We start from the raw sequence: 217,817 nt of genomic DNA on the forward strand, positions 1-217,817 counted from the left end.
TCACCTCAAAATAAATAAATAAATAAATAAAAATAAATAAATACTTCGCTCTACAAGCACTGTGATCACCAATAAAAAAGTAGGGCAGTAGGTCTAAGTGTTCATCAAAAAAAAGGCTGACGTTTTATTCCAAAAGTTATATTTAATATTTTTTCTAAGCCACTGTCAGAAAATGCAGAGTGTGAACATTGTCATTAAAGATTAAAAACAGTATATATTTATTCAATTGATTATTCAATCAATTAAAATGTATTGCGCAATTTGAAAAAAAAACACTTAAAAATGTCCTCAAACAGTTCTAAATGATGAAATGCAATTGCGTTGTACATAAAAGTTAAATACAACTTAAAGTGCACTTAACAAATGTCCTGTACTTTATTAAAAATACGTTTGTGCACAGCTTGAACATTTAATTCAGTGATTTTTCATGCACCACTTAATTTAGGGTTTGGGCTAGGTTTTCTTTTTGTGTGTTTTTTTTTTTTTTTTTTTACTTGCATATAAATTTGGATTATGTCACCACTGTAGGCACAGTTAAATATTTAACCTGCATCCCAGGTTCAGTGTTTCCTTTGATTTGGGAAATAACATTATTTGGACTGGCACGCATTAGAAACGTTATTACTTGGGGTGTAATCACGACATACAGCAGCGTTTCAACAGCCTCTTACATCAAGATGCCATTAGTCTTTCTGTAGCATAATAATCCAGACTGTTAAAACTTTTATGGTTCGTTTGTTCTGCATCCTAATTGTTTCCTACAGAGAAGACAAACATTGATGTTGCACATTCCTAAAAAGAAAAAAAATCAGTGCCAAGATATTCCTTTTTGTACGTGCAGTTGTCTTATGTTCCTCATCAGTTTCTTAATAAGATGCGCTGAAAGGCACTAGAACATGTAAGAATGTATAGTTAAAATATGACATAAATATTTGTGATCCAAAGTTTGATTCACGTGAACTTGATGCAATACCTCCACACTGCACCGTACGTGTCCAGACATTAGGAACACCCTTATACATTCCTCCTCCTTCATTTCTCCTCAGTTGCATTCCTTCAGAGGTGAAACTTTGCTTTATAAGGTACTGATCCATTTTATTATAATACTCCACAATGTAAATACCATTTTAGAATGTGACAAAACCAGAAGCTGCATTATGAGACTTTAATGATGATAGGCCTCATTGGATGGCCTGAAACGTGTGACACTTTTCACTTAAAGCACAAGTCACACTTGATATCACACTTTCGGCTTGCCGATGCTTTGACCACGCCAGCCAGCGCACGCTGCGGCGCTTGACAGCACAACATGCTCGCATTAGACTGACACAATGACATTTAGCATTATGAGTCACACTTCACACATTGTGGTATGAGAGTAGACCACTTTAAGTGGCTACAAGCTACTTGCCAAAACATTTTGATTGTGGACTACTTTAAATATACACTGGACAGCTTATTAGCTACAGTTGTACACTTTAACACATTCACTGCCATTGACGGCTTTAGAAGTCAAATATCCATGTTAACTCGGAAGGATGGCAGTGAATGAGTTAATGAGAGTAAATACAAGAGGTGTATCAATTATGATGCCTTAAACAGATAACAAGGCTCAATTTTGAATTAAACAATGTTGCCATGCACACATTAAACTGTCTTATTTTTGTCACCAAATACGACTGTAACTCTGTGCATGACATCCATGAAAATGAAATATAAAATAAAGTACTATATATTTCAAGACTTGTTGTTATCGCCTCTCAGGGAGGGTACGGTGCTCTTAAGTTGCACATCTGTAACATACAAGACAAGGTGACAGAGGCAGGTGGCATTAGCACACGTAATGGAAATGTTATGTGCTGCTCTTTTTTTTTTGAATAACAATTACCAGGCGAGGCGCAGATGATGATGCACCAGACAGAAGCGACGTAGAAGAACCAGGAAAACGCATCTGCTGATTCCAAACGATTTAAATATGTACGCATGCACACACACGCACACACACACACACACACACACACACTGAATGCGCTTAGAAGGATGCAATGAAGAGGAAAAACAAAAACACAGTGAGATGCCTCTGTTATCTATTTTTAACGAAGGGATATCTTACTACGAGCACACACACACATACATTCATAGAGAGTACTTTATTCATACAAAAGAAAGAGAGTGCTATTATAATAAAAGCATGTTGTGTGACGTGATGGGCCAAGTGTGAGGCTGAGCAGGTGGAGACATCACACCCATGTTAACATCAGGAGACCTTTTTACTGTTATTGGAAAAGATATGCCAGAATATATAGTAAGTTGGTGCCAACTGTATTGAAGAATTCAAAGTAGTGACATTTTAGCAGTCGTTTTGATTTAGAGTCCAACAACATTTACCCAGTTTGGAAATAACTACATAAAGATGCTTGAATAGATCCAAAGAAAAGTCCTTAATACAGCCCCTGCGTATTGTTCTTTTCTCTGCTCTTTCTCTCATCACTAACCTTATATCTAAAGACTAGTTCAAAATGTAGTCATAGATTATAGCGAGATTGACAATGTGTAGCATTACCATAAATCCTTAGAAAAACACATTAAACAAACAGAAAAAGCTTCCCCAGCCGTTGACATTGTAACAATGACAAAAGGGTCAATAAGGAACACTGTTACTGGCTAGCAACCATGACGGCACCCAATTTAATTTGATCCATCCATCGCCAACTTATTCCAAGGCACTTTTCATTAGGCTTCGGTCTGGACCACACTTCTTGGACATTAAAGCGACCCAACAGAACCCCATATGATCAAACACTTTGGCGACAGAAGCAAGGAAAAACCCCTAACCTTCGCAGACTAAGCCAATCCTGCTTTATGAAACAACTTTGTCCTAATAGTATAGAATTTGATGGAGGACACTATTCTGACAGTGCTGGCTCCAGTCTGCAACCATCAAGCGGGACTCGCTCCAACTTTCTGCGACTTATCATCAGGACAAGCTGCAAAGCAAAAACAAGTCTTTATAGATGTAAAGGCGAGGTCAGTGGTAGTTTCGTGGCTAAGTATTAAAACTCATTGACTGCCAGGCCTCAATGTTCACATCCATCCATCCATCCATCCATTTTCTGAGCCGCTTCTCCTCACTAGAGTCGCGGGCGTGCTGGAGCCTATCCCAGCATCATCGGGCAGGAGGCGGGGTACACCCTGAACTGATTGCCAGCCAATCGCAGGGCACATACAAACAAACAACCATTCGCACTCACATTCACACCTACGGGCAATTTAGAGTTGTCAATTAACCTACCATGCATGTTCTGGGATGTGGGAGGAAACCGGAGAGCCCGGAGAAAACCCACGCAGGCACGGGGAGAACATGCAAACGCCACACAGGCGGGGCCGGGGATTGAACCCCGGTCCTCAGAACTGTGAGCCAGACGCTCTAACCAGTCGCTCACCGTGCCGCATGGATATTTGAATTCAACAGCCGTCAATGGCAGTCAATGAGGTTTAATGTGAGTGTGATTGCTTGTCTGTCCATACATGCCCCCGTGAGCGACTGGAAACTGGTCCAGGGTGTAGTCTGCACTTTGTCCACAGGCTCCAACTCATCTGTGACCTGGAATACGATAAGCGCAAGGAAATGGATGGATCCTTCCAAAAGTGGGCCTGCAGGCTGTGTGTCTACATTGGCCACAACGAACACCCGACTTCGATTGGTGGTGTTTAGTTGAATGACAAAACACTTTACAACAACCTCGCATATTTTACAGAAATCTCATGAGACACCACCAAACAAAAATGTCACAAAAAATATATATACAGTTAACTGAAATAAGGATGGGCGGCACGGTGGACGACTGGTTAGAGCGTCAGCCTCACAGTTCTGGGGACCCGGGTTCAATCCCCGGCCCCGCCTGTGTGGAGTTTGCATGTTCTCCCCGTGCCTGCGTGGGTTTTCTCCGGGCACTCCGGTTTCCTCCCACATCCCAAAAACATGCATGAATTGGAGACTCTAAATTGCCCGTAGGTGTGAATGTGAGTGCGAATGGTCGTTTGTTGGTATGTGCCCTGCGATTGGCTGGAAACCAGTTCAGGGTGTACCCCGCCTCCTGCCCGATGACAGCTGGGATTGGCTCCAGCACGCACGCGACCCTAGTGAGGAGAAGCGGCTCAGAAAATGGATGGATGGATGAAATAAGGATGATCTCGTGTCAATTTATCCACAAATTGATTTACTCCATGTAAAATCTTGGACACAGGAGTGATACACTTGCAGGAATTTTAAAAAAGACACACTGAGATCTTAAATATCAATTATTAAAAAAAAAATGTAAATCTTTTATTAATAAAAATACTAGCACTCTATAATACTTCATAAAAACATACAACAATGACATCATTAAATAGAATTTTAAAGAATTAAACCGTTTTTGTCACACTTTCTACTTCAATGTATTTTCTGCTGCTCATTCTGGTGTGTGCACCTTGGCCAACTGGGGGGGGTGGGGGGGGGGGGGGCAGTATAAAACAGAAATTTGGATATACTGTACTGGATATACTGTACCAGCTCAGTACGGCTGTAATATTAGTCATTCTTCGCTGAGAATAAATAAGAGGTCACCGTACAAACATAGTAGAAAGAAATCACGGGGAAAACATTTGAATCCCGAACCTCAGAACTGTGATACAAATAACCGCTATACCACACCGCAGTTCAGCAACGGTCAAATGAAAAAGTCAGGTTTTTGGGCTGTTTTGAGACACACTATTGTAGATTCCCGTGCACTCCCCTCAAGGCGAGTTAACTTTTACTGCACTAATTATTTAAAAATTGAAGATTCTCGATTTGATGTTGTCATTTTGTTAAATTCAATTACAAAACAAATCAAGAAAAAATGCCATTGTTGAAACTATTAGTAAAACACTTTCACTCCCATTCAGCAAGCCAACACGTACACACACGCGCGCGCGCACACACGCACACACAATCGCAGGTTAATAAACGTTTCGGCATCCATAATTCACAGTCAACAGTGTGTTGCAAAGCGATATTGAGAGGAAGTCTGTGTTAATGCAAATGCATTGTCAGAAAGAGAGGCCAGCGCTTCTGTGACACCATCTTTTAATAATGAGCCACATTGGCAAAGATGCACTGAGTGGGACCCAAACAGTGTTGCTGCTGCTGGCAAACAAAAGGAGGCTGACAGCCACGCTGAGTGAGTGCAATGGAATCAGGGCGCATGTGCACTCAAGGGAGCGGAGTGTAAGAATAGTAAGAATGATTTGTTTGTGTATTGATGTTTGTGTTTGGTGTTTGTTTGGTGTTTGTCTCACAGCAGTGGTCCTGTCTGGCCTGTTTGCAAACATGCTCGAACACGAGCGGGAACAAGACTCCAGTAGGGGAGCTTCATGCTGAAAGGAAGCCTGGCAGAAAAGAGGCTAAAAAGGCCATGCTTCAATATACAGTATATGTTTTGTTGTCATGTCTCGGAACAGAACCACATGGGTTTTCTAAATATGTTGCAAATTCAAAAATAACTTTACTGTGTTTTATTTTTCTGTTTTCTGATTTGTATATGAGTAACCTGAAATGGTAGCCTTGGAATGTTGTTTTGATTTGAGACAATAAGGTGGTGCACAAAGCCTGTATAGCCAGGATACACACCAATACACTTACACTTGTACATTTTAAAAGAAATGTTTTCTTTGAATACAAAAAAAAATGGTGCTGCGTTATACTTGTAAAACTCCATAACTGGAATGAAATTTTAGCTGGCCAGCAAATACAGCAAAGTCGATCAACAGACGCTTTCCACATTGATCGCATAACAACCTGTGGCTCGGCAGAGTACAATGTGTTCAATCAAATCTGCCCCATAGGCCAATGAACTTTTTTAAATGTCTTTTTACAAATCCCAGTCACGCCCACTAAGCCGTTTGCATGGGAAATTTGGGGGTGACAGCAGCACACCGCAGGATTACAGAGAAAACAAAATTTCACGATGTCCCTTTCGGAGCTCCGTACTAGACGGATCAAGTGACAGAACAAATAAAATAAATATATATTGTTTTAAATCTACAATTTAATCACTTCTTTTGATTCTCTATAATAATAATTACAAATAAATACAAATTAGCATGATAGAATTAATCCAATTTTGCCTCCTGGAATTAGTGACATCTCTCCTTGCGTGGCTGCATGTGTGGTCTGACGCCTTCACTGTGTTGTGCAACAAAAATATACAGCAAACTAGAAACTGAAAGGTTCCTTTGGGATTATGAATGGGACAACAGTATCTAAATCTTTAAGGACTTGGATTTGGATCTGGAGGGTCACGGTTCCAGGGAAAAAATGTCAAAGGAGAGATGCTAGTCAGCTTGCTGGCTACTGACGAGGTGCCCGTGAGCCAAGCATCGCACTGGCTCGTAGCACAAATTATACAGCAGAATGTGAGTTGAATTCCCCCTCGAGGGATCAGAAGTACAATAAATGAAAATAGAAAAGAAAAAAGGAAAATCGATAAATTACAAAATTGTATTCATTTCGTTCTTTACTCCCCTCCTAGAGTTGTGCGAAGCAATTTACAGATGCAAGTGAAGTTAGTCACATATTGGTCCGAGTCTATGTTCCTAATTCTTTCCCTCAAAGTTTACGAAAATAGAAGAAATCTATTTCCGTATTCACTTTGCGTGGATTTCTAATTAGAAAAAAGTTCTCCTGAGGCGAGTGTTCAGAGATGTTGGCTCTAACCTTAATAGCCACATTTGTTCTGTATTGTAAGCAGCACAGTGACGTCCTGCTGCTATGATATCATTGTGTGCTGTCTGGACATGTGGGCCGACACGGTGGCTGTCTCTCTCTTGACTCAGTAGGCTTGTCTCTGTCTCGCTGGTTGTCTTCCTTTGTCTCCAAGTGTGTGTGTGTGTGTGTGTGTGTGTGTGTGTGTCGGATTAGCGCGCATCTCCAGTTCTCTGGCCGTAATCAGATGGGACATTGGCTCCATGATTGCCCGCGACCCCCACCGCAACCCAGTGAGTGAGCTCCTCCACCGTTATGTGTGTTTGACTGGCAGTCATCGACCTTAGCAGTATGTTGGGAGCTCAAGCAATTATCCCTGAGCACATCAGCCACCATGTTGCTCTCACCACGTTACAAACGAGCGGGGATACATTTGGAACGCCCGCGCCTCAATCTGGCTGAATAGAACGGAGAAAAAAAAGAAAAAAAAAGTGAGAGTCCAGCAATAAAGACAACGATAAAGCGGCTCAGTAAGGCAGATAAACTTCCTTTAGTCATTAGGTTAGTCTGAGCCCTTTGACCCTCCACTGGCCTGTCTGCTGTTACTTTGACCCGCAACCTCTGACCCTTTGGTCTTTCAGACAACACACACACATACACATACACACGTGTGCCTCTTGCTCTCCTTTCCTTGACAGCCCTCATGCTCATATTAAGATCTACACGGCTGATTTCAAGGCAATTTCAGCCATAAACTCTCATTTGGGAGCGCAATTAGTTTGCCTCGGACTCTTGCGGTCCATTCTTGTGGCTTTTACATTATAGCGAGGATGGATTGTACCATTCTAATCAACTAGCCTTTATTGGTTAACATCAACATACTTTCATTGTGCTGTCCTTGTCAATTGTTATTGCAGATGTAGCCGTATAAGTACTGTATCAGAAAACATCTTGCGAGTTGCTTTCGAGGTCATTTTGGCAATGCGGCTTCTCAACACGCAGCTTTTGCAAATCATATGCAACAGGCTTTAATGCGGTTTTGCTATTTCCGGGCCAGACTGAAAGATTATAATCGCCACAATTCTGTTTCCAGTGTAATAACAGATTTAGTCGCGCCGCGCTTGCCTGCACTTCAGACAGACGGAAGAGCGCCATCAGCAGAGAAAGATGAACCATAATGAACATTTGGCAATCATACTCCATCTCGGGCCACTTATTCGACACAAAATGACATCATTAATGACGGCCATCGCACAAATGTCCCTTAGAGGCCTGTAGTCCCTAATAAAATAAAGATCGGTCGTGGTTGGCTATTTAATATAGCTTCATGTGCATATAGTGGAAGTAGTTTTAATGTATATTGAATATATGGATGTTTTTTTTCTTTTGTGATTATTATAATCTAAGATCCTGCTGTTACTGACAATCATTTGTATTAACAAACCTGTATATAGGGAAAAAAAGGATGTGTGAATATGAATATTTCTGACTTGTTATTATTATTATATTATCATATTATTATAATACTAAATATTGATGAAAGTTGAAATAGGGGTAGGCGTAAATATGTTGGGAAAAAAAATATGTTGCTCCTTTTCAAATATAAGTTAACTTTGTTTTTCATTTTTGTTGAAAATATTGTTTGTTTTGTTGTTTTTCTGCCACTTTTTCACATATTCAAAATAAAGAATTCAATTCGATTCAAAATCGACAACCTTTGTATGAGCACACAACCTTAATATATAGCTCCTGTAAAAAAAATAAAAAAATAATCATTTTAATCAGCATTTTAATTTTTCTTGTTGTTCTTGCATTCTTTCACATTTTCCCTGATATTGAATAACCTTGAATTTTTGATGGACTATTCATTCCAGCGGGGAATAACGAAGACTTATTATTAGATGACAATTTATTATAATTGCAACGCTTGATCGAGATATAATAGAGATACAGATAGAAATAAGCATCCTAGCGTTGTTATTGTTATTATAATTATTATTACATCCAGTACTTAATCCATTTACTAGACCACCACTCAATGTAAGGATTAAGCCACAGCTACCCAAAATTAAAAGCAATGGTAATAACTAAAATCATTTGTATGTTCTTTTAATGGTTAACTCATTAGTATGTGAAGAAGCTTTAACCAAACTAATATTTAATCTAATCTAATTAGAGCACCGACAGTGTTATCCATAAATATTTTATATTCATATTTTTACCAAAAATAAATAATAATAGTAAAGCACATTACTATTTTGGTTGAGTCCTGATAAAAGAATTATAGTTATTCACCAGAAATATTTTAGGCAAATAAGTGGTGGTGCTCCAATAAATTTGCCAAGCACTGTACAAGCTCACATGATATATATATATATATATATATATATATATATATATATATAGCACATGCATGTGTTTTGTCCTTGTATACAATATGGAAATCCCAGTAAAAAAACTGAGGCAGGGGTGGTAAATTGTTCTCTCTTCATATAGCCAAGCATTTTTGTGCACACAACAAGATAGTATCATCATTAAAAAAAAAATTCCCATTTCATTTTCATTTTGTGAGTTTAGAGAGAAGAGCATCCCAAAAGCCGGTGATGTGAATGTGTGTGTGTGTGTGTGTGTGTGTGTGTGTGAGAGAGAGAGAGCGAGAGAGAACGATAAGCACCACTTAAGCTCTTTGATCGTGAAGGTTCATCAATCTGCTGTTCAAACAGTGTGTATGAGAAAGTCCTCCACTGATTGATTACACATACAAACACACTAACACACTACGTACTGATCTTAACTTGACCAAATACATTTATTCATTATAACAAATTGAATATTTTATAAACTGAACCCAAATCCAATACGCCACTGAAAAACTAGGTCGTAATCCCGGATGCTTCGAAATATTGCAATGTCCAAAATATGTCCAGGCTCTGAATACCTAAATCTCGACTTATTTATAATGTACACATACAAGCTTTACTTTCAATTTACTGGCCGCCACACGGGGGTCGTAGCAGACCTCTCGTTACTGTACAAGCATGCACAGCCAGATCCAATCCATCTTTAAAGAGTTTGAGGCCCCCCTGGGTTCTCATATTTTCTCCGCCTCCTTTCCCCCGGTCCCCCCTCCTCGTCTCGGTCTGGCATCGAAGGGTTAAGGAGGAACAGAACCTCTGAAGAGCAGCCTGCTTAACCTTTGATCTCAATGTGTAAGAGCAAAACAAAAAACAAAATCAAAGGAAGACGTAGCATGCCATTAAATGTAAATAAACTTGTTTTGTTTTTTTTGAACAAAAAAGCATCATGTATTTTTACATCAAGTGGGCTTTAAAACATCCATTATTACATTAGTGTTCGCCTTCAGTGAATACGTATACAGGTTTAGGCGGCCCAAGGAGCACCGGCATCCCTCCCCATATTTCTTCATCCCTCACCCCAGCAGACTCCTCCCCTCTGTGGGCAGCAGGTTGTCAGTGAGGGGCTCCAGCTGGTGGAGACTGGAGATGCCAAACAACGTGTCAGAGATAAGACAAGGCCGCGAAGGTATGCGCAGCGACCACTCTGGGGGGATTGTTGATGAGTGCGAGGGTTGGGAGGGTCTCTCGTGCGTGTGATAAGACGACATTGTATATACACTGTTACGCAGCCAACAATGATGAAACGTGATTGTTGGACACTTTACAAGTATACCTTTAGAAAAAAAAAGGTTGCGCGCTTGTGTCGTTATCAGGACCTTATGTACATTAACATTAAACTGTACAGTTTCCACTCCGAAGGGGTGAATATGAATAACTTCTAGGAATGTTAATTACCTCTGTCACGTGTGTTTCCATGTTAGCAGGATTATGTAAAATCTAATCTACTGAAGAGGAGCCCATAACATTTTGGTCATTGTCGTTGTGGAAATTCCATAGAAGGCAGTGGACATGGCACTTTCGCCACCATTTGCTTGAATCTTGTGTTATTGTTATTGCTATTGTTATTATTGCCACCTTCGGGACTGGGGTGAAACAGTATTGATCGCAATTTACAGTGAAATCACTGAAACTGGATTTACACTCATTCAAGTGACACAATTCATACTTTTTTTTTCTCCCATGAGGCCCAACTCAGATATGGGTCATGCCAGCATACAGTGACTCGATTTATTTCTTTTATTTGGTTGCAGAAAGTCGAGATGAACTGGATAAGATGAATAGAAAATGGATGAATGGATGGCTGGAGGTCAGCGTTTTTTTATTTTTTTCCTTTTTACAGCTAGCTGCCGGCAGAACAAAACTGCACCCAACTCCTACCAAAATTCTCAAAAACTTTATTCAGTTCTGTATATAAATCAATGAAACATTGTTTCCCAAATACCACAACTATTTATCACCATGTGGAAATAGAGGGCGAAGCCAACTTCTGAAGAAATCTCTGCACAACAGCGTCTTGTTTCACAAGATTGACAACAAATTAAGAGTAATAAATACTAGAAGAAGAAAAAAAAAAAAACACAAAAACAGTTTTCAACTTTCATACCGTCTCACACACATACAAGCCCCCATTGAGGGCGCAAACTGAGCACCTTCTCATGTTACTGCATATAAAACCCGGGTGGAAATGTAACAAAACTGCTACAAAAAAAAAAAGAAAATCTCAACTTGCTTCGCTTTTGCACAGAGCCACAGTTGTCGTTTTACAGTCGGCACAGGCAGGAAGTAACACTATCCAGATGTGGAGGGAAATGGGTTTCCTTTGGAACTACAGTAAATGTGGGACTAACAAGGACCCATTGGGATGCCAAGTAGACTAATACTCAACATATATTCACCTGAGTGGATAGAACATCTCATTTACAGCACTGTGTTTACAACCCTCACAAGTCCAAGGCCAACATTTGACGATGACTTATTCAAAACAGGACAAAAACTGGCACCGCCCCCCCCCCAAAAAAAGAAAGAAAACATCAGCTTGGAGTGGTCAGCTCAGGACAAGGGTGGAGCCAGAGCTCCTTTGTTGGCCCTCGAGATGATCGGTCAACTGGGGGGGTGACAGAGAGGACAACAGCGACAGATGTGTGATGCTGAGATGTACATTTACCCAGAATGCGGTGGAAGCAGTGTTTACAGGTCCCTCGGCCTGTAGCGCCGTCGAAACAAACTGTTTATCTGTGCTGCAGCGCCTGCGGCTACTACTGCCTGTTTCGTTGCAAATGAGCTCGTAGCGTTCTTGAGCTGAGCTGACACACGCGCGCACACAAACACCGTGTCATGAGGGCCACGCACGGAGCTGTGCTTTGCTCCGCTAAAGATTTCAAAAATAAAACACAATAAAAGGCTACCCCTAAGGCTTGTGCCGTGAGATTATTTTGGTCCATGAATGTCTGGCGATGGGTCACAATTTATATCTTTCACGATGACGCAAAGTGGAGGGAAAAACAGCCTGGTTCTGTTCGGGCTTCGGTCACAGTGCAAACATTTGGTTGACATCAGTCATTGAGTTACAGGAAAGACAATAAAATACCACTTTGATGTTCCTTGTGCTGCTCAAAAGTGGGGCTTTTGTACAACGTCGTGACTTTTGTTGAATTTGGAGCAGCACAGGGGACCAACACGTGACCACTTCACACAGCACAAAATGACACAGCGGTGATTTCGTATTCGGCATCTTTTTGGAGAATCGCAAAGATTGACGTCCTTTAGGAGGCAGCGGTCCATTCAGGGATGCCGCACCTGATGTGTGCGTGCGTCTCTAATGTGTGGTAGAGCGGGGGGGACAGGTTGGGGGTGAAGCGAGGATACTCTCTGTGGAGAGGGGGGCTGTGCTGCCTGCTTTGAATGTTTTCGGAGCGCTGCCTCTGGTAAGGGTCGTGAGTGACAGCTTCCCCCAGCGGCGGCGAGCCGTGGTGGGCTACGGCGCTGAGGCGAGAGCCCTGCGGGCTGGAGCTGTAGGGGGGGTGAGGGTTAAAAGGCGGGTAGGGCTCCACGGGGGTCATGGCGGAGGGCAGCGGGCAGGTGTATGACCAGGACGCACAGCCGTGGTCATCAAGTCTGCGCTCTGAGCCCGCAAACATGCACGCCTGACGTTGACCCATGTCGGAGCTGTAGGGGGCGTCTGTGAGAGGCAGGCCAGGCGTGCCGGACACGGCGGGTGTCGGGGAAGGGGCGAAGGGGGAGGCGTGGTAGTAGGAGTCGCCCGGGCCCCTACCAGCTGAGCTACCGGGGAAGGCTCTCTTGAACGGGTGCTGGCAGTTTCCTGTAGCGCAGTTCTCCTCCACTGCACAGAGAAAATGTTGGGACATTAAATCAGCGCAGAGAAAGTTGCTGCTACTTTAAAACGGTTTTATGGCTGAGCTGAGCACCAAAAGTGCACATAAAAGACAATTGCATTAGTTTTGTAGCTTGACATTTATTGAGGCGCAAAATAAAGAGTGGCTGATTCATGTTTGTCAGATGATCTTAATGGACTGTACACGTTATGCTGCAGTTGGCACTCAGCTTATGGCAAGCACTATGTCTTGTTGTGGAATTTAGACATAAACAGTCCTTGCGATGTTTAGACTATTCGGGAAACTTCTGTGTGGTTCAATTGTGCTTATATGATGTTTAACTACAAAATGGAAGTGTACAATAGAAACACGATTAGCTTAAAAACTAGTTACATTTCTCTAGCAAACACAAACAGAAGGGCTGAATCTAAATTGCTCTTAACGTTTGTAGTGAACTGTTCTGCATCATACTGACATCTCAAAAAGTATAAATCAATATTGAGCATTATTATCTTTGCAAAGGCAGATTGTCGAGACAGTGTTCTGGTATTGGGTCCCAGTTGATGGTAGTTATTGGTAAGGCTGGTGAGTGGATTCTGTAGGCACAGATTCTGTAAAACGGAGACCCCCGCTTTCATTTTAGCTATGAAAAACAATACAACAAAAATGATCTACAGTATTCCACCACTGAAGGAAGTCGTGTAGTTATATGTTCATCATCAACAACAGTAATGAACTTGACACTTGAAACACAGATTTGAATTACGTTTTTTAAACACTTACTTGGACTGTTACACATTTAAATGAATGCAACAGTGAGCAATTCCACTTGTGTATTTACACATCATCATCATCATGTTTTGTAATATCTTAAAACTATCTTGAGAGTCAAATTCAGCCCTTAATGTGTCCCACGGGGATAATTATTGTGCTCCGGTTGTAATTACAGCGAAACTCCAGTATGTCGTGGTTCATTGTCCGTGAAAAGCCGCAAACAATTTATGCCACAAGTTGCTGGCTATACTCTTAAAACAGAGAGGATCATAAAGCACCAACGCCATGTATCTAGCATGGACACAATCATGAACCCATGTTACATAAATGACTTTTCAATCGTTATATTATTCAATACAAACAAACACACCTACACGTGAGGCTCATTAATAGCATTAGCTAGCATACTAGCCTAAATATCATACTAGCACAAGCTGATGTGATCTCACACATGGACAAACAAATATTTGCACTCGCACTTTACATAAACCGTATTAAGTCATTAAAACCCACCTTTTGGCATTTATACACAATAATATATGTTAGGGAATACAAGCAAGTTGTAACAGACTACTGTACAGCGTCATTTATTAGCAGGGGCATCGGGAGAGGAGCAGAAGCGTACTTTCATGTTCACTTTTGAGGACCACTAATCTCAAATGCAAACAAAAAGACACATTTAATGACTCAAACCTAACAACAACAGCAAGATTCCACCAGAATGTGTCAAAGTAATACTTCTACTGCGCTGGCTTGAGGACAAGAACAGCGAATAAACACGCTTATTTTAGAAGGACAGGTTGCCACCCAAAAATCGGTGAAAATGCAAATTCACGAATGCCAATTATCGAGTTGTGCGCCTTCCTTTTAGGACCACGTTGCACCACATGGGCAGCACTGAGGACTACTGGAAGAGATGCAGAGTATTTCGGAAGTAAAGGAGGAAGAAGAAGAAAAAGACACCGCTTCACATTTTTCCGTTTTAACATTTTTGGTCCCCACAGAGCAGAGAGAATATATATCTGAAAGCATTATTGTATGCGTTGTTTCACTGACTACAAACCCCGTAAAAACTTCGCAATCCCCCCTAAAAAATATTCGATAATATGTCTTCATGGAGAAGGTTCATTGTCCCTGGCCGCCCTAAAACCGATCTCCAGCCCCGCTAAACCAAACATTGGGCTCCACCAAATGTTTTGGGGCAAAATTATTTTCCATCAGAACTTATGTGCGTATCATCCCATTGATATGAGACTGGCGACGTGACCCGATGAACATTTCTTACCTTTCCTTTTGGTGCAGTGGTAAAGTTGAGGCTGCTGGACGTGTTGAGGACGAGACAAAGTGTAGTGCGTGGACGGAGCCCCCAGCAGCGACCGCGGGCTGCTGCTGCCGCTCAGGCCGTTCTCACAGCTGTAGGGCGACGCGGCCGCTTCGGGTGAGACCCTCAGAACCCGGACTTCCCCGCCGAAGGGACTCCCGCTGGAGCACGCTCTCGGACGGCCGGCGCTGCGTGGGACCACGGGGTAGTCCTTACTGCAAATGAAAGAATCCACAAAAAGGACAAATTTCAATCTAGTTGTATTTTTGACTGCATACAGGTATTTTTGCCTGGTTCTATTATTCACACTTCTGCCCCCGCCCCCCTTCCATCTTTCTCTTTCAAGTCTACTTAAGCGCTCTCCATCCTTTCAGCTCTGATCTCCCTCTGTAAACACAGCCCTCTCGGTGAACTCTGCGGTATGTAGGGGACAGCGGGCCACATCTCGCTGACCGGCGCTGAGATACTGACACGCACAAGCAGACACATGCACGCACATACGCAGCCAGGGCCGCTGTGAGATAATTTGCCGCACTAAAAATAAACATCCAGCCAGTGTGTCACTTCGGATGTTGGCCCATCTCGGCAAACCAAAGCAGCACAATAACACAAAGGGAGGGGGGTGGAGCCCTGCGCCGCGTTGCTCTGCACAGCAAAGCATCTCCTTCCCTCTTTCCAGTAAGACAATCTCTCATTGGCTCACTGACACCTCCCAAACTGCCCCACACAAGTGGAGTTCAGCTGCCATACTGGAGATCAGCTCAGCCACACGAGCGGTTGATGAGCAGCGACAGTGTGATTCACAAGCAGCAGTGCGCTATCATTGGGCCATCACTGCTCCACTTCTGTATGTTGTGCTGTGTTGTTAATGCTGTACTCTGCCGACCAGCTATGTGGTCAAACTCGACCTTCAGGTGACAGCGGCGCACATGATATTTTCGCCACTTGGCTCAACAAAGGGACACTCACACCATATGTACGCCATCATAATAGCGTGGGAAGAAGAAGGAGGGGGAGGCGGGGAGAATAGCTCTACATACAGTGGACCCATTCCCTTTGCAGGGATGAGGAGCCTGAGATTAGAATTAGCTTTATTAATAGATTCATGAATAAATATACCAAAACATATGACTCTAAAACACTTTCATAGCATTTTAAACACTTACAAACATTGGTATACCCTTAACATTACAGTACAGTAAACAGCTAGTTTACAGCTAAGCCTGCATATACACAATGTGCAGTACCTGCACGACCACGTCAACAATTCTGATGACTGTGCTGAACTAAAGTAGCGGTGCAGTGAAACAATGAACCTATGACTGCATAGCAAAGCGAAGGAGTTACATGGATGGTGCCCACGTTCTCGGGCGGCCTGTGCTGGTGAGAAAGTCCGCTGCTCCATAGGCCACTGGGCCAACGTAGAGATTAGCGCTTCGGTGTTTATTGATCCACGCGGGAAGAACAGAAACTGGCCAGTCTGTGATAGATTTAATTATGTTCCACTGAGCTGCTGTAACAGATTCCACTGGTTTCGAATCCATATTTAGTTCTCGTTTGACCAACCAATCAAAAACAAAGTACCGTAATTTCTCATGTATAGTGTGCACCCATGTATAATACGCACCCCCAAAGTTGACCTTTTATTTTGAAATTCACATACCTACTTTTATTTAGTAATAGAGAAAACAGAGTTGTGCTTGTGATTACCCAGGCAGAATTTGTAAGATGGGTACAATTCTTGAAAGAAACATGAAGGGACAGGTGAAACACCTTTAATTTGACTTGAATGGGATTCAAATTAAACTGTCAAGCATTTCAGAAAAGGATTATCACTAAAAGAAATGAATGACGGCTGTTTTTCAGTCATCAGTCATATTTGAAAAAAAAAAAACTATTTTCCAAATTCTGCCAGGGTATGTAAACTTATGAGCACAACTGTACATACAACCCCAATTCCAATCAAGTTGGGACGTTGTGATAAACATGAATAAAAAACAAGAATACAATGATTTGCAAATCATGTTCAACCTATATTTAATTGAATACACTACAAAGACAAGATATTTAATGTTCAAACTGATAAACTTGATTGTTTTTGGCAAATAATCATTAACTTATAATTTTATGGCTGCAAAAAAAGCTAGGACAAGTGGCAAAAACAAGCAACATTTGGAAAGTGAACAGGCTAATTGGGAACAGGTGGGTGCCATGATTGGGTAGAAAAAGAGCTTCCCTGAATTCAGTCATTCACAAGCAAAGATGGGGCGAGGTTCACCTCTTTGTGAACAAGTGCGTGAGAAAATAGTCGAACAGTTTGAGGACAATGTTCCTCAACATACAATTGCAAGGAATTGAGGAATTTCATCATGTACGGTCCATAATATCATCAAAAGATTCAGAGAATCTGGAGAAATCATTGCATGTGAGCGGCAAGGCCGAAAACCAACATTGCATGTCCGTGACCTTCGATCCCTCAGGTGGCACTGCATCAAAAACCGAAAACGATGTGTAAAGGATATCACCACATGGGCTCAGGAACACTTCAGAAAACCAATGTCTTTAAATACAGTTTGGCGCTACATCCGTAAGTGCAACCTAAAACTCTACTATGCAAAGCGAAAGCCATTTATCAACAACACCCAGAAACGCCGCCGGCTTCTCTGGGCCCGAGCTCATCTAAGATGGACTGATGCAAAGTGGAAAAGTGTTCTGTGGTCCGACGAGTCCACATTTCAAATTGTTTTTGGAAATTGTGGACGTCGTGTCCTCCGGGCCAAAGAGGAAAAGAACCATCCGGACTGTTATGGACGCAAAGTTCAAAAGCCAGTATCTGTGATGGTATGGGGCTGTGTTAGTGCCAATGGCATGGGTAACTTGCACATCTGTGAAGGCACCATTAATGATGAAAGGTACATACAGGTTTTGGAGAAACATATGCTGCCATCCAAGCAACGTCTTTTTCATGGACGTCCCTGCTTATTTCAGCAGGACAATGCCAAACCATATTCTGCACGTGTTACAACAGCGTAGCTTCGTAGTAAAAGAGTGCGGGTACGAGACTGGCCTGCCTGCAACCCAGACCTGTCTCCCATTGAAAATGTGTGGCGCATTATGAAGCGTAAAATACGACAACGGAGACCCTGGACTGTTGAACAACTGAAGCTGTACATCGAGCAAGAATGGGAAAGAATTCCACCTACAAAGCTTCAACAATTGGTGTCCTCAGTTCTCAAACGTTTATTGAATGTTGTTGAAAGAAAAGGTGATGTAACACAGTGGTAAACATGACCCTGTCATTTTGCAACGTGTTGCTGCCATAAAATTTTAAGTTAATGATTATTTGCTAAAAAACAATAAAGTTTATCAGTTTGAACATTAAATATCTTGTCTTTGTAGTGTATTCAATTAAATATAGGTTGAACATGATTTGCAAATCATTGTCTTCTGTTTTTATTTATGTTTAACACAACGTCCCAACTTCATTGGAATTGGGGTTGTATCCAAAGTGCATAATAATTAGTCATTTTCTGAGTTTTTTGCCACATTACAGAAAATGGCGACTAGGTTATCGCAAATAACGGCGGATAGGTGCCCCAAAAATCTGATTAGACGATTTTAGGACTAGTGAACCTCAAATATGTAGGGTCCACTCTACAATCTCTGAGAAACACACAAAGTAACACATTACCTCGCACAGTATTACCCTGACACATTCACTCAAAGAACCGAGAGGGACAAGCAGCTTTGGAAACACATCTGCAAAACTCAACTCATGTTTTTCACACCATTCATCAACTATTGATTCACTTGTATTCACCATAATCTATTTTTTTTTTTTTATGATTGCTTTATAGCTTTGCTCAAGACTGCATGCGCTTTTGCGAGACCTCAGTTAAGATGACATGAAAGAATATTTTTTTCATGTGTCATTTTGGCTATGTTCACATTGCAAATCAATTCCATTTTTTGGGCCCATGTGCGACGTATCAGATTTTTTCATGTTCATGTGAACAGTACAATTCCGATTTTTTTTTCAAATCCCAGGCCTCTTATCCGATACGACTGCAGTCTGGATGCAGAATACGCACTCATCCGACCTATACGTCATCAAAAGACAAAAGCCGTCGCAATTGTTCGAAAAAACAGATAGAAACAAAAAGCAATGGCGGACGAAGGAGCAGAAAAACACTCAGTGGCGAAAACAAGATGCTTTTGAACTGAAAATATGTTTGGACTGATCAGTTGAAGCACAAAATCCTTGAAATTGTCACAAATGCGTCAGGACTGAGACCTCCACGAGGGGCCATGTTGACTTCTATAAACACACTGCGCCTCATGTTGTGCGCATGCGTGTCACTTTTAGAAGTCAAATTTGTTTTTGTAATGTGAATGACGACATCAACAGATGAAACTTAACAAAAAATCTGAATTGCGTATCATGCCCTGCAATGTGAACGTAGCCATAGTGGCGTTTGTTTTGAAAGCGCCATTCTCATTAATTCACTACCAGGCCTCCGTGGATTAACATGAATGTTTGAATTCAACAGCCGTCAATGGCAGCGAATGTCTAGAGAAGACGAACATGAGGAGAAGAATTTGCACTGAAAGTTACATGAAATAATCCAACTTACATTCAAACAACACTCCAGCATCACTTTTAATCAAAGTTAAGGTTGTGTTTTAGAGTTTTTATGTTTTATTATGAACCGTGGTTAACCGTGGTTTTTAAACTTGGCAAATAAATACATTTAATTCCAGTCAAAGTTATTATGCTATTTCAATAACTTATTTTTACACTACCATTATGAATGTTAACATTTTACTTTGGCTGTACACAAATATTAAGACTATTTTGAGAACAATTATATATAGAAATGTGCAACAATTAATTGATTAATCTACAACTATTCAAATATCAAATGAAGTGACAGCTATTTTGCTAATCGATTATCGATTAAAATTGTCCAAATCTGAATTTCAGCCTCTCAACAATAAATACTATCCGATTTCTGTAGTCCACCATGAACGCTGATTGATTATCTTTGCGTTGAATCCAACTCAGACATTTGTAAACATTCATTTGTAAAACAATGATCAACATGTTTTGCCTATTTTCTGACATGTTACGGCCCAAACTAGCAACTGAATCCGAATCATTATCTGTTTGTGCATTTTCTGCACTGTTAAATTGAAATAATGCCTTGTTTTTGAATAAAGAGATAGAAATTTAAAAAAAAATTTTTTTCTCTGATACATCGATTAATCGAAAGACTAATCGACAGATTAATCTATAATTAAGACAATCATTAGGTGTGGCCCTAATTTTATATGTTTATAACAATGTAATAATATATTTGTATTATTTCCTGTGGGAAAAGACGTTTAACAATCATAATGAATTAGTGGTCGGTCAATGTCGTTAGCGGTTCCACAGTGGTGAGCCTATCTTGATTAAATTTTCCTGTTTTACCCCTTCACCGGATTACACATCCTTTTTCCAAAGGATGTGTAACAGCAGCTCGTGGTGACCTTTGGATGAGAAAATAAAAGAAAAAGAGTCAAGAGCGACAGTGTACTAGAACGACAACAAAGTGAGGCACTAGCTTGTACTTGAGCACACACTTATTGGTGGGAACTGATCGTGTCATTTTCCAAATGTTGCTGATGACTTAAAACAAGTTTATGACTTCATTATTAACAAATAGGTTGTTAGGTTACCCTCATTGCAGAGTGATAGCAGGAAGCACAATGCTCGGTTGAATACAGTGATTTTGATTGGATTTGACTGATTGACACGCACACACACACGCGCGCGCGCACACACAGAGTTTACTCACCCTTGTAGTTTGGCCATGCGGTGCAGCTCGTTGTCGTCACTGCCTCTGAAGCCCTTTGCAAAGGGATTGTTCTCTATCTTTAACTGAGTAATCTGAGGACAAAAACAAAGGATCGCTTTTATAGGCTGGTGCAGACATTAAAGCGCAGCACATCCGCAGAACCATACATGCACACAGACGCAGCGGGCCCTTTTAAACCTCCTCTCAACCGAATGAAAGTCGACGGTTTATTATTTGCAGGGGCCCTGTAGATGTTAAAAGCAGTCCTGCTGAAGCTCCGCACGGCCAACATTCCTCAGCCGTTGACGTTTCTGACGGAGAGGACAGTGTTCTCGCCAGCTGACACTGAATAAACTGTTTAGCCAAACAGTCGCCAGGTTTAAGCGTTTTCAGGCCAAAGCTTTTAGAGGTCCAGAGCTTTGATGTGAGGTCTTCAAACTTTTCTCATGCAGGGAGGCTTGTGTTTGGCTGCAGGCTGTGTGAGAACACAGGCGAACTGCTCACTCAGGTCTAGCAGCTGAGAAGACCGAGTTAGCGACTACAGCATCGGCAGAGGTAAAGGACAATTACCATGGCAACGGCTTTACTTGATAAACCGACCAGGGTTTTTTTTGTTTGTTTTTTTTTCAATATCATCACTAAAATAATATTACTGTACACTAACATTAAAATTATAATATTTATTTTATATTAGCAGGCCACTTGTTTATGTTCACTGTACTGCCAAACCTTTTTTAAAAACAACTCTTTTATCACAAAAATTAAAACTATTGTTAATCGTACAGGAACATATGCTCCTTGCTTTACACATATGGTAAGATAAAAAAAAATCATTTTGCTTCAGATTTAGCACAAGTTTGCTCGTCAATTTCCTCATGGAAGAAATGAGCAAAAAGAAACAGTAGAGGATTAAATAATTGCGTATAAAGGAGTTAATATTACTTTTAGAATTTGCTAACAAAATGCACCTGGCTGGTAACGATCACATGAAGCCAAAATGAGCAAAAGGGCTTCGACCTCAGTGTTTTTCGTGTAAAATGCATGAGCCAAGATCAATTCATTAGAGTCTTTCACACACACGCGCGCGCGCGCGCACACGCTTCTTTTTTTCACATACTGTACATGTTCCAAAACAGACAAATTACTTCTCTGTGCAAAGATGATGCAAGAGGTCTTTTTGTATGCAAATAAATAATAACAAAGGGTAAAGTTTGTGGGTGTAATTGTGATCTTCAGGGAGACTTGGAAACATTGAGGTGAGAACATTTTGTACCAAACGTTTTCTTAAGGTTAGAATTGGGTCAAAAAGTGTACATTTTTGGGATTAGGAACCCTCTCATAATGGTTAAGGTTTGGACAAGAGGCTCGGTATTATGCAAATGAATGTCCTTGTGGGAACATCAAAGTACAAGTGCTTCGTGTGAGTGTTGAAGTTGAAATCATTTGGTGTGCACACGTAAAAGGTTTCTGAGGTTACTTTAGCATTTTCAGCTCTGATGAAAATACAGCTGATGGCGGACCATCTCTGCAAAGTACAAACATTAATGCGTTTACAGTATTTCCTTTGGGATATATTCTCATCTAGACAAGAGTTTAGCATACCCCTGTGTACAGTGGACCCCCACTATCCGCGGGGGGATAGCCGCAAATCTGCAGATAATTGACGTCCATTGTAATTGCATTGAAAAAAAAAAAAAAAAAAAAAAAAAACTTTTTTTTTAAAGACCAAAAAATCTTGAATAAGCGAGGATATACCACCAATACGTGTTTTGGGAGTTGGGTCTCCCCCAGAAAAAAAAGAACAAACAAAAAGATACATCTGCAGGTCTACTGTATTGGTGCAAGTGTGTGGCTTGAATCAAACTGACCTTATGGTTCTGGTAGGAGGTCACCGCAATGAAGGCGGTCTCAGAGAAGACACGAGTGCAGAAAGCCGTGTTTTTCGACCCAAAGCCGTTGTTCTCGTCCGCCTTGACAATATGGACGCGAGGCTGGTATTTGTGCATGGAGTTGAGTATTATCTGCGCACGGGTGAGAGTGACAACATGAGGTTGAGGTTGAACAGCCGGTCGAGTTCCCACCGGCAAAAAGGTTGCTAACACATTTCGGAAATCACGTCAATTTCAACAAAGGGAATTCACGAGCTCAAAATGAGGAAATACAACACGTACGGCTTGATTTTCTTGCTTTTTATTTCGACTTACGTTATAACTTTGTGAGTGCCTCTCTGTATAAAATATGAATTTGCTACTTACAAAATGACTTGCATCATCATGACAACTGTGTTTCATATCGTTTGACGTGCTCATAGCTAACTAATTGAGGTCACCAAAATATTATTGCAACTACAACGACAAGAATCAAATGAATATATCTTAAATTGATACCTCTCTGACAGTGTCAGTCAAAATCGAGCATTATTACTTTTGTCAAGTCAGAATGTTTGATATATACAGTGATTCTCAAAATTGTGGTGATGGTGCTCCATCTAGTGGTACGTGAAGGAATCACTGCCCAAAATACAGTTCAGTTGTATTTAACTTTCCAGCTAAATACAATTGCATTTACACATTAAGAACTGTTTGTTTTTAAACATTTATTTTAGATTTTTTTTTTTTTTAATGTTCACCTTCATGTGCAGTGGTTTTTAAGGTATTCATTATTAGAGTTTATTTATAAGCACCATGTGAGTGGCTTACAATAATAAATGAACTTTTAAGGTTGATGTTTAAGACTTACGCTACTGTATTTTAATGTTGGTCATGCCGGTGGCGCTTGGTGTAAAAGGTTGGAGAACAATGGGCTATATCAATCTAAGATATTTTTGGTAATATTGTTAGATTTTCAGAGGTTTTTTTTTTTTTTTTTTTTTTTACATTTTTACATTGAAATTGTTAGTGGTGATATTTACACTCAATTTGAATTGACAATATCGTTATTATTGCTTTGTTGCAGAACTGCACTGCGCTGCATATTTCTATTATTTGAATTCTCTACTGAATTCGAAATGTTGTGTGGCACACAACATTGACTTTTTTTTTTACCCGATTCTGAGCGGCCATGCCGACAGCGCTTTGGAACCCCCAAACAATGAAAACCACACACGATTTTTTTGTATTTGTTTTGTTTTGTTTCCCTTTCGCGCGCGTGCACTTGGGCCCCTGCACGCGCGCCTTCGTCCAGAGGGGCTCAATTTAATCGCAGTGACGTGTCCGCCGGTGACATGCCGCAACTAATGGACTTCACGAGTCTTCGGCATCATTACTGAGGGGCCTGGAAAAGTGATGTTTTTGTGTTTGTTTCAAACAATCGGCGTTGAGCTGCTGTTCGTGCCTAATCGGCGCCGCGGCAGGACGCGCGGGAAGGGAACCGGTGCGCGCACTCATGTGGCCCCTGGCTGATTTGTGCTCCGTTACGATGGCTGCTGACTTTCTATTCGCGACGAAGCGAGCCCCGGTGCGCCGACTGCAGCTTTTTCAACCAATGCAAAATCCAAAACACATCTCATGTTCATTTATTGTTTTTAATGGTTGATTGCGCCACTGCGTGGGTCCTCAAAAGAACACACTCGCCCTTTGAAATGAAACTCGCATTATTATGGTACTCGTTACAAAAGAAATTAGGCAGCAAATCTCACGTGTCCAAATGGGTCCAGGTGGTTGTTGGTGAGTTTGAGCTTCTGGAAAGACACCAGCTGGCGGCTCCAGTGGGCCCCCGTGGCAGGAGAGTCCGGGTGGACGTAGAGTCTGCCCGGCATCGCCGGTTCGGCCTTACCCGTTACCGACCTACACAAGTACACTTTATGAATACGAATAGTAGCGCCATCGGTGGACATTGACGTGCAGTGGGTCGCAGCGGGTGGTCTGACCCGGTCGCGCACCAGCACTTTGCTCCGCTGCACAAAAAGCAGTTCATGCTTTAAATAGACTCGCGCATCCATATTTTAAACGTTCTCAATTAAGACTTGACAAAATGTGACGCTTTCAAATTATTGATACATTTCTGTTGGACACGCAGGATGGTGCATTATGCAATTTGGCGCATACAGGACAATGCCTCCACGTTTTGTTTCTCCACTCTTAATGCTTCTGTTTATTTGAGTCTATTTAAAAGGATATATTTGGAGACTGAAAATGTTAAATGTCATAATTGGAGCACTGCAGTGCAGTGCAAAGACAAAGGAAGAGACAACGTCGCTCAGTGTGAAGACTGGAAAGGTTACAAGTTCAAACTGGCAAACTGTAAACTGTAATAGAAAATGAAACAAAACAACAGAATTCAGCCTGCTATTTATTGACTTTAAAAACGTAATTACGTTTGGGTTTGGTTGATGCGTCACTTTCACGCTTCGCCGTGTGCGCGTGTGTATTCATTGTTTATTTATGTTTGTATTTTGGATTTGATTTAGTGAGCGTGTGTCTGCGTGCAAAATTGTAATGAATGCATTCATGTATTGAACTGTATCCACGCCCTATAGTATATTAGTGCGTGGTCTTAGGGGTCCAAAGAGACACACGGAGCCGAGCAGCGATGCATCGGCGGGAGCTGAATGGGAGACTTTAATCCGTTCCGTGCCGTCTGTCCGCAGACTGATTTCACCGGCGGGGAGACGGAGGGAAGGGGGCTGGAAGTAGGCCAGCCCCGGTCTGGAAGGAGGGCCTGACTTTTTCCAACGGAGCTTAACCGCGCAACATATTTGTAAATATTTGTGAAGTGCACAATCATAGAAATGTTTTAGATTTTGATGTCAGTATGGAAGTCATCGACGCAGCGACATTTTCTAGACGCTTGTACTAATTTGTGCAATGCTGACTTATATGTTCATTGACATTTGTTGTAATAATAATTTTAAAAAAAATAATAATAATAATAAAATATTTCAACCCACCATTTGTTGTCTGCAAACTTGTAGCGGTGGTCATCCCCGGGCACAATGTCCATGAGGAGGATGTATTTGGTTTTGGGGTTGAGTCCTGTGACCTTCACCTTATAACTGGGGAACATCCTCCTTTTGAAAACACAACGAAAGAAAGAAAAAAAATATATATCAGCGATGTCCAATGTATTTGGGAAGGGAAATGTTTTCATATTTTCAGTTGGTGTCATGAAACGCGTCCACATTGTTTTGAAAAAAAAATAAAAATAAATGAATGTTATTTCCTCCTTTTACCTTCCAGCCTTGGTGATGATCATTTCAGTTCCCACCTCATCGAACCTGCTCCAAAGATCCCGGTCGTGAAGGAACACTTTGATCCCGTCCATGCCCTGCGTGCGGCAAAACACACACACACACATAAACGTCCCTTTTCTACCCAAATACATTCAAATCGCATGAATTCATTGCATCGTCGTCGCGTGATTTGAATAATTAATAAACGTACAAAAAACACACACACACACACACCAGCTGGCTGGAATTTGTCGTTTGTGGCGAAGCGGGTGATTTTAAATTGTAACTGCTGAGATTGTCCTTTTTCTTCTCCTTGGGAGAATCCAAGTTGGAGTCTGGACGCTCAGCGAGGCCGAACTGGTCGCCTCCGTTTGCCATGTCCCCCTGCACGCGCACGCGCACCCACGCACACACACACACACACACGCACATATTGCGTTAACGCATTTGACAAAATGCAACATCATCACCCCAACAATAGGAATTTAGTGACATTATATATATATATATATATATATATATATAGTTGTACTTTTTTTTTTGCAGTCTCTTCGCCAAAATATAAAAGATCAACTGTCAAATATCAGCCTGCATGCATAATGCCTGCGATTATGAGAAGGATATTCTAAAAATCAAAAAATCAAAATAAAAACTCAAATCCGATACAAAGAGTAGAAAATACGGGGGGGGGGGGGGGGGGGAAAGGAAAAAAAAAAACCTTTTTGTTCTAAATGATCTTTCTGATTTGTGGTCTCCCGGCGCAAAACGACACAATGACCTCTCTTGCAAATGCATTGCGTAATCTAATGATTGGCTTTCACTTAAAAGGAGATAAAACGTACACGCACTTGACCTTTCACCTTGTTTCGGAGTGCGCGGGGTTTTTGCCACTGAACATTTACGCACGGCCAAACCGCTCGCATATTTAACGCGTTCGTGCACGTACCTCTCACGCGCTCCACCCCGCAAAACTCCCGCGCATCCTCCCGCCGCCCTCCACGATCACGCAACTTGTTTTAATTTCCAACTCGAAGCGCTCCACGCGGTTCGGCGAGACGTCGTCAGAAATTCGACATAATCCACGGCGCGCATCGGTCGTGGCTTGAGTGTCCGTGGGCGCGCGCCCGCGCACGAGCCGCAGCGCAATCAGATCATAATTGCGGCCGTAATTTGCGTCGCTCCTCTCGCGGTTGCCCTCGCCGACTCGGTGCCAGCCCCTATCTGGACGCCGCTCGTCACATCCTTCATCACAAATGGAGTCAAGTCCGGCCCCGCCCCCTCGTGGCTCTCCTGTGCGCCCATTGGCCAGCGCGTGCGTTGGCATTGCGTCGGTGCCCCCCAATCGCGCTCCTTTGTTTTTATTTTTAACGACAACAATTATTCTTTACATTTACTCGAACGAACGTTTTGAGCGCCGACGCGGACGTGTATTTCGGAGCAAAAGTTAAAATTGACGACATCATCAATGGCATCTCGAGAAACGAGCGTAAATGCTAAATAATAATTGCATAATAGCGACAACAAAGAAGTCCGGCTGTGACGTCACTGTCGGAGGTCGTGGCGGCGACGTCACACGACAATCACGTTTAATCTCGTCGCGCATTCACGAGGATCATCGCGGGCAAGATCATCACCGGGGGGCAAACACGAAAGGGGTCACCGGGAGGTCACGTCCATTCGGGCTCGGACGGAGACATTTACGCATCGGCGGCTGTTGACACGATATGATCTTATTATGGCGTCTTTTGTTGACATTAAGGGCAACTGTGGGTCACGTGACCTGAACATGCTGGAAGGTATTATTTAGAGCAAAAATTTAGAGGGGGGTTATAGTTGTGAAAAGATGTATTTTAAAATTCCATAAGCAATCAAATGAAACGCGCATGTGTCAGACTCGCACCACAATAACAGTAAAATATGTTATTCTTATCCTCTGTAAGACTGCAGATTTGTAAAATAATGTAATTTTTTTTTTTTCAACAGTGAGATAAAATGAGGCCAAAGGCAACATCACACAAATCCAAAGTGACAAAGATATGTTTACGTTTGTTTTACACTGTTATAAACAACACGCAAATAGTTTTTTTTTTCCTTTCTTAAATTATGGAGTGTCAAAAATAAAACTTGCCAAATTCTAGTGAGTACAGATACTGAATAAACATTGAAGCCAAAATCAAGGTTATGAGCTTATGAATATGTATCAATTGTGCCGTAAACTGTATATGAACAATTTTTGGTGTGATGCGTTTTTGGTTCTTGGACGACATACTTTCATGAAATAAGGTTCCAGATGTTTGCAGTCAAAATGAAACATTTGTTTAAATGGACGCTGTGACGGGTCATGCAGTCTTTTGTGAACTATCATGTAAAAATCTGAAAATGTATATACACTAAAAACACACACACACACACACACACACACACACGCTTGATTTTCGTCACCACGTGAGCTGTAAAATCTACTTTTCACTAGTAACGCCTAAAAGCCATAAAACGTTGCATTTTCTGAAGAGGCACATGTTTTGATTTTATTCAATTACTTCAATACACTGAAGATATATACTACACTGAAAATGCTATATATATATATTTTTGCTATGCCCTAAAACGACTTCGTTTTTTTTTTTTTAAACATCATTGAATGACTGATTGTTCTCAATCTCAAAATCAAATATTTGCTACCTTGATAAACTAATGTGGCCACCGCATAACAGCAGACGTTTTTTTTTTTTTTTTTTTTTTTCCCCTTCTTTCAGACGTGCAGCTGCCTGGCCTGTGAGGCTGCAGATGAAAAGTCAGAGGAGAAGGTTTCAATAATACCTGAAATGAGGTGGCGCTGGCGGCTGGACGGCTCATTATTATCGTCCCATCCGGCCTTCAGGCTGACTGGATCCTCTGTTCTCCGTCTGGAGGAAGTGGTGAAGGGGTCCCAGACCTCCTGCACTCAGCAGGTCCGTCTCACACACCTTGAGCTCGGCCACAACCAGCGTGTGTGTGTGTGTGTGTGTGTGTGTGTGTGTGTGTGTGGGGTGGGGGGGGGGCATCAGAGGGCGAGGTCAAGCCATTTCTCTGCAAACAATCACATCACACAGGGCCAAATACATTCCACAACCCCTCCCTGCCTGCCTGCCTCCATCCACTCTGTGCGGTGGTCTCATGTGGGAACTGCACAGATTTTTTTTTTTTTTTTGGCAGTGCTCCAGGCAAGGGCCTGCGTCCATGCAGCTGAAGGAAAACCTGGTCCACATTAATATGACTTTATTGCTATTGTACATGTGAGGAAACCCTGCCCTCGGCTGCGTTACAAGAATGATCTGCTCCTCTTCAGAGACTAATCACAAAGATGAGCGGTCCACATTTGGAGGGAGCCAACCTTAAATCAATGTGTAGAAATAATTAAGACTATGATTTGAAAAAGAATAATAATTCATGTATACGTATAATATCTCAAACATTCTTTTCGTGGAATAGTCAATAATATCACGTGCCTTCGAAACTTCCCTAATTCATGCCCTCAAAAAGTTACGATTTTCCATCGAAGTTCATATTCATTGTACGAAAGGCAAATTGCTCAAGTTCCCACACTTTAAAAACTGATAAATTAACAAAGCAGACAATGTACATGAAAAAGTAAAATGTGTGAGCTGGCTGACAGGGTGGACAATTTTTTACATTTTTTTTATTTTTGCTAATGTTATCATTTCAAAAGCACACGGTGGAGCTTCACTTATGATTCAGTTAGCAAGGTGACTGTTTGACAAATACATTTAGAATTTTGGAAAGTTTCTTTTTTAATCTGTTGATATTTCACGACGACATGGTGGACATGCTAAGCTCCAACTACAGACATGATATGATTAAATAATTGTAATATTTATTCTGAAACTATCCACTGTTTCAGCCTCCATCGAAGGAAGACCAAATGTCACTGAAAACATGAAAAAAAAAAAAAAAAAAAAAAAAAAAAAACAGTTGCCCCATAATGACAGGGTGGACAGCAATTCCGGGCACATGTGCAAAATGTTCCATATAATTATGAAAATGGAATATACATGTAAAAATGACTAATTTCATCAAATAACTTGTTATGGACAATACACCATCTAAAATTCTTTTTGATTTAGTATCATTTTACCACTAATTACGCGCACTGTACAGTTCACCAGAACAGTATGTGGGACATGCCATAACAAAATACATACAATAAATTAAAAAAAAGTACAATGAAAGAAATACATTTTAAGAGATTTAATATTGTGCAAATCGTATCGTATGTGTGCAAATGTTTTTTTTTTTTTTTTTTTTCACTTATAATAAGATGTCAAAGAATTTCATTATTCTGCTACATTTTCATGGTGACTGCAGGATTCTGATATTCATCCAGTCAACAAGTTTACATTGACCAAACTGGAGCCATCTTACTTGATTGATGAGGTGTGAATAGATTTAATGACCAATTCATTTCTTGTAATGCAAGTGGAAATATAACCCTTCCATGTTTACTACAGACCTTACAGGTTTCTTTCATTATAAGTGCATATTTGCAAAAAACTAAAATAAAAAACAAAAACAAAAAACTACAACTACGAGTGACGGTTAGGCACAGTTTTACCTTCCATTTATTTCTGAAGATGAAGAATTGTTGCTCGGAGTGTGCTTTAACTTGTGCAGTCTAGTAGCGCCCTCTTGTGGCTATCCTTTGTAAACGGGAAATCAACAGCAACTGTGGGAAAGAAAAAGAAAAGGAGCAAGTGACTAAGTAAAAAAAAAAAAAAAAAAAAAAAAACAGGAGCGTGACTTCATCAAACACTTGAAGTGGTTCGTGCATTCTCGTGTGCAAGTAATAAAGCAAGATGGTGCGCCAGGAGCACAAGTGCGCGTTGTGGTAACATTTAACATCTATTTAAAAAAAAAAAAAAAAAAGTCCCAGTGAGGTTGTGCTGGCCTGGTGCTGCTTATTCATGTGGGAACATTAACATTTGGGGACGCAGAGTGTCTGGCTGCCTTGAGAGATGCTGTCACTCAAAGGCGTTAAAGTCAAGTGCCAAGTGACCTCTACGGTGGGTGAGTGCAAAGACAAGCGATTCGCCCTCAAAGGCTCCGCGGCTCCTTTCTTATACTGTATATTTTCACAAGAAAATACAAACGTCTAAATTGCAACTTTCTCGTTCTGCTGTAACAAATTTCGGCAGTCCAGTTCCGTTCGTGGCTGGATTTGCCTCAGAATACCTGGAGGAGGTCTGTCTTTACCAGACTGAAAAGTCATTTTAACGCAGCTGACATTTCGCAGGCGCTCGGGGCATTAGCCGCCACGGTGTAAAGTGTTCTACAGAGACATTTCACGCTCGGCGGCCCTGCCGACGCAGACGAGGACGTGGTCAGAGGTCAGGACGCAGTTTTATGCCCTTTACCTAAATGGACCGCCGCACCGGACGTGTGAAACATCAACATTAACTGGACACGTTGCCTTTGTGCCTTCACCTCGTGCATGTGTGAGGCGACAGGGCGAAAGGGCAAACGGGTTGACCTCTGCATGTTGGCCCTGAGGAAGAAAAAGCTCCAAACTTGGAAGTTTGAACTAACAATGTGTTGCTGCTGTGGTTAGTTATTTGTTGCTGTGTTTTTGGAATTTTCCATTGTGTTTAGTTCTTTGTTGTTGTGTTTTGCACTTCAGGGCCACCGTAGTAGGCCTCAAACGACATCTCCATCCGATGGAAGATGCCACCAAACACATAAACCAACCTACGACGAGTTTATTGGAGAGTTTGGGATGTCAGAAATCGCTGCGTTTGTGTTTAATCGCTTTATTAATCTAAGCTAAATGTGCAAAGCTGTTCCTCGTTTAAATACACCTGGACACTTAAATGCAAAAGATGACACCTAGCGGTCAAGCATGTACTGCACGTATATGCTCCCTGAAACGGCTTGAACAAACCCCAAATATACAACACTGTATATCACAAGACCAATAAAAATAGGGTTTATTATACAGGATGGAAACGTAACATGTGCAGGCAGACGAGTGAACAAACATTCAAGCATGAGTTGAAGCCACAGGTGTTACAACACAAAACTAGTTGAGACATCTTAGAGGAAGTTGTGACAGTGGTGAAGCTTCTAAAAAAAGGTAAAAAAAACAAAAATAAAATAAGTGCAAAATTGTTAATGCATTTACAAATGTCAGCGTGTACACCCCCCCCCCCCACCCCCCACATAATGCTCCAAGGGGAAACAAATCACATTTAGACAGCTGTAACCCTGCTCATCAGCAGTATATTCTTCATCAAGTACCATAAAGAGCGGCTGTATTATTATTATGATGGCATCGCTGCTTCCTGTGCAACAAGCGCTGATGGTTCAATCTTCAGGGTTGTGTCAAGTTTTTTTTTTTTTTTAAAGTTTGAGGTTGGCGGAACACTTTCACTTGTGGTCAAGAAACACTTGTTGAGTGTTAATGAAGGTTGCTGCCAGACCTTTGTGTCTCTTTCCTCTTATCCAAAGAATGCTAAAACAGAGGGCTTAACTTATTTAAAAAAAAAAAAAAAAAAAAAAAAAAAATGTACATGCCTGAGAACCTTTAGCATGTTATTTCTGTGCAGAGATCATGTCTAAGCGAAGACAAGTGCAAAGGGTTAAAAGCATGTGCCATCATTTGTAGCCCTGCAAGAACAATTAACATTATAATTCAAGTTTTTAGAGGAAGCTGCACAAAAAAAAAAAACAACAACAACAAAATGCTTCATCCTATTTTTTTAACAGCCCTTTTATACACTACACTATTGTTCCTCATGGTCCCCATATCGTCTGTAGAGCAACTACATGACCAGCTGGGGATCCTTTTTGCCGGTCATGATATTGACACAGGGTCACCTTATTAGTGGGAAATACTTCAATGACCAGTCACATTCATGTCAAAGCAGGTAACAAGAACCGCACAGAACCTAGACATCAGTGGTGCGGATGCTGTCGTCATCCAGGCTGAAGGGGAACACGCAGCCCGTGAGAGACTGAGGCTGCGAGCGGTGCCGCCGACGGCCGCACGCCACGTCTCCGGATGCCGTGAGGATGCCCAGGCCGCTACTGGGCACGCTGAGGCAAGGGGCGAGGGTTGAGAGAGAGTTGGAGGAGGAGGATGTGGACGAAGAGTTGGGGGAGGAGGAGAGTGAGGCCAACGTAGGAACGGCGCTAAAAGCACTGTCATTGTCCTCCGCGTCTAAGACGGAGCTCTCATTTGCAGGGATGGGCGTCCACGGCTGCCAGCCCGGTGCCACGGAGCACGACTTGACCAGAGGCGGGCGCTGCTCGACCACTTGATGACTTCGACTTGCGGAAGCATTGTGACTTCGATAGAGGGATGAAGCTCTTTTAAACGAGAATCCCTGCAATACAGAAAAAAAAACACATCACCATGTCTGGCTAGATAAGATAAGATAAGATAAGATAGATAAAATACATTAGATAGTACATTAGACCCAGAGCACAGCCCTTCACCAGGAATGAACAATTAACTAAAATAAAAAGAAATGTGTTTTTTTAAATCAGGCCACAGTGTGGCAACGCATTCATTTTTGCCATCAGCTGCGTGAGATCCAATAAGAATGAGGCAATAAACGGCAATGAATGGCCTTCATTGTGAAGCCAAACCCAAACAGAAAAAGCTCTGTCCAGCTAATAGCCAGTCAACTTTTGGTGCAACATGAAATCTTGTTAATAAAACCCAATCCACCAGCTGAACTATACTTTCTACACTGCTTGTCGTCATTCGGGTCACGGCTGGTGGAGTGGAGCCTCTCAAAGCTGACTTTGGCCAGGAGGCGAGGTACACACTGAACTGCCGGCCGGCCAATCGCAGGGCATTGCACATGTCAGGGAAAAATTCACACCTACGGAGAATTTAGAGTTTTCTATTAACCTAACATGCATGCTTTGGGGATGTGGGAGGAAGCCGGTGTGCCCGGAGAAAACCCCTGCAAAGTGAGAACATGAAAACTGCAGACAAGGCGGCCTGAGCCGAGATTCAAAGCTCTCGACTGTGAGGCAGATGTGCTAACCATTAACCCATGCAAAAATAACATGCGGTACACGGAGGATGCTGTAACATACGAGGGCCTTTTTTGATTTTGAGGTGAGGAGAGCTCTTGCATACATTGATCTTTTTTATCCAGTTTGGCGCCAAATAAACAACAACTTCTCTTTGCACTTGAATGGAAGTTCATTGTGGAATCTGTCTTTTTGCAAACAAGCAAACAAAGCTACGCTTTACCTCTCGTCTTTGTACATGGCAATCATTCGAACCGCTCTAAGTGCTCGAGGACTCTGCATCTTTTTGCACAATTGTTTTTTTGTCAATGTCTTTATGTCTCCAAAGTGTTCTGTAAATTGACTGTCTGTTGTACTAGAGCGGCTCCAACTACCGGAGACAAATTCCTTGTGTGTTTTGGACATACTTGGCAAATAAAGATGATTCTGATGGCAGAGAGAGAGAGAGAGAGAGAGAGAGAGAGAGAGAGAGATAATAAATAAATAAATAAAAAGACAGTTATAGGAATGTGAACACATTGAAAGCCATTTTTCAAAGGTAAATTCCAGTCAAATTCTACATATACAACAGAGCAGACTTCAATCAAATCAAATACGATTTGACAGATTTTGCACTTATTACAAATGTCAGGGAAGTTCGGGAACTGACAGAATACCATCCCGTCATAAAAAGAACAAGGCTTACTCCCCCTGTGGAGACGTGTTTGCACACAAACAAATAATCAAACCCATAAATGGACAAAGGCAAGCGTGTGAAGACTTCGCTTCCGTGGAAAATGTCATTTGTTGTCGGTGCCGAGAAGAGGGACAGTCTTACCTTGGTAGGGCCTCTGAAATCCTGAATCTTCATCTCAATGTCCCTGATCCAGCCGTGCATATCCTCCGGGGAGTCTGTCTATGAACGAAAGAGGCGACGCATCACATCGTTTAACAACACGTCATACAAACTAATGAAGGTTCAAAGACGGCGTGTTTGACTTGAACTTGTAAGACCCCGCTAACGCACTGGCTGAAACCACTTCGCTTTCTTCAAACTCCAACTAGAAGGACTAGTGGGGACCTATCAGAGTGTATAAAAGTATGGGAGGAATTATGTGTTTCCAACTGATACTTCTCTTAGTCTGTCATCATTCAAACATGTAAAGCTGTTTACATTGTGCATATTAAAGTCTCAACTCTGATTTGTAAAGAAATGTTATATTGCACTGTATTCAAGTCATTGTTGTAAAACATTCATTTTCCATTCAGTTTACCAAGTAACCGCCAAGCTTCCCTTTTTCTAGCACAAAAACAAATGTGCTTATGGTTGCCATTTCTCTCAGCTGTCCTCCCATGGGAAGGAATCAACAGGATGTTATTGTTGTTATGGTAACAGATGGCTGTGGGTTGCTTCACAAAAACAAGGCTCGCAGGATCCGAAAAACAGAGCTTGTGCTACACTTCGGCAGCGGAGCATTTCAAGAAAACATCTTAAAACTGCCTGGCTGCTGCCTCGCAATAACTTCACAGTGGCAATGATGATTTGATTAACACGAGATCAGAGGTTTACCTGTATGTAGAAGGTTCGGGATCCGGTGATGATCTCAAATAGGTTGTCTCGCTGCAGGAGATCACTTATGGAAACAAATTGTGACATGATATTATAAAGTGGTCCATATTAATCTCATTATTTGCATTCTTGTTCTCATAAACATTTATAAGGGAGGGATTTGTGAAGTTAGGTCCAAAAGTATGAACCTTTTTTTTGGGGGGGGGGGCTACAAGGTCAAAATTGGAATGCAACAGAACTTTTACTCCCCTATGGCATGTTAAAAAAAACTATGACCAAAATCTATTATGGTGTGTTTACAGTACAAACACTTGTTGAGATGACAGAGAGCTGCATCTGGCAGAGCACACACTGCATGTGTTTATAATCAACTACAAGTGTATGAGAGAGGTGGTGAGAGAGCAAGTTGGACTCTGCAGTCACGCTGACTCACCCCGACTTGACGAGACATTCATGAACTTTCTGAATGTCTCGGAGTGGAATGGCTCGCAGAGGCTCTTTGTCCTGATACGCACATACGCAACAGAGTTAAGCAGACGAAGAAGACCACAGATGAAAATCTGCAATAGACGTCTCCTCACCGTCTCAGACTTGTAGTAACTGACCGCGTTGTTATCCAGGGTAAAAAAGCGTCTCTTCCAGCTTTTTCTCTGAAACCGACACCACATGACATTTCAGTTCCTCATGCAGCTCCTCCGTTAAAACCTCACAGTTTAGAAGAAGCTGTGAACTCACAACATTGCCTTGTTTGACACAGTAACCGAACCGCAGCACACCAGGCTTGATGCCCTCATTCTGCAACATTATGATCGCGTTATTATAACAATCATTGTCACCAAAACATCAACTGCATGCATGTTTTTGGACAGACCATGTTTGATCGCCGCAAAAAAGTAACATTTGTTAACATATTTGCTCACATTCATTTTGGGCTTGTGCCACTTTACCTGGATGGGCGTGTGCACCACCACGCCCCCGTGGATCTCCGTCTTATATGCCTGCTGCTTCCCACCTCCATAATGGTCACTGATAACTGTGGCCACATCAGATCTCGGTGGTGCAGGACCAGACTTAGGAACCTTCCAGCAAACAGTAACAACGGTGTCACTTGCACTCACACACCAACACACACAGGAGGTACATACGACATGCGTAATTTCCAATTGTTTCCCGTGAAGCGGAAGTGGACTGTTGTGGAACATCTGAAGTCGAATTCCCCTCTGAGGTGATTCAGAATTCAAGCACATTTTGCAGGGGAAAAATAAAAAAATACAAAAATCGAACGTTGCGCAAAACCTATCGAGTGATGCAAGACATCTCAGTTCAGCAGACATCAAAATGATTAAGTAGATGCGTGCACATTTATAGGGCGAACTCGTGGAATTTTCTCTGAGAGGTTAGGAGACATAGGCACAGTCTCATTCAAAATCCTGACCATACACATCATTACATTTTATCAGTGTTAAGGTTGGCTGTTTTCTTGTTTCCTTTGTACACGTAACAATAACTTCTTTTAACAGTTGTGTAGCCATTAAGATTTGTGTCAAGCCTCCTTTATGATTAAATCAAGGACTGTGTATTGATTTTGATGTGATAATATTCTAGTTTTTTTTTTTTATTGTATGGAAGTTAGGAATGTAAAAATGCTGACAGTTAAGACCCTGGAATTGATTTTCTTCAGGAATTTTGCTCCAGGCATTATAAGTGGCATCATAAATTCAATGAAAATGTTTCGGTAACCTCATTTCAATCCATGAAAGGAGCAAAACCAGTACGATTCAGCACAGCTCTACAAACCCATTAGTAAACAAATTGTTAAATAAATACCACTCTCAATCCAAACGGACCCCTGTTATCTTAGACAATACAACTGTTGTACTGGATCACATTAGGCTGTGCTGGTTTTCTGTCATGTTTAACAGGCCAACAGCCATTAATGTGTTTCAACAATGAAGAGATAAATTCACTCACATGCCACATTATTAGGAATAATTCAATTAAACACAATATGACAAAATGTGATTTCCAGGGCCTTATGGTTGGTGTGAGAAAGTGCAGCTAAACTCGGATGTCGCAAGTAGCAATAAAATAAAAAAAAAAAACATCCGGTGACTGGCAGTTGAAATGTCTCGGTAATGGCAGACATGTCAGACGAATGGCCAAACTGGTTTGAGCTGAGAAAAGGCATCTCACATTAGCGTTCGTTTCAACACAGGTATGAATGAAGAGCAGACAGTAAGTTGTGCAGGACAATGAGACCACGTGGTAATCTTAAACAGGCAACTGAAGCCTTGTAGCCTTTCAAAACAAGACAAGAGTGTATAAAAACACAACCGTGACAATAGACGTATGTAACTTTTGTATGCAGTTGTCTGCCTAGAAACATAAACAGAGGAATGCCTGGCAAGTCTACCTTATAATGCAGACTTTAGTCACACTGAAAACTCCTATCTCCATTTGATAATGAGGCAACTTTTTTTTTTTTAATAACGCTTATTATCCTCACTAGGAAATTCAAAAAACAATTTCTGCTATCCAGCTGACTTGGGGCGAAATGCGGGTACACCCCGGGGCCGCACAGACAAACGCCCGTTCACACTTACATCTAAAGAATGCTGGTGGAAGGCAGAGTTGCCCAGATTCAAACCTACAACCTCAAAACTGTGAGACGCATACGCTAACTGCTAGTCTACTCTGCCACACTATTAGACATATTAGCATGTTTATTTTCCAAAACGGTGCAATGCGTGTTGGATATCCATAACAAATAGCATTTTGCAACAACAAAAACAAAAACACTTTTATTGGGCTTTGGCCAGTGAAATAAATGTCACTTCTTGTTTTAACTACAAAACTAGAAACCGTGGCATGCTACAATACTTTATATAACCTACGTGAAGCAATCTGTGATTACCTGTGCAAAGGAACATCTGCGAAGGAAGGTTAGTTGAAAATTGCTAGGGGTAGTTAACAAATGGAACAAATTCCTGAAATCTGAAAATGATCACTGGAACAAACTGCCGGCCGGGCTCTTATAAGAAAGACTAATATGGTGTGTGTTGTGTTTGTGTGTGTGTGTGTGTGTGTGTGTGTGTGTTAGACTCACAGTAATCTTGCTGGCCTGGTTGAGAGCAGTGACCCAGTCCCTCATGTCTGTCACATCGTTGGCTTGGAGGAAATACCGTCGGGATACTGCATTGATGACTGTGGGGGGAAAAAACATAAATATTGCAGTTCCATACCTCCCTACAATCACTGCTTTATCTCAGTTTAGCACATGTATAAATACTGTTTTGTTTTGGGTTGTTTTTTTTTGTGTGTGTTTTTTTTTTTTTTTTACAGTGTGTGACTGTGACTCAGTGTTTCCCTGAGGACTCACCAAAGCAGAACTCTGTCTTCGGCTTCTGCTTCCCTGTAGCTTCATTTACCTGACAGCAGACCAGGCTGAATGTCAAGCATGCATGATTCGGTTTGGGGGTCGAAGTTTCAAAACCATAAATCTATACATTTACAGATTGTAAAGAGTCATGTATATGCTCTTTTACTCTCTGTAAAGTGATCTTATGATTTAGGAAATGTACCTATAAATAAAATGTGGTATTATCATTACACACAAATGCAACTTTTCTTTTTTTAAATTCTTGGAATTACAAATGTAAAATTCTTGAGCAGTGGTTGCAAAACACTTTCTATGGCCTGCTGGCCTATAAAACTTAAATAAGCTTCTGTAACCTGTAAAGGAGAAAGATTAAGAATGCACAGCAGTACTAAATTTGAGCAAAAAATATATATATATGATTTTAAAACTGACTTCAGTTAAAAACAATTTTAGATCCGGTCCAAAGAGAAGAATAGTTAACATTTTTCCCCTTATTCTCCAATTTAAAAAAAAAAGAATAGGTGATTCCGGAGTTAGGAGGTCATATCTCTGAGTTTGACTGTCCAGAGAGAAGCTGTCAGCACCGGGGGCCAGAAGTGATTATCTCTGCTGAAGTCAACATCTGGAATTCGTCAGCAACTCCGCAAGCAGCTCAACTCTGCATGTGACCATTAGCTTCAGCTGCAGCGAGATCAGATTGTTTCTATCTGTGGGACTGCACCAAGGCCATCTTGGTTTGCTCACTGGCCACTTCATTAGGTATGCCAGCATACTCTTGAGAGACATCCAGTACTAAAGGGAAGCAAACTTTCTGTCCTTAAATAGAGATTAAAAACTATCAGTGAGGTAAAACGTTAACTCCATGTCTACACAAACATCAAAAGTTCATTAATTCACACACACAAAAAAAGTTTTGAGTCAGCTTGTGGAGAGTAGGGAGGTTGGTAAATAGCAGTTTCATCAACTTGCAACAGGTATTTGGCTAAATAAGAGCTATCAACTATGGGGAAAATTAATAATCAATTGTTTTTTGTGAGAATCTCTCTCTCTCTGAATGTTCCGAACTTCTGTTCCTGAGCAAAATAAAACTTATAGTGACAGGCAGAACAATTCAATGTTGACCCGTCTGTTCCACTCCAAGTACAATAAACTGTGTATCTCGTTGCCATTCATACAACAGAATAAGTCATGGCCTCTGTAAGTTTATCAGCTTTGTGTTCAATTGAAAAGCCCGAAAGTTTCACACTGAGTAAGTCAACTGGTGAAAAAATTGAGAAGAGCTGAGAGATGTTTCTCAAGTAACGTGGAAGCCTTGGCTCCATAAATGTTGGAAAATACTGCTTCAGACCACAAACTAGTTGAGAAGAAATCCATAACACCTTCACTTGTTACAGCCAGTACCTAATATAGTGACTACTGAGTGCATTTCTAATTCGCCCAGTGACAGCAATAAGTGAACGCTAATATGCGGGGTTACCTTGGAGATGTAGGTTAGTCTCAGGCTACCAACAAAGCTTGCTCCACTGGGCAGGTTCTGTATGACCAACACACACACACACACACACACAGACACACACACACACACACACACGTGTCATAGGATCACAGTCCAAGGTTACCCAGGCTCATTTTGGTTACTTCGCTACTTTGCTGTTTGCACGAGTGTGTTGTGCCATGCAGAGATGCACAAAGCACCTGAGGGTTGTCCATGTACCACAGCAAAGCATTCCCCTGAGTGTCCAGGATGAAGTAGCGCCTCTGGAAGCGGCAGCTCTTCTCTTTCTCTTCGATATCCAGGAAGCCACACACGCGGTTCAGACGGTCCACGTACGGCATGCTGCTTGCTATCACATATCACTGCGACACACACACACACACACACACACACACACGCACGTTCAACTGGGATGCATTGTAAAGAAGAAGATCCCAAGGAGATGCACATATTATAAAAGTGAGACCATCTTTTTGCACAAACGCACACACACAGGAAGCGAGAGAGAGAGAGCATGTCACACTCAGCAGTTTTTCATGTGACGTGATTTTGAGGCTGAGCAGCAGCTAAAGTTTGAGGCAAAGCTGAGGCCCTCCATCAAAGCCAAAAATTACAGACTGCACTCAAGATCTGCACACATTTCCACTGGCCAGACACCAGGCTGGTGGTGACGATGAAGGTGGTGGTGGCGGTATCGGGTGCGCAAAGATGCGAAAATGCATTCATTAAGACGACGCCGTGCATGTGAATCAGCGAGTCATTCGACACTGAGACTTTGGTATGCTGAAGATGTTTCGTGGTTTCGTCCAGCCAATGTCATGCGCTCACACAGGCTTACGCGTGCATGCGCGCACCCGCAAACACACACAGACACGCAGTTTTGAGGAGGGAGTCAGATGAGTGGCAAGAGTTGATTCTTTACTAATGCTGTCATCCTCCTTAAGTTCCCGCACTAAGTCCAATGTTCCCGCTGTGTCAGTGTAGACTAAATAAGAATTTATACACTGACACTTTGCACCCAAACAGATGAAATAAAAAAAGAACTCAACACTTTCTGAACCTTTGTAGATAATGCAATGTGGGGAACTTGGTCACGGATTATTTTAATTCTCACCTGCCAAAACATGAGTTACACCAAATGGCATCTAAAACAAAACGAGTGTACCTTTACTAATAATGAAATCCTGACTTCATTTCATCATATCAACTGCTTTCACATAATCATACAAACTTTGTAGATTGTGTAGATTCTGTGTTAATGTCAGAAAGTACAATTTCGTAGAAAATATTGAATGTTTGCAATAGTGCAGGATGTATCGAGATACATAAAAGGGATCAAATATTAGAAACAGCGCTTGGGTGTCATGCAGTGCAGTTCTACACTACTGTAATGGCGCCGAATAGTAATCGATTCCACTTCAATGCTTGAATTCAGAAAGAAATGTTCATACTGTTTTTTCTAAATACTAGACTTTACACCGATTTTTATCGGCTGATGGGTATCGGCCGATATTTAGCATTTTATGCTGATCGGCTTTAATGTCATAGTTCGCCGATCCGATCCCGCAAAAGACATGAACTCCGCGTCGCCGCGTGCACAGTATATTTGAATCCAAAGGCTAGTTTATGTGTAGCCTTGCCGCGTGTCTTTCGACGTAGTACTGTAAATATCTGTCGGCCAATGAAGTTATTATAAAAATAAAAAATAAAAAAAATAATAAAAAGTCGGCGGTGTGTAACACGTAATGTCCGGATCAGATTACAAGACTAAGTACTACCACTACAGACAACTGCAATACAATCTTGTATTCCGATACCACCGCATCTCGCTTTTTACGATCATTGGGCTTTATCTTGTCAACTCAAAATGCGACCGGATACACTCGTTACCGTGGCGATGAAAACAAGAGTGGAGCGCGCCAACTTTGTATTTTTAGGATAAAATGGGGGAAAACGTGTGTTGGTGGTCACCAGTGACAATGACGTCCGTTTAAGGCTCGCTTGAGGTATGTTCCCGTAGTTTGAATACAATACGGCTCGCAAGCAGGCAACAAAATGTTATGTAGCCTAGCAAGCTAGCGGTACCACGAACGGTTGGGGGTAAACATGTAGCCGTTCTGTCGAATCACGCGGTACAGTTTCGGTGTGGTGGGGGAAGTCATTTAATTAAAAAATAAAAGTAATTGAATTACATTAAGTTAGCACCCATTATTTCTGTCACGTTGTAATGTTGGTTTGACCTGACTGATTAGAATACACGATCTGACGAGAGCAGTGATTTCCAACCTTTATGGAGCCAAGGGACACATTTTACAATTGGAAAACCTCACGGCACACCAACAAACAAAAATGTCACAAAAAGTGGAAACATTAATTATTCTATTTACTTCCTGCCATCTAATAGAAGACCATTCATGTGTTCTGTCTGTCACTATGCCTCACTGGCATAAATAGAGGAACAACGACACATTATTGATTGTAAATATAATTTTTTGAGCAATTCAGTACACAAGTATATGCAGTAAATGAACAGGTCATTTAAATAGACATTTTTTTAAAGTCACTGAACGGCGCCAAAAATCCTGATCGTGCAAAGCCTACTAAATACCCATGTTTCCCTTCATGTACGTGGCCTGAAAGGTGGTTTCATCCATTTGTGTATCACAAAATCCTGTTCAGACATCCAGTGGGGTATGTGGTGGTCATCGACCAGTTTATCTCAATATGATCCAGTAACACCAATACACAAAAACCATATTGTTAAATGAATGCATCTTACAGTGTCAAACTCTCGACAGAATTTGGAATGCAGCTCTTGTTTCGCATGTAATTAAATTGTACCTTAAGTTGTGGCCAATGAGTGCACGAGACACGCAATCAGAAATAAATGGAGCTCTCAGAGAATAGTCTTCATTTCAAACCGGTTACAAGACACCAAGCAAAAATTCTAACATGCAATCCTGGCCAAGTGGAACTCTTGTATAAATAGCTTTTAAATTATGGAAACGCGGCTTCAATGCTTCTCAGATGACACTCCAATAGATGGCTAAAAGCGTTGGGGAGAAACGCGGCATGGCATTGCAGCGCTCATGTATACAAGGACACTGGCACACACACGCCGCACAAACACACACACAAGATTTTAGGATCCTAAAACATCTGGTTCGACCGTGAAGGGGAGGAGCACGGATGAAGTTGCGGCATTTTCGGTCAATGCGGGGGAATGACACACAGATATTTCATCCAAACAGTGATAATAGCCACAAGCATCTGTTTTATTGAAGGACGCGTTCAAGATTTAGTGAAACTACTGACTGGAAGCACATGTGACCTCATCAAAGTCTGGGACTAATCAGAATAACGACAGGAAGGCCCAAAAGTGATGCAACGGTGGCAGAGATAGCATGTGCTAAAATGCAACTTACCGTAATCGTAAAACAACAATTCTAATAAAAAGAAAACGCAGACTGTTATAGCACTTCATTGAGGTATAATTGATTAGCACATTTGTCAGCTAGAGTAGCGGTAATAATAATTGAGTAATTGATCTAGAGTCATACACTATATTGACAAAAGTATTGGACATGGAAGGAAATAGCGAGTTGGTCTAAAACAGCACTTGCACTCTTTTGACGAGGTCGGGGCGTGTGTCTTTGGGAATGTTTGGCCATTCATCCCTCTTGAAGAGCATTTGAGAGGCCAAAGGTCACCGGTGTGAGACGGGAGGGTCTGTGTCCCTATGAAGAGGGCGCGGCCAACTACGCAAAACCCGCCAAACGCTACGATCATCTTTGTCTCGTATCTCTTCTTTGTCTCTCAACAACTCTATGGACTCGTTTTACATAGCGCCGCCTAGCGTTCGGACTACGACACCACGTAACTGAAGTGCCTTGTGTGACAGGCTACATTTAGTACATTCAGTAAAGACGAGTTGTTACTCGTGAGTGTTCTACCTGAGTCAAATTGATGGCCTGTTCAAGAAAAGCTTGCGCTTTGAAGCAATATGTAATGAAAATAAAACACATTTTCATCGCAGTTGGAAGACGTAATGGCACTATATGCTTTTGGGAAATAAGTGTCGTATTGCCCGTAAGACACCGAGGGCAGCTGTGATGTATTTGTTGTCTTTTAGGCAAAGCACTCTGTGTTCTATGAAGTGTTCTCTATTTTTTTTTGGTTTTGTTTATATAATAATTGCTTTATATACACCGTTAGATGTTAGAATGAACTCACACAATTATGCCTTCGTGGGCCTTGGTGTGTATAACAGAAAAGAAACTGACCAACACGAAAAAAAAAAAAGAAAAAAAAAAAGAATTAGAAGAGTGCAGGGACCAGCCCAAGTACCGACTGATGAATTTGTTGATGAGCAGATGTGTCCCCAATAATAGCCTGATCCATATTGCTAATGAATCGTCATCGGGTTGAGACGCGTGCCCGACTCGACTGATGAGCGTGGAAGTTGTGTACAAACAGGAAGTACAAGTTGGCTCATCTTGGCGCACAAATGCATTAACGTGACGATGATGATGATGATGACGACACTAATCGCCATCACCCAGACTAGTTCGACAGCGGCACCTGACATCGTTGTGTAAAAAAAATAAAATAAATAATAATAATAATAATAAATAGATTGAAAAAAAAGTTGCTCTGTGTGGACTCACCCGCCTCAACAAGTCTCGTCCCGAAACGAAGCAGCGCCCAGGACCGCTACCGAGCACGCTTGTGACACCAAACCAACATGACGGAAGCCTCAACGAAGTGTTTCAAAACAACTTTTGGGACGTGCGGCGTGCACCACGGCCCCCCTACCCGCCCTGCCTTTTTCTTTTCTTTTTTTTTTTTTTTTTTTTTTTTTTTTGCTCGTGTGATCGGGTAACAGAACAATCTTCGTCTTCGTCGTCTTCTTTCCGGGTTGGACGTTTTGTTATTAGAATAAAACCAACCCCGGAAGTGATCCTCCGCCTCCGCCTCCGCCCCCGCCTCCTTCTTTTGCGCTGCACATAAGAGGAACTATAACACACACACACACAAAACTCGACTAAATGGCGCGTTCTTTCGCCTCGTCGACTCTTGGAAGGGTTGCAAATGATCCTTATAACCTCAGTCTAGCAGTTTTTGTTGTGACAGGAGCTGAGCGAGTGTGCAGGATCTTTGTTCCATATCGCTGCCCAAGTTGTCTTATTTATTGTTTGAATAACCTGATCAGCCTCTAAACCAGGGGCGGGCAAAGCTTTGTGCACATTTGATTTTTAGGACAGATGGATTGGCCGGGTCACTTGTAGATGATGTAAAAAAAAAAACTAAAAAAAAAAAAATTATAATAATAATAAAAAAAAGAAAACGGAAAAAAAATGTAAAATTGTTCATTCCAACAATAAATTGAGAATTTACTCTCAGTGTTTATGTTTGTACTTGTAATTAAATTTTACAATTAGTTTTATATTTGGTACTGGTGGTACTGGTGCATCTCAATACATTATCAGATTTTTAATTTTTTCCAGTAGTTCAATTAAAAAAATGTGAAACTTATAGATTCACTACACACTTTGTGAACAATTTCATTTTTTATATCTATAATTTTTAAAGTGGTTGTAGCTTCCAGCTATTAAAAAAAAATAATCTTGAAATTTGAATATTACATAAACAATTAAGAGTTATTTTTTTTTAATTTAAGATTGATATTAAATGATTTCTTCCAACACCTACCCAGAACATGTAAAGCATGGAAATGATCATTATTATTACAAAAAGACTCTTGACCATTAGGCATAAAGTGACAGAAATGTTTATATGATTTTGCCTTTGCACACAACCACAGTGTTTTTTGGAAATACAAGACATGGTTTAAGTGTAGTGGTTAGAATTGCTTAAGCTTAAGTTATCACAAAACATGACATTTTCCATTTTGGAATCATTAACAGAATAACTCCATCTTCAGGGGATATGGTATATATCACACAGTCTGAATGCTTTAGTTGGCGTAAAACATCTGCAACTCCTGAATGGTGAGTCATATGAAATTCTCCACAATGCACATCTTGTTTGTTTTATTATCAATTGTGGTGGTGGAGAAAGGCAAAATCCAATTCCTCTGGAGCAAACTTGTATGGGAGGCTCATTGATGGTGTAGGTGTGCCAAAATGAAGTGTCTACAACACCTGGCGCATTCACTTGCTTTAATTACCTTTTAAGAGGAAAGTGGGTTATGAATGACATTGTAATAGTGTCTTCCATATGCTCGTCTTTTGCTTAGCGCAGAGCTGTGACCACCTGTTAAGAGGAAGCGGTAGCACGTCATGTGACCTGATTGGGGCCTGAGATCCAACCTCGCTGACTTCATATCCTGTCGCTTCAAGTTTATGCCGCAACCTCAAGTTTCCTCAGACACGTTGTCTCTACTGCAGGTCTTCAGCTCCACATTTCTCTCCTCAGGGCTTTTTGCATCGAGCGTAGGGTCGGAAATGTCACACAAGCACAACACAGTCAAGTGCATTATGAAGTCACGTGTGTAGAAAAAAAGTATAGTTATCACTGTATCTTTTACGTAACCTGACATGAAACAGACATAAACAATCAAAGCACTAAACACCGTCAGAAAGGAGACAGCAATATTGAGGGGAAAATAACTAATCACCCTGCGCAAAGGCTTAAATTTTACTTACCTGCAAATTCTATAATCTTAAGAGATAAAAGAAAAAAAAATAATAATCCCACAGAAGCGCAAGAAATTACAAACTGATTTAATTTTTGATGATGGTTGATTGACAGCAATAAGATGTGATTCCCAAACCCCACCACCCTTTTAAACTAAAATACGGATGCAACGTGGTTTGAAATTGTGTTGAATTACTTCTTGGGTACTGATCATTGCAAAAGGGTTGCCAGTTTGATACACACTTCTGAAATAACAAATTTGCTCAAATGACATTTAATTGTTATTATTAATGATTAATGATAGTCATCTAAAGACACTGATGATGTCAATGATTTCTCACTATAATTACCAACAATGACTTAACAAGGTAGGAAACTGGTAAATATCAATATGCAACACTTTATTTCTATAAATCTCTGCAATTGTTTACATTTTCAAATCATCACTTCTACAAAATTCTGAGGAAATTGGAATGTGCCATCACTAGTTGGTTCTGTACTCATGTGGTCTTTGGGGCCACCTGATGCCCATGGGCACCATGTTGGTGAAGAAAGAAACCAACAAAGGTGGATGGAAACAACCATGTAGAGGTAACAACAGAACTAGATTTGGGAGGCTGTCATTAAAAATAACATCGTTTTATAGACCACACTATTCAAATGCCAAAACACAGATATGCAACGACTCATCCTAACATTCAAGAGGTGGTTAAGAAAAAATAAATCTCAGTGGGGCACAGCAGAAACAGCTGCAGGGTGGGTGAAGGGATGCATCGTGTAATAAGAGGTTTGGGTGAATACAATACACATAATCGTGGCGGAGGAGTGTTTACATGTGGCTAAAGGCCGCGAGACGCAGGAGCACGGCACTGAGCAGCAGGACGACACGGCTGCGGGACAGCGCTGGCGTGCCGTTGTGGTGCGGGTCTCCTTGACTGTGGCTCCTGTACGGACCGTTACAGTTGTCGCCGTAGCAACACTCCATCTTGGCCGCAGAGTTGCTCCCGTGAGCTTTGTCGCAGAAAGCCTTGTAGGTGCACGACTTGAGCACGGTATCTGAAAGACAAGTCGCTCGGTTCAAGTTCCACCTTAAAGAGTGACACTGTTTGCGACATTTGGGGAAATTTGAGCTTGAACGCGAACTAGGCCCGCTCTGACCAATCCAAACAGGAAAGGGAACAAAAGCTGATGTTGTTGTGGTTGCGGCCTGTGAGGCAAATTTGAAATCTAATTGGATCAAGAAACTGTCGCAATGCCGTAATAGATGAAGTTGCATTGGCCAATGCTATTGGTTCTGAAGGCCCTGATTAGATTGCCATGGCAGTACATAGAGGCTAAAATCTAAAACATCCAACATCCATGTACACATACTGGAAGCAAAACCGCCAAATTAGACAGCAGGCTAGCTAGAAAGGGCGCAGCTTGGTCCAAGACAACGAGGATTTACGACCCGGGCTGTCTTTTATGTCAAGGTACAGCGAGGGATCCTGGTTAAAGTAAGCCATTTTAAGCTAAAAAGAAAAACCTTTCCACATTCAGACGCACCAGCTAAAACACATCTGCCAAAACGTGCCAGTGTACTCTCTTACTGGTTCAATAGATATTTTTCAAATAATCAAATTGGATTTTTCATTTGTTGGACGATGCTTTTCGGAAGGAGTATTTAGAAAAGCAGGGAAGGCCTTGCCAGCCCTTGACAGCCCACCACTGAGTTTCCAGTGGTCTGCTGACCTCTCGAAAGTAACGCCTTTGTCTTTAACGTGCACATGTGCGTGATTGTGTATTTACTGACTGGGTCCAGTGATGGTGGCGCAGGCATCGGCGTACTGCGGGCAGGAGGCGGAGCCCTGCTTGTTGCAGTCATCCTCGCTGGATGCCGCGCACGTGTGGCATCTGAGGGCGTCGCCTTTGCAGAGAGAACAGGGGAGAACACCTGATTCGAAAGGAAGCATGCACACTCACCGGCCACTTCATTAGGCACATTTGCATAATCCAACAACATCCAGTAGACTACAATGAAGGTTTTTTTTTTTTTTTTTTCAAAAAACTACAACCACAATACTAAACATTGAGAATTATCACATTTGTAAAGGAAGAAATGACTTGATATACCTCTTCTTAGACATCATCAGATAGTGCATGTGTACCTATTGAAGTGGCCGGTGTATGTTTGCAGCCTAACTGCACACACGAACACACACACACACACACACACACACACATGGAAATATTTGGAAATGAATAGGAGTATAAAGAGAACTTCAACTTTTGAGACATCTTGTAGCGTAAGAGAGCAAACTAATATATCAATAGTGACACCCAAAATAAGATTTATATTCGAGTCAGACTTTGGGGGGGATACAAGTTCGCATGGATGTCTGCTGATGACTATACACGCACAAGTACAGTACATCACAAAAGTGAGTACACCCCTCACATAAAAAAAAAAATTAAACATCTTTTCATGGGACATAGCTGAAGAAATGACACTTTGCTGCAATATTAAGTAGTCAGTGTCCATCTTGTATAACAATGTAAATTTACTGTCCCTGTACTGTTTCACTGTTTCGCTACATAAAGATGACTTTGGCTATAAGAAGATTGCCAACACCCAGAAACTGAGCTTCAGTGGCCAAGACCATACGGTGGTTTAATTCCACTCAGAATAAGCCTCGCCTCGCCATGGCTGACCAAAGAAGTTGGGTCCGTGCGCTTACTGCTCAGCGGTTTTCTTTGGAAGATAAGATGATTGAAGGGGTTAGAGGTCCGCCTGTCAGGGCTCAGACCATACACTGAGGAAAATGCATCCAGTCAGTCTGCGTGGCTGTCGTCACAGAAGGAAAACTCTTCTAGAGATGACGCACAAACTGTTTGCTGAATACAAGTAGACTAAAGCTGTAGAATACTGGAAGTATGTCCTGCGGTCTGATGAGACCAAGATGAACTGTAATTCAGATTGTGTCAAACGTAGGTGGCAGCAACCACGGTGAGGAGTACAAAGACAAGTGTGTATTGTGTATTATGGTCTGGGTCTGGGTCTTGCCTCGGTGCTGAGGGCACCCTGAATGCCAACAAGTGCTGTGACATATCGATATGAGATAACGACACCGAAAACACACCTTCAAGACAACTACCGCCTTTCTGAAGAAGCCGTAGGTAAAGGTGACAAACCGGCCGAGCGTGTTTCCAGACCTAAACCCTACTGAGCATCTGTGGGGCATCCTCAAACAGAAATACCCATTATTTTGTAATATCTATTTTTTTCAGTATTGTCCCATGAAAAGATACAATCGTTAGAAAAAAACCTTTGTCCTCATAAATATGATACACTGTACTTGAAAATGTAAAGTTTCTATTGCCAGAAATGTTCGGCCCGTGAACATCCCTGCTAAAGCGCATCAGCGAGTTGAACCCTCACTTATGTTTCCCACCGACACGTGTGTGAACAAAACTTACTGTGGCCAGCCAGAGCGAGGACCAGCAGCAGGACGAGAGGAGCCTTCATGGCAGCAGACGGCATGTCCACAGAACGAGCGGATGAGACGAGGCAGTGACGGAGAGGCGGGGACATCCAAGTTGGACGAGTTAGACCTTGGAATGCGACTCGTGGCATTAAAGTCTAATCTCCCTAATCTCCATTTATGCTGCACAGCCAGAAGCCTACACTAATTGACTTAACAAAACAAGCTTTCATTAACAGTTTTCTTTTTATGGGTTTAGTGACAGTTTTTAAGGATGGATAATGTTCCAAAGCACTCAAGCTTCCGTCAGACGGGACGTGTGTAAGGGAGGTTGTGGGTTGAGGTAACACAATCCTCTATCACTGGTGTGGAGGTCAAAGTTGTGACGTATTGAACATACTGACAACACGCAGTGGGAATCCAAACAGCTGCGAGTATGACGCTTTGTGTTTCAGTTCGCAAAGACCGAAAGAAACGTTTTGAAGCACCTTTCCAGCTAGTGAATTCAATTATTATGGATGCAAAAAAAGTTCATCTCCTCGCAAGGCTGTTTATTGTATGGTCTAATGTTTACAGCACCAATATTGTATGCCTGCTATTTAATGACGAGTTGTCTCATGTTGGACAGTAGTCGCCATTTTATTTTGTTCAGAATTGTATACCTCATGTGTGTGTCAAGTTCCCCGCTTTCGCTGTACCCACAACAAATTGGACTTTTGATCAATAGATAAAAATGTGATTCTGATGGCTTTTTACAATTCTTGCATGAAGGAACTGCACATGAACACTGATTTCAAATTGTGTCTTCAAAAGAGCTTCCCATCATAGAAATTGTGTATCTTTTTGTTAATTTTTCCACGCACAAGGTCTTTTTAAGTCTTCAATGCGCAAACATAAGACTCAGACATTGTGGCAGTGTGTCATATATTTGAGGTTTGTGCTATGAATGAATTTACAAGGCTAACTTAAAAGTCTGGTTAGTCTTTTTATTTGAACAAATATACTCTCATTTCATGTTAGGCGCTCTTTGTAGATCTTCTGCATTCACATTCATTAAAAAGGCTTTAAAAAAAAAAAAAACAACAACAACAAGTGAGTCTGAGAAGATAGAAAAACAGCTCAAATATAATATGGTTGTGAGAGTGCAGTTGTAAACATAGTGTAAAGCATACAGAACGGAGACAGGTAAACCCACTAAAATGTTCACAGACAGTTTGCATTAGCCCAGAAGTAGCCTGCTTACTAATGTAACGTAACCACAACAAAAAAAAGTCAGCACGCCACAATTGTTTTTGCCACAACGTTATTGAAGGAATTGAAGAATATTTTCATTTATTTTCAGTCCCAATGGAACTTTTGGTTAAACCCTGGTGTAGGTCTTTGCCCAACTCAGTGCTGTTGTAGTTTTTCACTATAAATATTGCTTGATCGATCTTGTTGCCTTCATTCCACCGACAACTTTAAGGTATATTGGTAGATATCTCTGAGGGTGTAAATTTGGTGCTGATCCAAATTAGGATTTTTCGGTCTCTCTATGGAGTTCCGTGTCTGGCCAAGGCTGCGGTGTCAAATAGGAAAACATAATGTCAGTCTTAATAGGGGTTCACGGTTCACAGTGGACTCACTGATTGTCTCGTGTTTTTATTTCTCTGATAAAATGATGTGCAATCGCAACGCTGTAGTGAAGTTGTGGGAGATGCGAAGCAGTGGGAAGCGTTCCGAAGCCATTCAGACGCTATTGTCCTCCTGAACCACCTTTAACCGCTCTCGCTTGTTGTTGTGCAGCTTTGACGACTTTTGCTCCCATACCATGCCTCTCGAGAGTCGGTCAGAAGAATATATTATTCAGATTGTTGGTTAACATAAAACAACCCTCGTGTAAGCTTCTCTGAGCGTACTTCTGACAATGAGTCAAAAGCGACCTCGTTCTCCCTTCAATTTGATGTCACACTGCTGGAGGAGTTGCATGACAATTCCGCCGTTTAAGCTACTGGGAATTTCAGCTGAGCCACAAGCACATCATTGTTGTTGTTGTTGTCCACTGGCAGGGCGGCCGAAAGCACGAGGGGTCCACAAAATGCAATCAAAACAGATGACTACTTGCAAAAAGTCCCAATTAGCAAAATCTCAGAACAGGAAGCAGAAGGGGACACCTGTGTAGAGGCAGCTTCAGGTGCCAGCTGGCACAGGGGAGGACTTTCGGCATCTCAGCGGTTGGAGGCATGCGTGGGAAGTCACGGGAGCTCTTCTCAATCTACTTTTCCCATTTTGGCGATGAGCTCGTCACAGATCTTAGTGAGCTCCTCAATCTCTTGATTCTGTTGCACAAACAGGAAGGAATGACAATGTGTTCGTTAGACAGAAAGTAATCGTTTGGGCCTGCTTGCCTTCTGCTGCAGGGCTTGTTCCAGAGACTCGTTCTTCATTTGCTCCTTCCTCAGGCTGGCGGTCAGCGCCAAGCTCTCGGAGCTCGCCTTTGTGCGCACCTGAGCAATCTCCTCGTTGGCCCTGATCGGGGTGGACCGCGAAAAAGGGAAATTGTCATTTTTTCACAGCGGCATCTCAAACCTGTTAATGGCACATTACATTTCAGGCATTTCATTACTTGTCGAGCTTTTCCTCTGCATGGACTTTGAGTGTCTGGTATCTCTGTTCCTCCTGCTTGACTCTGGCCAGATATTCCTGAGCACATTTCTTCAGGACCTCTTCATTCTGTGGAGAAATGACAATTATACATTTATTTGCTCAAGGGTTCCCTCCATCGCTCGCCGTTCTTTATCTGCTGTGCGGAGAAACGAAGCCCTCCGTTCCAACGGAAACCCGAGCCCATGTAATTTTTTACTTTGCTTCAAGGAACAAATGATTCATTGCTACTTCTCGAGAAACAGAATTCCCGGGACACGGATTTGCGGCGTGACACATGGGGAAAAACCGCTCTGCCAACCAGAGGTGTAGTGCGGGTTGCCAGCCGGTGGCAAAAATATTTTCGGCAGCAGTGAGGCAAACATAGATATGCTGGGATAGGAGATATGAAGAGAATGGACAAATGTGTGCATTTACTTTCTTAAAGCCTTCCAGGGTTTTCTTCATGTTTTCATAGCGCCGAAAAATGTCAGACAATGAGCGTTCCACTGAGTTGAGGTCTGTCAGGGCGGCCTCCTTCTCCATGGTTACGGCATGCAAAGCCTTCTGGGAGCTCAGGCTGTTTCTCTGCTCGTCCTCTGAGAGACGTGCACAGTGGAGAAATAATGGATAACAGCGAAGGCAGGAAATATTAATAACAAGCAATGAACAAGAAAATATTCAAAACATAAAAACATGGAAATACACAAGCACATTATTCCCACAGGCAAGCCATAAAATACAAGTGGAAAATAACCACTTGGTTTAGGGTAATAATATGCATATGTTACTCACCAATCATCTGAGAAATTGTCTTCTCATATTCTGAGACAATCTTCCTGTAAAAGCACCAAAACATTATCTGTCTGCCATTTGCGTGTCTGCCTGTCTTGCCTGTCGTCATCTTCACCTCATCTCATTAAGTTCCTGTCTGCCGTCGTCACACTTCCTCTTCCAGTCGTTCACTTCCGCCTCTTTAGTGATGATCTAAAAAAAAAAAAAAAAAAAAAAAAAAGCTGTGATCAGACGTGGAACGTGCACGCAGAGAAGAAAATGTCATCAATTTATAAATGGATTCAAGTTTGTACCTCCTCTCTGATTAGCGTTAGAACGGCCTTTTTCTCCTCCTCATTGATGCAGATGGAGTCCAGGACCTTGCTTCCCGTTTTCTGCATGGCACTTCCTTCCGATTTCTTCTTCCACTTACTCGGATCTTCATTGTGCTGCAAGAGGCGGAGGAAAAGCAAACAGTTGCTTAAGTCAGCGTATCCACATACAGTACCTAAACATACTGTAGCGTGTGGAACACCCTTTTGAATACATATGAATAGAGAGAGAGAGAGAGTAGACTCGTTTCAAGGGCCATTATTTGGATAAGTGAGCGCATGAACAGCAAAAAAAAAAAAAAAAGACCAAAGACAAAGGATTTAAATTTCTTGGACAAATGACTTTTTACTGTAAACAAAACTTGTCTCTTCAAACATTTCTGCTTCTCTCCAAACCTTGTTCACCTCTCGGCCCTTGTCCTCCCCCCCCCCCCCCCCACACCATGCCGCCTCTGCCCTTCCTTAGATTATAAAAGGCCCGTTCTAATCTCCCCGATGATAATCATAATCCATCTGTCACCTGAGCAGAGTTATGGGGATATGCCATTGCTATCAATAATAATAAAATACATTTACCAAAAGAAAGAAACCCCCATCTACTTTAGTGCCCTCTAAATAGTCAATGATCAAATGTTCATGGATTACTGTAGGCTACATTACAATAGATTTTTCTGGTTGTAAAAATGTAATGTAGGACTTACATACATGTGCTAATGATTTGTACAAAATACAATGCAGTGTAATTAACAGAAAACTGGCATTCATGAATAATTTAGAAATACTTTCTATGGCCCATAACCCCAAGTCTATTTTGAAGTACTTTGAAATGACGGTTACAAAATATATAGGACATGTAAAGTGTGGCCATCTTGTGCGGCAGTACTCACTTGTATTTGAATGTTTAGGAACACCAAGCTTATCTTTGGTGCTAAGGTCATGTGACTTTCGACTAAATTCTGAAAGAAATCAAACGGAATAAGATAGGTGCCGTTCTTCTCACCAGTGCGGAGATGTCTGGCTCTTCTGGTGTGGAAGTCACATGGCAGACTTGGACTGGAAGAGATCAATTCACTTTAGGGACGAATAAACTAGAGCTTTGCAAAAGTGGGACCTGTAATGAAACATAATCCTAACACAATGGTCATGAAGGTGGATCTACTACAAGCTGTTGACTGTATTTCCATGACTTAATATGTGCATTAAAAAAAATTTTATACCGAACTTATGTAACTTATATTTGGGTTTCTTGAAAAGTGAAGGTTTTTCCTGATCGTCCAAAGGGATCCTTTGCCGTGTTATCTTCCGAGTGAATACGTTTACATGGCAAGACACGGATTGTTTGTCTTGTCAAGCAGATAAGCCCCGACTGCGCTGTACAGTCACAGCGCACATGACTAACAGTGTGTTACTGCAACACAACACGGCAGCCGCAGTTAATCATTTATGTTGGATGTATGTGTGACAGTAAGGACTAATGACCTTCTCACTGTCCTGGATTGATCGACCGATTGTTTGCCCCAGAAGGCTACGGTGGGGGTGGGCGCGGGGGGGTGGGGAAGGAAGTTGAAGCATGTTGACTAAACTTTAACAGCTATCTGATGCTGGGACAATACGGGTGTAATAACTGAGCTATTTACCAGTGTGTCCGTACAAAAGTACTGGGACTACTTACTGGTCATAACACCTACAGAATGGATTGATTCATTTGCTCACTGCTTTGGTCCTTGTCTGCTTTGACACACGAGCTGCTGGCCAACTTCTCCTCATCAGTAGCGTGGCCCATCATCCTTCATCAAGAGGAAATCCCATCAGTAATACAAAAATAATACAACCTCGTGATGTTGCTACTACTAAGCACAGCCATCCTCACCTGACCGCTGAGGTCCTTCTGCGTCGGCCGCTCCGGCTTTACTTTACACGAGTTACTGAACATGAACAGAGAGGGGAAAAAAGCTGAGTGACATGTGAGAAAGGAGAACATCATTTGGTAGGATCGCATGGAGGTTGACAGGAGACAGCAATTTTTCAGATGTTATGTGCACGGCTGACAATGCTCATTAATAATAAAAGAACGCATTGTCTGAATATTTGATGGACTGGCGAGTCCATTACAAACATATACTTATGTTTAGGTTCAGTAAATACAAAAACAAAAGAAAATGTGAAATAAAAAGTGGACACGTTCTTACATTTCGTAAAGATAGGATAGGAGAAGAAATTCTCATTGTTGAACTCGAGGTCAGCGTTCCAATTTCCGACAATATTTTTCATTACCACTTATGTTAATATCAACTGATAAATATTCACAACTGTAACATCATACAATTATATACCTGACTTACATTACCCGAGGCTTAGAGCAGGCATTCCGCTTTTAACACTTAAATATTTTCTATAATTGTAATAAAAGTCGGATTAGATTGTACTGTAGAATGGCTCCCTCTTGTGGTGTGATTGTGCTGTGTACATCTCAAACTTTTAACCTATCATATTATTATTGCATTGTCGTCTTGTTTTGCACGCGCATACCATCACGCAGAATTATGACACTATTTTAAAGCTTTATTATTCGGTGGGGTGATTTGATATATATATTTTTTTGCCTGAGCACAACATAATCACAGCACAAGAGGGAGACAATCTACACCTTAACTGCCAAGCACCAGTATATTTAATGTGTTCATATTCACAATTATATCAATCATGTCAATATGATGATACAATCCTTATTAATCAATCATCAATCATTTTTTAATCCTCCTGGAGCGTATTTGGTTGCAGTTCTACATAGAGCATCCAATACTGTGTTACTACCACAAACCTACAGGACACGTCATTAGATACACCGACACAAAATCTGCTTTTACATAAATAATGCACTTTCCAGAAAGTTATCAGTTGACATTTTTTGCGGTTGTACATTAGAACTGTAATGCATCATACTGACTAATGTTTTTAATATTGAGCCACAATCACAAAGGCCGAACTCTTTTTAAATGAAACTATTGCACTACTAGTCACTCGTGATGGTTCACTCGCATGACTTGCATGGCGGTGGTAGCACGGCTCCTGTTCCCACTCAGTGGTGCTGTGAATGTGAGTGTGGACTGTTCGTGTTTCGCTGTGTGCCCTGTGATTGACAGGCGACCAATCCAGGGAGTAGGCTGCCTTTCGCAAAGTCAGCTGGGATAGACTCCAGTTCCCCACAACTCTCAACGGGATAAGCGGCATTCAAATTGGACGGCTACTGTATTAGTTCTTGTTTGATAGTGCAGGAAGTGTCCAACCAGTGAGCTGGTGGACCTGGCAGCCATTCAGAGATACGCAAAAAGCAAACACACACTTTTGATGTGCTCAGGTTCACTGCGCACAATAGCGCGCATTCACTGTTGTTCCCAGCAGCCTTTGGAGACAAAGCTGTGTTTGTTCAGCTTGAAAATGTGAGTCACAGTCCAGCTGGAGGAGTCTACAGTAACTGCACGTTAGTACAATGTGAACATTTCTATTTCTTTACTCACGTGATAATGCTGTTGCTGACCACACTTCCCTCCGGGTAGCAGGCCGCTTTTGCACAATCAGAGTTCACGTTGCCGTTTAGCAAGTCGTGATGCACGGCGAGGTCATGGCTGGATAAGAGGTTCGAGTCTGGGCTCGGGTTGCAGATCGCGGGCGCCTCATCGTCCACCTCTGAAGGATCCGGTGTGCTTAGCGGGGAGTGGACTGGCAGAGACGGAGGTCGTTGTGGTTGAGATGCAGCGTTTGACTGCGATGAGGCCTTGGGTGTTAGAGTCAGATTGAGGTTCTGGTTAAGACCGAAGCTGCTGCTGTTGTCGGATGAGCCAGTCAGGTTGTTGAGGGCGTCAACTTCATCCTGGTTGGAATTCTTGTGGACAAATTGGTCTATAATATCAGCAAAGGGAGAAAAACAGCTCTTATATAACATGTTATACACTCACTGTCCACTTCATTAGGAATACCTTGACTGAACTGGAGAAGATCCAATACAAGAGCTGCATTAAAATGTTGCATTTAAAATCCAGTATGCTGTTTTTGTATGCTGTGTTATACTCTATATTTGAAATCTATAATACAAATAAACTCAGTAAAAAAAATTAATCAGCATTTCCAAAGATACACACAGAAGTCATGGAAGTGCCGTTTGCTGCGGTGTACAACTGCACTGCATCATAGTGAGAGCTGTTTCCAATATTCAGGTACAATTGTTATATGACTACCTCTCTTGACAGTTTCGATCAAAACTGAGCGTTATTAATTTAAGCCTTTTCCACTGGATCTGCTTTGCAGATGTTCCCAATGTTATGGCCATTGAGTCGAAATCCATAAACATCCTCGTCCACTGGCTATTACACTTTTATTTGTCATCCAGGCATTTAACCCTGAAGTGGTGACCCTCCCTTCTCCTGTTAGAACACTTAAAACGGCTGCAGGCTTCCTGCCAGTATAGCCTTCACATCCTGTTAACAGCAAGCTAACAACCACAGCAGCAGGCCGAGCTCTGTTGAGTCATACTTCTCATGTGCGGAGCATACGAAACTCATTCACGCAGGTAGAAAGTGAAGTGCACACGACAATAAAACCACAATACCCCGTCACATTCACTGTGAGTGAATAATGGCGCATCTCCCAGTTGAAGGTTCATTCATGTGTGACTTCGTGTGCGCCCCAGAATTTGGGCGCTCTCAGGCACTCACGCCCTTTTGAGAGGGAACAGCTGTAGAGGAGCCCCACCCAGTCACGGTTCACAGCACCATGTGGCCTAGAAAAACCAACACTGGCCTTTATTGCCTCCTTTCGTAGCTAATTACAAGAAAACAGAAAATAATGTTTCCGTACTGACGGAGTCCATGGACCCTCTGAGGCTTCCGTGTAATTAGTACACTAGTATTTCTTAACAAAGACAATCTTATTCAACAAAGTAGTGCATATTGAAGTACATGTGGCAGAAAGGCAGACCCGTTAGATCAAGACTCGAAACAGGATCATTTTAGGATCTAGTAGAATAGGTGCGGCCTAATTCTACATATCTATTAAAAACAGACTAGAATTCAGATGAACAGCATTTGCTTCGGCTTTTTAGTCTTCCCATAGTGGGACAATCTTTTTACACCTGAAATCGTATTTCCTCAAAATAATGGACACTGCTCTCCTGGAGTAATGGTTTATTCCTGAGTATCCTTTCAGCCCATGTGCAGACCAAAGCACTTTCATCTTTGGCACACAGAAGCCGTCACCTTCTTGAGCGTTATGATGGCTGAAAATTCCCATGGTGTTGAGATTTGTGTAGAATTGTTTGTATAGATGAGCATGTCACCTTCAGGCATTTGGAAATTGCACCCAAGGATGAAACAGACTTGTGCAAATCCACAATTCTCATCCTGATATCTTGGCTGATTTCCTTTTGACTTTCCCATGACTTCGCACAAAGAAGCCGTGTGTTTCTAGCTCAAATACATCCACAGGCGTGTCTCTAATGAACTCAAATGTTGTCAGAAGATTCCAAAGCCATATCATCATCATCTGGGTGATAGTAAATCCTACTATATGTAAACTTCTGACTTTGAAGAAAGTAATGAAATATTGCCTAAAAACCCTTTGTCCAAAGTGACCTAGTGGTGAGCATGTCTGCCTCACAGCCAAGAGATCCAGGGTTTGAATGTCAGCTAAATACTATAAAAAATGTATTTGTAATTATAAGCGCCTCAACCTGAAAAACGTCATTGGCAAGTAAATAAACACAAGACAATGAAGCCATGAGAAAAGATAAATGGGTAAAGGGGATGTCACCTTTTCTACACAGTCAAATGTTTGATTCGTTAAGATTACCTGTAAATAGCAATCAGAGCAGCACAACTCAAAATAGTAAGGGGAATAGAAATGAATAATCAGTGTGGATGTAGTACAGAGAGATGTGATATATTAGAAAGTGGGATAAGAACAGCTGAGTAATAACAGTATTACCTGCGCCTGAGGAGTTGTCCAGCTGACTCAGCATTTTCACAACACCTGGAGACTCCGCCTCTGGCGTCTCGAAGGTCCCCTCTGAGTCGGAACTATATGGAGAGAAATTAGCAATGATTTGCTGTGGCCTGTGTTGGTCATGGTATGGAACAGAACAAATCTCTCAAATCTCTCATTCATTTCGGTTCTGTGCAGAAGCCGCAAGCCGTAGATCTGTTAGTGAGAGCTTTACTTTTAGCGATGCCAATGTGATCCCTTAGAAAACACATCAAAGCTCAGAGAAATAACACAACGCATTTATCTTGTCACTTACATAGGTGCACATGTGTTGGGCATGAGGTCTGAAAGTCATCGCTGACATTTCTCAAACATTCCTAAGACATGCCGGAAAATGTATCTCCAAGCCAAATTTCTGATGCGTGAATCTTTCCTACTGCTGACTTTTTTGTATCTTAACACTCACATAAGACAAAAAAAAAAAAAAGCAAGCATAGAGCAGAAAAACACAATTTTTTTTTTTTTTTTAATGCTAAGTGAATTAACAGTGTTGGGCCTTGGCTTACTTGTTTTTCTTGGAATGACAAAAAAAAAAAAAAAAAAAAACAATAGACAGGGGCGTTGAAAATAAACAAGTTTATTTTGTTTCAAGTCGGAAGTCAGAGAAAGGGGGGAGTTGAGGAAGTAAAGCCAAGTGTCCAAGCAGACCACTTGCATCCTTTGCCCTTCGATAAGGACACACTGTCCCAGCACACACACGAAACACTTGCAGTCTTTCGGTGAGGCCAAATTAATTTCCACAACAGTTGTGGTGGGCGTTGAGAAGAAGGGAGTGAAAGAGTGAGAGTTGATGTGGCAAAGCGCGAAGTGCGCCCACGCATGAAAGTACATCAAAACACCCGCACTTGAATGAAAAACAGTCCTCGGAACAGAGCTGCCGGAAACAAAACCCAACCGCACTCCTTCTGATACTAGCTTGCAACATCCACAGCAAACCCGAATATACTCCCCCCCCCCCCCCCCCACAACACACACACTGGCGCCCATCCCAGTGATGGCCCCAATGGCTGCGATCTTGGATGGTTACTTAGAAACTGGAAGGGGAACGAAAGGATTGGAAACTGTGGCTCCCCCATCAACCCCCCCCCCCCCCCCCTAAAATATTCTGCAACCAAACTTATGACACCGTGCACCTCTTCTTTTACACACACTATAACAGAGACAGACACATCCACTTTAACTTGGACTTCGATGGAGCACATAAAGATGAGTAAGACAAAACTGCAATTTCTAAAGTAATCCAGCCAAGATTCAAAAGTAAAATCTTGGAATAGAAGGTTGGAAACAATCTGCTTTCGGACCTCAGCATCCGTGTGTGTGCGTGTGCGTGTGTGTGTGTGTGTGTCCACCTGTCAGGGTGACTCAGGCATAACATCAACACAAAGAGTGAAATGTATTTCCAGTCCAGATGAGATATTTTTGTTACCCAGGCCTACCTGTAGCCTATCGGCCTCTCTCTTATTTTTATACTTAGGGGTCATCGCAATTCTAAGTGTGAGTCTCTTACTTGTCGTTACTGCGCCCGTCATCTCCCGAGCCCCCCGTCACCGCTGACCATGTCCATTTGGCCCACTGGACCGGAGACAGCCAGGACATTGCCGCACGAGGTTTTGAGGAAAGAACTAAAAAAATAAAAACAGGTTCCTCTTCCTATTAAGTCTTTCTTCCTCTTTCAAACAAGGGAGGCTTCTAAAAATATGTGGTTTATGCTTCGTCCCCTCTGAACGTTGTCACTTCGTCCCCCGTCTTCCCATCCTGTGCAGGGAAAAGGTGTCTTGCAGCTGCTGTTTCTGTCGTCAGATTTTGCTCGCCGATGCAGATTAGTGGCGTATCAGCGGTCACTCCTCCCCTCCTCGTCTTCCCTCCTCTCACTGGCACGAACGATCAGCTGGTCAAACAGACGCAGCTCGCTCTGCTGCTCCCTCATGTTTGCATGACTTCCTCAGAAGTCTGCCTCTCCCTTCCTAGCGGTGCCGCCTCCCCTCCTTGTGAAGGGCGAGAGGCAAGGCTTGCTTTTTTTTTTTTTTTTACGAGGCCACGAGACGACCGACTCGGGTTACTCCGGGACAGACGACCAAACCGGATGGAAAAGACGTCAAATCTAAATTTATGAGGCAAACAGTTTAGTGTGCATACGTGGACGTCGACATCTTTTTATATGACGGCATAACCTTGGCTCTTAGAAGCGACAAGGAAACAAGTATTTCGAATGTATCTGGCCTCAAGGAAATAATATGAAGCAAGATGTGGGCGTTTTGAAAACATATCACTAATACCTTTCATTGCATGAATACAGGAAGTGTAATATAGCTGTGAATGCTTTGAAAGAGTCAAATGATGGACTTGTTCAACAAGCTGATCAAAGGTGAAATCATAAGCAGAAAAGCACTGATGATGCCAGTGATGTCATAGCGTCGCCGTCACCTGACTAAACGTCCAATAAGAGTGCTCTGATGACAAGTCCCCTGGGCAGGGATTCCCAACCAAATGATCCAATTTCACTTAATTGCTCTGAAAATTAAGAATTGATAGACTACATATATATATATGTAGTCTATCATATATATAGATATATATATATGATATATATATATATCATATATATATCATATAGTCTATACTACATATAAAGTATCCTTGTTCATCTGACTATGCCAGCGACATATAGTGACAGGCACAACAATTAAATGCACTTGCGCTAGATCGCAGAAGGTATAGTTAACCTGTATATCCACCTGTTGCCAATCATACAATGGAATAGCAGCTTTGGGTTCAACTAAACAGGCCCAGATTTCACACTGCGTAAGTATATTTGTGTGTCAATTGTGACAAGATCAGCATTATTTCAGCACGGATACTTTTGGTGACATTTTTGTGCTTTTTCAATATAAAATCTATGACTTGATGCAAGAAGGGTTGGCAAACACTACTCCAGGGGCACGCAGTGGAGTTTTTCATGCAAATGCTACGGCGCTCTTGGAATTTGGATTTGAACCAAACATGCCTCTGAAATCCGAAAACAGTTGGAACCACCACCATCCATAACGTCATGTGAGCTGCCGGCACATCGAGCAAGACCTCAAGCAAATCTTGTGAGACATTAGCTCAACAGGCATCAAATCATTCGTTCTGGGGGTGTTTTGCTTTTACTTTAGCATTTTGTCGCAATTTGGCAACGCATATTCCAAAAAATGGGCCATTTGTTCCCAAAGTTGAGTGTTTTTGTTGTTTTGTTTAACATTAGTTAAAGGGGGCATAAAGTGGGTACGCAAAGCTTTCAGACCCCCTTAAATGTTTCACTCTTTTTTTTATATTGCAACCATTTGCTAAAATAATTTAAAGTTCATTTTTTTCCCCCATTAATGTCCACTCAGCACCCCATATTGAAAGAAAAAAAAGAAGGGACACAGCCATAGGTATTCAGACCCTTTGCTCAGTATTTAGTAGAAGCACCCTTTTGAGCTAATACAGCCATGAGTCTTTTTGGGAATGATGCAACAAGTTCTTCACACCCGGATTTGGGGATCCTCTGCCATTCCTCCTTGCAGATCCTCTCCAGTTCTGTCAGGTTGCATAGTGAACATTGGTGGGCAGCCATTTTCAGGTCTCTCCAGAGATGCTCAATTGGGTTTAAGTCAGGGCTCTGGCTGGGCCATTCAAAAACCTAGAAGGTCTTATATAGACAGGGGTGTGGCTTTCCTAATCAAGTCCAATCAGTATCATCAAACACAGCTGGACTCCAATGAAGGTGTAGTTTTTCTTTTTTAATAAATCAGCAAAAATGTCAACAATTACATTTGTTTCACTGTCAATATGGAGTGCTGTGTGTACATTAATGAGGACAAAGATGAACTTAAATGATTTTAACAAATGGCTGCAATATAGCATATAACAAAGAGTGTAAAATTTAAGGGGGTCTGAAAACTTTCCGTACCCACTGTATTATGCAAAAGTGACTTTTTCATTGCTTTTATACCAAGAGCCCAAGAGCATGAAATTTAAACAACCGAGTAAATCATTTGTTCTCTGTTGTTCGCCGGTCTGCATTTCCACCCCACTGTTACGTAACAGTTTATAGTAATTTACACAATAACCACCTCTAAAGAGCCTCTCTGCCCATGACTCGGCCAGAGCCACTTTGCTCCCCAACCTATATTCAATACACTGCAAAGACAAGATATTTAATGTTCAAAATTCAAACTGATGAATTTCTTGAATTTGATGCCTGCAACACGTTCCAAAAGGGCTCAGACAGGGGCAAACAAAAAACTGAGAAAGTTGAGGGATGCTAAAATAAAAAATAACAAATAAAGCACCCTGTTTGTAACATTCCACAGTTGAACAGGTTAATTGAAAACAAGTGTGTGTCATGATTGGGCATAAAAGGAGCATCCCCTAAAGGATGGGGTGAGGTTCATCGCTTTGAGTGGGCAAATAGTCCAGCAGTTTAAGAATATTCCAACACACAATGGCAAGGGATTTAGAGTTGTCATCATGTATGCTCCATAATACAATCAAAAGATTCAGAGAATCTGGAGACATCGCTGCCCAACCAACATTGAATGCCCGTGACCTTCGATCCCTCAGGTGGCACTGGATTAAAAACTGGCATTGTGGAAACGATATTGCCACTTTTGACTCAGGAACACTACAAACTAAACCATTATTCTTTGCATGTGTTGTACCATGCTAACCTTTCTTAGTATGGTCTGTCGCAAATGCTAATGAAGTCCTTTCATTTGGCACTGATGTGTGACCACAGCCACAGAGGGTCTATTGTCCACATCTAGGGCAGACAGCAAATATGTCAATACAGAAAACCCACATTCAACAATAACAGCGCGTCACATTGACAAAACCTCTCCCGCCTGCTCGCTCACACTGATCATAGCTTCACTTATGTAAGTGGAGGCTTTTACGTGCTTGCATCGTGTACACGCACGCAGAAACAGAAACTAGGCCAGATGAAATCCACTCTTGAGAAAAATAACCCATCACCAAGCAACAAAACCAAGGTGAAATCATTTAACAGTGTCAACAGGAACAACTATTTAATAAATATGAGACAAGTAATATTTAAAAAGAAGCTATGAAGACAAGGTAGGATCGGGCATAGTCGTATTTGTGTATTGTGTGCCAACATGCTCACAAATAATGCCACGCACTGGTGAACACAAGAGAAAGTGCCCTTGTTCAATTTGTGATAGATGTGCAAAGAATGAAATTGCACAGATTGGGATTATTAGCCACAGTGAAAGTGAGCCAAATAATGTGTCCCTTCAAAATGTCTGACATTGTTCACTTCCTCTCGTTTGTTATTCTGTCAGTCAGGACAGCTGAGGAAGACCAACCTGTCTTGTCTCGAAGAGGACAAAACTGACCAAAGAACATCAATGTCAAGACGCGTCTACGTGGATGCGCTCGATGCCAGCGACATATAGTGACAGGCACAACAATTAAATGGACACACAAAGCCAACATTTCACACACATACACCAAAAAGCAGAATGGGCTGTCCTGCGCTTCTCTAAGCTAAAACAGCGATAATAAATGTAGGGAGGCAGCAGAAACGGCTCTTATGTAAGACCGTGAGACCACAAATAGCTCACAAAGGGGGAGGTACAAAAAAAAAAAAAAAACACTCACGCGTACTCTGCCTTCTTACACTCAGTAATATCATATATACATATACACACAGCATAAGAGAAACACAGGCGGTCACATGTACAATGCAATCCAGCAAGAATGTCCATCCTTAATCATCGATTACACCGTGACTGATAGCACCATGTGTGCTTATTATGAGCTAATAATAAAGCAGTTATGACAGATGTGTTAGTCACCACAGATATGAGATTTTGGATGCGATAATTGTGTGTGTGTGTGGGGTGGACTGTGCAGAGAGAATTAGAGAAGCTTCTCAAATGTCAGAGATTGTTTATCTCCCCATCCCACTGTGATGACGGAAGATGGACCCGCCTGGCATCAGTGCGCTCTTCTAGCGCCACCTTCAGATCAACATTTCTCGTTGGCTGACCCACTACAAGCCCACCCTGACAATCTGCTGAAGTCAGAAAAATGACTTACACTGTACTACTTGCACGCAAGGATGAACCAGGCTTGTGCATGTCCACAATTCTCTTCCTGATATATTGACTGATTTCTTTTGGCTTTCCCATGATGTTCCACCAACCGGCAGTGTTTTTCAGGTGTGCCTAGTCCATATACATCAACAGGTATGGCGCTAATGAACTCAAACGTCAACAAATCCATCAGAAGCTGCCATAGAAATGACATCATCTGGATTTTCCCTACAGCATAATCATCTTTGTATGTAAACTTCTGATTTTGAAGAAAATGAAAAATGGTCTTTTGAAAAAAAAAATCATTTTGTTCTGGAATTTCACAAATTGAAATCATTTTGGTAATCCTAATTAGCTGCTCTCATATGAATTTGCATTCATTCTGTTACTTTCTTCTTGGCCAGATTAACCTTGAAAAGGAGACCTTAATCCCAATGTTTTTTTTTATTTTCTTTTCCAGTTCATCGATTGATTATTTGATTGATTGATTGAACTGTATTTACTGAGTTCAACAATTGCAGTGTGCTGCTATCTAGTGGCCATGCATTTTAACTACATGTATAAATTTGAAAGTAAAGAATCTATGTTCTTAATTCATTCGGAAAACGAGATTGCAGGCGATGGCTGGCGGTATCCCCCATGACTAAAAACAAACATTTGATCTAGTTTAGATTCACTTGTGTGAAGCCACAGTATGTTAAGAGGAAGTAATGTCACCAACTTTGACAGTTTGACCCCAAAAAGAGGAGGGCTCGTGAACATAAAGACACCAACTGAGCTTTTGTCCGTGACTACAACGGGGACACCAGAGCACACATTTCCTCGACAATAGTGCAAGTGCTTTGTGCACACATGGGTGCACAACACGCCCCCCCCCCCCCCCCCCCTGTCCTGCTGCTCTACTTTAAAGACTTCATACCCCTTCTGCTCGGCCTCTAAATTTAGCTCACTACGAATCCATTTCTATTTGACATTTCTCTGCATATTTGACTACACTTAACCATAAGAAATCCTCACCATTCATTGGTTTGTTTGACTTTCTTTTCAGCAAGCCTCGTCGGTCTCTAAATATGCATAATTCAACCATCGTGCTTGTCCTCATGTATTCATAATGTGCATCTCTTTTCGGAGAGAGTTATTTTATTTTTATTTTTTTTTTAGGCCACGCAGTTCTGTTCGCCACAGTAATAAACTCCAAATCCAGGTCACTTCCCTCTGAAATGTAAATTTAGATATACATCATACAGTATAAATAGTATAGGATAGTATTGTCATTGCTTCTCAATGACTGAAACCGTTAACCAAATATGATTATGATATTCCATAATGTGACTTAATCTCAAACCGTTAACCAAATATGATTATGATATTCCATAATGTGACTTAATCTCAGTACATGGCACAGTTACAGTTAAAAGCACTGCTGGGATGAGCTGTGGTGGGACAAAGCGAAAGGACTCAAGGATTAAAGACAAATAAAGGGGGAGCATAGTGCTTTGAAGCCTTCATAACCTCTTCAGCAGGCTTTAAAATAAATTGAATCAACCATTCTTTTCACAAAGGAATAAACTTAACACATGTAGGCTATGATTAAAAGTCAGGAATGGGGGTCTAAGGTGCATAATTCATCAGCACCGGCAGCAGTTTTTGCACAAACGCTTCTAAAAAAGAAAACAATAAAAACAGTGCACAGGGAAGGAATCACAAGGTGTGTTAATGCAGAAAGCATGACGGCCAACTGGAACGTCACGTTGATTCCTCCGCTCGTGCGTTGTGACGAGCTCCAAACAAGTCATCGGACCTCAACATCTTCCGCTCTTGCTGCATCAACTGCATCCTCCCATGACTCCGCAATTCTTCGCGCATCCTCATCAAGCTCACACCCAAAAAAAAATACTAAATAAACAAAGACAATGGAGGCTTGCGCTTACATGCTGCTCTTCTTGCGAGGTGAACCCTTCCCGTGCTGGCTGAGGGAGCCCCCCATGGCGTCCAACGGGAGACTGCTGGATTTAGGATGTATTCCCAAAATTCTAAATCCTCACTTCAGCTCTCCTCCAGAAAACCAGAACTCCGTGCTGCGCTGCTTATCATGTCAGCCCACGTGACCACTCCTTGTCTGTGTTCAAACATAAGACACCAGTGACAGTCCCGCCTCCTCACTCCCTCACTTATTATCCTCATCCTCTCTCTGGGGCAGATTACAGTCCCTCGGAAGAAAAGCATAAAAAGAGGGGCAGTCATGGATGGAGTGCCATGAGGGGGGCGGGGGTCATTGTCCCTAAAAGAGAGACACTCCTCCATTTTTAGCCAGCTGCACATGGGGCCCATGGGGGAATCCAAAGGCTGAGGGTCCACTTTGACATTCTTCAACTTTGTTGAAACCAATCCGAGCAATTAGATTGTAATATCTGTAACTCTGAGTGGTTGGCTGGCTGGCAGTTGTGAAGTGCTTGGGCACGTCTTGCAGCTGATAGCAGCTCTTGTATAAATGTGCATTCCGTTACCGCTCGAGGTAAAAAAGTGACTGAAGTGCATCAGCGACTGTGTCATCCTTGACCACATACGATGGCATTACAATATTTTGGTTTTACAATAGTACTACATTATAGCTTTCCGTTAAAGGTGATACGGCAAATGGTTGAGAACGGATTTGTAGGTGGCCCACGACCATGTATCCTCGTGAAATAGATCAGTCCCTGCACAGAGGAGCAGCTGGCTCACATCTCCACATTCACAACCAAAACATGAGAAAGTAAGAGCAGAAGAGACAAGTGTGGTGGGGGAAGTTAGGCGTTAAAGAGGATGAAAAATGGAAAGGCAGTTGGTCCTGATGACATTCCTGTGCAACTATGGAAGCATCTAGGAGAGGTGGCTGTGGAGTTTTGACCAGTTTGTTCAATAGAATTCTAGCGGGTGAGAAGATGCCTGAGGAATGGAGGAAAAGTGTGCTGGTGCCCATTTTAAGAACAAGGGTGATGTGCAGAACTGTGGGAACTATAGAGGAATAAAGTTGATGAGCCACACAAAGAAGTTATGGGAAAGAGTAGTGGAGGCTTGACTCTGGACAGATGTATTTGCGAGCAACAGTATGGTTTCATGCCTAGAAAGAGTATCATAGATGCATTATTTTCCCTGAGGGCTTTGATGGAGACGTACAGAGAAGGTCAGAAGGAGCTACACTGTGTCATTAGACTGGAATCCCCATGGACCATGATGTTCGCAGATGACATTGTGATCTGCAGTGAAAGCAGGGAGCAGGTGGAGGAACAGTTAGAAAGGTGGAGGCATGCACTGGAAAGGAGAGGAATGAATATTAGCCAAAGCGGGATAGAATATATGTGGGTGGAGCGGGAAGAGGGAGACAGCGAGGGTGGAGAACTTACGTCAACAGTCTAGAGCAATAGTGAGTGTGGTAAGGAAGTGAAGAAATGGGTCCAAGCAGGTTGAGTTAGAGAGAGCAGACTTTGATGTTTGGACACGTCCAGAGGAGAGAGCGAGTATATTGGTAGAAGGATGATGAGGATGGAGCTGCCGGGCAAGAGAGCTCGAGGAAGACCACGGAGAAGGTTGATGGATGTCGTGAGGGAAGACATGAGGGCAGTTGGTGTTCGAGAGGAGGATGCAGGAGATAGGCTTACATGGAAAAGGATGACGCGCTGTGGCGACCCCTAGCGGGACAAGATGAAAGGAAAAGAAGAAGAAAATGAGGGATGTTTTTTTTTTAAATAATTCTATTATTATGTAGAGCTCAGTGTGATGCAATGCACTAAGACACTACATCCACAATAATAAGTACAGGAAACTTAAACTGTGGACGTTTAGGAAATGTGGCCCGTCCGTGCGCTTTTAATCACCATTTTGCTGACTTGTTGCCAAGTGCGAGCTTTGTCACCACTTGTGTGAGTTATTTGTTTCCTAGACAACACATAATGTAAATATTAACCTGTCTCATTAGTTCTCTTATTGCAAATCAAACTGTGGCGAGTCAGTCTTCGCTTGGAACGTAACGGCACATGTGACACAGATCTGGCACTTAGGAGACAACATTCTCGACAGCTATCTTCAAATAACTTTTGCAAAGGACGTTATTAGCTCCAGCTGTGCAGTCACTTGCATTTAATTTTAGTATGTGCATTCGCATCCAATATAAATGCTGACATATCTGTGAAGACATATTTTTTATTATGGCACACAAAAGTGGTATAAAGAGCCATTATTTTTGTGCGCATCACCATAAATCAAGGGTGCATGGCATAAGCAGAGGAGTTGTTAAGTATAATCATACAACATAATACATGATCAGTGCATCTTTGGAGAGTGCAGAATATCCTTTAACACGTTCCACTCATATGGTTAAAACAAAAACAGAGTATCAGTCTAGTTGATAAGGTGGTTGGGAGAGAGTGAACAAGAACCTCTGGATATGAATAAAAACTGACAGTTACCTTTGATCATCTTAAAATTTGGGTTAATGTGTTGATTAAGCTCTTATCTATATGACAGCGACAACTATCCTACTTCTGCACATATTTGTGAACATTTTGTAAACTGCAAGGGAAATGTTGAGATGGTCAAACGTAACAGTGCCGTACGTGCAATACAGAGGCAAATTCTTAATTTTACAGTCCCTTGATACAAAGGACAGCAGAAGAGAAACACAATTTGGCCCTTGACATGATCAAACTGAGTTCAGCAAACTTATCCGCCACTCTTCGTATTATACAGTATTATATGTTAAGAGCAGACTTTTAAAATAGATTCAGGATTAAATGTTTCACACACGCACGTGTGGATATGATAGAAGGGAAATAAAAGAATAAAGCGCAAATGAAAATCAGGTTACGTCGGCATTTTTGCAAAATTGCACATTATGAGGGCAGCAGCCTTTGGTTTCTTTGGATGAGCAGGAAGAGAACCTTGCCGAATACACAAAAAAAGTATTTCAGTCAATCAGAACAAAATTAATTGCGGTGTATAAAGCTAATAGCATAAGGGAGCGCTCCCTTGAACTCCTATTATAAATCGTGTTTAAGCAACCCAACACATTTTTATACCGAACCTGTGGTCATAATAACATAAAATCTTCCGTAATATGTTTTTTTAACAGTTGTGCGCATGTTATGCTGATAACAGTGAAAGTGCACGGTAAGGAAACTAGACAAGAAAAGTGCAATGCGTATCATGACAGGAGAATCAATAAGTAGACACCAACCCCACTTGTGAGATGAATGAAATATTGACTGACATATCTGACCAGAGATCACCTGACCAAAAGAGACTCAACTCTCACAGCCAGTAAGGCATTCTGGAGGAGGTTTGCGCAACCTCTTGTAACTGTCCTTCGTGTTCCTGCTCTCAGGTTACTGAAAGTGGAGTTTATTGAGAAAAATTAAAATGACTGTTGAGTCTAATCCAATGTCACGTCCAGTTTGTCGTAGATCTCCTTCAGCAGCAGCAGAGCGGTGTCCTCGGATTCCCTGACACACAAAGTCAGAAATTTAAAAAAAATCGTACAGGAAAATAATTTAAGAATTAAAGGACAGTTTAAACAGAGGCCTCTTCTGAATATTAATGCATGACTCACCAATAGCAAAGATGAGACTGAATGGCAAACAAATATTCATTGAAGCTCTCTATAGGTTTTTCCTGAAGCACGAAGTCGATCCGTCGCCCTCCATTCAACATGCCCACTTTTGTTTGTGCTTGCTCTGCCTGCTGCGGCTGCTCCGTTGATACTGACGATTCCGCCTCCTCGCTCTCGCCTGCAGGGACAACAGAAGCATTTATTAGATGTCTGCTTGTAAGGATTAATCGACATTGAAAAGGCACTGGAATTTGTAAATCAAGTCAAACTCTTAATAGTTTAAAAAGTGTGTGATGTGGCCTCGTGGGCTGTTCCAAACAACAAAACGTACCAAGGTTAGGTACGTTTTGGGTAGGGGTTTCTTGTCGTTTTGGGTTTTTTTAGGTTCAACGAGGACTCTGAATTGTTTGTATTACATCACCTCTGCCCTGGATATTATACATTACTGGTTAAAAACAGTAAGATAGATATAGAATAATAACTAAATCAACCATCAGCGCCAACAAAGCCTTCTCTGCTGGCCCAAACATTATCAGAAGCACTGACCTACTGTACATTTACAACCTAAATTCCAATAAGTGTTCCATGAAATTGCATCAATTGTTTTCAGTGTTTCGCTTGACTGTACTGCTTCTGGTTATGTATAATATTAAAAAAAAATATATATATATATATATATATATATGCGCCCTGGGCCTTCAGAATTAGTAGTAGCAATGGTGTGTGTGTGTGTGTGTGTGTGTGTGTGTATATATATATATATATATATATATATATATATATATATATATATATATTTATATATTTATATTTATATATATATATATATATATATATATATATGTGCGCCCTGGGCCTTCAGAATTAGTAGTAGCAATGGGACGGTTTCTTTAACCAAGTTCAAATCCGTCCTCACAGGGCCAGAGCGTCGGTTTTTGATGGTGACAGCATTTTTCGGTGTGATCAGAGGAAAACTTGTTACATCAAACTTCGACAAGTCTGTAGCGATATGTACACATTAATACATTTAATAATCAGCATCTCTCGTGAGTAAGGTGTATTTTTCATTTTCTGTTTTGTATCATGTTATTAGACAAATATTGATTCTAAACTGCTCCGGATAATATACGTGACACAGCTGCATGCAGTTATATTGCATTTTTGTATATATTGATGATTTTTATAATCGCGACGTGATAGTGGCGAGGTGGACTAAGTTGTGCAAGTCAGTACTGAAGGCCGAGGTACCACATGCACGGCCCGCCATTGAAACATAGAGTACTACACGTACATACAGTCCATGACACCTGAATAGGTAGCGCCACATCTGCAGTACAAAGTAGTAACTAAGAAGTCAGGCACAGGTTAGGAGCAGGACGAAGCCTGCAGCAGCCAACAGTTACATTACATAAGATTTAACCCTCTGTGACAGAAACAATGTGGTGAACCAAAGTAATTAAACCAATCTGTAAAAAATTCCTTTGAACAGTGGAACCTCCAGAGTGGAAAACTCAAGCTGTCCTGTGACTTCAAACTGTTTAAATTTGCCATCATAAAACCTTTATTAACAGTACAGGCAATGCCTTACGTAACAATATTAACTGTCATGAGAGTATAACAAATGCTGACTACTGTCTTCTTCTTTTCCTTTGGGCTTGTCCCTTTCGGGGTCGCCACAGCGCATCATCCTTTTCTCCTGGATCCTCCTCTCGAACACCAACTGCCCTCATGTCTTCCCTCACGACATCCATCAACCTTCTCCGTGGTCTTCCTCGAGCTCTCTTGCCTGGCAGCTCCATCCTCATCATCCTTCTACCAATATACTCACTCTCTCTCCTCTGGATGTGTCCAAACCATCGAAGTCTGCTCTTTCTAACTTTGTCTCCAAAACATCGAACCTTGGCTGACTCTCTGATGAGCTTATTTCTAATTTTATCCAACCTGGTCACTCCGAGAGCGAACCTCAACATCTTCATTTCCGCCACCTCCAGCTCTGCTTCCTGTTGTCTCTTCAGTGCCACCGTTTCTAATCCGTACATCATGGCTGGCCTCACCACTGTTTTATAAACTTTGCCCTTCATCCTAGCAGAGACTCTTCTGTCACATAACACACCTGAGACCTTCCTCCACCCGTTCCAACCTGCTTGGACCCGTTTCTTCACTTCCTTACCACACTCACCATTGCTCGAGACTGTTAACCCCAAGTATTTGAAGTTCTCCACCCTCGCTGTCTCCCCCTTCCCGCTCCACCTCTCTCATTTATCCACATATATTCTATCCCATTTTGGATAATATTCATTCCTCTCCTTTCCAGTGCAAGCCTCCACCTTTCTAACTGTTCCTCCACCTGCTCCCTGCTTTCACTGCAGATCACAATTTCATCTGCGAACATCATTGTTCATGGGGATTCCAGTCTAATGACACAGTGTAGCTCCTTCTGACCTTCTCTGTACGTCTCCATCAAAGCCCTCAGGGAAAATAATGCATCTGTGGTACTCTTTCTAGGCATGATAGCATACTGTTGCTCGCAAATACATCTGTCCTGAGTCAAGCCTCCACTACTCTTTCCCATAACTTCATTGTGTGGCTCATCAACTTTCTGGTCCACCACACTTCTTCTTCTACTCTCCCTTCTCTCTCATTTTCCTCATTCATCAACTCCTCGAAGTATTCTTTCCATCTATCTAGCACACAACTGGCATCCTCTATCCTTAATCACCCTAACCTGCGGCACATCCTTCCCATCTCTATCCTTCTGTCTGGCCAACCTGTATAGATCCTTTTCTCCTTCTTTAGTGTCCAACCTGGCATACATGTCATCATATGCCTCTTGTTTGGCCTTTGCCACCTCTACCTTTTCCCCTATGTCGCATCTCAATGTATTCCTTATGCCGCTCCTCGGTCCTCTCAGTGTCCCACTTCTTAGCTAACCTTTTTCTTTGTATGATTTCCTGTGCTGTGAGGTTCCACCACCAAGTCTCCTCTCCTTTCCTGCCAGAAGATACACCAAGTACTCTCCTGCCTGCCTCTCTGATCACCTTGGCTGCAGTGGTTCAGTCTTCTCCTGTCCACCGAGAAGCTCTCTCACCTGTTCCCGAAAAGCGACACCATGGTAAAATAATTTAAACCCTGCCCCTAAACTTCTAGCCTTACTGCCTTTCCACCTGGTCTCCTGGACACGCAATATATCAACCTTTCTCCTAATCATCATGTCAACCAACTCCTGAGATTTTCCTGTCATAGTCCCAACATTCAAAGTCCCCACATTCAGTTCTAGGCTCTGTGCTTTCCTCTTTTCTTTCTGCCGAATAACCCGCTTTCCCCCTCTTCTTCTTCGACTTCGACCCACAGTAGCCGAATTTCTGATGGCGCCGGTGGCGGACGTTGTTAACCCGGGCCACGACTGATCTGGTATGGAATTCTTTGGATGAACGCTCATATTTGTTTGGCAAAGTTTTAAGCCGGATGCCCTTCCTGACGCAACCCTCTGCATTTATCCGGGCTTGGGACCGGCCTACAGTTTGCACTGGCTTTTGCCCCCCATAGGGCTGCATTAAATGTTGACTACTGTATAACAAAACTAAACTTAGGTTTGAAGACACTTCACTGACAAGCAATGGCAAGGTAATAGGAAGACATTTGGTGTAAGGTTACTGTCACTTAGTTACATTTTTAAATGTCATTCAATCTGCCTGTGTTTATATAAAATATAAGCCATTTGTTTTTTACTGCACCAAATGCGAACCAATCCGTGAACTTAAAACCAACGTACGTACCGAAGTGTGATTAAGGGTGAACCGTTACAACCCAAGCAATTATAAATGTATATGGTTTACCGTAATAACCAGCCCCCTTGAGGGAAACCACAACTACTATGTGGTAATGAGAACAAGTTTGACATTTTTTGCTTTGGCTGCTCAAGGAGATTTTTTAACATCTCTTGTAATGTTGTGCATGATGAGGGTTTGAAGACTTTGAATTCATTCCATTTTGATTTTAATGGCATATTTTTTCAAAACATGTTGCTCGAACCTCAAATTGTGAAATTGCTGTTCATTGTTGGAGGTTTCACTGTAGTTATCGTCTTTTTGTATTCATAAAGGAGACAACAATTTCAAATTGTGACTGTGTGACTATCCAAGCTTACCTTGGAAGTAATGCCTATGAAGGGCCCTGGGCCACTCCAATATTTTAGTCCAAAAGTCACCACTTTTTTCTTCCCTCTGACCAGAAGCACAAACTCCAGCCAACGCTGAAGTTCACAGTAAAGTGTGAAAGGGTGCGGGAAGCAGGTGTGACCACCAGACAGAGTTAGACACAAACAGGCAGGATGTTGGCAAGCAGAAAGTGAGGAGTGTGAAGACAGGGAGGGTTAGACACACGCTGCACATATTTATATAATTTATATGACAAACAGAAAACAATCTACCTTGTGTCTCCTGAAGAGTTCCCTCTGTTGTAGTTTTTCCTTCATCTACTGGGGGCAGTGCAGCAACAGGTCTGGAAAGTGACTGCCAAGCTGTCCGTAATGATCCCAGGACATTATTCTTTAAATCAATGCTCATGCGGGTGAAGCTGTCCTTCAGTTCTTGGAGGCAAAAAATGCATTATCATTAGGATTTTGAGGAAAAAGCTCATGCCATAATAGTGTTTGATATCCATCCATCCATTTTCTGAGCAGCTTCTCCTCACTAGGGTCGCGGGCGTGCTGGAGCCTATCCCAGCTGTCATCGGGCAGGAGGCGGGGTACACCCTGAACTGGTTGCCAGCCAATCGCAGGGCAAATAGAAACAAACAACCATTCGCACTCGCAGTCATGCCTACGGGCAATTTAGAGTCTCCAATTAATGCATGATCGATAAAGAAAAAAAAGAATCCATACCCAAGTGCATCCTCTTACGGCCTTTATGGTGCGGAATTAGCATTGGTTCCAGATCAACTTCTGGAATAATCATGGGCTCAATCCGGTAAGCTACAGGATCAAACTGCACAACGAAAGACAAGGCATGCATGAGAGGATTTTACGCTTACATCAAATAGCCACATTTATCGACTGAGTAGTCAGATAAAAGCACCGGGTGATAGATGTTATAAAAGCTCTTGCAGGTTGGGAAGCTGTAGTTGAGATCGATTCGTTTAAGTCCACGGACAGTTAGAAACATTCCAATGGGGGATCCAAACGCAAAAAAGGTCTGTGGCTGGAACGCCAGCTGTGGGTAATCGATGGATACCTGTAGAGAGAGGATTTAAACAGTCTTATCAAACCGCTTAAATGCTTAGGGTTGAGACGGTGGTCTTGCTTTACACACCCTCAAAACAAATAGGGCGCAATAATGCCAAAATCCTTTCAAAACATGGAGACAACTTCGAGAAAGAGAGCACGTAAGGAGGAGAGCTGGTCACTCATGCAGGATGGGATGAGAACAGAAAGTGAGGGTGGTCTGTGGTCCCACAGTCCGTTATGGCCAATAAAATAATATTGATCATAAGTGACTATACCAGGGGTCCCCAACCTTTTTTTTTTTTTTTTTTTAAACCAAGAGCTACTTTTTGGGTACTGATTGAAGGGCAACCAGTTTGACACACACTTCTGAAATAACCAATTTGCTCAAATTACCTTTAATTATATGTTATTAATAATAATCAATTATATTCATCTATGTGAAGACACTGATTATGTTAATGATTTCTCACCATTTCTCACCTCAACATTTTCAAATGATCACTTCTACAACATTCCTAGGAAATCACAATATCCTATCATTAGTGAACTCTTTTTAGAACAGGCCCACTGGCTACTCATGCCCGTGAGCATCATGTTGGTGAACCCTGGACTATACTGTGTTTCAAGGCTATCATGTGGACACCACTTGAGACAAACCTGTCCCTTGGCTATGCTTCCACTGGTCTGTCCGGGCAAGCAGGCGGGAGAAAAGCAGGAGGTTGATGCACAAAGGCAGGAGGCAAAAATAACCGTTTCCATGCATGCATGTGTGGTACCTGTCCGATGCCCATGTTGAAATATTCATAATCTACAGCGCCGGTGATGGACTGTGTTCTGAGGAACTGGCCCTTTTTGACTGCAGATCCTGGAGACCGGTTACCGTTGCCCTCACTGCCAAGAGAACCTTGCAGCACTGAAGCCAGACGTCCAGCTTTGTTATCCTAATTCAACATGATACATATTGTGTTATTGTATTAAGTCATTGGTGCCATCATTTAGAAAAAAACAAACAAACACTTAAAACACATTCAGACAAACTTATTTTACTCTGACAAAATTTACATGTAAAGGATATTGGAACATACAATCCGGAAGTTATTCACAGCTCTTCACTTTTTCCACATTTTGTTGTTATATCCCTATTCCTCAAAATCATACTTTTTTTTTTTAATACTCAGGATGCATTGTATCTCAATAAGCGGCTGTGTCTGACCTCTGAAAAACATTTTCTCCTGACATATTTCAGAATCTTCTTTCGGGGTCCAAGAGGAATTCCTAAATCTTTGAGGTCATTTTCTTGGCAAAGAGCCTAAAGGAAGACAAACAGTGCATTATGAAAGCTTACACAATGCAGTGTATTATTTTGCATTTCTGTGTTTGTTTGTTTGTTTGTTACCAGTGATTCTAGGTCCAAGTTTTCTGCCTTTAATGTGGGTGAGTATTGCTGCAGCCCCAGTCGGGTGAGAGTCTGTTCCAGTGTATCATGTTCGGGATCACACAAGTCATCAGACAGCACCTTTAGCAAACAGGTGTTTTTTTTGTTGTGGTTTTGAACTATTTTTTACAGCCTACTTATTGAGAATGCAATCATCAAAATTGTACCTCCTCTCTTGCAGATTCTGAACCACTTCTCTGGTTGGTTAGCATATCAAACAGGATCAATGAACCTATTGAAAGAGAGGTAAATAAGAATAAGTGTTATTGTTCAAGACTGTAAAGTCTATAATAATGTGTGAATATTTCCCTAACCGAGGCTATGACCCACGACAGAAATTTCTCCCTTGAACTTGGGGTGTCTCTTTTTAAAGAGAGTGTGTAGCCTGTTAATCTCTGAGGCGACTGTGTCCACTATGGTCTGGCAGTACGTGGGACTATTATAGAAAAACAAGTCTAGCAGGGTGTCATTGGTGAAATGTCTCAGTCTGCTGATGCTGGGCAGAGTGATCCTATGGATGTCCCTGGAAAGTAGGAAGACAAAAGCAACAAAATTTAGTGAGTACGAATGAATAAAGAGGCGGCGCAAAGATGAGAAAGGAATTGTGTGTGTTTGTGTGTGTGTGTGTGTGTGTATACACTCCGGTCTTTCTATAGACTTACTCATCCACACCAGTGGCGTCTCCATGTAAAGCGCTGTGCCAGTTCACAGGGAGGAACTCCACTTTTCCAACCTTGCCCTCTGACTGAGCATTCTTATAATGAGAAGCCAACAAGGACAGTGACACACTACGGAAGTCATTCACTGGAAAGACAACACAAGAATAGGAATGATAAATACATTTCCAAACAGCGTAGGAAAATGCACACACAAAAAAAAAAAAGCATACACCTACCACACTGTATAATGGATCTGAAGCGCAAGTCACATGCAGGACCGATGCCGTGGACCATAAAAACAAGATGGTCCACCTTTTCTGGTTCACCTTGAAATAAAGACATTATGAAATCCCAAATGTGTCTTTAGTTATTAAGAGGTTAAAAAAAAGACATCTTGGAACATTTGTAGGCAGCACGGTGGGTTATTTATTAGCACATCTGCCTCACAGTTCTGAGGATCCGGGTTCAAATCCGGCCTCGTCTGTGTGGAGTTTGCATGTTCTCCCCGTGCCTGCGTGGGTTTTCTCTGAGTACTCAGGTTTCCTCCCACATCCCAAAATCATGCAGGGTAGGTTAATTGGAGACTAAATTGCCCATAGGTGTGAATGTGAATGGTTGTTTGTTTATACAGTATGTGCCCTGCGATTGGCTGGCGACCAGTTCAGGGTGTACCCCGCCTCTCACCCAGAGTCAGCTGGGATAGGTTCCAGCACGCCCGCGATCCTAGTGAGGATAAGCGGTATGGAAAATGGATGGATGGAACATTTGTTGATGCAGCTCTTAAAGTGGTGTACCTAATAAAGTGGCGAGTGTGTGAATATTCCACTATTATTTAAAAAAAAAAAAACATACCATCAGGTATTTCTACAGGGATGTTGTTTATGCCACGTTTGACTGTTCTAGGACGGGTGTTCTCAGATGGCGAGGAGACCCAGTCTTCCTGAAATCCTAATGGCTGGTAGTGCATTATCAGCTGGAAGAGGAGCAGAAGAAAAGAATACAGCATTAAAAAAAAAAACTGAAGAATGTAGAATATATGAAATTATGGTGACCATATAGGCGCAGGTTTCACCTTGGGATTGTGTAAAATGACCGTCTCTCCTGTGGGAAAGTCAAGCTTCCTTTTCCACTCATCTAAAGTAACGGCGATCATATAGGCATCCTGTAAAGTTGGAACAATCTGGCTATTTCTGACTGAGGAACGGGTGATATTTGCACAAGCTTCTCTCGTGTCAGATTACCTCCAGACTGTTGCTGAAGTCTTCAGAGTATGGCAGGAACCTTAAGTCTTTATCTCCCTTGAAGAACCACGTGCAGCGGCGAACTTCAGTCGCAGCTTGTTCCCAGTATACAGGATAGCACTTTCTCTCCTTGACATGTACATCATAGCGCTCACCCTCCACAGCTACAACCACCTCCTCGTTGCCTCCTGATAACCATGTAATGTTCACATAAGACCAGGGGTGGGGAAAAAAAACAAAAACAAAAAAAAACTCTGCTTTAATGCAGCGCACCAAACATTTACATTATCAAAGATCCCAATACATTTGTTGCATTACTCTAGGTGTTCCCCCCCCCCCCCCCTCAAAATTGGTTAATAAAACTATTTTCATTAATTTTCATTTCTATTCGTATAGATTTAGCTTTTTAAATCATTGGTTTATTTTCAATTAGAAAATAGTAAAATAGTAACCAAATAAAAAGATTTAACAATGAATTATTTTATGATATAACTGGTTAATTATAATTAAATCTAAAAAATAAAATGAAAACAAAAAATATACTATTTTAGAAATTAAATTACCTATTTTACATGTTTTACATACACATTTTAACTTTTTTTATGGCCAAAATACAATCGTTCAATTACATTTATTATACATATAATATTTCAAGGTGAAATTGAATATTTCAGGCATGCAAGGAGAGATGTCAGAGTGGAAGGGGCGCACAAAACGTGCAACACCTCTTGAGCTCGCATGTGGGGTCTTCGTCAAGGGCACCATGGCAGTAGCAGACTCGCCTCTCTCTAACAACTAGTTCCCATTTTACATTTGTCCGCAACGGGACACGAACTCTGCGGCTCCAAAGACCAAGTTCTTACAGATTAAATCCAGTTGACAAAGACAATCTTGAGTTTCTTTTTAACAAATTTACAGCACCTTAATTACTGTAGTTGTACGGCAGTTAAATATATTGAGAGGTTTCTTACAACACTGTATTGTTAATACAGATTTTTAAGATGGGGACAATTTAATTAATTCTCATTTTTTTCTACTTGTTTCAGAAATTGGATTTGTCCTGCATCCCGAAAACAGTTATGTATTTTAAAGCTTCCAATGTCACTGGATAGAGCGTCATTATTAAAAATTAGTTAATAAGATGGAGTTAAGTGAATTAATGCATGCATTCGGTATCATTTAACAAATCAGGGAACAATTTCTGTACATTTCTAATGGATATGTCTAGATATGCCAATATGTCTATCTCACCATAGATAAGGAGAAGATGGAATTTGTGTTCAAATATGTCGATATTGAATTTTAATTTGTCAGCAGCAGAAATTGGTATTCCAGAGAGTAATGGAATGTCTAGAGACAGTTTGTGCATGCTTACTTGCATTGTCGGCATTCTCTAATTTGTCTGAGTCTTCTCTGCTAAAAGGGAGCCAGAGTACATTGTCATCGCCCCGTTTGTAGAAGAACCAATGAGGCTGCACTTTTTGGTAAGGAGGCCGGACAGGCTCCATGTCGAGCATCTCAAAGGATGAAGTCGAACCAGGAGAGGCTTTGTCCACAACTGGCAACACCTGTAAAACAAAAAATAAAAAATAAAAAACAAAAAAAGCCAAAAGGATCACTATGTAAGTTGGGGGAAAAAAACAAATTCATACACACTATATTCAACTGTGTTTTACCTCCACTTTAACTCCGGTAATTACAAAAGTCTGATTCGGTTTTGTTCAATTAAGCTCCAAATCAAAGAAACTTGAGACCATCTGCCAAAGTAAAGAACAGCGGACAGGAAAAGATCGGGCCTCTTCTCCACTTTGTCAGACAGACAAATGTCTGTTCTATTTTGCCCTCCTTTAATCCAGCTTTCCCTTGTTTGTACGAGTGACACGGCTACAGCTTGTAAACTGCTCTGTTTCCAGACATTTGGATCCTTCCACGGCTTGACACAACAGCTTCATCACAAAATAGCCAAGTCAGTACACAAGTCAGGAGGGTGTTGACATTTACAGAAAGATGATTAATAATTTTGGAATATGTGCTTTCCTAACAGCAGCTAAAGGTACAGTAGCTAAACGTTGGAGAGTCGATGCAATACCCTGTCACTAAATGCTAACAGTGCGTCAAACCATAAAAAGGAACAGTATGTAACTTCCATGTATAGCCTAACTATTTCTTCCTTGAGACACAAGGGCAGTGTCTTCATTTTGTCGCTCAGTGGGTAAAGAATGTAGCAGCTATATTTGTCCATTAGAACAGGAGCACAAACCAACTCTCACACTAAATAAGAATTACTGAGCAGCAAGATTGATGGGGCCTCGAGTGGTGTGAATTGTGACAATGCTGAGTCAATAGACTATTTCAAGTCCTGCCTGGCACACCCTTGGAGTTGCGCAAGGTGTCAGGATTTGTTGCATAGAGGCACATTGTTACTTTCATCAAATGCTCAGGGCTTGTTTAAGCTTTTTAAGTGGGCTGAAGCTCAATTTGCGGGTGGGGGGTCAGATATCACCGGATTCTCACTCTTGGTAGTGGGTTTCTTTACTACTAATTTGCATTTCACTAATTAATGTTGACATACTGTCCTGAAACCAACCACAATAAAGTGATGAAAGTTAAGGCAAATTATGAAATACTTGGAAATGCAAGATAAATGTACATATTTCCATCCATCCATTTTCTATAGAGCTTATCTTTTTTTTTTTTTTTTAACTGCTTAACTTGATTACTGTCATGGGTGAGCAAGAGCCAATAATGCCAGCTGACTTTTGGCAAGAAGCATTGTACACCCTGGAATGGTTCGCCAGCCAATTGCAGGGCACATATAGACAAACAACCATTCACAAGCACATTGACACATATAGACAATTTACAGTCTTCAATTTGTGGAATGTGGGAGGAAACCAGAGTACCTGGAGAAAACCCACTGGGGAGAACTTGCCTTCTCCATTCAGGAAGGCTGGAGTTGAGACTCGAACCCCAAACCTCAGAACTGTGAGGCAGATGTGCTAACCATTTTGTACAGTAGGGGAACCGAAGAAGTAAAAAGTCACTGATTATTTTGTAATTTATGTTTTTTTTAAACACTAACACAAACTAACACACTAACAGACAAAAAAAAAAAAATCAAAATATTTCATATTTAAATTTTAGGGTCAAGACAAAAAATAGTAAATGGTAAACCAGACCACAAGACGGAATTTGATTTCAAAACGGCATTTAAATTGTGTAGGCTTATGGAACCCGAAAGATAATAATGAGTAGCAGTAAAGATATGCCAGCCGCCACAATCAGTCTGGACCAGGACCACAATCCAGGCCGGAGCTTGAAACCTGTGATAAAAGCTTCAATCAATCAATGTGTTCAATTAAAAACTCTTCAAACCCCTCCCACTCTTATTTGAGCCTGACCATCCGAAAATCAACACAGCACTCACGGTAGGTTGCCTTACATGAAATATCCACTCACCTGGTCCACATGTGTGTTCTCTGCAGTCGCAGCCTGACCAGAGCTGTTCAGCTGGTCTTCGTCTTTGCCGGAGGAGGCAGTCTGAGATAGACGCCCCTGGTCAACAGGACTAAGGGACATTAAATCAACCTTATCCTGACCTGCTGCCGGGCAACATAAGCACATTGCTATCTGTCAATCTCGAATATTTGAGGCTCACAAATAGTTGTTTACATTGACATGAGCTCTGACTGCATCATCACGATGGTGGGATAAAGGATACAAACTACAACCCCAATTCCAATGGAGTTGGGACGTTGTGCTAAACACAAATAAAAACAGAATGCAATTATTTGCAACTCATCTTCAACCTATATTTAATTGAATCCACTACAAAGACAAGCTATTTAATGTTGAAACTGATAAACTTGATTGTTTTTAGCAAATAATCATGAACTTAAAATTTTATGGCTGCAACACGTTCCAAAAAAGCTGGGACAGGTGGCAAAAAAGACTGAGAAAGTTGAGGAATGCTCATCAAACAGCTGTTTGGAACATCCCACAGGTGAACAGGCTAATTGGGAACAGGTGGGTGCCATGATTGGGTAGAAAAGGAGCTTCCTTGAATTGTTCAGTCATTCACAAGCAAAGATGGGGCGAGCTTCATCTTTGTGAACGAGTGTGTGACAAAATAGTCGTACAGGTTAAGGACAATGTTCCTCAACGTAGAATTGTAAGGAATTTAGGGATTTCATCATCTACGGTCCATATCATCATCAAAAGGTTCAGATATTCTGGAGAAATCACTGCATGTAAGCGGCAAGGCCGAAAACCAACATTGAATGCCCGTGACCTTCGATCCCTCAGGCGGCACTGCATCAAAAACCGACATCAATGTGTAAAGGATATCACCACATGGGCTCAGGAACACTTCAGAAAACCAATGTCAGTAAATACAGTTCGGCGCTACATCCGGAAGTGCAACTTGAAACTCTGCTATGCAAAGCAAAAGCCAATTATCAACAACACCCAGAAACGCCGCCGGCTTCTCTGGGCCCGAGCTCATCTAAGATGGACTGATGCAAAGTGGAAAAGTGTTCTGTGGTCCGACGAGTCCACATTTCAAATTGTTTTTGGAAATTGTGGACCTCGTGTCCTCCGGGCCAAAGAGGAAAAGAACCATCCGGACTGTTATGGACGCAAAGTTCAAAAGCCAGCATCTGTGATGGCATGGGGCTGTGTTAGTGCCAATGGCATGGGTAACTTACACATCTGTGAAGGCACCATTAATGCTGAAAGGTACATACAGGTTTTGGAGAAACATATGCTGCCATCCAAGCGACGTCTTTTTCCTGGACGCCCCTGCTTATTTCAGCAAGACAATGCCAAACCACATTCTGCACGTGTTACAACAGCGTGGCTTCGTCGTAAAAGAGTGCGGGTACTAGACTGGCCTGCCTGCAGTCCAGATCTCTCTCCCATTGAAAATGTGTGGCGCATTATGAAGCGTAAAATACGACAACGGAGACCCCGGACTGTTGAACAGCTTAAGCTGTACATCGAGCAAGAATGGGAAAGAATTCCACCTACAAAGCTTCAACAATTGGTGTCCTCAGTTCCCAAACGTTTATTGAATGTTGTTCAAAGCAAAGGTGATGTAACACAGTGGTAAACATGACCCTGTCCCAGCTTTTTTTGCAACGTGTTGCAGCCATAAAATTCTAAGTTAATGATTATTTGCTAAAAACAATCAAGTTGATCAGGTTAAACATTAAATATCTTGTCTTTGTAGTGTATTCAATTAAATATAGGTTGAACATGATTTGCAAATCATTGTATTCGGTTTTTATTTATGTTTAACACAACGTCCTAACTTCATTGGAATTGGGGTTGTACTATGTAACGAGAGCTAACGGTAGCGCTGACTTAACACTTGCCGACAGATCACGCGGAGCATCACGTTGGTAGCATTTAAAACACATTTTAATTCAACATTATTTGTCCACCATCACAGCTTTGAGGCAGAATGTTTGTGTACATGTTATATAGCTCGGTTCAGGTTACGATACGGGGCTTGGGGTTTAAGGGTCTCATATCCTGTTTATTGTTTTAAATGAGTACAACAGAAAAGATGGACTTCAACTCACCGACAACGTCCAAAATGCAAAACAGAAGAGGCTTCGTATGTGTTATTTTGCTAGCCCGGACTAGTTAGCTTATCCATTAGCCAAGGACGGACTACTGTCAGTGGTGCTACCTTTAGGTAGTCTTTGGAATTTGAAAACTACAAGTTAATTTGACTATTATATGTGATCCGTTATTGTTAAAAAATACATTATTTTCATTATTGATTAATGACATTATTTTGTTTATAAAATTTTGGTATCAGCGTGTTTACACGTAGACTGTTCCCAGCAACCTACTGTACAAACTAATTTAACGTGTCAGGTGGAGGCTTGCATTTACGAGGAGTACCCGAAGCCACCATTGCACCGCCCCCGAACTATACGAATACGTCACGGGTGCAAACGTTTTCTTTCTGACTCCACGGTGAGTACAACTGCACTGTAAGCAACTGGTGATTTTATTTCACAAACGCGGGGATCATTCTTCATTCATTTCATGCAGCTCATGAAAACATACAGCATCTTTGAGGAATTGAGTTAACTTTACGTTGTGACCTTTCTGTCGTTCCTCTGAGATGTATATGGATGTTAATGTTGATGGAATCCTGGTCCATGTTTTTAGAACGAAGTCTGTCCGTCTTGCTTGGTGTAGATTCGTAAATAAATATCTCGGTAATTCGTGAGTAACCACATAAGAAACAGACGCACCCATTTATGGAAGCAAAAAAAAACAACAATTTACTTGTAGTAAGTAGTTTCCTTTAAATATGATTCCACTTAGTCATGCGTGTCACCGAAGGTTACTGGCACTGTATTTACAAACGAATGATTGGGCTGAGTGAGGTTTAACCTCTACCAATCAAAATGAGTTATTTTCACTTCTCCTGCAGGGCTTATAGGGACTGAAACATGCCTGAGGTAGGAAGAGTGAGCGCAGATAGAATGCATAGACACACCCAAGCCAACGTGTGGGAGACACGCAGAGTAGACTAACTGACTGTGTGGAGCAACCAGAGGGTGGGGCTTTTTTTCTTTTTTGTTTCCTTTTACACACACAGAGAACAGATTAAGTTGAGTTTGCAGAACAGAAGGGGCAGGAGTCACAATCCAGCATAGTCGTTTACTTTCACTCTGCTGGGTTTACAAGCTGTCCAGCTGCACACTTTCAGGGACACTGTCTTATTGCATTCCAGCTTGAAGCAAGACTGCAGCAGTTTCCAGCATAGTGAAGCAAAAAAAAAAAAAAAAGAAGAAAAGAAAAAGGAATCAACACACAGACATGAAGGACAAAGCGAGGAAAGGAGCAGCAGGAAGAACTCAAACCAAGACTAATGGTGAGAAATCCAAACACGCTTGTTTTTTCCTTTTCCTTTATTTTCCTCCTTTTTCTTTGGATCCTCCATGTTGGAGAGTGCTAGGGGGTGGGACATTCAACATGCTTCTGTTGCTTTGAGTATGTTTGTTTTTCGGCATTTGTACTGCCAATACCCGAAGAGACAAAACCTGATATCCAAGAATAAAGGAGTTTTCATTCTCGTACGACTTTCTTACCTTTGAACACTCCACTTAGACAGGATGGAGTGGTCACGGTTGAATGTGTGCTGGCGTGTCTGCAGGCGAGATTGCCCTCAGGCCTTCCTACTCTCTTATAAATGTATGGGGCTTTTAGGCACAGTGTTCAACAGCTTATGTCACCCCCAAAAGCCCATGACAAGGTGACAAAAAGCGACCTTTTAGTAAATAAGCTCTAAACCTGTTTAGTGTGGGTACCAAAATAAACATGTCAACTATGCAGGTTTCTGCAGTAGTAAGTCACCTCCTATTGAGAAGAGGCTGGTGGCCGAATGCCAGAAAAGAGGTAGGAAGCTTCTGCCAACCAATGGTGAAGAGAGAAGCTGTTCTTTGGGTGCTTTCCAGTATTGGACTCCCACGCTGACAGCAAGGGTTTTATTGTAGAATGGCCACTTTCCTCCGAAATGAGTTTGTGCAGCGCTTGGAGAAGGTGTAGTAGGATGCAGAAGCATGCATGTATGCTTCACTGTGTTAGTTTGTGTTTAAGCACTTTGCAGTCTACACATGCCACTGCTGGGTGTGGTTGTCCCTTCAACCCTCGACGACATGAAGGCCGATAGGCAAATTCAACAGGTTTATCCACAATGTAGGTTATGCATGCTAGGTCCTGCTCTCCCCTGTGTGTGTGTGTGTGTGTGTGTGTGTCTGTGTAAGGGGTATGCGTGTGCATGTGCGCAGACACACCCATTTTTTATTATTTTATTATTTGCCTGAATTCATTTTCACCTTCCTTTGCGCTCGCTCTTTCTCCCTCTTCTTGTGCAAACCTTGAGTCACGTTTACTACTCATTCATTTCTTCATTGAATTCAGCCAATAGTTAAACCCATGGAAGCGCTAATAAACAATCGGTTGATTGAGAATTCAGTTGTGTTAAATTGTTTGACTTAACGCTGTTTTTGAAGCAATGGAGGAAAAATGGAGTGCACCACTAGGCTTTAACCGGCAGAGGCACCGTTGATACAGTCTCACGACTAGTTTGTGTTCTACAGAAGAACAGTTAAAAAAGGTTGAAGATGAGCAAACTACATCCACACAGACCTCCACGATGAGATTTTATTCTGCTCAACGCAACATTGGAATTGAAACGGGAGCTCAGATCATTCGAAGAGATTTTCTCATGGCATCATTAAAAGATAACAATTAATCAGTTAATTGATTTGTTAATTTTCTCTGTAGTCAATCATGTCAATTTAATCAAATGTTCAGCATATAATGAGCAGTATGAAGACAGATGTGGAGCTCTGTTTTCTCCCTCCGAACAGATGTTATCAGTGTTACTCATAGAAAAGATGCTCCTGCTATCAAGCATGAAGATGACTCATCGTTTCCCGTCAAGATCCAGGGAGCAGGAGTGGAGCCTTTTGAATTTCCGGTACAACAGCTACAATACACTTGAAAAATATATACATATTGTATATAGTTTATCTGTTTAACTGGATCTCACGTGCAGATTGTACCTAATGGTGTAACACAACATTCCCAAAAAGACTCATGCCCATGTGCATCTACTAAGTACTGAGCAATGGGTCTGAATATTTATGGCTGTGTGATATTTCCGTTTTTCTTTTTTAATAAATCAGCAAAATTTTCTACAATTACCTTTCTTTTCTGTCAATATGGGGTGCTGTGTGTACATGAATGAGGGAAAAAAATGAACTTAAATGATTTTAACAAATGGCTGCAATATAAAAAAGAGGTGGTGAATTTAAGGTGGTCTGAAAACTTTCCGTACCCACTGTATAGGAGTATACAGTATACAGTTAAGTGTGTGACTATTCTTTTGTGTTTTATATTGTGTGCAAAGATTCTTGGATTTTGGCTAGTTCAAGATGCGCTATCAACTTTGCTCTCAAGAGATGAGGTCGCCCCGCGCTCCAACCTGTCCCTGGCCTTCGCTGGCGCAACTCTCGACCCCCTTGCAGGATTGCAAAACATCAAGGGACTTAAACCTGGAGCCGTCCTGCGTCTGGTTGAGGGTACAACACTTTGTTTCGACCAGTGATTTCTAGTGACTTGAATTTCTTTACTTCATATCCAGTATATTGACTGGTTTTAATGTGTCTTTTGCTCTAATCAAGGAGAATCGCTTGGATTGTGGTTATTTCAGAGTATAGTCGGTTTACCCGATTTACAGTACTACAACTTCTGAAATGCTAACCAAATTAACTCGTACTGTCAGAAATACATTTACAGTAGGGGTTACAGTTTTAATTTGCTCACATTGAAATGTTGACTTGCTCTACTGCATAGTTGTGACTTTCACAAAGGTTATTGTGACCTTTACGCTAACTGTGCATGTCTTTCCAGAGCCTTTCACTGCTCGCTCAGCAAGGCACCATTTGGCACGGGTCCTAGAGCTGTTGAGGGCATCTGGACCTCAGGATGCATTGAGAGAAGGACGTTCACCAAGCTTACTGGAAACGCTTACGCATGCACAAACACCAGGTGGGCACACATACTTTATACTGTTTGTTTATGACAGAAGGTAATTGCAGTGATACACCTATAAAATAGTAAGTTATTGCTGCTTCAGAAACAAACTTCCCAAATGGAAAAAGCCTGAAACGGTCTACAAGCAACCCAAAACCCGAAGCGGCCAACAATGATTGCCCACCCCCTGAGTACCTCCTTCCTGGTTCCTCAGACAGACCACTGATGGCCCTACTACCACATAGCTCCCAGCCAGAGGTGGATACTGTACAATCCATCAAATCTGCTTGCACAAATCTATGCTGTCTTTAACCTTTTGAAATTTGCTGCCATCAGGTCCCAAGCTACCTTCGGGACTTGTCTCTTAGCTCTTGGGACCCTCCTCCAGGTCATAGGAAATTGCAAGGAGACTTCCTGTACATTACTGTGGTGACGATGGAGGGACAAAGGTGTGACATCACATCTAGTCCGAAAGGCTTCTTTGTTAACAGGTAACGTTTTAACATTCTTTTCATTTTTATAGTTTCATTATCACAGATTACATCATTAACGCTTGTCTTAACGCATTTCAGATCGACACCAGAAGTATTTGATCACCGTCCTTCGCAATCATCACCAGTGTGCCACTGCTTCACTGACCTGCTCTGTCACATTAGTCCTGCCTTCAAACAAGCTTTTACAAAAAACAGGTAAAACTACAATAGCATTTAATAGAAAAACAATCTGCATTTGCTTGTACCACGACACTCTGGGGAGTGGAAGTTTTTTAAATTGTCAGCGTGTGCTCTGACGAGAACGAGGCAGAAGATGCAATGAGTTGCTTTTATTTTGAAGCCAAACACAAATGACAGGGCTCTCAGTTCTGAGAACAGCCAGTTACAGTAACTCCTTACAGATTGTTATACTGTAATAAAAATAGATCAAATGATGTAAGACAATAGTTTGTTTATTGTGTGAAAACAGGAATTATTTTTCGTGACTCAAACTGCAAAAAGGGAAGATCAGTTCCTTTAACAAAGTTACAAAAATCCTCTGGTTTGTCTGCCTGTACTTTAATTAGCAGGCAGAATGATGCAAGTGGTTAGGAGCACATGTACTGAAGTGCATTTGCATTATATGGCAAAGGAAAGGGTTCAATCGGTACTCACAGCAAAAGGAGAGTGCATTTTTTGATACACATTTTTATCCATACTTGAATGTCTCCAAATTGTAATAGTTTCTTGTTCGACGAGTAAATTGCTTGTGCAGTTTTTATGTAATCACCAACCAACCAAAAAGCAATTAAAACAAGAGATCACACACAAATGTACACTTTGCTGACGTAACTGACTGATGCATACGCTGCCAGAATCCCACCAAAGCTTCCATCCAATTTTCTACCGCGTATCCGAAGTCGGGTCGTGGGGGCACTAACTTTAGCAGGGACGCCCAGACTTCCCTCTCCACCAAAGGTTATCCAATATAATCCAAATCCAGATCAATTTTAACAAAGTTTACTTTTATCATTCAAAATATTACTGTCTGTCTGCAATGACATTGTTTTTTTTGTTTGTTTTTGTAAGGCATCAGATATCGCAAGTGGACATGATGCCTACTCCTTACCAAACGCTGTGCTGGCTCGGCCCTCCCTGTGCAACACGCACCCACAAAAACACCTTCAGCAGGCTGGGGGTAGATGATCAACCGGCAAACCAGGTTATTTATAACAGTGACAATTATTGCATTTTTAACAATATACTGACACTGAGTCCTGCTTGAATCACTTGTTTAGGCTCCAGACTGGAATGAGGAGCTGCAAGCAGCCAGAGATCGTCCACAGACAAGCTTGGAGGAGAGACTGCAGAGGGAGCGAGCTCTGCTGCAGGTAACCTTTAAAAAAAAAAAAAAAAAAATTAAATCAGCTGTCATCCGAATGTCTAGACACACACTTACAAAGCAACACTATTTCCCCAGGTAAATAGTGCATTTGTGAGGACTGTGTCCCACGGGGCAGAGACTGTGGTGGAAGGCTTTGCTGAGCCAGTCAATGGTAACCCTGAGGATCCAGCTTTCTTGTTTGGTGGCCTGTTCATGAGCCAGGGGGCAGCTAGTGCTGTGTTTGGTGGCGAGAGGGGCCGCAGGTAAGGACATAATACAGCAAGTGACAAAATACTAATATATAGTATTATATATTATGTAACAGCCTTTAATTGTGGTTTTTGTACCATTTCAATTTGAATTGCTACTCATAGGTGATTCCACATTGTCTAATTGCAGGGCTGCTCAGAGATTGGAGCTTAAAGGAGTGCAGGTTTACAGTGATTTACAGGGACTGCAGGGGTTGCACACTCTACCTACGGCCATTGTAGACTACAGAGGAGTGCGCCTGTCAGCCCAAGGTTTGGCTCCTGGCTTGGAAGGCACGGAGCAGGATGAGGGAGCGGCTCCCGTGTCACGGTACAGTCCTTTCTAAGATCCCCTTTAAATCAGCATCAGTTCTTCTTTCAGGAGTTTGTATTCAAACTTTTTTTTTTTTTTTTTTTTTACCCTTTAAGGCCACCATACTTCTTGCTTGTGTTCTGAAAATCCCACATCTTTTAATGTCATGTCCATACAAGATTAGTGGTGGTAATGTCAAATCAAGTCTCACGCGTAGCTCATCCAGGCTGCGCATTGAGACACAATTTAAATTCAGCATGTAAAATCCCATTTAATGGGTTTAGATACTTATGGCTCACCAGATCATCTTACAATATGTTGTGCTAATAGAAGCTTATTAAATTGTGTTCTTTTGGATCTAAAAGAAACACTACATCTCAATGAACTATTACCTCCTTTGCGATATTAAGATTTAACTATAGATCATTGTCCTTCCATTACTGATTGTACAGTTGACAATGTTCAAGCCCTGGTGACGTTCTCTTGTTCTATTTAATATAATGAATACATCAATTTGTTTTTGGTTTAGGGGGTTGCTCTATGGAGTGAATGCTGGATTGCAGGAGTCCCCCCATCGCAGACGCCTACTGGAACTCCTGGCTCACGCTTCCAAAGCTCTTTCTCTCCAGAAACATGTTGTCTTGGCACCCAATGGTCACCGCGTACCACTGTTCACATCAGTGGATGCACAAGGGCTGCTGGGGGCTGACGGGCGGTTCTACATATTGGATGTGTTTAGGACTTTTCCAGCTGATGCCAACTACTGTCCAGAAGTCAATGGTGAGACAATAAGTGGAGAAGAGAAGGAGAAAGAAATCTGCAAAGGAGCTGAGGAGAAGAGCACCAGTGTAAAAGGAGGCTGGCCACTGAATTATCAGAAAGACTTTGGCCTTCCCAAGAGTTTTGCTCACAGCTTGTGTAGACTGAGGCCAGAGTTGATGCAGGTCTTCATCCAGCACAAGTGAGTTCAACTGGTTCTTCTGAAAAATGTTGACTTTTGGTTTATTTTCATTACATTATTGTGCTTATATTAGACACACCCAGTTCACACAGCTTGTCAGGGAGAAGTTGGATAACAACGGAGGCTTTGAAGAATGTGCGACAGCTTGTAAGAAGTCTGACAGATTACATAACAACTGGCGGACACCATGGAAAGTTGACATAATTTCCATACATATTTCTGTTTACAGCTGACTCTCGAGCCACTGAGGCAGTACGAGCTGCTTGTAGAGAAGTGGGCTCTCTTAGTGAAATCATCTTTGAGATGCGATTTTGCCCCAATGTCTTCTCTCCAGGTACCAAGAGAAACTAGAGTCTATGAACAAACCCAATCGATTTGCGCAAGCATAATTTCACAGACATTTTGTTCTTGTTCTGTCTATTCAGGAGTATCATACCCCAGCAGTGAAAGTGTATCACTACAGATGCAAGAAAAGTTACTGCGAGAAGCTGCGGCTTTCCTTATCACCCACCAGATACCAGCCTTTGTACGTACATCCATTGATTATATGAATGTACTTTATAAACCTCCATTGTTGGATAGTTACAGAACACCTGGAGAAAATGGCAAATAATCAGTTTGCATATGTGCACATTTACAGGTGGAGTATTGTCTGCAAAGCGATGAGACCCCAATGGATGGAGCTTCCCTGAAGGAAGGGCTACACGAGAGAGGCATCAACTTACGCTATCTGGGCCATGTTATCAAAACCATCAACCAGTCCAAACACAAAGAGAACCTAAGGCATTTAATGGTGTGTTTAGCAAAGCAAATTCAGTTAAACTAGCTTTAATATAAGTGCTCTCCAAAACATGTTTGCTAAAATTCCTTATGTCTTCACCAGAGAATAGTCAGGAGTGAAATATTAACGCGCTCAACAAAGAGAGTCTTCAACAGCTTCCTCCAGGTACTTTTAATTGCTTCTATATGGATTCCCACCTTCTTATTACATCATGAAATACCCGTTTTAACTTTCATCTTTGCAGGGAGTGGACATGCCTTGTTTAGCTACAGCGGTCAGTCACTTCCTGTGCTGCCTGTTGGTCCCTCACTTCACAGCCACCACATTGGGAGAGGAGACAAAAAAGAAGTCACGGCGCCGTGGCCGAGGGCCTGGGGCCTCTGAGAGTACCCCCTGGAGCATGCTCACCGCGACTGAGCTATGGAACCAGGTCTGCCAGGATGCTGTTGAAACATACGGCCTCTCTGACAGTCTTGGGTAAAGCTATAACTTTTTTTTTTTTTTGCTCTGGCTTAATTCGTTTGCAATGCAAACGCTCGTTAGTTTTACACCAACTGCCTTTTTCTCATTTTGGCAGTCCTGGTCTGAACCAACTGGTTGAACGCTACGGACTTCAGAAGATCTCACTGCTTAGAGAATTCTGTTTAAAAACTGGAGTACAGGTATCAAAAAAAGCACAAGAGTAAGAAATACTTAATGGACTCTTCCTTGACCCACGCACCTCGCCTTTCCAAAGTTTTGATGGCGACAAATCCGTTTTGTGTAATTCAGCTAACAAACTGTTAAAACTTAATCTCTCATGAACTTAATCTTAACCGAAGCAGAATCCCGACGTTTGTTCATTCTGTGTCTACACCAGCTGAGATTGAGGGACTACTTCTTTGACAGCCATAGTAAAGCTCCCATCGGACCAGACGACATTATCAACATATTCCCCATTGTCAAACACATTCAGATGCCCACTTCAGATGCTTCGAAGGCATTTCGTGCTGCACAGAACTACCTTGAGAAAGGTGGGCCAGTTAATCTGAACCCATGAACTGAGGTGTTTGTAAGAAGTCTTGACCTTCAACCTCAAAATGAATGTTTGTCCCAACGGCAGGTCTGTTGGATCAGGCCTATGAACAGCTAAAAGATGCTGCATATCTGTTTGGTAGATGTGTGTGATGATCTCCATCCTGAGGCTTGTTATTGCCACAGCCTGCTGGCCAAGTTAGCGTTTCTTCAGGGGAAAGCTGCTGAGGTAGGTTGCAACTCAAAGATCGAAAACCTTTTCTGTGTACACAAAAGCCGATTTTGCTCAGATATCGTTGACAAATCTGTCTAAATCTGTATTTGTGAGCACTTGTCCTTTGCTGAGATAATACACCACCTCACAGAATGATTATTGCACCGGTGTGCCTTAGGCTGCCCTCTGCTGACTTCACCTCATGAAAAATGGGAGCAAAAACGAAAGTGTTGTTTATTTTTCTTCAGTGTATTTATTAAGCGCTGTATGTTTTTGTTCATGCATTGGTGCAGGAGTTAACTATTATAGCTGTAATCTATCAAGTTGGAGAGGGAAACATCTATTTATTTATTCACTTTTCATGTACCCACATTCATGTATGCTAAAATAATTCTTTCCTAACAAGGAAGACTTATTTTATTTGTTTTTCATTTTACACCTGGTTATCACCCAAATGTATGGTTACAATACGTATAATTGGAATATATTTTTTTAAAGCAATTTATGTAAAATATACCCTGTAATTTACGTCTGTGATCATGTCAGTCTTCCTTTTATGTTTGCCTGGCAACAACAACAAAAACATTACTTGAACACAATATTTTCAGGATTTTAGGTGTTGGGTATTCGCAAAATGTATAGCTATGGTGCATGTATAATTTTATACTTAATGCATTAAATATTTGATAATTTCACTAGCTGTAATTGTTTGTATTTTCTAGCAACTCTACGAAATGTCAGCAATGTGCTAATAAGTAAAATTTTAAAGATCTAATTTTGTTTTATAGCGAGAATCTGAAAATGAAATTTGCGATTCTTATACCCTAAATTGATTGTTTTACAAATACAATACAAATTTAAATTTGCGGCACAATAGTAAGTAATGTGTGTGGAAAACGTTTAAATGAGAAAATACCCTCTCTTTTATGGGTCATGATGTGGAAAAATATTTTTTTTCAGTTTGAGTGACTGAATTAGTATTTTACCACCACATAACTACAGTAATGGCAGCTGTAGCTATTAGAAGTAACCAGCGTAATGTAGCCTTCTTATTGAACATCTTTGTTCCTCAGGCCCGCAGTCTCCAGTTGAGAGCCGTGGTCATCAGTGAGAGAGTGCTCGGGTTTGATCACCCCAACACTATCCACCAATATGTAAGTTTAAAAAAAAAAAAAAAAAAAAAAAAAAAAACTTTCCTTTTCACTCATTACTATTTTTTTTTTCCGAGCAAATCGCAGGTTTACGTAACACTGTCACTGTGAAGATAAATGCAAATCATCTGTTGACATATTTCTACAGAAACAATGCTGTTTCATAAGGTCACAATCCTTTTTTTTATGGTTCTGTTCATATAGGCACTCTTAGCTATATATGTTTGTGCTGGAGGGGAGACCAACCTGGCCCAGAAGTGTTTGCTCAGAGCACGTCTGCTTCTGCTAACCATCCATGGAGAAGACCACCCATACATTGCCAGGCTAGATGTAAGAATTCAAAACATTGCTCTTATTATTAACATATCACTATTGTAAATATTCCTAACCTTCTTGTCCTTGCAGAGTTGTCTTGGCCTGCTGTTAACAGGGGACCAAGCAGGGAAATATCTAAAAAACGCCCTCAGACTCAATACTTCCTTCTTCGGCGCAAAAAATATGCACACTGCCCTCACGTAAGATTTTGATTCCACCAGCCTCTCTCCCATTGTTTGGCCATATTTCCAACATCACCTTTATTTTTTCCCTCCCTTTCCTGTGTAGTCAGCATCTGGTGTCCCAGTGGCTGTGCACCAAAGGTGACTACCGAGGTGCTATGAATCACGAAAAAGAGGCCCTCGCAGCTTTCACCACCTTGGTCAGCATAATTTTCTCAGCGCACGCAATTAGAATTAATTGGATTCAATCCTACATCTGTTCTCCTCCAGTTTGATGAGGATCACCCTCAGACACGATGCAGCAAAGAGTTTCTGTGCACAATCACCAAGCAGGCCGTGCAGGTAGAACGCTCCCTCAGACAGGCTGGAGCTAATGCTACAGAGCACGCAGTGGAGGTAAGAAACAACTTCTTTAAACCTTGGAGGGAATGGTCTTTAAACCTCTTTGTGCCCACTGCTTTTTAGTGCCTGACCCCTACAAGTGAGAATGTTCTGGAGCAGATGGTTCTGGTCACTGGGATCAAGAAGATTGCTATTAGGTAAATGATTAGTACTGTAATGAAAAAATTAAATAGCTGATGGTGACTTGCTTGTTGCTATTGTTGTAGAGCTAACACACGCCAGTTTAAAACACATTTTTACACTCATGCAGATGAATATCTGCTCTTACCTGAAGAAAACACTCACATTCAAAGCTATTCAATAATCTTAAGTGTTTTTATAGTGACAGGTATCAGGAGTACAAGCAGAAACATCAGGAACTAAAGGCAGCCGTGGCAAAAGAGCTGATGAGTAAAGCCACAAAAGAGCTCTTAGAAGTTATGAACGGACATGAGGAGCCAGCTCAAGAAACCGGAAGCGGCGCGGGCGAGGAAATTCCGAACGGAGGAAGCCTGACGCTGGAGGAAACGAGTGAGAGCCAGCAAATGCAAGAAACCTCAGTCGACACCGTGGGCTCAGCTAACGGTCACATGGGAGAGGAGAAAACAGAAGAGGACGGAGGCAAGGCAGAGCCCAGCCAAAGTGTGGTTTTAAATGCTGAAGCCAAAATGGAGGATTTTGCTCATGGTGACTCAAGTGCAGCAAATGGGGTCAAGGCCACTGAGGGGATGCAATCTGACCAAACACCCGACGAGAAGAAGTCAGATGAGGTTACTTGGAGCCCGAAGAGTAAGGGAACGTGGGCAGATGTTGTCTCAAACATGTCAGCAGCTGCTGAAACAGGAAGCAATGGGGTACAGAGCATCTCTGTCAATGGAACAGATAAAGTGTAAAAACATCAGATATTAGAAATTAGTGTAGCATCCCACTGTAAGATAAACGGCGACATGACGCGCTTTACTGTGAGTTCGTGCTGGGAGGTGTCTTGTCTGCTCCAGCGCTACTTTTCTTTTTAAAATAAACTTTTTACCATGCCGCTTTCTCCTGTTTGAATTGATTTAATCTTTTAAGCACACACACCTTTACAAAATCATTGCTCAGGTAAACATTTAAAGATAATTGGCAGTTGCTGTCAATAACCAAAAGATAAGATTTAGTAAATGACAGCACGATAGTGCCTAGTATGTCTGCCTCAATTACTGAGGTAAGGAGTTCGAATCGCTGTTCCGGCCTTCCTGGGTGGAGTATTGTAACTTCTTCTTATGCTTACGTGGGCTTTCTCTGGGTACTCTGGCTTCCTCCCACATCTACAAAAGTTCATGTTAATCGAAGACTTTCAATTGCCCATAGATGAGAATGTGAGTGCGATGGTAATTTGTCTCCAGTAATGTGCACTACTATTAGCTGGCAACCAGTTCAGGGTGTAACCTGCTTCTCGTCCAAAGTCAGTGGGGATGGGCTCGAGCTCACTCATGACCCTAATGAGGACAAGCATAGATTAATTCAATTAACCATATACATATATGTGTGTGTGTATAAAGAGAGATGCCTAATTTGCAGTCCCTTTCAATTCTTTATTAAACAAACACTGCACAGTCCAAATTTTTGCAGCAAAACTTTGTGATCAAATGTCAACTGTAATGTACTGGTGTCAACACACCCTCTTTTTGTCCAACTCCTGTCAAACTAAGTAAACAGGTATACAGAGGAAGCCACACCTATTGGTACAATCCCAGAAATTCCAATGCATGCCAAGATATGTGCAACTGAAACAACCGCTACTACTTTTAACAAGTTAGATTTTTTTGTGGTCATATTTAGTTTAATTGTCCTCTTCATTGCAACGGTTGGCATGGCCATTATGTGTGAAGTATGTTCTCCCTGTAGCTGCATTGTCGTTCACCCCCCCCCCCAAGGTGAGGCACTGTTTCCCTCTGTTGGATTTATCTCACCATACATTATAATGAATAAACACAAAAGGAATGAAGACGTTGGTCATTTTACTCATGAGGAGGGCGCATGGGAGATTGTTCAGGTTACAGCCTCTCAACACGCTCTAAACAATCTCTCCCGTCGCTCCTGCATTTATTTGAAAATAGGGAGGTTTCTAAGTTTACAAGACATAACGTACTAAGCTACAAGACACAACACACTAAGGGTAGGGTTTCAAGGTGAAAACATGGCACCTGCCACGTCCCGGCCACGTCCTTCTCTCAGATGATTCCTGCTGAGTCATCTTCTTGAAGGCGAGACATCTTTCTTTCTAAACATTGTCCATAATACTAATGCAAGCTAAGCAAATAAATGATAACTTCTACAATATATCTAACACCCTCGCAACTAAAAACAAAGGTTCTGTTTCAGGCAGTTCTTTTGCCAAAAGAACTGAAGTCAGGCCTTGGGCCTTAGACAGTTGCTGCCCAATTATCAGGGATGGATTAAATGCAGAGAGCAGATTCAGCTGTACATTGTGACATTTTTTTTAAGGACATATTGAAACTTGGTTGTGTCCATAGAAAAAGAATCAACATCACAGGATTATTAGTGTTAACATACTTATCCATGTTTTCTCCTTTCCCGCACTGCTTGCGGGCAGATGAAGAAGTGGAACGAGTAGTTCATGTCCTTTCTCCATTCAGAAATTCTCTTTGTATTATCTCCAAATCAGAGCAGTGCTGATATTGTGGTTCAGGTGGCTCTGTCCAGGTCGACTGGTTGAGACTGTTAAGGTTTCTAGTATTAAAAGTGATGAGTGCAGTGTCGCTGAAGACGTCAGTCAGATGAGATGGACAGGTCAGTTGTATCTCCTCGCACACAGTCACTGCCTGGCTGATGTAGCTGTAGTTCCGCTTAAATTCTCTCTCGATCATTCTGTCCAGACAACAAAATTAAATAAAACACACATTAAAAGATTATTTCCAAAACAAAATGTCTTTTACAAACCTCTCCCTCATGCCACTGAAGCTGTTTCCAATTATCACCACAAGTGGCAGACATTTTGGACTCCAGTTCTTCCATAAGAGGTTATTGTACAGAGCTTTCCCACAATGCATGAGATAAAAGAGCGTAGGTCTGGTGGCCCGTCGCTTCCCCTCCTGCACATCATGAGGTGAAAAAGACATAGCAGTAAAATGGCACGTAAATATACGCAACTTTATGTGCCTCAGCATACTGACCTCATTGTCTGTGAGTACAGTCAGACCCAACTCTCGGAGTACATCTTTTTCTCCAGGGGAGAAAGCAGGGTCAAAAACAAAACAGTCCTTTAATGGAATCTGGAAGAGGCACATGTAGTTATGTTAGTATGTTTGGACATAGCTGAAAACATCAATATATATTTTCACCTTTGCTGCATCCAGGAGCAGGAGCATAATGGCAAGCTGGTACCGAGCGGACACACATGTGGAAAAGGTGCCCAGGCCATAACACACACACTCCAGTGGACATATTTGGGCATCTAAACTCTCTTGCACCTGGCCTGAAGAGACCTCCATGTCTTTTTGGTTCAATGATGCTGCCACCAACATCTGCTCTGGGGACAAGATTGGAAACAACAGTGGTCACCGAATCTGTTGTTTCGGCTTCTGATAGAACAAATACTCAGAAGCAAATAAAATGTATTTATAAAGCGCATTTCATACACAAGGTAACTCAATGTGCTTTACATAATTAAAATAATTTAAAAACAAAGTAAAAAAAACTGCTTATAAACATTTAAAACAAAGCGAAAAATACAATTAAAACAGCATACAGTCCAAGAAATATCATTTAACAGTGGAAATGCTCTAAAAAGCAGGAGAAAAAAAGACGTTTTTAACCTGGACTTAAAAACATTCACACTTGGGGCTGACGTCACTTTTGTTGGCAACTTATTCCATTTGTGTGCAGCATAAACAACGTTCGTCTTTATCTAAGGGACTCACCTTTCCATTCTTTCCAAAAGCTTTCATATCCCATTTCAGCCCTGCAGGGAATAACGCAAAGTTAGCATATGCGTACGAATTAATTTCAATAAAACATTTTCTGTTCAGTTTTGAATGTTACGTTTCTTACACTATTTCTTTGATCCTTTTAAGAGTTTTCCCAACATCCAGTGGCTCATTGCAGTGGGCTAAAGACATCTGTAATGGCTTCAAATTCCTGGATGCGCCTTTCCGCCGACGTGCAACCTGCCACTCACCACCTGTGTCAGACATCTAAATTAATTCAATTGTTATATGAATTTTCATTGATTAAATGCCTAAACTTATTGAACGTTTGCCTTTAGTTACTGAGAATGGGCGTGACGCAGGGAAATACTTTTGTGTGACACCAGATTTCCACTTCCGGGGTGATTTCCGGCTTGGGCGCTAATAATATTTATCATATGATTTTTTTTTTAGATTAATATGTAATTGGAATACATGTCTTATTAGTGGCATTCATTCTTAAACTAGTTAATACATAATTGTTTTTTAAAAAAAAAAAACAGTCGTCAACAGCAGAAGTACTTTTTCTCCCGGAAGAACTCAAAGTGTTCCGGTGTGCGGTACGTCAAGAAGCTAGCTAACGTTAGCTACCGAAACGTATTTATTGTTACAAGAAGAGCATGTTAATCTTATCTGACCTTTGAAAAATAGGTAATGTATTTTAATAATTAAAGGAAATCTTTATTTTACGTTTTTATTTACCTATATATAAAAAACACTGACGGTTATTTGTTTTATCACGTTCTACACATTACGGTGTTGGACTATATGGATCATACAAAGCAATGGAGATACGTAATTCTCGATTTTTATTATTCATTAAAACGACAAAAAAAATTGCATATGGATATAGTGTATGTTCACGGGCATGCTTTCGAAGCATTTGTTACGTTTGTAATGTTGATAACTTGGTACCGTTTGGCATTTAACTGGCTGTGCATCTTTAAACATTATTCGCTCCAGAATGTCAATGTCACACCTGTACGGACGGAGGGCGGCGGAGGAGGAAGGCGTAGAGATTGAAAATTTTGAGATCACAGATTGGGATTTGGCCAATGAGTTCAACCCAGACCGCCGTAGACACAGACAGACCAAGGAACAAATGACTTATGGCATCTGGGCAGAAGGGGACTCTGATGATGAGAGACCCAGCTTTGGAGGCAAGAGGTAAGTCATGGCTTTGTTTACATATTAAACCACATCAACTCACCATAATCATTCCAAGGTAGCAAAACAACAAGCATTTTTAAGGAGTAATACATTAAAGCAAGTGTTTGTTTTTCTAGATCTAAAGACTACACTGCTCCAGTAAACTTTGTGAGTGCAGGATTAAGAAAAACGGCAGTTGACGAAAAACAGCAAAGGGAAGAAGACGACGACGACTCTGATAATTCAGATGATGACACTCCCTCGGCACCACTGCCTCCTCGAGTATCAATAACAAAAAAGCTTCAGAAGGTAAATTACAGTTTGTTATTCACTGCAGCATGTCTTCTAACAGGATTCATTAGTTTTATTTGTGAAAAAACATGTTTTTTTTCAGGGTAATTTCCGTGGAAACCAGTCTCAAAGGTTTGCAGGTGGTATACAGGCTGGACAAGGAATTGGTTCCTGGGAAAAACACACTAAGGGAATTGGGCAAAAACTGCTGCAGAAAATGGGATATCAACCAGGCCGAGGCTTGGGCAAGAATGCTCAAGGTATGCAGAATTATGGGTACTTACTTTTAGGTTATGGGTGATTACAGTGCACAATTTCTTGACCATTTGCGTCTTTAATGCTACAGGAATTGTCAATCCTATCGAGGCAAAGATTCGTAAAGGAAAGGGAGCTGTGGGTGCTTATGGCAATGAACGAACCCAACAGAGTCTTCAGGATTTTCCTGTGGTTGACTCGGAGGAGGAGGAGGAAAAGGTAACATGAAAATGGTCTTGGCATTTCCTTCTTTACTCTCAATCGTAAAAGTAATCCAACACTGTAATGACATTCTAAATCATCTGTTTCGTTAGGAGTTTCAGAAGGAACTAGGTCAGTGGCGTAAAGATCCGGCTGCCACTGGAGGAAGGAAGATACCAAAGTATTCCTACAAAACAGTAGAGGAACTGAAGGCTAAAGGCAAACTTGCTGGGCGCAGCACAGGAGCATCGGCTGGTGAGCTGGCACAAGTCAAGGTAAACTATTTATTTATTTAAGACTTGCTGTAATATTGACAGAATAGTATGTAGAAAATTACCTGTGGCTATTGGAAATAAACATGGTGTGGAGAAACTTTCCTCCTCAGTTTCATTCATCCAATATCTTGCCATGTGCAGGTAATCGATATGACCGGAAGAGAGCAAAAGGTATATTCCAGTTACAGTCAGATGTCCAACAAGCACAGTATGCCAGAAGAGGGTCCACCAAGCATGTCCACGCGAGATCAGAAGGGATCCGGCTTTGTGCTTCCTGAACTTGAACATAACCTGCAACTATTGATTGACCTTACGGAACAAGACATATTGCAGGTACAACCAAACATCTTACAGATAAACACTTAAACCAAAACTTACTGGCCAGCGCAGGAGGTAAAACCTTACAATCTTAAATTAGATCTATATGCCAAAAGTCACTATACACGTCCTTTTGTTTTCAGTTCAGGATCAGTTCTTGACAGACAATTCATTGGATGTCTGCTACTACCACCACTAATGAAAACACCAAACTCATAGAGTAGGCGTTTGCGCAAAGCCAGGTAACGTCTCCCTGGAGAACTGCACTAGAACGAGGCATTAACAAAATCTCGACATGGTGGGTAATTTGCAAAGTGATAAAGCTTTTCCTGTACCACCTTCAGATTGTTCAAAAGCTTCAAATGGAAGATTATGATGTTCAACAACCTGTAGTTGGTACGGGTAAAGCCTTATCACTCCCCGAAGCATTCTACATACTCGAGCTTTTGTTAAGGCTGAGTTCCAGTGCAGCCTTTCAGATGGACTTATCCTGTTGTTAGGTGAACGCTTGTTCTAGGAGTTTGGTGTTTTCATCAGTGGTGGTGGTAGCAGCCCTTCTGCTGCATGGTTTGTTAAGAACAGATTCTGTTTCGAGAAACCTGCCATGGATAGCGTACATTTTATGACACACTGGAGTAGTGTGACAGCCATAAAGCTTCTCAAACTGGTGCTGAACCGCAGTCAGGGACAGAAGGCTGCTCCAGTGTCAATTGGCAAGGGAATGATATGTTTACAAAACTGGAAAGCCTAACCTGTGTCATGTTTATGGCCTCACGTCTGTCCGAACCTGATACGTGAAACAAAAGCGAGAAAAGGATGTTTATAGTGCCTTATGGGACACCCTGTATATCAAAGGGTATGCATCATACAGCTCTTGTGGCCGATGCGTTTACTTTGGAACAGTGAGGACCACTGAAATATTTTCTATCAGTCATGACCAGTTGTTAGATATATTGTAGAAGTTATCATTTATTTGCTTAGCTTGCATTAGTATTATGGACAATGTTTAGAAAGAAAGATGTCTCGCCTTCAAGAAGATGACTCAGCAGGAATCATCTGAGAGAAGGACGTGGCCGGGACGTGGCAGGTGCCATGTTTTCACCTTGAAACCCTACCCTTAGTGTGTTGTGTCTTGTAGCTTAGTACGTTATGTCTTGTAAACTTAGAAACCTCCCTATTTTCAAATAAATGCAGGAGCGACGGGAGAGATTGTTCAGAGCGTGTTGAGAGGCTGTAATCTGAACAATCTCCCATGCGCCCTCCTCATGAGTAAAATGACCAACGTCTTCATTCCTTTTGTGTTTATTCATTATAATGTTTGGTGAGATAAATCCAACACCAGTCCATTGCATACCAACATTATGTTTTGTGGTCTCACAACCAACTGTGTAGTCGGCCCGCCGCCTGCAGCATGAAAAAGATGTGGTTGTGTCGCTGAGCCACGAGTCGAAAGCACTGCAGAGCAGGCTGGAGGAAGAGGAAGAAGCCATCCACAGAATGGAAGCGGTGCTGGCTTTCGTTGACCGTTTCCCATCTGGAGAGACAGCGCCAGGGGAGGGACCCACTTTGCAGGTATGATTATTTAGTGAAAATATTTTTATGAGCAGTTACACGGCACTGACAACTAATGTTGTGTTTCTTTACTTTTAACCTCTTTGTTAATTTTACTTCCTTCAGGAGTGCGTCCACATCTTTGACACTTTGCAGACAGACTATTATGAAGAATACAATACGATGGGTTTAGCTGACTTGGCAGCAGCTGTTGTTCATCCATTACTCAAAGAAAACCTTTTCTCCTGGGATCCATTGAAGGTATGTGTCCCTTCCATTCTTTATAATGCAGCCCGGTAGCTTTGAATTAGTCATCTAGTTGGCCCCTCTCAGACTGTTTTTGTTTGTTTCAGGACTCTTCTTATTGCCTTGAAGAGGTTGGTAAGTGGAGGGCAATTCTCGAATCGAGGAACCTTATCACCGGTGGGCAAGATTCAAAGATGGACCCTTACCACAGGTAAAAAGCAGACACATTGAACAGCCTAATGGATTTTCCATGAACCTGTTTTGATTCCATCTGTGTACATTGTTCCAGACTGCTGTGGGAAGTATGGGTCCCAGTGATGCGGTCCTCTGTGTCCGGATGGCAGCCTCGCATGGTCGGGCCAATGGTGGACTGTGTTGAATTGTGGTCTCCTCTTCTTCCACTTTGGATCTCAGATCACCTGCTCGAGCAGCTTATTTTACCTCGGCTGCAGCGAGAGGCAAGGCATATTTCTTGTATAATATGATAGTGATTTTAAGTTGTGTTTACTGTGTTTGTACTACCTTGAAACCCTGTTTTGTGATCAACAGGTGGATACCTGGAACCCCTTAACTGACACAGTGCCCATCCACTCATGGATCCACCCTTGGCTGCCTCTGCTCCAATCACGTCTCGAGCCTCTATACGCGCCCATCAGGAGCAAATTAGCGAATGCTTTGCAGCGATGGCACCCCAGTGATGCCTCAGCGCGCCTCATCCTGCAACCGTGGAAAGATGTTTTTACTCCAGGTGCTTGGGAGGCCTTCATGGTGAAAAACATCATCCCTAAACTAGGTAATCTACCTCTTGCTGTTTGTTAATTGCGCCTTTTTGTCCCTTATTGTCGTTGAAGTGTGATTTAGTCTATTTCCTCCCACAGCTCTGTGTCTGGAGGAGCTGGTGATCAATCCTCACCAGCAGCAAATGGAGCCCTTTCATTGGGTGATAGACTGGGAGGGCATGCTTTCCCCCTCCAGCCTGGTCTCCCTGCTGGATAAAAACTTCTTTCCAAAATGGCTGCAAGTAAGGACATTTCACAATCAAAGTATCTGTACACCTGACATAGCAACCTTAACAATTGATTTTATTTGACCTTGTTGTGTTTGTACTCAATAGGTCCTGTGTTCATGGTTGAGCAACAGTCCTAATTATGAGGAAATTACCAAATGGTACCTCGGTTGGAAAACCATGTTCAGTGATGTCTTGTTGTCACAGACACTCATAAAAGAAAAGTTCAATGAAGCGCTGGACATCATGAACCGTGCAGTATCTTCAGGCATGGGTGGGTTTCAGGAAATATATAGTGACACAAATTCATGTCAGCATTTCTTTCATGAATTTAATAAAGAGTAGGAGATGGTGTGAGGCAACATATTACAACATGCTCTCTATGTGTACCGGCAGGTGGATACATGCAACCCGGTGCAAGAGAAAACATTGCTTATCTCACTCAGACTGAGAGAAGAAAGGACTTCCACTATGAGGCCATGCAAGAACGCAGGGATGCCGAGAGTGTCGCTCACAGGGGTGCCAGCACTAGCGTACCCACAAACTTTAAAGATCTCATCCAGACCAAGGCAGAGGAGAACAATATTGTGTTTATGCCCATAGTGGCCAAACGCCACGAAGGCAAACAGCTATACACATTTGGGCGTATCGTCATCTACGTAGACAGAGGGGTTGTATTTGTGCAAGGAGAGAAGACGTGGGTTCCCACATCTCTGCAGAGTCTGATAGATATGGCTAAGTGATTGTGAATAGGCCTGCTGGTCATTATGTAAAAATGAAGTGCTGTGGAGTAAATGTGTAATTCCACCAAATAGTATCACAATGTTTGTACACTTTTAAAAAAGATATGTAGAATTACAAATAAATGTTTTTTTGTATATATATTTTTTTCTAGGTTTGCCATTATTTTAGTACTCGACATATACGACTGTAAAATATTGGCAACAAATAGCATACAGATCAAAAGATATGGAATTTGTATTTATATCAGAAGAATCACATGTATTGCTCAGAAAGTGTGCCACTCAAAACATGTTCTTAGGCGCATACAATATACCGAACAGAAATTTGACTTCACTTTATGTAATTTTATTACATTGGTCGTCCCTGGATGGATGTTAAAAGATTCATTATATAAAAAAGTTAAAGTTGACATTACCGAGTTCTTCAAAATGTATAAACATGTAGAACAATTGTAAAAATATACCAAACAACTGTACAGCATATTGTAGTTTACTGTGAATGACTTGCCTCCAGGTGGCAGTAAAGTACAGTGGCACTAGTTTCCGGATTGACGAAATTTCGGCACTGTACGGCTTCCGTCTGCATCCGGCGTTCTGTCCGCAGTTTGTTAATGTGAGAATTTCATCTCTACATTTCCCCCCCACCCCACTTCATAAAGGTACGTAAGGTTGTGTCTAAAAGTCTCAAATATGTCACAGCATGTATTTGCGATTCATTTTTTAGATTGAAAGAAGGCTCTTTTGAGTCGATAAGATTGTGGCTAACAGGCTCAAAAGCTTGTCAGTGTGCTAGCTAGCAAGCCGAGCGGTAGCTGCATTGTTAAGCAAAGATGAAAGAAAATCCGTGGCACATTATTTGTGAAGTACTGCTAAATGTTTGTATTTCCCACAACAGCACAATATCACCGGTCCTTTCCAACCACAAATGTCTTCAGACACACTGAAAAAGCGAAAGGCTAAAGTTCTTCGTAACGAAGCAGCAACTCCTGAGGTGAAGCGAGGCAGAGGTGACGCAGACCACCAGGTAACTGAGGAGAGCTGTTTTTATGTGCTTAAAAGTTGTAATTCATTTATCACGCAAGTAAAAATGCAGTTTTCGTGTCACTCAATATATGCAGTTTACGCTGGGAGCTGTCTTGTGTAAGAGTCTAGATCTCTTGACTGTAAAATATTGTTAAGCTAATAATCAAATTGGTCAAATAAAGCTGTGGGCTGTGATTCTTAAATTCTATTCAGCAATAGTAAGGATGCCAAATACTAATATAATATGCGTTGTACCGCAAACTAAAAGTGTAAAGTTTTCCTTTTTCTTTCAGTTAAATGTCATGAGTACATTGTATTTTGAGTCCTCTTCTTACAACAAGAAACAATTCCATTTACAGAATCACCCAAAACCAGTTTATTTTCATTAAAACCAGACCAATAAGATGAAACGTCATGGAAATGATCAAATTATCAAAGTTACCATTATTAACAAGATTTTGTGAAAATACAGAAAATCTAAAGAGGCATTGCAATGAGTTTTATTTTAAATACAGAAACTAAAATCAGCAATCCTATTTCCTTTTTGCACCGTGGAAACCTATTTAAATAATGGAAAACTTGCCTTGGTCCACAATTTTAACCAGGATAAGCAGTGTTGAAAATTGATGGATGAAATGTTACCACAGTTTATCGTTAAACAGTTTCATTGTTACCATAGAGCATGCAATGCTATTGAGAAAATAGAGTTCGGACAAACCTGAAGGGCTGTTTTAAAAGGTTGTAATGTAAACACATAGCGAAGTCCCAATACAAATCGATATGGCGGTATCGACATACAGCGCCCGGATGTTTGACTTCATTAATTGATGTGTTGGATTATTGTGAAAAGAGATCCTGTTTTTATGACCAAGTAACACTAAACACTGTTACAAACATGTTCAAATATGATTATGACCTGCATTTTCAGAATCATACTTTTGGGACATTGCTTCTTCCCTGCTCAATTACTCCCTTATGTGTATTTATATGTATATTTCCAGGATGTACGTATCTACAATGAAGAGGTGGAGCTTGATGGCAGGGACCATGAGGAGGACTTCCTTCAGTTTAAAGAGTCGTGTGAAGGTTTAGCCACTCTGATGGGTGAAATACAGAAGCTCAAAGCCAATGGGGCAAAAGACGGGGTGAGATGCGCATTCACTTCGTAAGTTAAATGTGGTTTGAGTTAGACTTTACACTGATTTGATCGGGCTGATCGTTGCCGGGGAGCAATAAATATACCACACCTGCTCGGCGCCTCTCACCATGGGCAACTCCAGAGTTTTTTTTTTATCGCTATCTTTTTTAACCCTGCGAAGGCAACTCACTGGGAATGTTTCTTGCAGTCTGCTGAGATTGAACGGAGACGCTTGCAGAGCTGCAACCACTTCATGACTTTGAAAAAACTCAACCGTCTCGCTCACATGCGACTGAAAAGAGGCAGAGACCAGACCCACGAGGTATGCACATCGATCCAAGTACCTGAGTATACGTTTTGATTTGCATGTTGTTGCTCATCAATGTTACGCATTTTGTTGGTGAACATAACTGCCATTGCTTTATTTTTGTCAAACAGGCAAAGCAGAAAGTGGATGTGCTGCACCTCCAGTTGCAGAATCTTCTGTATGAAGTTCTGCATCTTCAGAAGGAAATCAGCAAATGTTTAGAGTTCAAGTAAGCACTGAATACCTCCTTAACTTGTGAATGTATTTCAGAGTAAAGCATAAAGTATATTCAAGGTAGGAAAGCATGTTTGTCAGTCTTATAATGACTTGTTGGCTTATATCTTGATAGTTTGTGTTTAGACTTTTGCCTTTACCGTTAAAAATTAGCATCTTTGTTGTTGTCTCAGGTCTAAACATGAGGAAATCGACCTCGTGAGTGAAGAAGACTTTTACAAGGATGCGCCGCAGGAGATTTCTAGGCCACAACTCACCAAAAACGATCCGCACCAGCTCACACTGGCACGATTAGACTGGGAGCTTGAACAGAGGAAAAGGTACCCAAACGTTTGTGCACCACAGCTCACTTACAATCCTGCACAGCGTACCACAAATGTATTCAATAATTGATGCAGATTGGCAGAGACGTACAAAGAGTCTCAGGCCACCAAGGAGAAGATCCAGAAGAGTATTGAGGTCAAGAAGGAACACCTGAGGAGCTTGCAGCCTGGTCTGAATGCCATCATGCAGGTATAAGCGTCATCCGGTGCCTATGTCTGTGTTATTCTTTTTAGTTTATAAAGTGGGGCTTTTAATAGTCTTAATAGGATATGTCGGCAACTTTATGAACTGATTGCAATCTTCAAAAACATAACTTTTATAATTGGTGAAAATGGGGGAAAAGGCATCCAATCGCAGCAAATTAAATTACATTAAAACCACTTTTAACATTGAGATGTTTCTATAAATGTAAATGGGTTGTAATTTGTCATGCTATCGGGGGAGCTTACATTTTGTTCCTTTGGAACTGTAAAAAATTCTGTATCTTGGTAAAACCTCACCTCATTTTACGCATTAAGAAATGTTTTGCTTTTGAGTAACAGCCAATAGTCCATTTATATTTAAGCCTAATTTCATCACTCATGAAGAGGTTTTAGTTGCATAGGTACATTTTTTTCTTGTAGTCTTAAGAGTGTCATTGTGATTTTTGCTTCCTTTGCTTTGCAAAGGCCTCTCTCCCAGTGCAAGAGTACCTTGCCGTGCCTGTTGAACAGACTCAGAAACACACTGAGATTGCTCAGCACCTGCCACCGCCTCTCTATGTCCTCTTTGTTCAAGCCAATGCATATGGCCAAGCATGCGGTGAGGAAGCTTCTCGTGCACTGACCCACACTTTTATATTTGCTCCTATACCTGGAGTTTTAAGTATAAGGCTTGATTCTGGGTGATTTTCTATTTTCCTTCAGACAAGAACCTGAGCGTGTCTATCAGTGGGGATGTAGATGAGGCCAAGGCTATGTCCAAACCTCCAGAGGATTCTCAGGGTAAGGACATGAATAAATACGCTTGTCATCATGACAGCATCTGCACATACTCATATAAGCAAACACATGCTACACTTCTGTTTTACTGATGCACTCATTCTATGTCATGCAGATGATGACAGTGACTCCGACGCAGAGGAAGAGCAGGAAAAAACTGTGAGTCTTACACACATACACTGGTTGGTGAGGTCAGTCAGTCCTTCAGATACGCATCTCTGCAACTGACACACAAAGTGTCCCTGAAGCTCCAACTTGTCACACTAAGGACAGGTGAGTGAGAGAGAAGGAATATTGATCCCTTCCTGTATCACAGTTGAGTGCCAGCTGAGGGATTCTGGGTTTAATTTTTTTTGCCAAGAATGGCTGGGTCGCTTCCACCCAAACACACTTGGAGAGAATAACCATTTGTTTGTTTGCAACCTGTGTCTTTGTACATAAAATACTTGAGAAGCTTTTATGTTGTCATTCACCGTTTGTCACTGATACTATATGTTACCTGTATATAAATGTGGTTGCTGCACCTGAATGTGAAAGGCACCGCAATTTTTACTTTACAGAAGAGGAGACGGCCAACTGCTGGCGGCCAGCTGGATGACAAAAGGCGAGAGATGCTCAAGAGGCACCCGCTGTCCCTCTCTTTCGACCTGACGTGCAAAGGTAACTCATTTCCCATTGTTGACTGCTTGAAATGCCAAGTCTGCTTAAGATGGCTGCTGCACATTAACTGAGGACAAACACACACCCTGTGACTATGCGGCATCCTAAATCACGCATTTACTGAAAGGAATCCAACCATAAGCAAGCATACATCCTGGCTTGTGTGTTGTGTGTGTGTGTGTGTGTGTGTGTGTGTGGTGGGAATAGTGAGCATTGATCATTGTGTTTAGTTATTACACCTCTTGAACCTTGTGTTCCCTCTGCTGGTGGATTAAAGGAACACAGTGAGAGCTGCAGTGCAGGCTTTACTTACCTAAAGGGGGAGGAGAAGGGTACAGTCATCTATGTGCGTCTGCAGCATTTCAAGGTGCTGTAAGCACATTTTCTCATGAGTGCTCTTTGCCCAACTCTGCTGAGCTCTCAAACACCTTCCCTCCGCTCAGCTGCCGTCTGCTATTTTCTCACATCATTTGACATAGTCGAAGGACATTTAACATGTCATGGAGGTCACAGTGACTGCAATGTGTGGATCATCAGTATAGTCCTCCCCTGCGTGCTCCATCTTGACCATATACTGTCCTCTTATGCATTAGTGGGCGCTTGGGGACAACCCTGGGAACAATAGCAGTATCAAGGTGTATCAAATTTCCAATTTTTCTCTGCAGATGGCAGCATCCTCAATCTCTACTTCTACTACCTGATAAACCTCAACATTATGACAGTCAAAGCTAAGATTTCTGCGTCCACAGACCTCACCACTGCCATCAGTGCAGGGTATGTGCAATTGTGCGTATAGACATAAGCCAACATCTCTCCTACTAATAACGTGCTCTCAATTTAAAGGGAGCTAGGTCAAATCTGAAACCATTCTCAGCTGTCTGTATTCCAACGATCATGGAAGAGAAACACCCAATCCAGCCAACCGTTATCAGTTTGATAAAGTTGGGTAAGGAGGCCATGGCAGTTCTAACCAGATGTGTAGAACACATTTAAGTTGAAGTTTCATTTAACAAATGTCACTCCACGTCCATAGGATTGTTTCTTTTGCTGACTATGTGGAGGAGCTGGGTCATCCCTACAAGTGGGTTCAGAGTCTTGGAGGTCTACATTTTCCAAGTGACTCCTCAGAAGTGAGTGGATACACAGTTCTGTCTGCATATTACATTTTGAATATTGTACAGGTTGCATGTAGTACAACTAAAGATAAGCATCATTAGCGACATCACTCAGACATCTCCCCTTGTATCTCTGCATGTCTTGTCTGCTTCTGTGGTGGGGAACAAAAATATACAACAGATTGTAAATTTACATTCCCCTTGATAAATAATAATCAGTAAAATTCATTTTAAACATGAAAAAAACGTTTCATCTCCCGTTGACAAAGTAGATCACGCTAACGTTTTTGTCAATGCAGGACTGTGCTTGTTCACATTTTAAATTGCGTATCATTGTGGAGAAGAATCAGTAGACAGTATTTAATGGATTGCTGCATTTGAGTAGGAAGAGGATTGGGGTCTTCGGGCATCACTGCCTTTTATGGGTTCTAGTTTTTTCTTTTTTTAAACAAGCAAGTTTGTTTCATTGTGCAGTAAACATTTAATTGTGGGGATTTTTTTTATTTATATAAAATTAGAAATTATTACTTGACATGTCTTGCCTGTTTCTCTAGGGTGAGCTTGTGGGCAGTTCATTGAGTGCTAGCCATATGGAAACCACCATAAAGCTCCTGAGGGGGCGGGTCCTGTCCCGCTTGGCTTTGCATAAGCAGTTTGCCTCTTTAGGTAAAGTTACCGTCGACCGTGCATGTTTAAGTGGTGCTTATGAAGAGCCGTTCAGTTGTGGCTGAGGTTGTTTCTTCTCTCCACAGAGCACAACATCATCCCTGTCATCAGTGAGTGTCTGCACCTCTTTCCAACCAAGATTATTTCCCGGTTAGCTCAGTGGACCACCATCACACACGAGGAGTACAAGGTATACACACGCACCCAAGATTACCCATACACTATATGGAAAAAATTGAGTAGAGCTCTTAATTAATCAGTTTTGGAACTTTTAAGGTGCATACAGTATTCAGAGTCCTGAATGATTAGATGATGCTCAGTGCGATGCATAGTTTGAATTGAGTTCATTTGTGATTTTGGACATTTTGGATCATTTTATGCTTCTATCATATGGGAACAGCTTTGGGAAGGTCTTTTTTTTCTGTTCCGGTGCACAAAGCAAGGCCCGTAATGTCATCTTTGATGTGGAAGTGGCTGAGAGCCGTGTCCTCAACCCACATCAAAAACATTTGGAAAGAGATAGAAAGAGATGATTAGAAACAGAAAGGGGGACCAACTACATATTTTCAGTGTCTCTAGCTTTATGGTGAGGTGTCTCAGCGCTTGTGAATATTGTGTATTTTCAATCATGTCTTTTAATATCCCCCGAAATGTGTATCATCTCCTAGGATTTGACATTTACACGTCATGTGACAGATGCTGGTCTGGCAAAAGAGACTGATATGTACTTTTCTGGAGTTATTGAAAGAGGCACAGGTAACTACTCCTCTTGCCTGCTTCAAAGACTCTTTTTGCTTTATATTAATTTAACAACCCATCTGTTTTTTGGGGGGGGGTTTGTGTTTTTTGTAGCTCGTCTCCAGGCTGCAGTGGTGCTGAATCCTCGTTACCCAGAAATCTCTCCCCTCTTCTCACTCTCTCTCAGCTGGAAGGGAGAGCGCAGCGGACGATCTGATGACAACCTTCGGGTAAAAGCATTTTACAATCATTGTTCATGACCTGTACACAAAAAAAACGAGCTGACTCATGTTTCTTGGGTCTAGGCCATGGAGAGCGAGGTGAACGTGTTCAAAAATGAACTGCAGGGTCCACGGCCAGGCTATCAGCTCTTGACCAATCAGATTTCACGCCTGTGTGTCTGTCTGGATGTCTACCTGGAGACCGAAGAACAGGATGATGGCGTGGAAGGACCACGCGAGTTTCCCCGAGAAAAGATGTGCCTGCGTACTGTGAAGTGTGTAATTAAAAGAATAAAATTTCCCACTCTGATGACCCCTTATATCTGACTTGTCTTTTTGTTTCCCAGGGGTCCAAATCGTCTGAAGCCATTCAAATACAACCATCCTCTGGGCCTCTTCAGTCATCGCTAAAAGTTGGCCTGTGGTTCCTCTTACCAATTTTAACTCATCGCGACTATTTGAAGCATTTTAGACTAACTGTAGACATTTTCTAAAAATCTTTCCAATCATTTCAAAATAAACCAATCATCTTGTTTTCTTTGGGAAGAAAATGTCTTTGCTGCTTTTTGGATGTATGAATTGACCAAATTTTCCGTTCTCTTTGCACTTCACAGCCGCTCTATTTATAGAATGTGAACTCACTGATTATTCTTCCCTGTGATGCACGCACATGTTCATTGAATACAGCTGCAAAAGGTTATCCAGGAACATTCAGTCAGGTACACTTTGGCTTTGTTTTTCATTCTATCGGTTAGGACACAATCCAATATATAAAATGAATAGCGTAGAGGAAAGTGCCACCACATTTCAATGTCAGCCAAATGTGCCAGTGCCAAAAGCAGTTTCATAAATGGGCATCCCATTTTTTTTTATTTATCTAGAAATGATTTAACTTGAGCACCAAAGTTGTTTTGCTGTTGTTGGCCAATTCTTAGAGACCAGGCAGTGCGACATTGCGGTTGCTGTCGTGTGTGTCAATGATGCCGTGATGGATATATGCAACTAAATCGTAAATTGACTTGTGCTAGTATGCTGCACTGCTCCTCATTTATACATGAGCGTGGTTTGTGGGACGGGTGCAGTATCTCCACCCCTTCTCCTTCCCCTGCAATGCAGGCAAGTCTTGCAGCATATACCTTTCAGACTTGACATTTGCTTTGACGAATCTTCACCTAAGGTCAGCGGTGGATAGATTTCCCTGCAGACTTGAGCCACAAAATTATGTTATCGTTCTTTATTTTTGTTATGCAATTGGTCAGTTTAGCAGGTTTCTACAGATCACAGTCAATATTGGACAGATGAGTGAGACATCTCACCTGTGAGGAGAAATAAAGTGCACAACAAGCATCCAGGTCTGTCTTACTAATTACTAATATAGCAAATATATTATACCGTAGATATTTGTATATATTTAAATATATTATTTGTGGTGAATATGTTCAGCTTGGCATCTGTCCTTGAAGGCTTAGTGCAGGTATGGTGTAAATGCACTTATTGTTGAAGGGCAGCTGTCACATTCACTTAAAGAGCTTGATAAACAGTGTTACCTCCAGACAATATGAGCGTGAATGGTGCATACATTAGGAGCAGGACAGTAAAAATAAAGATTGCTTATGCTTGAGCATCCGTCTTGCTCTCATCCATAAAGTTTTTTTTTTGTTTGTTTTTGTCCACTCTAGCTTTACTTATTGGCCTTCTCTTCCTTTGTGTCTTTGGATTCTGTGCCAGGAGATTTCACCACCTTCTCCGTCTTCCCGCTGTTGTCTGCTCCTTTACTGGTCTCCGTTTTCTCTTCTGGTTTCTTGCTCTCTGGTTTCTCGGGTTCAACTTTTGGCCTAGGTTTCTCCTCCTGCTGCTTCTCTGTTTTCTCTGGCTCTGCCTTTGCCAATTTAGGGGCAGAGGGCTTCTCAACTGGGGTAGAAGCCTCCTCTTTAGGTTTGGAGACCGAAGCATTGTTCTCAGCAGGCTTTGCAGCTTTTGGAGTTTCTTCCTTCTTTGGCACCTCAGATGCTTGGCTTGCTTTTTTTACATCAGGTTTGTCATCCTCCTCTTTATTCTCTGCTTCTTTCTCCTTGTACTCCTCCTCTACCGGTTGTTCCATCTTTTCCTCTTTAACTGATGGATCCTTTTTTTCATCTTTATCAGGCTGAGGCTTGTCCTTTTTCTCCTCCTTTGTGTCGTCTTTGGGAGCAGGCGCAGGCTTGACTTTCTCCTCTGGAGGTTCAGGTGTCTTGGGAGGAGGAGATTTAGACTTTGGGGATTTGCTTGGAGGAGATTTGGATTTTGGTGACTGTGCAGGGGATTTGGGCATTGGAGATTTGGCTGGTGGGGATTTTGGCTGAGGAGAATTGGAGACTTTCTCTGGTGATTTTGGGGAAGATTTTGCCTGAGGAGAATTCGGGACTTTCTCTGGCAATTCGGGCATCTCCTCTTGCTTGCCCGCTTCCTCTCGTTTGTCATCCTCCTTTTCCTCTGCTTTTTCTTCCTCTTCGCCTTCCTCTTCTTTAGCTTCCTCACTGTCTTCCTCCTCTTCTGTCACCTCTGTGACCTGAGTCTCATCTGTCTGCTCTTCAACAATCACTTTATCTTCTTTCACTTTCAAATGTGCCGAAATTCTATGATCCAAGTAGCAATAGGGACTTCCTGACACAAGACGACTCTCTTCTCCCTCCAGTAGCTTTCTGTTTTTGGAGACAACATGGAAGCATTGAGAAGTGCAATGAGCGACATGTATTATTCAATCAGGACACCAACCTGTAAGCGGCTATTTCAATATCGAGAGCCATCTTCACATTCAGTAGTTCCTGATAATTCTTTAGCTGGCTGGCCATCTCCCATTTTGTGTTTTTCAGCTCTGAGTCCAAATGATTGATGGTGTCCTGTGGAATAAACACAAAATATGACATGCAGAATTAATAGACCAAAGGCTTCTTTCCTTCTGGTGCGATGTCTGCGTTCGTGGTCGTGTTGCCTGAAGTGAGTCGAGGTCTTCCTGGTGTCTGTCCTCACTCTCCATACACTGCCTCTCCAGGGACTCCTTGGTTCCTCGGAGAGTCTCCAGCTCGATGGTGCGACTCTGGACCTGACGGCGGTATTCCACGATCTCCTCTTGAGTCCCGCGGATGCCGTCTTGGTTGGACCTGGCCGCCTCTGTCAGACGCTCCATGCGCACTATACAAACCGATGTTTAATGATCAACGTTTGGTTGTGTCACCCACGATGTATACTAAATCCAACAGTAAACACACCACATTTTAGTGTGTTGTAGCTCGTATGTGTCTGACCGAGCATCCTGCCCAGCCTCCCCCTTGTAAATGTGAAGGAACCTCACCGCTACAGTCAGCATGACATCACATAGACAAGGTCGTACTGCCAACTGTGTTGGTTCTGTATCGAACAGATCAGCAGAATGCTTCTTTCCACACGTAAGCATTCTAAATAGACAATATTGCAACATCAGTCAAGCTGTTGTCAGGTGGTGAAGGTCACTTGGCTTTGCCCCCTCCACACGCACTAAAGGATTCCATGGCTACAACCTTGACTGTGACCTTGAAGCAATTATACAGTATTTTTGTAGGTTTAGGGTCAAGGTTTTAAAAAAAAGAATCATCATCTGTTAACTGCTATATATTGTTGCCTCTCTGTGTAATCTTACTCCTGCAGTGCATCCTTGTCTGCTGCAGCCATACGAAGGCCATTGTAATGTTTCCATTGTTGTAAATACAATGTTCTGTTTAATACAAAATGTGTTTAAATGTTACAGGGTTGGTGGTCTTTTAATCAGACAATTCATTGTAAACCATGTCAGTAAATGACAGACTTGTTTCAACACCACGACTAGAGAACATGTTCAGCAGGGCTCTCAAACTTAATGCTGGGGGCCAAATCTGGCCCGCCACATCATTTTATGTGGTCCACTAATGCAAATTAAGTGTGGCTACTTCATGTTTCTGATTACTTGAATTTGATTTTATTTTGAAAAAAAATATTTCCTTAAATTTGATTAGATTCACTTTTGATGGGATTTTCTTCACCTTTTCTTTCTTAACATTAGTTGAACAATTGTTCTGAACAATTTAATGGCTTGCCACGATTTTCGATAACTTCATTCATTCATTTTCCGTACAGCCTATGCTCGCTAGTGTCGCGGGCGTGCAGGAGCCTAACCCAGCTATCTTTTATCTTACCGTTGTACCAGTCCTCTGCTTGCATGGCGCTCTTGGTTGCGTGGGAGTCGAGCTGTGCGCGGATCTCCCGCAAGGCTCCGGTCACATCCACTTTGAGTGAGTCACGCAGGTCAAAGGTCATCTACATATGGAAAGCCATTTGAGCATTTCTTTGATACCTGACCAGTGTGCTGAATTGTCCATGTACTAGTTAAGTGCTCTTTGCCCTCAATAGTAAGACAATTCAGAACTACTACATAGTTTTGGGTCATGAGAGTTCACTGTAGTGGAATAAGATGTCACTAGTAAAATAGCCATTCTACTAGTGCCTGGAGCTGTCATACAGTATTGGAAGGCAACAGTGGAAAAACAAAATCATTAGTAAGACGTAGGTGTTCTACTTGTGCGCAGAAATATCATTCGGAAGCGGAAGGCAGTCGTGGAAAATCGTCATTTGGCGTTTTACTCATGCGCCCTTGATCTAATAGTGCTCAGAAATGTTATGCAGTAGTGGACAAACATGACTAATAAGACATAGTCGTTCTACTGGTGTGCCCTTGTCATGCTACTAGTGTGCACAGTAGTGGAAAACGTCACCCGTAAGACTCATTCTACAAGTGTGCCCCAATCGTTTTACGAGTGCACAGAAATGTCATTCAGTAGTGGAAGGGAATATTAAAAAAAAACTTCACTAGTAAGATGTAGTCGTTCCACTAGTGCACAGAAATGTCATACATTAGTGGAAGACCATAGAGTAGTAGTACATGGGCAATTCAGCGCACTAGTAGAATCTGGATTTATGCTCAAGTGTGTTTACCTGCGCGCCCTGAATCTGCGCTAGGAGCTCGGCCACTTCCTCGTGGTGGTTCTTCTTGAGGAAGGCGGCCTCGTCGTCCAGGGCGCACGCTTTCCTGTCCAGCTCCGTTCGGCCCAGCTGGCACTCGTCCACGTACTTCTTCATAGCCCGCGCGCCCGCGTCCAGCTCCTCCCGGCCGCGAGCTTCCTCTTCCAGGCGGGCCCGCAGCCGCTGGATGTCCTCCTCCAGGCGTTCGTACTCCGCGGCCGCGCGGCCCTTGTCCCCGCTAAGCTGGCGCACGAGCCCGCGGAGGTCGTCCAGCTCACGCTCGTAGTACTCCGCCACCGACGCTCGCCCGCTCTGGCGCGTCCGCAAAGCCGCCGCTTCCGCCTCCAGGTTGCGGTTGCGCATCTCCAGGCTGCGCACCTTGTCGATGTAGCCGGCGAAGCGGTCGTTGAGCGCCCGCAGGATCTCCTTCTCGCTCCCGCGGGACGCGTCCCCGGAGGACGGCTGGCCCGAGGTGAGGCGGCGGCGCTCGGAGTGGAAGCCGCTGGAGGACACCGAGGCCGGCCGAGCCTTGCGGAGCCCGCTCGGGCAGAAAAAGTGGCTCTCCACCGTGAAACTCATTTTGGGGACTGCAGCAAGAGGCGGCAGCGCCCGCTTTATATATGAGGGAGGGAAAGTCACTAGTCAGCACCACAGCCCTTTAAAGGGACACTTTTGACTTCTCAAAGCATGCCTCCAGCATCATTTGAACTCATTCAGTGGTTCTCCAACTTTTTACACCAAGTACCACCAGGGGAGAATTATTATTATTATTTTTTTTAATGCTGAGCTCTTCAAGTATCATGACCGTCATTAACATACAATAGCGGAGTAGGCCCAGAGCAAATTTATTTTATATAAATAATTTCATACATACCACATCCGCAATGTGCTTTAGATGATTAAAAGCATTTAAAAACAAAATACATTAAAAAAAACAGCTTATAAACATTTAAAACAAAGAGAAAAAAATAAAATGGGGAAAAAAGAAGAGTCTTTAACTTAAAAACATGCACGCTTGGGGCTGACGTCACTTCTGTTGGCAACTTTATTCCATTCGTGTGCAGCATAATAATAATTTTCAAGCCCACTTTACACTTTGATGACCATATCCTAAGTAAGAAAACATAACAATTAATCAGAGGATAAATACATTGTACCCTCATCAATTATTAATTAGTTATCAATCAATAGTGTAAATTTTAAATTCATTGTTTTTCAACCTCTTTATTCTTATAGGATTATCTCTTTTTGTGTGTGTGTCAAGCATAATTCAAGGACATGCTATTGTTCTTTGAAGAGTAAATAGACATTGGATTTGACCTCCTCAAGGTGTTTTAAATGCATATCAATTCAAGTCTTTTATTTGTAATAGTCACACGTAACATGCAGTCAAATTTACTTTTGACAAGCGTGCAGCAAAAGAGAAATTTGAAAAAAAGAAGAAGAAGAAAAAGTGATGAAGCTAAAACAACCAAAACAAGCCAAACTCAAAACATCCATGTTGTTAAATGTAAAACTACACTAAAGCTATTCCTATGCTAAAAGCATTGCATCATGAAGTGTTGAAGGGTTAACGGTGCTGTGCCTTCTGCTGCTGCTTAAAGCCCAACTGCTGCAGTGTGAGTTTGCAGATCCACACCAGTCCCACAGGGAGTCTCGGCCTCACGCACACAAACGCACATCAAACTATTCCATTGTCTTTAATCCCCAACACAGAATTTATTTCAATTATTGTTGAGTTTTATGTTCCAACTTCCAAATGTTGGCTGCAAACAGGAATTAGTACATCTGGACTGAGTTGTGAGAATGTTATGAGCATTCACGCAAGAAAATAAGATGTCTGCTCATCTCCTGTGACAAGAGGTTAAGCCTATTCTTTGGGATGTTACTGTTTTGCTGGCGTGTCAGGCGCTTCACTTTTGTTTTATTTTGAGCACTTTGATTTGAGACTGATGGGAAAGAGGAGTAGGAAGGTTGTGAGGTATCCGAACAGTCGAGGGAGGATTCAGACAGCGTCGGATGTGATGCAGTGACGCATTGATAAAAAGGAAAGAGGGCAGACAGAGGACTGAGATGGGAGGAAATAAGGGAGAAAATAAGAGTCACCTTCAGGGACAGCCGGAAAAATGGCTGCCATGGCAGTATCAGCGGTGACTCAGCTGTAATTTGATTACGGCATTGGAGTTGCTTGAAACTTCTGCTCTTATGTGGATGAATTTGCATGCAAGTCTATGGAGAAAAGAAAAGGAAAGACACAACCATGCAAGACTGCAATATGAAAAGCAACACTTGACAGCCCCCCCCCCCCCACACACACATACAATTAAAATAGTTCTTAATAACAATTCTGTGGCATGTTTTTGTCAGAAAAATTTTCTCCACACTTCGACTTGTGTAAGCAGTTGACACAATGACGCAATTCATACACTATACTGTGTGTATGTGGCACATGGACACATTGTAAAAGAAATATCGGCCACCCCTGCGCTGCCACCATGATGACAACTCCAACAAGCCATCAAGTGTAAGTATCAGAAGCTAACGCTGTCAGATAATGGTAATCTGCGCTAATACTGCAGATCTGCTTACCTTTAGACTTTGACACAATTACAGCCTACTTGCTGCGGCTGATGCTTGAAAGTGGCTCTTGAACTTTTTCCGTTCCAGCTTCCAAGTCATTGGCTGAACAAAAAACATTGTGTTTTTTATTATGTAAATTTCTGGGAAGTGAAGAATGGCTAGTTCACAGACCCATTTTCAGAAAGGGCAGATCACTTTAGTTACAGATTTACTTGGCTGTTTAATTTCACACTTGAGGGGTGGGCAGGCAGTCCAGAGACCCAACTATTTGTATACAAAGAATGAAAAGTAAATGTTCTATAACGTGAAAGAATCAGAACTTTCAACACATTACTTGGATGCGTTTCTAGTTGCCGTTGTCGTTGTCACTTCCAGCCACAAGAGGGCAGAAGAGACTTAGCCTTTTATGAACACTTCCGCCTTCCGGTTGAATAACAAACAAACGAGGGAAAGTTGTACCGTTTTGTATGAAAACGGCCCTTAAATGTCCACCGAAAGGCAACAATCACCGTCTAAATTATCAGATCGATGGATCCAAGAAAACAACGAATTGGTCAACAAATGGAAGGTAAAGTCCACTCATTTCTTGTTAAAGCTTGCCTAAAGCGCCCCTGCATTGAAGTACAGTATGAGTATATTTGTATTTATTTTAAATCCAAATAAATACTCATTTGACACACATAGTATATCGAAAACAGGGTAAGGCCGCCTAACGCCAAGCATGTTTGCTATGTGCTATAAACCTAAACGGTTAAAAATCACTGGTAGCCTACTTTCTAACAGAAAATGTGAGAGGTATTATATACATTATTTGTGCATAATTTGATAGACTCATGATGGTCAGTAATGGATTTTCAAGACTTATTTTCATATGCACAGCAAAAAAAAAAAAAGAAAAAAAAAGTTAAATAAAAAAAAGAATGCAATGCATGCGTCCCTTCACAAAAGTGAAAAAGATCAAAAGTGGCAATAATGTTAGAACAAACTGTATTTTGAACAACTTAACCAATGTGATAGAACAGCGTTTCTTCTCTTCTAAATGATCATCGGTTTATCTCACATCCAGAACAGAGACCCTTCAAGCCGAGACCAGAACCACGCCATTTTATTGTTGTCATCTGAGTTCCACAAACTTTTAAGAAAAATACAAGGTTAGCTCATCTCAGCGTTGTGTCAGTGAGTTCGGTGTTGTCAAGTTCAGAGGAATAATCATCTTCTCATGTCACACTGTGCTACTGCAGGTCTTCCTCTGCTTGAAGATCACACTCGGTTGGAGTTGTGTGTGGTGTACAATGTTTGTTTGCTCTCCATCGCTCTGTCTCAGATGTCAGAAGCTGAGATGCTCCTCACACAAACTATGGAAAGAGGTCAGTCTGTGAAAAGACTGCAAACCAAAGGTGGACGTAACGATGCCATACGTTCACTTCCAAAGCAAACCAAATCTTGTTCTTACAGTTTTACAGATGACAAGAGTTGAGCCAATGGCCTCCTCCCCACCAGAGTTTTGGCGTACAGTTGTGACATCAGTGGAAAACAGACCATTCAATTCCAGTGTACAGAACCTGCTGTGTGTGCAGTGGGCTATCTGGTTGGCCAACTGTACACTTGAAGCCATAGAACGACTTCAGGTAAGAGGCAATTTCTTCTGTCGTGCGCTTCAGTTCCATAAAATAAATTCCTTGAACAATGTGATTTTAAATGATTTTCTGTCTGTCGGGCAGGGGGAATTTTCCTCTCTTTCTGCAGGACTTCAACAAGACATAAGTGAAGCAAGGCGAATGTCTTCAAACGTTCCGCTTTTGGTGATGGAACCAAGAAACCTTCTTGAATTGTTGCAAATTTGCACTCTCATCACCCAAGGTCTGACATATTTGAAATATAAACACCGACCACAACATTAAATACACAAACTCAATTATTTATTTTGACAGATTTAATTCTATTGTATACCTACCAAAGTCTATCATTAGTATTCAATCTGTCATTGGAATATAATGAGATCAAATACAGGAGCTGTCTCAAAAAGCATTTTTTTCAAAGACAATAACATTTAGGTTTAATTTAGAAATATTTTATTGTCACGTATGTAGTTTGCAGTGGTGTAGAATTGCACAAAATCATGTTGTTTGTAATATTTTGACACGTGAACTGTGACATCTCGCAAGGATTAGCATGAGATTTTGTCAAAAGGTTGCAAGATAAGTGAAATTCTAATTTGCGAAAATCCCCAAGAGTATTATTCAATGTCTAGGTGCCTTTCAATAAAGTAGAATATTGAGTTCAGTTATCTTGGTAGTTAAATTAAAAAAGTGAAACTTTTATATTAAAATGATTAATCAAACATATAGAAAAATATTTTTTTCACAAGGTCAATTCTTACTCAATTTCTCTATTAAAGATGTCTTATGAAATGTTCAAATGTACATTACTTGTGCTAATTAGCTCCAAGCTATAATAATAAAAATTATAAAAAATAATAATTAAATACTTCTATCTATGTGTAGTGTGCCTGTATGTTAATCTTTTAGAATTAAACTACTGATATATATTTTGTTTTCCTGTTTTTCTTTTGACAAATTTATTGAGCTGCAACTGTATGTTGGCAGCAAAACCGAAAAAAACCCCCAAAAAAACAGTATCAACAATATTTTGTGTCGGGGTCTATCTAGCATGTGCCTAGAAAAAAAACGATAATTTAGAAATGCCTTACTTATCACTGTTGCAGAACACCGGTGAAATTTTTTTTGTTTTGTTTTTGTAAAGGCTTTTCATTGACCTCTTATATGTGATCTCAGTTAGATTCGGCAGGTGTGCCTAATAAAGCTCGTTTCCGTGAATTGTAATGCCAATGTCGTCTTGATCTTCACTTTTTTTCCAAACGATGTTCTCCTTCTTTCTTCGATGCACGAAGGCGCAGAGCGACTGAACGAGGGTCGAAGCTCAGCGGCTCTAACTGGTCTGCAGGCTGCTTCCTCGCTGCCTGCTCCCAGAACTCTGGTGGCATACACGCACCTGCTATCTGGCTCCTGTCTAGCCCACACGGTAGCGTGCCTTTAAAGTGTTTATGTGTAAATGATGATGCATGAATGCACTCAGTGTGTGCATGTTTTTTTTTTTAAACATATAGGGCCGTCCTCAGATGGCACTGCAGTGTTTCAGGAAAGCGGTGGAGACAGATTTTCTGTGTGTATGTGCTCTATATCAGAGTGTACTCATCTTCAGGTGCCTGGGGAACACACAGGCGGAGATACAAATGCTTCGATTGTTGCACTCTGTGGGTAAAACACAATACATCCACACTGTTGATCCACATGCTTGCGAAACATAAAAATCATTCTTCTCCCCCAGACACTGATGTTGCCCTCCACCTCTGAGCCTTTTGCAGCCAGCGATCAGATCTTCTCTCTGTCCATACTCCTAAAGAGTCAAGCCCTGCGCAGTCTCCTTTTTGTCCCAACTGCCCTCAGTGTCCTTCACAGTTTGGCCCAGAAATGCGTGCTGCATTCAAGGTAAATCTGAATCCCTGCTGTTCTTCTGAACTCTTAACTGTAGTTAAGGAACTGTGTGTAGTAATGACACCTTAAACATTTTTGTTCTTGAATCATTTTGATGGTACTTTTTTTTTTTTCCCCCACTTCAGTTACCTTGTGATTGTAGTTATGCATATTGATATACGGTATTCAATAGATGTCTGTCTGATTCTGTAGGGTGTCTGAAGGTGTGGAATGTTATCTGGATCTGCTGGCTGCTGTTCATTCTGAAGAACACAGCGTAAGAAGAAACATTTTGCCTACGTACACTATCAATGTGGCGTTTAGAGTCTCCCTTTGCACCTACGGCAGTGTCCACTCTTTTCTGTCCGAACAAGGGTGGGCAAACTTGTGATCACTGAATCGGACCAATACGTCATTTGCGAATATGCTTAAAAAAGAAAAAGTGCTGGAATAGAAAAGGGCCTTCCCCAAACTTTCCACAAAATTAGAATAATGCCATTTTCCAAAAATATCTTGGTGAGAGAAACAAGACCCATTAAATTAAGCTCTATCCCAATTGATTAGTTAGTTGGTTTAGATTTGTGTGCTCCATCCAATACGTTTGTCCACTGTGCTGTTAATTGTCAAACCCCCACCTCAATCTGTGCCTCAGGTATGTTCAGAGGACTCTCACCTTCCTCGGTTACCTGAACTTTACCTGGAGGCCGCCACCTCCTTGCTCATGGCCGAGCGGCCCGTCGATTGCATGACTTTGTGTGATGAAGTCATCACCACCACGGCGGAGCTGCTGCCAGAGCGCGTGGTGCTGGAGGAGCCAGAGGAAGGGGTTGAGGAGTCGGCTATGTGTGCTGAAGGTGAACAGGATCGGGTGGCGATGCTGTTTTGGACGGGGGCGGCGTACCTCCTCCAGGGTCACTGCTGCTGTCACCTGCAGGACTGGAAGCAAGCTGTGGCTCATTACACAAGGTTTGTGAGGCAGGACTTACTCCACCTCTTTATTTGACCAACCTGAGACTCTGTTGTGTGCCATAGATGTATTAACCTGCTGGTGAAGGTGCGCTTTAAAGAAAAAGGCAAGTACCTTTCTCGCTAGCAGCTTCCGACAAAAATGGTCTTTGGAGAAAAAGGCTTACACGTTGACTTCTAGGCGGCCAACCTCAAATCCCCACTCCAGACATGTGTAATGAGAAAAGAGCAGATCTTCAGATTCTACAGAGGATGAAGGGTCTCTCATTAGCTGGGAGGGGCATCAGCTTCGCGCAGACCGACCAGCTTCGACACGCACAAAGAAACCTCCAGCTCAGCCTGCACGCTTTTCCAGGTATGCAAGAGCGTGAATGGGTCGAGAACGCACAATTATTAATCACACAAGTGCGCAACTTTGTCAAAGACCGACAAATAAGTTAACTACTTTTATTTATATTTTACTTGTATACCGCTTCTCCTAAATCACATACACACTACATAAAATGTGTACTGGAACACTTTGTACTGAGTTCTTTTTTGTGCTTTGTTTTTGTTTTCTTTTTATTTAGTTTTTGGGTTTCTGACCTTGATTTGAAATACAATTCTATGGATTGGAACCATACATATTACGCATGCACACATACGAACAATATAGCTCACTTTTGATTGACTGCATTATACAGAGGTGTTTCTAGTAGTGTGGTTGGTTACTTCATGTAGCTACTTCAGATGGGTCAAATACTGAATGTATTAAAAACTCTGTAAAATAGTTCTACACTGCTAACAACGTCCATGATAAACGATCAAAATGAAGCATTGTTATTTGTTTTGACAAGCCAATTTAGACCAGAATTTTACGCTGTAACTCTGGTAGCATCTCTCCCTGTCTAGAGTATGTGGGTGCAAGACTGTGGTGTGGAGAGGTGCTGTGGAGGCTCAACAGGAAACGAGAGGCAGCCGCAATTTGGGAGAAGACATGGAACATCAGCGTACGCTCAGCAGAGTAAGAACCCCAGTACCCTTCGGCGTCTTTGTATGCGAAAACACGTGGACAGAATGACTTAGTCTGAATGTACTGTGCCCAAAATGAGTAGTTTCATCACGTAAACATTTTTATGTAACGTTTTGTTGTTGTTGCAGGAACATTCCTGTGTACTTGTGGGAACCCCAGTCCGGACCCATGTTGGACTCTGCAGAGCTTCGCCGCAGAATACGTGAACTTGATTCCAGCTAGCTCACCTTGAGCGATGAAGAAGAATGTTTTGTTGAATGTTGACAGGGGGAAAAAACAATTTTGGAAAAAAAAACCCACCACTTCAGCTGTTTTCTGTAAACATATGCTGGTTTACAAGTTACATCAGAATCAGAATCATCTTTATTTGCCAAGTATGTCCAAAACACACAAGGAATTTGTCTCCGGTAGTTGGAGCCGCTCTAGTACAACAGACAGTCAATTTACAGAACACTTTGGAGACATCAGTCAATTTACAGAACACTTTGGAGACATAAAGACATTGACAAAAAAACAATTGTGCAAAAAGATGCAGAGTCCTCGAGCACTTAGAGCAGTTCGAATGACTAATATTGCAATAGTCCGGTGCAATGACCATTGTGCAAAGGGCGCCGAGACTTCAAGGAGTGTATGCGGTTTAAAGTGACGAGTAGTGCGATCATCTGGGACAATGTCGGTTGTGCAAATGTTACAGATACTCCTCAATCCGTGTGCAAATGGAGCAGATGCTACTCTGGCATGAGTGGCCAGTATATGCAAATAGTGCAGCATGGCGAGACAACTACAGTGAGTGCACGAGTAATACATAATTGGCCCCACAGAAATGTGACAACAAACTCAAGTCAAAAAATTGCCAGCTTGTTGTAGTGGAATTATAGGTTAGGTGTTTAAGAAGTTGATCGCAAGAGGGAAGAAGCTGTTGGAATGTCTACTAGTTCTAGTTTGCGTTGATCGGTAGCGCCTACCTGAGGGAAGGAGCTGGAAGAGCCGGTGACCGGGGTGCGGAGGGCCCGAGAGGATTTTGCACGCCCTTGTCTTAGTTCTGGCAGCGTGCAAGTCCTCAAGGCCGGGTAGGGGGGTACCGACAATCCTTTCAGCAGTTTTGATTGTCCGTCGCAGTCGGAGTTTGTCCTTTTTTGTAGCAGCACCAAACCAGACTGTGATGGAAGAACACAGGACTGATTCGATGACCGCTGTGTAGAACTGTCTCAGCAGCTCTGGTGGCAGGCCGTGCTTTCTCAGATGCCGCAGGAAGTACATCCTCTGCTGGGCCTTTTTGAGGACGGAGTTGATGTTGGTCGCCCACTTCGGGTCCTGAGAGATTGTAATTCCCAGGAACTTGAAGGTCTCGACGGTTGACACAAGGCAGCTGGACAACGTGAGGGGCAGCTGTGGCGAAGGATGCCTCCTGAAGTCCACGATCATCTCTACCGTCTTGAGCGTGTTCAGCTTCAGGTTGTGTCGGCCGCACCGCAGCTCCGGCCGCTCCGCTTCCTGTCGATATGCAGACTCGTCACCGTCCTTGATGAGGCCGAGAGAGACGCTTGGTGAGACGCTAAGCTGGAGAAGCTTGGTTGAAAGGAGTTCAGGGATGATGGTGTTGAACGCTGAGCTGAAGTCCACGAACAGGATCCTCGTGTAGGTCCCTGCACTGTCGAGGTGTTCTAGGATGAATGGGATGATTAATATGGATGACTAGGATGATTAATATGTAACTTTTTGTTTATTTGTACAGTTGTGTATGAATGTCTGAAGGAAAGCAACACATTTGCATTGTGCATTTTTATATGGGCATGAGCACCAAACAAGATAAGCAACTATTTCTTGTACCCAAAGTAGGAAAACCAATGGACTTGTTGAAGAACACTGAGCACATTGCAAAACTGCTCACCGGCCACTACAGTCACTGCTCCTAAAGCGTGACTGTGAAAGTCACAAATTAAAAAGTTTAGTGCTAAGGTTTTTTTTTCGGGGGGGGGCATTACTATTTTCTGCTCGTTATATATGATCTGAAATGCTAACTCAAAGAATGAATTGAGGACTAAAATAATGTACCAAATTGCTGTCAGGAATGACATAAGAACAATCTAATTGAACATTTGTGTACAGGGTGATTTCATGCCATAATTATGGCTGCACCATTATTATTTTTACTGGATGTTACTTTGTGTTCGTTAATCAACTTTGTTTATGGTGCTCTTACTATTAAACTGGAAACGAGCCGAAGAATCAAACATTGGACACACACCAGCGTAAAACAATGTACTTTATTTAGTTTTGTAACAAGTCGCCGGGAAATGAGTGTCCTTCTGACGTCCCAAGACAACCAACCACGTTGCCCTCGAGATACACAACAATAAAAGAACAAACGTCCCGTTGACGTCTCAGGCATGACAGAGCTCTGCAAATGACACGGTTATCGTGGTTGTTTCACCGTTTGGTCGTAAACTAAACACGCGGGTGTCGCGTTTACTTTCACTTCTGTAAAACTATATCGCTTAACTTTAAGGAAAATAAAGGCGAAGGTGTTTACAGAGTTAGCACTTATTTAACGCGGTACACGCTCATTGGTTTACTGTATGATTACTGACAGGCTTGACAGACCAATTGGATCATAGCAGTCGGACCATAGATGTAGGCGAAACCGTTTGCAATTGGCTAAAGGGATACGCTGCTGAACGGGACGTCATACACTCTTGACTACAATTGGTTGACGAGTTTGATGAACGGCACCAACCAATCAGAGTCAATGGGGCGTCAAGCGCTCCGTACACCAGTATAGAAAACCACGGAAACCTCTGCCTGGACATTCGTGTGATATTTTGCTAAGTGGGAAACGAGAACCGGTGAAACATCGCACATTTAGCTAGCTTTTCTGTATTTATTATTGTCAACTAGGTGGACAACCATGGCATCGGGCGGGGAGTAAGTAGACACATCAATGTATGTTTTTAACCATTTGTTTTAATCGAAAAGGAACGCTAACGTATTCTCAAATGCACAAGTTGATCAAAGTTAGCCCGACTGCTAACATATAAAGCTAACTGGGTCAGTTATTTGTCCATTGGCTACACGATTCTGACATTGGGTCGTTATCCCGAACGGATGTAACAAATTGTCATATTGATGTTATTCCCACACTGTCGTTCACTAGTTTCAGCTAACTTGTCTTGCGAACGGCTCGACAAAGCGCAGTCATTTTCTGTCGGGATTGTTGCGCGTCTTAGCTTAGCAACACCATCAAGGCCAAAGCCATCATCCACCATGACACAGAAGTGGCGTTCACACCATTTGCTACTTTGTAGCTCAGCTACGGCTGCCCTGACACTGAACCGTGCCGGAACATTAAACGTGACGCCCCCCAACACCCCCCAAAAAAGGGCATAATTAATGCTAACTGCTGTTTGTGAAGACGTAGCTATCTTCTCGCGTCACATCCACTCTATACACAGTCGCAGATGTTAGCTGGTTAGCATGATTAGCGTTTATGCTAAACGACTAAGTTGACACTAAAGGTGTAATATTGTTTCACCCGGTGAATATAGGACACACGCTGGAAGCCAGCTTGGGATACGCCACAATTGAAAGGGTAGAACCGTACACACAATTATGCGGGGATAGAAAAAGCTGCCATAGTTTTCCTTTTCGATTCTTTTGCTGTGTCATCTGGGCACGCTTGCTCGACCGTCACTTAGCGTAAAGGCTAACATTAGCGTGCTAACGACATGGAAACGCATTCTATAAGCGGTGCTAGAGTATCCTAGAAACTGAACCTTTTCGAACATATGGCTGTTATTTCAAGTAGTTTTTGACTGCCCATCAGTTATGATAGTCGTTTCAAACGTATACGCTATCGGCAGGAAACAGTTAAAAAAAAAAGTGCAGGAGGTGACACGGTCATTTTATTTGTATTTATAAACGTGAGTCATGAAAAATAGTATACATGAGTAATTTATGTATATTGAAGTCTCAGGAGAGTTGAATATACTGAGCACAGATGTTCTGTATTTTGCGCTGAGTAAGCAATGACTTTATCCAATTGACCAAGAAGATTACAGTTTCAATAAACAAACTATAACTCGGTTACTATTTAATGCCTATATTAATTAGTTATCGTTTTCCTTTTCTAGATCAAAGAATGATGACTTAGCCACAGCAATTCTGAAACAGAAGAACAGGCCCAACAGACTGATTGTCGATGAGTCTATTAATGAAGACAACAGTGTGGTGTCTCTCTCTCAGGTACACGGATTGTACAGATGAGTACTGTTTGAATATTATCGGTATGAGTGGTGTGCCAAATGTTTTCAATTTGGCTTCCAGACCAAGATGGACGAGCTGCAGCTCTTCCGTGGTGACACAGTGCTGATGAAGGGCAAAAAGAGGCGTGAAACTGTGTGCATCGTACTGTCTGATGATACCTGCTCTGACGAAAAGGTTCGCATGAACAGGGTGGTCCGCAACAACCTGAGGGTCCGACTGGGTGATGTCATCAGGTGGGGGAATGGTGCACAATTCTCTTGGCTTCTTCCTAAACTTGGATTTAAAAAGGTGAAATGTTTTCCCTCAGCATTCAGCCATGTCCTGATGTAAAGTATGGAAAGAGGATCCATGTCCTACCTATAGATGACACAGTAGAGGGAATCACTGGCAACTTGTTTGAGGTTTATCTCAAGCCATACTTTCTAGAGGCTTACAGGCCCATCCGCAAAGGTTTGCGTTTGCAAGATCTAACTGATCACGTTTTCTTTTCAGTGAGTTGAAACCTTAAAAAAATGACCTGATTTTTAATTTGAAGGTGATATTTTCCTGGTCAGAGGAGGCATGCGTGCTGTGGAATTCAAGGTGGTTGAAACCGATCCTTCTCCCTACTGCATCGTTGCTCCCGACACTGTCATTCACTGTGAGGGCGACCCAATCAGGAGAGAGGTGGGTACGAAGCTGTCCTGCTGCCCGCAAGCTGACAGTTAACACACCCGTTCACACTTTTGATTCATCACGCAGGATGAAGAGGAGTCTTTGAATGAGGTTGGCTATGATGACATCGGTGGTGTGAGGAAGCAGCTGGCTCAGATCAAAGAAATGGTGGAACTTCCTCTTAGGCACCCTGCACTTTTCAAGGCCATAGGTGTCAAGGTATGCATTTACATGGCTGTCTTTACCTTAACTACTGATGCAGCTTTATGTTTCAGAGTGTTAGTTTAGGCTTGATACTAGGTGTGTGAATCAGACTAGCCTGACTCTGTATTACAATATTTTTCCCATTCAATTGCAAAGTGCTACATAAAACGCCACATTCAAAGCATTCAGTTAATCACAACCTGTCAGGTTGTGCTGTTTTTATGCTGGTGTATTGATACCCTACCATGAAAAATAATACAATGTTGTTATCCTACGTGATACTTGGTCTTAACTGCAATTTATTAATCCGTTGCTTTTTCCAGCCCCCACGTGGAATTCTTCTGTATGGACCCCCTGGAACTGGAAAGACCTTGATTGCCAGGGCTGTGGCCAATGAAACTGGGGCCTTTTTCTTCCTGATCAATGGTATGGTGACTTTTCAATGTAATCCCTCTGTATGAAGGCTATTTATTATTAGTAGCACTTCATTTTGTCATCCAGCTTGGTGCATTATCATGTGACTGTATTTTCATTACAACAGGCTAGATGAGTTAATATTTCACGGCAGTTTTCCTTTGGGTATCATAAAAATACTGCCAGTGTGAGCCTTCCTCTTTTCAGATTATGCACATGTACAAGGCGGAAGGATTTCTCTGCCACCTTTAAAAAAATAATAATAACAACCACTCAGTATTTCTCTCATGAAAATGTTTGTTTTTACTTTTTAAAGGCCCTGAGATAATGAGCAAGCTGGCTGGAGAGAGCGAGAGTAACCTAAGGAAAGCCTTTGAGGAAGCAGAGAAAAATGCTCCTGCCATCATTTTCATCGATGAGCTTGATGCTATTGCTCCTAAGAGAGAGAAGGTGAGCCTGAGAGAGAAATGAATACATCTATAGCGCTCACTCGCTCTCTGTAAATAAACTAATGTACGCAGCCGTACGGTGTAGCACTTCATAAGTCAAACACATTTGTACTATGTATATATTAATCATACCATGTAAATGCTGCCATGCGTTTTGCTGTAACAATGTCTTTTTGTAGACTCATGGAGAGGTGGAGAGGCGCATTGTGTCGCAGCTGCTGACTCTGATGGATGGCCTCAAACAGAGAGCTCATGTCATCGTTATGGCCGCCACAAACAGACCTAACAGCATCGACCCGGCTCTTAGGAGATTTGGTAAATAACACGCCATGCGATATGACCAACTAGCATATATTGCAGAGTTGCATACAAATGAGTTTTATTCATAATCATTGTTTGATTAATGCATACTCACGCACTAATGTATAAAGCTTTGAGTCCGTGGCAAGTTCTGTCTGTTGAAAAAGTATTTGGTGTTGCAAATGTAATTTTGCATATTATTAGCAGGGCCCCTGCATCATATTTCTAAGGTTCCTCTGGGTTTGAACCTTTGTTCTGGCCTTCCCGTGTGGAGTTTCCATGTTTTTTAGTGTGCTCGTGCACCCCCCCAAAATACTCCAGCTTCCTGCCACATAAAAAAAAAAAAAAGAGTCAGTTCGGCTCATTGAAGACTCTAAATTGGGTGTGGCGTTGCCTGCCAGTCAGATGCAATAGGCCCCTGTTCACAGAAAAGGGATAGATATTATTTCTAGGAAGTTTGTTTGACTTGAGCAATGTCGGTGTGAATTTAATTTATAAGCATATTGTATCAGAGCTGAAACGTATTGGTCACATCCCAAAATCTCCATGTGTGTGGTGGTGTGTCAGGTCAGTGCAGTGCAGTACTTGAATAATCCACTGGACAACGTTATTTGAAACTTTCAAAAGTCCACCTATTACATATAAAGTGTGCGTGTATAGCCAGTTGTAAATTATATACGGCTGCTCACTTGAGACAGTTACACGTAGATGCACACTTCTGCTTGTTTAGATGGTGATGGCACAACAATTAGAGGTTCATGTTCCCGCTGTCAACTCATTCAGTGGAACTCATAAGAATGTTTAAACCTCTTCAGGCCGTTTTGATCGGGAAGTGGACATTGGCATCCCAGATGCCACTGGCAGACTAGAGATTCTCCAGATTCACACCAAAAACATGAAGCTGGCTGATGATGTGGACTTGGAACAGGTCTGTATTCTTGTATTGTACCAACATTGATTAATTGTTGTTAGACTGGTGGTGTTGTATGTGGATGCAATCTACTGTAGCTTGGCTTTTTGCTCAGCTGCTCAATGTTGAGGCTTTCATTTTTCATACATTGAGCAATGTGATTGTAAAGCTTACTTGGCACGGCTGCTGTCAGGAATTAGTCGACAGTTGATATAAATGTTTGTAGATTTTTACACTTCCACTTCATTGGACTTGCATGATTGAGCTGTGCGTCTGCTGTGGCAGGTAGCCAATGAGACCCATGGTCACGTGGGTGCAGATCTGGCTGCCCTCTGCTCCGAGGCGGCCCTGCAGGCCATCAGAAAGAAGATGGATCTGATCGATCTGGAGGATGAGACCATTGATGCTGAAGTCATGAATTCTCTCGCCGTCACCATGGATGACTTCAAGGTAAAAAAAAAAAAAAAAAACTTGCAGAGGTCAGTATTCAGATTTTTTTATGACATTCACTAACTTTAAATAATAAAATGTTGTTCAGTGGGCTCTGAGCCAGAGCAACCCATCAGCTCTCAGAGAGACAGTTGTTGAGGTTCCTAACATTACTTGGGAGGATATTGGTGGTCTGGAAGATGTCAAGAGAGAGCTGCAAGAGTTGGTACAGGTATGGAAAGCCGATAGAACTGAAACAACCATTGGATTACAATCTGCAAACCTGTAAAATTGTCTTCCTCAATCCTCTTAAATTCAGTACCCAGTGGAGCACCCAGACAAATTCCTCAAGTTTGGCATGACCCCGTCCAAGGGTGTGCTCTTCTACGGGCCTCCTGGTTGTGGTAAAACTCTGCTAGCCAAAGCCATCGCCAATGAGTGCCAGGCGAATTTCATCTCCATCAAAGGACCGGAGTTGCTCACCATGTGGTTTGGAGAGTCTGAGGCAAACGTCAGAGAGATTTTTGACAAGGTTGGTCATGCTTCTTGCTCCCTGTCGAGATGATTTCCACATTTATCGAAACGTTCGTGGTCCTTTATGAAAACCGGTGTCTGTCGCCAGGCTCGTCAAGCAGCCCCCTGCGTTCTCTTCTTTGACGAACTGGACTCCATAGCGAAGGCTCGTGGCGGCAACGTGGGAGACGGCGGCGGCGCGGCCGACCGAGTCATCAACCAGATCCTGACCGAGATGGACGGAATGTCCAGCAAGAAGAACGTCTTCATCATCGGCGCCACCAACAGACCCGACATCATCGACCCCGCCATCCTGAGACCTGGACGTCTGGACCAGCTCATCTACATCCCCCTGCCAGATGAGAAGAGCCGAATGAGCATCCTCAAGGCCAACCTCCGCAAGAGTCCCATCAGCAAGGTGAAGTTTCTCTTTACTGCGAACCCCAGTTATGTACATTACATAATTCATTAAGAAAGGATTATTCTTAAATCCTATTTTAAGAAATGTTTCAGAAGTGTCAATCAAAATTCAGAGTGAACCCAAGGTAATGTGGGGGATACATTTCAGACAGATGTGCAATAGGTGGAAATCAGTGATATAGAGAAACACTATGGAAACAAAAAAACCCACAGCATTTTTACAATAGTTTAAACTTGTAAACTTATTAAGCAACACTTTGAAGCAGTGGCTCTCATCCGTTACCCTGTGAACATTGTCGCCAAGTCGCAACCCACTTTTATATGTTCAGATCAATAAAAAGAAATGTATTGTTTAAAAGTAACATTTGAAAACACGTATTATCATATTTTAAACAATGCTATAGTTAAGAGTTCAAAGAACTCTCTAAGAAACTGAAGAGTAACATGATACTTGTTTATAATGCTTAATGTTGTGTGTGTGAATGGAGGAATGTAGTCCCATGCGCTGACCTGAGTGTCTGCTGTAGTTTTGAATTTTATTTTACTAAGGGTCCACGACCCACCAGTTGAGAATCACTGCTTTAAAGTATTCCTCAGTGCCCATTGTCACTCTGGCTTGCATGGTTCCCAAATAAAGATCCCAATTGTGCTTGCTTCAAGTGTTTATTTCATCACTCCCAGTTGAAGTTTTACTGTAAAGCTGAGACAAAAACAAAAGATTAAACATAGTATATTTAAACAGGAATATTCAAACACGTCTTTCTTAGCTTAATGCTAACCTATAATGTGAAACTTCATGGACGAGCTAATAAATCCTTATACAACAATAGTCCCATGCATATTGTATTATATTCTCCTCAAACACTGCATCTTGGGTTGTGTGATCAGAGTCTTTTTTCTTTTCTTTTCCAATCCAACACCAGGATGTGAACTTGGACTACCTGGCAAAGATGACCAATGGCTTCTCAGGAGCTGACCTCACAGAGATCTGCCAGAGGGCGTGTAAACTGGCCATCAGGGAGAGCATCGAGAACGAGATCCGCAGAGAGAGGGAGAGGCAGACCAATCCTTTAGCTATGGTCAGTCCTCATCCTTTGGTCTTGGCCCCGATCAAGTTCAATATTATTTTCAACACGTTTGCTCTTCGTAGGAGGTGGAAGAGGATGACCCCGTGCCTGAGATTAGGAAGGACCATTTTGAGGAGGCCATGCGATTCGCCCGCCGCTCTGTCAGCGACAACGACATCCGCAAATACGAGATGTTTGCACAGACGCTGCAGCAGAGTCGTGGCTTCGGCAGCTTCAGGTACATACAGTTTTGGTCTTGATTCGTGAGCATGCATTCAGAACCCCTTCAGTGTTTTTTTTATTTTGTGCACCATTTTAGAATAGTACTGTAGCAGTTTTAGAGATTATGTCTGAGTCACAGATTATGGTCTCCTAAAATACACCAATTTGTAATCCTCTTGCAAAATGATTGCGCATGTTTGTCTAAACCAGCTGTAGGAAAAGTACAGGCTGCTGCTCACATCTGGGTTGTCCTCATGTTAGCAACGTCGTCATTGTCGTCACTGTCCCAACTTAGTTTGCAGTTGGTGCTCAAAATGTCAGCACATTAAAAAAAAAAAGCACAATGTAGCCTTTTTTTTATTTTATTTTATGATTAAATAGCGATTCATAGAGCGAGGCCTGCTGCAAAAAATGCAGTGCATAATTGACACCCTGTAAAAGTTTTAATTACCTATACATTACACAAGATGGCGACAAAGCACTACTTTTATCTAAATAAAAGTCAACTCCCTTCATCATACATAAATTCCTTGGAACCAAAGACCTGTGATTTGGCCTGAGCAAAAAGTGTTGTTGAACTGTTTTTGAATGAATAACTGAGGACAAGTTACCCAAATATGCACAAATGGGTGAATATGTCGGGGATTATCGTAATGTTATGTACAATTGCCCAAACCTTTTTCAATTTTGAGGGCTTTTCCTAAAACAAAAACTGAAACAAACACTACGTTGTATGTAATTCACTACAGGGGTAGAATTACATGATTGTTAAAGTATGACGGTGATTTTTGCAGGTGACCAACATTTTATTTGTTTTAAATACATTTGGGCAAAAAAATTACAGGGCATTATTTTAGGAGAGAGACTCATCTGTCCAGCTTCTGTACTGCTTACCCTCATTATTATTATTATGTAATTTTACTGATTGCTTATTTTGTTCAACATTTTTATTTCCTAATCATAACATATGCCATAGCCATGTATTATCTTATTAAAACGATGCAATTTACCGCTTCATGGAAAGACAAATTCCTATGGAACGCACTTGAGGTTGGCGGGGCCCTCAACAACCATTTTGGTTCCTCACATGGATCGCTGGTCAAAAAGCGCTCTTCTTTTTCAGGTTCCCCAACAGCACCACAGGCGGCAGTGGTCCAAGCCACGGCTCAGGAGGAAGTGGCACCGGTCCCGTTTTCAATGAAGATAACGACGACGACCTTTATGGATAAATGTGTACACTGCCCCATAGTGGTCAGCACAGGGATAACACCTGTACAAATTCTCACCAGATTCCACCTTTTTAGGACTTTGTGCTTCTTTCTTTTGTTCCTGTTTTTTGTATGAGTTCCCTCGGAGACAGCATGTTGCCACTTGGCTTGCCCTGGCTTTGTTGTGGGCAGGGAGAAGGGGATGTTTGCAAATGGAAGGTGAGTGATGGAGCTTTTCCAATGGGGGGGGAGGGGGGGGTTTATTGAGTGGCCTCGTTTTCAGTATACTATATGATAGTTAGTGGCGGGATTCTATGCTAGACCTTGAGAAATGGAGAAAAAAAAATTGCTAAATTACTTTTGTTTTTTAAAAATAAAACAGTAGCATATAATGTATTAAATTTGTCAAGGTTATGTTGTTGAAAATAAAATCTCACGTGTTACAAATGTCTCTGCTTCAAATGACACATTCCTGTCTCCCCTCTCTCGAATTGTTCTTTGATGTGACACTGTCACTTGTCTATTCCTGCACTCCCAATTGCAATTTGGTCCGCAATCAATCTGTGCCAACATCTTTTGACAAGCTATTGTCATAACTATTAGGAAGCTTTAAGTGGACAATGGTTGACACCCATGGTGGTTCTCGACCGCTTTTAGTGGAGCGGGGGGCCATTTCCGCATTTGTTGTTCAGTGGCATGTGAACTTCTGATTGGAAGGTAAATGCAATGGTAGAGCCAAGCTTGAAAAGGGTTTCAAGCTTTCCGTCTCATGGTACCGCTGCAATTTTGCTTACAATAATACTGCTGGGCTGAATTGGTATTGCCTGCAGCGATATTTAGCAACCTCATGGATTAGTGGTTTACTGATGCCTGCAGTGACATTCAGAGTCAGACATGTACAGCAACATATGGTTTATTGTTGTCTGCAGAGCAATACTGAGACATTAGGCTGTCTATGGCATTATGCAGTTTACTGTTGGGGAAAAGTTTACTTCAGGTGTGTCCAAACTAATTTCGTCCACTTTATTATTATTTTTTTTAAAAAAGCCCATGGCATATACTAAATATAACTGACAGCCCTACAAATCTTTTTAACAGGAGAGGCATAGTGAAATGTGGGTGTCGATAAAGTAATTGGTGACTAAAAATTGTAATAGTCTCCCTTCAAAACTGTGAATAAAGAGCAAACGTTCCCCCCCCCCCCCCTTCTGCTTTGTATCAAGGTATATGATTTAACATCCCATTAATGAGCCTTTAGTAACTGCTTTCAGAATGGTCATCTTACTAAAGGAAGCTCCGATCTATTCTGGTGGAATACAGGGTCATGGGCCACCCCAAAATGTAAAATCCTTAATTTGTCTTAAAACCCTTAACAGAAAGGTGTGAGGAAGCAGTTTTTCAAAACTACAATATATAATACTGAAAATTCTCAGAATTGATTTGTGTACTAATTATCACATAGATGACTTGAGTAATCCTAAATTGATTTTGAGATATTAAATGACAAATTGCACATGAGGTGCAGGTAATATTGACTCAGTAAGGGTCATTGAATGGGAAATAAGGGTGTTCAGCATCTCTCCAAAGTCTCTTGCCATCCCTCTGTGGAAAAGCAAATTGGTCATGCTACAGTTGAGTTGTTTAGAACAAAAACTCTGACATTGTGCCAGAGTACACGCATGCAATCACCTCGACTGTTGGGGCGATGAAGCGTTGGCTGCGATTTAAAGCGGCAATCAGCTTCATGTCCTCCTCTGACAGGGAAAAGTCAAAAACCTGCAGGTTCTGATGGATTCTGGAGGTGGTCACACTTTTGGGGATGCACACGACGCCCCTCTGAATGTGCCACCTGCAGATACGGGACTACATTTTGTCACATGTACACTTCCTGGCCACAACATATCGGTAAACCTGTTCAATCAAATGAGAGCCAATACAATCAAAACATTTTTAGACAATGGTATAAATATCCATACTATGTTTATAAAGGTTGAAGCTGTGATACAACTCTTTTATTGGCTCTTAGATTTTACAAATGGTTTTAAATTGTTGCTCTTTAACCTGAGTATGATCTGGGCAGGTGTCTTGTGGAGTCGCTGAGCTATTTCTCCCAGTTGGGGATCCTGCAGGAGACAAGGTTCCTCGGCAGAGGCCCAGGGTCGATCCCCGCTGCCCAGAGGACTGTAGGCTGTCAAGCAAACTGCCGCTGACCTGAGGGATATAACGCATATGAGCACAGGCTCTCCTTTTAGTAGAAAACAAAAAGGGAAATCCAACTTTGATACTCACTGACAGTGAGCCAACAGATCTGCTTGGGACAAATATGGATGACATTCCACCTGCAGCAAAAATGAGAGGCAAGCTGTGTCAAAAAGGTTCCAGGACTGGTGTTACAAAAGAGATTTTTTTTAAACCCAAACTGCTAAGAATGAGTTAGTAGTTTGGGTTTCAAATCTAGATTTTTGTTTTGTAACACCATGACAACGCGCCTGCTCACAAATCCTTACAGAGGAGCTAATGTCTACCCAAGGTAAATGAAGTTTACCTGGTTTACCACAGGCTTGTGTCTGGCCATTCTGATGATGTCATCCATCTGCCTGGTATTGAAGTTGGACAGCCCAATGGCCTTGACCAGGCCTCGGTCTACGAGGTCCTCCATGGCGCCCCAAGTGTCTGTATAGTGTCTGTCTGAGTAACACACACTTCCGTCTTCCCGTCGAGGCATCAGCTCCTTTCCCGGTCTGAACACATGAAGAACATGCAACGTGAAACACACACATGCACGTACAGTGCAAGCCGCTGTAAAGAATCCCTCACTGAAAGGCCATGGGCCAGTGCATCAGATAGAGGTCCACATAGGAGAGACCCAGGTGGGCCAGGGTGGTCCTGCATGCTTCCTCAACATCTGAGGGCTCGTGTTTGGTGTTCCACAGTTTAGACGTCACAAACACTTCGTCACGACACAAAGCCTACAGGCAAAAGAACAAACAAACACACGGCTTACAGTTTGTGCCGTGTCAGTACAACACACGCTTGGTTCAACCCTTTATATTGTACACGCACTGAAATTGTGACACTTCATGATGTACATCAACATATAATGTTTTGATTGACAGCTATCTATATATTTGCTATTGTGGTTGGGTTTGAGGTAGCGTGGTGAACCAGTAGTTGGCCCATCTGCTTCACAATTTGCGGAAGGACACCAGAGTGGTGCAGCGGAAGCGTGCTGGGCCCATAACCCAGAGGTCGATGGATCAAAACCATCCCCTGCTAAAATTTTAACATTGCTACGGTAGGCAAAGTTTGCTTGGACTCACCCCACCCAAGACATCACCGTCTCCATAATAAGCACTATCCAACAACGGAACATTAAAACCTGCAGTTTATCAGTATTACCGCACTACTGCACCATTCACTTATGTTAATGACCCTCAGTACTTTTGCATTTATATCCTAAATGTGCATTTTGCTATAGTAGCTTGTTTGCTGTCGTACTAAAGAGGCTCCAAATTGACCGACTGACTTAAAATGAAGACAAATCCCTGAGGATTTGTATCAACAAAATAACAAACAAGTCTGTGTGCCTGTGAATCTGCACATTTGAATTAAAATGGGCCAATTTGAGCAGCACCATCACGAGACGGTTAAATACTGGACAACGTCACCTTGCCCGGACCGACCCTGAGAGCCAGAGCCTCTCCCACCTCCTGTTCATTGCAATACGCTGCCGCGCAATCAATGTGTCTGTAGCCGCAGTCCAAAGCTGTCAGCACGGCCTGTTTCACCTGAAACACATTGTGTCAGCACAACCATTCATCAGCCACAACAATAGCGATGTTTTTTGTTCTGTAAAGGCAGAATTTGCTGTAGTATTAAAGTGTTCTTTGAGTACGTAAATGCTTCTACCTGTCCCGGGGCACTCTTCCATGTACCGAGGCCGACCGTGGGCATCTTCTGGCCTGTCGTGAGAATCATGAAGGCGCTCATGTTCCACCTCTGTGCAGCTAACACATAAAGTGAGTCTGTGAAGTCAGCGGTCACTATAACCAAGTCCTGACAGTCACAAATGGCTTCAAATATAGGGAGTAAAAAAAAAAAAAACAGTAATAAGTCATCATTAAAGAAAATACTCAAGAAAATTACAAGATATCACAAAACAAATCTACTTAAGTACAGCAAAGTATTTGGTAACTAATCCCTGAAACTGTTGAACTCAATTTAAACCTGGCAAATCCACAAAGTGTTTTTATTCAAATTTGCTCGGTTGTTTTCGAGCTATAAATGGATGTCACACCCTGAATTTGCTGAAAACATGCAGAAACAATCACAAGAGGGCTCGTGTCTCGTTTCCTCGACAGACTTAACTTGAATCAACCAAAATACATTTGACCCAAAAATTTTGTGACAATATCTTACAATATTTGCAGTCATTTCCTTCCCTTTTACACACAGCAATGGCTATAAAATGAAAAAAAAAAACAAATAGTTATTGTTAACGTTGTGCAGAACTTACTCAAAATGTCTAACATACACTGTCACCCATCAAAAATGTATACATCTTCTCATAACAGTAAAAATTATGTTTACATTTACCAGTAGCTGCAAATAATAGCAAAAAGGGGACTTGCCCTCACGCACGCACGCGCACGCGCACTCACTCACGGACACACGCACGCGTCGTAAAATGGCTGCGGCCCGTAGCGTCTGTCTCAACACATCAAACTCACTGGAAATGTCGACACTGCGTACTCCTTTACACTTGCAGCAATGTACACGACTTAACGCCAGACGATTTAGAATGAACTCCAACCTGCAACGTACCTGAAAACTGGGGAGAAATAATCGCAAAGGGATCACGTGATGTTTCCTCATCAGACTTGCGTGAGGAAACTCCCGCTGCGGTGACGTCGTATCAGTGGGTGCTCTGAGACCGAAACAATCGATCTCAGATCGCTCGACCCCCCCCCCCAAAAAAAACTAAACAGATAAACTGTAAAAACATACTTTTTATTTTTACTCGAATATTTATGTTAAGAAGAAACTCAATGACAATGATCTACACGCCGTTCGCTACTTTCATTTATCAAAAATTGCGTGCGCAATCTACTTTTAGACTTTTTCGATTTACTCCAATCCACCGTGATTACCACCGTGCCGTTTAACTCGAGTTCACCAATCAAACAACACAAGAAAGTCACGTGTACGCACACACAGTCTTCTATTGGGCTTCGCGGGCCAATCAAAGTGAGCCGTGACACGACTTGTCTTTACTTTTCAGACTACCAAAAACAACAACATGAACATGTGGCGTAGTTTTGTCACTGCCCAAACTTGGACATTTCAGCCCACTTCTAACTTGGGAAAACACCTTGTGGTATGTTGCAGATGTTTTTGCTATTGTTTTGGCTGTGCATATTGGCAACGTTAGCACTATTTTATGGTCACAAGTAACAAGTCACACACTTTACCAATATGTCTGGCCAGTAAACAGACAGAAAATGAAATGTCAATTTTTTGAGTCATATTCTAAAGTTACAGTATTCCTACTTGAGTACAATATTTGGCTACTCTATTTGACAGGAAAATGTTCAAACAAGATCAACATTCAAAGGTTTTGAACCACTTCAAATGTTCTTTTGAACCCACAGCAATAGAGTATCTATCTTTTAATCTGAATCGATTTTCATTATATTGCAAAGTATTTCAAATTTAGCAGACTGCGATATTTTAACATGTCACATGGAGATAATTGCTCCCTCCGCGAAGTCTGCCTGCTCGCCAGAAATAGCTGATGCGGCGATACAGCATTAATCTCGGCGGCCTTCCCAGGGTTCAATAATCATCTGCATTTTCTCCTCACCGTATGACGCACACAGATGCGCATGATTTGAATCGACCTTAACAGAAGTCACCTGCTCTGTCTGGTTCATTTGGATTGTGTATATATATATATATATATATATATATATATATATATATTTATTTTTTAAAAAAAGTAAGAAAAGAAGCACGGTCCTACCTGGGGATGGTCTTTTTTTGTTTTTTTTGGTCCACTAGAAGAGTGACGGCCGGTATGGTTTTGAGCAGACAGAGGTCAAAGTCTTCCTAACTTGTTGATCTGTAACCAAAGATGATGTCCAAACTCCACGGCATTCAGCACACTTGCTGTTTTTGGTTTTGTTTTGTGTTTTGCATCATGCGTTTCCCATGGCGGAAAACACACATTTACATTCACATTGTTACTAAAGTCCAGATGCAGTACTTACTATCTTTTGGAAAACTCAGTATCTAAAGTGTGTACTCATCAGGATTGATGTCATTGAAATGAGTCAATGTTTCAAATGTTCTGTTTGATTTAATGGTGGGCGGCACAATGAATGAGTGGTGAGCGTGCCCGCCCCACTGTTCTGAGGTTGTGGGTTTGAATCCTGGTTCCGGCCCTTCTGTGTGGAGGTTTCGAGAACTGCCACCGGGCTAAAATCATTTCACATTTCTGCTTTACGTCTGTCACAACACACAGACCAACAGGTTCACACATTTGGTTTATTTGTTGCCATTTTAAAACAGTGAACACTGGCAAATGCACAGAAGTGGTGAGTCTTTCAGCAGCAGCAGCAGCAGCAGCACTTGTGCATTCCGGCTGGAGCCAACTTCACGTTACATATGATACGACATTAAGTATGTCCTTATGTCATTCAGTTATTTTACAGTACGTCAAGTGCATTTATTTGCTATTACTGATTGGCTACACTGGCACAATCAGTAATGAGAGCTCAGGCGAGAGATTGAAACTCATTCGAATGTTGCAGGTGTACCTAATGTTACGGCCAACTAGTCCACTGTAGACTCCTCAAACTGCCTGTTAACGAGTTTAGAAATAACCAAAGGGCGTGAACAGAGCCCCCTACAGGTGAAACATAGCACAACTGATGCAATATTGGCACTGTATATTCAAGGGCTTCTACTTCCAAAAAAAACAAAACCCCAAAAATTGTAAATATCAATGTACAGATGATACACATGGTACAAGCAAATTTTAAATATTAATAAATAGTGACTGAAACAAAAGGTTGTTGTCGGCACCGCTCGCAGTAGCACCAAGACACGGCCTTCGAATGACACGAGAGAAAGCAAAAGAAAACAAGCATCAAGATGGCTTCCCCCAGAGGAATCACCAGTACAGTATTTATTGTCCAGCTATATTCAGTGTTACTTGAACTCCTCTGGGAAGTCCAACCTGTGCTAAATTGCACTTGACAGCAAAATAAATGAGTCCGCATGAGGAGATCTACTGTTGTTGCGCATACAATACAGTACAATATTTTGACTGGTTTTAAGGTTGTTTGCTTACAGTTGCTCATCTGGTGTGCACTTTATATGGCTGGTTGTGTGTTACACTGTTATCTGTTTGTGTTTGTGTGTGTGTGCGTGTGATACGACACCTGGCTAAGGCACATAAATAGTGAGCCTGGCTTACGTGGTTCAAACGGAAAGCACCGATTTTCTGTGCAACCTCTGAGCTTATACTGCTGATTCAGTATATGGTTGTCATTCCTCATTGTTATTCCAATTCAAGTTGATAATCTAATCGTCATATGGTATCGCAATACAAAAGCATATGACAACCGATAGTGAGGGAGACAGATCATATCGTGCAGTGTTGCCTGCGGACTTAAAAACGCAAAGCTTCAGTAGACTGAGAGAAGTTCTGGGCTGCTGGTACAGTCAAGGGAGAAATAAATGGCGCTGTTGTAAACGTCTTTGTAGAAATAGCAAAGGATTACCCAAATGGCGCGGAGAAAACCACTGATATGACTGATTGTTTTGAAAAAGCAAAAATATAAATAAAACTGACCTGTGTGTTGCCCACAAAAATCTGGAGGAACAACTGCGGGATACTTTAACATACTGTAGTCTCTTTCCTCAAATAGTGGCCAGGGGGGTATTTAATTAACAGTAGAGTGTACCACACATTTATTAGAGGTAAGGGGGATTATTACAGAGGAGGCTTTTATTTGTCTAGATGCATTTTGAAAATAATATTCCCTAATATATGATTTATTTTGTGGAAATGTTTAAAATACTGAACAATGGACCCCTGCGGGGCCGGACTGGGAATAGCAAAAATACGCCCTTTATAATTGCATTATTTATTTATTTATTTTTCGGATAAATGTTTTTTTTTTTAAACCCAAGACATTCTTGAACAAGTGGGGATAATACCACCACTAAGCGTTTAGGAGTTGGTGCCCCCCCCCCCAAAGAAAAAAAAAATATAAAGAAAAATAAATATATAAAAATGTTTTTCAAAGAAAATGAAAGAAAAAAACATGGGGGAAAAAATCTGCGGGTAGGTTAATCCGTGGGTGCCAACCCGCGAGTATGCAGGGATACACATATATTATTATACTGTAATTATGTGATACCAGTATCACATTGTACAACACCAACATCCATCATTTCGCAGTGACGTCTGTGACGTGATGCAGCCGGCAATGAATTGATGCATGGCGTCTATGAACTATTTGTGGAAGTACACTCAAGCCATACTTTATTTTCCTTCTCCTGTTGCTCAATAAAGGTAAACAAATTGTTAGAAATGTCTCTTGGTATGATGCAGTGTAATTCTACCCCACTGTAAACCACAACAACAGTAATAAAGATTGTGTCTCTGATAGTGTCAATCAAAACCTTTGTCAAGGCCGAATTCTTGTTCCAGCTCTTACACTGGATCTTATTAGATTGTGCATTTTTATCGAATAAAGTGTCAGGTGAGTGTATAATTTCATAGCCTCCAAGCTGTGAATCCAGACAGTACCTGTAAAAATGCTGAGAAGAGAAACAACGATCATGGGAGGGTTCACATACTGGAGGAGAGGATCCAGATCCATCTTTGTACGTAATTCTTATGATGGAGGAAGGTGCAGTCTGATAATCTCTTTGGACTGAGGCAAGATCCTGTCCGGGAAACGCACCGAGAACTCCAGAATGAGATCACCGCGTTGCGAGGGGTTCTTGGGGAACGGCAGGCCTTCCCCTCGGAGTCGCTTGACCGTCCCGGGTTTGACGATGTCATGACAGGGCAGGGAGATGAGGCGCTTTTCCAGCGTGGGGATGCTGACTGTGCAGCCGCACAACGCCTGCAGGGCAAAGACGAGACGCTGAAATCTCTTCGAGGGAATGAAATTCCAGAGCCACAAGTAAATTGATGCCTTCATGTTTACAAGGACTATACATCAAAAAAGTTAGTTATCAGTACCTGATACTAATGAGTAAGTACCTTGATGTGCGTGGAAAAAGGGCTCAACTCTTTATAGGAGCAACAATGTGGGGCTCTGTCCAGCGATTAAGAAAAACATGACATGGAGTGGAAAACCTTTCAGTGCATGTGCAGTGTGTGTGTGTGTGTGTGTGTGTGTGTGTGTGTGTCCTTGTTGGAGGAGCTACACATTGCACAGGGGACTAATTTTAGCAACCTTCTCATAGCCAGCACTAATGAAGAGAGGCAGGAATCGGCTGCGCTCGTAAATAGTTGGAGGAATTGCCACACGGTCTGGCAGCAAAGACGCACGCACACAGTCCTGAGCGAAGCTAACGTGCATGTTTTTGGAAATGTGGGAGGAGGCCAGAGTATCTGCCGAAAACAGGCGAAAACATGCAAACTCCACATAGGAAGGCCTGAGCCCAGAATTGAACGCAGAACTTCGCGACTGCGAGGCAGACGAGCTAACATGACTTAAAGTGAACGTGAAGGATCAAATTGATGTTTGCGGAGTAAATGCAAAAAAAAAAATATTAATAATAAATTGCATTCTTTACTAATATACAGTATATTCTGTTCAAAGTATTTAGAAATTGGTAATATAAAATGTAGACATTGCTCTCAGCATAAAAGCTCAAGCTTGCTAAACAAAACAACAAAACAGTTGAATATGATTTCACATCTAAAGGGTGTTTCCATCCAAGGCAACCAGACATTGATGTAATGATATGATGTAATATTGATTTTGGCTTGACGGACGGCTGCTCAAGCTCCAAGTTAAGCCAGTCGCTGTCATTAACACTCACACAATGTTGCGCTACTTTTAGGGGATTTCAATGTCTCGTCTGGTGGGAATTTTAACCGCGGCGGTCAGACTTGTGCACTTCGGGGGAGGTTCAGGTCAGCAGAGCGGTGGGCCGCCCACCAGAGGACACGCTGACTTTTCCAAACATGACATCAGGCGCTTTTTACCCACTGAGCTGCAGTACTGAGTTTGTGATTGTAATAAACAGTACTGGCTCATCGTCATGGTTACAACGACACACGAGATGCCAGTTGTAAAAGCCAACCAAGCCAGTGTACAAAATATGGACTAAAGTATCGAGACACACCTTTGAATCAATAGTTATATCCCCTGAATATGATACAACACAATACACACACATTATCGATCCATCCATTTTCTTAAGGCGCTTGTCCACGTTAGGGTTGCGGCTGAGGTTTAGGCTATCCCACCCACACCAAGGGCTCGTCATCAGCCAATCGCACGGCACATAAGACACACACACACAGATTCACACCAATGGACAATTTAGAGCCACAATTCGAACCTGGGAGTCAGAAGTGCTAACAACTATTCCCACCGTGCTGCCCTAGATACACAATCAAATGTCATTTTCTATACATCAAAACCATGTGGGAACTGGAATGCATTTTTTTTTTTTTTTTTTTAAAGATCTAAGACTGATTAAATATTCTTTTTTTAAGTTAATATTACTTGAAAACTAAGTATGTATGTACATTTTAGCACTTCAGTACTTGTCCTTATTCTTGGCGGCCTTTCTGTATTTACAAGCTGAAACGCAGCCGTCATCCGCTGCCAGATTGATAGCATGTCTGTCCCCAATCCTATTCGTGGATATAAAAACTGAGGGCAGAGCATGGGAAGTCCAAATCAAATGTGCTTCACTCTCACTTAACTGCTGTCACAAGGTTTGAAGCACAGAATGACATTGGACACGCTATTAGGTACGCCTGCACCTTCGACTGAGATCCTGTGAAAATGATTTGTTTACCAATATAACGTGCTAAGTTTTGCCGGATAGAGTTTAAAAGTATATATTTTATTTTTATTTTATGTTTACTATTGTGGTCCTAGTTTGCAGTTGTGTGGAAGTGCACTCCTATCATATAGCATAAAGTTGTTTCTAATAATTTGCCCTTGTCATGCAGCTAAAAAAAAAAAAAGAACCTAGGATTAGTTGTAAATATCAGCATGTATGTATTCTACGGAGGCTTTACACGATCAGGATTTTTGGGGCCGATCACCGATCAGCAAGTTTAAAAACCCGATAACTGATCACCGATCTGATCACAAGATGGAGGAATGTGTCCATTTAAATGACCTGTTCGTTTACTGTATATACTTGTGTACTTAATTGCTCAACAAATTATATTTAAAATAAATAATGTGTCTTTTTTCCCTCTATTTATGCCAGTGAGGCATAGAAGAACAAAGAGAAGAGAACAAATGATAAATGGTCTTCTATTAGATGGCAGGAAGTACATACAGTAATTAATGTATCCACTTTTTGTGACATTTTTGTTTGTTGGTGTGCCGTGAGGTTTTCCAATTGTAAAATATGTTCCTTGGCTCCATAAAGGTTGGAAATCACTGCTCTCGTCAGATCGTGTAATCTAATCAGTCAGGTCAAACCAACATTACAACGTGACAGAAATAATCGGTGCTAACTTACTGAAATTCAATTACTTTATTTTTAATTAAATGACTTCACCCACACCTGAACCTGAGAGCATGATTCGACAGAACGGCGGCATGTTTACGTCCAACCGTTCGTGCTAGCACTAGCTTGCTAGGCTGCAGAACGTTTCGTGGCCTGCCTGCGAGCCGTATCGTATTCAAAGTACGGGAACATATCTCAAGCAAGCCTTAAACGAACGTCACCACCAACACACGTTTCCCCCCCATTTTGTCCTTAGAATTCAAAGTCGGCGCGCTCCGCTCTTGTTCTCGTCGCCACGGTAACAAGTGTATCCGGTGGCATTTGAGTTGACAAGATCAAGCCGAATGATCGTAAAAAACGGGATGGAGTGGTATACATACATACAAGATTGTATTCCAGTAGTCTGACAGTGCCATCGTGAAAGAGCAAATTTGTCTTGTCGTCTGATCCGGGCATCACGTGTTGTCTGTCTCAGACGTGTTGTCTGTTCCGCCCAGCCGACATGTTTAGTTTTTTTTTAAATAACTAAATTAGCCGTCAGATATTTACAGTACTACGTCAAAAGACACGCGACAAGGCTAAAAATAAACTAGCCTTTGGAATCAAATATCAGAATCAGAATCATCTTTATTTGCCAAGTATGTCCAAAAAAAACCACACAAGGAATTTGGAGATAGATGGTAGATGGAGCCGCTCCAGTACGACAACAGTCAATTGACAGAGAACACTTTTGAGACATAAAGACATTGAGAAAAACAGTCACTGAGCAATAAAGTGTTGCTAGTTGTCTGGTAATGCCGGTACAATTAAAAAATTTTTTTTTATTTTTTTTACAATTGTGCAAAAAGATGCAGAGTCCTCTAGCACTTAGAGTAGTTTGAATGACTAATATAGCAATAGTCCGGTGCAATGACCATTGTGCAAAGGGCGCCGAGACTTCAAGGAGTGTATGCGGTTTAAAGTGACGAGTAGCGCGGTAATGTGGGACAATGTTGATTGTGCAAATCTTGCAGATACTCTTCAGTCAGTGTGCAAGAGGGGCAGATGCTACTCTGGCATGAGTGGCCAGTATTGGTCAACAACAGATATACAAATAGTGCAGCGTGGCGAGACTACTACAGTGAGTGCACGAGTATGTATAATTGGCCCGACAGAAATGTGACAACAAACTCAAGACAAAAAAAATTGGCAATGGAATTGGAGGTTAGCTGTTTAAGAAGTTGATTGCAAGAGCGAAGAAGCTGTTGGAATGTCTCCTCGTTCTACAACCCCAATTCCAATGAAGTTGGGACGTTGTGTTAAACATAAATAAAAACAGAATACAATGATTTGCAATTCATGTTCAACCGATATTTAATTGAATAGACAAGATATTTAATGTTCAAACTGATAAACTTGATTGTTTTTAGCAAATAATTATTAACTTTGAATTTTATGTTCCAAAAAAGCTGGGACAGGGTCATGTTTACCACTGTGTTACATCACCTTTTCTTTGAACAACATTCAATAAACGTTTGGGAACTGAGGACACCAATTGTTGAAGCTTTGTAGGTGGAATTCTTTCCCATCCTTGCTCGATGTAAAGCTTCAGCTGTTCAACAGTCCGGGGTCTCCGTTGTCGTATTTTAGGCTTCATAATGCGCCACACATTTTCAATGGGCGACAGGTCTGGACTGCAGGCAGGCCAGTCTAGTACCCGCACTCTTTTACTACGAAGCCACGCTGCTGTAACACGTGCAGAATGTGGTTTGGCATTGTCTTGCTGCAATAGGCAGGGGCGTCCATGAAAAAGACGTTGCTCGACCTGTATGTACCTTTCAGCATTAATGGTGCCTTCACAGATGTGTAAGTTACCCATGCCATTGGCACGAACACAAATTCCTTGTAATTGTACATTGAGGAACATTGTCCTTAAACTGTTCGACTATTTTCTCACGCACATGTCCACAAAGAGGTGAACCTCACCCCATCATCGCTTGTGAATGACTGAGCAATCGAGGGACGCTCCTTTTCTACCCAATCATGGCACCCACCTGTTCCCAATTAGCCTGTTCACCTGTGGGATGTTCCAAACAGGTGTTTGATGAGCATTCCTCAACTTTCTCACTCTTTTTTGCCACCTATCCCAGCTTTTTTGGAACGTGTTGCAGCCATAACATTCTAAGTTAATGATTATTTGCTAAAAACAATCAAGTTGATCAGTTTGAACATTAAATATATTGTCTTTGTAGTGTATTCAATGGAATATAGGTTGAACATGATTTGCAAATCCTCGTATTCTGTTTTTATTTGTGTTTAACACAACGTCCCAACTTCATTGGAATTGGGGTTCTAGTTTGCATTGATCGGTAGCGCCTACCTGAGGGAAGGAGCCGGAAGAGCTGGTGACCGGGATGCGGAGGGTCCGAGAGGATTTTGCACGCTCTTGTCTTAGTTCTGGCAGCGTGCAAGTCCTCAAGGGTGGGTAGGGGGGTACCGACAATCTTTTCAGCAGTTTGGATTGTCCGTCGCAGTCGGAGTTTGTCCTTTTTTGTAGCAGCACCAAACCAGACTGTGATGGAAGAACACAGGACTGATTCGATGACCCCTGTGTAGAACTGTCTCGGCAGCTCCGGTGGCAGGCCGTGCTTTCTCAGAAGCCGCAGGAAGTACATCCTCTGCTGGGCCTTTTTGAGGAAGGAGTTGATGTTGGTCGCCCACTTAAGGGCCTGAGAGACTGTAATTCCCAGGAACTTGAAGGTCTCGACGGTTGACACAAGGCAGCTGGACAGCGTGAGGGGCAGCTGTGGCGAAGGATGCCTCCTGAAGTCCACGATCATCTCTACCGTCTTGAGAGTGTTCAGCTCCAGGTTGTGTCGGCCGCTCCGCTTCCTGTCGATATGCAGACTCGTCACCGTCCTTGATGAGGCCGATGACAGCGGTGTCATCTGCAAACTTCAGGAGTTTGACAGCCGGGTGCGTTGAGGTGCAGTTGTTCGTGTAGAGAGAAGAGCAGTGGAGAGAGGACACAACCTTGGGGTGCCCCAATGCTGATGCTGCGTGTGGATGAGGTGGTTTCCCCCAGCCTCACCTGCTGTGTCCTGCCCGTCAGAAAGTTGTAAATCCACTGGCAGATGGCAGGTGAGACGCTGAGCTGGAGAAGCTTCACGTCCTGTTCGTGGATGGTTAACGCAGAAGTCAGAGGTGTGATTGTGGTCGGTGGTGCGGCCGGATGGGTGTGAGGTGTGAAAGTGTCCTTTTCAAATCTCCAGTAGAAGGTATTCAAGTCGTTGGCTAGTGTGCTATTGTTCTCAGCTTGGGGTGATCGTCGCTTGTCGTTAGCGGTAAACTGTTTGTCCAACTTTGCTGACGCGGAGTTAATGTCTTTTGCGGAGCCGATCACTGACGTCATTGATCGGATCGGCGAATTATGACATTAAAGCCGATCAGCATAAAATAGGCCGATACCGATCAGCCGATAAAATCGGTGTAAAGTCTACGTGATATGGACCTCTCTCTGTGTCTGAAATAAAGCTCTTTTCAAACCCAAACAAATAAAATGACTTGAATTGAACTAAACCCGACTCAATATGATGTTCAGTTTTACACCACCACAAACATATATTGCATATTAGCTGTGACAGTGTCAATGAAAACTGAGCATTGTTACCTTTGTAAAAGCACAGTTTTGGATACAACCCCTGCACTGGATCTCATTGGCTTGCACAGATTTATCTCATGAAATGACTGACCAGCACTGGCAGTTCTGGGTTAAGGGGGGGCAGTGCCCCCCGAACACTGTGCTGCCTCCCCTCCCCCCAGTGTGGGAAACACTGCTTTAAACAACCTTCTTTCCTTCCCACATTGATAGCATGTTAGTGCAGAGCATCTCTAATATGCAGGCTGGTGCTTGTAATTTACACTGTAGCATTTAGCATCACGTCCCCGGGGAAGGAACAAGAGCTCCTCTTTGCTTTGGATACCGAATCATTCGTCCCACTTCCCTCATATTCCCCAGTTACAGCTGCCATCCTCCCATCCAACATCTCCCAAATCCCTTCTTGAGCTGCGAACACTTTGGCTGTGGGATGTGTGGAGTCTAATCATCATCACAACACACACTCGCACATGTGTGTTCCCATTGCTTCGCAGTACATTAGTTGAGTCCAAACTCTTCCTAAAAGGGAAACTGAACAATATTATCTTGACTCATGTCCAAATAACTACTTTGACGTCTGCCACTAAGTGCCCGAAAGCGGCGGCGCTATTTGAGAGACATTACGACTTGTGTAGTTCACGGACTAAGTAGTCTGAGTCGCGCTCCCCTCCGTGACCTCGTGGGCGCAGTGAATTAAATGTGCAGCTAGTCACAGTAACAGCAGAAAAAGCGTCTCGGCCCAGTCTCTTTGACTACTAAACGTGTTTGCCAATACACGCAGGCAGAGAGGCCGCCCGCTTGCATGTTTACGTCGACCACGCGCACCTTCCAATGGGGACGCCAACGTGTCGTCACGCAGCGGAATGAACAAGAGGAGAGAGGCTGCGCTGCACAAGTCGCACAAGGACGCCGCATTCAACACAATGCTGTGACAAGAGGATTTCCTCAAGGCTGATTCGACAAAACACACACACACACACACACAAATTGTTTTAGATCATGAACCACTCAGTCGCACATTTCATGCTCGGGTTGGAGTGAAAAAAAAACTTATCTGAAAATACACTCACTCTCCACAATATTAGGTACAGAGTCCAATAGGATGCCGTGCGTACATTCTACCTTTACAGTGTTGATTGACAGCCCCTCATTTAACGATACTGCTATTGGCGACACAAATAGCAAAAATGTGCAAATAGACCCTCCCTCAACATGTGAATGACTGCCCATATTAATGTAGTTTAAACCCTAAATATACATCAAAGTATGATCCCAAAACACTTTGAAATCGAATCAAACTCATCTTACAACAATAGACTTCAATAATAAATGACTTACAGATGGTTTGATTTCGAAAAAAAATGCACCGGAAGTGCGAGGACGCTTCACAGCCCATAACAGTACGAATTACGACTTTACAATTAGCCATTTTGTTAAGGTTTTTTTTTTTTTTTTCCAGTCATACCTGGATATCCTGCAAACAACTCTCAGCTGTTCAGCCGTGAACTTCCACCATTGCCGATAGCGAGCCGGACCTTTCTTTGCATCATCTTGAGGCGTTTACCACCCTGCTTTCTCCAGCTTCAAGCTCACGAGGAGCTTTGCGTTTCCTGTCGGACCGTTATTGAAATCTCCAATCAAGTCGCTGTCAGCTGTTCTCCACGGCTAGCTACTCCTCCGCTAACGTAGCATCTTCGATGGAGCAGGTTGTTTCGGTGGAATCCGGCGTTACAGAAGGAGCGCAAAAACACCTGGACTGGCACGAATAGGTTTGCGAATAGCCGCTATTTGTATATAAGCTGATTCCCCAATCGGCAGCGGGTTTACTGTATACTTATATAATATCATAAAATAATGTTGCTGTAGTTTGCAGTGGTATAGAATTGCTCTGTCGTACTGAAAGTTGTCTATGTTTGTTCCCTTAATTACTACACTGTTCAACATAAATGTGGACACGTTGCCTTATCAATTCAGCACGAAACAAAGGCTCTTCGGTGTAGGATCTTGAAACAGATCAATAAATAAATCAGAAAAGGTAGAAATGTGATGAAACCGGGTGACTTACCTCTTTGAGGCTGATCTTGCAGTTATAAATGATATTGGAACCATCTCGCTTGAAGTGGGTGTGGCCCTTGTCTTTGAGCACAAAGGCAACGTCAGCGGGAATATTCTCGGGGGTCTGGTCGCCCTCCTTGGGGAAGGTGATCTTGGTGCCCTCCTTCCAGCCCTTCTTGATCACAATGTTGAGAATCTTATCCTCGGTCCTCAAGCTCCTCCCATCTGGGTTCAGCCTGCGGCGTGTGATCTTCATACGCTTGGTGGAGCCGTGGAAGATCTCCTCCAGTGAGACCTTCAGCTCGTGGACCACCGGGGGGTCCTGCTGCTTGCGAGCTCCCCCCGGGCACTCCGAGGGCCCGCCCCTTCGTCTGCGGCCTTCGCCCGGGAAGCCGTTTTTCATCCCTCCCGCAAAGCCAAATTGCCTCCCGAAGTGAGCGAAGTGGTCGTCGTCGTCCATGTCCGCGTCCTGCTCGGCGTCGTTAGCGTGGTCGCTGTGGAAGGAGAAACCGTTGGCGCGGCCGTGGTTGCGGTTGGAGCTGAAAAACATATCGAATGGATTGGAGCCGCCGAAGAAGGAGGCGAAGGTGGCGTGGGGGTCTCCGTGGAAGGTGTAGTGCTGCGTTGAGGTACCAGGAGCACCGGATGAGCTGCTACCTCCGGTCTTGAAACCTGTGACGAGGTCATATAAAATATGGGCAAAGTGACCATTCATTTTTTTAAATGTAAATTAGTACCAATGGAATGCTTTGGTGCACAGCGTTATCAAAGCACTGCTTTGATATTCTACGGACTTTTACAGATTTCTGATGTGACGTTTTTACTCCCTGACCTCCAACTTTCCATGTTCCGACATTTCCAGTATTTGATTTATATTTCCGCACAGTTTCACGACTGCGATTCGCGCTGCTAATTTAAGGTCCAGAGTACTCAGGACATTGCCGAAAATAAACGAGTGAGTGTGTGTGTTAACTTGTATACAGTACCTGGCCAATCCTTCCCTAAAGACACAAGTTATACACACACAAACGCGCAACCCCCCCCCCCCCCCCCCCCCCCACACACACACACACTTAGCTTGACACAAAACACCCACAGATGCAAACTCCAGCAGTCAGTGCTATTCATATCTCATCTATCTTAGCCATGTGTCTGGAAGCTTCGCGAGTGACACCCTCCAAAGTCCCGCACCCGCGTTTAAGATGTTAGGTTGGTTCGTGAGCGACTTCAACCACAACTCCGCACACTGCTGTCAACACAGCTCCTACACAACGTAATGAGCATCCAATATAAGAACTGTATCAAACCGCCTTTTCAAATACAAAAATGCCACACACTCTACATATCAAGACAGAATTTGTGACACAGCTCTTGTGTTGGATCTCATTCGATTGTGCAAGTACACTTGAAATTGTGGTAAACTACCGTAGGGTCTTTTTAACGAGGCTTGATCGGGGCAGCCCGAAAGGTTTTCTCCAGCACGTAATCCCTCGTCTTACCTTCCTCCCCGAGCTGGTCATAGACGAGCCTCTTCTTGGGGTCCCCGAGCACCTCGTAGGCCTCGGCGATCTCCTTGAACTTCTCCTCGGCGTCGGCGTCTGTATTCTTGTCAGGGTGGAAGCGCAGCGCCATGCGCCGATACGCCTTCTTGATCTCCTCCTCGTTGGAGCCCTTGGGGATGCCCAGGGTCTTGTAGTAGTCTTTCCCCATGGCTTGCCGCGCTTGCAAGACCGTCTTCCACTCACGCTGTGGCTGTGGAGGTGCGTACACAATAGTCAGGGTCTCATCCGTCACCCTATCTAGAACAAGGAACCATATGTCGTAACTGAGACGCAGCACAGGAATTCATTAATTGATCACATTTGGGTTGATTTGATGTGTGGATTTGAGATTTTGGATTCATCGTGTCTGGACGCAGCCACCTGTTTTCTATACGTACGGCTTTTCAATCAGGCAAGTATCAAATGGTCAGTGACTAACATATCAATCCCCCTTAAAAAATGAATGATTTCACTTTTTAAAATGTTTTTTATTTGATGGCTTGCCATACAGAATGTATAGATACTGTAGCTGCCCAGCTGATTAGTTGTAGGTAGTGATTGACTATAACCTTCATGGAGCAGCAACTCTCTATGCCAAATCGGATTAGTAAGAGAGTGACAAATTCATTTGAAACGAACTACATCGACTCGTACAATGAAAGCCCATGGTGAGGACTTTCCAGCTCTGTAATTATTTTGGCAAAACGCTATCGTAAGATGAAATGAGGGCCAAGAAATACGTTGGTTTCGTTCATTTCAACGTTCATTTTGTTGCACTTTTTATAGATTTCATTTGACATATTTTAGATTTTTTTTCTCTCTTCTGTTCCCCCCCCCCCCCTGCTTTAAAGTGAGGAGATAATCACTCACAAATGTTCAGCCACAGGGAGTGCACTTGAGGACTCTCCTCCAAGTCAACAGAGTGGACAAAGAGAAAACAATAATGTTGCCATGGGGATGCGGATGCTGATGTGCTGGAATCAGGTACAGTGCACAGACTAGGAATCCCCATCACCTGCTTTGTCGAAGGGCTTCTCCCAACATGGTCAGCATGCGTGAATAATGAGGAATTGCTTTAAATAATAGCAGATATTCACAATGTTATGACTGAAGGGCGTCTATTGTCCACTGCAGTGGGCACGATGAGCACAAACAGTCTGCTTTGATCACAAATACAGATACAATATGATGCGAAAATGGTCTATTAGAACAGAAAAATTCCAGTGGGAAACCCCGTGACGCCGTACTCAATATTTTAAACGAGCATAATAATACGGGATGACACGTTCAAAGACACACATTACGGTGCGTAAAAAGCGGAACTCAAAAGGAGTACAAATGGAACTGGATCGTACCGAAAGGGGACGAGGTTTTGGGTGTTCACATCACCATGGTTCGGCTCCCCCGGCTTCTCCCCCGTGCTCCGGCCCGGCTCTGTCTTCCTCTTTTACCGTTGTGCGCTGTGCCCGAACCGCCGGTTCCGTCTCTAGTGACGTCAGGAGAGAAAATAACGTGTGAGCCGAGCGGAGTGGAGGACCTCGACACGCACACACACGACACCGGTGATTTATTTTAAAATAACTCCCGACTCCGTGTGATTAATCTGGAATCAACCCCCACAGCTAAAGTATCTGTCCTGAGCCCATTTGAACTACTCTACTCAAATAAAACACCCCCAAGAGTGTGTGTGGGGGGGGGGAAATCCGCTTGAATAAGATTTTGTGCAATCAATTTCATTGAGTCATTTCCTTACCTTGTCTGCCCCTGAATCCAAATTATGCTTCTGATTTTGCCCGGAAATTCTTGTTTGAGGAAGCCCAGCCCTCATACAGGTTCTGTTCTGCCCACGACGTGTGTGCATGTGCATAGGGGCGGGGGGCGTCAGGGACATCAGGTTTATTTGTCTCGCACATCACTGAAATGCTTTTGTGTGTGTGTGTTTTGTTGTTGTTATTGCTCCCAGACACACTATTGAAACACTCACGCACATCATCCAAAAAAGCTCCCACACAGAAATGCATCCGGCATAAAAACAGAAACTGCGGCGACCCCTGACAACAACAACTCTCATATGACATACAGAGGAACCTCGATTTAACGGACCTGGATTTAACTGACAGAAAATAGTGTCCAGTCCAATCGCCCATTCCATGTACCAGTGAGGTCAATTTGGATAAACTTTGAGACTTTTCAAATATTTTAAAGCTTTTTTTTAATATATTTAATTATTATTATTTTTTTTTACTGGACTGGGTGTTTTTACTCCACAAAAAAATATAAAACAATGATTTTGAATTGTAATGGTATCGGACAATCTGATTTTACGGGTGACCCGCCCCCCCCCCCTCCCCCCTTTTAGTCGGTTAAATCGAGGCTCCCAAGGAAAGAGCGATCGTATATCTCAAGTGTGACTAAAAAAAAAGTATTGCTGCCTATGTTTTGTCCTCAATTGGACAGGTAAAGGTAAAAAAAAAAAATGTGAGTATAAACACATATACAGTGCATTGTATATTATGATGCAGATCAACAAGCAGCCCACTGTTTTCTAAAAATGAACTTAGAATGGAACGCCAGTGGAGCTCTGAGTCATTACTGGTGACTTTCAAGTGTTAAGTGCACAAGGCGGCGCTCTCAGCAGGGCAAAGTGCCCTGATGGGTCACTTGGAGAGAAGTGAAGGCTTGAGTCATCAGGCCCCCCTTCACCTGTTGGTCTGTGTGACACACGCAAACGCACACACGTACACAAAGTACGCAAGAGAACTGTCTTGAGACATTCTTGTTAAACTTCCGACAAATGCTATCGGACAATATCAAAACCAATAACACGAACACATTGAGATAAAGACATCTTGGATAAAGTTTCGGCATTTAAATGACGACAATTACAGTGACAGGTTTGTCATGCAGTGAGATCATTTAACAGGAGCTGAAGTTAAGGAAACTATGTTGATATTTACTTAAAGTAGTATTTTGGCCCACTCTTCGTGAGAAATCTGCTCCAGCTATCTCTAGGGTAAAAGGTGATTTCTGAATCTGAATGTTCCAGCTCCTTCCACCAATGTTCAATAGGGTTTAGATCAGGGATTGTAGAAGGCCACCTCAGAATAGTTCAATGTTTTATTCTTTTTGGTTGTTTTTAGTTGTGTATTTTTGGTCTTTTTCCTACTGTAGGACCCACAACCAAGCTTTCCGCCAATGGGCACCGCATTCAATTAATAAAATTCAAACAATGTAGTCTACGTGTGTAGGTGCTGTTCATGTTTTGTTGTTTCAACACAAAGATACTGAACGTTTTTAACCTTTTCAAGTAGAATTTGCAATGAGGATTGAATCATTTCTCGTGCAATCAGTAGAACCATGCGACTTCCCACAACTAAGAAGCAAAAAGGTAACAGTCATGGAACAGTTATTTCAAAATAAACATACCATATATCATCATTATACAAAACAATGATTTCTTGAAGTCTTGTAATGTATTAGATCATTTCATGGAATTAACATTTTACATTTCAGAGTATTGAAAATAAATGTCCTTCAAAGGGTTGAAGAATGCATGTGTGATAGTGGTTGTGATGCAGGTTGTGTTGTTCACAAAGGAAGCGGCGTGTCTCTGAAAGTGCACGCTTGTTTGTGCGCGACAACAGTCTAGGACCAACAATTCCTGACCTGATGCTGGGTTTCCATGGTGACATAGGCATGTGCCAGACAGCGCTGCGTCTGCGAGTGCTTGTCTCATTTAAAAAAATGCGTGTGTGTGAGGACATGTAATGTGTTGCCCAGCATGGCCGAGTTACATAAATTAGGCATGCTTCATCGTGTACTCTGCCACCTGAGCTGAGAGACGAGCGAACAGAAGGTCGATGAGAGCACCAGACAGACAGACGCTTTACACGAACGCACGTGCGGGAAAGACAAAAATCCCCCTCCTATTATTTCGGTCTTAAGAGCAACCCATCCTCTCCACCTCCTCTCTCACTTACACCATTTTTGTAACCATAGAAACTGTTGTAGCCCGAAGTGGTGTCAGACGAGGACGTTCAACGTATGCGCACGTGAGCTTCGCCTCACACACACACACACACACACACACACATCGGCATTGAATCACTGCTCCTTACAGAAAAGCTGATTTATTTTGCAGTTTGAACACCTCCAGTGTTGCTCCTGGAGAAAACAACACAAAGAGTTTCTGATGTGCTGTGGCTCCACGTTTCCACATGCGAGCATTGTCGCTGCTTTCTCTACACGACACCGACACAAAACAGCAGCTGTGAGACTTTCGGGCCTCTTCAGTCTCGTCTCTGATGACCGACTCACAGAAAGAAACGCTTTCGACATTAACAGTCACCGCACGACACGGGCTGTGGAAATGTGGAGAAACAGGCGAATCTGAACATAAGACAATTACATAACACTGTGTGTGTGTGTGTGTGTTTAATGTAGCTATGAGAATGTATTTTTGGGTAGGGGGTACCAGACTCAAAACTACACGATCATGATAGTCATAAAAAAAAAATGTATTTGGCAAAAAAAAAAAAAAAAAAAAAAGCTACCAAGGAGTATTACAGCCACACTGAAAAGGAAAATATTTTGAATTATGAGTAAATGTTTTGAGAAAATATTGGGAAAATCATTTTCTTTTTTTAAGAGGGAAAAAAAAATGGTAATCTTTCAAGAACAAAAATCGTAATTGTAGACTCAAAATTCACACCTAACCTAAATATCTGCCCTACATTCAACAACATATCATCAAATATTTGTTAAAACCACTTGATGATTTTTAAGGGTGTGTAGTTCTTTCTCAACAACAGACAAACTAGTTCAGCTTGATGATGGTGCTGATGGCGTTTCATTATTTGTGAAAGTGGAATTAAAGTGTAATATCCTCAACAATCCTCATCTTAACACAGTTGTATGTTTATGACTTGGCCTGCGATACTTTATATTTATGAAGTTCAAAATATCACTTTATTCCCGTAATATGACAACTTTATTTATGTACCATTATGACTTCTTTTCTCATACAATTTTTTTGTTTTAACTTTTCAGTGTGGCCCTTAATATTCCTTCCTAGAAAGCACTTTTGGTAGGGCATGAATATGCCGAATACTCACTCCTTCCTAATTCAGAAAGGTAAGCTATCTTTTGTGTGTGCGAGGAGTACCGAGGCTCTATTTTGTGGGTGTTCTCAACACTAATTCAAATGTTTTTGTTCGACATGTCCTTCAACTTCCTCCCCTCTTCTTTTCTTTTTTTACATTTCCTGTTGGATCGGTCTGCACCACAGTCTTGAGTTGAGAGTCGACTTCAATGACGATCAACAGATAAGTCGTTAAAAGAGCAAAAAGGCTTGACGATAAGAGGAGGAACAAAAGTGCAACGCGGGATTCTAATAAATGGGATCGGTTCTTCCATAAATGAACAGAGGCTCCTATTGAGAACTTTCTTACTACAAAGGCCACTTAACTGTAGTCCCAGTTTCTCGACCATCCTTTGGGAAATCATAATCCCATCAGGCAGCGTTTAGGTCAGTGTATAATGTGCAAGTATCTGAGGTCAGGGTAGAGCAGGTTTGCGAGCAGGGCCAGGAGTCGAGGTCCATCTTTAAGACAGTGACCTGGGTAGCGGATGAACTGAAGGGCTTTTTTCACCGAGTCTTCCAGATCAGCGTACTGCTTATTGCTGGTCATGGCTTCGAGCGTTCCCAACGTCTGTGCAAAAACCAAAATATAATCGTTACATTAAGTTGACGATTAAAGACTCTCAAAGGCAAAGCGCATTTGCTGCCTACTTGCTGTGCTTTTGCAGAGAGTTGCAAGTCAGTGGTGGGCTGGAGTCGGAGCTCACTTTCTGATGCTACCTGCACGGAGAGGAACGCTGCCAGGCTGCGAACAACAACCCGGAATCTAGACGCACAGCAGAGGAGGCCTTCACAGCTGCATTTATCCAGGCGTCAGAAAGTTTCATTATAATAACGCTAGTGAGCTTACTTGTTGGAAACGGGGGACTTCTTCCCGAGACCGATGGCCCCGAGTAGTCCAGAGTTGAGTCTTTCTTCTCCCAGCTGAAGCAGCCTGGTTTGCAACTTCAACAGACCCGTGAGCACTCCTGATAATTCACTGTGGCCCGCTTGAGGCTGCAGCTGCTCCAGTGACAGATTCAGTGCTTTGTGCCACCACAGAAACAGCTTGGCTTCATTGCCTGGTCCGCTGGAGAGGCACAACAAAAGTCAAGTCTTAGGTTTTGTTTTTGTTGGTTTTCAGTTGAGGGGTTTACATGTTTTCTGCATCTCTGAGCAAACATTTTGTCTGACCACTCCACAAGTCATTCGAAACAAGTTTTGCAATGAAATTCGCAAACCTGGGGAAAACCTGATGGGTCCATGTGTTAATTAGAGCCAGCGTCCTCCTCTCATTGGCTGCCGTGTGTTCAGAGTTAAGGCGCTGCAGAATGAAGGCATAAAGTGTGAGGAAGCTGCCTCCTGATTGGCTCTCGGACAGGAAGTCTTCCGCTGTGAGCTCGGGCACTTGCAGTGATGCCAACACGGGACCCCAACCGACACACTCCTCCTCAGCTGAGCAATGACGCATGTGATATTAAACCGCTAAATCATTATACAAGAAATCGACAACTAAAAAGAACTGGTGGGAAGTGCAATGTTGCTTACCATGGCTAAAGTGGGCTGTGATGCACGCCTCCATGATGCGCGTCATGTGGCTCACTGAGGCCAGACAGCGCGAGCAAGCGGTGAGCAGAGGCAGAATTGGAAAGCCCCTCCCCTTCCTGTCCAGCCAGGCGATGACACGAACCGCTAGGGCCTCGCCCGTAGAGACGCCAACTCCGTTGAGCAGAGCCAGCGCGCCGCTGAAAAGGCTGCAGAACGCCATGTGCCTCTGCTCCAAACCCGTCTCTGCGGAGGAGACGAGGAGGGGCCGGAGGGTGACTGAGGACTTGGCTAATGATGTGCGATGAACGAAGATGTTTGCGGGACAAGATGAGTTTCACCTGGTGGGCTGAATGTGACAATGCTTTCCAACAGCGTCTCCAGCTGCGTCTCCAGGATGCTCACACTTATGCTGCCTGCCTGCTCCAGAGCCACTAAACACCGCGCACACCAGCACGCGTACGCCGCCGCCTTCAGCGTCTCCTCCTGGCACACACAGCATCGCAATTTGTGGTCGATTGTGTACACAACTCGTTATAAAAGAGAATTAGGAAGGCAGAACAAAATAAGCAACACGATGGATCAGATGTCTTGGTCTTGAGCAAAGTGCACTTCTGTCTGTATATTACCAAAGGAAAAGAAGAATTTTTCACGTTTTATTTAGTATACAGTATACAGCAGCACACTTGCCCAATATGTTGTTATAGTATTATTGTGGCCGTTGTTTGCTGCTGCAGTGGTTTATAACATTTCATTTTCCTCACAAGATGAATGAAGTATAAGAGAATCTATCTATACCATCGTATTAATCGAGCGTATCAATCGTATTTTCATATTCATATATACGAAACAAAAACAATTAAATGACTTAAAATCTAGTAGAAATAATACCTAAAAAGATGACGAGACACCTTTAAAAATACATCCTGACAACAAAAGGGTGTGAAGTGCACTTATACCAACACAGAAAAAGGAAATGTCGATTCATAAACATACCCCTTAAAGTAATCATAATAATTCAGTTAAATTAATGTCTCTGACAACAAAGGATTATTATGGCTTGTGAAGGTAGATTTTTTTTCCAGCTCTTGCAATTCTCCTAATGGAGCTCATTAGACTGCAAATCTACCTAATGACGAAGGCAAGGAGAATGTGGATCTCCCCAGGTTGTCACTGAGTATATTGTTGATATAATTACCAATTATGTGGGAGCTATTGATAATTGGGGACATGTTGGTACATATATTGAAAAGGAAAAATTTCTGACTCACTAGTGTAGAGTACAAAAGTGAATTCATTTGTTATCATCAAAAGTGATGAAATCGGCAGCACTCAGACAATAAATTGAGCTTGTGTCATCCAGCAATACGTCACCCACTAATGTACAAACTGTATATGAAACATGCACTGTGCATTTAATGTAATACAGCATTATGCAGTTAAAGACAAAATGTGCATGTGCTGAAGCTGACTTACCGTGTGCGCAGCTTCATAAGGGCGGGGGTGAAGTCCAGCTGCACTACGCAGTGATTTAAGCAACAACTGAGTTGCTGAATCAGTGCTAAGCAGCAGTGAGGGATTGTAGTAATTGCTGACGTATCCCAGAACCCCTTGGTAGGACAACAGATCTAGCTGGTGCCAAGGCAAAGATGTGCACTGGATCAACAGATTGAGGAGGGGAGAGTCCTGGATAATGAGGGACGAGATATGAGTTGCTGGTGTACCCTGGAAACCCTCAAGTGTCAAAAATAGTTTGGGAGTCACCTGCCGGTTGAGCAGCTGCTCCTCTTTTGCCAGAAAAACCAGCATGTATAACAGATACACCAGCATGGTGTGCGATTCCTTCTGAGGGTCCACATTGGACTGAAGTGGGCCTGTTACGGGTTCTGGAGGTGGGTGTAAATGGTCGCTTAGAACGCTGACCCAGTTTACTTCACATAAAACCTCTCCCATGAACAGGAAGCAGCTTTTGGGACTTCCTCTCTCCACCTGTATGTACATAGAAAAAGAAGGACATCAAAATATGACTTGGAAAAACAAGACTTTTTGCAGGTAAATAATAGTAACACGGCGCTGAAACTGGCCGCCCGTCGCCCGTGTGAAGTAAGAGGGTCTCACATTGAAGAGCTGCTCCATGAGCAGTGTGTCAGGATGCAGGTATCTCCATGGCAGCTTGCGCAGGTAAGTGTGGTGTAGGTACAACAGGTACTCTGGTGTCCGTGGAGAAGTGCAGCTTTCGCAGTACTCCATCACAGTAAGCCACAGGGCACCTCTCTGGCCAGGGAGTAGGCGGTCTGCAATGTATGCGCACGCAGTCAAAGATCCCACACGACATACAATACATCACCGGAAGAAGTGGCAAACAATGGCTCGCAGGCTACCTCTGAATCTCTGATGCAGTCTGTCAGTGAGTTGAGCATAGAGGCCCACCAGACACCCTGCTGCAGTCACATCCGTCTCCAGCCACGGGTAGCACTTGAGATTGCTGTGACAAAAACGGCGCTGATGACACTGGTTACACTGTACAAAACTTGGACAGCCGTCAAAAGGAAAACAGAGTATATCCATGACCGCATGACAAGCCTAAATTACATCTACAAATGTTGAATAGGGGTAGGTAAATGGGTTCCTTTCCGGTTGCTGAAGACGTTTCACCTTTAATCCAAAAGACTTCTTCCGTTCTAAATTTGATATTTACAGAGGGCCTTTCTTGTGGTTGTTCCTGATGGACAACTCTGCTGTACGGGGAGTTGTTCTTTGGCTCACAGACGTGTGACCTCCCAGAGACTGAGGCAGAACCGCTCAGGAAAAAAGTATCAGCAGCTCTCTTCAGTGCCAAAGAACCTCCTCCAACCTGACTAGCCAAGAAAGGAAAGTAGTGGCATTCTAAAAAAAAAAGCATCATTTAGAATTGAAGAAGCCTTCTCAATTAAGGGTAAAATATTCAACAAGCGCTGGTCGGTAGAAAACTGCAAACAATAAGCAGCATAGAAAATGTGATTGATTGAGTAGCTGTGATCCACTAATTGCAAATATTTACAAAAAAAGACTCTAGTTCAGTTAAGCTAAGTTTCCACCAAGCAGTACCGTTTGTTCAGCTGTGTATGCTGTACTTTATATTGTATTTCTGTTGATAAAAGCTGGCCACGATCTTTTTGGGAAACTAACTGCAGTGGTATGGTACCTAAAGCGCGGCGCCAGAAATATTGAAGTCCGTCGGAGACAGCCGCATGCTACGAAGCAAAAGAAGATGCTATACGTGTCCTCCATCGTTGTTAATGACTGTGCCACTTTACACTGTGTTTTGCTGCTATGGCGTCATTATTTATGTAAGATGATACAGTACAGCAACTCAATTCCACCTACACACTCCACAAGATCAAGGTTTACGACTCATCATACTGCGGTGAGTTGAATTGCAGTACAACCCGGTGAAAACATGGCTCTCAAAGGCCAACATACCTTCCATCTTCAGTGTTCAGGGGGAAGATCCAAGGCTTAAATAACTTCACAATCTTCCTGTGCAGGTCGTGAAGAGCTGTGAGAGTGCCACACTTGTGTTATGATGACCAATGAGCATGAGAACAAACCATTATGTTCAATGCACTGTGAGTTTTACCTTTTATTATTCTATTGTTGCCCACAGACTCTCTGGCACAGCTACTAAGTGACACACTGGTTAGACAGCTGACCAAATAGTCCCAGAAGGAAACAACCTCACTGATGTAAGGAGACCAGGCAGAGTAGAGGCCAAAACTACGCAGATCGGGTTTGCTGAGACGACTGCGCAGGAAGTAATCACTTAGCCAATCTATTGTCTCATTCACCTGTTAGGAACATGTAATGACAAACATGAGACAATGGCAGGGTCTAGATCACATTTTGTACAAGTGAGTGCACAAATACAGAATTTCATATCAGAGACAACTGTAAAGCTATAAGCAATACAGTCAGGAATAAAGGCACAATTGCAATGATTAATCGACAGTATTTGGCTCCCTTTAAAATGAGATTTGAGTCATCAGTGAAAATATGCAGGACACGATTTATGAAGTCACCTGCTGAGGAGAGAGGGTGATTGCTGATCTGTATGGGGACGCTGATGTGCGTGCAGCGACGTCAGTGCTGTGACCTTGTTCGCACTTGTTCTTGATGTTGCGGGATGGAGGGGAGCAGCCGAGCACTCGCATGGTCACTTTCCAGCATTCCGGACTCAGTAACTGGTTTGATGAACCTGTTGAAGAAAAACGTGTTAGAACAACTAGGCACTTATTCAAACAATCCCAGAAGCTATGCCAACAGTTGTACTAAAATAATGGCCTTTCTGAACATCGCAGTCAATATTGGACATAAGAAAAAGCAATGATTCTGCAATGGAAGTCATACCACTGCTGGATGATCGTAGTAAAATCAGATTACAGATGCCTGGGGATTGCTATTATAAACCGTGATTTGTGCTTTCTGTGTTTATTGTGATGGTTTGAATGAAGATGAACATTGTCATGTATATGAAAGGCGGACTACAAGCCCGCACTTGTCAGCAGTTAATGGCAGAAGAGCACATGTAGAGATAGACAGACATTCACAAAACATTGACACCAGTACAACAATGAATATTTATCTTGGTAAAATGTTCACTATATTCCACTTATTTAATGTGTTGCAAGAGCGAATGATGAGTGGATGGCAGTCATTCAAAGAGATGACTATGTGTTTTGTCTAAGTGCCTACTCCAAAGGACATTATCATGGAAATAACAGATAAAAGGAAAATATGAATACATGGAAAAACAGGCAAGTCTGTTATGACTCACTGTTTGTAATAAAAAAATAAAAAATAAAATTCATCAATTGCTTTGTGGGCTTTTGTTACCACCAATTCAGTTCAAAATTATGGTTGACAAAAATAAACATTTTTGTCCGGTCTGAGAAAACTACCTGACCATGACTATCTAATGCAATTCGCCACCTTGCAAACAGACACACTTACTGGTCATGAGCAGACGCAGGCAATCACTGTAGTGGTCAGGGAAGTGGTGGCGTAAAAGCGAGGTCCAGTGTTTGGTGAAAAGGTGAAAAGGGGTGAGAACTTCAGGTTCGGGATCTTGGCCGCACACACAAAGACCTCCGTGGACTAATTCTAGTAAACGGCTCCTCTCGGAAAACACGGGATGGGCTTCATTCAGCCAGACAGACAAATCAAACTGAAATAGGATGCAAAAAGAAATTGACACAGAATGGCTGCTGTTGCACCCTGGATTTAAGATTTCTCCACAATTTGGACTGACCTTGGTGAGCAGCATGAAAATGACATCTGCACTCTCAAGGTGCAGGGACGTCACCACATCTTGGTAAAGGAAGACCAGTTGGGCGGGGGCCGCATTAGGCGTGAAAAAAGGAGAAATGAGAGGGCAAAGACGTCTCTGCTCCAGGATGGTCTTCAGGACACGGCTACACTCTTCAGAGTTGCCCTGGATGAACACCTTGATATAAAAGAAGATAACATGGGTTCACTGGACTTACGTTCAATCACCTCAACCAGGGATGTTATGTTTTTTTTTTTTTTTTTAGTGAGTAGAATTACCACTACTACTACAGCTTCTACTGAATAGGTGGGGCAGGGCCAAAGAAAAAACTATTCCTTTTGTTTTCCCTTTTCTTGTCATCACTTTAATTTCACAGTGACTAAAGCATGAATCTTAATTAAACTCTTCCAGCATATGCATGAGGTGGGTTGTGTTACAATTGTTGGCAGAGGTCTGTATTCTAGCGAATGCTATTCTTATGGTTATGACTGGTTCAGTATTACTGCAAACCCACAGCAACAGCAAAGAGTGTGCGTGTGTGTGTGCGCATGTGCGTACCTGTCCCAGTATCTCCACGCACGAGCAGAGGTATTGGCGTGTTGGTGGATGCCGTAGTGTGTCTTCACACACGTAGGACACCACCTGGTAGAAGGCTGACACGCCAACATGCTGCACTGATGGGGATTTTTGGGATTTGTACATGTTCACCAGAGCCCTGGATACATTATTATTATTTCAGAAAAAAACCCCAAAAACAAACAACAACAAAAAACACACCTGTGTGCAGTTTTTCGTAATGTTTGTTGTTTCGAAATAGATAGCTGATGTTTGGTTGTACTTACGTGAAAAGGTTCTCTGTATGGACAGCAGCCTGAGCCAGACTTTGAGGAGGAGGAGCCATGGCATCAGTTTGAAGGTTCTTGATGTCCCTGCGCAGCGACGTTATCTGAGTCTGCACAGCCTCCTGTCTCTGGACACACTCACACTGCACGATTGAAACACACAGTCACACCGGTGAACAGCAAGGCCAGGAAGTCTCAAAATGCTTCCGCAGCACAATGAGAGTGGTCATACTGTGACGGTGATATTAGCTGGACCCTTGCATGGCTGCCCTCCTTTCCCTTTACATTCCAGGCTCATGGTCACTTGCTCTGATCGGTTCTTGTAAAGCAGAGGAAGACTCTCTAGAAGCTCCTGTTCCATCGCCACCTGCTGGGCCTCTCGTGATACTGCAATCCTGACACCACAAACACATACAGCATCTGGTTTAATACAGTAACATCTACGTGTATGCACGTGGAAGTGCTTATTTATGTCTTAAAGGGTTCAGGGTACCTGGCTTGGTCCTGCAGTATGCTGAGATCCCGCTGCAGTAGTTCAGCAGCAGCTTTGGAGTCAGAGAGACATACGCTGGGAACTTCAGCCACTGGCGTCTTCATGTGTTGGAGGTCTAGAGGTGGACGAGGTACTGGATGCTTCTGCAAGTTGGACCGGATACGTTCCTTTGCTGCAGAACAAGAGACACAGCCATTTAGTACTTTGCCATTATACTATCATGACTTGCGGCAAAAAAGCTTGGATAAATGTGTTTGTGTGTAGCTATCTTTTTTACAATTTTAAATATTAAATTGGATTTGATACGATGGAGAGGTATTCCACAAAACAACGATTAAAATCCATTGTGGTGAGAATCCATACATTGAGATTTTCATTTTGAAAAAAAAATATTCAAAAAATGTTTTACGTAGGGCAAACAAAACAGTTTATCTGTTAAATATTAAGTGTTGTTGTTTCAATATTATTAAGTTGCAACATCTCAAAGCAAAAATGTTCATGTCGGGGTGAGAGACATATTTCATGCATTCCTGTTTGAGCAATCTAGTTTGTGAACACAACTGACTTAAACCGGACAACCGTGGCAAACAATGTTCAAATCTCACAAATGAGATTCGACTTCACTGAACCCGTAAGCAATGATTTGTACTCTTCTGTTGTACCATTGCTGAGGCTCGTGTAGTCAATGAAGTTGGAGTTTTGGGTTTGGAGGAAAGATGGCTCACTCTGCACCTTCTCCCACAGGGACAGAACCTCTTTCGTGTCATACTCCAGACGCTCTTGGTCCACATACTCTAGCCACAGTTTCTAAAGCAAATTGGATTCGATTTTCAAAGTGTGAACAATGTTACACGATTAAACACTTCAAGAAGTATCGGACAGACCTGTTGCTGCTGCATAACCTGTGCAAGCCTGTGTGGTTCATATTCAGCAGGAAGCGACGGAAGGTAAACTTCCTGCTTCTGCAGAGTTTCATCATCCAACCACACGGCAAAAACACCAAACAACCTGCAAGACAAGAAATGATTGGGTTTCAAGCTCAATGCCACAGTGACACGTGACAATACTCTACCTCCTCTCAGCAAAGCAGGTGACCTACCTGACCAGCTCTGTGTGCAGCTGAGGAGAGGTGAGGTAGGACAGACGGGGGCTGCTGGGACGTTGGTCGCAGTGGGCTTCTGCCGCGGGTGTGAGTGTCGGGGGCACCTTTAGGGCCTGGCTGGCAGCATGATGGAAGTCAGATACTGTTTGTATTCTCTGTCTCAAGTCTCGCAGTAAAGTGGCGTGAGAGGAAGCATGGAAGAACCGTCGCCCAATGCATCCCCCAGCAGCTAGTCTGGAGGACGCATAGATATATCGTTAGAATCACATACAAACGGGAATAACAATTTATCACTATTTAATCTGACTGGTTGAGGTTTGCTATTTTGCATAATATAGTAAACATGTTTGAGATCAAAAGATGAGCGTGTCATACCCATAATCGGGACCAGCCTGCCTGAGGTAGAGCTGTAGGAACTTTTGCCAAACCAGAGGTAGGAGGGGATGGTCAGGGGGCGTGGCTAATGCCTGCCAGGCCCAGCGGTACACCTGTAGCCGTTGCAAAGACGGGCTGACTGGCAACTTCAGCCTCTGCTGGGCCCTCTGGCTCACACAGAGCAGTAACATCATCTTAGTCAGACGTCATCCATCCATTCCGATCATGTTATTCACTTTTGTACCTTTAAGGCTTGTTCTGGAGAGATATTAGGCTCTGACAGGAGCTCATTTTCAACACATCGTCTGAGCTGAGAGTCCTCCTCAAATGTGCCCTCCATATTAAGCACCAGCCAGGCAAACCAAACCTAGCAACAACACTAATCCTGTCAACAAGTGAGAATAATAGTTTTTGTGCAAACTGTCGGGGCTTAGAGACCCTTACCTCAGTACTCAGTGATTGGCCCTCGATGAAAGAAGGTGTGGAATTTCCAGCAATCCAGCCAACCAGAGAAGAGAGCAGACCTCGATCTCCATGGTAACCCAAAGCATTCTGTATCAGGCATTCAAATCATGGCATTACTGACTTTTAGCGTTTCCCAGTTGGATCAGAAATGGAATTCACTGATGGCTGATGCAAATACACGTACCTTATGTTGCTGGTGCAGGAGTTTCAGCAGACATTCCTCCTGACGGTGTTTGAATGCAGCACAGCAGATCTGATCCATGAGGAACAATACTGTTTTGTCCCGGTACCATAGGTTCTGTTGAGTCAAAATCCCCACCCAAAACTCCAGCACGGCTGCAGCACCAACACGACTGGGCTGTGAACTCTCAACCACGTGGCACTGGAAGACAAATGTACATGTTTTTATTAATTATTAATCAAGGGGCTGAAATTCAGAGCGGCTCTGACACATTTTCAAAAATAGGCAGATAACAAAAGATGTACTTGGTTGTTGAATTGTCTATCACTTGTTGTATGGGCATGCCCTTCTAGAGACCCAACTATTTGTATACAAGTGATTCAAAAGTCAATTTTACATAATCAGACCCCTTTAAAATGGCCGCACCCAATTAAAAATTCAAAATGGATCTCAGTCTCCATAACCAAAACATCTGACACTCAATGGGGGTGTAAATAATCATAATGCATGTATATTTAAGTGTTTTTGTGGAATCAATGCTGACTTATGATGTTACTGAAATTGATTGATAATGTACCTGTATGACGCTGTTCAGCAGTCGGATATTGTCTCCATAGATGGTTCCAGTGAGGAGTGGCGCTACCCGGTGTGTGACTTGCTGCGTCACACCCTGAGGACATACACTGTCGTACTGCAAGAATAACTGAATGCAACTTACAAACCTTGCATGTACAGAAGAAAAAAAGACAAGATTTAAAGTGTTAAGTGAGGCATCGAATAAGTAGCTAATACATCAATGTTTGTCAAAAAGGTGCATTTTATTTACTGAGAGTTGTTGAGAAGGTAGAAGCTGAGCGGGTAGATTTGGGGAAGGATGTTGTCCAGAAGATGCACAGCAGCTTGCAGGTGGCGAGACTGAATCAGGCTCTTTAACAAGCAGACTCCATCAGTACAAAAGTGCTCCAGGCTGATGAAAAATCAGTCACGCAGATTGAGCTCATTCATTGACCGGTAAAAATTATTATGAATGCATGAGTCCATACCTATGTCCCACTGTTGTCATGACAATCGACAGGTATGCTCCGATAGGGATGCCTGCTTTTACAGCCCGGAGAACGGAGTGCATGCTGGGCGAATGTGTAAGTTCTGCAGGTGGGATGGACACCAAAGCAGGGAATGACCAGGCACCTTTCGGGTTCTGTGCATTGGCATGAAGCTTTAGTCTTAATAAGAGCTGCCACGCCCACTGACCGAAAGACGCTTCAGGGGATACGCCTAAGCGAAGGACACTGGCGAGATAAGACACCTGAAGGAAGAAGAAAAAGTTCTCAGTAAAAAGTCTGTCAAAATGGAGGCCAGCGGCTATCCGACAACGTTACCTGTTTAATCCCTTCTGATATGAGGCCACTATAGGGTTTGTCAGTCAGATACTTCTGATAGGCCTCAGCCACCAGCAGAGCCACTTTACTGTGGAGCGATGACGACAAGGCCAAGGATCCATCCTGAGAAACCAAACAGGTTTCGTCATATTGAACCAAACATGACATGAGACAAACAAACATGAGACAACTGGGAAAATACTTGAAAGCACCTGTGAGTATCCCCAGTTCAGACCCTCCAGTATAACACAGGCCAGGCGATTCTCCACAGCAGATAGAGGATGTTGGAGCAACCACGCTCCGATCACACATATCTCCTCTGGTTGTGGATGCCACAGGCTCAGAGGAAGCTCTTTACACAAGTACAGTGCCACCTAACACACAGAAAGGGGTTTGGGTTTAAGTCCTGCACTTTACATATTGCCATCTGCTTAAACTTCAGGACACGAGGGAGCTAACCATGCCCACAGCTTGGATGGTTTCTCTCAGCCTCTCCAGAAGCACAGATGTAATGTAGGGATGGGCTGATGCTATGGTAGCCAACAGCTCTCTTCCAACCTTAGAGTAAATTTCTCTCGTGGACACACTAACATAAGACACCTGTAAACAAAACAAAGCCATATGAACCACTTTTATACTTCATATGCACAGGCTCACAACTTTAGGCACACCGACAAAGTCTAATAAGATCAAGCGCGAGATAAAAATTCAGCCTTTATAAAGAAGCTCACATTTGAATATACTGTGTTAAGAACATTCATTGAACAATATGGTTTTGTAATGCAGGTAAAGTTTTTGTGGAACTATCATACTGAGATGTATTTGTAATATATATATATGTGCTGTATAAATTAACAAAATGAGGTAACCAAGATATTAGAAATACCTCACAGTATGAAGCAGCGCAGTTCTACACACCTGAACCCCCCAAAAAACAATTACCAAATCTGTTCACTTGAATTTAATGAAATACCTTTCTGATAACGTCAATCACAATGGCATTATTATTCGTAAAGAGGCAGAATGACTACTGCAGCTCTTGCACTGTATCTCATTGGATTGTGCAGGTGTGCCTCTCAAGCTGTAATAGATGAAATCCCCTCCTTCCTTTTTGTGCGTTTTTGTCGTACCTGGTAAATCAGCAGAGTGATGGTTGTGACAAAGGCAGGATCAGAGTACTGAGTGGGCGTGGCCATGTGCGCAAGTGCAGTGAGGAGGGAGATGCCGTCAGAGCTGTTCACCTCACACAACCACGACTCAAACCTCTCTTGGTGATCTGGTTCTGCAACAAAGATTTTTAGTACCTGATCACCAGTGGATCTAGTTCAAGGCTCTGCGACCCAATACACAGTGGGTATGGAAAGAATTCAGACCCCCTTAAATTTTTTCACTCTTTTTTTTATATTGCAGCCATTTGCTAAAATCATTGAAGTTCTTTCCCCCCCCCAACATTAATGTACACACAGCACCCCATATTGACAGGGGGAAAAAAAAACGGAATTGTTGAAATTTTTGCAGATTTATTAAAAAGAAAAACTGAAATATCACACAGCCATAAGTATTCAGGCCCTTTGCTCAGTATTTAGTAGAAGCACTCTTTTGAGCTAATACAGCCGTGAGTCTTTTTGGGAATGATGCAACAAGTTTTTCACACCTGGATTTGGGGATCATCTGCAAATCCTCCTTGCAGATCCTCTCCAGTTCTGTCAGGTTGGATGGTGAACGTTGGTGGGCAGCCATTTTCAGGTCTTTCCAGAGATGCTCAATTGGGTGCAAGTCAGGGCTCTGTCTGGGCCATTCAAGAACAGCGATGGAGTTGGTCTAAAGCCACTCCTTCAGTATTTTAGCTGTATGCTTAGGGTCATTGTTTTGTTTGAAGGTGAACCTTCGGCGCAGTCTGAGGTTCTGAGCACTCTGGATAAGCTTTTCGTCCAGGATATCCCTGTACTTGGCCGCATACATCTTTTCTTCAATTGCAACCAGTCGTCCTGTCCCTGCAGCTGAAAAACACCCCCACAGCATGATGCTTCCACTACCATGCTTCACTGTTGGGACTGTATTGGACAGGTGATGAGCAGTGCCTGGTTTTCTCCACACATGCCACTTAGAATTAAGGCCAACAACTTCTATCTTCGTCTCATCAGACCAGAAAATCTTATTTCTCACCATCTTGGAGTCCTCCGGGTGTTTTTTTTAGAAAACTCTATGCGGGCTTTCATGTGTCTTGCACTGAGGAGAGGCTTCCGTCTGGCCACTCTGCTTTAAAGCCCAGACTGGTGGAGGGCTGCAGTGATGGTTGACTTTCTAGAACTTTCTCCCATCTCCCGACTGCATCTCTGGAGCTAAGCCACAGTGATCTTTACCTCTCTCACCAAGGCTCTTCTCCCCCGATTGCTCAGTTTGGCTGGACGGCCAGCTCGAGGAAGGGTCCTGGTCGTCCCAAACGTCTTCCATGTAAGGATTATGGAGGCCACTGTGTTTTTCTGTCACCATGGCCAGATCTTTGCCTTGCCACAATTCTGTCTCTGAGCTCTTCAGGCAGTTCCTTTGACCTCATGATTCTCATTTTCTCTGACGTGCACTGTGAGCTGTAAGGTCTTATATTGACAGGGGTGTGCCTTTCCTAATCAAGTCCAATCAGTATCATCTAACACAGCTGGACTCCAATGAAGGTGTAGAACCATCCATCCATCCATCCATTTTCTGAGCCGCTTCTCCTCACTAGGGTCGCGGGCGTGCTGGAGCCTATCCCAGCTGTCATCGGGCAGGAGGCGGGGTACACCCTGAACTGGTTTGTCAGCCAATGGCAGGGTACATAGAAACAAACAACCATTCGCCCTCACAGTCATGCCTACGGGCAATTTAGAGTCTCCAATTAATGCATGTTTTTGGGATGTGGGAGGAAACCGGAGTGCCCGGAGAAAACCCACGCAGGCACGGGGAGAACATGCAAACTCCACACAGGCGGGCCGGGGATTGAACCCGGGTCCTCAGAACTGTGAGGCTGACGCTCTAACCAGTCGGTCACCGTGCCGCCGGTGTAGAACCATCTTGAGGATAATCAGAAGAAATGGACAGCTCCCGAGTTAAATATATGACACATGTCACAGCAAAGGGTCTGAATACTTATGGATGTGTGATATTTCAGTTTTTCTTTTTTAATAAATCAGCAACAATTTCGACAATTCAGTTTTTTTCTGTCACTATTGGGTGCTCTGTGTACATTAATGAGGAAAAAAATTAACTTAAATGATTTTAACAAATGGCTGCAATATAACAAAGAGTGAAAAATTTAAGGGGGTCAGAAAACCTTCCGTACCCACTGTACATGTCGATATAAAAACTATCAGATGTGTTTTGTTTATTATAAATTGAAGCCAGGTAGGATAAATTGATGCGGCCCAATGTAAATATTCTTTTTCAATTTTGCTTTGTTTGTTTACCTCTTAGAGCCCGAATGCAGGACTGTGTGTCATTAGAATTACTAGGCGTTTCCAGTCCTGCTGTTTCTGCACACTGCATCACATAAAGGATCCTCCAAAGCATGGAGCTAGAAAGAGTACCGTATGGCATCTCAGACATAAATAACCAAATTCCCAACCTGTCAAAGAAATAGAAGAGGAATAAGAATACCGTACGATTTTCTTCTTTCATTCTCTTAAAAGAATATCTTAAGAATGGTACCACACCTCTTGTTTCGGAGTACATGCAGAACAGCCCTGAGAAAAAGATGATCATATTCCACCTGCAGCTTTTCTAGAGGCAAAGAATGTGCACGAGTGCTTGATCCACTGGTACCAGTAACACTGACATATTGTGCCCAGTGATCACTGACATAACACTAGTGTCATCCTGCAAAGAGAGAAAAAAAAAAAGACAGTGAGTGACGTGATCGCATTTTCTGCCAGTAATTGTGTTGATGTGGCAAAATGAGCGTGAGTGTATCAACCGCGTGATCTCCTTGACGCACTGACCGTATGATGTGTCCTATTCGTTTCACAAGCTGTCTGTATCGGGACCTGTTATAAGTTTGCAGGCCAAGGGCAAGAATTTCAATGAGCGACGAAGCAAAAGCAAACACACGCATCATCTTCTGACTGGAGTACCCCTGAGGCTCATAGACACCTACAAACAAATTGTTGAATTAGTTGACTCAGAAAAAAGAATTACCTTTATTGTCATGAGTTTTGCAACAATCTTTGTGCTTAAGGTTTTCAGTGTTGTACTCCAGGACACCGCATCTATGGGTGTGCACCAGGGCCTCTGTGGCAGGCTGTTTTTGTAATTACGACTTCTCCCTTAATTAGAGCTTTACAAGACAAAAGTAAAGGCACGCGCATTTACCGTGCTTGCTCATCCCCAGCATGTGTGAATAGAGCTGCTGGAACGGGAACTGGGTCATAAAGGAGACGAGGTCGTCCTCACAAAGCAGCAACCAACTACTCTCTGGATCCTCATCCTAAAAACGAGGACAGTACGTTTGACAATTTATCAACAACACAGCTCCAGACGTGGTGTTGAGTCAACAGACTGATATTTAAAGGGGTGTTCATTTGACACACTTTTTGAACACCGTTCAGTGCGACTCAGCTGACTCAGGTCAAAACATATTGTTGTTTTGACTGTCTGACCATATTTATCGCCTGCTGATTTTAATTTTTTTTTGGCACGCACAAACTATTTGTCCAGAACACATCATCATAATTGAAATTAAAAAAAGATATTGAATGTCCTAGAGGATGAACAAAAACAGGCATTTAGGAATAGTCTTCCCTCGCAAGTAAAAATGCTCTCAAAAGTGTTTGATTTTAAAGAGATGCCATCGTTAGTTCCGTTTTTCCCCGTCCCCGTTCTGTGTGTAATAAAGAATGGAATTTCCTGGCTTTTGAGGTAGCATCAGCGGTGTAAAACAGGCGTGACAGTGCTGGTCTGAAAGGTCGAACGCTGCAATAGGTAAAATTAAACACCCAGTAAACTCATGTTCATGTTTTTTTTTTTTCTAAATACATTAAATTAGTTAGTTTGAAGATAAGTGCTGAAAACGTGTAAAGACTAAGAAAAAATTAGCACTGAATTGCTAAGATATTGCATTAAACTATTTTTCACTTTATCAATTGACCGGGCAAAAACGAGGCCAAATGATGCAAGCCGGCCTCTGGCATTTGTCGTCCCTCCCCCACTAGATAATTTTGGGTCAGTTGACTGGGTCTTTAAGTTTAACACCAACACTCATTTCACCTGTCCTGTTGTGTTGTGTTAAAAGCAATTATTGCTAACCCACATGTCACAAATCTAATGATCTGAATCCAGGAAACGCACAGTCGCGGTCAATTGCTGCTTTGCTGAGTTATTTGAGAAAGACACAAGGTGATAAGGGTCGATGCGCCAATTTTGTGTGACAGATGCCGAAGGCTAGAAACAAACTACCTCCTCTCCTCCTTCATCCACAAGAGTCCAATTGCCTGACTCAGGTCCAGATGAAGCTGAATTAAGGCTCTCACACGGTTTCATATGTCCCAAAAACTCTGCACGGTGTCTAAAGTCAGAAAAAGAAATAGATTGAGTAAGTGATATACGGTGCACCTGTACAGGATCTTATGCAGTCCAGTACAAGTACTGTATCATAGCAGATGAGGTGTGCTCCTCCCATGAAAATAAGGTAAGTAATCTTGCAATCAAAAATAATATTTTTTTTGGATGAGAAATATTATTTAAAAATATATGTTATTTTGCAAGTGTGGGCAGTGAGTGTATTTCTTTACCTACCGAGCAGGTGACATTAGAATTGCCAAGGCTTGCATGAAGTCCTGCACTCCACAGGTGTTTCCCCACACTTCGATCTGAGGAGGTCATAATGTAGTTCTGTAGATGTAATACTGTAAGATGACTGATAGAAGAAGGTTTTCTTAGCCAACCTGAAGGAAAGGGGCAGCCCACTTGCCCACCCCAGCGGGACAGCACAGCAGATGGCACAGCAGGAACAGGTGCTCTCCTGACCCACCAACATGCAGCAGCACTGCCACCTGCAGAGTCAAAAAGCATCCACTGAGCAGTGAAAGGTGGAACACACACAAAAGGCAGTGTGTGTGTTTGTGTGTAGTGTACAGTATTACCAGTGTTTCCAACCAGTGATGGATGTCTGTCTGGAATAGTGTGTCATCAAGGACTCTTCGCGTGAAGCTAAAGAGGACGCTGACGGCATCTTTAAGTGGTTGAATGGAACAGGGCTGTCTTTGGCTTTCAGAGCAATCTGTGGAGAAAATACACAAATACTAAAAATTAATTTAAAAAAACTCAGCTTCGGGTCACAGTCAGTGTTTGCATGCCCCGACACTCAGCCAACTCCTGTTGCATGTGTGGTCTGCTTCAATGTGTGGTGAGAGTATATGTTTAATTTGAATTTCCATTTAATTTGGCCTTGAGGGATCATAATTTATATCATAAATACAAAATGAAGTAAACAATGTGGAATGTGCAATGCATCGGGCCACAGTGTAAGTTTATGTCACCTTTTAATAGGCGGTACAAGTATGATTCCACCTGGAGGCGTGACAGCAAAGCAGTATATGCATGCAGGGCCACCTTCTGATGGAGCAGTTCACTGCGGAGTTCAAAAACTTTGCTCAGCTCAGCCAGCACACTCTGACTGAACTCTGCCTGCTGGAAACGATGGTATCCACACACTTTGGATTGATCTGCACACACACCCTTTAAGGCAGAAATTCAAATACATCAGCAAATTATTCCTAGCATTGAATTTACTGCGTATTTGTGTTCTTTGTGGTTGAGGAAACACTGAACCTGGAGTGTTAACTGTTCATCTCTGAAGCTCCACAGACGATTTTGAGTACTTTTGCAGTCAGACGACTGCGTGTGCAATTGTGCGTGTGACTGAGTCAGCTGTCTACGACAGCGCCAGTAGTTCTGGAGAAGTTCGGTTAATTCGTGGCGCTCTTGTCGAGCGAGCGCACAGAACTGAGCCGTGCACACGTCAACGCCTTCTAACCAAGCTCGTAACCCTCCTCCGGGCTCCCAAACACTCAGCTGCTCCAATGAGAATGGCTGCAAAAGAAAACAAATATGAAGTGAGTATGCGGTGATTGTTAATGAATAGTACATTTATTTTAAATAATAATGATCAGTCATCCACCCCTTCTCTACTGCTTATCCTGTTCAGGGTGAGGGCTGAGATGGATTCTATCCCATCAGACTCTGGAAGAGCGTGTGGGTACACCTTGGACGGGTTGCCAGTCAATCACATGGCACATACAGACAAGCAACCAGTCACACTCATTCACACCGATGGGAAATTTTAAACCTGCAGTTAACCTAAAATGGAACTCCTTGGAATGTGGGCGCTAGATAAAAATACACATAAGCATAAGAACACGAAAAGGTTATACAGGAAGTTTAAAACTGACGCGTGAAACAAAAACCTTTGACGATGAGGCAAACATGCACCACTGCGCTGCCACAACTATATACCGTAAAAATATTCAGGTAAAAAATGAAAAATTAATTCTATTCTCTACATAGGGATACTATGTCATACTATGTTATGCTATGTACTGTATGAAAATACCTGAACTTCTGTTGTGGTTCTTGGTAATTCGGGGTAGAGTTTGTTCCTGGGGAGTCCAATTACACATTCGAGGGGCTGCAAACTCGGAGGCGAAGATTCCTGCTCGGCAAGTGCTAAAACTGCAGGACCTTTCCCAAAATTCTTCACAGCTTCCCCATGAAGCTCCAGCAAGGATCCTTCCTCCAGCGTGGGGACAGATGGGTACAGCGAAGGAGCACTGGGGGCATGTTTGATGTCAAAATGTGTCGAAACACATGACACTTGTGATGTGCCATTAAGCTCGGAGACCAACACGCTCGCGCCCGAATCGGTTTCTTTCTGCTGTGTCTGTTGCTGGGTGGCTTGTGATGCCTGTGACAAATCTGGAGCTGAATGTAAAGTCTCAGTTAACGCTGATGTTAATGAAGCCTGTGATGAGGAGGTCTCGCGGGAGTCTGCAGGCAGATGTATCGCCTGGGCTTTAGTATCGGGGGTACGAATGGGCTCACAATTTTCCTCCTGTGGCTCCTGCTGTGGGAGGCATAGCGGGATGCTGGTGAATTCAGAGGTGGAAGCGCCGTCGCAAATGGATGAGGGGGCAGCATCTCTTTTGGTTTCTGTCGTTTTCTGCTTCCTGACCAGCTGATCAAGGAAATATATTTTTTAAAATGCACTCAGAAAAATAGCTAATGATCAATCAGCACAACCACGTAATAAAGCACTGTATAAGGGCTTCATGCACCATTGGTTTGCAACTGTATACTGTAATAATGTTATGGCATGTTTAACAAAGGCTCAACCCACAATAAGCCCCCATATACAATGCAAAAGAGGGTAAGTAAATATGTGCAACAGTCACCTTTCCACCGACTTTTGCCTTGGTCTTCTTGTGTCGCACAGCCTCCATCTTTAGCCCGTGTCTCACATCACAACACGGCCGGTAAACACTTTGGTCTTCGGATCAAGATTATGCACACAGAATCGGTAACAGCCCATCGGTCAAAGACGAAGAGAACGTTCTTTTCTTTGATAAGCAGTAAGTGGCAGGCTGTGTTGACAAGACAAAATAGCGACAGGAGAGGTAAACACAAATATTTTGGAAGCTCGTTGGCCACATTTAAGAAGGAAATTACACGCGTGTCTACTCCACAATGAAGACACGGAGAATGACATAAAAGAGGCTACCAGGAAAAAAATATAATACATATATCTATGACGGATTCAAGGCTATATAGCTATGATGCTAACGGGCAGGCTCCATTCCTATGAATCCATCTCCCAGCGTCTCGAACCTCTTCGTTCTGTTTCTCGTGTACTTAACACAAGAACAAATTGAATGTAAACGGTTGACGTGTTGTCCGTGGTCTCGCTTGCGGCTCAGCTGTCGTTTTGTTTTGTTTGTTCCAGGAACTATGCTGTCACAATCCGAAATCACGTGGTAACTCCACCTTTCTACGGAAAATGAGAAAGGCCAAAGTTGATCATAAACGTAAACAATCACGTACACCGTGTAAAGTACTTTTCCAAGGACATTCCTACTTATCAGGCAGTGCTTTAACCGACAATATGAGGTACACATCTTGATCATTTTTTTTATTTATGCAAAAAGTCACATGACAAAAGTCTACAATCATTATGTTGTAAACAGTGACCGGCAGACTAAAAGTCACATGACAAAAGTCTACAATCATTATGTTGTAAACAGTGACCGGCAGACTAAATGTATTTACAGTTTCCCTTTTCGATGCATATACATGCAGCCCTATCAGTATTAGTGTATTAGTATGTAATCACATCGAACACACAAATTAGACTGAATCGTATACCCCGGTCTCTAAAAATATGAGATAATTATGTAATTTCATAACATTATTAACAACTTTCAAGCTCATAGGAAACAAGTGGCCTGTCATCCAACATATTTCACGGTTGCTTTTGGGAGTCATATAAATATGTACTGCAAGACAAGACTGATGGAATACTGCAGGTGGAATATGGCAGTGAGTCGCTGAGTGCAGTGCAGGAATAACCCGAGGTTGTATAATTTCAATAAACAGCTAAAACGATACATAGAATGCCCATTAACTCATATTCAATATGAATCCTATTGTGCGCATCAAAATGCTTGATTTTAGATGTGTCATAAGTGAAATGTGCACTTAAATAGTTGTATTTAGTGCTATCCTAAATATTACACAATTGAATGGATGGATGGATGAATTACTTCCTGATGACATAACTGTGTAGCAACACAGACATGCACGTAAACACTGTTGAGAATCTCTAGAAATGTTGAAATTTCATGTATCCTGAAATACAATCTGCTTTGGTGAACGCATGTGTGTGCAAAGTGAGCAGGTTGAGTAACGATCGGAGGGAACATTCCTGCCACAATTTTCACAAACTGCTGCATATGCGTGTTCATGGAGGGATGGAGATGGACTGCAGGATGGCGTTACCGGTACTTCTCTATCATGGGAGAGCATTATTTGCAAAGGCAGCTGCTCCTCCTTGTTATCATGTGACTGGATGTGACCCTCAGGTGTGTGGTGAATATATGCTTGACTGAGAGCCAAGGTGAGGATGACCATCTTCTCCTTGTAAAAGCGGAGTTCGATGCCTCGGCGCCTGGCCAACAGCAGCTCCCTTTGTGCCACCTGCAGCTCCTCACCCAGTTGGCCAGGTGACCCCTGCTCCCGCCCGAGCCAGTCCAGAGCCATGCTGCTGCGCGTGTACTCGTCAAGGCCACGCCGAGTGTAATAGCCAATCACACTCTGGATGACAAGACAAGCAGTTTACAGTCGATATATCTTTTCAGAAAAAGTGGTGCTCATTGCATCATACCTGGCGAGAGCATTGCCTTTCTCTCAGAGCTTTTAATGTTCCATTCCAGTGCAACAACTGAAAAACTGTCATCATCTCCTGTAGTTGTGCAACAAAAGTCAAACATGCAGGTGCATTACAGTTTATATAGCATCATTTATTTTAGACATCCCTGTGCACAAAATATGTTTCTTTTGACTGAGGATGTAGTTACTGTAACTAGTAGTAGTATCAGTAGCTAAAATAAACCAAATACTTACCTGACTGCTACTTTAAACATCTGCAGCTGATGAATATGTTTCTATATGTTCAAATTTCTCATCGTGTAACACTATTTAATGTCCAAATTCTACAGCATGGCTCCTGGTGACTGATTCATAAACGCAAGGGAAACATCATAACTAGAGTGATATTTTACCTGGAACTCCAGCATGGTCCTTCCCATGTAAGAGTGAAGAAGCAGACTATATGTTCCAATGTGTGTGCTTGAATCATTTGCATCTTCTATAGAAACCTGACCACAGACAACACAGAAAGTCAATATAAATCCTGTTGCTATAATCGACATACGCCCCACACCTCCCACGCCCCTGTTGGTCCGGTGCATGAAAAGCAGTAATATCAGACGTGTAAAAGCTTACATCACTGTCTATGGTGGCCTGCTGCAAACTCTGAGCGACGAACTGAGGGCAGATGCGTCGACAAGGCAGCTCATTGACAAGCGAGTTCATCAGAGCCACTCGGGCAGCATCTCGACGGGCCTCTGCCTGACTGGTACACAACTGGGGATGAGAGGGTGAGTGTGGGATGAAAAATGAACTCGAGTCTTAACGCGCTCTTCCGGTTATGTTTCCATTTTACACTTCGCTGCAGATAAGTCACGGGATCACAGCTCAACGAGTTAATGACGTTAGAGGCAGTCACAGATAGCCGATCACATGGTGCCCGAGGCTCGGTCTGAGTCTCGATGCATTTCAGAGAGGCACCACGGGATTGAAGTCATGTTAATAAACAACGTTCATTTCAAACCACCTTGAAACTGTCTTGAAGTAAACTGCCCACATTGTGAGTTCCAAATGTCTTTCTTCATTAAATGTAATGTAATACTGTATGTCACGGAAAAGATGAAAAAGGATGTGACTCGGTTGCTGCATAACTTCATTTATTTGGTCATCACGCAAGAGTTGGCGGGAATTTGCGCTTTTGATTGTGTCGAGTTACCTGCAGAAGACCAATTTGTGCAAAATGTGGTATTAGTCTTAATCTTAAAAGGTTCCAGATGACTGTAAACATTGTGCTAAAATGATAGGATTAATAGATTGTATCTGGATTTATTTGAAGCTAAATACATTGACATCACCATTCATGTTTTTGCGATTATCTTTAGCCATTTAAACAACGAATGACTCAGTATATTCAATAGTTTTAACACCATATTCCACAAGCTTTGTGCATTGATGGAGCAGAAATAGACACCAGAAGATTCATCCAGTGCCAAAGTAAACTTCAATAATTTAACCCTTAATAGGGCACTAATTGAAATACACATTGAAATATTTTTAGCCCAGATAATTGGAGTGCAATTATGGTTGTATTGTCAAACTTGCAGACTCTACACTACCTACATGTTTATTTTTTGTACAGGCGCTCAGCAATTTGATCATTAATACATCCTAAACCTATCTACAGTACAGTACTACAAGCAACGAATGATGTCATTAAAATAGTCTGGGTCGATACACAAGAGGGATAATTGAAGCAATATCGACACACCTTATAGTTCCCAAAGCAACTTCCTCCTGGGAGTGTTACGTAGCAGACAAAGGGAGGACCTGGGGAAGCGGCAGATTCGTACAGGAGCAGGCTCTCCATCTGGCCCGCTGTGTCCGCCACAGATCCAGCGGAACAGCCATCCGTGTGATCCACCTGCTTCTGCTCCCAGAAGTTATGGAGCAAGGCTACGACGTTGACTGGACACAATGACGAGTGAGAGGAGAAAATGTAAACATGACAACCGCGGAGCTGGAAGTCCATATGATGCAAGAATAGAGCCAGGATGGAAACACTTTGCAATGTCAAAGAATCCTCAAAGAGAGCAGTTCTTGAACTTTCGACACCAAGTACAACCTAAAAATATATACATATATATTTAGCCATCCAAGTACCTCCATAACGACCACACTTTCAAAAACAGTACCGTAGTGTTCATAAAAAAACAAGCATTTATCCCTCAAAAGTATGTTTAATATTATTGTAAGCCACTGTAATATTATGCTGTTGGAACACAACACAGTGCTTAAATATAAGATTCAGTTAAAATGTATTGCAGATAAGTTAATTTTATCAATATACCTCAATAAATGTTGACGTATATTCAATTATTAAAGGGTAAAGTAAAATGATTCGAACTGTACGTAGGCAGTGATTTTTTTCATATACCACTCGTGTTTCTCGTAAAGCACTTTTGAGACTCACTGCTCTAATTTTATCTTATCAATGCTTCCCAGTGTTGTGATTTTATTTGAAGCGTGCGTTTAAATTATTAGTAAGGCTTCAGCATTACAGATTTCCGACAAAGTGGTCCAGACATTTGTATAATTGTACACGTATTAGTGACGTTGAACCTGGCAGAAAATAAAACACACATGCATATTTCCATTAAAAATAAGTTATTATAAGGCGGCGATCGCTTTATAATAAGGGTACCCGATAAGCGAAATAACAAAACCTGTGTAAATAACTTTCAACAGGTCCACATGGTCTATTACGTTTTGCTTGCATGGCTTATAAATCACAAAAATTGTAAGAAATATCGTTAGTTAGGTTTCAACATTTATAAATGTAGCTAAATATTGGCTTACACGTTCCTTTATTAAGCCTTAATGAAGTGTTGTTCACAAACTAATTCCTAACAAGTCAACGGATATACAATTGAAATAGCTCTTGATATCCTTATTGTAAAGCGGAACGCTAAGTTGAAAGTTTACTCACAGTCTTTGGGGCTGAAGTCGTTATCGCCCTGGGACAAGTGGGACACGATACTGTCCTCATCTTCCACTTTATTCATCGTCATTCACAAATTCCTAAAAACAAGTACGCAGACCACTTGTCTCAGGCCATCTCACTGCAGGAAGACAACATTACAGGGAAATCACTCAAAATCGAATGCATTCTCTCTCCGCCTACTAAACCTCTTTCCCCCTCCTCCGGGTCCACACAGTCTCACTATGGTTTTTGTTTGAAGCAGACCACCTTTGTTACTCCCGCTGCCAATTAGCTGAGAGGGCCCCTCACTCTCTCCCGCACGCAGAGGTGCAGCCCTGGAATGCGGAGACCCTCCCATCATGCTGTGCAGCTGGCTAATCCCCGAGCAGTCACTTAAAAAGCTGCATTTAGTTGTAAAATTGAATATATGACAGCTTAAGAACATTCTGTTACTTTCACTCAGGATTTATGTTAAAATTTTCAATGTCTTTTTATAATGCTGCTGATTTAGTTTGCAAAAAGTGTAGGAGGAGGGCTGGCAAAACACTTGACCCACTAGTTTTTGAGCCCACTGAGCTTGGGGTCTAAGCTCCATTCATCCTCTTGGAAATGAATAGCCTTTGTTCAGGTTGGAATTCACTTGCTTTCTGAATACCTCCCCAAAAAAAAAAAAAAAAAAAAAAAGCATTATGCATATTTTTCCAGGTTTCCAATATAACGAACACATTCCCCCTCAATTTTCCCTCAAGGAATACACATTAAGCAATTGTTTGATTGGCGATATTTTTTTATTGACACAGCCTCAATAAAGTAGTCCATGTTTACATTGACTTGTACGCTGATAGTTGACCAACTAGACATAATGGGATGTCAGTGGTCCAAAACAGTTTGTCTAACAGGTGTGATCGTGTTTACCCTCTCTGAGTACCAGACGGGCATTCATCCCCAGAAGGTGGCGCTCTCCAAACTAGACCTGACGTTGTATTCATTCTCTCGTCTAGATTTGGTCACCAAGTTGGCTTCACCCTTCTGCAGACGTCTCCTTTGCGCAGACTTCTGTTGTTTGGTGAGCTGTCTCCGCACTTTCTGACGGACCACATCCTGCAACACACGATAACAATGATGGGTTAAAACTTAAAACGCAGCCTGACAGGCACTGCGTATGTGTAGCTGTTTAACAGAGTTATTTGGCAACACTAAGAGACAATTGACGCCGTCTAGACGTCAGCTTTATTTCTTGCTTACTGGTGGGATGGTTGAGCAGCTTCCTGTGCTGCCCATCGTAACCTCACTGTCTGTCCTCCTCCTCCTGTGCTCTGCCATCTGTAGAAGGCTCTCTGAGTCTCTGCAAGACATTAGGAAATGATTAATACTATGGTACCGATGCACACACATACAAAAGAAACTCAATTAATGACAAGTCAACTTTTCATCCTTCAGTACCTGAAAGGTTTGAACTCTTTGTTAGATTCAGAAAGGTCTGACAGTTCGGGGAAATCATCTGCCAACTCCTCCTCCAAGTCATTCACTGTCTTGTCAAGGCTTCTAGCATCACCATTTGTCTCCTCCTCTTCCTCCCCTCTTTCACCCTGTTCCTCGTCATCCCTGTCACCATTTGTGTCGCTGACCTGCAGGCCCTCGAGTTCCATAATTGCATTCTTGTAGGCAGTCACATCCACACTTTGCTCTTCTGTTTCAACTTCCTCGCCAGTCTCCTCTTTGCCGCTGTCCTCTTCCTCGTCGTCTTGCTCTCCCTCAGGTCCAGCTGGGTGGAGCACTGCAGCATCTTCCTCCAGATCTTTGGTGAAACCGCTCGCTGAGACCTCGACATCGAGAGAACTTGAGCGTCTGTAAAAACAAACAAATGTTTTAACTAAATTTAGAAAGCACTTCCTCACAAGATCCTATTTTAAGACATGCAGTGAACTCAAGATGCAAAGTACTAAAGCTCCTTACAGACCATAAGACCACCAGCCTAAAGATATTGATAGAATATTTTACTTCAGTTAAAGGTTAACATTAAAATGTTGTGTGCATAAAGAGCATAAAGTGCTTAGCCATGGGATAACATTATTATAAACAAACCGAGACACACATTTTAATTTCAATTCAACACTAATTACAGCTGTATTCACTTTCCCAGTGAGAAATTACCTGATATCTTTGAAGGTTGGGAACAGCTCGCTCTCATAACTATATCGTTTTGCAAAGAAATCTCTTATGCATTTGACATCTCGATCGAAATACCTTCAAAGATCAGACATGGGAGTGAAAAGGCGATGGTTTTGCATTCGTTCACGCATGTGAAATGTTTCGCAATGAAGTTTGCGGTCACAAGCGGCTACCATTCAGCATTTGGGTGCGAGGTGGATACCATCTGAGGGAAGTCGATCATCGTAATGTGGTCCTGGTCGTTTAGCATCAGATTGAACTCGTTAAAGTCTCCGTGAATCAGGCCGTGGTTGGCCAGTTTAACGATGAGCTCCATGAACTCGCTGTACAGGGCGGGTGTATCTTGGAGCTCGTGCACCTGATACCTGATATGAGGAAGGAGACAATTCATTCGAAAATGTGCAATGAGATTGACGTGATTACAGAAAGAGGGATGGCTCGTTTCCATACAGTGGATATCCATTGATGAGCTCCATTACTACTGCGTGTCTGTTGTAGTCCACAGGCTTGGGGACAGGGAAGCCTCGGTCATAGAGTGCCTGGGAAAAGAATGTGTTGATATAAACGATGCACCACGTTCAACACCACTTCTACTGTGCCCTGATGAGTAGCCATTTTCCAAATGTGATATGTAAGACTGATAATGTGGCTTGGTTTGAATTACCTTCATGTAGGCAAACTCCTTCATGGCAGAGAGGCGAGAGAGGTAGAGCCAAGACATGTTCTTCCTGTGCTTGTGGTAATCTCTCTTATTCTTTAGGTTCCTGAAGGAAGTGCGACCCAATCTGTGAAGCTTCAGAGCGTACTGTTCCCCATCTGGACTTGCTACAATATAAATATCTAAAGAAATGAAAACATAAGTAGATTAGCTTCGAACATTGCACAGATGTACAACTGTGGAAGTCCAACCATATACTGTGTAGGTAGAGCTTCACAGTACAATACGATGCATGTAAAAACACACAAAGCTAATAATGCTCTATTTATTTGGACACTATTGAGAAATATTAGTTTGGCAATTATGTTTATTACTGTGCTTGCAGTTTGTACTGTTGTACAATGTCAAAATCGCAGTCCGGCGCAATATGTTTACGTGAAACCAATCCGTGGCGCAAAAAACGTGTGGGGCCATTGTACTATGCTGAAAAGAATATCAATTATGTCATCCAATCATCAACCTCGACTTTCGCCACATTATTGTCGACTACAAAAAAATATTTAGTCGTTAAACCCTTTGTAGCTACTTACTCCCACTGTGGTGACCAGTGAGTGCAGAATGTAAAATGTAATATGTGTGTGAACTTCACCTGACTCTTTCCCTACTCCCATTTGGTTTCCAACTGAAGCAATCACATCTCTGGCAGACAAGGTCTTGAGCGCCAGGTAGTCATATCCTCCGAAGTTCAACCTGTAGCCTTGCACAGCTGCAATGTAATACACGTCATATTAGAGCCAACCATAGGACATGCATTCTTATAACATGGACACAAAACATGTAAAGTAGAATCCTCAAAATTACTCTTGGTGCGTTCGTAGGCCACAAGCTTATGTTTGACGAGCTCTCGGAGGATCTTGTTGCAGCCGCCGTGTTTGAGGCTGGCAATGGAAGAGAGGAGACTCACTGGAACAATCTCATGGTTCTTCATCCCCATCTCAACCTACGTAAGCAAAGATGAATATGATATGAACTTCATGCAAGCAAACGTAACGTTATATTTGATCGTGAGTGGCAAACATAAAGGTACTTTGATTAGTCATGTCAGTCTATCTGGTTGACCACTATTTAATTACAGTAATTCGTTCTTTACTTTTTGATAAAGACACTCACCAGCCATAACATAAGTTATATGCTTTTCATTGTGGTTATAGTGTTATACAATTGCCTCATACTGAGGAGTGCCTAATGTATTGCTCCAGTGTGAGGAATTCACGCATATATTCAGTTCCATTGCAATACTAAAATGAACATGAACTTAGCAGCTGGAAAGCGACTACGGCTTCGCCATTAGTAAAATCCAGTATGTCGTTTTAATGTCGCACAAAGTGGCAACATTATTAGCCTACTCGGAGCTGACTAAGCTGGGGGGGAAAATAGCAGACAGCAACGGCATGAGAAATATATTTTACCGCTGTGAGCACCCGGAAGTCATCTCGAGACAAGTATCTCAACACCACCACATTTAGCTTTCCCATGTTTTCAACAGCGACGCTGGCTCAAATAATCCGTCGAAATATGTTACAACAAATTCGCATTTTTTTTTTTTTTTTGTAAACACATGGAAATGGCGGAAGCGGAGAAAGGGAAGTTACGTCATGTCGGTGGTTCCTGAAAGGACAATACAGCACCATCTAGTGGTCAAAATAAAATAACTTTTCTTTTGATTGTTTTCACTTGCGAATTAATTTTTCGAACTTTTCTTGAACCAATGACTTCCGTCACTTGCTGAACGTCTGTGGCTGGTATGTAGCCAATAAGTTAACTGTATTGTGTTTATCACACAAAATGAGAAAAGCTGCTTGAAACACACCATCCTACCTACCGAGCTACCTATGGTGTATACATCGTAATCTGTGTTTGATCATGTATGTTGAAGTAGGAATACTTTAGTGTAGCGCGTACTTTTATATTTTGTGCAGTCATTATTACTTAGATAAATTATGATATATACGTAAATGTCAATATCTAGCTGTACTGTATTGATCGTCTTGTCAAAAGCTTCTTGTAGTAATTCAGTAAGATGCTAGGTGGCACTGTGACACAATTTGAGCACAGTGCAGTACAGTATTGCTGTCTTTGTCTCCCGAGGTGTATTGTCTCAGTTTGAAATCCAGTATTGAAAATCATTTGTGTTGTGTTCATAGTCCTGCTGGCCTTTTGTTTGATTAATATCACAGATGGTCTTCCTGATATTTGGCAGTGATGATTCTCCTAAAACGGTCTATTTAAAAAAAAAAACCAAAAAAAAACTCTTGGAACCATTTGGTAAATCACTATTTTGTTCTGGAGGGATCAAGACAAATTCTTAAACCTGCTCATAAAACATTTTGACTCTGGAATGCACTTAATCTAGCATTCCACATATGGATTGCCATGTCCCCCCCCCCCCCCCCCCCCCCTTCTCACACAAGTTTTTATCGTGACTACTGAATTTTGTTTTTCAACATAATCTTCACATTTTGTTTCACTCTTTTGGGAGTGCATGATCATTTGTCCGTGTGATTCGATCTGATTTCTGATCTTGTGGTACAAATTTCCAGGATATTTTAATGGTTTGGTTATCTGCCAAGAAATCTGTAAATATGTGATATGAGGTATGAGATTAAAAAAAACATGAACTTGAATATTTTTTTTTGTGTGGATTAAGCAGCTCAAGGTTTAGGGGGGAAATGTTTTTGGTAAGGTGAGCAGCCACAAACCAGTTTTTGAGCGAGACCAGTGAACATCCTCCCATCATGCACGTGGGCTTTTACTCCCACTGCATCGTCTTCCTCCTTTTCCCTGCGTTTTCTTTTGTCTCTGATGTATGAAATGAAATTCATCTGAACGTAGGCAGCCTTGGATACCGTATATTCACCTCTTTTAATGTATTTAAGTACTCATGTGTGCCCTTTGTTCCCCACTTTTATTGTTTAAAATATGATTGACCCCTATCTACTTCTGGTCCACAGGGGGGATCAATATCCACCGTGCACCTACAGTGCTCTTTGATGAGAAATTAATGAGCCCCTCGTTAGCTGTGGATAAAAGTGCGAGCTAGATAGGTCAAAGTGATGAAAGAGCCTCTGGAGCTCTAACTGAAGTCAAGTGGTCACAGTGTTTGATGTAGATGAACGATGGAACCTTTCCCATGTTATTTCACTCAAACCGTGAAAGGAATATATGATGTTCATAATGCATGAAAGCAGCTGCATGCTAAATGGGGCCGACAAATACTGTATGCGCTGTGGATGATATCAGTGGTTTGATACGCACATCTCTACATTTGAATGTGACTCAAGAATCAAGACTCATCCATTCAGTTATTCAGTGCCGTCTGCTGCCGCTGTTCTCTGGTGTAAAGAAAAGGTAATCCCAATAGATCATTTTAAATATTTAAAAAAATAAAAATAAAAAAACCTACCTCTAGCCAATGCACTTTAATTAGAAAATGAAACAGAACTGTTTGAAGGAGAATGTTAAAACATAAAAAGTGTGGAAATGCCCAAACAAATGTGTTCAAAGGACAACATTCACCCTTTGGAATCTATGAGCTTGGCATAGTTTCACTTGCCATCCCTTGTACACAATAATACAATCATAATAATAATTTATTTATTCCAAAGACGGAGGGAAGAGCAGCTGAAGTCTCTGTCCCCGACGGTGGACAGACAAGAAGAAGGGGACGGTGAGGTGGATGGAGGACGAGGATCTGAGAGAGCGGGAGGGGGTGGCAACGTGAAGGAGGTCAACAAGATATGGTGTGGCGAGATTATTGATGGCCTTGAAGGTGCAGATCAGTATTTTATATTGGATGCGGTATTGGACAGGGAGCAATGGAACGATGCGGTTCTTGTGATAACACGGCCGGCAGAGTTCTGGAGAAGCTGTCGTTGTTGTAGTGACTTGTGCGGGAGACCACACACTGTGGGGAAGGTTCATTAAATTGCTGTCTTCCAGCAGCGAGAAGAGCTGGGAGAATACAAAACGAAAGATATCAGAGAAGCTCAGGTAAGTCTTCAAAAACAAGAGCAGTCTTTGTTTCTTAATGGTATCACTGCTGGTATCCAGTGACTGTGTGCGCGTGTGTGTGTGTTTGGAAACATTGCATAGTATTAGATTAGAGCTCAGGATAGCAGATCTACTTGCACTGCTTGTTCTGACGGGAACCCCCCCCCCCCCCCCGTAAACAATAATCCGCTTTCATGTGTCACAACACAAGCTAGTAAATGAGGGGCTAGGTGAGAAATATGAGGAGGGAGGACACAACCTGCACTGTAGCGCAACATTTTGTTGCATATATCAGCACACACAATCCTTTGCCTATGTTGGCTTTTGTATTGTCTCATTTCTTCTGTTTTAGAATATGAGCGTTACTTGAAAACTCAACACAGGAAGCTTCACGACTGACGTTAAACTCTTATTTTGTGAGTATGAGTCAAGCAACATTTTAGATTGGCAAAAATCCTGGGCTCCAATTCTGATACTGAATTGGAAGTCCCATATGTGTAATTTATTATCACATACACTGTTGTTATTGTTTTTTTGGCTGCTGTTTGACTGATGTTCTAAAGACATTCAAAGTGTTCAAAATGTTACTGAACTCCCATTAGCGTTCCATGTTTTACTTGCTCCCGACTGTTAACCCAAGTCTGTTATTGATCTCTCTCCTGAACAAATGAATAAAAATTACGGACTAGATGCAGGCAAAGGAAGGTCCTTGGAAAATATCTCCCAAAAATTGTGCTCGTGTGTTTAAGTGTGAGTGATGTAGCATTGCCCCTGGATAGATAATAGCATGCCAGAGTGATTGAGAATGCAGCGAACACACACGCACACGCACGCACACACATGCGCACACACAAGCACACGTGCATACACACACATGCATACTTTGTCAGAGCCTTGTAATGGGATCACTGAGTGATTGGTCCTGCCTCAGTCACGGTGCAGCTGCACACACACACACGCACACACACACACACACACACACACACACACACACACACACACACACACACACACACCATCATCTTGAGGCTGAACATGGATGTGTATCAGGAAGAGGAAAGCTGGTCTTTATCTCAGAGGTTACTGTTGTTCAGGATATCAGATAGCAGCTACATCATGTCTGCGTGCTGTGTGCGTAAATGTGCCTGTGCTCATTGGTGTCTATGTGCTTGTGCATGTCGGAATCACAGCCCATTTCAGTGTGTCTGTGCGTCTGCTTTAATGACATTAACTCCTGCAAGCGTGAAATGAGAGCGTCTCCTCTCTCTGTTTTTAGGAGCTGACCGAAACAAACTGATGGGTTAGGTGGTTTAAGCCTTTGGACTACTTGGCTGGTCTGAGCGGAGAGACACTTAACATGTCTGACTCTGACATCAGTCTTACTAGCAAAATGATGCTTTGTACAAAACAAAAATATTGCTATGTTGCATTTTATATTTAGGCAACTTGTTTTGTCTTCAGGACATTTGTTCTGGCACTGGGGGAGTCAGTGAACCATGCATGGTTGCACATATGTATAATATTTTTTCTTACAACATAACAGCTAGCAAAAATGGATTTGAATCAACATGAAAATGATATTACAGTAGACACAGCATGTTGTTTAAGGCTCTTCTGCAGTCAGCATACTAACTGTCCCCACTATTTGGAATAGCACGATATCTTAGGAGGGCTGGGAAAAAAAAATTGCATTTTATATCATACTTCCATCCATCCATTTTCTGAGCCGCTTCTCCTCACTAGGGTCGCGGGCGTGCTGGAGCCTATCCCAGCTGTCATCGGGCAGGAGGCGGGGTACACTCTGAACTGGTTGCCAGCCAATCACAGGGTACATAGAAACAAACAACCATTCGCACTCACATTCACACCTACGGGCAATTTAGAGTCTCCAATTAATGCATGTTTTTGGGATGTGGGAGGAAACCTGGAGTGCCCGGAGAAAACCCACGCAGGCACGGGGAGCACATGCAAACTCCAGACAGGCGGGACCGGGGATTGAACCCGGGTCCTCAGAACTGTGAGGCTGACGCTCTAACCAGTCATCCACCGTGCCGCCTATATCATACTTATTTTGTTTAAATCCTTCCTTTAGCTTTGCGTAGGCAGGTAGAGAAGAGAAATGATACACCCATGCACCAAGACTGTATCACAGTAATCACACCGCAAGGGATACTGGGTAATTCAGTTAAAAATGTCAGGAGCGTAAATCACCTTCCATCAGTCCTGCTTTTTCATTGGTTCATTGGCCTGCAATAGAAGTCCTTCTATAGTCCCTTATCCTCCTGACTGCCTCTGCAGGACTGTTGCTTAGGACTTGTTCTAATATTTAGCACGCTCTCGTCTATAGCTAAACAAGTTATAGAATTACACTATGACGCAGCGTGGTGCAATGCAACCGTAAACATTTTACTCTGACTTTTATAAAAGTATTCATAACAAATCAGTATTATTTTGTTTGCCAACGGAAAAAAATAATAATGATACAGCACTTGTATTGGAGCTCATTACATTATCTCAAGTGTGTGTAATGAAGTGTCCAGTGAGTGTACATCGCATGTGATGGTCAATAATAAGGTCAATAAATTAGGCATGCACAATGTGCAGTAATAATAACAGGTTTGTAAAAAAAACTGAGCTGCAGATTTGAGGAAATCACTGAGGTGAGTTATCACATTAGCCATTTTGTGCGCTTTCTGAAACACCCGAAGATGCCACAAGATGCTGAAAGTAGTAAAGTAGTTGGTTTCCAGAGAGTATGTTGAAGTTAGACATCTTTACGGAGGGGACCACCTTTGTATGTCACGGAGTAGCTAAAATGAGCTTGGGTTGTTAGTGGAGATTACAGCGAGTCTGCGCTTGAAATCATCTATAAACCTGCAATTTATTTTTTAAGGTAATTTTGTAAGATGAATTTGAAATGAAATGGAACTGTTTTGGGATCATAGTGTGTGGTATTTACAGTTTAAACACGTAGTTCTCCCCCCATAAACTTTTTTTTGGGTGGGGTGGGGGGGGGGGGGTGTATTTGTGGCAGGGCTAGATTACTGCATTAGAATTGCAAACGAGCAAACTCGGACTTGTTTAATAAAGCCACAGAAGTTCCACTTTCCACACATGCAGATGGAGTGGTTTGATATCGCTCTCGTAAATCAGGCAATTACAAGGATCTAAATCTTCCCCATTCCATTTTGTCATTCCCATCCCTGTCCACATCAGATTTTTGCCATTATCTGTTACAATCCGTCATTGCCACTATCCCATGAATGCACAAACGGAGTTTTGTTTTATTTTCACATATTCACATAACTAATTAAATGAGATGGAGAACTTCCAGCCACCTGACAGTGCTTTTTGCTGGGGGTGTGTGTACTTGTAATTATTCAGTAAGGCAATGGAGGGAGAATTCTTGGCACCGACGAGCATGCTTACCGGTATGTCCAGGTATATACGTATACAGACTTACACATTAGATGTTGATGGCTTTGATTCTTTTTGCCTACACTACATGAAAGGACAGCTAGAGTTCTTCAAACATAACCTCAGTAACACTCTAACACTCTCACTGTGTAAAGAGTGCTAATGATAACTGAAGTACAACATTCCCAAGGCACACTCCTAAGCTTCAATCATTTTGACCTGCACTCAGGTACAAGTGTAGTCCGTAATTTTTATCCAATTGCCACCAAAGTCGGAGAATATGAAGGTCAATAGGTTCTGAGCCAATTGTTTTTTCTAAGAGCTACTGAATTCAAAAGTTCCCGAGTCGCGAGTTCAAAAATCAATTTGCAACAAACCACTTGAACGCCTCATTTTATAGATTTTATTGATGAGGTGTTTCTGGATCATTTTTGTCAATAAGTCCACAAATGAGGATGCAATGTCAAAAATCTGTACTTTATATTAATGTAGAAAAACGCCCAGCACCAATACAAATGGTATTCAACAAACTGTAAGTTATTTGGCATTAGAAGTGATATTTTTCTACATGCTCTACAAGTTTTATGGTTAAGGTCAAGGTTACAGGAAGGTTAAATTTGGAGAAAATAACGTGGCTAGTGTAAGAAGCACACACATGATCAGCTACTCACTTGGAAAATCATCCCACCTTGAAAGTAGACCATACAGAGGCCGCTCTGTGTCAGAGTGGAGTTTTTCAGTAAATAGTCATAGTGTGCGGTGTATGCTACTGGGCGGGCAAGCATACAAGGCGGCGGAGGGTTAGACATGCAATATTATTATTATTATTATTCAAGTTAAGAGTGTTCGTCACACGGATGAGATCAGATCGATGTGGCCCTAATTTCCGGCATGATGTTATTGATGACTTTATATTCCCTACACGTAGACGCGTCGGCTGTGCACATAGATCTCCTCTTGGTGTGATGGACACACTTGCCTCCTCACAAACACGCACACGCATTATGGTCACCTCACCCGTGAATTGATTCAATTATATATAAGAACCGATTGAATTCATGGTTGGCCAGTGGACACACAGGCGCCGAAAAGATGATTGGAGCTGAAAATGTTCATTGATGCCATCTGTTTTCTACGAGAAGTCCACGCGTGTGTTTTTCGATGAAATCGCTTCTCCTTAATTACGCTTGTCTCTGTGGGTGATAAAGGAAATATAAAGTAATTTGGTGGCAGAAGGTTGCATGCAACACTAACAGTGGAGAAAGCAGCACAGCGTGGGAGCGTGTTTGCATTATTTTTTTAATGACAACTTGTAATCTATTTTATTTTGCATTTGCCCAGTGAGCGAATATGTGGCGCAGGTTATACGGGTGTATAATTGCGAGTATCTGTGTGGGGACATGTTTTCCTACTTTGTCCTGGAGTGTGCAGTCCATTACTTTCCGACAATGCTCGATGCACAGTTCCAGAAACCTAATTTCAAGTACTGCTAATGGCTTTGCTGTCTTTGTCTGCTCTGGGCTGTTTGTGGAATGAACGGAATTTCGTTTGCAAATTCTGCTTACAGCCTTCTCTTGGTCTTCCTCATGTTTTGACAAAGGTCTCATGAACCAACGGTGTTTTTTCCCCCCGATGAAAAAGTGGTTAAAAGAATCACAATTTATGTAAGACTACATACAGCCTGGTAGGATTCTATTACTTCTAATTACTCTTCCAACTGGAATGTAAAAAAACAACAACAACAACAACAACAACAACAGACCACAAATAGTCAACGTGATTTATGTCAAAACCTCCCATTTAACCTCATGGGGCATAATCACTGGTGTTCTGAAGCCTATTCAAAATTCAGCATACAACTTGTCACAATGCCGTTACCTTGGGAACATGGTTAAGAGTGCTGTGCTTCATTGCACAGTATATTAAGCACAGGGAGAGGCATCAGGGAAATACTCAAACACGTTCCGAAAACAACGCAGGATTATAAGAGGCTCATTTATTCACAATAAGTTATCAGAGGGATATGGAGGAAAGTAACAAGACTGATCATTTGAGTCAAATTTCAACGACAGCCACGTTATTAAATGTGTATATAGGCTGTTAGTTACACCTTTGAAAATGAAATGATCTTTGTCAAGGCAGAACTGTTTTACTGGCTCTTATCACTTTGTGCAAGTGTACCAAATGATGTGTCACACTCCCCTATCCATTCCGAAACGTATGGCCACAGCCACAGTACGAAAACTCATCACAGGCAGAGCCACAATTGAGGCCGCTCAGCTGGATTTATCACATCTAGTTTCACTCGGGAATTGTGTGATGTGAACCACTCTTTGTGTACCCCCCTCTTTCTCTCTGTAGCGGACTCCCTTCCGCCCCCATTTGAACCCATCAACATGGCTCCGTACTGTCGTTTTATCTGCGGCCCATTTCTCCCCATCCCATCCATCACTCGGCATCTATAGTGGACAATGGGAGGAGGAGGACGTCCCTTCATGTCGTGCCCGAGTTTTCCTCTGAACTAAACGCATTGTGTGTGTGCGTGCGGGCATGTGCATATGTACGATCTTCTATTAGGACAGCAATGAGATGGACGAAGGATTTGAAAAGCCCATTACAGAGCAGGTGTCTTTCCATCTGTGCTGATCACAGCTGACTTTGTCTCTGTTTTGCTCTTTGTCACACGCGCAAATTGCAGCCAGACACGCTCACACAGTGGCTACAGATCAGCTTGACGCTAACATTAGGAAATGAGAATTGATAGCGTTAACGAGAAGGAAAGGAGCCTTGCGCAGGAAGAGGAGGGGGTCATGATGAAGAACCACGATGAAGAGGCGGACGCACAGAATACCGATATGTTTGGAGTCTTTGCTGGACTGATAGAACAAAATAAATTTGCCAGGAGATGAGATGAAAAGGAAAACACTGATGCCTTCTGGAAACTTCCTTGTTGAAGTGTCCTGGACTCCACTTTAGCCGGCTCATGCAGCAATGCCTCGGTGACCCCCTGAGTGGAACTTGAAGAGGTTGCGAGGGAAATTCAAGCGTTTATTTCATTCCTTTTTTTGCAGTTTCGAATGTTGGGCTTCTCTTGTTACATATCCCATAAGACTGTATATTGACTTTGATAATGAATTAGCTCATAAATCACCTGGTTTACGTGTTAACTGGAAAGAGTAAACATGTGCTTGGATATGGAGGTTTGTTTTTCCGACCGTATTCACAGAGCTCCGCTAAGCCATTCATTCACCTCCACCCACTCGCGTCCCATCACTCGTATTGACACTGATAATGATGTTGTTTGTAGTGACATATTGATGCCATTAACTGCCACCCCCTCTCTCTGTTTGACATCCGTGTCTGTGTTGTCCGATCGCTGCTGATGTATTCTCCGTTGTGATTTACTGATTGCGTCCGGCTCTGCAGAGACACTTGAGAGCTTCCTGCATGCATTTGAAATTGACCAGACACTGCTTCTTGGGAATAAATACAATACGGTCAAAATGACTGTTTTTGTTGGTGGGAGGCCGGTCCACCTGAATGCACTGAGAATACGCAAGGAACCGTTACTGGGAGCGTTAGACACTTAACCCAATTTTCTAGCCACCGTATAAAAGTCCTTTCCACACTTTCTTCAACCTGTCACTGTGCATTTCACCAGGTACGACATCTCAAGTCTCCCGTCTGGTCCGGGTCAACCAGAGGCTAACCAATGAGAGTCTAGAAGACGAGTCCTCAGCAGATCCCCCTGGCAGAGTTAAGCTGCAAAACAAAGTATCATCTTAATCTGACAGACATCTGGAGTCTGGAGCTCCTATCTCAGTGTGTTTATGAACGGTGTAAATATCTCTTATGTTAAACATCTGTTAGGGTTTCCTCTTCAAGCCAGACACAATTTTACATTTGATCGGAAGTGCCAATTTTCTTTCTATGCATCAACGGTGATTCCGGGAGACGAGTATCACTTAGAGTCAATGATTGCTGGAGTCTGATGTCTGACTGAATCAGCTCGACCATGCTTGATTGTTGTATGTATAAGTCGCTGTGTGCATGGCTGAATGTGTTAACTTGGGGTGACGTGCTGTGGCAGACCTTACAAATAGACTCTCGCTGGGCATCAGATACTGTACACTCTCTTTGTTGATTGTGCTAAGATGGAAAGAGGCTATACACAGTTTCTATTTTCAGTGCATTTGATCTTGTTCTCTTCTTCATTTCATCAAACCGTGACAGCAGAGTAAAAACAAATGTGCAAAAACCACATCAATGAAGTCAGACTTCACTTCACTGACTTTACCAACACTCTCTCCCACTGTTGCATCCCATCTTTCGCTAAATGTTTGAACGAGCTTTTATACATGCTCATGAATAATGCATGATCAGCAGTAAAGTCTCTCCGTCGCTTCATCCCCACCCTATTCTATTCTCTCTATCCACACATGTACACACATCTTGCATATGACCTGGTGGAGGTCATTTCCTGCATGGATGGACGGTAACTGGATTTAGTAGTCTGTAGTGCTCTGTTGTTTTGACAGCTCTTTTACAGTACATAAAAATGTAAAAAACTTACCAACTAAAAGACAAGACAGTACATCAAAATTTCAAGCATTACCCCTCTATGACAGAACTCTCAGACATTCAATAATAGCTAATTGACAGTACTTAGATAGCAAGCACTCTGTTATAGTCAAATGTTTACTTAATGTATAATTAAGTAAACATGTCTAGCTGATGATTCTATTACGGTGGCCTGTGTTTTGCAGAGAATACATAATTGTGTTACAATATTTCTCTCTTTTGCCGCTGTGTGCGGTCACAATTTTTCCTCCTTTATGTGCGCAGTCACTTGGTGTGCATTATACATATTACTCTGCTGTAAATGTTATTTCCCCCGACGAGTAGGACTGAGCCTCTGGTGGAAGTGGCCATGGTGCTTTAATACTTTAATATCTCCAGAAAATGCACCAACCTCTGGAAAGTAAATGTAAATGTATTTGGAGCTGAAGCAATAGATCAGCCCAGAAGGAAGACTGCACACATACTCTAACAAGATTTCTGACGCTTAACGTAAGCCATATGTCTGTGTTGGTTCTCCACTGTTGACTTGTTATGAACCCCGAAGATATTTCCCAGCTTGAGCGTGCACGTTCATATGAGACGTGTCAAAGAAATCTCCCAGGACAGGTGGCATAAATGATATATTACAAATCGAAACTACAAAGGTTTTTCCAGTTCAAAGTAATCCTCCTGGTGTCTAACAAACTTTTCCAGCCTTTTCTGCCACGACTTCATGCACTCCTGGAAGGATTCTTCGGGGATCCTTCGCCGATCCGTCGTTACTTTCACAGCATGTCTAGTGTTATTATTATGTGTCCACTTTTAAGCAGTCCGGCTGAATGTTAGCATTTCTTCTGTCAGCTTTATTATCATCGGTAAATACCAACGAGCCTCTTCTAATAACAGTTATGGATGCCTATGTCATAACACTGCCCCCAGCATTTTTTGCATGCTTTCGCTCACGAGCTGTTCCTTTCTTTCTTTCTACTTTTGCCTTCATATCATTCTCAATCGCATTGTACAGGTAGACATGAATTTTCTTCACTGCTTCTCCTCGTTCGGGTTGCGGGTGAGCTGGAGCCTCTCCCAGCTGACTTTGGGTGAGAGGCAGCGTTCACCCTGGATTGGTCTCTATTTTAATGTGGGAGAAAGCTGGATTCCCCATAGAAAACTTGGTAAAACATATAAACGCCACACCGGAGGGCCAGGCATGTTTATATACTTAACTTCCTTAGTGGTTATTTGTATTGTGATGGATATTCATTGGAAGTGGGACCCAACAGGGTTTGAGAAGGGACAGAGTCAGACAGAGAGAAAAGAAAAAATAGGATAACTATGCATGAAGTCATGATGCCACATTATACTGGTACAATTCTACAGAACTTACACATATACACACATGCACGTCTCCAAGCTGACACACACACACACAGAATTAAAAAGAATTGTTCCTTCCCGTTGGAGTCTTCTGTCAGGAGATACCAAAACATGAACTATTTCATCATTTTAGCCTCCACTGCCTGTCAATCATCTGCCCGTTTTAGTGTGGCAGTCAATGTTCCACTCTGAGATGCTTGATAACACGACAGTCGGGTTCGCACTGCAGGAGACGAGCTCTTGTATTGTTCAGACACGGGACACGGCGTGCTGTGAAACGTTAATTCAGACGTCACAATGTCACTGCTTAACATTCGTTTAGCTGCTGTAATTGAAGAGGTTGACACCAACAGTAATTATATCACCTCATGCCGCTGCATGATACAGCTTGAAGAGTGTGTGTGTGTGTGTGTGTGTGTGTGTGTGTGTCCCAAGAATGTCCGCCATCCTGGATGGATGGATGGCACCTTTTTTGATGGGCGGCAGTGTGCCAGGTGGAATCAAGGCCGGTTGAGTTCTTATTGATTCCCATTTGTCCTGTGAGCACCTGCTTAAACACGCTCACGTCCATGGAAGAATTCCCTAGCCTGTGTTTGAGCAGCATTACAAATGCATGTAGTTGTTTGGGAATGGCACAGGGCTCCTTTCATATGGAGATATGTCTGTCAAGCGCTTTAATGCGCTTCTTCTTCGTCTGGGTCCGTGCTTACTAATAATAACCTGAACAATGTGCACTGTTTTAGGTCTTTAATACCAATTAATAATAAGGGCTATTGAGGGCCTGTAAATGGTTTATAAACTACTATGAGGCTTGAGACAAACTATAATTCCACATGTACTGATAACTTTCATAATATGCACTGTACTTGATCCTTGGTACCAGCTTTATACTAATTAAATAAATAGGGTTTATTCGATGATTATTCAATTCATGATAAGAACGGAAATACTTGGAAATGAATTATTTTGCTCCACGTTCTTACTTCCTTTTGACTATACTGTGTTTAGAGCAGTGTTAGATCAGTATAATATACATAATTAATACCTATTTATAAAGAATTGATGCGCCTACCCTTATCATCTCTATGAAAGTGCGGGCATTGAAAAGCGTCCAGTTCAGAGCCTCTGTTGGTAGCCTAGATACTAATTATTAACAATTCAGGCAGTGTGAAAAGGGCATGCGGCGACAGGCCGGAAATGTAAATGCGTGCCGCAGATAAAATGAGAATAAAAGGGCTTCCAGATAGCAGGACGGCAGTGTTTTGCTCGTCTGCTGGGAGATAAATACGGTGTGAGATGAATGTCAGTGGAGCTCATTGTTTGGCTGCTGTGCCAGGTGTGGGGAACTCATCTCGCATCTCAGTGTGAGCGTGCCTGCATGCGTGCGTGCGTGTGAGCGCCAAGCCGATGAGAATGCGTGAGAGACAAAGAGTCGAAACACAATAATACAAGTTTAAGCGAAAGCAGGAGGCTGTGGTCAAGCATTTGCGGGAGATTTGTGTGCATGTGTTAGTTAATATGTGCGTATCGAAATGGAGATAGTATGAGGGTACAAATCCGTGGCGTAAAAAATATTGGCAGGTCTGCAGGTGCAATGTGACCTCCCGTGCCGCCATTATTTCTGTTAGCTTCCTCTCTGCTCGATCAAACAAAGGCAAGCAAGTGAACTACTGCTGATGTCAGACACGGGATGTGATGTTCCTCAGGGTCAGTATTGCCTTTTTTATGTGCGCGTGACTTCAAAACACATTTCACTTTTATTTCGATGACATCACCACCATTGTTTTAACAGCCTCGGTACACGCTCGACATTTCATGAGGTACACTTGCGCAATCTAATGAGATCCGGTACAAGAGATGCATCAAACATTCATCAAGATAACTAGACAAACGTAGACCTCCCTCGAGGTTTAAAATAATAATTAAAAAAGATACCGTAGTTGCATCAATTTGTGAGTAATTGTGAGTAGTCACGGAATGACAATGAGGCCATGGAAGTTTGGATTCTGTCTACACTGCTTGCCCTTTTCAGTGTGGCAGGAAGCTTTGAAAACGCCTCATCTAAGTTGCTATTTCTAAACGATACAGTTCGTTTATCTTTGCAAAGGCGACATTTCTGATACGGGTCTCTGTTGTACGTATCTAATTAGCTTCTAATTAGCTGCAGAAGCTGGTGACTTGTGAGTGTATGTCGTATAGTGATAAGCTTAGCGCGTCTTCCCCTGACATGTTATGTAGCACTGCAGTAAATGTAAATATCGTATGGCGATGTAAATATTTATTGAGGCTTAAGCGTTGTCTTTTGTGTATAAAAATTTGTATTTGTCAATCGGACGTTACACCCAAAAATATTAATGGCAATGAGCACACAGGCAGTAGATACATCTGTTCCCCCTCCCACTTCTGCCCCTCCCCACTCGCAAACAAATGATTGGCCATTGATCTGCCCTTTCTCCCGAGTCGTCGCAATTATCTCTCCAATTATTCAGAATCCATCTTCCGCTCAGCGTGTGCTATCAACCAGGAAGCTTGCAGTTTGTGTGCAGTTGTGGTTGCTCCTGTGAAAGGATGTCACAATGTGGCACAGAAACAGAAGCACTAATTCTTAAAATACAGACAGGATGAGGTGTTTTGCTTGCGAGCTCCTCGCGCTCTGTCAGTGGATTGTCACAAGTGTCGTTGCGAGGTTGCTCGCCTGATAGTACACACGCAAACACACGCAAACCCTTCACAATACCACATGTCAACCGTTCATATTTAGGGAGGCACTGAGGAGGAGTCAGCACCTCGGCTGATATTAATGATGCGACTGTGGACTGTCTGTCGTATTAATGATGCTGAGGCAAGTAGCTTGTTACACCATTGGCTCTCCATCAACCAAATGTGTGCGCGTGTTTGCGTGTGTTTGTGTGTGTGCTGAGTGGATATAAGGAGAGCAGAGAAGTAACCGAGTCTGACCGTGACGCCCCGGAATCAACGACGGGGGAGGGGAGTCAAGGGAGGACGAAGAGGTGTATCATCTCTTTGTCGTCACTCTTCTCCTGTGGTTTTTCCACTCGGCCCTGACGTGTCGCTCCATGGGACTTGCAGTAACACGACATTGTCGTGTGTGTGTGTGTGTGTGTGTGTGTGTGTGCGTACGCGTGTTTGAGTCTGAGCCGCTGTTCTTTGCTTTGTCCAGGCACAGACACTAGAACGTTCCTCTCGTCTGACCCCAGCTACACCACCCCAGTCATGCAGAGAGGTGAGGTCATAATTGCCATGGTTAAAAAAACAACAAAAGGAGCGTCTACAAAGTTAAAGGGACTAATTATCCTTATAGGAAAAAAGTCACTTTTACTGTACATAGACAGTAGATACGGCAATAAGCCGCTGTCAAACCTTTTAAACAGAACCAAGTGAAGGCGGGATGGCATCCCACAGTCAGATAATTCTACATGCTTGACAATGTCAGCTCCAGCGGATGGTGTGACGTAGAAAATACTTGTCGGACAGCAGTATTTGCTGACGAAGCATCCAGGGCTGGACATGTGAGCCCCTTTTACAAAGGCGCCAGCCCGCCTCGCGATGCGACGTACGAAAGATGCGGGAAATGAGAATAGTGAAACGGAAATGAGGCGAAAAAAGACCACGCTTCGTGGGCTTGTGTCTGACTTGCAATTCGGGTTTGAACAACTAAATATCTTTTGTGGTCGACTATAACGTGATGAAAGTCAAGTCGAAGTCGGATCAAGTTTATTTGTAAAACCTTTAAAGGTCAGGTGACAAAGATGTAATGATGCCATTTAAAATTCATATTTGCCATTGTGTATATGTTATGCGATACATGCACGTAACTTCCAGCAATTTTTCAACCATAGTTTACCTAAAAATTTGGTTTTTATGACGCATATTGAGTCCTCCCCGAACATACCCGAAGCTCAAGACGCCGGGGCGTGGTTCCTCTATCCACCGCAGGGGCTACCACAAGTGACGTTGCAATTGCCAAACACAGCGCGCGACACACCATACGCAATGGCGAGCAACGTGTTGGAATATGCGGAGGAGGAGGATTTCGACGTACAGGAGCACCCAACTGAACTTGGCATGGTCAAAGCGTACATGTTTGAGCCGATCAGACAGTGACGACGACGAGCAGCCAAGTAGCAGCTTCTCCAACAGAAAAAGAGAGTGGCCGCCGCCTCCATGTGACATCATGTCAAAAGCATGTCTTTTTATACTGTGTGGGTCTTTTTTTCCTACTCCCCAGTGCATAGTAACCATAATATACTTGCGGGTATATAGAAGGAAATGCTCACCTCTTGTCTGCGCCGCTTCGCTGCTGCATCGTGGCGGCTATGAGATTTTGTTCTCTTGGTGGCGGTGGAGGTCCCGATGGCCGTAGGAAAATTAGTTGCCACTGCGGCTGGTTTCAGCCTCTGCCTCTGTACTCTGTATCCAATTCTTTCTGCTAAGTCTTACTCAAAACACATGATCAGCACAGTTTGGAGTGCTGGCTAGGCACCCGTAGCAAAGCACGTTTCTTCCCCTGTCGATTGACTTTGCCTATCCACTGGTCACGTATTCCTTTTGCCTCTGCCTGAACCATTTCATCCATCCATCCATCCATCCATCCATTATCATAGTCGGTTATCCTCACTCGGGTCGCGGAAGCACTGGAGCCTATGCCAGCTGTCATCGGGCAGGAGGCGGGGTACACCCTGAACTGGTTGCCAGCCAATCGCAGGGCACATACAAACAAACAAGCAGTCGCACTCACAGTCTCACCTCACAGCTCACAGTGTACGTCGGAACAAATGAGAATCATGAGGTCAAAGGAACTGCCTGAAGAGCTCAGAGACAGAATTGTGGCAAGGCACAGATCTGGCCAAGGTTACAAAAAAAAATTTCTGCTGAATTTAAGGCTCCGAAGAGCACAGTGGCCTCCGGCCAAACTGAGCAATTGGGGGAGAAGAGCCTTGGTGAGAGAGGTAAAGAAGAACCCAAAGATCACTGTGGCTGAGCTCCAGAGATGCAGTCGGGAGATGGGAGAAAGTTCTAGAAAGTCAACCATCACTGCAGCCCTCTAGCAGTCGGGGCTTTATAGCAGAGTGGCCCGATGGAAGCCTCTCTTCAGTGCAAGACACATGAAAGCCCGCATGGAATTTGCTAAAAAAAACCCAAAAAAAACACCTGAAGGACTCCAAGATGGTGACAAATAAGATTCTCTGGTCTGATGAGACCAAGATAGAAATTGTTGTCCTTAATTCTAAGTGGCATGTGTGGAGAAAACCCGGCACTGCATCACACATCATCCCCTGTCCAATACAGTCCCAACAGTGAAGCATGGTGGTGGCAGCATCATGCTGCGGGTGTGTTTTTCAGCTGCCGGCACAGGACGACTGGTTGCAATCGACGGAAAGATGCGGCCAAGTTTCAACAATTACGTTTTGGTTTTTTTCTGCCAATATGGGGTGATTTGTGTACATTAATGAGGGGGAAAAAATGAACTTAAATGATTTTAGCAAATGGCTGCAATATAAAAAAGAGTGAACAATTTAAGGGGGGTCTGAATACTTTCCGTACCCACTGTACAAGGACGGAAACAACAGCATGGAACAACAGCGCACAACGCCGAATGAGCAGGATGCTTGGCTTGCGTGACGTCACAGCGCCGGAAAGAGACGAAGACCGTGAGGCGCCTTCTGCATCATATTTATCTATTTAACTGCTGTATATCTGCCATATATTCTCTTCGAAATGGCAGATGTGGTTTGTAAAGGGGTTCTGGAGTTATCAAGAAACATTTTAAAATCTTTGTCCTCTGACCTTTAATCACGAAAGAGTGTCAAAGAGCTTCAAAGGCCCAGAGGAGACAAAGATTGGCGACATTCCATGATGATGATGATCTAATACCACCGATATTTTTTCAGCACAACAGTCCCCAAACTGTTTTGCACCGTTTCACATCTAAACATATTTCAAGGGACCGACAGAGAAACGTCTAAAAACAAATGAGTAAAAATCCAACTCCCTATTATGCTGAATGTTAGTTGGAGCCTCTGCGCGTGTTTTTCTCCTCAACGAGCCAGCCGGTCTCATTTTGCGTTCCATAGCGTAACATATTGTAAGACGAGAAAAAAAATAATAATGAAGCATCTCTGTTTCACTGTTTCTATTTCACTTGTGCTTGAAAGACAGACTTGCATATCTAAGTTTACATAAGTTTTTCCATATGCTTGTAGCATAGTTTGGCCGTATGCCGTACTGCGGCCAGTACATGTTGTGATGTTGGTGTGTGTCGTGATATGAATGACGTTCTTGTTATCACATATTTGTTGCCCACGCATTATTGGGCAGAACACCTTGGCGACGAAGATGGAGCTTCACTTTGTGCTGCTGCTGTCGTTGTTGCTCCCTGCCAGTCACGTGGTCCCGCTGGTATGAATATTGTAAGACTAGCGTTTATCGGAATAGTCAATGCTAGCGAGGCTAACCGCTATTGTCATCCCCAACCAGCTTATTTCTGTGCAGACGACGACCTCTGTAAATTGGACGATTGGAAGACGAGATGCCAAAAACGTCATTAGCGATTAGTCGACTCTTAAGTTTTAAATGCCGATGCAGAGTAGTAAATACGACTTGTGTACTAGTTGACTAATTGGTTCAACCACTACCGGTACTTACAATACAGATATCAAATTCTAAACCCTTTTATACACTGAAGAAATGTATTGAAACCAAAATGTTGCATGAGATCTGAGATCAATGGTGTCATGTATATACATGAGAACAAAAATAATCAAAAATGTTCCTTTGTACACGAATTGCCTGCATTACATTCTCCCGTTACACCCCCCTACTTTCTGCTTTTTATGTCACTGGGGGGTATAATGTGCTGCAGTTTCATATGGCCAAGCCCGAGAGCCAGAGGAGACCAGCTTGTTCTCGGAGTGGTGATTGCCTGCAGAGTCTCACTGGGACTCAGAACCCCTACCAGCAAATCTATTAGCATCTGTGTGTGCGTGTTTGTGTGTGTGGGTGAGAGATTGACAGAGATAACGCTGATGTTTTTGACCTGCTCTTTATCCACAAACAAAGAACTACTTAGCTGTGCTATATTTGGTCACACACACATAAAAATACACCCTAACTGAGGTCTGTGCACGCGTGTCTGAGCGTATTTGGGTGAGAGCTGCGACCATTTTGAGGACTCTTAAATGAGATACATTGAATTTCTTTTTTTTTTGTGTGTGATGTGTGTCTCAAGCAGCTCTTCGCACCTCCAATCTACCCTCAAATTGCCTATTTTAGTGTCCATATGTGTGTGTATGCACGTGCGATGATGTGTCACGCAAAAGAGTGTGTACCCTTGCATATTCATGGGTGTAATCATAAGTGATCATTTTGGAGAGCAGACACATCTAGATGTAATTATGTAATTAGTTTCACTTGTTACCCTAACATACACACAGATGAACACCTTTCAGTACATATTTTTTATTTAACATTTCACAACACACTAAGTAAGAACGTAGCCTTAGATACATGCATTTACTGGAAATGTAATGTGAGAAGGACTTTCATATAGGCTCAAATTCAAATATAATGTGCTTTTTACCATTTTCTTTCAAAGCCTTTCAAATTGCATTGACAGACAAACTGTGGCTTGAGTAATGGATTATAAATGACAGATTTCGATATGCACGATTGATGTCACTGTTGGTGGTGCAGATCAGATGAACTTCAAATGAATAACTTTCTGTACCAGAAGTACGCACAGCCAAGTCCAAGAAGTGCACGTGTGTGTACGACGTAAGCCCTTTAACTCCGCCTGTCTTTCACTCTCTATTTGCTCATGTTGACCGAACACACAAAAAAAAGTGTCGCTGAGCTTTCACCCTCTGCAACCGTGCAGAAACGCGCATGTGTCTATATGTGCATTGAGGGATAGCTATGGGAAAGGATTAGGACAGCTTTAGACAGGCTTTATTTAATAAGCAGCACAACGGCTGCACCGGATGGGAAACTCCAAACACACGTGAGCACACGCAGATACACACTCACACACTCGTGCACAAACACACGCACACACACCAGCACCCTGGGCTAAAGGAGCTCGAGCTCTGGTTTTGTTACGGTGCAAACTGGAATGAGTGAACCGTGTGTGTGTTTGACTGGGCTTGCTGGCTCGGGTAATTGGGACTGATGGACCTGAAAGTGAGGGATGAACCAGGGAATAAAGGAAGTCTGCTCTGATTGGCTCATTCAGAGTCAGTGTGTGCGTGTGTGTGTGTGTGTGCAAGTGCGTATACACTATGTGAATTTGTATTCGTGTATATGTGAACATCTTGGTGATTTTCTCAGCAGACCAATTAGATGAAGTTAGTCCCGTGGTCGCAGGTGTGAAAGCCCCCTTCTGGTAATAGGAGCTTGATTATTGGTTGTACAGTGGAACCTTTGAGGTCCAATATGGTCCGTTCCCGGGACGCTGGTGGACCTCTGATTTGTCCCGATGTTGAAACAATTTTTCCTCTAAAGTGAAACGAAATATGTCTTGTAAATTTGACACAACACAGACAAGAGTGTTGTTGACAACCCTGCCAAATTTGAATGACAAAAAAAAATAAATAAATAAATTGCGAAGTATATAAAATGAGGCTTAAAAATCGTGACAAATCATGCCATTCTCTCCGCTCTCAAATCCTGTGGGCGTATCTGATGATGATGTCCTGAAACCACGCCCCACTCAACTATCAACAGTCAGTCAGGTACCACGACGCTTCGCATCTTTCCTATGCCTACACATCGCTACATGTCTGAGCCGTGAAAATACTGTATATCCGCGGCTGGAATATATAGATATATACAAAACTATATTCCAGCTGCGAATCTTCAATTCAGTACTGCTACACAGTGCAGTCTTTGCACATGGTTTCAGCAATTTCTCTTCAAACATGTATAATGTATTTATCACACACACAAAAAAAAAAAAAAAATATCTATGAATTCACTTTACAGTGTCTTTAACTGTCATACAGCAAGCGTAAAAAATAACCATTACCATTAGAGGTATGTATGTATGCGGTAGGTCAGTAAGATCAGACGACGTGACATTTGAACCACACATTTTTCAAAAGAAGAAGAAGGAGAAGAAAAAATCTTTCATCCACAAAGAGAGTTGATTAGAATGACTGAAGCCAATGTGGTTTTGAGTAGCGATGAAAAGAGGAGGAGGTGAATAAAAGATGACGGCGTAAGAGAGGAGAGGTGAAGCTCCTGGGAGCCTAAAATGCCTCCTCATCAGTAAACAGTGAATAATTCATCTTGTTACAAGTACACTCACACACGTGCACGTGCATGTGCACACGGCCAACATCGTATGCATGTCACACACGGGGCATTTTTACAAGCTCCAATGTGTGGCTTGTATTATTCACTAGCTCATGAACTCTGTGGAACCCTTCACTTTTTGACCGTCTGCACGTGCGTGTGTGTGTGTGCGTGTGTTTGGTGTATATGTGCTATGCAGGAGCTTCATTATTATGTTAACAGAATAAATGAGCTAACAGAAAGGCAACATTCACCCGTCTGAGTCATACACACACAAACTTGTATGAATATCTTTTAGGGTGTACGTCATTGAACCAGAACAGTTGATTTTGATTTTCTCACCCAGGGTAAGGATGAGAGTCATGGTTTCAAATTGTCTTAATAAAACGCAGCTGTGGTTAAGAAGACAGCCTTACACGGAAGGGCCACAGATTGGATCCCACTGCAATTGTATTCCTTAGGTTTTTTTCGAGCAGTTTGTAATTCTGACACAATGATTGTGTCAGACTTCTGGAAACAATAAAGTAGTCATGGCAGAGTGGAAAGAACATTCCAAGAAATTGCTTCACTTCAGATTGTATGATGACATATGGTAACAACAAGTAAGCATCTGAAACACAAGGAGCTTTTTATGGTCTACTCTGTGATTAAACTCAATTTCACAGTTAATAAAAAGTGCAGTTAAACTTAAAAACAGGAGTTTTTGTTGTTGTTTTTTGTTTTGTTTTGTTTGCAATTTTCAAAACTGTCCTGACAGTAGTAGTTGTATCAACAACTGGGCATAAGACGCGCAAACAGAAGCATCAATTTTATCTATGCAAAGCATTTTGAGTTGAATTTCACTGTATTAATAGTGCTTTATTAATAGAATTTGATTGGTTGAATGTAAAGTGATGCCACATTCAAATCTTGGTAGGAGGAGTTACTACTCCAAACTCCTCATGTTACGCACAGAAAACAGATCAGGAATCAGTGGCTACATTTACATAAATACAACAATATGCCGACTATTGACCTTATAGGATTGAAGTCAATAGTGGAAGAAGCATGCTTTGATTCAGGGGTCTTCCTGTGGTTTGTTACTACAGTACAATATTTATTTTTCAGTTTTTTTAGTTTTCAGCACATAGAGCCAAAAATCTGATCACCTTTGTGGTGTTATATGTTATTTGTTATCACGAGTATAAAATAAAGTTAACTGTGGTGAAACAAAATTAAGCAGTCTACCTCAACTAATGATTTGAATGTCAGATTGTTTGCTTCGCATTGTTGTCTTAAGAAAAGAAAAAGAATGACGACCAACAAAAACAACCTAAAAAGAAAATCATCACAAGGTCCACTGTGTTTAATCTTCAAATGATATATAGTTTTGCATGGTAATGCAACAGTATTCTATAAAATTTCCATAACGCCAGCATGTGTATTATTACTATGCTAATGCTGCGGCAGCCCCTGTGAACTGAGGTGTCGTCGCCCTCTATTCATATATGGAAATAAAAACACAATAAGACCTGGAGTAATCAATTGTAAACAATTTACAAAGGCGCCTTGCACTTGTGCGCCCTCTCGTATTTGATGACATGTAAAACAAAATCACATATTAAAGCTGAGGATTGCGATATAGTAATGAGGTCTCAAGGTGATGCCTGACGAATTATAGGTGGCGACTGATGTGGTGGACTGTATAACCTCTGGCCCAGAACGCTATAGACACCTGTCTTCTCACACAAGGACCTCCAGGACCTTCCCTTTCTGTGCAAGTCTGATTGATGGGACCCCAAAGGCTTCTCTTTGGTGTTTTGTCTGTCATTCTCTTTTTTTTTCTCACTCTTTTTCTCTGTGACACACACCATACCGCCATCGTCGTGAAGGGCCACAGAGAGAAACGGAGAGAAATGGCTGCTGTCATTTTTCCTCTTTTAACGGGGCTCGCGCCGCGCTCGCTCTCACCGAGCCCTCGAGGGGAGGCCATCAAACAAAGGAAAAAGCTTCCAACCTTTATTATCTTTTACCGCAGAGAGCTCAAATCCATTCTCACTCTGTCTCACCTATATGGTACTTGAAGAAAAAAACGTCTCAAATTCCTACTTGTCATCCAGCTCCTCTCACCGACCTACTCAGCATCTCTTTCTATATTTTATACATTTTGACACTTGGATATTTTTTGGGGGGGAGGGGCGAGGGCTCTCGGAGGGTGCCAACTTGTCCAAAATCCTGAGTGACGGGGAGGACACGAACATCAGTGAGATTTCAGTGAGGCTCAAAGTCAAAACAAGTATCAAGTCACAACATCGTGGTATTTGCTTGAACCTAATGAATATATTGTAATTATTTGACAAATGTGACTCTTAAATGTAATGGGAACGGTATTCTTTCCATGTAATTTCATTGGGGGAAGAAAATGGGTGACAGACATAATGTGTCTTTAACAATTGTTTGCACATCCTTCAAAACAAGTTGTAAATGTTTAAATAATACTCTTGTACAAATTTTCTCTAATTATTCTCACAAGGATTTAGAAAGAAAGTAAAAATGTACTCAATTCACATGAATGTTGTACTGATTGGAGTCCATCAATTTTAATATGAAATCCTACTAGATTTTAAAGAAAAATATATATATATAAAATAATAAAATAAAATATTTTTAATACAATCTGTTGAGTTGTGTTGCGTTGATCTCTAATTGTTACATTTTGTAAACAAGAAATTGTTCCATGGTCAAACTGTCACTATTGTAAAACCTTTAGTAAAATGCGCAGGCAATTTTCTTACTTTTTTACTGACATTTAAACAATTTTAACTGTCATTTAAGTCGAAAAAATAGTTACAATAAAACGCAGAGTTTGCAATTGCCCCCCCCCCCCCAAAAAAAAAAACGACCACCAACACTTTTTTTCATATTTGTTAAAACGGTCAATATAAACTTGACTAGAGTACGTCTGTGAAAAATTCAGTTCTCTCGTGTAGCTCTAATTTCTTTTTTACGAACCCATCATGCCCGAGGAAAAACAACCAATCAAGCTGTCAGTCATTTCCATTCGTGCCCACGTCCCTGCGGCCTCGCGCTGCCAGTGAGTAACAAACAGTACACACAGATATATACAGTCAAGTCTTGTGTATGTGAGGGGTGTGACTTTGGCCAGAGGCTACATTCAAATGTTGCTAGCAGTTTTAAAACTACAAAACCGTAGGTAGACCTGGAACAGGAAACGTGGTACAGAAAACTGATGGATGGACTCAGTCGTAACTTGTTAATCAGTTTATTTGAAAGGGGACAATGCAATTTCATAAAACACATGAAATACACATGGTTAAAAAAGCCAGAATTAGCCAGAAGGCTAGTTTTCATCTGTAGTCCCCTGTAATGCAGAATGAAAAGGTAAAACATGAGGTGAGTTGTGTTGCGGATGTGCCTTGTGCATTTAAATTTCAGATTCCGAGTTGTGTGACCCCTGGAGCATTCAACCTTAGAGGTTATGCTCTAGTCGTGTTCATCTTTAACACATTCACTGCCATTGACGGCTTTAGAAGTCAAATATCCATGTTAAATGGGAAGGCTGGCAGTGAATGAGTTAATTAAGAATTTTTACATTACTGCTGTTACTATGAAGAGTTGTTTTTGACAGTCATGACTCCTTATCAAATCTGTCTCAATACAACACGTCCATTAAAACAAAACTGCCCCCTCCTATAACACACGAACCAGGGGCGAGGCGATGGTAGGGAGTGGTTCTACAACTGTATATGGAACACATAAACACACACATATTGAGTTAAACCAGGGTCAGAGGTTAAAACAAATGGCTTGGAGCGTCTGTCATCTAACTCAAGTATTTCCCAGTCGACTTCCTGGCCTTTTCCAGCGAGCAGAATTCCCCTTGAAGATGTCTCGAGCATCGTTGTTATTTTCAGCCTCCTTGCAGGAGTGCTTCAGGAAGTAAGTGGCTTGACACGCAGCTGACAT

The 217,817-nt window shown here is 42.3% G+C and overlaps 17 protein-coding genes across 29 annotated transcripts; 5 read left to right on the top strand and 12 right to left on the bottom strand.

Annotated features, from left to right (window-relative positions):
* Nucleotides 1-11,245: 11,245 nt before the first annotated feature.
* tbx5b (T-box transcription factor 5b) lies at nucleotides 11,246-27,308 on the bottom strand. Of its 2 annotated transcripts, XM_061671694.1 has the most exons (9): nucleotides 27,029-27,308; nucleotides 26,317-26,466; nucleotides 26,083-26,177; nucleotides 25,801-25,920; nucleotides 24,550-24,697; nucleotides 22,781-22,933; nucleotides 20,913-21,004; nucleotides 15,037-15,287; nucleotides 11,246-12,985 (listed from the first exon to the last, which is right to left on the bottom strand). In XM_061671694.1, the coding sequence occupies exons 2-9, from the start codon at nucleotides 26,458-26,460 to the stop codon at nucleotides 12,408-12,410; spliced, it is 1,581 nt and encodes a 526-aa protein (XP_061527678.1). In that variant the 5' UTR covers nucleotides 26,461-26,466; nucleotides 27,029-27,308; the 3' UTR covers nucleotides 11,246-12,407. The 2 variants fall into 2 exon arrangements, with proteins under 2 accessions (XP_061527678.1, XP_061527679.1); XM_061671695.1 differs by lacking the exon at nucleotides 27,029-27,308 and having other exon boundaries at nucleotides 26,317-26,479.
* Nucleotides 27,309-32,037: 4,729 nt separating this feature from the next.
* LOC133399805 (pleckstrin homology domain-containing family A member 2-like) lies at nucleotides 32,038-45,441 on the bottom strand. 3 transcript variants are annotated; one of them, XM_061671697.1, is made up of 12 exons: nucleotides 45,213-45,440; nucleotides 40,746-40,907; nucleotides 40,528-40,584; nucleotides 39,051-39,099; nucleotides 38,778-38,875; nucleotides 36,619-36,750; nucleotides 36,407-36,466; nucleotides 36,253-36,321; nucleotides 36,105-36,175; nucleotides 35,672-35,735; nucleotides 34,940-35,017; nucleotides 32,038-33,461 (listed from the first exon to the last, which is right to left on the bottom strand). In XM_061671697.1, the coding sequence occupies exons 2-12, from the start codon at nucleotides 40,884-40,886 to the stop codon at nucleotides 33,024-33,026; spliced, it is 1,257 nt and encodes a 418-aa protein (XP_061527681.1). In that variant the 5' UTR covers nucleotides 40,887-40,907; nucleotides 45,213-45,440; the 3' UTR covers nucleotides 32,038-33,023. The 3 variants fall into 3 exon arrangements, with proteins under 3 accessions (XP_061527681.1, XP_061527682.1, XP_061527683.1); XM_061671698.1 differs by lacking the exon at nucleotides 36,407-36,466; XM_061671699.1 differs by lacking the exons at nucleotides 36,407-36,466; nucleotides 36,619-36,750 and having other exon boundaries at nucleotides 45,213-45,441.
* Nucleotides 45,442-47,585: 2,144 nt separating this feature from the next.
* si:ch211-113d22.2 (uncharacterized) lies at nucleotides 47,586-50,829 on the bottom strand. 2 transcript variants are annotated; one of them, XR_009768363.1, is made up of 4 exons: nucleotides 50,662-50,829; nucleotides 49,318-49,386; nucleotides 48,998-49,111; nucleotides 47,586-48,261 (listed from the first exon to the last, which is right to left on the bottom strand). XR_009768363.1 is itself a non-coding variant. In XM_061673334.1 (3 exons), exons 1-3 carry the CDS (start codon nucleotides 50,816-50,818, stop codon nucleotides 48,035-48,037), a joined length of 498 nt encoding a protein of 165 aa, XP_061529318.1. In that variant the 5' UTR covers nucleotides 50,819-50,821; the 3' UTR covers nucleotides 47,586-48,034. The 2 variants fall into 2 exon arrangements, 1 of the variants encoding a protein (XP_061529318.1); XM_061673334.1 differs by lacking the exon at nucleotides 49,318-49,386 and having other exon boundaries at nucleotides 50,662-50,821.
* Nucleotides 50,830-51,638: 809 nt separating this feature from the next.
* On the bottom strand, nucleotides 51,639-62,390 carry LOC133399806 (transforming acidic coiled-coil-containing protein 1-like). Its single transcript, XM_061671700.1, is given in 14 exon segments — nucleotides 51,639-52,984; nucleotides 53,054-53,174; nucleotides 53,272-53,378; nucleotides 53,727-53,887; nucleotides 54,084-54,127; nucleotides 54,199-54,275; nucleotides 54,377-54,511; nucleotides 55,395-55,447; nucleotides 56,108-56,175; nucleotides 56,177-56,181; nucleotides 56,265-56,319; nucleotides 57,913-58,294; nucleotides 60,374-60,465; nucleotides 61,938-62,390. Coding segments are annotated over 14 exon segments (1,458 nt in total). The 5' UTR covers nucleotides 62,027-62,390; the 3' UTR covers nucleotides 51,639-52,915.
* Nucleotides 62,391-70,578: 8,188 nt separating this feature from the next.
* On the bottom strand, nucleotides 70,579-86,538 carry ddhd2 (DDHD domain containing 2). 2 transcript variants are annotated; one of them, XM_061671703.1, is made up of 18 exons: nucleotides 86,245-86,538; nucleotides 84,119-84,258; nucleotides 82,035-82,227; nucleotides 80,660-80,847; nucleotides 80,491-80,580; nucleotides 80,271-80,391; nucleotides 79,655-79,744; nucleotides 79,422-79,563; nucleotides 79,074-79,282; nucleotides 78,927-78,991; nucleotides 78,721-78,840; nucleotides 78,538-78,633; nucleotides 78,101-78,265; nucleotides 77,176-77,331; nucleotides 76,983-77,085; nucleotides 76,530-76,688; nucleotides 72,101-72,278; nucleotides 70,579-71,993 (listed from the first exon to the last, which is right to left on the bottom strand). In XM_061671703.1, exons 2-18 carry the CDS (start codon nucleotides 84,236-84,238, stop codon nucleotides 71,924-71,926), a joined length of 2,265 nt encoding a protein of 754 aa, XP_061527687.1. In that variant the 5' UTR covers nucleotides 84,239-84,258; nucleotides 86,245-86,538; the 3' UTR covers nucleotides 70,579-71,923. The 2 variants fall into 2 exon arrangements, with proteins under 2 accessions (XP_061527687.1, XP_061527686.1); XM_061671702.1 differs by having other exon boundaries at nucleotides 84,119-84,261.
* Nucleotides 86,539-86,629: 91 nt separating this feature from the next.
* Nucleotides 86,630-98,677, top strand: si:ch211-166a6.5 (clustered mitochondria protein homolog). Its single transcript, XM_061671701.1, is given in 30 exon segments — nucleotides 86,630-86,647; nucleotides 87,417-87,557; nucleotides 89,059-89,168; nucleotides 89,601-89,772; nucleotides 90,104-90,241; nucleotides 90,330-90,484; nucleotides 90,563-90,717; nucleotides 90,799-90,915; nucleotides 91,789-91,921; nucleotides 91,998-92,090; nucleotides 92,180-92,346; nucleotides 92,483-92,662; nucleotides 93,174-93,605; nucleotides 93,679-93,752; nucleotides 93,835-93,939; nucleotides 94,031-94,131; nucleotides 94,246-94,398; nucleotides 94,489-94,551; nucleotides 94,631-94,863; nucleotides 94,964-95,048; nucleotides 95,246-95,399; nucleotides 95,489-95,544; nucleotides 95,546-95,629; nucleotides 96,688-96,768; nucleotides 96,970-97,095; nucleotides 97,171-97,280; nucleotides 97,369-97,462; nucleotides 97,533-97,658; nucleotides 97,728-97,801; nucleotides 97,987-98,677. Coding segments are annotated over 29 exon segments (4,176 nt in total). The 5' UTR covers nucleotides 86,630-86,647; nucleotides 87,417-87,502; the 3' UTR covers nucleotides 98,537-98,677.
* A 994-nt stretch (nucleotides 98,678-99,671) lies between these two features.
* Nucleotides 99,672-101,922, bottom strand: srrd (SRR1 domain containing). 2 transcript variants are annotated; one of them, XM_061671705.1, is made up of 6 exons: nucleotides 101,697-101,922; nucleotides 101,567-101,607; nucleotides 100,988-101,175; nucleotides 100,820-100,918; nucleotides 100,587-100,738; nucleotides 99,672-100,514 (listed from the first exon to the last, which is right to left on the bottom strand). In XM_061671705.1, the coding sequence occupies exons 1-6, from the start codon at nucleotides 101,837-101,839 to the stop codon at nucleotides 100,262-100,264; spliced, it is 876 nt and encodes a 291-aa protein (XP_061527689.1). In that variant the 5' UTR covers nucleotides 101,840-101,922; the 3' UTR covers nucleotides 99,672-100,261. The 2 variants fall into 2 exon arrangements, with proteins under 2 accessions (XP_061527689.1, XP_061527690.1); XM_061671706.1 differs by having other exon boundaries at nucleotides 100,988-101,170; nucleotides 101,697-101,785.
* A 243-nt stretch (nucleotides 101,923-102,165) lies between these two features.
* Nucleotides 102,166-107,785, top strand: tfip11 (tuftelin interacting protein 11). Its single transcript, XM_061673335.1, has 15 exons — nucleotides 102,166-102,262; nucleotides 102,575-102,778; nucleotides 102,898-103,069; nucleotides 103,155-103,311; nucleotides 103,398-103,525; nucleotides 103,621-103,782; nucleotides 103,924-104,115; nucleotides 105,493-105,672; nucleotides 105,778-105,912; nucleotides 106,005-106,108; nucleotides 106,187-106,355; nucleotides 106,447-106,690; nucleotides 106,776-106,918; nucleotides 107,012-107,177; nucleotides 107,300-107,785. Exons 2-15 carry the CDS (start codon nucleotides 102,576-102,578, stop codon nucleotides 107,644-107,646), a joined length of 2,502 nt encoding a protein of 833 aa, XP_061529319.1. The 5' UTR covers nucleotides 102,166-102,262; nucleotide 102,575; the 3' UTR covers nucleotides 107,647-107,785.
* A 432-nt stretch (nucleotides 107,786-108,217) lies between these two features.
* Nucleotides 108,218-118,742, top strand: thoc5 (THO complex 5). The gene is made up of 20 exons (XM_061671709.1): nucleotides 108,218-108,305; nucleotides 108,542-108,670; nucleotides 109,671-109,814; nucleotides 110,016-110,129; nucleotides 110,246-110,343; nucleotides 110,522-110,668; nucleotides 110,747-110,861; nucleotides 111,341-111,473; nucleotides 111,578-111,655; nucleotides 111,768-111,811; nucleotides 112,213-112,312; nucleotides 112,978-113,090; nucleotides 113,164-113,258; nucleotides 113,346-113,442; nucleotides 113,982-114,093; nucleotides 114,180-114,283; nucleotides 114,762-114,849; nucleotides 114,946-115,061; nucleotides 115,137-115,327; nucleotides 115,400-118,742. The coding sequence occupies exons 2-20, from the start codon at nucleotides 108,572-108,574 to the stop codon at nucleotides 115,461-115,463; spliced, it is 2,052 nt and encodes a 683-aa protein (XP_061527693.1). The 5' UTR covers nucleotides 108,218-108,305; nucleotides 108,542-108,571; the 3' UTR covers nucleotides 115,464-118,742.
* LOC133399810 (neurofilament medium polypeptide-like) lies at nucleotides 116,272-120,641 on the bottom strand. Its single transcript, XM_061671707.1, has 5 exons — nucleotides 120,036-120,641; nucleotides 119,240-119,360; nucleotides 118,024-118,223; nucleotides 117,807-117,931; nucleotides 116,272-117,733 (listed from the first exon to the last, which is right to left on the bottom strand). Exons 1-5 carry the CDS (start codon nucleotides 120,639-120,641, stop codon nucleotides 116,734-116,736), a joined length of 2,052 nt encoding a protein of 683 aa, XP_061527691.1. The 3' UTR covers nucleotides 116,272-116,733.
* A 2,431-nt stretch (nucleotides 120,642-123,072) lies between these two features.
* Nucleotides 123,073-128,775, top strand: fancg (FA complementation group G). Its single transcript, XM_061671708.1, has 14 exons — nucleotides 123,073-123,210; nucleotides 123,709-123,793; nucleotides 123,884-124,009; nucleotides 124,098-124,270; nucleotides 124,364-124,502; nucleotides 125,554-125,684; nucleotides 125,770-125,916; nucleotides 125,991-126,151; nucleotides 126,350-126,413; nucleotides 126,789-127,102; nucleotides 127,169-127,209; nucleotides 127,284-127,457; nucleotides 127,994-128,105; nucleotides 128,243-128,775. The coding sequence occupies exons 1-14, from the start codon at nucleotides 123,127-123,129 to the stop codon at nucleotides 128,334-128,336; spliced, it is 1,845 nt and encodes a 614-aa protein (XP_061527692.1). The 5' UTR covers nucleotides 123,073-123,126; the 3' UTR covers nucleotides 128,337-128,775.
* Nucleotides 128,776-130,883: 2,108 nt separating this feature from the next.
* vcp (valosin containing protein) lies at nucleotides 130,884-139,614 on the top strand. The gene is made up of 17 exons (XM_061671710.1): nucleotides 130,884-131,039; nucleotides 132,245-132,356; nucleotides 132,438-132,610; nucleotides 132,685-132,827; nucleotides 132,913-133,043; nucleotides 133,119-133,250; nucleotides 133,559-133,661; nucleotides 133,966-134,099; nucleotides 134,278-134,413; nucleotides 135,214-135,326; nucleotides 135,594-135,758; nucleotides 135,847-135,969; nucleotides 136,057-136,269; nucleotides 136,360-136,668; nucleotides 137,594-137,749; nucleotides 137,821-137,975; nucleotides 139,083-139,614. The coding sequence occupies exons 1-17, from the start codon at nucleotides 131,023-131,025 to the stop codon at nucleotides 139,186-139,188; spliced, it is 2,421 nt and encodes an 806-aa protein (XP_061527694.1). The 5' UTR covers nucleotides 130,884-131,022; the 3' UTR covers nucleotides 139,189-139,614.
* On the bottom strand, nucleotides 137,315-144,070 carry akr1a1a (aldo-keto reductase family 1, member A1a (aldehyde reductase)). 6 transcript variants are annotated; one of them, XM_061671714.1, is made up of 9 exons: nucleotides 143,992-144,070; nucleotides 143,077-143,174; nucleotides 142,836-142,955; nucleotides 141,985-142,136; nucleotides 141,713-141,908; nucleotides 141,457-141,506; nucleotides 141,229-141,378; nucleotides 140,857-141,016; nucleotides 137,315-140,769 (listed from the first exon to the last, which is right to left on the bottom strand). In XM_061671714.1, the coding sequence occupies exons 2-9, from the start codon at nucleotides 143,155-143,157 to the stop codon at nucleotides 140,704-140,706; spliced, it is 975 nt and encodes a 324-aa protein (XP_061527698.1). In that variant the 5' UTR covers nucleotides 143,158-143,174; nucleotides 143,992-144,070; the 3' UTR covers nucleotides 137,315-140,703. The 6 variants fall into 6 exon arrangements, with proteins under 6 accessions (XP_061527698.1, XP_061527696.1, XP_061527700.1 ...); XM_061671712.1 differs by having other exon boundaries at nucleotides 143,077-143,240; nucleotides 143,992-144,063; XM_061671716.1 differs by lacking the exon at nucleotides 143,992-144,070 and adding an exon at nucleotides 143,898-143,985.
* Nucleotides 144,071-147,507: 3,437 nt separating this feature from the next.
* On the bottom strand, nucleotides 147,508-159,975 carry dnajb5 (DnaJ heat shock protein family (Hsp40) member B5). Of its 2 annotated transcripts, XM_061671718.1 has the most exons (5): nucleotides 159,884-159,975; nucleotides 159,486-159,616; nucleotides 158,089-158,341; nucleotides 156,600-157,261; nucleotides 147,508-148,310 (listed from the first exon to the last, which is right to left on the bottom strand). In XM_061671718.1, exons 3-5 carry the CDS (start codon nucleotides 158,297-158,299, stop codon nucleotides 148,077-148,079), a joined length of 1,107 nt encoding a protein of 368 aa, XP_061527702.1. In that variant the 5' UTR covers nucleotides 158,300-158,341; nucleotides 159,486-159,616; nucleotides 159,884-159,975; the 3' UTR covers nucleotides 147,508-148,076. The 2 variants fall into 2 exon arrangements, with proteins under 2 accessions (XP_061527702.1, XP_061527703.1); XM_061671719.1 differs by lacking the exon at nucleotides 159,486-159,616 and having other exon boundaries at nucleotides 159,884-159,891.
* Nucleotides 159,976-162,244: 2,269 nt separating this feature from the next.
* Nucleotides 162,245-183,939, bottom strand: epg5 (ectopic P-granules autophagy protein 5 homolog (C. elegans)). The gene is made up of 45 exons (XM_061671720.1): nucleotides 183,357-183,939; nucleotides 182,519-183,139; nucleotides 181,738-181,998; nucleotides 181,446-181,644; nucleotides 181,050-181,186; nucleotides 180,852-180,959; nucleotides 180,703-180,776; nucleotides 180,364-180,472; nucleotides 179,281-179,395; nucleotides 178,907-179,061; nucleotides 178,626-178,777; nucleotides 178,380-178,537; nucleotides 176,067-176,218; nucleotides 175,396-175,536; nucleotides 175,149-175,310; nucleotides 174,937-175,059; nucleotides 174,601-174,863; nucleotides 174,384-174,524; nucleotides 174,135-174,279; nucleotides 173,561-173,758; nucleotides 173,356-173,463; nucleotides 173,156-173,278; nucleotides 172,912-173,078; nucleotides 172,534-172,770; nucleotides 172,319-172,442; nucleotides 172,097-172,241; nucleotides 171,435-171,606; nucleotides 171,174-171,336; nucleotides 170,942-171,084; nucleotides 170,658-170,814; nucleotides 170,082-170,276; nucleotides 169,784-169,997; nucleotides 168,853-169,028; nucleotides 168,414-168,621; nucleotides 168,257-168,332; nucleotides 167,176-167,279; nucleotides 166,913-167,088; nucleotides 166,559-166,783; nucleotides 166,271-166,480; nucleotides 165,136-165,280; nucleotides 164,798-165,040; nucleotides 164,491-164,704; nucleotides 164,121-164,339; nucleotides 163,922-164,036; nucleotides 162,245-163,841 (listed from the first exon to the last, which is right to left on the bottom strand). Exons 1-45 carry the CDS (start codon nucleotides 183,402-183,404, stop codon nucleotides 163,659-163,661), a joined length of 7,704 nt encoding a protein of 2,567 aa, XP_061527704.1. The 5' UTR covers nucleotides 183,405-183,939; the 3' UTR covers nucleotides 162,245-163,658.
* Nucleotides 183,940-184,154: 215 nt separating this feature from the next.
* LOC133400546 (protein limb expression 1-like) lies at nucleotides 184,155-188,523 on the bottom strand. Its single transcript, XM_061673336.1, has 6 exons — nucleotides 188,312-188,523; nucleotides 187,094-187,290; nucleotides 185,962-186,102; nucleotides 185,739-185,834; nucleotides 185,342-185,419; nucleotides 184,155-185,271 (listed from the first exon to the last, which is right to left on the bottom strand). Exons 1-6 carry the CDS (start codon nucleotides 188,391-188,393, stop codon nucleotides 184,798-184,800), a joined length of 1,068 nt encoding a protein of 355 aa, XP_061529320.1. The 5' UTR covers nucleotides 188,394-188,523; the 3' UTR covers nucleotides 184,155-184,797.
* Nucleotides 188,524-189,084: 561 nt separating this feature from the next.
* riok2 (RIO kinase 2 (yeast)) lies at nucleotides 189,085-192,747 on the bottom strand. The gene is made up of 10 exons (XM_061673337.1): nucleotides 192,605-192,747; nucleotides 191,997-192,135; nucleotides 191,785-191,901; nucleotides 191,142-191,317; nucleotides 190,928-191,016; nucleotides 190,651-190,842; nucleotides 190,460-190,552; nucleotides 189,749-190,153; nucleotides 189,551-189,650; nucleotides 189,085-189,406 (listed from the first exon to the last, which is right to left on the bottom strand). Exons 1-10 carry the CDS (start codon nucleotides 192,668-192,670, stop codon nucleotides 189,245-189,247), a joined length of 1,539 nt encoding a protein of 512 aa, XP_061529321.1. The 5' UTR covers nucleotides 192,671-192,747; the 3' UTR covers nucleotides 189,085-189,244.
* Between the last annotated feature and the right edge of the window lie 25,070 nt (nucleotides 192,748-217,817).

The sequence above is a fragment of the Phycodurus eques genome, chromosome 3 (assembly GCF_024500275.1).
Source record: "Phycodurus eques isolate BA_2022a chromosome 3, UOR_Pequ_1.1, whole genome shotgun sequence".
NCBI classification, from domain to species: domain Eukaryota; kingdom Metazoa; phylum Chordata; class Actinopteri; order Syngnathiformes; family Syngnathidae; genus Phycodurus; species Phycodurus eques.

Coding starts and splice junctions, on each gene's coding strand:
- fancg (XM_061671708.1), top strand. CDS start 123,127: ATGTCCACCGAAAGGCAACAATCACCGTCTAAATTATCAGATCGATGG. Junction 126,152..126,349: donor AAATGCGTGCTGCATTCAAG/GTAAATCTGAAT, acceptor CTGATTCTGTAG/GGTGTCTGAAGGTGTGGAAT. Junction 127,458..127,993: donor CAGCCTGCACGCTTTTCCAG/GTATGCAAGAGC, acceptor CTCCCTGTCTAG/AGTATGTGGGTGCAAGACTG.
- epg5 (XM_061671720.1), bottom strand. CDS start 183,404: ATGGAGGCTGTGCGACACAAGAAGACCAAGGCAAAAGTCGGTGGAAAG. Junction 180,777..180,851: donor GGGCTGCCCCTTTCCTTCAG/GTTGGCTAAGAA, acceptor TGACCTCCTCAG/ATCGAAGTGTGGGGAAACAC. Junction 171,337..171,434: donor ATACTGCAGGACCAAGCCAG/GTACCCTGAACC, acceptor TTGTGGTGTCAG/GATTGCAGTATCACGAGAGG.
- LOC133399805 (XM_061671697.1), bottom strand. CDS start 40,886: ATGCCGTACGTGGACCGTCTGAACCGCGTGTGTGGCTTCCTGGATATC. Junction 35,018..35,671: donor CCCGAACCTTCTACATACAG/GTAAACCTCTGA, acceptor TTTCGTTCATAG/ACAGACTCCCCGGAGGATAT. Junction 33,462..34,939: donor ATTTCAGAGGCCCTACCAAG/GTAAGACTGTCC, acceptor TCTGTATTGCAG/GGATTCTCGTTTAAAAGAGC.
- ddhd2 (XM_061671703.1), bottom strand. CDS start 84,238: ATGTCCCTTAGTCCTGTTGACCAGGGGCGTCTATCTCAGACTGCCTCC. Junction 78,266..78,537: donor GGAGAAAATGTTTTTCAGAG/GTCAGACACAGC, acceptor ATGTTGAATTAG/GATAACAAAGCTGGACGTCT. Junction 77,332..78,100: donor TCAACATGGGCATCGGACAG/GTACCACACATG, acceptor CTCTCTCTACAG/GTATCCATCGATTACCCACA.
- dnajb5 (XM_061671718.1), bottom strand. CDS start 158,299: ATGGGGAAAGACTACTACAAGACCCTGGGCATCCCCAAGGGCTCCAAC. Junction 157,262..158,088: donor TGACCAGCTCGGGGAGGAAG/GTAAGACGAGGG, acceptor ACCTCGTCACAG/GTTTCAAGACCGGAGGTAGC. Junction 148,311..156,599: donor GCAAGATCAGCCTCAAAGAG/GTAAGTCACCCG, acceptor TTTGCCCTGCAG/GCGTTGTGCGGCTGCACAGT.
- vcp (XM_061671710.1), top strand. Junction 132,611..132,684: donor CGACTGGGTGATGTCATCAG/GTGGGGGAATGG, acceptor GTTTTCCCTCAG/CATTCAGCCATGTCCTGATG. Junction 137,976..139,082: donor CGTGGCTTCGGCAGCTTCAG/GTACATACAGTT, acceptor CTTCTTTTTCAG/GTTCCCCAACAGCACCACAG.
- thoc5 (XM_061671709.1), top strand. CDS start 108,572: ATGTCTTCAGACACACTGAAAAAGCGAAAGGCTAAAGTTCTTCGTAAC. Junction 110,130..110,245: donor GCAGAGACCAGACCCACGAG/GTATGCACATCG, acceptor TTTGTCAAACAG/GCAAAGCAGAAAGTGGATGT. Junction 113,443..113,981: donor TTCCAAGTGACTCCTCAGAA/GTGAGTGGATAC, acceptor CTGTTTCTCTAG/GGTGAGCTTGTGGGCAGTTC.
- tfip11 (XM_061673335.1), top strand. CDS start 102,576: ATGTCAATGTCACACCTGTACGGACGGAGGGCGGCGGAGGAGGAAGGC. Junction 102,779..102,897: donor CCCAGCTTTGGAGGCAAGAG/GTAAGTCATGGC, acceptor TTGTTTTTCTAG/ATCTAAAGACTACACTGCTC. Junction 106,919..107,011: donor TCTTTCCAAAATGGCTGCAA/GTAAGGACATTT, acceptor TGTACTCAATAG/GTCCTGTGTTCATGGTTGAG.
- LOC133399810 (XM_061671707.1), bottom strand. CDS start 120,641: ATGAGTTTCACGGTGGAGAGCCACTTTTTCTGCCCGAGCGGGCTCCGC. Junction 118,224..119,239: donor AGCAGAGGACTGGTACAACG/GTAAGATAAAAG, acceptor CGGTTTGTATAG/TGCGCATGGAGCGTCTGACA. Junction 117,734..117,806: donor ATTGAAATAGCCGCTTACAG/GTTGGTGTCCTG, acceptor CTCCAAAAACAG/AAAGCTACTGGAGGGAGAAG.
- tbx5b (XM_061671694.1), bottom strand. CDS start 26,460: ATGGCAAACGGAGGCGACCAGTTCGGCCTCGCTGAGCGTCCAGACTCC. Junction 22,934..24,549: donor ACCTGGACCCATTTGGACAC/GTGAGATTTGCT, acceptor ACCCGTGCGCAG/ATAATACTCAACTCCATGCA. Junction 12,986..15,036: donor CCACTGCACCAAAAGGAAAG/GTAAGAAATGTT, acceptor TTCTCTGTGCAG/TGGAGGAGAACTGCGCTACA.
- si:ch211-113d22.2 (XM_061673334.1), bottom strand. CDS start 50,818: ATGCCACGAGTCGCATTCCAAGGTCTAACTCGTCCAACTTGGATGTCC. Junction 49,112..50,661: donor CCTCGCTCTGGCTGGCCACA/GTAAGTTTTGTT, acceptor CTCTCTGCAAAG/GCGACGCCCTCAGATGCCAC. Junction 48,262..48,997: donor CGCCACCATCACTGGACCCA/GTCAGTAAATAC, acceptor CTTGTCTTTCAG/ATACCGTGCTCAAGTCGTGC.
- riok2 (XM_061673337.1), bottom strand. CDS start 192,670: ATGGGAAAGCTAAATGTGGTGGTGTTGAGATACTTGTCTCGAGATGAC. Junction 191,902..191,996: donor GGCCTACGAACGCACCAAGA/GTAATTTTGAGG, acceptor ATTACATTGCAG/CTGTGCAAGGCTACAGGTTG. Junction 190,154..190,459: donor CCAACCTTCAAAGATATCAG/GTAATTTCTCAC, acceptor TTGTTTTTACAG/ACGCTCAAGTTCTCTCGATG.
- akr1a1a (XM_061671711.1), bottom strand. Junction 141,909..141,984: donor CACTGGCCCATGGCCTTTCA/GTGAGGGATTCT, acceptor TCATGTGTTCAG/ACCGGGAAAGGAGCTGATGC. Junction 141,507..141,712: donor ACAAGCCTGTGGTAAACCAG/GTAAACTTCATT, acceptor TTTTTGCTGCAG/GTGGAATGTCATCCATATTT.
- srrd (XM_061671705.1), bottom strand. CDS start 101,839: ATGTCTGACACAGGTGGTGAGTGGCAGGTTGCACGTCGGCGGAAAGGC. Junction 101,608..101,696: donor AAAAGGATCAAAGAAATAGT/GTAAGAAACGTA, acceptor TATTCCCTGCAG/GGCTGAAATGGGATATGAAA. Junction 100,739..100,819: donor CTGTACTCACAGACAATGAG/GTCAGTATGCTG, acceptor CATGATGTGCAG/GAGGGGAAGCGACGGGCCAC.
- LOC133400546 (XM_061673336.1), bottom strand. CDS start 188,393: ATGACGATGAATAAAGTGGAAGATGAGGACAGTATCGTGTCCCACTTG. Junction 187,291..188,311: donor CGACTTCAGCCCCAAAGACT/GTGAGTAAACTT, acceptor CATTGTGTCCAG/TCAACGTCGTAGCCTTGCTC. Junction 185,835..185,961: donor AGGCCACCATAGACAGTGAT/GTAAGCTTTTAC, acceptor GTCTGTGGTCAG/GTTTCTATAGAAGATGCAAA.